Below are 288,358 nucleotides of genomic sequence, written 5' to 3'. Positions count from 1 at the left end.
TTGTTGTGAGGATTAAATACATTATTGTATGTAAAGAATTTAGAACAGAGCCTGGTACCCAATTAGGGCTCAAAAAATATTAGCTAATATTATGTGGATTTAAATGGGTTTGCAGTAGCAATCCCTACATAGGGTTTCCCCAACCTAATGACCTCTTACCCACAATAGGTAATCTTGTTTGTAATTGCACTTCCCTTTCCCCTGCTAATGAATATTATTTTCCATCTACATCTACTATTTACCTCCTGTCTCCTAGAACTTAGGCCCTCCTTAACTTTCCCCTTTCCTGCCAGTTCATTGCCCCCTCCTTTTCGTGAACCCCTGAGTCTCTCTGATGTCCTTTCCCGTACCTCAAGGCTCCACTTTGAGCCTCTCTCACTGTGTATGTCTCCTCCATGGTCCTGGGGGCACCCAGAGACCACAGAGAAGCTCCAGCTACACCTATGCCCCTATGCCTAGCACACATCCCCATGACCACTGCAGCCATGTGCCAAGCACTAGCTAGCTAATGACATAACTCATTCAATTTTTGCTCGAGCCCCTGAACCTTGGTTCCCTCACTTTCCCATTGAGGATAATAATACCTACTTAATTGGATCACTGGAAAAATTGAAGGCTGTGATACATGCAAAGCCCAGGTTAGTGCTCAATAGCATTTATTACTGTAATTATTTTCATTATCTACATCTGTCAAGAAAATGAAACAGGGCTTCCCTGGTGGTGCAGTGGTTAAGAATCTGCCTGACAATGCAGGGGACACGGGTTCAAGCCCTGGTCCAGGAAGATCCCACATGCTGCGGAGCAACTAAGCCCACGCACCACAACTACTGAGCCTGCGCTCTAGAGCCCGCGAGCCACAACTACTGAGCCCGCATGCCTAGAGCCCGTGCTCCGCAACAAGACAAGCCACTGCAATGAGAAGCCTGCGCACCACAGCGAAGAGTAGCCCCCGCTCACCGCAACTAGAGAAAGCCCGCGCGCAGCAACGAAGACCCAACGCAGCCAAAAATAAAAAACAAACAAATAAATATTTTTTAAAAAAAGAAAACAAAACAAATGAAAGGTCTACCTTTTCACACACATATGCCAACGAAGCTGACCACTGACCACCAGCCCCGGTTTGGAATGATGAGGGCTGCACTTCAGTACCCGCCCTGGTTGGTAGAACCCTGTTACTAGTCACTACCATCACTACCATTTTGCTCTATAACTCTCTCTCTCATAAAATACACTGTGAGTGAAAAAATGTTGCCTGCCATATCAGTAAACAAAGGATGTTGCAGCCAGCAAGCCATCACATTAGAGCCACTCCAAAGGGGAGCCCTGAGGGAACTCAGGGTACAAACAGGATGCCTGCCATCAAGCCACTGCAGCCACCCCGCAACAGTGCACCCCGAGGAGACTCAGGATGGGAAAACACAGGATTCTGGCCCCGGATAGCTGAGGTGCATATCAAAGGAATGATTTCAACAAGCCCAGACTTTTGCATCTTCCCATACATAGAAAAGTGCTAAATTCATTAACTTGAGGTGTCTGGTTTTCTTTAATTAATAGCAATCTTTTGATGTTCTGACTACCTGGTTCTTTGTTGCAAAAAACTCCTATCTATCCTGGCTCCTCCCTCACCTCTTCAGAGCAGTCCCTCAGGGCTATCTGAGAGGCTGTGTCCCAGGCTTAAGTCCACAGTTTTGTCCGCCAAATAAAACATAATTCTCAACTTTTAGGTTGTGCATTTTTTCAGTTGACAACACATAAAAATTACCATCTTAACCATTTTAGAGTGTGCATTTCAGTTGTGTTAAAGATTCATTGTCGTACAACTAACCTCCAGAACTTTTCATCTTGCAAAACTAAAACACTATACCATTTAAACAACTCTCTAGTCTCCCCCTCCCCCAGCCCCTGGCAGCCACCATTCTACTTCCTGTCCCTATAAATTTGACTACTCCAGGTACCTCATATAAGGGGAATCACACAATATTTGTCTTTTTGTGGCTAGCTCATTCACTTAGCATAATGTCCTCAACTTTTATCCATGTTGTTGCATGTGTCAGAACTTCCTTTCTTTTTAGGGTTGAATAATATTGCATTGTATGTATAGACCACATTTTGTTTATCCATTCATCTGTCAGTGGACACTTGGGTTGCTTCCACCTTTTGGCTATTGTGACTAATGCTGACATGAATGTGAATATACAAATATCTCTTCAAGACCCTGACTTCAATTCTTTCGGGTATATACCCAGAAGTGGAATTGCTGGATCATATGGTAAGTCTATTTTAATTTTTTGAGGAACTGCCATACTGTTTTCCATAGCAGCTGCACCATTTTACATTTTTACCAACCACGTGTAAGGGTTCTCTACATCCTTGTCAACACTTGTTGTTTTCTGCTTTTTAAAATGATAGCCCTGCCAACGGGTGTGAGGTGCTCCATAACACTCCTTTAACCCTGGCTTTAGGGGTTCTCTGACCAAGGACAGGTTTCAGAAGCAGATTTTCCAAACACTGCTCCAGGGGACCGGGCAGAGTCTTGACAGAGGGAGCCCAGGCCCCATACCTGGGATCTTAATTCATTTACTCTTCAGAATTACCCTAAACTTTAGTAATTTCATTTCACAGGTGAGAAAACAGATCAGAATGGCTAAGCAGCTTGCCTAAAGGCACACAGCTGAAAAACTGGAATCTGAACTGGGCTCCACACCATGTAGGCACATGAGAACTGTCATGGGTCAACATCCACACTGTACTCCAGAGTCCAACGTGAGAACACTCCCTCTCTGATTCTCTTGAAGCAATACAACCCTGAGGTTCTGCTCAGCTGCCCCTCCCCCAGCTGTTCAGGGTCCTTCCAGGCTGGATGAATAGGAAACAAAGCAGACTGCACTTATTATTTAACCAAGCTTCCTGGTGCACCTGTTGCAGCATTGGGTGCTGTTTATGATTGCAATAAAATCTGCGGTCCGAGCGTTAGAGGATTTACAAGAATTTCCTTCAACTCCAAAACTCAGAGTGAAGGAGGGGAAGGTGTCAGCCAGCTGGGGTTCTTCGAGTGGGATCTGCTTGCAGAGAGGGCCGTTGAGATATGATGCACTGGGCTTGGCTTTGCCTGACCTTTGTGCAAACAGCAGCACAAAGACCTCTCCCCCTGTGGAGGCTGGGTGGGGTCACTCAGATACGCCACGTTCTGTACAGAAGTAGGAGGTAAGGCAGGGTAGACTGCCCCAGATCCCAGCTGGACAGAACTGGTCTTGCCTGACCCAGGCTTGCAGAGTCAGCCAGCTTGTTCTACCTGAAAGTCTTTGTCCCAGACATGGGTATCTTAACCGCACCCTGAGGGATTACTGATCAGTCAAGGCACAGCCTCAGTAGAAGCGGTGAGAACCTTGCATCGGTGAATACACATGTACTCCGACGTTACCTCCCAGCCATAGGTTAGCAAGGCTTGACCATCCCCAGGGCTGTTACGCTCTTGACTTATTTCAGAAGTGACCATCCTACTGTGACCTGGTCACGGAGGGGCCAGAGGTTAGCCCAGTGACAGCTGTGCCCTCAAATGAAACTGGGAGAGAGGCCAAAAGATGCGTGCAAGCCCAGCTTTCAGTAGCAACGTGGAGCGGGAAGGAAACAGTGAGCGGAAGGCCAGGGGCTTCGAATGGAAGGAAGCCCACCAGAGGTCTTGGAGCCAAAGGAGACTTTCTTGGTAGGGTCCGCAGCTGATTAGGCTTGGACAAAAATTGCACAGATACCACAGCCCAGGAGCTAGAAAATGAGATGAGGGGAATGGCAGAACTCCGTTAGGGATGTAGAGGAGCTTGTCGTGAGCTCCTGTACGAGAGAAACGACAGGGCAGAACACGTGGTTGGTTAAAGGTGTGAGGAAGGGACCGGCCGCAGTTTCAATTTATCAGTAAAATATCTATTAAAATCTACTTTGTGCAGGGCTAGCGGGAATTTCTAAAATGAGTGCAACCCTCAAGATGTACGCTTTAAAAAGATCACATCTTCATATTCAGAGGCTGTATGTATATATTCGTATGGTTGAACGCTCAGACCCTAGCCTCAGAGAGCTTGAGTTCAAGTCCAGCTTCACACGTGCACTGGGAGCTTGTGCAAGCGGCTTACCTCCTGTAGTTCTCAATTTTTAATCTGTAAAAGGGGTATAGTGGTCCTCATTGTAAAGCACTGGACACGCTTCTGTGCCACACACTGCTTGGCCCAGAGTGAGCACTCAGTAAAAGTTGGAAATTATTACCGAATTTCAAACCAGTGCTAATAAAAAAGCAGAGTGGCACCTACTGTGGGCCAAATTATATATATGAATTCATAATATTTACCGCTTATGACTATTACCCAGGCAGTTATTATCCCCATGTTACAAACAAGGAAGGGAGGAAACGGCATCCCAGGTGGAGGGTTTGCCCTGACATCAAACCAAAGCCAGGTGAGCTGCTGGAAAATGGTGATGCACACATCCCTTTGAATTGGCTTTGAGCCTAGACTTGCTGGAGGAAGTAGAGTAAGATCCATCATTGAGAATTCATCACTCCTAGGCCGGTTCAATGGGATGGAGTTGGATCTCTTTCTGACATCCAATGGCTTCCTCCATCTTGTCAACAGAACTGCACTGAGGTGCCCAAACCTCCCCAGACACACTTTTTTGCTGCATCAACAGTGGCTCCCGAGTGTGCCCAGCAGCCCTAGGAGTTCTGTGGGATGAATGTGGAGGGGAAGGAGGCTGAGGCAGGGATGTGGAATGAGAACAACCACTTCACTGAAGGATGAGCTTTAGAAAAGGGAAGCCAGGCGGATCAAAGGAAGAAAGAAAAGAGCACCTGCATCTCGCTCTCAAGATGTCCACACACAGGCTCCGGTGTCTTCACGTTCAGCTCCTGTTTAGACCTAGTGACTCAATAGGACTTTAGTCCTGGAAAGGACTTAGGGCTCAATTGGTCCAGCCACACCGTTTTACTGATGGCTCTGAAACGCAGGTAATGTGCCCAGGGTGACATTGCTAGCAGGTGACAAAGTCCAAACTAAAACCTTGGTTCCCTCATTCCCAGTGCAGTGTTATTTCCATCCTCCTCCTATGGCTCCCAAATTGCTCACTTTCCAGACCCCTCCTATAAGACTTTGTCCCTGGCCCCAAAGCAGCAGGCCCTTTGGACAGCAGCCGGCACTCAGGGAGCAGCAGGAGAGGGGGCCCGCCCTGCAGGTTCATTTCCTTCACTGCGATGGGACCAATAGGAATCAGAGCATTAACAAGCTGAGTGTGCCTCAGTGCTGTCGAAACCAGCCCTGAATACTAACCAGGGTGCTTAGATGGAGCTAAAAATAACTGGCTAATCACCACCAGGAAGAATTAACAAGGACTCAGAAGAAAGGAAAATGTCTTAATATTCCATCTCTCTACAGCTGGGCTCCAGCTGAGGCCAGTCTCTTCCCGCTGCCACAGGGCAGGTAATTAGGCAGCACAGAAGCGCCAACACTTATGGGCTCTGGGAGGGGGCCTGCCCCCGCCCAGAGGAGGGTAAACGGAACAGGGTTACTTGGGGTGAGGTGAATTGGAAAACAGTGAACACAGAAGAAATGTGAGGCAACAGGAGGCAGGTGTTGAAGGATAAAACAGTTGCTGCATTTTACACCCCTTCTCCTTTGAGAAAGTAAAATCCTTAATTAAAAGGGAAACATCGTTTCATTCTGCTCGGCAAACCCTCTGACCGTCTTCCCTTCCCTCATGTGCAGGTGCCTAGTTCTGAAAGCATCATTGGTGTCCGTGCCCTGGGGATCATATTGAAATGAGGTCTTCCTGGCAGTTACCCTCTTTGGACAAGGACCAAGACAGATCCACAGTAAACTGAACACTGGGATGGAGCAGAGCAGGTGAATAAAACCATGAAAAGCATGATTAGAATGATTCCTTCACATAACCTTAAAGAGTAGGACTAGTGAACATTTATTGCAACTTGAACTTGGAAGAGGTCAGTTCAAGAGAAATAAATCGAAAAATAGCATTTTGTAGAGGGCAGGGTAATATTTGAAGAGCTTACTTTCTCCAAAACGTATAATGGGCTTAAATAAATAGAAATCGGTTTAAGAGATTCATGAATGACAGGTACACTATTAAAAACAACTGCCAGTGAGGAGCTCTTTGGGAGCACATCAGAGCCGTTTAATTCAATGTCACAGCCAACGTCCTCACTGATGCGTCCCCCAGCCTGTGCACATGGCGAGGGCAGGTGCTGTGTCTGCTGGGTGTAAGAATAACAGACAGAATGATATAAGGGGAGAATGTGGATTAAAAGAAAAAGAGGAATGCAGAAGGACTTTGGATGCAGAAGGTGGGATCAAGTCCTGCTTCATCAATTTCTACCTGGATCGTAGCTTAGCTAGATTTAGAAAGCTAGATTTAGCTTGGCTCTCCGGGTCTTTCTTTTCTCACCTGCAGAGAAGGATGATAGGAATATCATTTTCTCTGTAGGGAGAATCAAACCACCTAACACAAGTAAAAACACTTCATTCATTCTAATGAAGTGAAATATTCTAATGAAGTACAAATATTAATGACTTAGGCAATGGAAAGAGACAGACGTGAACTGGCAAGGTTTGGGCAATCTTTCTGATGCACAGAATAAGATGAAGAAGCATTTAACTGCTCAGCACCCACACCCCTTTCCCATCACAGCCCTCCTTGAGTAGGCGGGTTCCGGCATGTGACTTTTTCTGCTGCTTATTCTGGCCCTCGGGCTCCAGTGGCTGGGCGCACCACTGCTGTGGCCCGGGAAGGGTGCTTGTTGCTGAGTTGCAAGAGGGCAGCGTTCTGGAAGTCTCTCTGTTGTTTTCCCACAGCCAGAGAGGCCCCATCCTGCTGCCTGAGTCACACTGTCCTCCCCAGGGAGGAGAGAGTGACCACAACTGAGATGGAAAGGCTTTAGAGGACCCTGCCTGAAACACTAGGGAAAGGCAGATCTGGAATTTTTAAAAATCCACTAGTCTGAAGTTGTTCCTGCTCCAAACCAGTAGATTTTTCGGGAGGGGGTCTTTATCTGACAATATTCAAAATTCCTAAAGAGCATGATGGCGCTGAAAGAGAAAAGAGCAGAAATCAAAAAACTACAATGGCAGCTGTGTGGCTTACTAGGTGCACGATACTATCAAATGACTGAACGACTCTGAGCTTCATCTGATAAAGAGCAAAAGGGGGCTTGCCCTGCTGCCTCTCAGGGCTGCTGTGGGATTCACTGGAGGAAATGTGTGGGAAACGAAGTTATGAACTATATCTCATTCAAATGGGAGCTTAATCCATTATTTGAGCTCTTAGGTAGATGATTATTAATATAATTGCTTGGATTAGCACAGCACTTATTCTTTTTTGGTCAAGGTTATTAAAGTATAAATTACTACATAAAATGTGCCCTTTCTAATGAAGATATAGAACAGTTCCACCACCCCTATCATTTCCTTATACTCCTTTGTGGTTAACTGCTCTTCCCATCCTGAGCCCCTGGCAATCACTGATTTGCTTCCTATTCCTATAGTTTTACTTTTTCCAGGATATCATATAAATTGAATAATACGGCATAAAGCCTTTTGAGTCTGGCTTCTTTCACCTAGCATAATGCATTGAGGTTCATCGACGTTAGTTCATATATTCAGTAATTCATTCCTTTTTGTTGCTGAGTAAGCAATATTTCATTCTATGGATGTACCATAGTCTCTTTATCCATTTGGATTGTTTCCATGAATAAACCACTATTAACATTTGTATATAGGTTTTTATGTGAGCATACGTTTTTATTTCTCTTGGGCAAATACCTAGGAGTGGGACTGCTGGATCATAGAGTAAGTGTCTAACTTTATAAGAAACTGACAGGTTTTTTTAAGTGGCTGCAGAATTTTGCATTCTAGCACATCACTTAAAAAAAATCTTTAAAAAATAATCCAAAGCCCTCATGTGCCCAATTTTATTTTATTCTCCAAATAGCTCTGTGAGATAGGGAGGGTAAATATTACTGCCCTCCTGTAATAGATGGGGATGTGAGGGCTAAAGAGGAGAAATAATTGGTCAAAATTTGCTGTGGCAGAGGCTGCTATCCCCAGTATATATCCTCTCCCCTTCTCCCTCATAGCAGAGCCTCCTGCTTCCTGCTGAGTTTTGACTGAGCACATGGTACCCATCAAGAAACTACATTTCCTTTGGAAAGATATCCCATGCTCTTGGACTGGAAGAATTAATATTGTTAAAATGGCCATATTACCCAAAGCAATCTACAGATTTAATGTGATCCTTATCAAATTACCCATGACATTTTTCACAAAACTAAAACAAATAATCCTAAAATTCATATGGAACCATAAAAGACCCAGAATTGCCAAAGCAATCATGAGGAAAAAGAACAAAACAGGAGGTATAATCCTCCCACACTTCAGACAATACTACAAAGCTACAGTAATCAAAACAGCACAGTATTGGCACAAAAAACCGATATATGGATCAGTGGAACAGGATAGAGAGCCCAGAAATAAACCCACACACCTACGGTCAATTATCTTGGACAAAGGAGGCAAGAGTATACAATGGGAAAAAGACAGTCTCTTCAGCAAGTGGTGCTGGGAAAGTTGGTCAGCTGCATATAAATCAATGAAGTTAGAACACACCCCACACCATACACAAAAATAAACTCAAAATGGCTTAAAGACCTAAATATAAGACATGACACCATAAAACTCCTAGAAGAGATCATAGGCAAAGCATTCTCTGACATAAATCATACCAATGTTTCCTTAGGTCAGTCTCCCTAGGCACAGAAATAAAAACAAAAATAAACAAATAAGACCTAATCAAACTTAGAAGCTTTTGCACAGCAAAGGAAACCATAAACAAAACAAAAAGACAACTTAGAGAATGGGAGAAAATATTTGCAAATGATGCGACCAACAAAGGCTTAATGTCCAAAATATACAAACAGCTCATACAACTCAACAACAAAAAAACAAAAAACCCAATTGAAAAATGGGCAGAAGACCTAAATAGACATTTCTCCAAAGAAGACATACAGATGGCCAATAGGCACATGAAAAGATGCTCAACATTGCTAACTATTAGAGAAATGCAAATCAAAACTATAATGAGGTACCACCTCACACAGTTCAGAATAGCCATCATTAAAAAGTCTACAAAATAACAAATGCAGGAGAGGGTGTGGAGGAAAGGGAACCCTCCTACACTGCTGGTGGGAATGTAAGTTGGTGCAGCCACTATGGAAAACAGTATGGAGGTTCCTCAGAAAACTAAAAATAGAGTTACCATGTGATCCAGCAATCCCACTCCTGGGTATATATCCAGACAAAACTATAATTCAAAAAGATAGGGACTTCCCTGGTGGCTCAGTGGTTACGAATCCACCTGCCAATGCAGGGGTCACAGGGTTGATCCCTGGTCCGGGAAGATCCCACCTGCTGTGGAACAACAAAGCCCATGCACCACAACTACTGAGCCTGTGCTCTAGAGCCTGCGAGCCACAACTACTGAGCCCACATGCCACAACTACTGAAGCCCGCACACTCTAGAGCCCATGTGCTGCAACTACTGAAGCCTGCACGCCTACAGCCCATGCTCCACCATAAGAGAAGCTACCGCAATGAGAAGCTCACACACTGCAATGAAGAGTAGCCCCCATTCATCACAATTAGAGAAAGCCCACGCACAGCCATGAAGACCCAACGCAGCCAAAAATAAACAAATAAATAACAGTTTTAAAAAGTATATATATGTATAACTGAATCACTCTGCTGTACAGTAGAAATTAACACAACATTGTAAATCAACAACACTTCAATTTAAAAAAAACATAAAAAAAGAAACTATTGGGTAGGCCAAAAAGTGTCTTCGGTTTTTTAAGTAAAAATAAAAGACACATTTCTCATTTTCACCAAGAGCTTTATTGAACAACGTATTCACCCTTTTGTTCCCCTACCTTTTGCCATTTTTCAGGCAACTTCATAATTCCATCTTCCCAAAACTTTTTCAAAGAACTGTTCCAGGTGCCTTTTACAGTCTTCCAGGGAATTGAAATTTTTTCCATTAAAAGAATTTTGTAAAGACCAAAATAAACGGAAATCTAAAGATGCAATGTCTGATGAATACGGCGGATGAATCAGAACTTCCCAGCCAAGCTGTAACAGTTTTTGCCTGGTCATCAAAGAAACATGCGGTCTTGGGTTGTCATGAGGGAAGATTGTGCGTTTTCTGTTGAATAGTTCTGGACGCTTTTCTTCGAGTGCCACTTTCAGTTCGTCTAACTTGGAGCAGTATTTGTTGGAATTAATTGTTTGGTTTTCCAGAAGGAGCTCATAATTGAGGACTCCCTTCCAATCCCACCATATACACAACATCACCTTCTTTGGATGAAGACTGGCCTTTGGTGTGGTTGGTGGTAGTTCATTTCGTTTGCCCCATGATCTCTTCCATTCCACATTACTGTACAGTATCTGCTTTTCATTGCCCATCACAATTTGTTTTTAAAACGGGACACTTTCATTATGTTTCAGTAGAGAATCACATGTGGAAATAAGGTCAAGAAGGTTTTTTTCGCTTAACTTATGTGGAACTCAAACATCAGAGTGATTCACGTAACCAAGCTGGTGCAAATGATTTTCAGCGCTTGATTTGGATATTTTGAGTATGTTGGCTATCTCCCTCATGGTATAATGTTGATTGTTCTAAAGTGTTGTTTCGATTTGATTGCTATCAACTTCAACTGGTCCACCGGACCGTGGAGCATCGTCCAGTGAGAAATCTCCAGCACGAAACTTCGCAAACCACTTTTGACACGTTCATCAGTCACAGCACCTTCTCCATACACTGCACAAATCTTTTTTTTGCGTTTCAGTTGCGTTTTTACCTTTCTCAAAATAATAAAGCATAATATGCCGAAAACATTGCTCTTTTCTTCCATCTTCAATATTAAAATGGCTACACAAAAATTCACCAATTTTGATGTCTTTTTTTAAATGCACGCTGATATGACAGCTGTCACATACAATCTAACAAAACTGTTTTGAATGAAGTTAAAGACAACTAAGTGTTACTAGAGCCATCTTAGGGAAAAAATTGAATGAACACTTTGGCCTGCCCAATACGTTTCCCAGCTTCCCTTGCATTAGGAGGTCCATGCGACTAGACTTTGGCTAGTGGGATCTGAGTGGGAGTGATATGTGCAAAGTCCAATTCACTTCCTAAAAACTGAATTTGCTAACTCTCTACATCCTCTTTTCCCTTGCCTGCTGGCTGGATTGTGGGTATGGCAGCAACTCACTTGCACTTGAAGCTGAAGGCAGTACAAAATGGAAGAAACCTGGGTCCTCGATTGACAACACGGGACAGAGCTGTCCTGACAGACAGGGCCACTGAGACTGCCGTGTGTTTCTTACTTATCCCATCGTCACTTTGGAGTCTCTTTGTTACCGTGGCTTAACACATTTATCCCAGCTAATCTAGTCATGCACCAGATAAGTGGGAGTATAGTATAGCCAGTTCACCCAGCTTCATCAATCTCGTACAGAAGATTATTGAGAAAAAAACAGCTTTGCTGAAATCTAGATATACCATCTTTATATCCATTCCCTGATCAACAGTTTGATAACCCCTATCGAAGAAAAAAGTGAGTCTAGGGAGTGGTATAATGTATTCTCCATGAAGCCTCACCAGCTCCCAGAGATCACCTCTTCTCATCTTCCACACCCCCTGTAGTGTTAGGCCCACTGGACACCAGTGAGAGGATTTATCTTATTCGTGGAGAACTCCATGTGAAGGAGCCGCGGGACTTGCACTTGCTGGATGTGAGGATGGTTACCACAAGACGTCTGAAGTCATACCAAGGCATTTGCACCTCGTAGATTAAGCAGAGGCAGGAGATCCTTACACAGGGGACTGAGGAGATAAAAATGCAGTTTACAGAAGTGGCTTGTGGCAGTTGTGCAGTGAGGAGATGGGAGAGGAGGAGCCCGGGAGTAGGAGGCCCTCTCAGGGAGAGACTGTGACAGAACAGGGCTGAGAGTTCAGAACGCACAGGAAGAGTTTGGGCAGCTACTGGTCTGCAGAGTGGGGAGAAAATGTGCCAACGAGGAAGGGAGAGTGGGTGGGGGTGGATTTAGGTGATAGGGGATGGAGTGGATTGTTAAGAACCCCCCCAGGGACACCCATAGCCGTACCCCCTTGCTATTTCCTTTCCTACTTTTTGAACAAGCACTTCTTTTTTCTTTTTTAATTGAAGTATAGTTGCTGTACAATACTATGTGAGTTACAGGTGTACAATTTAGTGATTCACAATTTTTAAAGGTTGTACTCCATTTGTAGTTATTATAAAATATTGGCTATACTCCCTGTGTTGTACAGTATATCCTTGTCGCTTATTTTATACCTAATAGTTTGTACTTCTCACTCCCCTACCCCTGTATTACCCCTCCCCCCTTCCCTCTCCCCACTGGTAACCACTGGTTTGTTTTCTATATCTGTGAGTCTGCTTCTTTTTCATTATTTTCACTAGTTTGTTGTATTTTTTAGTTGCCACATGTGATATCATACAGTATTTGTCTTTCTCTGACTTATTTCACTTAGCATAATGCCCTCCAAGTCCATCCATGCTGCTGCAAATGGCAAAATTTTATTCTCTTTTATGACTGAGTAGTATTCCATTGAATATATATACCACATCTCCTTTATCCATTCATTGGTTGATGGAGAACAAGTACTTCTTCACTTGTTGGCAACACCCTATTTGTTTTAGTCTTCAAATCATGTGGCAAGGGCCAAATAGGGCCTGACCTGTCCTCTGCAGTATCACACAACATGCCCAGCCTGAATCCCTGAATCCCAGAGCAGGTGAAGGAGAGGGGAAAGGCTTTGACACCATAGGTAATGGGGAGCCACTGCCGGTTTTGGAGGAAGAGTGTATCTTACTAAAAACAGTATTTGAACTACTAATGTAAATCCCACCAACAACAAATAATCATATATAAAAATGATTAGATTTATTTGGGTTATTAATTAATTCAATTTGTCTAGGACCTAAATGCAGTCTTGAAGAGAAGATATAAAGCTGCTTGGAGTCTACAGACAAAGGTGAATGATAAGGAGTAATGGATTCAGAAAGAGAAGGTATCATGAAGAGTGCACAAGGGTTAACTTCTGTACCCTTATTTAGAATTATATAATTTTAGAAATAGATGGGGTCTTCAAAAACACCAAAGGATAAAGAAAGATATGGAAGAATGGAGAGTCCTGACTGACAGTCAGGACACCTGGGGACAAGCCCCAACTCTACCCCCCAACTTGCTCTGGGACCTCAGACCCGTCATTACCCTCTCTGGGCTCCATATGGACCAACAGTACTTTATGATTCCTGCAATTGCTAACATTCTATCCATCTAGTGCAATTAAATAACACCTAAATCAAACGTGAACACATCAGCTATACTGTTGATAGTGAATTGGTGGGCTTGCAAATAAGAAAGAAGAAAGCAATAATTTATAGATCTGTTTCTCAGACAAGATACAGGTGTCCCTAGGAATGTTCAGCCGTGCCCCAAGGAGTATAAGTAGCCACAGGACAAACATGGAATGTCTTCTTGGAATGCCAATTATATTTGCTAGTACATGTTTTAAAATGTATTTATATGATATCAAAAAATAAATATATTATGGAGGAGAATACAATATTCCAATAAGTTTAAAAGACATACTATGAAACTTCAAAAAATTTTTGAGCATGGGGAGAGCTCTTTGGAACTATGCCTAGGGATTCCCAACGTGTGTGTGTGTGTGTGTGTGTGTGTGTGCGCGCGCGCGCACGTCCTGGCTCAATAGATCTGAGCAGACAGAAATCCATGAAATATGTATTTGAAAATTGCACTCAGCTTATAATAGAACTAACCCAATTTGAGGGAAAGGTGCAAAGAAGATGTACAAGTACACATTTGGTGAGGGAAACTCATAAGGAGGCCCAGGGATACGGAACTGGATGAGAATTCACAATGAGGCAGGGCCAGAGCAGAGGGAAGGGTGGGGAGATCCCTGTTGAGGGGGTGTGACATTTTGTCTCCACAGCGGCCCCCTCAGCCATCACCTCTGTCCCGGGTTTGACTGCCTGGGTAAGCTGTTGTTGACGGTGGGTCTGGTAGGGAGGAAACAGTGAGGGGATGAGGAGGCAGGACTAGGGGCTGCCGGCGAAGGGGGAGGGGGAGCTGAGGAAAGGTGGAAGAGGAGCTGCTGCTTCTTTCAACCCCAGTGCCAAGCCTTTCACTGTCCCCAAGGCCGCTAAATCCCATCCTCACCATGTCTCCTTCCCTGAGACCTTGGAGGCCACCAGCTTCCCACCCCACCTTCATATCTCTCCACACTTGCATCCCCCACTCCTCCAGCCTCCGAGGCTGAGGGTCCTTCCTGTCACAGGCCATCCGCTTCCAGGCTCTTCAACTCCCACTTCCTGTCGCCTGGAGGCTCCTCCCCCGTCCCTCCTCCTCTCTCACTGGTATTTTCACTCTCACCCTCCTTTCTTGTTTTCCCCCTTCAGTCTATACATGTAATCACATTTCTTCCCCTAAACCCAGACTTCCCCTCCTCCTCAGATCCCCTTCCCTGTCTCCTTCCTTCCTCCTTGGAGTCTTGGGTGACACTGCCTCTTCACTCCCTCGGGTCCCCTGAACGCCACAAACCACTGCCACAGCAGCAGGCAAACACAACAGGTGCCTGGGGTACCATGGAGCCAAAGTGTTGTGAAGAAATAAAGTAATAATAAAAGGATATACAGGGGCTTCCCTGGTGGCGCAGTGGTTAAGAATCTGTCTGCCAATGCAGGGGACACAGGTTCGAACCCTGGTCCAGGAATATCCCACATGCCACGGAGCAACTAAGCCCGCGAGCCACAACTACTGAGCCCGTGCACCGCAACTACTGAAGCCCACGTGCCCAGAGCCTGTGCTCAACAACGAGAAGCCACCGCAATGGGAAGCCCGTGCACCACAACGAAGAGTAGCCCCTGCTCGCTGCAACTAGAGAAAGCCCGTGCGCAGCAACAAAGACACAATGCAGCCATAAATAAATAAAAAATAATAGTAAAAGTATATATGGATGTATGCATGTATATGTATACATATGTATGTTAAAACGCAGATATTTAAATTGATGGTATCTTGGGGAAAATCAAAATTCTGTTGGCCTTTATTGCAATTACAAGTTAGCATTGATTTTATTTTGATATATACATGGGGAGGACAACACAATCTTTTCAGTGCTTAGAGCTTCTAACAGTCTTACTCTTGCCCTGGAAATCAGGACTTTACCCCGATCATCCATGTGCCATTGAAGGCACTGCTCCCCCAGAGACTTGGACCAGAATCCTTGGAATCACCCTGCACTCTGTCTTGCTTACTCCTCACTGCAGGCAACCACCAAATAGTGATGACTTTTTCTAAACCACTTATAGCTCAAATCTACCACTTTTTCCCTATCCCTACCACCCCCCCGCCTCACCCACACCCCCATCGTTTCTGAACTGGTGTAGCACAGACGCCCCTCGCAATGCTCCCTGCCTCCAGCCTGGCCACGCGTGGGTCCATCCTCCACTCTGCAGCCAACGAAGGTCTTGTGATTTCCCCACTTGAAACCATTCATGCATTCCCCAGCTTGTACACCAGAGACTAAACCCTTAGCCTGGCTTCAAGGGCCTTCTAGGACCTTCTCCTCGTACTTCATCAGACTCACCTCCTGTCGCATCCCATGTAATTGCTCCCTGGTGGCTCCTCTCATAAGCCTCGTAGTTTCCTGGCTCTGTGCCTTTGCTTATGTTGCCGCCTCTTTCTGGAAGTTCCTTCCCATCTTTCTTCACCTGGTATCACTTTCTCCTGGAAGCCTTCACTTAACTCCCAGGATAGGCACCCACTCTAGACACTCAAGATCTGTGAACATCTCTATCTTATAGCTTACCTAGTGCACCCAAAGCATTTGTCTACCTATATCTTCCCAAATAAACTCTAACATCTTATTCACCTTCGTAACCTCAGCCCTTAGGCCAGGGCCTTATATATAGTAGGTGCTTAGTAACTACTGAGATAAATGTAAGTTGAACTGGACAGGAATTCAGACTGGGTGTGAGAAGATAGGGCTTGGGGATTGTGTGATGGGGGAGGATGATTTGGGGTCCAGAGACTGTGTGGGCTGGGAAGGGTTGAGGAGATGCAAATGTGACGCGAGGGCATGTCACAGGGAAGCTCTGTGTGTGTATATGTGTGTGTGTGCATCTGTGTGTGCACGTGCATGTGTGCAAGCTTAAGAGAGAAAGAGGGAAAGATTATAAATATAAAGAAAGAGTAAGTGGAGAGGAAAAGGGAGGGAGACGACAGCTGGAAAGGAAGGAGTGAGGGATGGGGAGAAGCCCACAGGTTGGACCTTTCCATAGTCATAGAAAGCAGGCAGCCAGCAATAAGGGAAGCAATGGGGGCGACATCCACATCTGGCTCTGCTTGGGACTGGAGCTGGCTGGGGAGATAACCAGGATCTATAGACTTTAGAGATTTTGTGTTTCTTTCTTGAGTTGAGGGTTACTTTTTCCTCCCCTCTGAGCTCTTTTGGATACAGAGGCTTTTATTGCCTTGACAGAATAAAACACTAGCTGTTCATAAAAGTGTCTTTTTGCTCAGGAAACACAGCCTCCCTATTTACTCTGTAAGGTGCTTTCTTTCCCCAGAGAAATCAGTCTTGGCTGCGAGTCCTCAGGCCTCTGGGAGGTATAATTTGCTAAAGGAGTTCAAATCCATACACCACCCAGAGCAGAGCCATGCCCAAGGCTGGAAAGAGTCCTTCGTGTTCAGGAATCTGAAGAGTCCTACTTCTCCCAAGTGGCATCTTGAGGGGCTGACGCAGAAAACCCCCCAAAATAGGCGAAATCAGAGCTTTGCCCCGGCATTTGCGGCCGGAACTTTGGAGTGAGAGAGAGTCTTTTTTTACGTTGCTCTTCAGCAGCAGAAGGGGGAGGGAAAGGCCGAGCTCTGCCCTCTGAACCTGGCTTCAGGCTTGGGTCTGCGGGCCCAGCCCAGCTGCAGGCCTGTAGGAGCAGCTAGGTGGGCCAGGCCGGGCCGCTAGGGGAGCCCTGGCAGCGGAGGCAGCGCCCTCCTGCTCACGTCCGATTACTCTAAGGAGCATGCTTTTAAGGGCCTGCTTTGTGCAGGCACCACACTGGGTATCAGAACACCAACATGCCAAAGACTTAGCCTTGCCCTTGAGAGGGTCACAGCTTGGTGGACGAAACAGGTTGTCAGTAATTTCTGCACAGAGCGGTAAGTGTTTCGTGTGAAGGAAATTCAGGGTGTTATGGCGCCTGGGAGGACCACCTGTTCCAGCCTTCATAATAGTGTCAGCAGAAGATTGCAGGTCCAAGGGACCAGCGTGGACGGAGACCCAGAGGAGAGAAGTGACGGGTTGTGTGGACCGCCACACGGAGTCTGCTGTTGCCCGAGGGAGAGATGTAAGAAGGAGATGCAGGAGATGGGGCGTCCCGGGAGGATGGTTATGACTCCTCGGCCACACGGTTTACTTTCTTCTTATCTTCCTTTTCTACTCTGACCTTTTGGTCAAAAGATACAGATTTGAGGGGTGAAGGAAGGGTAGGAGGAAAGAGTTCTTCCCCAGGCCTTGCCATCCAAGTCCCTGGTCACCACCCCAGCGGGGCCTTTTTCACTGAGGATGGTGACCTCCGGGAGCTCAGAGGGGCAGCTGATGTGTGTCAGGGTGTGAGGGCCTAAGCCACAGCAGAGCAGGGCACAGAGGGCTGGCCAAGGCCCACAGCTCCACGGAAGGCCAGGAGGGCATTCTTACTTCCTTCTCAACTTCCAGCCAACCAAGGCAGTACAAAATTATTTACTTTCCTTCCCTTGATGACTGCTTCTCAAACATATTAGTTGCTTTATATCCTCTGGGCATAGCAGAGTTGGAACGTTCTGTCATGGCAGGACATCCCTTCTTGGAAAGTATTCAGAAGAAGCTGCCCTTTCTGGTCTAGAGCAAAGGCGACCTCAGGTAGATGCTGCTGCAGTCAGGTGCTTTCTGTCTGCTGCTGCCTTTGGAGAGAGGCTGGACTGCTGAGAATCGGCGAGGAACCTGCAGTTACTCATTCTGGAGGGGGCAGGCCAAGGACTTGACAAAACTGGTTATTCAAGATAGAGTTGTTATTTAAGATAGAGTTGTTATTTGCAGGTTCTTAGTGAAAGACAGTTTCAGCTCATCAGAGCTCTTCAGGCAGGTGTCTAAAGCACAGACAGATTGCCTTCTCAAAATGAAAACAACTGCACCACTGGGCTTGCTGCTTGTCTTCCTTTCTCTTCCTTCTGGGTGTGATGGTCGGACTTCCTAGGCCCCAGAGGAGGGGCCTAGATCCCAGAGAGTGAGCCTTACAACCCGGCAGTGGTTCCCTCCAATTTGCAGAATAAATGTCAAACCACCCCTCCCCCCACCCCAGCATTGCTACAGTCTGCTTTTTATTACTAACAGGGGAGGGGGGGGACGGGGAATGTGATCCAAAAGCAAGCAGCAGACGAACTGTATTTTGCATCTTTGTGGCCTGAATGAAACAAATCATCAGGGATGACTGTTTAAAACCAGAACTAGAAGTCCCACTTTGGCCTTCACCTCACACTCCGGCTTCTGCTCGGCCCCCTGAATAATCGGCTCTATTTCCTGCTTACCTGTCAGCTGACCCCATAAAACACCACTGCTGGGGATGCAACCTGGCTATTCCAAATACAGAGAGAAATGGACCCTTATCATTTGCTTCCTAAATGTGCCAGGGCTTTTTGTTGTGTTGTTTATTTTTCTCTTTTGACTGATGGTCAGCACACCTGCATCTTAGAGTGTCCTACTACAACTGTCCTTTGGCACCAATGTGCACTTGATATTGTTATGACCTTGTGAAATGACCTTGCAATTTTTCACACTTTCAAAACTGGCTACTGTGCAAGATTCTTTTTCTCAACTGTATAACCTCTCTCTGAGCCAGCACACTCTTCAGTCTCCTTGCTGGTTTCTTTGCTAGCAAGATAATAAACTCGGACATGTACTCAAGATCAATTTGTCTAAGGCATTTAAGGTCTTGACGTCACTCTGCCCTCAGGGCACACCCAGCTACAAAGGTTTTCTCAGCCTCCTCCTTCCCAGGCACTTTCAAGTGCATGGAAGACAGGTAAGTCTCTACCCCAGTCCCATGCCCACTCTATCTCCACCTCCCCTTTTTAATCTGTTTACTCCTATTTGTCTTTCAAGACTCATCTCAAGGGCATCTCTCTGAGAAGACTTTCCTGATGGACTCTCTACCCCTCCTCATCCTTCGATCCCTCTTTCCATACCAGGTTAGGGAATCCTTTGTGCTCCTATGACCACATTGTTTACATCTGTCATTTGAGATCATGAGAAAAATACAATTTTTAAAAACTACCCAGGGACTTCCCTGGTGGCGCAGTGGTTAAGAATCCTCCTGCCAATGCAGGGGACACGGGTTTGAGCCCTGGTCCGGGAAGATCCCACATGCTGCGGAGCAACTAAGCCCATGCGCCACAACTACTGAAGCCCACACACCCAGAGCCCGTGTTCCACAACAAGAGAAGCCACCACAATGAGAAGCCCACGCACCGCAACGAAGAGTAGCCCCCGCTCGCTGAAACTAAAGAAAGCCCGCACGCAGCAACAAGGACCCAACGCAGCCAAAAAAAAAAAAAAAAAACTTGCCTAGATTGATAATGTAATTGTGAAGTACATGAGAAATATTAACAGCTAACATTGATTGAGCACTTGCTATGCACCTGGTGCCATTCCAAGAGCTTTACACAAATGATCTCATTACAAATTGACAACAGCCCCGTACCTGTTAACTACCAAACCACCCCTGCCCTTCTTCATGGCTGGCAGAGCCCTAATTTCATTTGAGTGTCTACCATTCTTCCAAGTAACTCAAGGAAAGCTATATCCCAATTGGTCTAAACCAATTACTGTGATCCCATTTCTCTTAGAGTGATTGGTTTCAGCATAGACGTGGAATAAAATTCTGGCCATAAGGAATGAAGAGAAGTCTAATCAGTGGGAGAAAAGGATGTGCTTCTCAATAATTTCTGGATGCCAGAAACTTTGGCAATCATTTGCAGTTAGGAGGGGAATTAGCTTGAGAACAAGGAGACATAAAGAAAATGTCAGAACCAAGAAATGGAAAGTAATTGAGTCTTTGATGGTGTCATTGATTACTGAGGTAACCAACCCAGAAGTATCAGGACTTCTTTTTATGTGAGGAGATATATTTTCCTTATTGTTTAAATTGAATTACTTGTAGCCCAAAGCATCTTAATCATTGCAAAATCGATTAGAATGTTCTATTATTATTTCCATTTCACAAATAAGATAACTGAAGCTCAAAGAGCTTAAGTAAGTAATTTACTCAAGACTAACTGCTTGTAAAAAGTTAACCTGACTCTAGGACTTTTAGACTCCACACAATGCTCACTCTCTGAGAAAAGAGCCCAATCTTATTCGGGTTTTTTTTTATCTTTGCTTCTAGCTGGCATATAATAGGTGCTCAAATATTTTTTGAATATGTGAGTACTTGTATGATCTGAACTTTTATGGCCATTCTCCCCTTAACATCACTGAAACACCTGAGTCTCCTGAAAAGGAACAGAAAAATATATTTCATTTGGGTCCTGCACCACTACCACTGGGTCCCCTGAAGAACCAGTATTTAAAATAAGGAAAAAATGTATTATAACAGTATTATAAACAGGAAAGTAGATGAGAGCAATAGCTTAGAACCTCTCCACTCCAACATAATTGCCATTTGGGGGGATTCCCTTGTAGTCCTTTTTATACGCTTACTGGACAGTTTGGTAGATGCATAAAAAGCACTTGATAAAATTTGATAGTCATTTATAATTTCAGAAAAAAAATCTTAGCAAACTGGAAAATGAAGAACATTTCCTTAACCTTTTAAAGTATATTCCATCAAAAATCAACTGCAAACATCTAATTTAATGTTGAAGATTTAAATGATCTCCTTTAAGTTCAGGGTCAAGACCATCACTGCTTCACTACTTTTACTCAACATCATATTGGAAATCCTAGCTAGTGGATTAACAAAAGGAAAATAAACAAAAGTTGAAAAGACAAGAAACAAAGCTATTATTATTCACAGGCAATATTATTATCTACAAAAAAGAAAAAACAAGAGAATCTTTAGAAACACTATTAGCATTAATTTTAAAATGTTCTGCAGGGCTTCCCTGGTGGCGCAGTGGTTGAGAATCTGCCTGCCAATGCAGGGGACACGGGTTCGAGTCCTGGTCTGGGAAGATCCCGCGTGCCACGGAGCAACTGGGCCCGTGAGCCACAATTGCTGAGCCTGCGCGTCTGGAGCCTGTGCTCCGCAACAAGAGAGGCCGCGATGGTGAGAGGCCCGCGCACCGTGATGAAGAGTGGTCCCCACTTGCCGCAACTAGAGAAAGCCCTCGCACAGAAACGAAGACTCAACACAGTCATAAATAAATAAATAAATAAATAAAAAGAACGTGAATTTCTAAAAAAAAAAAAAAAAATGTTCTGCAAAGTTGTTAGATCAATATGCAAATACAGATTACATTCCAATATACCTACAACAATTAGAAAATAGCATTTTCCATAACAACAAAGCCTGAAATTTCCTAGGAATAAAACCCACAACAAGGATATGCAAAATCTCTATGGATAAAATTACCAGAGTTTATTGAAAAACATAAGACCTAAATAAGAGAAATATGAAAAGCTTATGAATTGACTTCGATTATTATAAAATTTCCAATCCTCCCCAAATTAAACTATGAATTCAACATGAAGAACAGAGGGGCACTTGACTTATCAGACATCAGTACTTGAAATAAGGCTATAGTAATTAAGATTTCAAAAGCATGGGGGGAACTAGTGCTTCTCAAACTTTCAGGCTCCCAGGAATCCTCTGGGGATCTTGTTAATCACAGATCCCAACTGAGAAGGTCTGGGATGAGGCTTGAGATTCTACATTCCCAACAAGTTACGAGGTGATATTGATGCTGCTGCTCCATGAACCACAACTTTGAAAAGCAAAGGAGTAAATAATTGAAAGAAGAGAGTAACAAGTCCAGAAACAAACCCATGCATTTATTAAAGCTTGCTATACGATAAAGATGGCATAGTAGATTAGTAGGGAAAGTGGACTATATAATAGATTGGGCTGACCCAAAGTCCGTATAAGAGGGACATAGGAGTGTCTAAGTTAGGGAGAGATTTGAAGATTATACGTGGCTGGCTTTGAAGATGGAAGAAGGGTCTACAAGCCAAGGGATGTAGGTGGGCTTTAGAAGCCAGAAAAGGCGAGGAAACTGATTCTCTCGTAGAGCCTAAAGAAAGAATGCAGCCCTGCTGACATGTTGATTTTAGCTCAGTGAAAGCCATTTTGGACTTCTGTCCTCCAGGCTGTAACAAATTTGTTGTTTTAAGCCACTAAGTTTGTGGTATATTGTTACAGGAGTATTAAAAAACAAATGCACCACATAACAAAAGTCACCATAGAACAAAGTGAAAAGATAAACCACAGACTGGGGGAAATTTTTGCAGTGCATACAGCTGACCAAGAATTAGAATGGAAGACTATAAGAAAGACTATAATAACATCAATAAAAATAAATCAAGAGGCCAACTAGAAAAACAAGCAAAGGATATGTACAGAATTCACAGAGGGGGATACCTCAACGACCAAGAAAAATAAGAAAAGATGCACAACCTCATTAATAATCCTGGAAGTGCAAATTAGAAAAACAGTGAGATGCCATTTTACACCCATCAAAAATTTTTTTTTTGAAAAAAGGAATCGCTATCTTTTTTTTAAATCCATACACATAAAACAAATATCATATAATATCACTTATATGTGGAATCTAGAAAAATGGTACAGATGAACTTATTTGCAGAGCAGAAATAGGGACACAGATGTAGAGAACAAACGTATGGATACCAAGGGGGGAAGGGGGGGTGAGATGAACTGGGAGATTGGGATTGACATATATACACTACCATATATAAAACGGACAACTAATGAGAACCCACCGCACAACACAGGGAACTCTACTCAATGCTCCGTGGTGACCTAAATGGGAAGGAAATCTAAAAAAGAGGGATATATGTATATGTATAACTGATTCACCCTGCTGCACGGCAGAAACCAGCACAACATTGCAAAGCAACCACACTCCAACAAAAATTAATTTAAAAAAATAAATTCATATGCTTATTCTCAGTCTTCATCTGGGTTGAACTCTCAGCATCTTTTAAAACTATTTTTCAAAAAAAAAAATTAAGAAAACAAGTCCTTTTTTTTTTTTTTTTAGATTCCATATATATGTGTTAGTGTATGGTATTTGTTTTTCTCTTTCTGACTTACTTCACTCTGTATGACAGACTCCAGGTCCATCCACCTCACTACAGATAACTCAATTTTGTTTCTTTTTATGGCTGAGTAATAAAAAAAAAAATGGTTATAAAGAACCGAGGGGCAGGACAGGAATAAAGATGCAGATGTAGAGAATGGACTTGAGGACACAGGGAGGGGGAAGGGTAAGCTAGGATGAAGTGAGAGAGTGGCATGGACTTATATATACCACCAAATGTAAAACAGATAGCTAGTGGGAAGCAGCTGCATAGCACAGGGAGATCAGCTCGGTGCTTTGTGACCACCTAGAGGGGTGGGATAGGGAGGGTGGGAGGGAGGGAGATGCAAGAGGGAGGAGATATGGGGATATATGTATATGTATAGATGATTCACTTTGTTATAAAGCAGAAACTAACACACCATTGTAAAGCAATTATACTCCAATAAAGATGTTAAAAAAAAAACAAAAACCAAAAAACAACAAAAAAAGAAAACAAGTCCATCTACAAGAACATCAAAAAGAGTAAAATACTTAGGAATAAATTTAATAAAAGAAACATAAGACTTGCACGATAAAAATCATAAAATGCTGTTGAAAGTAATTTTAAAAGTCCTAAAAAAAGGTACTAAATAAATGAAATGATATCCCATGTTCATGAATTGGAAGACTTTGTACTGTTAAGATGACAATATTCCCCAAACCCCATCTGCCTTTTTTTTTTTGGCAGAAATTGAGAAACTGATCCTAAAGCGATGGTAATTAAAACAGTGTGGTACTGGCATAAGGCTATACATATAGATCCATGAAACAGAATCGAGAATTCAGAAATAAACTCTGACATTTATGGTTAATTGGTTTTCCAAAAGGGTGCCAAGATAATTCAATGGGGGAAAGAATAGTCTTTTCAACAAATGGTATTGGGACAACTGGATATCCAAATGCAAAAGAGGCTGGATCCCTATATCATACCATGTAAAAAAATTAACTCAAAATAGATCAAAGAAGGAAAAAAAAGGATCAAAGACCTAAATATATGCACTAAAACTATAAAACTCTTAAAAGAAAACATAGGAGTGGATCTTTGTGACTCTGAATTAGGCAATGGCTTCTTAGATATGACACCAAAAGCTCAAGCAACAAAAGAAAAAATAAACTGGAATTCATTAAAACTTAAAACTTTTGTGCTTCAAAGGACGCCATCAAAAAAGGAACAGACAACCCAAGAAATGGAGAAAATACCTGCAAATCATATATCTGATAAGAGTTCAGTATTCAGAACAAATAGAGAACTCTTATAACCCAACTCTTATAGCCCACTTTAAAAATGGGCAAAGTATTTGAATAGACATTTCTCCTAAGAAGATAACACAAATGAAAAGGTGATCAACATGATTAGCCATTAAGGAAATGCAAACCAAACCCACATTGATACACCACCTCACATCCATTTGATCTTTTGTTGGGTCTTCATTGCTGCGCGTGGGCTTTCTCTAGTTGCGGCGAGTGGGGGCTACTCTTCCTTGCGGTATGCAAGCTTCTCATTGCGGTGGCTTCTCTTGTTGAGGAGCACGGGCTCTAGGCACGTGGGCTTCAGTAGTTGTGGCGCATAGGCTCAGTAGTTGTAGCTCTCGGGCTCTAGAGCATAGGCTCAGTAGTTGTGGTGCACAGGCTTAGTTGCTCCGCAGCATGTGGGATCTTCCCAGACCAGGGCTCAAACCCGTGTCCCTTAGAGAAGCAAGAATCTCATAACTGGTTCTCATTACTTGCTTGTAAAGCTCCTTCTGCCATGCCTCTAAATTCCGCCATTCTTGCTCCGAGAAATAAACGGCCACATCCTCAAAAGTCAGAGGTAACGGAGCGGGCTCGGCCATGTGTCCTCGCGGTCCCACCTGGCCCCGGACCGGGTTATGGCCAAGCCAGGTGTCCCAGCTGCCCAGGGCACCTCCCCTGTGGTGGCCTCCCACTCCCCCCATCAAAATTTTAAAATTTTGATAATGCCAAGTGTTGATGAAAATGTAGAACAATGGGAACTTTCATAAAATACTGACAGGAGTGAATATTTTTGCAATGACTTTGGAGAGAGCAATAGAGCCATATTTAGTAAACCTGAAGGCACTCATACTATATGACTTAACAATTCCACCTGTAGGTATTTCACTAGAGATGCAATCACATGTGAGTAATCAGAGAAATTTACAAGAGTATTCATTAAGGCATTTTTGTAATACTAAACAATTGGCAACAACCTAAATATCCTTCCATGAGCAAATGGATAAGTAAATTATAGCATATTGCCCCAATGGAATACCACACAGCCATTAGAATCAATTAATCAGCACTTCCTCTCCTACCTAACTATGTACATAATTATGCCTTAGCTGGTTTCCCCATCTCTGGTGTCTTCCCATTTTTGTACAACTGGAAGATATTTAAAAATCTGATCATGCCTCTACCTTACTTAAAAATTCTCCAGTGTGTTTTTTAAAAAAAGTTTTATTGAGGTATAATTGCTATACAATAGACTGCATATATTTAAAGTGCACAATCTGATAAGTTTTGACACACATATAAACACCACCATGATCAAGGGAATGAACACATCCATCACCCCCAAATGTTTCCTTGTGTCCCTTTGTAGTCTCTCCCTCAACCTCTCCTATCCCCAATTAACCATTGATCTGCTTTCTGTCACTATAGATCAGTTTGCATTTTCTAGAGTTTTATATAAACAGAATTATTCAGTATGCATTCTTTTTCTATCTGGCTTCTTTCACTCAAAATATAATTATGTTGAGATTCATCCATGTTGCTGTGTGGCTTATCCCTTTTTATTGCTGAGTAGGATTCTCCTGTACGGATACACTACAATTTGTTTATCCATCCACCTATTGGTGGACATCTGGGTTGTTTCCAGTTTTTGACTCTTACAAAGAAAGCTGCTATGAACATTTGCATACAAGTCTTTGTGTGGACTTGTGCTTTCTTTTCTCTCAGGTAAATTCACAGAAGTGGAATAGTTGGATTAGACGGTAGGTGTATGTTTAACTTTTTAAGAAACTGCCATAGTGGTTGCACCATTTTACATTCCCATCAGCAGGCTTCAGTGGGTTTTAAGAATAAGATTTGGGGCAATTGTTACAACAAGGAGCTACTGCATAGCACAGGGAACTATATTCAGTATCTTGTAATAATCTATAATGGAAAAAATCTGGAAAAGAATTATATATGTTATATATATATTCTGGAAAAGAATATATATCTATATGTAACTGAATCACTTTGCTGTACACCTGAAATATTGTAAATCAACTATACTTCAATTAAAAAACAAAGAATAGGGGCTTCCCTGGTGGCGCAGTGGTTGAGAATCTGCCTGCCAATGCAGGGGACACGGGTTCGAGCCCTGGTCTGGGAAGATCCCACATGCCGCGGAGCGACTGGGCCCGTGAGCCACAACTACTGAGCCTGCGCGTCTGGAGCCTGTGCTTCGCAACAAGAGAGGCCATGATAGTGAGAGGCCCGCGCACCGCGATGAAGAGTAGCCCCCGCTTGCCGCGACTAGAGAAAGCCCTAGCACAGAAACAAAGACCCAACATAGCAATCAATCAATCAATCAATCAATCAATCTTTAAAATTCTTAAAAAAAAAAAAAAAACAAAGAATAAGATCTGAGGTACTTGTTAGGCATTGAAAAAAGGGCCTTGGTAGATGTAATTAAGGATCTCGAGATGAGACCATTCTGGGTTTAGAGCAGGCCCTAAGTCCAATGACAGACATTAAGAGAAAGGCAGAGGGAGACAAAGGCAGAGATTGGAGTTATGCTGCCCAAATCAAGGAATGCCTGGAGCTCCTGAAACTGAAAGAAGCAAAGAAGATTTCCCCCCAGATCTTTCAGAGAGAATGTGACCCTGCCGACACCTTGACTTTGGACTGCTGGCCTCTGGAACTATGAGAATAAATTTCGTGGTTTTAAGCCTCCCAGCTTTAGTAATTTGTAACGGCAGCCCTAGGAAACGAATACACTCACCATAGACTTTACACTGGCCACTGAGGATTTGAAGATTAAAAGGTGTGGATCCCACTCTTGAGGAGTACGAAAAAAGAAAAATAAACTTACAGAGAACAATTACATCAAAGTGAGATAATTGCTGCGACTAGGTGTATTTAGTAAGGAGAGTGATGGCAAACGTCTGACCAAAAGCGGCAGCCCTGTCCTGTCCTCTCCTTCCTCCCTCCCCTCCTGTCCTTCTGTGGCTTCTTTTCCCCTGTTCCCTATCTCAATGAACAGCATCCTCACTATGCAAAGTACACAGGCCAGAAATCTACAAGTCACTCTTACATCTCACCTTCCCCTAACCCATCTGTCACCAAAACCCTATTAGCCCTATTTATTTTATTTTCTTAATACTTCTAAACATCTCCACTTCCCTCCATCTCCACAGTCATCACTATAGTCCAAGCCCCCATCGCCTCTGGCCTGAGCAAAGCCCTCCTATTGGGTCTACCTGCATCCCTCTGCTTTCCTCCCATCTGGTTCTCCCTCTGCGGCTGGAGTGAGCTTATCACAGGGAAATCTGGTGGCCCGGTTCTGCCCTGCTGATGAAACTCCCCGCCCCTCCGCCCGTGGGTCTGCGTGGCTCTGGGGGTGAAGGGTAAGCTCCTCCAGCTGGTCTAGGAGGCCTTGCTGTGCAGCCCTGCACTTGGCCCCTCTTAGCTCTGCCCACTGGTCCACCTTCAGGCCCGGCACACAAACCCTGGCACATTCAGCTCCTTTCACTGCGGGCTGCCAGGAGAACTGGAACTCTCCCTTGCCAGGCTGACTCCTGCTGCTTCAGTGCCATCCCCTAAGGGAGCGCTGCTTTGTCTCCTGAGGCGGTCACCCTCCTGTTTCCAGCTCTGAGAGTATTATGTGCCTCCCGGTGACAATTTTACGTTTACCTGTGCCTACACTGCACTGGAGTCCGCTTCCAGACTACCTGCAGGCTCCTTCGTCGTGGGGACCGTGACCCTGTTCACTCATTTTCGTGTCTCTGAGGCACAGCCTGGCACCTGGTGCACATAGCTGCTCAGTCCGTATTTGTTGAACGAACAAAGTGCACCACTGTTTATAATAGTGAAAAACTGGAGACAATTTCTCGGGAAGAAGTTAAATAAATTATGCTCTATCCATGCTCTGTAATACCATGCATGTCTTTAAAAACCAGCAATGTAGAGCTGTATTTACCGACGTGGAAGGTGGGCTATGATAGACTTTGAGTAAAAAACAACAACAACAAAAAGCAAGTTTCAGAATAATCCTTAGGGCGAACCATTGTTTTAAAATCAAAAGCAGTATATACAAAATATGTTCTCCTGGGCCTGGGCGAAGGTGTGGAAAGACCGCACCAAATCGTTAACATGCTTCATGGTGCCGTGGAGCTAGGGGAAGAAGACAAGCCATTCACAGTATTTCATAAAGAATTTAGAGAAATTTGCACTGTTTGAACTTTTTATTTTTACAAGTATGTATGAGCTTTGTAAGTCAAACATGTTTTTAAAGAGTGCAAGGAAGACAAGATGCCACGCGGGGTGGGGGGGAGGGCATTTCCTGCTACCACCTCCTTTGTCTGCCCTCACGCCCCATAAGTGCTCGGCCCTACCCACCTGGCAGTACACCTGTGCCCCTGCTGTCTCACCTGTGCCTGTGTCTTCTTACCTGTACCCCTACTTTCTCATGTGCACCATGCCCTCTCCCCTGTGTCCATATTCTCTCACCTGTACACCTGTCGTCTCACCTGTGCCCCATCTTCTTACTTGTGTCCCATCCTCTTACCACTTCCCCAGAGTGTGTGGCTCTTTTGCAGTTTCATGAAGGGCGAAGCCCTTGGAGTATAGTTAAGTTCAAGTCAATTCATATGAGTGAGCTTACCTCCCCAACTGGAATGTAAGCTCTCTGAGAAGGAAAGGAACTAACATATTAAAAAAAAAAAAAAATTGAACTCCTAACCCCTGGCAGCCATGTCTATGTACTTTAGCCCATCAAATCCTCACAAGAACCTTGTAAGTAGATAATTTTATCTCCATTTCACTGAACACTAAGTTCGGAGAGCTTGTCGCTTGCCCAGGGTCTCACAGCAAGGACTCAAACAGAGCTCTGATTGGCTCCCAACTCTGAGCTTTCTGTGCCTTGGCTCAGGGGGACACAACTGCACCACACCCTCCCATGTACTTCCCAGCTCATTTCCTCCAAGATGATAAGTGCTGGGTAAACGTTTGCATAATGATGGAGGTTGTTTATCCTTCAGCCAGTGAGTCCATTAACTAGTCTCTGTGTTCACTTTCCATTAAAGCTTCATCTCCCCAAAGCTTAAAATAGGACTGGAAATTTGCTATGTTTGACCTACTTTCACTCATTAGCATAATTTATCCAATTAGAGAACTGAGAAGCTCTTGGATAAAGAGGGGGGAGCCCAGGCAATCTCAGGGTGGGGAGACAGGGTACCACTAAGGGCCAGGGGTCCTGGGAGCATCGAGGGAGAGAAAGGAGGAGGGCTGCAAAAGGCTCAGAAGTTGAGGTGGGAAAGAGAAAAGACAAAGTGTTTCATGGCAGAGTGGAAGGATCCCCAGACTTAGTAGAGGAAACCTGGACTCACATCCCAGCTCTGCCGCCCGTTGGCTGGGAACCTGGGGCAAATCAGTTTACCACCTGAGCTTCTGCTGCCTCCTCTGAAAACTGTGAGAGGTTACCAACGTCACCAGGGTGATAACACTAGTTCTAATGAGACGTTGTGTGTGAATGCTGCTGGTAAAGAACTAAGACTGAGGCACTTACAATGTTCCACATCTGCTTATATAACATTATCTTCTTTACTTCGGATTGAAAGTTCTCAGTCTGAAAGGTGGGATGTTATGAAATCGCAGTAAGTGCTTTAGAGCAGTGGTCCCCAACCTTTTCGGCACCAGGGGCCGGTTTTGTGGAAGACAATTTTTCCATGGATGGGGCGGGGGGGATGGTTCAAGCATTATGCGAGCAATGGAGAGCGAGTGGCAGGGGAAGCTTCACTCACTCACCCATTGCTCACCTCCTGCTGTGTGGACCGGGGGTTGGGACCCCTGCTTTAGAGGCAGGGATCATCTTTACACCCCCTCCCCCATCTCCTGGGACCTAGAATGGTGCGTTGCACATAACAGGTACTCAGAGAGGTCTGCTTGAATGAATGATGAATGAATGAATGAATGTAACTCGTAACTGCTCAAGCAGTGGCCCTATGCAATTATTGCTACCATGCTCAACCCTCCTCTGGAGGGCCCTCAAGTACAAACCTGTGCAGCAACAGCCCCTTGGAGGTAACTGTAATAAGCGGGAGCAGCTATTAAGGAGTGGGGCAAACATGGCGAGGAGAGTCCAGTTTACAGGTAAGAGGAGGCCCCTGAATCATCTCTTTGCTGGCCACCAAAGGTCTGGGGTTGGTGCAAGAGTGAGACTAGGGGGGCTTCCCTGGTGGCGCAGTGGTTGAGAATCTGCCTGCCAATGCAGGGAACACGGGTTCGAGCCCTGGTCTGGGAAGATCCCACATGCCGCGGAGCGACTAGGCCCGTGAGCCACAACTGCTGAGCCTGTGCGTCTAGAGCCTGTGCTCAGCAACAAGAGAGGCCGCGATAGTGAGAGGCCCGCACACTGCGATGAAGAGTGGCCCGCACTTGCCGCAACCAGAGAAAGCCCTCGCACAGAAACGAAGACCCAACACAGCCAAAAATAATAAATATAAATAAATAAAATTTAAAAGATAGTCGCATTATTAAAAAAAAAAGAGTGAGACTAGGGAAGGATGAAGTGACCTGATGATGAATGGAAAAGGGTCTTCAAATTATTAGCTGAAAGCAAAAGCAACAAACAAAAATAATAACAGATCCTGATCAAATGACTTTTTAAAATATATAACACATATATAACACGCATTCTAACACACACACTGTGCTTATAGTCACTCTAGCTGATGATATATCTAAGGAGAATAAGATTGTGTTTGGTGTTAGGGACTTAAGATAAAATGTTTCCTTCGTGTGTGTGTGTTTTCTCTATATTCCAGTAAACATTGTGCTGGGTTTCCATCCATAGGTCATAACACACATACTGTTCATTTCCGGCTGCAATTCTGGATTGATTTTGGCAGCAAAAGCACCGCTTGGGGTTGAGATGAGAGAATGATTTGGTACAAACAAAAGATGGATTCTTATAGAAGGCTGAATGATGCCCTCCCCAAAAGATACGTCTACGTCCTAATTTCCATAACTTGTGAATGTTATCTGATTTGAAAAAAAGATCTTTGTAGATATAACTAAATTAAGAATCTTGAGATGAGATTATGCTGGATTATCTAGTGGGCCCTAAATACGATGACCAGGGTCTTTATAACAAAAGGGCAGAGGGTGGTTTTAGACAGATGGAAGAGGTGAAGGCGATGTGAAGACAAGAGGCAGAGACTGGACTGATATGGCTACAAGCCAAGGAATGCCAAGGAATGTCAGCAGTCACTGAAAGCTATGAAAGAGGCATGGAATGGATTCTCTCCCAGAACCTTAGAAGAAAGTCTGGCCCTGCTAACTCCACGATTATGGACTTCTGTCTCCAGAACTGTGAGAGAATAAATTATTATTGTGTTAGATCATCCAGTGTGGGATATTGTTACAGTAGCCGTATGGAACAAATACAATTTGGAAATGCTATTTTCCCACGAATGTTCAAAATGAAAGATATTAGCACTCAAACTTCAAACCCCAGTGGTGAAAAGTCCCCACGGAAGCTCAGGTCAACAGTCTCTCAGAGTAATCTTCCAGCGCTCCCCAGGTTCCCTGATTCCTCCATCAGACCTCTGCCCCTTTCGCCATGTTGGGGGTCTTATATAACCTTCGCCTGAAATGTGCTCAGCTGAGCCCCACACCCCAGCTCTTAAGAACGTCTAGGACTATGTCTCACCTGCCCAAGTTCAAGGGCTCTAAGGCTTGGGAAAGTCTAAGATGTACCTGAAACCTCCATGATGAGGGCATGTTGGTTCTGACGCTGGGAGCACAGGGACTGTCTTTGTAGCACCGTGCTTGTCCCACGGTGTCTCATCACTATTAAGCACTAGATAACTGCGTGCTGAATGGTTACATCTAGCATATACCCCTACGCGACCTGCCTGGCTAAATGGCGAATGGGACGAAACTGTGTTCTAATTTCCTCCACATCTTCAGAAGCTCCTATGCCCCTAAGCACTCAGGGCCCCTGTGCTGGTCTCATCTTCTCTCTGCAGGGCCCATCTGCTGCTCCTCTCATCCCACCCACCAAATGAACCTGTCCCATGCCTGCTGATCTAGGCCTTTCTCTAATGCTAGGGACAATTATCAGTAATACATTAATTAGGTCAGAGTCCAGAGAAGAAAAGACTGAGGAAACATGTTTTCTATCTTCACATATCTGAAGAGCCATCCACTTAGAAGGGCTGGGAGTGTAGGTGGAGGGCAGGTTGAAATCCTAGATATCTAGGATTTCGAAGACAAAAAATCTGAAGGGACCAGATTTGGTTTTATGTCTGAGATGCAGAGGTGTACAGCAATAGGGTGGCCTGCCTTATGAAGAGGTGACAGTCCCATCCTCAAAAATATTCAAGCAAAACTACTGTCCCAGTGATCATCAAGTTGGGCTAGACTGGACTCACTGGCTGGTTGGGTTCCTCTTCCACCTTCACCACTATGTGTATGTCCCCTTAGAAGCCACATGATTGGTGAAAAAGGATGCCTTTTACACACCAAGGCATCCTCCAGTAGCATTGTCCCTGGTTAGAATCTCTAAATAAGCTTTCACGGTCCATTTGAACAAGTCTCTTGGATAACGTTACATTTACTTGTGTACAGTATCTTACCATGATTATTTTCATTTCAGGTAAAAGATGCCCAACTCACATCAACTTAAGGAAAAAAGGGAAGTTTTTCATATAACAAACATAATTCGTTCAGGTACTTCTGCAGGACAGCGGTGGAGCTGGCCTCAGACACAATCAGTCAGAACCGCCCTCTCCATCTCTGAACTCTACTTCCTCCATTCAGAACCCAGGGCTGCAAAGAGCTCTAGGCTGACTTCATCCTAGCTGGTAGCCCAAGGGAACAGGGCAGTACAATCTCTTCTTAGGGATGAGCTCTGATTGGCTCAGCCTGGGTCACATGTTCACCCCTTGGACAAATCACTGTGCCAAAAAATTGGGGACCATGATTGGCCAGACCTCGGTCACTTTCACTATTTTAGCCCCACAGAGGGGACTGCAATTAGCTGCCAATCCAGAATCACATGGATAGATAATCAAAGGAAATTGCCTGGCAGATAAAACAACAGCCACCCATTACTGTGTTCAACAGTTTACAGAGCACTTACGTACACATGATGTCATTTGATTTGCACTATAATCCTGTGAGGAGTGTAGATCACACATTATTTTTCTCCACCACATGACGCTGCCTCACCTTACAGATGTAGCTGGTTGCACATTCAGCAAAATACTATGAATTTCTTAAAGAATTTTGTCATAGAAGGATAGATTCATTAAATGTCCTTTATTGTCATCTGATACAGTCCTTGCACACCACCAGCTCAAGCTATTTCAACTGAGCTCCTGACAGTAGAAAACTCCCTTCTGAGTTTTCAGATAGCAGGTCCCTGGGGAGTAGAGCCTAACATCACACAGAGAGTGAATCGGTAGCAAAGCCATCACTTCACTCCCTGGTGACCCACTTCTGAAGCACAGGTCCTCCCTCTCTTCCCCAAACTCTTCCCTGACTCTTTTCTCTGCCAGGAAAACCAGAGATGCCATTAGGAAAATTAGGTGTTATTTCAAGCAGAACTGCAGTTGGCAACAGGTCATTTTCTGATACGTGCACTCATTTTCTTTATTCTTGTATTAATTCATGCATCCATTCATTCACACACTAAAATGTATTGAGCACCTGTACACTGATTAGTGATGAGGCTGAGCAATTTTAATAAAGAGATCCCAAAGTAGAATAGCTTAAGAAAAATAGGACTGTATCTGTTTCTCATATAAATGTTGGGGTGAGTTGTTCAGGGGCTGGGGAGCTTTGCTAGGGACCCAAGTGCCTTCCATCTATTTGCTCTGCCATCTCTGCTACCTCTGTGTCCCATCCCATGGGAAAGGGAGAGCACAAAAGGGACAAGCTACTCTGTGATTAGGAATGAGAAGTGGATGGTCGCCTAACTTCTGCTCTTACCTCTTTGCAGAAACTGGGTAGGGCCATGCCTAGCTGCCAAGGAATCAGAAAGGCAGCTCTAGCCAGGCAGCCATGGACTCGGCCAAGACTTACTAAAAGGAAGAAGGGGAGAACGGGTAGTTGGTACAGTAGCAGTGTCTGCCCCAATCTGCCCGACGTAATGCAGGGTGCTAGATAAGATGACAACTGCACGGGGCTGCTCTCAGGTTGCTTGTAAACTCATGAGAACAAAGTGCCTTGTTCCCTAGTAGCAATACAAAGCAGTACAGAAAGAGGCAATACAGACGGAGGAGCAATACAGAGGCAATACAAAGAGCTGAAAAAGTTCAGAGGAGAAGGAGGGATGGCTTGAACTTGAGATAATTATTCTGACTCCTGAAGGCGGGGGCATTTGAGCTGGTAGGCCTGGGCTTGAAAGACGGATATAAACCTGAAAATGGAAATGGGGTGACGAGTGCAAGCAGAGCAAAGAACAGTGATAACTGCAAACCAAAGGACAGGTTTTTACATGAATGAGGGACTCCTTGGCTACCCTTCCCTGACAGCACTACATACCCACTTCCCCATTCCCCACTCCGCGTACCCATCTGTGTCAGCACCTGCCGGTCACCGGCATCCTCCTTGGTCTTGGAAGACACAGAGGCATGCAGATGTGCAGGATATCTTTCAAGTCATCTTCCATCCCCTCGGAGCGAGAGGGGCCTCGTGGCCTAAGGAGACAGGCCAGGCTGTGAGTCAGAGTCAAGAAACCTGCAGTCTAATAACTTATTCATGACAAACCTTTTCAGAGTTTTGCAGTTTACAGAGCGTGCTGACCTGTAGAATTTCATTTGATTCTCATCTCAACTCAGAGGGACTGGCTCAAGGAAGACATCAGATAGGAAAATGCTTTGAAAACTCAGCAGTGCTACAGAGTGGAAAACATCACTATAGCAACACTAAAATCTTTTTATTTCAAACTGCATTGATTCAGAATTGGTGTTAATTTGCACAAGGGTCCAGGCTGAAAATTATCTTTCTGCTCACTATAATTAAAAAGCTTTGCTAAGCAAACTAACAGCATGGCCAAGATTGCCAGTGGTGGGTATTGTGGCACTACCGTAAGCGTATTGGACTTCAATTAATTTTGAACAATGCCCCTTTCATTAAAGTAGTTCTGGTGGGACTTTTACAAGGCAATAAAACTTTGTTAGTCATTTGTTTGAGCTTCTGAATATTCTAAAGAGTAAGAAAATTGCTAAGCAAATGAGTTTGGGGCCTCACAGAGAGAATGTGTTTAAGAAAAGACTGGACAACCATTTGGCCAGGATGTTGAAGAGGAGATTCTGGCACCAGTTTGCAGTTTGGATTAATTCTGGCAGTGAAAACACTTCCTTTTCCTTTCCCCTAAAATCTCCATAAAAGCTCCATCAAGCTGACTCATGCAGAGCGATTCTGGTTGCAGGGAGGGTGGATCCTCTTAATTTCTCACCTCTAACCCCACTCCTCTCAAGTCACCTTTGACCAGGCGCTGAAGCACTCCAAAACTTGGTGACATTTAGAACGTCTTTGAATCCTGTGTCTATAAGCTTATGGAGAACTACAATAAATGGCAGCCAACACTTATTCAGAGCTTATTCTGTCGCAGGTCTATGCCAAGTGCTTGTTTTCACAGATGAGGAAACTGAGGCTTTGGCGGCTTGCGGGATTTTAGTTCCCACGACCAGGGATCGAACACGCGCCCTTGGCAGTGAAAGTTCAGAGTCCTAACCACGGGACCCCAGGACAGCGATAGTCTACTTTCTCTCTCCAAGTCTTGGCCCCAGGGGCTCTTCCACGTCACTATGGAGACTGCCCTCTCCTTCTCCTGGTGTTGCTGCTGGAACATCTGTAACCTTATACTATCAGGCCCCCTGCTGCCTCCATGGCCCTGCTTGACATCCTATTCTCTGTGGATTCTTTGCAGTTTCTCTTTCTGCCCCCAAACCCACCAGCCCTCTCTTTATAACCTCCAGTTCACATTCCTGCTTGGCTAGAAATCTCTTGCAATATTACTTGCCCACTGCTGGTCCAAACAGCAACAGCCAGATGGTCACAGTCACGTGGTATCACAGTGGCTTCTGATGAAGGAATGTCCCTTAGTAGAGGGCTTTGGGCTGGTTCCATAACTCCCACCTCCCCCGCCTGTCCCCAACCCCCTGAAAAGGGAGCTGTAGGCATTGGTGCATTAGGAGGCCTATCCTGCCCAGTTAGGGACTCTGCTTTCAGACACAGGCTCTGAGTAGGAGGGGCCTTAAAAGTCATCTAGTCCAAAGTCCCTATGAGACGGAGGTCCCTTGTACCACAGCCTGGCCAAAGCATCATCCAGCCTCTTTTTAAATACCCGCTGTGACAAGGCACCCACGCCTTCCAAAGCAATCCAGTCAACCTGTGGTCCACCCTGCCTGTAGAAGGAAATTCTCCTTCTATTGAGCTTGAATCTGCCGCAGCCTGTATTCTGCCAAAGATAGAATCACTGGTCCTATTCTGTTCTTCCAGGGCTTAATGGGCCAGTTTAATCCCTTTTAAATATCATGCCCTCTTAGATAATAGACGACAGTTTCCTTGCATTTTCCCTTCAAGAACCCAATTCCCTCCAGTTCACACAAGTATCCCTCATGTGACTTATTTTGAATTATCTTAGCACTTACCATCCTCCCTGGAACCTGCTCCCATTTACCTATTTCCCTCTTAAGATGCGGCCCCAGAAGAGAAGCAGTTCTCTAGGTGACAAGTTCCCAGGCAAGTGTGGCTAAGCCTGCTCCCATTCCAGATTTCTGGTTGTTCCTCTTATACTTTATTCTAGCCAGGGGTTCCACGGTCCCTGCTGAGTGATCCTGCTGAGTGGCATACTATCCTCAGCAATACTTCTGTTTTTAGGATGTGCGTATTTATTAAAACTGAATCAGCCAAAGACCACCAGGGACAACTGTGGTCTGGGACGGACACACTCACACACACACACACGCACGCACGCACGCCACAGTCAGATTTCCTGGCTTGCTGCAGTGAGGGAGGACACTCCAGAGGAACGGTGGCCAAGAGGGAGGAGAGAAGCATCTTCCACCAGGAGTGTGGTCCTGCGGAAGGATTCTGAGAGGGCTGTGAGGGGAGAGTCCTCTGCTCTGGACTGGTTGCCTTCTGATTCAGACTCAGGGGAAGTGGAGGGATGAAGGGCTGTTAAGAGACCAGAGCGGTTTAGTAACTGGGTGTCCTCAGTACTGAGCGGGTTTAGCAAAGTGGGTCTGGGGCACCACTGGGAAGAAAAGTGGTGGTCGCTCATTTTACAGCCACTACAAGACCTTGGGAGAAACCAGGTCGCCTGTTAAGTTTGCAGCTGCTTTTATCTGCGTCCTCCCAGCCTGATTAACTAGAGGATTCTTTTTTTCTCTTTCAGTCTGAACTGATTTTCACTCTTTCAATCTCAGCTTGATATTTATTCTTTCAGTATCTTCACGGATTCAAGGGGCTTTAGGAGGCAGGAGGGGCACTGAGCATAGTCTCCACATTCTGCCGTGTGTTTCCAATGAGAGTCCCAGGTAAACCACACAGGCCCAGTGGTGGTTCTGGCCTGACCCTGTTCTTTTCACTCCTCCTACTGTCATACTTAGGCCTCACTTGGACTGTGGCCACAGTCTCCAAGTGCCCCCAGACCTCTCATCTGAGCCCCAGATCCATGCATCCAACTGTCTGCCCAATAGGCCCCCTGGCAAGTCCAACAGGCCCTTCAAATTCAACACCCCCAGCTCACCTCTCTTGTCTCCCCCCAGCCACCCTCGATCACTTGCGCCTGCCTTAGGGTTGCTGTTGGGTGCACTGTGGCTCCATCCACCCACGCATCCTCCTCGCCCAAGACGCCTCCCTCCCTACCGCGTACAAACTGTTGCCATAGCTCATTGGTTCTTCCTCCTAAATATATCTTTTAAACCTGCTTCTCTTCTCTCTCTCGGGTCCTTTGATCCTTTGCTTGGATTAATATAAGAGCCTCATGGGACTTCCCTGGTGACACAGTGGTTAAGAATCCACCTGCCAATGCAGGGAACATGGGTTCGAGCCCTGGTCCAGGAAGATCCTACATGCCGTGGGGCAACTAAGTCTGTGTGCCACAACTACTGAGCCCACGTGCCACAACTACTGAAGCCCACGCGCCTAGAGCCCGTGCTCCGCAACAAGAGAAGCCACCACAATGAGAAGCCTGCACACCGCAACAAAGAGTAGCCCCCACTTGCCGCAACTAGAGAAAGCCCACGCGCAGCAACGAAGACCCAACGCAGCCAAAAAATAAAAATAAATAAATATTTTTTTTTAAAAAAGAGCCTCATAACCCACCTCCCCCCTCCAGTCTCGTCTCCCTCTAATCCACCGGATGCCCTGCTGCCAGAAAGGAATCTTAAACATGCAAATCTGATCCTTTCCCTAGCTGTGTAACGTCCTTTCATAGCATCTCATCACCTGGTGTGAGACCTGAAATATCTTACACAGCTCACGAGGCTTTTCATCTGATGGGCCCGTTTTCCCAACCTTGTTTTCTACCAACCTTCCCTTCGCCAGATGACCCAGCCACAGAGAACCACCGACTCCCTGGACTGGCTGCCCTTCATCCTCTCCCACCTTTGGGCAAGCTGTTCCCACCGTCTGGGATGTCAGAAATACTGACGACATCGTTACCAATGGTAACGATACTGTTACCATTTATTGATCACATACTGTAGGTCAGGCACTCTGCTAAGGAATTCACGTGCATCAACGTAACAATTCTGTAAAATTGGTGCAATTGGTATCTCCATTTTACAGATGAAGAAACTGAGGCTTAAAAGAGGTTAAGAGACTTACCCAAGGTCACACAGCTGGTAAGTGGCTGAGCCAGGATGTGAATCCAGGTTTCAGTGAGACAGATTCCACTGCATCTCCTCCTGCGTACGTGATAAATTCTAGTCACGCCCTAAAACCCAACTGCCACATCCCCGTATCCTGAACCTGTCTCTCGCCTCTCCTTCATAAGCAGTTAGTTTCCCACCTTCCTGCCACTGCATCTCGTACCTAACTGTGTTATATCAACCATCTCCCTGCTGGCCTGGGACTGCGGGTGGTGCCCACCCATGTGTCACAGCCCTCCCCAGCAAAGCGGCCAAGCTCCACACCGTGGGTTTTGCCTACAACCCAGGCTGTGGCTGACCAAACGTGCAACAGACATCCAACCCCAAAGGGCTAGTGGGCGGGCTTGGACTACAGCTGTGATGCCTGTGTTTATCTGCCTAAACTGAGAGCTCCTGGAAGGCCGTGTCGGCCATGGAGGTGCTCCACTCAGATCTCCTTCCAAAGCTCCTGCCGTGGGAAATGTAACTGGCTGACCGCCTCCAGCTGCTGCCTTTTATATCCACCATGGCGTTCCCGTTTCTCCCAGTCTGTCCTCAGCCAGTGAGTACAATGCAGGGACTGGGGCTGGTCTGTTCCTGCCCCAGATGAGGCTCCTGCAACTGGCAGCCTTGGCTTGGGAGGCTCTCTGTCGGCCTGGCTGAGACCTTCTCGGACCTGCATGGCGCCTGATGCTTTTCCTTCCGGCTCTCCTTTCACAGGTGTCAGACTTGCATCAAGTCTGAAGACTCTCCCCACCTGTTCCAGCTCCTTCGTCCTTTAGCTTTCATTAGCATTTCCCCCAGTAAGTTTCTTGCACATCACATTCCGTTTTAGTGTCTGCTTCATGGAGGACTCTAAAATGACATAGAAGCAGAAACCATCTTCATACAGCTGACACATAGCAAGTGTCCAGTAAATGTTTGCTGACCAAGCAGTCTCCCTGCCTGTTGCTGGTTCTCTCCAACCCATCCCTATACCACTTCCAGAACAGTCCTCCTAGAAAGGACTGTGTGCACGTCACTTCCTTTCCTCCCCACAGGCAAAGTCATAGCAGATAAAAGAGGAAAAGATACAGCGGCTTAAGTATTTTTAAATGTGGCAATTAATATTAATAGGGATACTAGTGATGTGGAATGCAATTTCTCGAACTGCATTATGAGTTTTTTTAAAAGGAGAAATTCAAAATGGCAGGATAACTGTTGACCACTGAGTCATGACAATGGGTTTAAAAGTGGTTTTAGAAAATGGGAACTTCACTGGAGTGAAAGTGCCTCTGTTTCTCCCACCCCAGCGTGATTCCCTTGGGAGCTGCGTGTGCCAGGCTTGGGTGTCTGCCTGATTGCCTCATTGTTCCCCCGCTGGGAAGAGCTCAGGACACTCGGCTATCCCCTGAAGCACCTGCTTCCCCTATCATTAATCTTGAATTCAGGTTTCAGGGTCTTCCACAGTTGCCCGCTTCCTGCGGGTGGCATCAGGGCTGCCAAGTGTTCACTCCAAGGGGGTACCATTCCCATCATAGTTTCTCTGGATGGCAGCCCCTTGAGTCACAGCTCTGTGTGGACTCCTCTACCCCAGGGCAGCCTCCAGGAAAACTTCTTTCTCCCCCAGACTCTACAGCTTGAAACCAACCCAGAACAACTCCTCTGTGATCAGATGCATTCTGCTTTCCCTGGCAAATTTCCTTGAAAAAGACTCTTCATGTAGTGTTTTTGGCATGATAGTCCAAGACAGGGTTATAATAAGCATCCTCTTGAAGCCTTAAATACAGTCTCTGGCTCTGCAAATACCATTATGACAGACTTGCGTTCTCAGTCCCAAGAAATGTTGTGGGCACTGGAGCTCAGAAACGTCCTAGGCGTGGAAGCAGGCTTTATTCTTATTCATGTCTGGGATCCAAGGAGAAAAATGACGGGGTTCCAAGTGCCAGTTCACGCGACACTCTCACGGAGGCCGAGGGAGGGTCTCTGCAAGTGTGCTTCTGTGATGAGAAGGTGAGCAGAAGACATCTGGGTGGGTCGCGAGGTGCCTCTGGGCCTCGGGGCTATGGGAGTGCAGTGTCAGGGTCTCAAGTTAGCACGTTAATGGCCAAAAGCAGAAGCTGGGGAAAGGCCTCAGCGTTGCTAAGTGGTCAGAAACACTCATGGTTACTGCTGGAATTGGAGACACGGGGCTCAAATGACGTCGGAAGGTTACCGAGGGGTTACCTCGCTAGAACCACGAAATGGAAAGGGTGAACGTCAGGCTCCCAGTGTGCCCCACCCTCCCCGACTCCCTCCCTTCCCTCATTCTCTCCGGGTAGTTGCCCTGGGCCCCATCCAGCCATTCCTGGGGCCTAAGACAGACTTCTCATCCCGAAATCAACTCCGATACTTATTTCAAATCCACGTGTACCTTTGTTTCACAGAAGATGAATGTGTTTGAGGAATTCAGGTAAAAATACAAAAATTTTGAAGCCTTGTATTTTTGATAGGAAGGAAGGCCTAGTTGAAAGGACTTCGGTTGAGAGTATTTTTATAAATCACACCCAGTTTGGAAAACTAGCTTTTTCATCCATTGAGTTCCTTAAGGCCTGGATAAAACTGCATTTTCCTAAGGAAACTGTGGAATCCTTGTGAGTTGCCTTACCTTTCAGGATTTTTCAGAGAGGGGCACAAAGTTGGTGGCCCGTGAGTTGGCTGTCTGGGGGGCACTGTCAGGGCCCTAGTGCTGGCACAATACTGGCCTGGATGGTGGGGTGCAGTGAGGCAGGGCCAGAGTCCCAGGGGATGCTACTGCCATGGCCAGAATGTCGGCAGTTTCCAGGGCACCCCTTTTCCCCCCAGGGCAGCCACTTGTCTGCTGCAGCCCAACCTGGGCTTCCAGGCTTCACCAGAGGCACGGTCCGGGGGGGACGAGGCAGAGGATTTCCTCCCGTGAGCAAATTCTCCATGAGTGGCACCTTTGCGATCATTTTTACAAGGTGATATTGTAACACAATGGTTACTTACACTGGAGTGAAAATTCATTGCCAGAAGCAGAGGGAAACTGAGGGTCAGCCTGCTCAGTTAGCAACTGACACCTTAGTGGTTGTATTAGTCAGCACCAGCTGCCGTAACAAATACAACAGTCTGGGTAGCTTAAACAGCAGACATTTATTTCTCACAGTTCTAGAGGCTGGAAGTCCAAGACCAAGATGCCAGCCAATTCAGTTTCTGGTGAGAGCTCTCTTCCCAGCTTGCAGACAGGGCTACCTCCTTGCTGTGTCTTCACATGGCAGGGAGAGGGGAAGCAAGTTGTCTGGTAACTCTTGTTATCAGGGCACTGATCCTAACAGATGAGGGCTCCACCCTCATAGCCTCATTGAATGCTAAATACCTCCTTATAGGCACTATCTCCAAATACAGTCACACTGGGGGGTTAGGGCTTCAACATATGAATTTGGGGGTGGGGGGGATAAATTCAGTCCATAGCAGTGGTCAAACAGTGAAACATTCAAGAATGATGGTACCCTTTGAGGTATTTGCTGCCCTTCCAATCAAAGTCCCAGGCCTCATCCTCTGGCCTACCCACCCGAGGCTCCTTCTCCCATCTTAGAATCTGCCACATCACCCAGGGGCAGGGTGGGCACCCCTGAGGCCTGGTGCAGGAACACAGGCTGGCAGGGCTGTCTGGACAGCAGTCTGTGGGGGGAGCCCAATGGTCAGGCCCTGGGTGACCCTGGAGGAAGGGGAAGAGGAAGCAGAGGGACAAATCTCATCTGTTACTTAGCAGAAGCATGAAGCCACCTGGGGTCAGGACACAGCAGGCTTATAAAGTCTGTCCCTGGGCAGACTTCCTCATACATTTCACAGGTTAAACCATTGAATCTTGGGAGCTTCCACATGCCTGGCCTGTAATGTGGAGACCATTCATCATGTGTTAAGGCCAGGTTAATCTGCTAAATAAAAAACACTTGGGTTGGGGGAGGGATGGAGTGGGAGTTTGGGGTTAGCAGATGTAAGCTATTATGTATAGAATGGATAAACAACAAGGTCCTACTCCATAGCACAGGGAACTATATTCAATATCCTGTGATAAACCATAATGGAAAAGAATATGAAAAAGAATGTATATATATGTATAAGTGAATCACTTTGCTGCACAGCAGAAATTAACACAACATTGTAAATTAACTATACTTCAATAAAAATTAAACAAACACCTGGGATTTCTCTACCATTACCAACAGCTCAAATTATAGGCAAAGAAAAGTCTCCAATCCCCTTTATTCTTCCCTTTTCACCCTGGAAAGTTCTGTGGTCTCTATTCCTGTTCTCCTCAGCCTGCACTCCCACCCCCACTGTTGGCTGCTGTCCTTTCTCTGCCTTTGTTTTATAGCAGTGAATGGTAACGACCTTCAAAAGCTCAGGGGACATTCTTCCATTGTTAGAGAATCCAGCTACGCCACTCAGGCTGCCCCCACTCAAGACTGTATTCTTCTAGCCATGAGTCACTGCTGCCATCTTGTTCCTGTGCTTCCTGCGAGGAGATGAGAGAAGGAAAAAGAAAGGGGGGGCCACCCGGCCGGCTCATGGAGCACCTGCAGGCCTGGGTGGGCTCCGGCCATAAAAGTCTGCAGAAGATGGAAAAGGGAGGAGGGGGAACTGGGCTGTTGCCCTGAGCAGGGGCAAAAGCCATGCCTCTATGGGGGCAGGGGTCACATTGGGCCGCACAGTCCTCTAGGTAGGGGGCCTAGGGCAGTACCATTAACACAAACGGCTCTGGGATCCAACAGGCCTGGCTTTGAAGTCCAGACCCACTGCTTCCAGCATCCTGGACAGGTTCCCCAGCCTCCTGGAGCCTTCCTTTCCTCATCTGTACAACACGGAGCCCGGTCCCCTTCATAGGATCATGGTGAAGGCTGAAGGACATGACCTATGCAAACCACCTAGAACACGGCCTGGCATAAAATAGGAACTGGGCATTTAGTAGGTTTCCTCTTTCTCTCTCAGATCTTCCTTCTCTCCTTCCTCCTCCTAATGGGAGAGCAATCATCCCTAAGCAAGAGTACCATCCTCAGAAAGGTTCAGCAGTGCCCAGCCATCTCACAAATGCTGGCTGCCACGCACACAAAGGGACTGTTTCTTGCTTAGAAACAAGGTCTGGGAACAATGAACCTTGCCCTACACCAAGGGGGACCTCAGCCCTCTCATTTGTTTGATCTCGACTCTGTTTGGCAATGGTTAATTCTCACATCTCAGATTCGTGGCAAGAATTTGAATCCCCATTTAAAGGCAGCTCTTATCATCATTCAGCTCCCCGATCATCATTCAATATTTATTACGTTCAGGGCCTCCTTCCAGACATTATGTATTTCCTTCAGTCTGGAAAGTGGAAGGCTGAGAGGGGCTGCTGAGGGGTCCATGAAGTCCCCAGGGACGCACAGGGCTTGGGAGCAGGTCCTTGTTCACCCAATCCCAGCAGCGTAGGTTTAGGAAGGGATTGGTGACATTGGAGCAAGAGGACTTTTAGGTTACGTGAAAGGAATCTATTTCATTTCCAGCAAGTAATAGACTCACAGAATTCATTTCCCAAGAGGGAGCCGAGCGTAAGCATAGAAAGTACATCAAATGAAGTTTCAGGCAAATTCATGGTTGGCTGATCTCTGTATGGGGTGTCCCCTGACCCTGCGACCTTGCCACCAGGAAGGACATCGAGCATTTGGCAGGAGTTAAAGAAGGAGAACTCTGTCCCCTTGGGCCTTGGGTTCTGGTCCGTGCAGCAATTCCTATGCCCATGAGATTGTCCTAAATTTCTTAGATTTGTGATTTTTCAGCGTCATTCATCTGAACTGGGGGAGAAAGGGGGTAGCAATCCTGGAGAGAGTGGACTTTCAACAGTGGCATAAGAATCTCCCAGGCAGCATACCTTACTATGATTTCTTTTCTTGTCTAAAATTCCAAAGGCCTACACCCTTTTAAGACTGCAGCAATTTCATAAGAGCACGGGGCGTTTGCATTGGAAGTGAGTTGCTGGACCATTCCACTTACTGCAGTTTCTGCCCTGAACAGTTCTGTGCAATAGCAATTAGATTCAGAAATAGAAACAGTGACGATGCTAGAAATGCAGTTGCTGAGCTATGTATCTTTGAGGCAAAAAAGTCTATATACCTGAGGACCGAACGTTGACTTATTGATGCAACAAATATTTTGAGCACTAACACTGAGCCATGTGCTTTGAATACAAAGATGAATAAGACATAAAAATATCTGTCTTCTGAGAGGTTAGCCAGTGGGGAAAACAGGCAAACAGCTCTCATATTGTGGGTGTTATGGGAACAGGAAGAACAGGGGGTCCATCCATCTCTATCTGCAGGAGTCAGGATTCGAAGGACTGCCAGGGGTTCCCTGGTGAATGTGAGAAGGGGAAGAGGGATTCACGCAGACAGGAGAGTGTGGAACATTTGAAATGCTCAAAGTCACTACGGGTGGAGCTCAGGCCACCTGAGACAAATGGGAAGGAGGTGATTCTGGAAAGAAGACACTGAGGGTGGTGGTCCAGGCTAAGGAGCGGGGCGCTGATTTTCGAAGGGAAGCTGGGAGGTGTATAGTCAGATTCTAACCGTAGGGAGATCATGGGATGACCTAGATGAGGATGAAGCTAGAAACAAGGACGGGAGTAAGGTGATTTGCAGGAGAGCAATGACTGGGGACCAAAACAAAGCCCTGAGCCTGGGCCAAAGGTAAGATCAATGGGCATAAGGGGGAGGGAGAGAGAGGGGGCGTTTGGGAATGACTTCATGATTTCTTTGAGTGGATGGAGGTATCATTGAATGGTAACTGAATGCTAAGGGAAGAATGTGACGGAGAAGATAACGATTAAGTTTGATATGCTGCACTTGCTTTCTGTATGAGGCAGTCAAACTGAGATACCCGTCAGCTGGTGTATATAGAGATCCAAGTCCCAGAGAGAGATGTGGTCTAGGGATCCTCGGTCCCAGGGGCATCAGCAGGTGGAGATGAAAGTTTGCCAAGGGAGAGTCCAAACGTGGACAGAGGAGTGAACTGAGGGTGCTACGCCAGAGAACGCTGAGGGCAGAGGAAAGTGAACTCCCCAAGGAGAGCAAGCAAAGAGGTGGGAAGAGACAGGCTTCTCAGAAAACAAAGGAAGGGTGATTTTTGAAGGGGAAGTGTTTGACAGTGTCAAATGATGCAGAGGTCAAGGAATATAAGGACTGAAGAGAAGCCGTTAGACCTGGCACCTGGGTCCTTATTGCTGACCAGGTGGAAGAAGATTCTGTGGGAGATGTGGGGAGAAGCCAGAAGGCAGTGGGTCAAGGAGTGAATGAAAGGCAGGAAGTGGTGACAGCAGGTAGACTATTCCACCCAGAAACTCAGCTAGGAAGGGAAGGAGAGAGCTTGGAGGATGAACCAAGGAGGAAAGTTCAGGAGAGGAGACTTGAACATAATCAGAAACCGACTGTTAAGGAGATTTAAGAGAGAGAGAAAATTGATGGAACAAGCATGCAGAAGCTGCTCAGAGTGGAGCTCAGCTGTCATGTGTCAATTTCCCCTCCCTGTTCCATTCCTTCTCTGCAACCCTTTGACATCCATTTGGACCACTCATCCGTCTTCAGACACTGCTTTGCATTATGGTTATTTGAGTGTATATCTTATCTTCTGTAATTAATTTTGTATCTCTTTCAGGGCAGGAACTCTGTCTTAAACATTTTTGTTGTAATCCATGGAGCTTTTATTTTTTTTTAATAGAACTGAGTTTCATAGTATTTTTTAAATTAAGGCATAACTTACATACAGTAAATTACTGGACACAAAGATAGTACAGCTTGATGAATTCTTACATACGTATAAACCCATGAAACCACTATTCCAACATACAAATATTTTCAGCACACTTGAAGCCTCTCATGGTCCTACCCAGACAGTATCCCACATCGAAGTAACCATCATTCTGACCTCTACTGCTATATAGTTTTGCCTGTTCTTGGTCTTCTTATAAATAGGATCACTTGGTGTATGTTCTTTGTTATCTAATTTCTTTCTCTCAATAATATGTCTTTTGTTGTGTGCAATGGTTTAAGTTCTTTTTTTTATCTGTGAAGTAGTCCATTGTGTAAATATATACCACAGTTTTTCTATCTGTTGATAGATGCTAGGGCTTCTTCCAGTTTGGGGCTATTAGAAATAGTGCTGCCATGAACGTTCTTGACTACATACAATGGGGTCATAGCACTCATTCTGTTGGGTGTATGTCCAAGAATGGTACTGAAGGGTAATAGGTTGATATTTGTTCAGCTTTAGTAGATGCTGCCAAAGTGTTTGTGCCAATTTATATTCCCTTGCAGTGTATGAGTGCTCTGGCCCTATAGTATTTTTAAATAAAATGCAATTCAATGAGGAATGCTTAAAACATTGAAAAGAACAACCGCTTTTAAGAACCATCAACACTTCAGAAGTATCTATTGATATGTTAACAATTACTGTGTAAATAACAGATCACTTCCCTATCCACTAAGACTTCTATCATAGAACACCTGGTTGGTCTAGTTTGAATTGAGGTAAGTTCTCGAGTATAAAATAAGTGCATTTCTATATAATTAATTTCTATAAGGTACTATTGTCACTAATTTTAAAAAAGCTTTCTTGCCTCACATTCAGATCCATGAGATTTTATTTTAATACTCCATTACGGATCTGATTTTTCTGGGAGCTGGCAGAACCGCCTTATCCTAACATGACGTATGCATCCTGGATGTCTCACGAGTCAGCGTTAATTCAATTATTTATTCATTTGTTCATTCTGTAAATATATATTGAGCAGCTACTCTGTGCTAGGCACCGTACTAGTCACTGGGGGGTGTGGGGCAGGGGATATAAAGAATCCTCTGTTATGGATTCTGCCCTCAAAGAACTTGGTCTAGAAGAAGGCTTGGATGCAAAGAACTTAATGCAGAGGAGAAAGTTAGCAAGCCTCATACTTCATCGAAAGCTTTTCTACGAGAGCAGAGCCGTACCAACTTTGGTGGAAGTTTAGCAAAAGAAACTGTCATTTAATAGGTCAGTTACCTGTCTGAGTGAAGACAGCAAGTCCCCTGAGGGCAGATCCTTGTTTTCAAGTCACTTGAGTGTTCCCTCAATGTAAGCTTCATAGGCGCCCATTATCTAGAGGGGAAAAGAAATGACAAGACCCTTACTGGGTTTGACAAAGCCTGCTCTTTTAAAAACCCCTAGGGAGAAACTTCCTTGCTTGAAGTCAAGGAACCTCTGGGAACCTAGAAGTCCTAGACCCTGACATGCTTATAATCTTTCCAATTATTGAGATGGTTCCAAATGGTGTTAGCTGGCAGTAAAGGGCCCAAGGATCCCCAAGAGTAACTCATTAAACTCAACGCTAGGCCTAGATGGTTGCCATAGGAGTGCTGATTCTGGCACAGTGAGCAACCAAGGACAGAAGCTTTGCTCTCTGGACCCACTATGGCAGCACAAAGGACCTACTTTGGAAACAGCAGCTGAGTATGCGAGTGTGATCTTGGAATCCAAGTTAGAGCATCCTAAGCTGAACATCATTTGGGAGAGAGTGGGAAGTGAACATTTAAAAGCTGAATTCCTATTCACACTTCAAGCTGCTGAAGAGCTTCATACCAATTATAGGCTTAGCAGATACAACTGGTTATTGTGGCAGAGTTTTGTTTTTTTTTTGTGGCAGAGTTTTCATCCCATATTCCCTCCAGACCCCTTTACTATTTCTTGAGCACATGGGCTTCTGAGGCCTTCCTACAGGAAAACTGTCAGAGAAAAATGACTGCTATGTATATTCTGTCTCTAACAATATATATTCTGGGATTTTTTTTGCACCATCCTCCTAGAAATACTTTTACTTCTCTCCTGTGTTGAAACTTCTGCTCCTGTTATATCTTTCCCTTTCTCAAGTAAGGCTGCAAGGGAAATACATGTTTTGAGACGTTGCATGTCTGAAGATGTCTTTATTCTATCTTTGTACTTTTTGGATAATTTGGCTGGGTATAGAACTCTAGTTTGGAGAGCATTTCCTTTCAGAATTTTGAATGCATTGCCTCATCTTCTTTCTGTTTCCAGTGATGCTATTGCGAAGTCCAAAGCCATTCTCATTTCTGATTCTTTGTATGTGACTTTTTTCTTTCTCTAGAATCTCGTAGACTATATTTCCTCCAATTTTATGAAAATGTCCAGTGAGGTACCTTAATGTGGATCTATTATTAGCCAACGTGTTGGGTGTTTGATGCATTGTTTAAAGCAGGAAACTTTTGTCTTTTTTTTTCTCTGGGAAATCTGGGGGAGTCATTTCATTTGTGATTATCTTCTTTCCGTTTTCTGTTTTTTCTTGTTCTCTCTCTAGAACTCCTATTATTTATGTATTGGACTTCTTGGACTAGTCTTCTAATTTTGCTTTCTTTTCTTTCCAATTTTTAAAAATCCCTTTGATTTTTTACTCTACTTTCTGAGAGACTAACTATTGAGTTTTTTATTTCTGCTGTTTTTAATTTCCAAGAATTCCTTTTTGGCCTCTGAATGTTCCTTTTTTATTTCACCCTGTTCTTTTTTCTTGGATGCAATATTTTCTCTTATCTCTGTAAAGATGTAATTTATATACACTTTAATTCTCCTCTCCTTGCATGTTCTCAGTTCCCCCACACACTACTTTTTTTTAAAAGTCTTTATTGAGTTTGTTGCAATATTGCTTCTGTTTTATGTTTTGGTTTTTTGGTCCCGAGGCATGTGGGATACTGGTTCCCTGACCAGGGATCAAACCCTCACCCCCTGCATTGGAAGGTGAGGTCTTAACCACTGGACCACCAGGGAAGTCCCCACCCATACACTACTTTTATTTTTTTTTATTTTTTTGCTTTATAGCTACTTTATTTATTTATTTATTTTTGGCTGTGTTGGGTCTTAGTTTTCATGCGAGGGCTTTCTCTAGTTGCAGCAAGCGGGGGCCGCTCTTCATCGCGGTGCATGGGCCTTTCACTATCGCGGCCCCTCCCGTTGCAGGGCACAGGCTCCAGACGCGCAGGCTCAGTAGTTGTGGCTCATGGGCCCAGTTGCTCCGCGGCATGTGGGATCTTCCCAGACCAGGGCTCGAACCCGTGCCCCCTGCATTAGCAGGTAGATTCTCAACCACTGCGCCACCAGGGAAGCCCACTACTTTTATTTTTAATTGTTGTCTTGGTGTTTATTGTCCACATTATTAGCTCTCCTCAGATAGCAGTATTGGGATATCTGATCATGATTAAGAGAGTGGAACTATTAATCTGATTGGAAGTTTTCAAGTTGATTGAAAACTCTGGGCAAGTGGGTGAAGCTTTGGACTTTTTGTGCTTCAATGTAGGATTGTTGGAGAACCTCCTGTGTCAGTATTCCTAGTCTGTTCCTTGTAGGTTACACAGATTCCCTAAGCACTCTAAGTGTTTAAAAGAGTGCCTGACACATAGCAAGCAAGTACTCAGTACTTGTTATTATTGTGAAAGCTACTGTTATTGTTATTGTAGAAAATACATTCACAGAGAAGCAAATATATACACAAATCAACTAATCAAAAGCCAATACCCTTGCTTGGATCTTCGTAGAGATTCACAAAGGTGCAATCATTCTCAGAGAGTTGCACACAAACTTTAAATGGTGCTCTGATGCTTCATGGTTGGGTGGATGATAGAGAAGGTGAGTGGAAGGAAGATGTTTGGGGCCAACCTAGGAGAGGTGGGGAGGCAGCTGACTGAGAAGGAGGAAGTGGCTAGAAGGAATGCCAAGTGGTCATGGTGGCTTCCAGAGAATGCTAGTGGTTTCTCCATTTAAGCTGGTATCTAAACAGTCGCTATCTTTGCAGTTCTAGTGGAATGGGTTTTGGCACACTTGGGGGCAGATTTGTTAATTAGCTCCATGTCTCCTTGGGTGGCCATCAATTTTATGGGTGATAGCACCAGAGGACCAGCTCTGCCAGGGGAAAGAAGGAATATTCCATTAATCTGGCTATGGGTTATTAAGCCACTCTTTCTTCCTGTCACCGACAGATTGTGAATAACACTGTGTTCTCTCCCACCCTCCTCCTCTGCCTCCTCTTCTCTTTCCACAGCCTGGGGAGCACAGTGAATCTAGAAAAGCCTCGCTGTTCTCAACCCTGGTGGGTCCTGGCCTGTCTGGCCCTTGGTAATGGGAAGGGACCCCTTTTTCCTCCTTTCTACACCTGTTGGTCCCCAGCCACCTGGGAGTCCCCTCCAGAAACCTGACTTGCAGCTTCCGCAGTGCCAGACCGCTGGCCAGAGTGGTGGATTCCTCCCGGGAGCTGGTGTAGCCTTTGGCAGGGGATCAGCTCCTCGGGTCATTGATTTCAACTGCTCAGCATCTTGTCTCAGCTCTTCTTGTGCGTCTGCCTCTCTCAATTCAATTCTAATAACTTTATTGGCACAAAGATGCGGAGAAAGGATTGCCAAAGTCAATAATCAAGTTTCTGCAACCGAGATAATTTTTTTTTTTTGGTGGTTGTTTCGTACAGATAAGAATTGTGTAGGCTTATATTGGGTTTTATCTTTGGATTATTCTCTCATAAGACAGTACATATTAGGAGGTCTGAGTCAGATTATTTCTCTCAGTTATACAGCCTCATTATTCTCTACTTCTTGGTTTATGCTTGTTTGTTTGCCTGTCTCTTTTTAACACAATTATTTTAATGACAAAAAATCAGGTAAGCGAATTTTTATTGATCACCTACTATGTCCTAGGCAGTGTGATGGGGTATTTAAAAACATACACTATATTTTATCGAGAGTAGGAAAAAGCTGGGTCAGGCTATAAAGAAGTGATGAAATGTGATTGCCCATCTATCCAAGGCAACTAATAATATAATTCCTATCAGTTAGAGAGGAAAGAGAGCTGAATGGTTAAGTGTGTGGGTTCTCAGCTCTTCCCCCTCTTTATGTGACTTTGGGCAAACTTCCTTGTGCCTCAGTTTCTTCACCTAAGAAAAGGGAATAATACCAATAGCAATACCTCTTAGGGTTGTTGTGAGAGTCATGTAAGATTGAACATAAAGCACTTAGAAAAAGCCCTGGCAATCAGTAAGCACTTAATAAATGTTAGCTATTTTTATTACTGTGATTTCCAGAGACCTTAACGGTTTTCTTTTCCAAGCTCCTCCTCTTCTCAGGGAGTATCTAGGGGGCCAGCGAGACTGACTTGCCCAAAGTCACAGTTTGGTCTCTAACTGCAGACAATGATGCTAATGACCTCGACACCATGCTGCCCCTTGGTCAGTGGTGTGAATTTTGATTCTAGAAACTCAAGCAAAATTTCGGTGGGGGATTCCTCTCCAGACCACCATACCATGAATAACCACTCACAGAGTATGCTGGGACTTCCACTGTCTCCGACTCACTTGATTTCTTGGAGTGGAATTACACAGACATGACCAGCATCCGACTGAATGATGGTACCTCTGGTTCATACGGTGTCAGGATGGTACAGTGTTTAAGAGCCACAGTCTGGTGCCAGACAGACTTGATTCAAATCTTGGCTCTTCCCTTTATACATGCTCTGTGATCTCGGACCAGTTACTTAACATCTCTAAGCCTCAAGTTACTCACAAGTAAACATGGATAGTAATGACACTACCACTCACTGCATCGTCATAAGGATGAAACACAGTAGCATATAAAGAGCTCAGCCTGGTGACTGGTACAGAGTAATTCTGAATACGTGGAAATTAATATGGTTTTTATACTAGTTTTTGGTACTTTCTTTTACCCATCCTCATTTTATCCTCAAGACATCCCTCTAAGAGAGGAAAGAGAGATTCTTTTATTCCCACCACTTATTCATAAAGGTTAACTTAGCATCATAGCTGGCAGTGGGACCTGAACACACAAAGGCTTCAGTGACCCTAAAGCAGTGCTCCTTCTCCTATACTTACACCTCAGGGACTAAGGAAACCTGAAAATGTCCTCGAAATCGAGAGGGAAGGGGAAATAAAGAAGAAAAACTGGGAAAATTAATAGGGTCAGCACAAACTGAAAGTTGGAGTGATGTTTTTGTTAGACACATTAAATCAAAATGCACACAAATGAAGCAGAGATGGAAAAAAGAAAGTTCCATGTAGCCCCAGAAGGACCAAACAACAACAACAATGTGAAGCACGCTATCTATAGAGAAGGACAGACAAACCAATAATCAGAAGCTCGCTTGTAAGTTAAGGCCAGGAGAATGGTGTAGGGATTAAACACTTTCAGCTTATCCCAGATCTGGTGCAAAAACAAGACAGGGAGAGAGAAGGGAAGAGGGCCATGGACTGAAGGATCAGATCATTGTCTGCAAAGACTGTGCATTGTCACGAAAATGGTTCTGAAGATGAATGTGGTTGCTAATATCATAATCTTTGCATTCATGTAACCACAAGCTAGGAAGTCAGTGCATTCTGGGATTGTTCGTTAAGTCAGGATGCAATCGGATGAGAAGAGGGAAAGGTGCCCATTTCCTATAGGTCCTTCTTTTCCCTCTCTTCCCAAGGCGCTGCGAATCTGGAGGTCCTGCACAGCTGTCTACTTGCATTGGGAGAGGCAGGGGAAAGTCCATGCACTGACTGCCTACTCTATGGAGACAGGAGCCAGGTCTGTCCACCTGGGACCTCAGCACCTTGGACAGTTTGCCACCTTCTGTAACTCTTTGTTGATGGATCCCTTGGGAAACTCTACTAGGCACTTTGCTATCCAGTGGTAAAGGGACAGCTGCCAGGGCAGTATGGCATGACAAGGAAAGAATGCTATGAAAATCCAAGAAACAAGAAAGGAACCTGGGCCTTTTACACTGAAAGAAAGTAATGATGGGAAGGAGTATAAGGTGAAGAGTGAGAGATGGGTACCACGGTGAGGGAACAGGAGCTGGCATGCCTGTCTTGAAGGGTCTGAGGGACTTGGAGCAGATTCACAGAGGGGACCGATCATGGCCTGGGATAGTCCCAGGGGTGGGGGCTCGCCTCAGACAAGCAGAGGAAGGAGCAACTGGAAGATTGTCCTGGTCTTTCAGCTACATTGGCATGTCCTGACTTCACCTACTGGGAACAGTGCTTGTCGATGGGTTAGGGGTACTTCAGTTGGTGCCTTTTTTCAAATCAGCTGCTGGGCTCATCCATGAGCTTGAGGATGACATTTGCTTATGGAGAAGGAATCTTCTGCTCCTTGAAACCACAAAGCCTACTTTCAGGCCTGTCCTCATGGGGTGCACTGTTTTGAATTCAGTAAATTAAACTGGGAAGTAAGAGCCATCACGCTGTTTGGATTTATTGCCCATTTGCGTTTTTAAGCCAACATTTGTAAAGTGCTGTGTAATTTAAAACAATCTCATACATTATCCATTTGGTTCTTGAAATAACTCTGCTAGTTCCATTTTATAGAGGTAAAATCAAGGTCTTAAAGATTCAAATAAGGTCATGCAGCTAACAAATGTCCATCAGACTTCCTGATTTTGCTGTTTTGTTTTGCTTATTTCCTCACACATAATTTTTTTTTTCCACTATACCAATCAAGGTTATCATGAGGCTATAACTAAGAGTTCATGAATGAGTGACAGGGCATCAGTGAATCTCCTAAAATTATTTGCAGAATTTGCATAAGAGGGCATATTTGCTCTTTTTTCTGGGGAGGAGAGGTCACAGTTTGAGCAGATTCATGAAAGTTTTCATGATACACAAAACATTAAACAGCACATCATAAAAAGAAAAACTGTATTGCTGAACACTTCTTTTGCATCCAACACGTACCCCCATCCACTCCAGTGCAAACTTAGTCCAAACTAAGCCCTTTAGAATTATTCCAATATTTGGAATTGGGCTACATAAAACATTCAGATCAATTGAATCTTCACTTTTATTGGAAAGTTTTGGCTCTGTGTAGACACAGCCTAGCTCTCTCTTGTCCTTACTGTTCCCTGTGTCTTTTCCTCCCATTTACCATCCAGCCCGGGGAGGGGAGAAGGTGGACAGGCAGGAAATGATGTTTCTGGTACTCTTTAGAATACTAGCCTCCAGCCCAGCCCCTTTAACAGACATTCTTGGTTTCCCACCCAGAATCCCAGTTTGTCTGTTTTTCCTCGGGGTGGTCATGGACTTTCCTGAACTTGGCCCTATTCCCAGGCCCAGCACATCAATCTTGATAATCTCACCAATCACGGTAATTTTATTCCCCCTGATAGGAACTGGCTTAAGAGGGAACATGTGGGACTTCCCTGCTGGTTGAGTGGTAAAGAATCTGCCTTCCAACGCAGGGGACGCGGGTTCGATCCCTGGTCGGGGAACTAAGGTCTCACATGCTGGGGTTCAGGGGCGGGGCAACTAAGCCCTCGCACCACAACTACTGAGCTCGCACACCTCAACTAAGAGAGCCTGTGTGCTGCAAACTACAGAGCCCACGCGCCCTGGAGCCTGCGTGCCGCAACTAGAGAAGAGAAAACCCGCATGCCACAACTAGAGAGAAGGCTGCAAGCCGCAACGAAAGATCCCGCAAGCCTCAAGGAAGATCTTGCGTGCCACAACTAAGACCCGACACAGCCATAAATAAATAAATAAATAAATCTTAAAAAAAAAAAAAAAAAAAAGAAGGAACATGTAACTCAATTCTGGCTAACAAGATTGGAGGGTAACTCTTCTGGGAAAGATTTTTAGCTTTTCAAAGAACTACAAAGAGTACAGAGGTCTCTTTTCTACCTCTGAACATGGTTGCACACAGATCGGATCCTTGGAGCTGTAGCAGCCATCTTGTGGCCACGAGGGAAAATGGCCAACAAGGTGAAGATGGCTGAGCAGAAAGTACAGAAAAACCCTAGGTCTTTGATGAGGTGGTTGAAATATTGAATTAACCAAGGAGCTGCCCTCCTTTTAAACCCTGTGTTATATGAGATAGCAAATGCCCTCATTATTTAAGGCATTTTGAATTGAGTTGACAGTGACTTGCTGGCAAAAGCATCCTAATGAACATGAGTCCCTTGCCATGGAACTCCTTCTATGGAATGTCTTAAAGTAAGATCATTTGCTGTTTTTGAGTTAGACCTGGCTCATAGAGAATAAAGAGCTAGTGTAACTGGATGAATGACCAAAATAGGAGGGGTTGGGTAAGATCTCATGAATTAACCTATATGACCCCAAATTCCAAATTTTAGAAGAGACTTTTGAGATAATTTAGGTGATTTTTAAAATTCTGACCCATGGACCCCTACAGTTATGCAGGGATGCTTTAGAAACCTACAAATGTTTGATTCAAATTCATTTAGAATTGTGTTCTACAATTTAAAATTCCTCAATTAAAAACTCACAGTTAAATATTTCACACACCAAATGCTTATTACTGGAGATAACTCAGGCATTAAATTGTGCTTCTGTGTATACAGTTCCTAACATAAATATTTTGTAAATGTTCATTTATTCAGAATATGCAGCTCTGTACTGGTTCTTTCTTTATTATTATTATTATTTAAATGCAGGCCTTCCCATGTCTGTTTACATAAAATTATACACATGAGTATCAAATATACCATGCATGGGCCCTGTGAAATTAAGTGTCAGGTGAAATATACCTTTGCTCAGCCCCTGTGTGATCATGGTATAATAATAAGTTTTTAAAAAATAATTAGGCAGGTGTTGTGGGGCAAAGATTGTGTCACCTTACACATAGTTTTAGCACCTATTATAAAATGTGAATGCTTCTCTCTTCCTTTTAAAGATAATTAGCTCACCTTGGCAAGGTAAAGCTTCTGGGTTAATCCTAGAAAATTGGTCAGCAAAGACATTATACCTAAAATACATATTCAGTGTTCCAAGCAAAATAAATTTGCTATCTTAAAATTTTGAGTAAATATCTGACAGAGGTAAGCAATGGAGAAGCTGAGACATCACTGGACATAACTGCTCACAGTTGTTATTACTATGTATCCAGCACTGTTCTAAGGTCTCACCTGTATTGACTGATTTAAACCACCCACGAACCTTGTAAGGTTGGTACAATTATTGTGCCCCATTTTACAGATGAAGAATCAAGACAGAGGCACTCAGCCAGCAAGTGGTAGTCCAGGATTTGAACCCACAAAGTTTGCCTCCAGAATCTGGACTCTCATTCACTACATCGTATTTTCCTTCAAACAATGAAGATTTACTTGGTTGAAAAAGCTGTTCACTAACTCCCTCCCTCCAGATTGGATGTTTGCCAGTTAAGGAATGACAGCAGATCTTACCTGCTGTTTATTTATATTTTATTTTTTGGCTGTGTGGGGTCTTCGTTTCTGTGCGAGGGCTTTCTCTAGCTGCGGCAAGTGGGGACCACTCTTCATCGCGGTGCGCGGGCCTCTCACTGTCGCGGCCTCTCTTGTTGCGGAGCACAGGCTCCAGACGCGCAGGCTCAGTAGTTGTGGCTCACGGGCCTAGTTGCTCCGCGGCATGTGGGATCTTCCCAGACCAGGGCTCGAACCCGTGTCCCCTGCATTGGCAGGCAGATTCTCAACCACTGTGCCACCAGGGAAGCCCCTTACCTGCTGTTATTGACTCCACTTTGAAGGGAAATTCTCCTCATAGCCTTCTTTCAAACTTTTGGACCTGAAATTGTAGGGTGAAAAACTGATGTATTTGCAACCACTTATTTGTGTGAATTAAGATTTTCTCAATACTATGCAACTAAAACAAATTTTCAAAATACATTGAATGAGAATTATTTACAAATTGCTAAGATGTGGAAGCAACCTAAGTGTCCATCAAGAGATGAATGGATAAAGAGGATGTGGTACACACACACACACACACACACACACACACACACACAATGGAATACTACTCAGCCAAAAAAAAAATGGCTGGGCTTCCCTGGTGGCGCAGTGGTTGAGAATCTGCCTGCCAATGCAGGGGACACGGGTTCGAGCCCTGGTCTGGGAAGATCCCACATGCCACGGAGCAACTAGGCCTGTGAGCCACAACTACTGAGCCTGCGCATCTGGAGCCTGTGCTCCGCAACAAGAGAGGCTGCGACAGTGAGAGGCCCGCGCACCGTGATGAAGAGTGGCCTCCGCTTGCCTCAACTAGAGAAAGCCCTCGCACAGAAACAAAGACCCAACACAGCCATAAGTAAATTAATTAATTAATTTAAAAAAAAATGGCTGAGCGGTATTTTGCCATTTGCGACAGCATGGATGGATTTGGAGGGTATTATGCTAAGTGAAGTAAGTCAGACAGGGAAAGACAAATACTGTAAGATATCACTTATATGTGGAATCTAAAAAATACAACAAACTAAATATAACAAAAAAGAAGCTGACTCACAGTTACAGAGAAGAAACTAGTAGTTACCAGTGGGGAGAGGGAAGGGGAGAGAGGTAGGGGACTAAGAGGTACAAACGATTATATATAAAATAAATAAGCTACAAAGATATAATGTACAACACAGGAAATACAGCCAATATTTTATAATAACTATAAATGGAGTATAACCTTTAAAAATTGTGAATCACTATATTGTACACCTGTAACTTATATAATATTGTACAGCAACTATACATCAATTAAAAAATACATTGATGAGGCTGATATAAGATTATAACTGTCATTGGTTTCCCTTGTTTTCAAATTTTATGCATTCATTGGAACCTTTTTTTTCTTATAGATTAACGTGGTGACAAGTAATTGTTACAAAACTCAACTTATAAAGTGAATTTATGGTAATGTCCACCTCTGTCCTATTTGATAGATGTGGACCTGTCCTTCCTGTTTTGGGCAATGAACTTCGGAAGGTTCTGCGGCTGGTAGAGAGCAAATTTTAGAAAAGCACTTAGGAGCAAGGAATAAAAACTCAGTGGCTTAAACAAAGAGGGGTTTGTTTCTCTCACATAACAAGAAGTCAGGAGGTAGGTGGTGCTGGTGATGGTCTGGCAGTTCAACAACAGCAGGGCCAACCTCTCTGTGATTCTCTTGGCCTTTCCCTCGTGGGCACAGGAAGACTGGTGTAGGTGTAGCCAACACATTCACCCTCTAGACAGGAAAAGGAGCAAGGACAGCACCTGCCTCCTCTTTCCCATCCATCAGGAAAGCAAAATGTTTATAGAAAATTCCTGCAGCTTCTGCTTACATCGCACAAGCCAAATCTGTCACCTGGTCACTTCCAGTGCAGGGAGGCTAGAAAAGTACTTAGCTTCCCTGGGCTTTATAAACAAGGTGGGCAAGAGAAATGAGGCTGGGAATAGATGCTGAGTCAACCACAGAAGCTGCACAAAGAAAAACGGAACGACTTTCCAGGTTACCTTGGGCAAATGGTCCTTTAGGGAACCAAACAATGTTGGCTTTGAGGGATTAATAAGTAGGACATACGTACACCCATTTTAAAACATTTGATTAACTGCTTATTATGCATCTAACACTGTACTGGGGTGCTGGGGAGTCTCAGAGGTTGGACTGTAGAGGCTTCTCCCACCTGAAGAGGAAATGAGTTTGCTAACCAATTTTCCACTGTGCTAAGGAATCATGGGAAATTCTCCATCTCCATTTTTGTATAAACAATAGGGTTAGATCTCTAAGAACACTTCAAACTCTAGAGTTCTCTGATTTTGTATAAAAAAATCACTGGGCTTCCCTGGTGGCGCAGTGGTTGAGAATCTGCCTGCCAATGCAGGGAACACGGGTTCGAGCCCTGGTCTGGGAAGATCCCACATGCCGCGGAGCAACTGGGCCCGTGAGCCACAACTACTGAGCCTGCGCGTCTGGAGCCTGTGCTCCGCAACAAGAGAGGCCACAACAGTGAGAGGCCCGCGCACCGCGATGAAGAGTGGCCCCCACTTGCCGCAACTGGAGAAAGCCCGCGCACAGAAACGAAGACCCAACACAGCCATAAATAAATAAATAAATAAATAAAAATTTTAAAAAAAATCAAAGATGTTCTCTGTCCCTGCTTCAATGCCACTATCAGTGTTACTGTCAGCAACATGTAATGACCCATATTTTTCTAGCAGCTTATGTGTCATGGCATTAATTTGATATGATGGGAGCAACAAGAATGTTACATGGGAATTATATTTTAATGGGAAGTAGTGCTACAAGCTTCAGAAGCAAGGACAGATGGTAGAAACTTGGAAAAGAAAGGAAAAAGTCAACATTAACAGGAAATAAGGATTTAGACTATGAAGCTAGTATCAATAAGCAATTTATAAAGATGAATTTTTGTCCTTCTAAGATTCTATCACTCGTTAGATCCCCTTTCAGGAACAAGTGGCATACCTGTTTCTGAAGGTGGTTGCTCTTCGTATGACCTCAGGTACTTACCCTGAGAGACCATGTAGACACGGTCCTTCACACATTCAGTAAACCTACAATGAGCACCTATTACGTTCTAAGCACTGTAGTAGGTCCTTGGGACATAAACATGAAACAAGTCTTGGTCCCTTACCTTAGGATGCTTATGTCTACTGGAAGAAAAATGGATACTTTGACTAAAAGTTGAAATTCACTGCGACAAGCTGCCATAATAGAACTGTGCAGGGGAAACCCTGCAGCGATACGGGTCAATCCCACCTGATGCAGGCATGGGGCAGGGAGGGGTAGGGTGGTAGAGGAATGGGAAGAGTCTTCACAGGCAGAGGAGAGGTAACTTTTGAGCGGTAGGACAAGTGCAAAGACATGGAAATGTGTTTGGAAAATTACATGTCATTTCATGCATCTCCTAGAATGATGAGTGTGTTTGGGGAGAAGTGGTGAGTGAAGCATTTGGAGCGTTTAGCTCATTTTGAAAGTGTTTTGGGTTACCTTATACACAAAAGGATAGGCTAGCAAATTAAGGGAAAGCTTTGCTGGATATTGGTTTTTCTTGATTTCTTTTTGCAACCAGCTTTTATTTCTACTATCTGTTTATTACAGGGGCTGAAGCCTGGGAACTACTCATCCCAGCCTCCTTTACCTCCAGGGTTTTGAACACCATTAACAGTCAGCCAATGAGATGCACTTGCTCACATTTGGGGATGGAAGGGAGCTGTGTTATTCTGTCTCTGGCAGTGGCTTGTGTGTGTTTGGGCTTTGGCAGAAACAAGGTTTTACAAAGTTCTCAAAGCATCCCTGTCGACTACCCCCATTCACTACCGTAGGACGGCTGTGATCATCAGTGACAGCTTCCTGCAGTTTCCTGACCCGGATGTCAACAACAACTTTCTAATTTGTAGGACCACGGTTGCCATGGTGAACCTAAAAGCTAGCGGTAGCTCTCCCTACTCTCATTTTCCCAACAGTTGTGTAAGCATCCAATCCCCTCTATTAAATATCGCTGCTTGAAATACCAAGAGCAGTTTCTCTTTTCCTGACTGAATGTTGACTGATACCATATAAATATAAATGAAGGTAAGGGACAAAACCATCCTTAGTGGCAGGCAATATAATTGTCTACGTAGAAAATCTACAGTTAAATTTTAGAACTGAAAAAAAACGTTCATCAAGGTGCTGGATATTAATATAAAAAAAATCAATGCACACATCACAAACCTGGATGTCATCCTTCTTTCCTCTCTGTACCTCCCACATCTAACCAATCACCAAATCTTGTTGATTATACCTACTCAATATTTCTAAAATGTACCAACACCCCCCTGCCACCACCCTCAACCAGACCACCAACATTTTCTCCTAGATTACTTAGTCCATCTGGGATGCTATTTAAGGAATACCATAGACTGGGTGGCTCATACACAACAGAAAATTTTGTTCTCCCTCTTCTGAAGCTGGAAGTTAAGATCAAGGTGCTGGCAGATTGTGTGTCTGCTGAGAGTCTGCTTCCTGGTTCATAGATGGCTGCCTTTTCACTGTGTCCTGACACAGCTGAAGGGACTAGGGAGCTCCCTGGGTTCTCTTTTATAAGGGCATTAATTCTATTCATGAGGGCACCACCCTCATGATCTAGTCATCTCCCCAGAACCCCACCTCCAATTACCCTCACACTGGGTTAGGTTTCAACATGAATTTTGGGGGGACACAAATTCAGTCCATGCAGTCCATAGCAGTCACCATAACAGTCTCCTAACTGGTCTTCTGGATGCAGTTTTATCTTCTTGCATTCCTCACCGCATAGCTGGAATGGTCTTCTAAAACACGAACTCAATCCAGGCATTCTCCTGCTTCAAAGTCTCCTCATTACTCTTAGGAACAATTCCAAACTCCTAAACATGGTTTATAAAGTCCTTCACAATCTGCCCCCATCTGCCTCTCTAGTTTTATTTCTTTCTACACCACACTTCTCTCTTGAGAGCTCCAACCATACTGTAGTTCTTTCACATTCTCAAATAAACCTTTTCATAAGCAGTTGTCTCCATCTGGGACACGATATCCTTCTCCATAGCCCCACCGCACCCCCTCCTTGCCCCTTCAGCTCCTAAACAACCTTCAAGCTTGGGATTGGACCTCATTTCCTCTGACTTGGTAAACTAGGCCAAGAGTCCTGCCAAGTGCTCTCATAACTCCCTGGACCCCCAGCCCCATCATGGCGCATACCGTACTTTATTATTGTTGCTTGTTTAATTGTTCTCCTTCAGCCAACTGTAACCTCCACAAAGGCTGGAAGTGTGTGCATCATTGTATTTCTGGTGCTGACACATAGAAGATGCCTATTAAATATATGCTGAAAATAAACCCCTATTCTAGGTCCTTTTCAGAGGTTGGATTAAAGGATGAGGGGGTTTGGGGAAAAGGGTGAAGACCACCAAGCCTCTACTGATGGGTTATGGTCCTGCACAAACCACCACAGAGGACCACAGTGAAGTTCATTTGTATCTCAGTAAACTCCAGAATGAGGTGAAGCACTTGCCTTGGGGGCACAACTTAGGGAGGTACCAAAAAGCTCAGGAATTGAGATACAGAATACTTTACTGAATGTGATAGCCATAGCAGAGCTGGAGGCATAAGGAAAGACCAGGAAAAATACTGAGCCTGTCTATATTCAAAATTTGCCTATTTTGTATATTTTGTTCTTCAAGTTTTTGCATTTTGCTTTTAAAATATTGCATTAAAATACTATTTATTCTACCGATTACTGAGTTTTTTGGCATGCTCTTAAATTTTGTACCTCAAGTAAGTTCATCACTCACCTAACCGTAGTCCCAGCTCTAAAGTATCTGTAGCGTGTTTTACCAAACTCTCATGGGGAGGCTTTTTCTATCTCCTTGTTCAATATAATGTTTGCTGTAGGTTTTTTTTTTATATACACCCTTTTATAAATTAAGAGCTTCCTCTTATTCCTGGCTTACCAAATATATTTATTAGGAATGGTCATTGAGGTTAATAAGTACTTTTTAAGTATCTATCAAGATGATTATTCGTGTCTCTCCTTTAAGAATCTAGTGAATTCAACAGCCAAGACATGAAAACAACCAAAATGTCCATCAACAGATGAATGGATAAAGATGTGATACATATATACTATGGAATATTACTCAGCCATAAAAAAGAATGAAATAAAGCCATTTGCAGCAACATGGATGCAACTAGAGGTTATCGTACTAAGTCAGAAAGACACATACCATATACCGATACCAAATACCACTTATATGTGGAATCTAAAATATGACACAAATGAACCTATCTACAAAACAGAAACAGACTCACAGACATAGAGAACAGACTTGTGGTTGTCAAGGGGGAGGGAGTGTGGGGGGAGGGATGAAGTGGGAAGTTGGGGTTAGCAGATGTAAGCTATCATATACAGAATGGATAAACAACAAGGTCCTACTGTATAGCACAGGGAACTATAGAAAGAATATAAAAAAGAATGTATATATATATATAATGAATCACTTTGCTGTACAGCAGAAATTAACACATTGTAAATCAACCATACTTCAATTAAAAAAATAAGAAAGAGAATGTAGTGAATTACATGGATAACAAGTTATATTTTTCCCAATTATTTTAATCATAAATAAACAGTATGCATATCTATGGATCAATTATCTTCTGTCATTTGAATTATAACCTTAGGTCAAATCCCCTACTAATATTCTCGTAAATTAGTGTGTTGCCATTTTATTTTCAGCTTTATCATTTTAAACTTTTCCCAAATGCAGCATATGTTTTTAAAAAATGCTATTATCAATAGCAGCAGTCTTCCTTCACTAGTGGTCTGGGGGAATTTAACAGGTTTTCATTTCCTAGTGCATCTTGTTTTCTGTCACATTTTGTGCTTGAGGGAGGGCCTGGCTGTACTGACAGTACAATGATCGTTACACCTGAAATTTTCACTACCTTTTAGGAGAAATCAGAGAAAATCTCCACACATGGCAGAATTCTGTCAGGGAAATTTACTGCCATAGAATCCTCTAACACGTCTGAATGCTGCAGAAGAATTAAGTTGGCGCTTAGGTAGCCAACTCTTTTATGTCTTCTCTTCGTATTTTGGCTGGGAATATAAAGTAAAAAATTATTTCATGACTGACTCACCAAGGGCCGTTCAGCCTCTTCTTTCTTTTCTAGGAGGATCTGTTGACTGTTGATTAATTGGATAAGTCAATGTGAAGCCCTGCATCAGAAGATGCAAGATGGATCAGCTGCACGGGGTAAAGCCAAGGAAGTAAGTAAGATTGTCCAGGAGAATTGTGGACAGCGGTTGTGCACAGTGGTTGAGGAAGTGGGCTAGACTCGAGTGTAAGCTTCAGGAGAGCAGGGGCCCCGTCTGCCTCCGTGGCTGCATCTGCTGCACATAGCACACGAGTACTCAGTAAATACCTAGCAATGGATAAAAGAATGAACCACTAAATCCTGCCAGACTCCACCGTCAAGGACTAAGCTAAGGGGAGGAACGTGAGAAGGGATCAAAATATCCAGCAACATAGCGTCACGAATGCCAAAGAATGTTTTAAGTGGAGGGAACAGACATTGTGTTAAATATTGCCAAGAAGTTGCAGCAATTACAAAATGGTTGATTGGAAGTAAGAAAAGAAAAACACCACAGCAATGACTTAAAAAAATAATGGTTTGGAGACTTCCCTGGCGGTCCAGCAGTTAAGACCCCACGCTTCAAATGCAGGGGGCGTGGGTTTGATCCCTAGTCCTGGAACTAAGATCCCACATGCCACACGGTGTGGGGAAAAAAAAAAAAATGCTTTTGATGTTGTTGTTTGTTTGGTGCATGGCAGGAAGTTCAGGAGGTAGTCTAAGATGGGGCAGTGGCTCAACAATGCCAGAGACCCAGCTCCTTTCTCTCTGCCGTTCGCAGTGTGCTGACTTGCTTCTTGTGTCATAGGATAGCTGCTGCACCTCCAGGTGTGTCCACATCCGCAGCAAGAGGAGGCATGGGCAAAAGGGTAAGGAGCAGGCCAGATGAGTCCGTCCATTTTTCTCAGGAACACCAAAACTTTCCCAGAAGAAGCTTTTACTTTCCTTTCTTTGTTGAGATCTGGGTCACATACTCACCTCTTGATCAATTCCTGACCAAAAGTCTTGAGACTGTGTTACCCAGCTACGGCTCGCCGCCTGACGCGCATAGAAGCCAATACTACAGCAGCAGCTTTTGAAAAAAGAAAGAGCTTTTTCACGAGATCGGGAGACAAGGAGACAGGAGGCAAGACTCTCAAACCTGTCTCTATGATCCAGGGTTCGGCGTGATTTTTAAGGGGTTAGGAGACTTTCAAATTTGGAAGCTGATTGGCTAGTCTTGAATTAGTCCATGAGCTACTCATGCTGCTGGAAGCCAGATTTTCCTCACTGAAGAACTTCTGGCTTCTTAGAGGGCTCTGGTGGTAACATCTCTACCCTGTGAGTTCCGTAGACTGAAGAGTCTTGGTTCCGGGTCATCCTGGAGACGGGAGTTCCCACCTTGCCCATGCGCAGTGCTGCCTCTGTGAAACAACTCCAGGTTTGATTAATCAACAACCTATTTAAGGAGGCAAAACCAGTTTAAGCTGGTCAGTTTTACGTGTTTTAATCAGATTCGTTCCCTGCAGCTGAGGAAGGGCCTCTCCCTGCACTCAACTGGTCTCCAATGGTGACTCAAAAAAATGGGATTCTGTTGGAGGGAAGAAGGGAAAATGCGTGTTGGGTAAACAATGGGTGTTGTCTGTTGCAGATGTTACATTTTTAAAGGACCCAAGCAGGATCGGCAGCATAATTTGCGGGGTTCAGTGCAAAATGAGAATTTAAGATTCCCTATTCAAAATTTATTACGAATTTCAAAACCACAGCAGTGAAGCATTAAACCAAGCACGGAGGCCCTTCTGAGTGTGGAACCCCTCTGAGTGTGAGGCCCTGTGCAAATGCATTTATACCATGTCCGTGAAGTCAGCCTCAGACCCAAAGCTGCCCATTGAGCTGGGCAGTTGGGAGATCATTGGTCAATTCAGGTGACTTGGGGAGGAGAGAAGGGGAAGAGAATGCAGTAGGCAGAGGATTGAATGGGAGGTGAGAAAGTGGAGATGGCACCAACTTTTCTTGTAGAAAATAGACATGATGCAGTGGGAGAAAGCTGGCTAAATAGGGAAAGAAAGTAGAGAGTGGGCAGAGGCTGCCTGTCCCCAGCGAACCACTACCCGGACATTTTCTTTTTCCTTTTTTTTTAATAAACTTTTTAAAAATTTTTATTTATTTGTTTTTATTTTTTGGCTACGTTGGGTCTTCGTTGCTACACGTGGGCTTTCTCTAGTTGTGGTGAGCCGGGTCTACTCTTCGTTGCGGTGCGTGGGCTTCTCACTGTGGTGGCTTCTCTTGTTGCAGAGCACAGGCTCTAGGTGCACGGGCTTCAGTAGTTGTGGCACGCGGGCTCAGTAGTTGTGGCTCGTGGGCTCTAGAGCACAGGCTCAGTAGTTGTGGCACACAGGCTTAGTTGTTCCGTGGCATGTGGGATCTTCCTGGACCAGGGCTCAAACCCATGTCCCCTGCATTGACAGGTAGATTCGTAACCACTGCGCCATCAGGGAATCCCTGCCCAGGCATTCTCTCTCTCTCTGTCTCTCTCTCTGTCTCTCTCTCTGTCTCTGTCTCTCTCTCTCTCTCTCTCTCTCTCTCTCTCTGTCTCTCTCTCTCTCTCTCTCTCTCTCTGTCTCTCTCTCTGTCTCTCTCTGTCTCTCTTTCTCTCTCTGTCTCTCTCTCTCTCTCTCTCTCTCCTAGGCCAGTCTGTGTTGGAAACTGGGCGTGACTTTCATGTAGGGCAGATACAGAGGGGCTGGGGCTGAGAGCTCCACTCACCTTTATCAAGGCCCATGCCACCAAACCAGGAGACACTGGATGCAAAGGAGAGAGCCCTGGGTCAGAAAAGCTAGGTTCAAATCCCAGTTCTTCTAGGGACTAGCAAAACTGAGTCCCTGCCCCTTAATTAGTTCAGCAGAGGATAGCAAAACATGTGTCACATGTTTTGTATGAGGGTGACTTGCTACAAAGGGAAAGCAGGGTTGCTGCCCTTTGAGCAGACACCCTCCCTACAAAGCCTGGGCATCCCCTTCCTGCCTATTCCTCCACATTATTGACCCCAGCCCCTCAATAATTATATAATGATACTGTAAATACCAGTGGTGGGTGAGATGGGGTGGGGGATTGTGTTGGGGGAGGGGAAGGAAGAGGTAGACCGGTTGGTTTATGTAAACCCACTCTGTTCGCTCCCACCTCCCACCTTTGCCATGCATTGGAGACTTGGGCTCTGGGTTTATGCCACTTGGTGATGTAATCAGTTCTTCAGTGATGTCACCCCCATCAATGCCAGGAGACATAAATTTCATTTCCCAGATGATGCAGCAGACAGCTTCTGGGCAAACAGTGACTCTAGCAATAAATATTGGCAGAGAAGAGAGACTTTTAATGGAAAAGCTTTGTGAACCTAGAGTAGCCAGGCCGTAAATCCCAAAACAAAGAGGGATTTAATACTTTAGATCAGAAGACAGAGTCATCAGAAGCAAAATAAATAATTCCAAAGCCCATTTGAAGCAATCAGCTATTTAAATCTCAGTATTAAATAAAACCACAGCTAACTGAGGTTAAAATATATACATATATATATGAAAATGAGACAGAAACCCCCTGTCTAGAAAGAAAAACGCCTTGCCTAGGCTCTGAGCTGTGTAGCCAGGCGGAGGGGCGTGTCCTCCCCCAAGGAGGGAGAAAGCAGAGCCAGTCAGGAGATGGTGGGCAGAGCCCCTCCTCTGGGGCCAGGAAGAAGGATGGGGCCGGGAGAGCCACAACTTTGGATCACACCAGATGGAATCTATCTGATGGTTACAAAAACTGAAAGTATGAAGGGAGGATAGCAAAACAAAACAAAAAAGGACATGTTGTAAGCTTACGTAAAAATCAGAAAGTGTCCCCCGAATATCATATGTCAGTAAAATACATTAGGAAACCGAGTTCTATGACATGTTAAGTAATTTAATGTGAATTTCATGTCGTATTCCTCTGCAGTGAGTTCACTTCAGACGCTGAGTGATGCAGGAAGAAACCTGAGGCTTGTCTTCATCCTAAAAGATGTCTGGGCACCTAACACCTAGCAGACCCTGACACTAAATCCTGGTTCTAGGAATGACCTCCACCACCTGGACGGAAGGAGTGTCCTCTGAGGTCTGGCGTCCTGAGCAGGCAGAGGTGAAAGAGGATGTTCAGCTCGTGGCCGAGAGTCCCAGCTAGATGCTGATACACTCAGGACGAGCACCAGGTCTCATTCATCTTAATATTCCTCCTGCTCAGCACATCGCCTGACCTTTGGTGCCCTCAAAACTTGAATAAATGAACAAATAAACTCTGGATAAAATACCTGTATCTGAGTCTTGGCTCTGCCACGTAAAGGCCGTGTAACAGTAAGCAAACTCCAAAGCTCTTCAGACTATAATTTCTTCAGGGAAGTCATGCCTGGGGTTGTAAGGAATAAGTCAACTAAAGTGTGTGAAAGAGCCTGATAAAATGCACCCAAAATAGTAAACATTCAAGAGGAATCACAGCTAACATTAGAAATCCTTTTCTTGACGGCTTATTATCTTTCCTTGCTATCCTCTCTCTCTCCCAGGTTCACACTAATTTATGGTCTCCCACTCTGACCTAAAATGCACTGGCGTGATGGTGGAGGGGGGAGGGAGATAAATCAGCCTCAGGTTGCTGACGGTCTACACAGCTCTCTCTCACCTAGAAGTAACAATATTTCTAAAAGTGCATCTGCAATGTTCATGGACCCGGAGACTGCCCCCCCTCACACCCTGGTGTCCAGAACAGTGGCCACGTATTAGATGGATCTGTGTGTGTGCGCACATATGCACACACACACACACACACACACACACACACCAGGGAGGAGTGTGGATGAACCAGCTGTTGAGGCACTGTATCTCCCAATGGCTCTTAAGTGACCCAAAAGTACCCATGGAAGATCTAGGTCTACTCCCACTGAAAACAGGAAGTGGGCCTTTTTTGATGCCAAGGCTCAGTAAACTATAACCTGTGGGCCAAATCTGGCTTGTTGCTTGTTTTTGTACAGCCCACAAGCTTAAGAATGGCTTTTACATTTTTATTTTATTTTTTTTATTTTTGACTGCGTTGGGTCTTCGTTGCTGTGTGCGGGCTTTCTCCAGTTGCGGCAAGCAGGGGTTACTCTTCGTTGCGGTGCGTGGGCTTCTCGTTGCCGTGGCTTCCCTTGTGGAGCACAGGCTTTAGGTGTGCGGGCTTCAGTAGTTGTGGCACACGGGCTCAGTAGTTGTGGCTCACGGGCTCTAGAGTGCAGACTCAGTAGTTGTGGCTCATGGGCCCAGTTGCTCCACGGCATGTGGGATCTTCCCGGACCAGGGCTCGAACCCATGTCCCCTGCGTTGGCAGGCGGATTCTTAACCACTGTGCCACCAGGGAGCCTGGTTTTTACATTTTTAAATGGTTGAAAAATCAAAAGAACAATATTTCATGACTTGAAAGTTCCATGAAATTCACATATCAATGTCCATAAAATAAAAATGTATCGGGACATCACCCCACTCCTTTGTTTACGTATTATCTGTGGCTGTATCACAGTTGAAATAGAGCTGCAATAGAGACCATATGGCCCACAAAACCTAAAATATTTACCACTGGGTCCTTTACAGGAAAAGTTTGCTCACCCCCAGGGGTAGGCCTTTGATTTAACAAACTTTCCATGAGAATAGATTCTGGTGAGTCAGACTCGGGCTCATCCCCAGGGGTCCACTGTTGTATAATGCACTGCCTCTGTCCTTGTAAGGCCCAAGGTCCAGTAGAAGAGCATACAGGTTAAGCACATAGTCCTCTGTGTTCCTAGAGATGCATGGGACCATCCATCCTGGGACCCTGGTTTATACAGAGATCCCAGTTTGAGGTAATGTGGCTCCTGCTAGAGGTCCTAGCCATTCATGATCTCACTGAGGGTACAATTCTGTGGGAGAGCAAGCTGGTCCCTTGAGGCATACCCAGCGGTCCCTGTGAGTGCTGCAACTAAGACCCGATGCAGCCAAAAAAAATAAAGAAAATAAAGAGTTCGCATGCTGCAACTAAAAAAAAAAGTGAGCCTTAAAGATAACTAAGGATGTAAAAGAAACACCTCTTGCTGCTGAATGGCAGGGACATGAGATGGTCAAGGGAAAGGCCCCAAAAGCAGTAACTGGCAAGGAGAGGAGGAAGAGCGGTGAGGCAAACAAGGTGACTCTACTGGAGAATCAAACCCTGGTCGGATGCATATGAGGGCTCAGTGCGGAGGGGGAAGGTGTGTGTGTACGTGCCTCATCCAGGAAGGAAGATTGCTGTGGCAAAGGCGTGGTTTTGCTTGTTTTGGAAGGAGGCCCTCAGAATGCAATCTGTAATCTTAGGGGGAGAGTTGAAATGGGCTATGGAATTTAGAAGCAGGTGAAAGATTTCAATGGTGTGAGGGGTGGCAGTTGTGGAGTTTGCTCTTTTGCACCTGCTTTCAGGGCCTGTTCTGCCCAGTTGGCTGCAGAGGGCCCCCGCTGTGCTGAGCGGGGGGACTGTGTTTACCAGTGTCTCTGCACTGTCCAAGGCCACTTGGTATCCTGAGACAAAGGATTCACATGGGGACAGGCTGCTTGATGTTGGAGTAGCAACATCAAGGAAACCCCCAAATGCATTGGTGCTTCTACCCGCACTATACCTCACTTTCAAGAAAGCTGCACATGAGCAAAATGTGTATAATTTGAATTAAAATACAAAGGCACTAATGCAAATAACACTTGTAACTTGCGTTTGTATAGTGCTTTACAATGCTAGAAGCTCTTTTCAAAGGTATGATCTTCCCTAGGTCTTTACAATAACCAGGGAGGTGGCTGTTATTATCAGTTCTATTATTTTACAGATAAGGACCGTGAGACTGAGTGTGAATCTATTACTTTGCACAACAGTAAGTCCAGAGGTGGGGAAGCTCTGGGTTAATCCAGTGGCTCAATGTCATTAGCCATAAGGTCTTTCCATCTTTCCACTCCACGCTGCTCACCTCTCGGCCTTGTCCTCAGACTGTCCTCCTAGATCAGAAGACAGCTGCCACACCCTCATACCACAAACCCCGGCAGCATAAAGGGATTGTGCCTTCCTTGAGTTCATCCTTAAGATAAAGGGAATCTTCACTGGAAGCCCTTCCCTGCAGACTTTTCCTCTTGCCACATGAGCTAGAATAGGGTTATAGGTCCATTCTTAATGGAATCGCTGGAAGGGGGATGCATTATCAGGATGGGCTGGGATGAGATGCACTGACTGTCCACTCTAAATTCATGGCCACTCACCTCAAGAAGGCTCTTACTGCCGGCTTGCAGCACACCGGAGACTCCTAGACTAGTGCTTCTCACACTTGAGTGTGCGTCAGAGTCACCTGGGGGGCTTGTTTGAGCAAGACTTGGCACCAGCGTGTCTGGTCCAGGAGGTCTAGAGTAGAGTCTGAGAATCTGCATCTCTGACAAGTTCTCAGGTGATGCTGATGCTCTGGGTCCTGGGACCATACATTGGGAACCACTGCTCTAGATCACTGACCTTTACGGTCTTAGACAACACCATCTGCCTCTAATCTTTTTTCCTCAAGCATCTAACACCTCTCCCCACTTGCTTCTCCATCTCAACTAATACCTTGCTGCCCATTTCATTGAGACTACCTTGCTGCTGCCACCATCACATCTAACATGGTACTCATACACTCTGGTTTCCTTTCTGTTACTCTGGATGAGCGGCCATGCTCATATCGAAGGCCAATCCCTACATCTGCGCGCTCGACCTCATCTCCTCTCCCCTATCCAGGAACATCTCTCCAAAAAGTGTTCCCCTTGTTGGCAAACATGCTCTGATATTGTCTGTCCCAAAACAAAACGAAACGCAACCAAAAATAGAAAAACTGGACTTCCCTGGTGGCGCAGTGGTTAAGAATCCACCTGCCAACGCAGGGGACACGGGTTCGAGCTCTGGTCTGGGAAGATCCCACATGCCACGGAGCAACTAAGCCTGTGCGCCACAACTACTGAGCCTGCTCTCCAGAGCCCGTGAGCCACAACTACTGAGCCCGCGAGCCACAGCTACTGAAGCCCATGTGCCTAGAGCCTGGGCTCCGCAACAAGAGAAGCCACCGCAATGAGAAGCCTGTGCACCACAACAAAGAGTAGCCCCCGCTCGCTGCAACTAGAGAAAGCCTGCGTGCAGCAATGAAGACCCAACGCAGCCAAAAATTAAAATTAATAAAAAAAAAAATGAAAAAGAAAAACTCCCTTGAACCCCAATCCCTCCTCAACCATTACCTCAATTCTCTGTTTCCCTTGACAGCGAAACTCTTGAGATCTCCATTCTCATTCTCCTCACTTCCTTTTTTCATCCTCTCTTGAACCCAGTCCCAGACAACTCTTGTTTCCACCTTTCTGTTGAAACTGCTCTTGTCAAGGTTAACGATGATGTCCTAGTTCCTAATTCTAGTAGTACTGAAGTCCCAGGGCCCATCTTACTCAGCCCATTAGCAGCGTCTGACACAGCTCGTCACCTCTCATTTGGAACCACACTCTCTACTGGCTTCTGGCCACTGCTCTCTCTTGGTTCTCCTCTCTCCTCTCTGGCTGTTCCCTCTCAGTATTTCCTCCTGAGCTTTCTTTGTTTCACTGGAAAGACTGGAGAGTCCTAGAGCTCAGTCCTCTCTACCTACCTTCTCACTGGATGTAGTTTCATCTAGTGTCAGGATTTTAAATGCTGCCTACCTGTCGTGATCCCCCCAATTCATATCTCCAGCCTAGATCTCTCCACTGAATTCCAGACACATAGACCCCATGGCATGTATCTCCATTTATATAGTGGATATGTCAACATTAACATTCCCCAAAACCAGGCTCCTGCTTCTTCCAGCAACCCAGCACACATATACCAAGTTTTTCTTCCTACTCACAGGAAATGGGGACTTCATTCTTTCCGTTTCTCACGCCAAAATCTTGGAGTCATCCTCGACTCTACTCTTTTCTCTCCCACACCACATCCAAACCATCAGCAAATGCCATTGGGTCTATCTTCAAAATGTATCCAGCGTCTGGCCCCTGACCACAGCTTCTACTGCCACTGATTCTGATCCAAGCCACGCTCCTGTCCAGCCTCCACTGTTACAAAAGCATCCTAACTAGTCTCCCTGCTTCTTCCCTCCCCTCCCCCCAACCCCCATCATCTATTCTTGACACAGCCAGCCAAAAGATGCCATTAAAATGTAAATCAGATTATGTCACTCTTCAGCCCAAAGTCTCGCTCAGAGCAAAAGCCAAAATCCTTACAAAGGCCTGCAAGGGATCTGGCCCTGGAAGTTTATCTGATGTCATAAATCATAAATCAGATAAACTTCCCCCTTCTCCCTTCTCTCACTTCTCAGCTGCTAGGCTGGCCTCCTTGTAGTTCCCTGAACCCATCAAGCACATGCTTACCTTATACTTGCTGTGACTCTGCCAGGGGGACCCCTCCTGCAGAAATCTCTGAATCTAGCTCCTTCACGTTTCTGCTCAGATGTTTCCTGATCAGAAAGACTTTCCCTGACATCCTTAAATAAAATAGGAAAATTTCCTACTCTCACTTCCACCCCAACACTTTCTCTTCCCTTTAACTGACCCTAATTTATGCCTAACATATTCTATAGGTATCTGCTTATCATGTCTCCCCACTAGAATGTATGCAGCATGAGGGGAGGTAGTTTGAGCCCATACCAGGTACCCAATAAAAATTTTGAATTTATTAATGTAAAGGCAAGTTCCCACAGAAAACAACAAATTAGCAACTAACTTATACTTTGGACTCTTGTGAGTTAGATTAGGGGTAGTCAGTCCCACAGAGCTCTGTCAACTTTATTTTCAGTCTGAGCTTCTGGATCTGCATGGCCAAGAAACAGACTCTGGACTACATTATCTCTCTGTAGGTGTTGTCATACTCAGAGACCTGGCCAGCAGGCTTTCCTCAAAAGACCTCCATTTCAAAAAGGGAACCCTTGTACCCTGTTGATGGGAATGTAAATTGGTGCAGCCAGTATCGAAAATATTATGGAAGCTTCTCAAAAAACTAAAAATAGAACAACCATAGAACCCTGCAATTCCACTCCTGGGTATATATCCATTAAAAAAAAAGAAAACACTAATTCGAAAAGATACACGCACCCCAATGTTCACAGCAGCATTATTTACAATTGCCAAGATATGGATGCAACCCGAATGTCCATCCACAGATGAATGGATAAAAAAGATGTGGCATATATATATATATATACACACACACACACACATATATATATCACACACATTCAGTTGGCCAAAAAGTTCATTCAGGGTTTTCCATGAGATATTACGGAGAAACCTAAACGAACTTTTTGGCTAACCCAATATATATACACAAAGGAATACTACTCATAAAAAAGAATGAAATTTTGCCATTTGCAACAACATGGATGGACTTAGAAGGTATTATGCTAACTGAAATAAGTCAGACAGAGAAAGACAAATACTGTATGATATCACGTATACATGGAATCTAAGAAATAAAACAAACTACTGAATATAACAAAACAGAAACAGACTCACAAATATAGAGAACAAACTAGTGATTACCAGTGGGAAGAGGGATGGGGGAGGGGCAAGATAGGGGTAGGGGAGTAAGAGGTACAAACTATTAGATATAAAATAAGCTACAAGGGGCTTCCCTAGTGGCGCAGTGGTTAAGAATCTGCCTGCCAATGCAGGGGACATGGGTTCGAGCCCTGGTCTGGGAAGATCCCACATGCCACGGAGCAACTAAGCCCGCGAGCCACAACTACTGAGCCCACGTGCCACAACTACTGAAGCCCACGTGCCTAGAGCCCGTGCTCCACAAGAGAAGCCACCACAATAAGAAGCCTGCACACTGCAACGAAGAGTAGCCCCCGCTCACCGCAACTAGAGAAAGCCGGCGTGCAGCAACGAAGACCCAAAACAGCCAAAAATAAGTAAATAAAATAAATTTTTTTAAAAAGCTACAAAATAAAATAAATTTTAAAAAAAAGCTACAAGGAAATATTGTACAACACAGGGAGTATAGCCAATATTTTATAATAACTATAAATGGAATATAACCTTTAAAAATTGTGAATCACTATGTTGTACACTGGAAACATATGTAATATTGTACATCAACTGTATCTCAATTAAAAAAAAAAAGCACCATCTCCTCTCAGATTCTCCAAGTCTCAGGTCCTTTAGTATTTAAAGGAACTGCTGTCAGGGACTTCCCCCGTGGTCACTGTTGAAGAATCCGCCTTCCAATGCAGGGGACGCAGGTTCAATTCCTGGTCAGGGAACTAAGCTCCCACATGCCGCAGGGCAACTAAGCCTGGGTGCCTCAACCGGAGAGGCTGCATCTGCAAGTAGAGAGAAGCCCGCGCGCCGCAACAAACAATGCCGCATGCCTCAATGAAGAGCCTGCATGCCGCCAACTAAGACCCGACGCAACCAAGAAAAACCAAAAACTGCTGGCAAATTCTTCTGGCAAGCAGATAATCCTTCCCTGATTGATCAAGTTCACAACCAACTAATTTTTGTACATTGTTTTCCCCAAAGCTGGCTACACACGTATGCCCCCACAAAGAAACCTACCTGGCATATTTCACCCCTTCCTTTCCTGCCACGAGATAATACACTCCTTAAAAACCACCTGATCAGCCGGATGAGGATAATTTTGGTGATTGCTTCCCGTCACAATATAATCACCTGTACCTTGACAAGTAAACCGAGTATTCTATCAGGATCCTTTACTTTTTTCTCGGCATTGATGTGACTTTCTTCTTTCACATAAGCCAAAACTTTTTCTCATCCCGACAATGACATTCTTTTGTTAAAAATAGAAAAATTCAGCATCCTGTGAAAATGGCAAGAATGTCCATGAGGAACTGTCTGGGTTGGAGCGTTGCCAGCGCGGCATTTAATACCTGCCTGCACTATCAAGAGACCTGAAGTGACCTCCCAGGGTGATTTTTTTTTTCTTTTCTATGAAAGCCCACACTAGAGATTTTGGAACAATCCATCAGATCATGAGATTGGCAAAAGGAGACAGAAGGACTCAACTGGGAATGAGACAGGGCAGCAGCCTGACCCCTGCTGCCCCCCTCCACTGAAAGGGATTAAATTGAACTAATTGGATTAGAAGCTAAGGCAAGAGGTCTGGGATGCTGGGAGGGGTGGGGAGGGCTTTCAGTATCCTGCCAGTGGTAAAGCACAGGTGTAGTTGGTTTAGAGCAAGCCACCTGAAAATAAGGCAAATTCCAAACCCACGGGTGAAATCTTTGCCAAATGAATCATTAACTCTCCTCTTTGTAATAAGGAAGAAAGATCTCCTTAGGCAAGAAACTCAGAGCTAGCTGGGGGCGTTTAGTTTTGAGAGCAGTATGAAGGGGGTAATCAATACACGAAGTCAAAATAGAAACTTCAGAAAAGAAAAAAAATACAATAAAAAAAAAAAGAAAAGAAACTTCATCCAGTCTGGAATAGGGCCAAATGCTATGAAAATGGCCTGGGGTCACCCACTGGTAGGAGTGAAGGGAATTTAAAGTCATAGATACTCCTGATAGTTAAGTGATTAGAGTTTTTACTTGTGCTTGAGTTGGGTATTTCAACATTTTTTAACAGATGTAGAACCAGTTGTAGGTAAAAGTGCTTCATAAACTGCAAAAGGCATAACCAAACCAAACCAAACAAAAAAAACCCACCAAAAAACAGAACTGTTGTGTTTGTTATCAGCTGCTATTATCCAAATTCATAGTTTATGTATTAAAAAGCTCAGGTGAGTTCCTGTGTTACCAACATCTCAGCTTGTGCCCATGTCCAGTGGGTCATCATAGCTACTACGCCTGGGGGCCTCTGCTCATCTTGTGAGACCATCAAGATTCAGGTGTCCAGGAGAAATTAACACTCAGAACTTAGGTCAAAAGCAGAGCCTGTCAAACTGTACTGTGTCTTCAAATCACCTGGACAGTCTTATTAAAATGCAGATTCTGATTCCTTGGGTCTGGGGTGTGGCTCGAAAGTCTGCATTCTAACAAGCTCCCAGGTGATCCCAATGCTCCTGGTCTGCGGACCACACTTTGAGTAGCAGGGCTTTGGGCTACGTAGTCTGTAACTTCGGTTCTCTTTTCAAGGATAGAATTTCCAAGTAGGTGGATTCAGGGGTCACTGGTTAGGTCAACTGTCTGGGGCAGTGGTTCTCAAAGTGTGGTTAGTCCAGGGAAAGGCAGCAGAGGCATCACTTGGGAGTTTGTTAGAGAGAGGCTAATTCTTGGGCCCCATCCCCAGAGTTTCTAAACCAGAGCCTCTCGGGGGGCAGGGCAGTAATCTGTGTTTTGATGAGCCCTCCATGTGATTCTGATGCTCATTAGCGTTTGAGAACCGCTGCTCCAGCACATTAAAATCACCTGAAGCGTTAAAACCAAAATCAAGACCTGAGTCCCATCCCAGAGAATCTAACATCCATGGAGATTCTACTGTGTAGTCAGCGTTGGGAATGGCTGGGCTGGAACAGAAATCTGAGCCTGCTCATATAGGAGAATTAACTGTAAAGCATCTCAGTGAACCACAACAGGCTCGTTGCAGGTCCGGACATCTATCTGAACAGGGTGCACCCTGGGTCTCCAGCGTGACTGAGTCAGAGGGTGGATGATGCAGAATTAAGTCCTCACTTCCCTGGCTCTCCCCTGTCTCTCCTTTTGCTCACCATGTGCTCTGGCTGGAGCAGCCTCCCGCTATGCTGCCACCAGTCTACAGTTTCACCCATCCTTAAAGACCCATGTCAAACACAGGTCTTCAGAAATCCCTTCCTAAACTCTCTTGCTGGATTAGATTTATTCTTCTGTAGAGTTTCATGGCATGTTATTTGCAATTCTTATTTTCCTGTATTGCCTTCATTTCTTGACTCTTCCTCTCCCCTGAACTGTAAACTCTTAGATACCAAGAACTGCAAAAGATTCAACTTTGTATCTCTTCCTTCAGTGTAAGTGCTGCACTGTGAACCTAGTAGGCATTCAGTAAATATCTTGTTGAATCTGGAGTTGGAAGAGCTGGGGTTGAGACTTCCCTTTGCAACTAGTGACTGTGTGACTCAGTTTGTTAGCCTCGCTTATCATCTGTAAAATTAGGATGTTGAACTAGATGATGTCCCTTCCAAATCTCAGATTCTGTGCTTCTGTGTAGTCTATTCTTATCCCTGGAAAAATAAGTCTACACATAAGCCCTACTGATACCGGGTGTAGTTGGCCACTGGGTTAGGGATGGACACAAATTCTTTGACCCTCCTCCCATAGAGAGGTGGGGTCTATTTCCCCTCCGCATTATTCTGGGCTGCACTGTGACTTGCTTTGACCAATAATAGACTGCAGTGGACGTGACATTGTGCCAGTTCTGGGCACAGTAAGTGGCTGTCCTGAGCAGGGTCAGGGTGAGGTAGAGGGAGGGAAAGGGTGAGGAACAAATTGGGAGCATTGGGACTCCAAAGAAAAGCCTTTAATAGGGTCTGACAATTGGGGCTTTAGGAGTTCTGGAACCTTTGGTGTTAAGAGATCTGAACTGTAATAGGGAAGAACAAACCTGACTCGGTATTAGATCTGTTTCTTTTACTTTAACTTTTGTATTCTACTGCTTTTGCTACAAGTTAAGAATGTTGCCTATAGCCTGAAATATACGGGATAGTCCATTCTCAAGGCTCTGACCTTTACAGGTGTAACACTTTTCCATTCACATAGAGATAAAAAGTTGCAGAACAGAGAATAACATTCTCTTGTTGGAGGTTTATAGGAACCTTGTGACCCGCAGACAGAACAAAGGATTCTGGCACCAAGAAGTTTGCAGGATGGGACTTCCCTGGTGGCGCAGTGGTTAAGAATCCGCCTGCCAATGCAGGGAACCCGGTTCGAGCCCTGGTCCGGGAAGATCCCACATGCTGCGGAGCAACTAAGCCCACGAGCCACAACTACTGAAGCCCACGCGCCTAGAGCCCGTGCTCCGCAACAAGAGAAGCCACCGCCATGAGAATCCTGCGCACCGCAACGAAGAGTAACCCCTGCTTGCTGCAACCAGAGAAAGCCCACGCGCAGCAACGAAGACCCAACGCAGCCAAAAATAAATTAATTAATTAAAAAAAAAAAAGTTGGCAGGAGCCACCCACACCCCCTCCTCTTTTAGTATAAAAGAAGCCTGAATTCTAACTCAAGTAAGATAGTTTCTTGGGACCCTAGTCCTCCATCCTCCTCGTCTGCTGGCTTTCTAAATAAAGCCACTATTCCTTGCCCCAATAACCTGTCCTCAGTTTATTGGCCTGTCATGCAGGGAGCAGTATGAGCTTGGACTCAGTAACAGAATTGTTACGTAAAGTCTGGCCACCTGGCTGCAGAGACTATGCAGAGAGGGCTTGAGTCTACAGGAAGAGAGAGGGGCCCATGGTGTCCACCCTTCCAGCCATCCCTGCCAAGGTGCCAGATGTGTGAACAAAACTGTTTTGGACCCTCCAGATCAGCCCCACTACTAGCTGAATATCACCAAGTGATCCCTGTTGACACCACCTGGAGCAGGAGAATCACGCAGCTGAGCCCTGCCCTCCTTCCTGAGTTACAAAATCACAACAACATAACAAAATGGTTTGCTGTTTAAGTCACCAAGTTTAGGGTAGTTCATTATGCAGCCATAGACAGCCGAAACACTGTGTTGATGGCATTATGTGAATTCTTTGCAGTTTAACATGTAAATACTTGATAGTTGTTGGAGAAAACATATAGGAATACACACGTTCAGAATAGGGGGTTGTGGAAGTGGATGACATTTTGTGCTATTTCCACTGACTTTGATTTCTCGAGTCAATTATATGGCTTGTGGACACATTTCTAGAGCAAACTGCACACCCACTGAAACAAGGGCCTCCTTGAGAGAGACGCTCAAGGCCTGTGACAGTAGCCCCAGCGCAGTAGGGACTTGTCCAGCGGATGTAGGGCGAGGCAGGGAATTGTAATGAAGGCTTGAGAAGGTGGAGCTCTCAATCAAAGAGGGCTTTGTCTGCTCCTGAACACAGTGTGGCCATTTCCTCAGGCGAAATGTTCAGTTTGGGAGAGATTTGCAATTTGAAAAGGGGGATTTTATTTCCTCCACTCCCCAGCTAATTTAAACTTCTGCCAATCCCAAGGGAGATTTTTAGTGCAGTATAATAAGGAAACTTTCAGCATCACAGCCTCTTTTTCTGAATGTGTTTCTTATGTAAATGCTGCATCAGAGCCATTTCCCTCTTCTTTACACTTTAATTCTGCTTTTAAAACCTGCAAAATAGAAACACAGAGAAAGACACCTTGAAAATACTTTGGGTTTCATCTCTTTTCCATTTTTACCTCAGGCTCCCCACATTTTTTTTAATCCTTGTTCTTCAAGTCAAGCATATTTCAAAATCATCTCCTGTTGAACTGGGAAAGCGGGGGGGGGGGGGGGGGGGGGAGGAAGATGATTCCTGTACATTTAGGATGCCCAAATATACCATGAAATGCAGGGCACTTCATAATGATCTAATAATCCTCAGAACGCTGCAGTGAAGTCAGGTGGCCCTGAGCAGGGGCGTCAAGGGACATTCAAAGAGGCCCCGTCCGAGACCCCGGTGCTCCCCTCCCCCATATCACAGTGGTTTCTGGAGGCAACGCGGGGGAGGGGGAAGAAAAACGCCAGGCTGAACAGGTCTCTTTCAAAAAGGTTTTCTTTTCTTCCTGGCTCCCTTCCACTTCCCCACTGCCTGCCTACGTGGAATTGGCCACGATTTAGCGTTTGTGGTCCACTCACAGCACCCCATACAGCGACTATCATACAACACCTGACTGTAGTGATTTGCTCATGTCTATTCGCCTGCTTGGGAGCATAAACAGGGAGGGGAGGATAATATCCCATCTCCATATCCCTGCACACAGCAAAAATAATAAAGAGTAAAAACACGCTTAAGGAATGAATGAATGGGTTTCGATTCCAACTCAGGCACTTCCTAGCAGCATGTCCCTGGGCAAGTTCTTTCACCTCTGCGAAGACCCAGGTTCTTCTTCTGTGAGATGCGGAGAATAGCAACCACCTCGTGGGGAGCTGTGAGGGATCGAGGGGTGGGTAACATGTACGAAGCGTGTGGCCGAATGTGCCAGGCACGCAGTAGCTTCTCAGCTAAGGTCCAGCCACTCCTCTTTTCCCCGGAAAGCCGAGCCCACGGATAGAAAGGGCGCGGCTTCTCTAGGGGCTGCGGGGGGCCGGCAGGCGGGGCTGCAGGGCTTGCTGCGCCCACAATACCGCTCTGCGTTCTTGGCTGTCACTTAAATCAGTTCCCTTAAGACATGGCCCTTTCACCTGAAGCTTAGATTCTATTTAAAAGGCAAATCTTGGGGAGGGAGGAGAAGGGGGCACTTCAGGCCTGAAACCTCACTGTGGGTGGGGTAAGGAGGGGGGCGGGGATGGAGGAAACTGGGAATGTTGGGATTCCAAAGACAAGAATCAGGAGGGGCTGCCTGGTATACAGGAGAGATCATGGCTCCCATCCGAGCTTTTCCTGCTGCTGGAAGAGTGCAAATTACTTAACCTCTTTGAATTGTAGTTTTCTGATCTGTAAAAGGGGGCTGTAAAAGCTAATATACGGGGTGACTCTGGGGGTAAATGATGCAGTGTAACAAATGCTTAGTAGATTGTTAGTGCCCACGCGCAGTGGGTGCTGGAGAGAGGAGAGCGCAGCGCCGGCGGGCTCCGCCACTCAGCAGGAGGTTAAGTAAGGCTCTCTTTGTGGCTCATCCAGGCCATGGTTATTATTTCCTTTCCATCGCCTCAATTTCTCAGGCTCTGCTCTTTGCCTGGGGCCAGCTGTGACCACAGCGACAGCCACCTAAATTAATTATGAGAGAATGTACCTTCTCCATCCTCAAATCCCAAACCAGACAGAAGCGAGAGTACAACAATAATATTTCATACCAGCGAAGACAGTGGGCCTCAACCTCAGCTCCAGGAAGGAAATGGTGAAAACATTCCACCATTCAACTGAAAGCTAGGAGAAAATACCAGTAGGTGGGAGACGATTCAGCGGGCGGCGGCGGGATGTGGCGCGGAGCCGCCCGGCGCTGGGGGCGCAGGTGGGAGCCGGCCCGCGCCCCACGCCACCCCTCCCCACCCCATCTCCCAGGGCAACGTCAGTAAAACCTCCCGGGCCCTGTGCTTCCGCCCCTTTTTCTCCCCGACTCCTTCCTTCTCCTCCCACCTCAACCCTGCCCGAGGCTCCCGCGCCCCCTCTCCAGACGGCCTTGCGGGGACGGCGGGTCCCAGCGGCTGCAGCGCGGGCGCATCGGAGCGCGGGGAGCGCCAGCCGCAGTGCGGCCTTTGTCGCCCTCTCCCCGCCCTTCCCCTGGCTCCACCTTCTCTTCCTTTCTCTTTCCCAACTTTCTCCTTCCCCTTACTCTCCTCCCCCGTACCATTCCCCCCTTTTCTCCCCGCCTTCTTCCTTCTTCCCTTCCCCCCGCCTCCCGTGCCGCCTCCCTTCCCACCTCCACCCCCGGTTTAGAACGCCCCAGGAGAAGGCCGGTGCCCTGACAGCGATCCCAGCGCCCCCCTGACCTTTTCTCGCTTTGCTATGAGAAGGAGTTGGAGAGACTTCTCTGCAGCATGCTTTGGCTGGCTTGTCCCAGTCGGCCCGCTGGCCCGCTGAGCTGTTGGAGACCCGGACCCCTAGTCTCCTCCTGGGCATTCCACAGCGCCCTCACTGTCCTGTGTGCCCACTAGGCTGGCCCCAGACCCAGTAAGCTAGTCAGCCTCGGTGGTCCCCATACACCACCTCTGAGAGCTGCATGCGGGGGGGCCGGGCGGGGGGAGCGAAATGTAACAAAGCAGAGATGGGTTCTCCTGTCCCTGCTGGCCTCTGGGGACAGAAATGCTGCCACAGGGCTCAGGTTCACCCCAGTTGGGGTGGCGGTGAAGGCGGGAGAACCAGGTGCACCCCTGGGGTGGGACTGGAAAGGGGCCTCTCAAAGCAAAGACTGGAGGGCCTTCTGGCGAGGCTGGACCCCAGAGCAAAGCCTTATCCAAATTCAGTGCCACACTCTGGAAGCCTTTGACATTTCCTCCTCTGTGGGGATGGGTTTCTCTATAGGTCACATTGCTCCTGGAAAGAAACAAGAATCGTGATCTGAATTGTTGTGGAAAGTGTGTATTTAAAATCTTATTAAGGTTTATTTTTAGAGCCCGTGTCTGCTGCCCTTATCACCAGAGATGAATTCTAGAGGGGTCTCTCTGCTTTACTGACCTTTAAGAAAAGACTTCAAAGATGAGAGAAGAGCCGGGAGAGGCAGGTTCTGTCCTGGGAGGGTAGGTTTTTGCGATGCTTGCAGCCCTCACTTGCCTTGACAGGGAGGCGGCCCTGGGCTGGGTCCACCTGGCATCCTAGATGTACCCAATAATTCCAGGACAGTGTGAATCCTTTCCAGGGGTGAAGGGCATTGACGTTCCCTTCCTCCAAGCCTTGACACCACAAAAGACAGGTCTCCCTACCCTCCCTTACCCCCCATGCCCCACGAACCCTGGGAAAAGGCCAGATTGACCTCTGGGATTGTCTAATAGTAGCAAACAATTGTTTGCTTTCTACGTGCCAGATACTGTCCTAAGTGCTTTCCATATGGTAACTCACTTAATTCTCACCATCACCCTGTTACCATCCCCACTTTACAGATTAGAAGACAGCCACAGAGGGCTTAAGCACTTTGTCTGACGTCACAGAGCTTTCTGATCGTTCTCCCTCATCCTAAGAGAGTCCCCAGCTGCGGGCACCCTGCCTAAGCCCCACTGCCAAAGAGCATGGTGGGGGTGGTCAGTCACATCCCGAAGCCCCGGGGCACAGGTGCTGAGGAGGAGGGAGCGCACAAAATCGCGCAGGAGAACTGCTGCAGAGGGAGTGACTTTGCATCCGCCCTCTAGCAGCTGATGCCAAGAGCTGCCAGGCTGCAGAACCCATCTCCCACATCTGCCTCTTGAACTGGCACTTCTCTCCTGACAGCCCATCAGCAGGTTCGCCTTTCCCTCTCCATCAGAGTCCAAATAGTCACAGGTTGTCACAGCCCTCACAGACCCCAGTTCTCCCAGCGTTGAGGGCACCGTGGAGGCTATGAGTACAATCCCCAGAGATCTAGAGAGGAGCCCGGAGGCACCTCGGAGGGTGACGCTGTTCCCCACTGGAACCAATCAGAGGCAGAATGACTAGAGAGGCGAGGGCCCTCACCCATGAGTTGTGCCCACCTGGGTTGGGGGGAAAGGCTCAGATCAGAAGGGGATGGAGTGTGGAAAGCTGAGGTTCACGGACATGGTCCTGCCATGGCGCCGGGGACTCCTGGGCACTGTCTTTTCTTTAGCTCAAAAGCTGCCTCCAAACCAGGTGTTTGCCAGCTCCCTCTGATGAGGCCCAGGGGGCAGTCCACATGGGTGGGCCAGAGCAGGAGAGGAGAGCAGAAACCAGTGGGAGTAGAGGAAAGCTGGAGGGGTTGTTCCTACAGGAACAGAAGCCAGCAAAGAACTAAGCCACCTCAGTTCTTGCCTGCTCTGCGAAGCAGGGCCCAGATGGTCTTGGAACATTGCTGGGGGCCTTGGAGCGGCACAGGAGGAATGCCAAGGTGGCTATAAGCCACTAGGAGTGTGCTGAGAGCCGCTAGGAGAGTCAGCCCATCACACACACGTGGATGCACAGACATACCTCCAGCCTCTCTCTTCCACACACACAGACTTTGACACACCTTATGCTCATGTTGGTACATACCCACATTTGACATAAGCCACACACACACACACACAGACGTGGGGAAAATAAAGACACAAAGGGACAACCAGTGAAGCACACCCTTGTGAAATACACCTTTGTCTGTTAGACAGGCCCAGCCCCAGAGGTACACCATGATGGACTCTAAGATGTGTCCACTGGGTGTTGCTGGGCAGGGTCCCCGTGGCCTACTGCTGGCCGTGCCCGGACAGCTGGTCCCAGAGCCCGGGTGTCCGTAGCTCATTTACTCACACCAAGTCTGGTTCTAGGAAGCTTTGAGAATTCCAGGAATCGCTCTGGAGGTGCTGGGCTTCCCACAGGGATGTCAGGCACACAAACTGGGGTTACCTGAGAAGCTCTGGGAACATCTCAGGGAGAAAGGAGAGCTTTGTCCACTTTGAATGGCCTAACGCTTCCACAGGGCTCCTCTTCTCATGTGGGTGGTCGTCAGCGCTCCTCGGCTCCACGGTGTCCGCTGGTCTGGATGCCACCTGTCATGCACCCCCGGTTTGTTCTGTATGTAGATCCACACAGAAAAAGCACCAGACCGGGGGGCTGAATAGCACGAAGTTAAAAGCACAAATTATGGAGTCAGATGGCCCGGGTTTGAATCTGTGCTCTGCTGTTGACTAGCTGTGTGACCTGCGCGAGTTACTGAACCTCCTTAACCTCTCTAGGCCCCAGGTTTTCTCAGCTGTGAAATGAGAACAGTAATAATACTTACCTCCTAAGGCTACTGTAAGAATTAAATGGGTACATTTGAACAAAGTGCTGAGTGCTGTACACTGTGAGTGCTCTAAAGAGCTGGGTACGTGGGTGAGAGGGCTGGAGGCCCGGGGGCGGGCGACAGGCTGGCTGATTAGGAGAGGAGCGTGGGACCGGGAGACGTAAATGGTCTGAAAATGACCACAGACCTATGTCTCTGTGCTGTCAACTTTGATATTCTGGAGAGAAAATAAAAAAGAGCATACTTCCTCACAGAGTAGAGTGTGCTCAACCAGAAAGCCACAGAAAACAGGAATACTTCCTCATTATTATATAATAATAGCAAAGGTAGTGCCTCCTTCTCAAAGGGGCCCAGGGCACTTAGAGATTGCATAGTCAGAGCCCGACCAGCACGGGCCCTGCGCTGCGGGGCGGAGGCTGCCGGCTTACCAGCTCGGGCTGCTCCTGCAGTGGGGACAGCAGCACGTGGGCTAAGGGCATCCCGGGGACCCCGCCACACACACACCGACCCCCACCACCACCACCATACTCAACCTGAGGGCTGCATCCTCAGAACTCCCACAGCGGGTCCGCTGCCACATGGCCAACCCACACGGAGAGGCAACTGACCTTGGAGGTCACCAGCAGCTTAGAAGCCTTGGAAGGGCTCCACAGAAGGAGGGGAGCCCTCTCAACCCACTGCACTGTCAGCAGGAGAAATGAGCTGGTGGGGTGCAGGCCTGCCTGCAGCAAATGGGCGCTTCCTCCCCGCCTCTCTCGCAGGCTAAGTTTGCGTCTGAGAAGGTCCCAGGAACAGAGCAGCTAGAGCGACGCTCCACAAGGGAGGGCAGGAAGTGACCCCCCTTCTGTCCAGCGCAAGCCCTGGCTGAGTTGTGGACCCCACTTCCGGGGCGGAGAAACCCAGGTGGGCACAGCTCATGGGTGAGGGCCTCCCGTGTCTGTCCAAGCTCTGGATTGGACTACACGCAGAGAGAGTATGAAGAAGCAGAGAGCCATGGAAGGATTCCATGAGGCCAAAGCAATTTCAGAGAGTTGCTGACTTGATAGGACCACTGAGGCAAAGAAAAGCTGTCCAGCCTACTAGAGAATGGACTTGAGGATATGGGGAGGGGGAAGGGCAAGATGTGACAAAGAGAGAGAGTGGCATGGACATATGTACACTACCAAAGGTAAAATAGCTAGCTAGTGGGAAGCAACTGCATAGCACAGGGAGATCAGCTCTGTGCTTTGTGACCACCTAGAGGGGTGGGATAGGGAGGGTGGGAGGGAGGGAGATGCAAGAGGGAAGAGATATGGGAACATATGTATATGTATAACTGATTCACTTTGTTATAAAGCAGAAACTAACACACCATTGTAAAGCAATTATACTCCAATAAAGATGTTAAAAACAAAAAACAAAAAAACCCAAAAAGAAAACCCACCACGAAGTTATCAGCTCTAGCTGGCACCCCTAATAAATGTTCAACTATCAAAAAAAAAAAAGAAGAAGAGCTGTCCAGGATCAAGTGTGAGTCTGGTACCATGAAGGCTTGATACTTTTCTCCACTATTAAACATATTTGGTATTTTCCTTTTAGGAGAAAGTGGGAAGCATGTGGCTTCCGACTTGAGGAGTTCTTAACGCCCTTCTTTTGGCCAACCTGCCTCCCTGGGCTCTCAGATACCCACTCTTACGCTTGCAGCTGATCCTAAGCAACTTCAGCAAAGGATGGATGGATCATGACCATTTCCTGAACACTCCGGCAACTGGCACCAGGGAACCCCATAGTCACAACCCTTTTTGACTGGATTTCTGTGAGGTCTACGTCTTGTACAGGTGTCATAAGACAAGTGAGACCGCTGTACTCCTGGTGATTCATGTAAAGGCAGGTACACAGTAGGTGCTCACAGTTTTTCAGTGCCTTCCTATCACTGATAGCATAATAAGAGCAACGACCTCAGCAACAACAACGATCAGCACCGTTCGCCAAGGGCTCATTATTGGCTGGCACAGTTCTGCATGCTTTGTATGCACTGTCTCATCTAATGCTCTCAGCAACCCCATGGGACAGGTACTCTTCCCAACCACATGTTACAGATGAGGAAGCTGAGGCACCAAAAGGTTAAGTACTTTGCTTAAAGCCACACAGGTCCTAAGTGATGGGGCCAGCATCTGAATCTGGTAGAGTCCAGCACCTAGCTGTGAGGCACAGACTTCAGCGCCCCCCTCCAGCTTCAGCCGGTGACACTCTCTACCTCACATCCCGCTCACAACTTTTGCACCCCTCTCTCTCTCTCTCTCTCTGTCTGGGCTGTTTTCTACCTCATCACCCTCGCCCCACTTTCTCCTGGCTAATAGCTTCCTCTCTTTCCAGACTCATTTTACCTGCTGCCCCCTCTTGGGACGCCATCTGCACGCCCTCAGTCCCAAGGCTGAGCTGGGTGACCCTCATTTGTGCTTCCCTAGCAACATGTGCATGACCCCACTGCACTTGCTGTGAAGGCGCATTTATTTTCTCCCACACAGGTCAACAATGATGTCTTATCCATCATGGGATCACCAGCGCCTGGCAGCGTGCTTGGTACTTGGTCATTGCTTGTTGAGTTGTGAACATTACCTATAAAGGGCCAAAGAGTAAATATAGACTTTGCAGACCGCATGCAGACTCTATTGCTGCCTCTCCTCTTCCTCCTCCCAGTTCTTTAAAAATACGAAAACCATTCTTAGCTTGAAGGTCACCCAAAAAAGCAGGCCATGGGATAAATTCTGCCTGTGGTTCATAGCCTGCCAGCTCCTCTGTCACTGGGTCAGATATTTCTAAACAAAAAAATTACTAGTCAAACTAATTCAGTGATTTTCATGTGAGGGCCATTATGGGTATTTCAAAATGGTAGGAGGAGGTTGGGTGGATGTGTTTGGTTGTCACAGTGACTGGGGAGGGGGGTTAGCAACACTTGGTACCCAGGCACCCAGGATGCTAAGCATCTGGCAACGTTCAGGGTGGTCCTGGGCAATGTGACAGCAACTCACCGAGGGACACGGGCTGGCTGTTTGGTGCTTCTTTCTCACGGCTTCCGGTAACGTGAAATAATGTTGGGAATTATTCAGATCCAATTGTTTAGGTAGTACAAACAGGAGAAACGGGACCGTATGCCTTGAGGCGAGGACCCTCTTGGGTTTTTCATGGGATCCCAGGCACAACCTCAGGACCCGCTGTAGCTTACTGTGTCTTCCGAGGACTGCCCTGAGCAGGGTTGTCCCGGTAAGATCACCTGGGGAGTCTGAACGGAAGCAGGGATTCCTTAAACTGTGTCATAATCTGTCCTGAGCAGGCCAGACCCATCTGCGAGGCCTGTCCCCTGTTGAATTTGGGGAGGCACGAAACTGCAAGTGGGCAGGCTGAGTCGAAAATGGGCAACCAAGTGGCAGGAACTATGTAGTGCAGAGGCTTGGTTAGTGGTCAATCCAGGAAGCCCAGAGTAGCCTGTGGAATAGCTCACCTGACTCCCTCTTTCTCCCCCACTTCATCCCATTATATACTTGGAGTTTAAGCACATGTTGCAACTCAAGTAACATAGGTAAAATCTCACATACTGTCATCATGAAAACTAATGAAATATTAGTCTAAACTATTACTCAGATGCTTGCAGGCACTGTAGAAAAATGCACCAATAAGTACAAAAGGGTTCAGTTGTCTTTTGAAGAGCTTTAACCATAGTCCTCTAGACCACAGAGACAGAATTGGGCATAAGAGTCTAGGTTTGAGACTACTTCTAGCCCTTATTAGCCATGGGTGATTTCTTTACTCTCTTGGAGTCTTCACTTCCCCATTTGTAAAGCCAAAGTGATTGATCCCTTCCCAGCCTTTTCTCTGGGGGTGATTTTGGTAATGCAAAAGAGATGAGGCATGTTAAGGTCATTTATGAACTATAAAGCACCATAAAAAATAGAAAATCCCTCAGGACATCTTGTTTTTGCATAAATCAGAAGCTAGTTCTTTATAAAAATTCTTGCTGCTTTAGAATTACCTCTCTTTAAAACAAACTAGTTTGCACAAGAAAACAGGTCATGTCGACCTTTCATTTGGGGGCCAGATACTAAGGTACCAAGATTAGTTCCAATTTTATATCATTATATGGAAGTTCCAAGATAGGACTTCATAAGGCATTGGGGTGATTTACTCTGTCATTGATTTATTCATGCAGTTCATATCCATACCTTGGTTCTACACTTGCCCAGCAGTGCAAGGTGCTCTTAAGATTGCTATCTTATCTTCCCCGTGTCATGGCAACCCCATGAGGTAGGTTTTATTATCTCTGTTTTACAGATAAGGAGACTGAGACTTAAGAGTTTAAGTAACTTGCCCACAGAAATTCAATGAGAAATTAACCATTTTCTTTAAAGACAGTTTTTTTAAAATAAAATTGAATCTAGTTATTTTAGTCTTTGCTAGAATACTTAAAACAAGTATTTCCTTCTTGTTAAATCACCAACACATGTACAATCATTCTTCAGTAAAAACAAAATATGCAAGTGCAAAATAAATTGATGGAAAAAATGCAAATTCCAAATTTTCAGAAACATTGGTTTTGTTTTGTTTTGTTTTTATGTGCTGAAAGCAGACCCTGAGAATTAGCTTTTAAAGAAAAATGGGAAAGGAAGTGAAATATGACTGGAAGCTTCAAGAAGAATGAAAAAGATGTGGTTATGAGGACTTATGGCTGTTAATTCTCACTTTCTCCAGAAGTCTTTCTTGTTGGTTGATCTCTCAGGTGTCTGGAAGGGATGGGAGCTATTTTCACCTCACATTTTCCCCTCTGTTCCTTCAGGCAATGAGCTGGAGACCTCTGGCCTGAAGCAAATGTTTTCTTTCCCACCCCTTGTCATTCTACTCTTCTCTGGCTTCAGCGACTCCAGTATTTCCCGGCTTCTGTGGGCCAGAGAGGCCAGAATCCCAAAGTTAATTTGACTCACGGTCACAACCTGGCAGCGTGTTCCAGGGTCTACCAATGAGTCGCTTTATTGTCTTGAGTCCTTGACTTCCACGTTCTTAGCTCAATTTCTGACAAAGCTGAAGGACCAGCTCTGTCTGTGAGTTTGCAGGATGTGAGGGAGGTAGAATACTCTTTTGATCTTCGTTTTTATTTTTGTCACCCCCACCTTTACCTCTGCTGGCCCAGAAAACACACAACACTACCCCTTTCTCTAAAGGCATTGGGAGCTGCCTCCAACCTTTAGAAGACCCTCAGTCTAGTGAGTCTTATGAGTCCATTCCCCAGATATGTGTGGACTGAGCAGGTCAAGTGTGCCAAGTGGCAGCAGGCTCAGTTGGGCACGGGAGGAGAGGTGCCCACAGGGCAGCAGCTACTGCCACTACCAAGCAAAGTTCTGTCTAACTAGAAACGGCCTTCCCTAAGACCATCACTATAGAAATCGTACCCATTTTCAAGGTCCACCTCACACTCTTGACCTTGATCACCTCAGCTGGAAGAGACCCCCATTGCCGTGCTGCTCTGCACCACGCAGAAGCATGTATCACCGACCACCATGCATCCCACTTATTTGCCAGAGTCTTGGCTTCCCTCCTAGACAGTTAGTTCCTCGAAGGCTGGAATTAAATCTCATGCAGCCTTGGACCCAAAACAGCACCTAGCCTAGTGCCTTGCACACAGGAGGTATTCAATAAGTTATTGAGTTTTAAAACTAATGGCTTTTTTAGATTTCTGCAGTATTCCTAGGTTTAATGGTCATAGAAGCATATGTGAGAAAATCTCTACACTCTTGGAAATTAAATAAAACACTTAAAAATAATCCATTATTCAGAGAGGAAGTCTCAAGGAAAATTAGAAAATATTTTGAATGAAATGAAAATGAAAATATAACATATCAAAATTTATGGGATGTACTTACAACAGTGCTTAGAGGGAAACTTATGGGATTAAATGCTTATACTAGAAAAGAAGAAAGATATCAAATCAATCATCCAAGCTTATACCTTAGGAAACTAGACCAAGAAGAGCAAAATCAATCCAAAGCAAGTAGAAAGGAGGAAATAACAAAATAAGAGCAGATATCAGGGCTTCCCTGGTGGCGCAGTGGTTAAGAATCCGCCTGCCAATACAGGCGACACGGGATCGATCCCTGGTCCAGGAAGATCCCACATGCCGCGGAGCAACTAAGCCCATGCGCCACAACTGCTGAGCCTGCGCTCTAGAGCCTGCGAGCCACAACTACTGAAGCGCGTGTGCCTAGAGCCCGTGCTCCACAACAAGAGAAGCCACCGCAATGAGAAACCTGCGCACTGCAACAAAGAGTAGCCCCCGCTAGCCACAACTAGAGAAAGCCCACGAACAGCAATGAAGACCCAACACAGCCAAAAATAAATAAATTAAATAAATTTAAAAAAAGAGGTGCTTCAAAAACAAACAAAAAGAGCAGATAGCAATAAAGTTGAAAACAGAAAAACAATAGGGAAAAATCAGTGAAACCAAAAGACGGTTCTTGGAAAAGATCAATAAAATTGATAAACGTCTAGTTTAAAAAGGAGAGAAGACACAAATTACCAACATCAGGAATAAAAGAGAGATATCACTATAGACCCTGTAGACATTAAAGAGATAATAAGGGAAGTACTATGAACAACTCTACACACACACATCTGACAAGTTAGATGACTTGGACTGGTTTCTCAGAAACACAAACTATCAGTTCAGTCATTATGAAATAGATAATCTGAATAGTCCTATAATGACTAAAGACATTGAACTAATAGTTTTAAAACCATTTGAGGGGACTTCCCTGGTGGCGCAGTGGTTAAGAATCTGCCTACCATGGACTTCCCTGGTGGCTCAGTGGTAAAGAATCCACCTGCCAATGCAGGGGACACGGGTTTGAGCCCTGGTCCGGGAAGATCCCCCATGCCTTGGAGCAACTAAGCCTCTGTGCCACAACTACTGAGCCTGCGCTCTAGAGCCCGTGAGCCACAACTACTGAGCCCACGTGCCACAACTACTGAAGCCCATGCGCCTAGAGCCCGTGCTCCACAACAAGAGAAGCCACCGCAATGAGAAGCCCGTGCACTGCAACAAAGAGTAGCCCCCGCTCGCCGCAACTAGAGAAAGCCCGCGTGCAGCAACGAAGACACAACACAGCCATAAATAAATAAATAAGTTAATTAATTAATTAAAAAACCCAAAAACCGTTTGAAAAAGAAATCTTGGGACTTCCCTGGCGGTCCAGTGGTTAAGACTCCGTGTTTCCACTGCAGGGGGCGTGGGTTTGATCCCTGGTGGGGGAACAAGATCCTGCATGCTGCACAGTGGGGCCAAAAAGAAAAAAGAAAAAAGAAATCTCCAGGCCCAGATGGTCTCACTGGTAAATTCTAACCAACATTTCAAGAAGAAATAAGGGCAAAGACAGGACATGGACGCAACCTAAGTGTCCATCAACAGATGAATGGATAAAGAAGATGTGGCACATATATACAATGGAATATTACTTAGCCATAAAAAGGAATGAAACTGAGTTACTTGTAGTGAGGTGGATGGACCTAGAGTCTGTCAGACAGAGTGAAGTAAGTCAGAAAGAGAAAAACAAATACTGTATGCTAACACATATATACGGAATCTAAAAGAAAAAAAGAAAAAAAAAAGGTCAGAAGAACCTAGGGGCAAGATGGGAATAAAGATGCAGACCTACTAGAGAATGGACTTGAGGATACGGGGAGTGGGAAGGGTAAGCTGGGACAAAGTGAGAGAGTGGCATGGACATATATACACTACCAAATGTAAAACCGATAGCTAGTGGGAAGCAGCCGCATAACACAGGGAGATCAGCTCTGTGCTTTGTGACCACCTAGAGAGGTGGGATAGGGAGGGTGAGAGGGAGGGAGACGCAAAAGGGAAGAGATATGGGGACATATGTATACGTATAACTGATTCACTTTGTTATAAAGCAGAAACTAACACACCATTGTAAAGCAGTTATACTCTAATAAAGATGTTAAAAAAAAAAAAGGGGCAAAGAGAAGAGGAAGAAGCACTTCCCCGCTTATTTGATGGGGCCACAATTACACTGCTACCAAAACCAGATGAAGACATTACAAGAAAATAAAACTTCAGATCCATATCCCTCATGAACAAAGATGTAAAATTCTCAACAAAATATCAGCAACTTGAATCCAGTGATGTAATACAATAATAACACAGCACAACTAAATGTCCTTCAGTGAATGAATGAGGCAATGATATTCTTCTATATTCTCACTGTGTTGATGGTTGCACAAATCTATAAATGTATTGCAAGTCATAGAAATGTACACAGACACACACACACACAAACCAGTCAATTTTACTGTATGTTAATTTCTACAGTAAAGTTTAAAAAATTGTGTGGTGTGTGTGTATGCTATCTTTGTGACGATGGTAACTAGCATTTGTATTATACTTTATTTTTTTATTGAAGTAGAGTTGATTTACAATGCTGTGGCAACCTCTCCTGTGCAGCAAAGTGACTCAGTTATACACATAGAGACGTTCTTTTTTTACATCCTTTTCCATTATGGTTTATCTTTGGATACAAAGTGTGCTTTCAAACACATTTCACAAAATCCCCTCAACTACAGTCATATGAGGTATGTATTACTGGTCTCATTTTTGCAGACGGGGAATCTGAGTCTTAGGTGAAACGTCCTCCTGTGTATTAATGAGGAGAGTCAAGCTACAGGTGCAGACCCTCAGTGGAAGGTCCTATCAACCCAGATTCCCATTAACACTCCCCTGGCTCTGTGCTTGTACCACCCGATGGTGATGGCAGTGAAATTCCTTGTCCCCTGGATAGAAAGCGAATCCAGGAGCAATCCTGCTCCAGGGCAGTGGCTGCTGGGACCTCACTGGCGAAGGGGTTGGGAGCTCACAGCGCAGGGAAGCTGTGGTCTAGCTCCCGGCCATGGCAGGTAACTCCATCCCCCTGAGAGTTCAGTTCACCTGCAACAGAGAAGCCTTCCACTCTTTAAATGCCTGCTTTCCATGCGGTTTCTTTTCATCGTATGATTTTCTTTCCTACAGTGAAGGTAAGGTATTCTACCATGTTCCAAGGAAGCAGTGGGAGGTGTGAGTGGAGGAGCGAGAATGAAGATTGCCACAGTATTCCATCCTATCAATATTTTCTCTAATTCCTTGCAACTTCATTAAACCCCTTCTCTGAGAGCTCCTCCCTCTACTCCTCACCCCCACCCTCCTCAAAAAGCACGTGAGTTACAGGCGGAGGAGAGAGCAGGACCTGGGGAAGCACACCCACTGGGGTCCTGTTGATTGAGGTGGTCGAGAGGAGTGGGTTATGTGCCAGAAACACACCAATGAGAAGCATGCTAACGAGCAACTGTATTTTTTTTTTTTTTTATATATCTCCCCTTCTTTCAATTCAATTAGTATTTATCAAATATCCAGAGAGGTATTTGGTACAAGTAATTGCTTATATCCCTTCTTCATCAGAGAAGTAGATCTTACTGGCCAAAAGCCATTTTCAAAGGACTTAATTTTAAAGTGGAATCACAGCTCAAGGTACTGCAGGAAATGTTGCCAAAATGCTAGAACCCATCAGGAAACTCTGGACAAGCAAGGGGCCGGTTTATTTAGCAGTGGTCACCCTACTGGAATCACATCTTGCTCGAGTGATATAGTACATCCGGCTTGATTCTGGTTGCTGCATCCCAAGGCTGAGTCATTCCCTACCATTCCAACCTCACGGGAGTAAGTCTGGCATGGGGGCTGCAAGGATGAGAGAATTCTGGAAGGCACGGAAGATGTAAAACTGAGTCTGAGGCTATGTTGGAAGGGAGTAGTAGGCTAAGGGAGAAGTTTGCAGAGTCTTTGTAACCTGCGCTTTGTGAGCAGAGGTTACGGGCAAGCCATATTTCACCATACCAGCACTAGCAAATCACAGCAAAAGGGCAAGAGATGACTTCACCTTGTTTTTCTGGGAGCATGAGACACAGGGACATGGTTTTTAAGGAAGCCAATTGTGTGGCTCCGTGCTTGAAGCAACAAATCCTAATGGCTGCAGGAGGCACAACCCTAGGAGGAAATATTTTAAGGACGAGTAGGAAAGAGAACCCAATTGCTTCTCAGGCGCCTGAGGTTATCTGGGAGCCCAGGACTCTTTCTTCCTCAAGAATCAAGAATGGTAGATTTAGGGGATTCCCTGGCGGTCCAGTGGTTAGGACCCTGTGCTTTTACTGCCGAGGGCCTGGGTTCTATCTCTGATTGGGGAACTAAGTTGATCTCACAAGGTGGGGTCGGAAAAAAAAAAAAAAGGTAGATTTAGAAATAATATTTTAAAATATCCCTATATCCAGAAGCTTTCTTCTTTGGGGGGCAGATAGCCAGCCTTGGTGTTCTGCAAAGAAAGCCAGTACAAGGCCCTAGAATAACCCTGAATTGATTTCAAGATTATGGGGTACTTTATTTTTAGTTTAAGAAGCAATTTCTCACGTGCTGTCTTATTTGATTTTCCATTTCTGTGAGGCAGGTTTTATGATTCCCCTTTTGAGGAAACTAAGGGTCCGCGGGATTAAGGAACTTGCTCGAAACTCTCCAGAGTCACGTGATGAGGCAGGGACGAAATCCTGGGTTTGTGCAGCACCCTTGCCCTGCCCTATGTCGCCTCTCCTACCTGGAGTGAGGTTCTCTCAGCGAAAGCCATCTCTAGGGATTGCAAAGCTGACAAATGCAAGATAAGAACATACTGTGAATTTAACAAATGCAGCTCCACTGCTGGCTAGGAGTGTTTGTTAAATGTTTTCCAAATCCCTGTCTTCCTTTCTCCCTTCCTTTCTTCCTGTCCTTCCTTCCTTCTTTCCTTCCTCTCACAAACACACACTGAGGGGCCACTACACAGATGGGATGACGTTGGCATCCTGGAAGTTCCAAAGAGAAGTGAGACTCACATTCTTCCTCCAGAGGGTTTACCAGGTAGTGTTTGATGACAACTAAGCACGTTACAAGTAGACTGTAATCAGGGCCAGTGACTCCAAGAGTTCCCCCACCGTACTTATTAGAATCGATAATTTTCTTGTCTGTTTGCTTGTGTGTGTTCTGTCACCCTCAACAGTAAGCTCCCTGGGAGCAGAAGCTCACCTATCTTATTCGCCCCCCAATTCTCAGTGCCTGGAAACAGAACTTGGGGTACAGTTGATACTCAGTAAATACTTGCTGACTGAATGAATCCAGGAGAAATTGATCCTTCATGGGGGCCTCCTAGAAAGTTTCAAGGAAAACATAGCATTTGCACTGGGCCTTGATGAAGAGGTCGTTTTTATAGGCAGGTGCGGGAGTTGTCCGTTTTCCAGACAGAACAGGAAAAGCGTGGGGACAAAGAACAGTAGGCTGGGTGAGGGACGCGAAGTTTGGCTGAAGCAAAGTGGGCGTGCGAAGGGGGCATTAGGTTGGGCCTACATGGGGGTGGGTGTGCAGATGGTAGTTTGTTCACTTGGCCACAGGAAACCATTCAAGTGTCTGTAGTGGGGAGAGGCTGGCTAGAGCCGGGGATTAGTGTGGTGACCCAGTAGTGACACTTCCTATGGGTGGAGTGGAGAGTGAAAGCAGGGGGGCTGTTGAGGGTGTGAGGGCAGTAGTGAGAGCTCCTGTGACAGGTAAAAGGGCCTGAACTGGATAGAAGTCGTGAGACTATGCAGAAGAGGGGCACGTCACATAAGACAGCCTGTTCAGGTCTCAGCAACTGAAGGAATTATGGAGGCTGAAGGACAGCAAGTTTGCAAAGATGGTTTTGAGGTGCCCAGCTCCCGGGCCAGGAAGAGAAAAGGGGAAGTCAGAGGAGTTAGGCTGAGAAGAGGGGCAGAGGGGAGGGACAATGTGTCTGCGTGGGGCATCTGAAGATTGAGGGCCCACTGGGATGTCTAGTGAGAATGTCCAGTCAGCTGTCAGAATGTTAGAGATATGGGTATGGCCGACAAGCCCTCTAATCACTGAGCCAAAAATAGTCAACGGAACAGAGCTGGGGGAGCCTTTGATGGCAGCCTGCAGGATTGCGGGCTGCAGAGCACTGGCCTTGGAGGGGACCTTGGAGCTCACTCCTCCTCTGTACAGAAGGGGAATCTGAGGCCTAGAGGGGTTGGGTGACTTGCCCAAGGTCACACAGCCAATCTGCCTCCTGAATTCTTACAGGAGGTCAATGAACTTTAAGGTGATTGAAATGTTAAAATAGAACAGTCCCTAGCTTGCATCTCTCTAAGTGTAAAGCTGATTAGGGTATGTAGTAAGGAAATGATCTCTGTTGGTAAACGTAGCTGCCACCCAGATAAGAGCAAGCTCCTAAAGGAATCAGGTGCAGGATGGGTGGTGGCTTGGATTTTATTTGTTTTTTGTTTTTGGCATGCTTTGTCTCCTAGGGTCTCCTACATATAGAACTGCCCCTCCCCCCAGGGCCACAGCTATAGATGATCAACTTATTCTGAGTCCTGAATTCATAACCTCTCACTGAGAAAATGTTTCCAAACTCCTGGGAGATGGAGGGCAAGGAAGAAAACCAAGCTTTGTCCTGAACCCCAAATTCCTTTCTTCCTCACTGAAAGGACATTGGTCCAATTACAAACTCCAGGATTTTTAAGAAAAGCAAACGAAAGCCCAATCACATGGCAAAGGTCATCTGGCCTGTGGAGAGAGTGAATGATTAACTCCTGCGAAAGTGAGTTTTGAGGATTTTTTATAGCGTTCAAAGGTGCTGTTTAGAAAATTTTAGCCCAGGGCAAATTGTAAGAACAGCTCTCTCTCTCTCTCTCCCATCCTCATGCCATGTGCTCCACCCATCCCCCCTTCCCTGAGGACCTTGACCCCTGTCCATGTGAGGAGTGTCCTACGTCCAGAGCAGAGGGTGTGGGTCCCTTCCTGCCAGGCCCCTTGGTTCCTGCAGGTTGGTTTGGCTGCAGAGCCAGCAGGAAGGGCAGAGGCTTCCACTTGGAACCCAGGTCCTAGTCTGCTTTGCTCCACGTGTCTCTACTGTCACCTACATTGTGAGAAATTCATTAGGCCAAGTGCACAAAACATGGCCCTGTTCACCTCCAGCAGGGTGACCTTGGGGGAATTTCTCTTACTCCCTCAGCCTCCATTCAGCTCATCAGCAAAATGGGTTGATGATGCTTACCTACCTCAAAGAGCTATTGAGGGGATTAAATGAGAGAAAGCATAAAACACTCCGCAAATGTGCCCGGCACAATGGAAGTGTCCACATGTCTCGTTGGACGTCCTTTCCTTTCCGATCCTGGAACAGTCCCCCACCCTCTCCTCAACCCTCCTACCGGGACGCCTCTGAGCTTCTACTTTTCCCTCTCCTTTTCCTACAGGCATTACCTAAGGAAAAGGGGACCACAGGAGCACGGCAACTTTCTTCCCTCTCCCGCGGCCGCTCCAACCTTGCAGGGAAGGCGGGCGAGCGACCTACAGCGACACAGATTGGTCTGTGCTGGAGTGGCCATGCCTCCCCTCGTGCAATAAACACTCCCCACTGCAAAGGGGGGCCCAGGGAGCACGGCCCGCCCTGTGGATCGGAACAGCCTTGCTGGGCACTGGGTGAGCTGCGGACGCAGGGCCCGGGTGGGGCCGCTGGGAGCGGGTGCTGCAAGCTCCCGACAGCTGGAGAGGGCCGTGCGGCTCCGAGGTCCGCAGTGTCCCGGCCTGGTCCCCGCGGCCGGCTGGCTCTGGGCTGGCGGAATTTCCCCAGGTTCCGAGCTGCGGAGGCGGGTCCGCTCGAGGGAGCCGCGGGCGCCCCCTGCTGCCCTACACCGCAGCGCCACGGCCGCCCCGCCCCACAGATCCCGTCCTTTTCATCGCCCACCCCACCCTCCGTCCCCCGCCCCCTAACCCCGGCAGCCCAGCCCGCGGAGGGTTTTACCAGGCCCGCCCTGCGCAGAGCCGAGGGTGCCCGCTTCCACCGTCTTTCCTGCTCCTCCTTACTCCTTCAAGAGCCCAAGTCCTGGTTACCAAGGGCACCAGTCACTAATGGTAGCCCCTGGCCACAGTCAAGGGCAGGGAGCATTCTTGATGCCCCTCGCATTTCACCGTGTGGGCAAACATCCCGGAAGGAGGCAGGAGAGGAGAAGAAAGAGGAAGCGGAGAGGAGGGGCCCCGCCCCGCCCGAGCGGCTGTGGTGATGGGGATAAGCGCAGGGCAGGAGCCAGAGCTCAGCTCCCTTTGACCCCGGCCACCACCCCCGCCCCCGCAAATGTCCCCAGCTGTGCCTTTCTCTCCCAGGGCAGCCTGGCTTGCTCGGCTGGTCTCCCAGGTCTCAAACGACGAGTTGGGGCACTCCCTAGCGAGCACGCAATATCTTGGGTGCTGGACCCAATACCCTAATATCCCTCTGTGCCCTGAAGAGGGAAGTGACATTTCACGTGATCATGAAGGGTTCTGCATTAGGCTGTCCGGGCGTTTTGTTCATTTACAACCACATTCTGTCTCACAGGAGCACTCTCATTGGTCTTTTGCACCAGTGTTCAAGGGGTAGGTCCTGACCCGAGAGTCACAGGTTACAACGTCCAAGCACAGAAGATATTAAGTTCACAAAAGAAGTCACACAGCCAAAAATAAAGCTGGCTGAATGAGCGGAAACGCATGGTCTAGACTCGGAGACTTTCTGCCACTACTATTCGTCCCCACGCTTGGCAGGAAGGGAGGGTGAGGGCCTGAGGGCCTTTCTGACATGCCTTGTTTAAATGCAAAGTGTGTGTGTGTGTGGTGTGTGTGTGTGTGGCTTACAGTCACAAAACACATGTGTTGGATGCTGGCTGAGTAGCTGTATCTGGCAAACAAACACCCTACAACAAATATGTGCCCGTATCCCCACTGGCGGTGGAGGGAGGCTGAGATGCCACCGTCGCGTCTGCAGCATGAGTGAGCATCCTGGCTTTGCTGCACCACTGCTGTGCTCTGCAACGAGAGAGGAGCCAGGCCCTTCCTGGAAAAAGGCTTCTGGAGCCAGAGGTAATTCCTCTTTCTCTAAAGCTAAAGATGTGATTCTTCAACCCCTCAAAATGTTACTTTGTGCGCGAAAGAGCCTGGCCCGAGAGTCAGAAGACATGGGTTCAAGTCCAGGCCTTGTGAGGAAGCAGATGCCTGTCATGGAGCAAAATCATTCACTCTTTCATCCATTTAACCAATATGCATCGAGCACTTGCTGTGCACCAACATTGTTCTGGGTGCAGGAGATACAGCAGTGAGCAAGACAACTAACCCTCTGTTGGCACAGAGCTTACATTCTAACAGGGGACCAGCCACCCCACTATGGGGAGAATAAAGCAGGGCAAGCACAGAGGGATGGGGTGCTAATTGTTAGACTGGTCAGGGAGGAGTGGGCAAGGGATTTCTGAGCAGGGGGGCAGACAGGTATAAAGGCCCTGGGGCAGGAACTTGGTGTTCACTTGGTGTGTTTGAAATAAAACAAGAGAGCCAGTGTCCTGTCCCCAGCACAGAGTGAAGGGGAGTGGTAGTGGGTGAGGGCAGAGAGGGGAGCGGCAGATTGTGTGGGTCTTGTGAGCCATGGTAGGGAGTTTCAAGTTTTTTCTAAGAGTGATGGGAAGCTGGTGGAAGGATTAGAGCAGGGAAAACACATGATTCGATATGCATGTGGAAAAGACCACTCTGGCTCTTGTGTGGAGGAGACTTTTATGGGATGGGGTGAGGTGGCATGAGTGGGTGTAAGGGACCAATTAGGAAAACCCTGCAGAGTCTAGAAAGGAGAGGAGGACGACGTGGCCTGGCAGTGGGGCAGCTTGGGGGGTGTGGGGAGTCATACTTGGACTATAATTAGAAAGTAGAGCCAAAAGGTTCTGCTGGTGGATTGAGGGTATGGGTGGTGGAAAGAGGGCTCAAGGATGACTCCTGGGTTTCTGGCTGAAGCAAATAGTTGAATAATGATTCCATTTACAGAGGTGAGGGCAGGGTTGAGAGGGGAACTCGAGAGTTCAGTTTGGGACATAATAAATCTGAGCAAATCATTTTCCATCCTCTCTTTTGGCCTCTGCCTTCTCAGCTATAAAATAAAGAGGATGCCCACGTGATCCCCAGGATCTCTCTGTGGTCATTAGGGTTATTTTTCTTAATTCTTCCACATTCTCATGTCTTTTAAACCCACCAATATATTTTGAATTCAGAGAAAAGAAGTGACAGGACTCTTCTAATTCTTCTTTGGGGAGAGAAAGAGATAGAGATAAAGAGAGAGAACAAAAGCAAGTCTCCGTTTCCCACAAGGGTTCCCACCCATGCTGTTGTCCTAACAACCAGGAAAAAGGAAACAGGGTGGCGGGTGAGGGGAGTGAATCAGAGCAGAGGGCACAGATGAGGAAGAATCACCAAAAATGTATGACTGGCCAGTGTGACTTAGACTTCATTTCCTACATTTCTTTGGTTTGCACTTGAGAAGTTTCAAGGGCTTTTGAAAGGAAAAGCACTTTAGCCTTTGAATTACAAACTACCTCAAAGTTTGTGATTTGAGCCCAAAGAGTCATTCAACCTGTCTGAACCTCGGTTTCCTTTACTGTAAATGTAAAGACCTCCACTATCTCTTCAAGCTAGAACATTTTATGATTCTATTGCTTTTAAGGAAAGAAAAAAATCTGAATGCATGTCAAAGTCCAAGAAACTTGAGACCTGAATGGTTAATTTTTGAAAAAGTTTTGCAAACATTTTCATTCAACACCTTATTTATGGGGCACTTACTATGTGCCTAGGGTTGTAAAGATACAACCTTGAAAATACAAGATTAAAAGTCCTTCCTTATGGGGCTTTCCCTCTGGTTGTAGATAGATAGATAGATGATAGATAGATAGATGATAGATAGATAGATATATCGATAGATAGATAGGGCATCCAGGTGGTGATAAAGCAAAGAAGGAGGGTAGAACATATCAAGACTTGGGTGAAGATGGGATGGGGACCAGTGATACTATTTTATGTAAGGAAAGTTAGGGAAGGTCTCCAGACAGAGGGAACAGCAAGTACAAAATCCTAAGGTGAGGTCACATTTAGAGTGTTCCAGGAAGAACAAGGAAGGCAGCAGTATGACTGGAGATGAGTGTGAGAAAGGGGAAAGGAGGAGGAGATAGGTTATAGAGGCAGGGGCTCCAGATCATCCAGGACCTTTGGATTTTCATGTGAGTGAGATGGGAAGTGACTGGAGGATTGTGAGCTGAGGACTGATGTAGAAGAGTAGAGTATCCCCTTGAGGAGTTTTCTATAAGAATTACATGATTCTGCCTGAGCCAAGTCAGGGTGCTCACCTTTGGGGGTGGGGGCAACACTTGTTAGGTTGGAACAGCCTGGAAACATCAGGTGGAGGCGGTCCATAGGAATTATCTGAATTCACAAGGAAGGCTTGGCTGAGCTATGCACTTGGACATCCTGGGATGATAGATTGGTATCTGGAGCTATAGGAGTGGGTCAGTTGCCTAGGCTGAATGTGTAGAGTCTGAAGAGAAGAGAGCTCAGGACTGAGCCCTCAAGAGAGGGATGACAACATTTAGGGGTGGGCAGAGAAGGAGTCAGAAAGGAGACTAGGAAGGAGCAGAGGGAGAGAGAGAGGTGAGTCACAGGAACCCAGGAGAGGAGTGGTGGCAAGGAGGAGAGGTGGGACTGTGCTGAATGCTTCCCAGAGGTTGTGCAAGATGGGAATGGAGAAGTGGCATTCGATTTGTCATGCAGGGCTGGCAGAAGCGACATTTGAGTTGATGTTTGAAGTTTCCAGCTGCCTTGGGTCGGTGCTAAGTAGCCAGTAGTATAGCAGATTAGGTGTTCTGGGTGACCTCTCCCCCGACCTGAAAACAGCTAAAATGCTGGGTTACATATATATATTTTTAAAACCTTATAAATGTCTCCTGAGATAGAATGAAAGTAATAAATCCATAGACTTCAAAAATGAAGTAGAACTAGGAACCCTGGCAGGTGAGTGAACAAAGCTCGCTTTTACCCTGAGGGTTTGCTGACCCTTAGAGATCTGGACCTTTCATTGGCAACTGTGCAAGTCTAGGGGACAAATGAGATCATCTAGGGCCTGCCCCAGGTGGGAAGTCTGATAGTATTTTCCTGCATAAATCCGGACCTCAAAAGGCTGTATTCTCAGAATAAAGGTGAATAAGGAATAAATGTGCCATGAAGAAGGCAACTAGCTTGGCCTTGACCTTGGCGCTGGGGTGGAGGGAAAAGAATCCTCCCAGGATTTGCAGCCATGAGCTAGCCTCAAATATTTTCTGTCTGAATTTAATCTGTCTGTTAGGCTGAAAAAATCTCAAGCATTTAAATTTAATTTAAATGGCCTTGGGTTGGTAGTGCTCTCAGATAACTGGCAGAATTAAAAAGAAATCCTTTCCAGGTACCAAACCAACTTCAATCCAGACCTCAAACAATTCTCACAGGTAAAGTTTTAAGAAAAAATGAACAGTTAACCTTAAATATTTACAAAACACACAAGGAAACAAGCTCTATGACTGGCAATCAGTAAAAACAAACAAACAAACAAAAAATAGACAGCAAAACAACCAGTCAAAGATTTCAGATATTTGAATTTCAGATGTGGAATATAAAACAATTATGTTTAGTATGCTTAAACAAATAGAAGAGAAGCTTAAAAACATGAGCAGGAATAAGAGATTTTAAAGAATGAAGAGGCAGGCTTGAGAAATAGGCCTAAATGAGAACTGAAAATAAGACCTGTAACACTAAAAATTTAAGACTCAGTGGATGGATTAAACATTAGCCTAGATGCAGCTGAAGAAAGAATTAGTCAACTAGAAGGTAGATCCAAAGAAATTATTGAGAATGCAGTTTTGAGTGATAAAAAGATGCAAATTATAAAAGAGAAGATAAAAGTATAGAGAGTAGAATGATAGAGTCTACTATACATGTAAATTGGATTTCCCTCTGGAATGGAATATAAAGAGAATGGGAAGGAGGCAACATTTAGCGTTAAATGCTGATAAATTTTCAGAAATACTGGAAATAATTCCTCAGACTCAGGAAGCCTAACAAATCCAAAGAAAAAGAAAGATGGGAGGTGGGAGGGAAGGGAAGAGAGAGAGAGAAAAGAAGAAGGAGAAGGAGGAGGAAGAGAAGGAGGAGGAGGGGGGGAGAGATGGGGGAGGGGAAGGAGAAGAAATTAAAAGCAGCCAGAGAGAAAAAGCAGACACCCCACAAAGAAACACCAAATAGTCTAGTGATTGACTTGTCAAGAGCAACATTGAAGCCAGAAGAGAGTGGAAAATATCTTCAGTGTGCTGAGAAAAATTGTGTGAACCTAAAACAAAACACTCAGAGAAACTCTCTGTCAAGAATGAAGGTGAGGGCTTCCCTGGTTGCGCAGTGGTTAAGATAATCCGCCTGCCCAATGCCAGGGGACATGGGTTCGAGCCCTGGTCTGGGAAGATCCCACATGCCGCGGAGCACTAGGCCGTGAGCCACAACTACTGAGCCTGCGCGTCTGAGCCTGTGCTCTGCAACAAAAGAGGCCATGACGGTGAGAGGCCCGCGCACCGCGATGAAGAGTGCCCCCGCTCGCCGCAACTAGAGAAAGCCCTCGCACAGAAACGAAGACCCAACACAGCCAAAAATAAATAAATAAATAATTTTTTAAAAAAAGAATGAAGGTGAATAAGGACAATTTCAGACAAATAAAAACAGAGAGCTTACTCTTGTGGACTCTCACTGTAGGTCATGTCAGAGCATACAGTCCAGGCAGAAGGAAAATGATCCCTAATAGGAAGTGTGAGATTCAAGGAGTGGTGAGTATAGAGAGTGGCAAATATGTGAGTAAAATAAGAAAATAATAATGATTATTTGTAGTATTATAAAATGATAATATTATTTTATACTGTAATATAAAGTTATAATATTTTAAATACTATTTAAATATTTTAAATATTAATTTATAATATTTTATACATATAAGATTTATATATACATAGCTAATAGTATATTATAATACATTTATAAAATAATAAATAAAATTTCTGTTTTACATCTGTGTGTGTATGTGGTGGCAGGGGGGACGGCCAACAGGCGAGAACCAGAACCTGGCTACAGCAGCAGGTGCCATGGGACGGGGAATGGCAGGATCCATGCCTTCTAGGTTTCCTTGTTAGAGAGGAGAGTAAAGGTGTTGGCTAACTTTTGACTCTAGAGTTTTAGTCCTATATGGAATAGGCTTTGTAACCATTAAAAGGACAGAGGTAGGATACGAGCCTTCCAAACTAGTAAGGGGGGGAAAGGATGAAACAAAAAAAAAGAAAAAGAAATCAAGGTTTTAAAAGGCAAGAAGGTGAGGTGGGAGGCAGAGGAAGACATGGGTCAAATAGAAAGTAAATAACAAGAGACAAATGAATCCAAACACATTATTCACCAGAAGAGACGCACACGGACTAAGCATTAGAGTTGCAGATCTCAACTGTCAGATGGGATTTTTTAGAAAATCCACCATTTACAAGAGACAGTTATCAACCACACAGAGACACAAATAGGTTAACAGTTAAAGGATGGGAAAAGATATACGAGGCGACAGGGAAGCAAAATAAAGTGGTGTCCCTATATTAAGACCAGGCAAAATCCATGTTTAGGCAAAACATTTATAATAGTTTAAAAAAGATCACTTTATACTGACAGAATCTTTAACTGGGAAGATGTAAAAATTCTAAATCTGTATGTCCTTAATAATATCATCTCAAAGTGTATTAAGTAATAGTTTGACAGAATGATAAGGAGAAATTGAAAACTCCACACTCAATGGAAGATTTAAAAATAACTCTCTCAGGACTTCCCTGGTGGCGCCACGGTTAAGAATCCACCTGCCAATGCAGGGGATATGGATTTGATCCCTGGTCTGGGAAGATCCCACATGCTGCGGAGCAACTAAGCCCATGTGCCACAACTACCAAGCCTGCGCTCTAGAGTCCGCGAGCCACAGCGACTGAGCCCGCATGCCACAACTACTGAAGCCCGTGGGCCTAGAGCCCATGCTCTGCAACAAGAGAAGCTACCGCAGTGAGAAGCCCGCACACCGCAACGAAGACTAGCCCCTGCTCGCCGCAACTAGAGAAAGCCTGCACGCAGCAACGAAGACCCAACGCAGCCAAAAAAAAAAAAAAACTCTCTCAGTAAATGTTGGAAAATGCAGCCAAAAGGCAATTTGTGATACATGGAAAATTTGAGCAGTGCATGATCTAACTGACATTTCTTGAACATTGTATCTAAACTTGCATCCCTTCTTTGTATGACATAAAATAAGGAAGAAATGCTAGGCTAAAAGCTGACCTCGAGGGGTATCAGAGGATTGAGGCCTTTCAGACTTTCTCTGACTATAATTCAGTTTAGTTAGAAATCAGTAACAAAAACATAATTAGGAAACACAATGAATTTGAAAATAATACTTTTTAAAAACTTCTAAGCACCTCATAATTCAAAGAGGAAATCATGGCTGAAATTAGAAAATAAATAGAACTGAAAAAAGATGAAAACACAATATACCAAAAGTTGTAAAATTCCACTAAAGTGGAATGAAGAGGAAATTTATATAGTTAGAAAAGAAGAAAAACTGAGGATTTCTGAGCTAAGCATTAATTTAAGAAGTTATAGAAAGAACATCAGGATAAACCTGAGGGAAGCAGAGGGAAAGAAAGATATGAGCAGAAATGAATGAAACAGAAAACAAGTATACAATGGATAAGATCAACAAAACTCACAACTGATTCTTTGATAAGTCTCTAACAGATTATCAAGAAAGATGTGTATAGATGCATCAGAGTTTAAATAGAATGAACAAGTTTGTCAGTAAATTTGAAAACTTTGATAAAATGGGTAAATTTCTAATAAAATACAAATTGATAACACTTGCTCAAGAAGAACTAGAAAACCTGAATATCCTTTATCCCTAAAAGAAAATAAATAGTTTAAAATCTTCTGACAAAGAACACAGAAGGCCCAGTCGGCATCTTAGGTGAGTTTTACCAAACTTTCAAGAATAATTTATGCATGAAATAGAATAGAATAGAAAAACTAGAGGGCACTTCCTAAACCTGGTGAAAGGCACAACTATAAAATTTTAGAGAACAATATAGGAGCATATCTCCATGACCTTAAAAAAAAATGAATGGGAAAGATTTCTTAAACAAGACACAAAATGTGCTCCATTATAATGGAGAAAGTCACTGAAAATTCACCTATGTTAAAACGAAGAATTTAGATCAGTGTTATCACTTCAGAAAATATGTTGACATTACCTCATAAATTTAAACACACATTTATTCCTTGAACCTGAAATTTCACTCCTATGTATATACCCTTAAAAGACTTGAGAGAATCAGAAGACATATATAAAACTGTACATAAAGACAGTTCAAATCACTGAAACTAGAAACAACCCAAATGCCTAATTGCAGTAACATAAATATATAAAGTGGCATAATCTTACAGAGGAATATTATACAGCAGCTAAAAGGAACACACCACTCCACATGCATCCACATGGGAGAGTCTCAAAGGTGTACTGTGGACATAAGAAGCAAATCACAGAAGACTTCGTTCAGGATCGTTCCATATACATAAAGCTTAAAACAGGCAAAACTAAAAGACAATTGGGATGTACGCAGGTCACATTTTTTTTTAAAATGATTTCTGACTGCATCTTTATCAAGAACAGTATTTCTTTTATCTTTTTTTATAAATTTATTTATTTACTTTTGGCTGCGTTTGGGTCTTTGTTGCTGTGCATGGGCTTTTCTCAAGTTGCAGTGAGTGGGGGCTACTCTTCGTTGCGGTGCGTGGGCGTCTCATTGTGGTGGCTTCTCTTGTTGCGGAGCATGGGTTCTAGGCACACGGGCTTCAGTAGTTGTGGCATGTGGGCTCAGTAGTTGTGGCATGCGGGCTTCAGTAGTTGTGGTTCACGGGCTCTAGAGCACAGGCTCAGTAGTTGTGGCGCATGGGCTTAGTTGCTCCACGGCATGGGGGATCTTCCCGGACCAGGGCTCGAACCCGTGTCCCCTGCATTGGCAGGTGGATTCTTAACCACTGCGCCACCAGGGAAGTCCCGCAGGTCACATTTTGTTGATTCTAAAATTTACTTTTTCACCTTTTAATCTCTAAAATTAGGATGCATCTCATCCTCTAAAATTAGGATGCATCTTATAATCAGTGGTGTTTTGTAATTACCCTTAGCAGCACTTTTTCTTTCTTAGACATGAAATAATGATGCATCTCACAATTGTTGGGGGCTTAGTTTCAATGAAATATGATAGGTGGTAGAATGAAAGAAAAGCAGCAGAATGACTAACCTAAAATTCGGGATCACAATTACCTATGTTCAGGGAGGGAGGGGGCTAAGGAACGGAAGGGTCACCTAGGAGAATTCTAAAGTATTGGCAAAATGTTATTTTTTCACCTAGACAGTGAGTATATTGGTATTTGTTTTACTATAATTCTTGAAACAGTTTCAACTCTCACACGTATGATATTTTTTGCAATTAGAAAAGTGTGAAGAGGTAAGGAAGTGGAGACACATGTATAATAATTCGGGAAGCTGGATAGAACGGGGGGAAGAGAGGCAGGTGGTGATTAGGGGAGGGTGTGGAGGGTGCTACAGGGAAGGCGGCCCTGAGAAGCTGGGGGGCCAGCCCATCGCACGTGGAGAAATCAGGAGAGATATTCCTCTGTTGCAGCAAGAGTGACAAAGGAAAAGATGGATTTATGGAAAATGTGGTGTTATTTTGGGCATGTTTTCCTTGTGATGGTTTCTAATTTCTTTGTGAAGAATTTATCTGTGGGGTGGTGGTAGTTATCAAACGGACAAACGGACATGAGGAGTAGGCGTCTAAAATGCTACACATTTATTCCACAGTTACTCCATGCCACGTCTAAACGAAGAGTTTTGTACATCCACTGCTCTGTTTATTCCCCCCATCAAAGCAGTGAGGTATATATTCTCTTATGATGTATTCATTTCCCAGGGTCGCCATAACAATATACCACAGACTTAGACAGCATGGCTTAAACAACAGAAAATTACTTTCTCACAGTTCTGGAGGCTGCAAACCCACGATCAAGGTGCTAGCCTTGCTGGTTTCTCCTGAGGCCTCCACTCAGTTTGCAGATGGCCTTTTTCCTTTGCACCCTTGCCCATGGTGTCTCTACCTCTTCTTCTAAGAACATCAGTCCTATTGGATTAGGGCCCAAACCCTAACGGCCTCATTTTAACTTAATCACCTCTTTAAAGGCCTTAGCTCTAAATACAGTCACATTCTGAGGTACTGAAAGTTAGGGCTTCAACATGTGAATTTGGGGGCTGGGGGACACAATCCAGCCCATAACAATGCCCATAAAGAAACGGAGATTTAGGGAGGTTGAACAGCTTGCCAAGGGCAGGCAGGTACAATGTAAGAGCTGGGATGCGAATGCAAGCAGATCAATTGCAGTCTCTGAATGCCAACCATTCCACTAAAAAACAGTCTGGTGCCTGAGAAGAGTGGAGATGCATGAAAAAAGGCTTTTGGAGAATTAAAAAAAAAAAAAAAAAAGCTTCCGAATAAAGGAGTACTATTATATTATTAGACTTTCAGAGCTGTGCAATCTGTCCCAGGAAACAGAATAGATGGAATGTCCTCTCATACACTCCCTTTTTAAATCTGAGTTTTAATCAAAAAGACTGTAGTTTTTGGCCAAAACGGCAGTAAAGGCCAACAACTCAGCATCCGCTGAAGTCCTCAGTCCCTGGTTCCCTTTTTGGAGAAGCCCGGTGTAAATTATGAGCTGAGGAGGGCGACACCTGCTGGGCTCTGCGGTGCATGGGTGGGAACCTGGCTCTTTTCATAGGCAGTCCCCCACTGCTCTCTGCTGGCCAGCAGTTAGGAACACCCAGGAATGTGCAGACAGCCCTACTTCATTCAAAAACTACAAATCCATAGGGAAAGATGGGAAGAATCTACTGGAATCAGACTGTGGAGTATGTCAGTCCCACTCCTTTCCATACATATACATACATTTCAAATCAATGGTACAGTCAACTTTCACTTGGCATTCCGTGACTGTGCAGCTGTTTTAAAACTTGTGTCAGTTTTCATCATTAAAAAATATATATCTGCCACCTTCTCGAAAATGATGTTTCTCAAGATCCAAGAATATGAGAATTCGAATGCAGGTTTTGATGACTTAATAAAATATTGGTTTGTTCATACTTTCATGTTTTCAAAAACTATTGACTGATTTTAAGTTTGTTCAACATTTTAAAACCATGATTTCCTATGTGATAGTCCAAGGACCCCACCACTTGGTTACAGTATTTTTGTAAAAATAATTGTTTTCATTTTCATATGTGACTTTTATTTAAAAAAGAATCAGCAGTTCATGCTTTTAGAAATTATTTATCTGGGGAAAATGTTCTAAGTAATAAAGGATTCCCTTGTATTGAGAAGCATAAATAAGTGCCAGAAGAAACTATGCATCTCCGGAGAACTCCTAGAATTCCTGGTGTGTGTGTGTCACAGGACGTGTGGCCTTGAGGACCTCGGTGAAATTCAAAATGAGTGGGCTCAAGGGCCTTCAGTGTCCCCATCCTCGTGTGGGTCCCCAGACTCCCTTTACACAGTTGTCGGAATGGGCATTTAAAATGCAAATCAAATCATAATACCCTTCTGCTTCTGGAGAGGTCAAATAGCACACATCTGATTTTAGAGTAAAATACAAATTCCTTACCAGGTTTACAAGGCCAAGCGATCTGGCTCATGCCAGCCCCTCGAAGTCTGCCCTTGGCCCCCTTTTCTTCCCTTGCAGCTGTTTGCATTTTCATCCTTCAAGGATCTCTCTGTGGCTCTATTTCAATATTCTGTTTATTTTCTTCAGGCCACTTGCTACAACTTGTAATAATCAAGTGTGTTTATCTGTTGTTCATTTCCTGTCTTTACCATTAGGCATCATCTGCATCAGGTAAGTCTTTGTCCATCTTGCTTTTGCTGCATCCCCAGTACCTAATGAGTATATATTTATCAGTGAATGAGGAAGTGAACCACTAAGTGAGCAAAGGAAGGAACTGAGAGGTGAGTGACACCAAAGTCATTCCATGCAGATAGATCACAGTACCGAGTTCATTCCATAAACAGAAGGAAGTCTCATCCCTGACCCACGGCATGGGAAGCAAGGAAGGGCAGTCACTGGGGTTGCTGCGCTCTCATCTTTGACCGCACTAGTCATCAAAACCACTCCTCCCTTCTTAGAGAACACCAGGGATGCAGGCAGATCCACAAGCCTGAACCACTGTTGAGGAGAACTGGAGGGCACACGGGCCACACAGGCATGCTAACCCATCAGACGTAATCATTTCATCAGTGGAGTAGATACTGATCCTGAATGCAAACACCAGCCACTAAACCAACGAGTAACACTTTGTGTTGATCCAGCACCTTCCCCTTGAAAGGGCAGCAGCACAGTCTGTAGGCTCGCAGCCCTGCTCTGAGGGAGGCATATGCACAGTCCCATTTTACGAATGGAACAATCATGAGCCCGTGGTCAGTGGGCTGGAGAATCACTCGCGGGCAGCAGGCTTATGCCTGGCCTTCCGGGGGTTCTCTCTACATCGTCCCTGACAGACAACCAGAGCCTGAGCAAGGGAAACTAAATTCAGAACTGTCATCAGTTCAGAAACTATGGCTCGGGGAAGCTTGATGAGAGCTGTCTCCCGAAGAGGTAGCTAGTGGGGGGCAGAAATGCTTGCTTGGCTGCAGGGAGGCCTGGACCAGACATCTTGGGGCACAGTTTTTCCCCCCTGAAGTGCTGCTGGGTTGATGGAATTTTCCTCTGCCATCCGTTGCTTCTCTCCCGGGCAGGATCCTGGCCTCTGACTGAGGAACGATCCACAGAGAGTGAGGTCAAGCTTGAATGAAATGTCCAAGAGTGTCCCACGCAGGGCAGCATCAGGGCAGGCTGATCTGGGGGTTCTTCAGGAAGAAGGTCAGCTTCTGGGCCAGGGCCCCCAGCTCGCCTGAACTGGCGTACCGCAGGAGGTTGCTCTTGCGCACGAAGTAGTGTTTCAGAAAGTGCTGGCTCACGCACTTGTGCAGCTTCCTCACCAGGCGCAGGAACGCTCTGCTGAAGACCCGCCAGTCCTTTGGGTGGGGATACTTCTCACAAGTCCAGAAGAGCACTGTCTGTGGAAGGAAGAGGCGGTGTCAGACATCGTCCCGGGCTATTGAAGGAGAGTGTCTTCAGGAACGTTCCTGAGCTCACGTGGCCTTGGAAGGAGGAGACGGGAGCCCCAGGGGCAAGCTGGGTCTGCCGTGGATTTATGATCCCCAGCCTTGGACGGGCTCTCAGCCTCCTCCTGCTGGTCTCCTATGCCTCTTTGGTAATTTATTCTCTCCGCTGGCATTTCCAATGATCACCACTCTCCTAAAATTCACGATTCCCCACACCTGGCAGATGCCTTTGCCTCCTTTACAGGGAAAATGCCTCGTGCGTGCAAACCAGCCATCGTTCCTTCATTTGGTATCTTCCTCTCTGCATCCCCTTAGCCTGGGAAAATCCCTCTGCAGGGCTGGGATCTCCCCTTCCAGGAACTGTAAATGATTGAGGTTCTTCTTCCTCATTGGCTTTTAAATCTATTAAAGCTCTCCTGCTCTCCAAGTGCCACATCTCCCTCCTGCCCTAACTCTCACCTCTCTGCAAATCCAGGCTTCTGCAGAGAATCATCTTAATAATTTGTCATTTCCTCCCCTCTGATTTCCTGCCTAAACCCACTCCAATATGGATTCTTCTGCCATCAGTCCTCAAAGGCTGCTCTCCTTAAGGTCCAGTGATCCCCATGTTTGCTAAATCCAGCAGGCTCTTTCCAGCTCTCACCCTACCTGACCTTTCAGTGGAATCTGGTTCTCTCATGCATACCCTCACTCTTGAGCCATTCTTCACTTGGCTTCCAAGTGGGTTTCTCTGAGCAGTGCAGCTACTCCTTGGCGTGCTCACCTTCTACCTGCCCTAATGCTGGAGTTCTGGGGGCTCAGTTCCAAGCCCTCTTCTCCCACCAAATATAGATAACTTGCTATTTCTTTTCTCCAGTTCACACTTCTCCTCTGACCTCCTTAACCTGGTATCTCTTGGCCATCTGAAAGTTATCTCAGTCCATATGTCCAAACTGAACTCCTGGCCCTCCCCCGCATACCTCGTGTGCTTCCAGGGTTGTTTATCCAGCCTGTTACGCAAGATGAAAACCTAGGAGTCATTCCCCTCCCTCACCACCTCCAGTCAAGTCCGGCCAGTCCTCCTGCCTATGTAGTTTTCAATCCACCCACTTATCTTCACCAATACGATCACCCTCTCCCACCGTGTCTCGCCCGGACCTCTGCCACAGCTTGCACCTCTTCTTGTCACCACCCTATCTGTCGTCATCCACACTGCAGCCAACGTGATCTCTTTGAAATATAAATCTGTCTATGTTTCTTCTTGTCTAAAATACTTCAAAGTCTTCCCATTGTTTGTTAATTAAAAAACACCATCCTTAGCATGGTTTGGTTGACAAGGTTTGGTCCCTCCCTTCCTTTCCAGCCTCATCTCTCCCTGTGTTCTCCCTCGCTCTTTCCTTCTAGCCACACTGGCCTCGTTTCATGCTCTCTTCTATCACAGGGCCTTTCACAACCCACTTCTTCCATGTGGAGCGTACTTCCTTCCCCAAATTGTCCAGGAAACTCATCCATCAGATCAAACTTCCCTATGACACCCATTAAGCACTCTCTTCATCCCATACTTCTCATATGCAGCAATGACGACAGTGGTGGTCATTTTCCTATGTATTTAGGTGATTGCCTACTAGATGGCAAACCCTATGTGAGCAGAGGACTAGACCTATTTGTATTCACGCTGATGTTACTACATTCAGCAGAGGGACTGGCCCATGGGAGGCAGTCAATTGACATTTATTGACTGAGCGAAATAATTAATGTTTGGGTTTAGATGTTGAGTATTTTGAAAATATAGTCTTTCCTAAAAAGTGAAAGAGCAGTTTTAGGTTCACAGCAAGATATTGAATGTGTTTTGATTTGGAGTACATTGTTTTGAGTAAGTGAGTTGGAGATCATCTCATGCTAGTCAAGATAACCTAGATACAAAAACATGTTTTAATTCCTCTTGTAGTTAAGCTTTTATCTCCCTAAGCAAACAGAAGCAGTTAAGCCTATTATAAGCAAGCCTCTGTGCCTTTGATTAGGTTTAGGAATAAATAAGTCGATGAAAGATAAGCTCTTTCTTCACATGAAATTGCTATGGGGGAGAAGTCTCTTTGGGGAGGAGGTAAAGACTTTCTAGGAGGTGCCCATGATTGGCACATCCTTCCTGATGCTGTTCTGCAACCCAGTGTCTTCCACTTTCCCCCGACTAAAGCCTCGGCAAGGATCCTGCACCCTTAAGCCATCATCCAGGATGGTATCTCATACCCCATCACCAGCAGCCGTGTCCATCCCAGTGCCTCCATGTGAGAGAATTCTACCCTCGGACAAGGGTGGAAGACGAGGGGAAAAGGCAGTCAGTACTGTTTCGATTTCTCAACAAATAAACCCCCTTTTAAATGCTAATTCTTGAGAATGCACAATTTTATTATGCCGTGTAGGTGGGTTAGGGAAGACTAAAACAGGGGACCTTTAAGGAGCTGCCCTGAAATCCTCTAGATGATTTAGAAGCCACTGGAATACAAGTAAATCATGGATGGAACGCAGTTTTGAGAGCAGTCAAGGGCTGGGAGGCCCGTGGTGGCCCTATTCAATCTTTCTAAAATACTCATGGTACTTAAAGTGTTTTCATCCATCCTAATTGTGGAGCAATGAAGTCAGTGGTTAGTTAAGAGTATGAGATTTGATATGAGACCGCCTGGAGTTTCCTTCTCAGCTCTGACTTTTCCTAGTGTGGCCAGTGGAAAGGCAAGTAAGAAAGAAGCTAAATCCCAGAAATGAATTAGACTAGCTTCAGAAAGTACATGTCCTCGATCCAGGAGAACAGGTGTGTGTTTTTAGGGGGACATGTTTGGGGACACTTTAAGAATGTTGAAACTGGAGAGAAAGGCCCCAGTATGTGCAAATGAGATGTTAACAGATTCTTGGGCAGGTCAGGGAGAACAGGTTATCAGAAAAGATAAGAAAGCAAAGCAAAGATGAACAATTTTGCTGGGGGGAAAAGTGGAGTAAAATGTGAAGTCATTCATTCAGATGATCAGCAAATATTTACTGAGCAACTACTACATACAAAGCATTGGGAGAGATACAAAGTGTTCGGTATGAGTTGCCCTTAAATAGCTTGTGTTAGGCCTGAAAGAGTAACACGGGGCTGGGAAATGGTTGTCTACTGGATGAGATGAGGCCCAGGTAGGAGCATGCAAAGAAGGCACCGCACACCCCAGGGACCTGTGCTCACCTGTGTAGAAGGTCGGGGAGAAGGGCTGAAGCTCCAGGATGGATACTAGCTGGGCTGGGGCTATTAAGAGCCTGATACCTACCCCCCCACAGTGTGTTGCACGCAGTATTACCCGAGCATCCAGCTCACCATGGGTGGTCAGAAATTTGAGAAAGAGGAGCTGAGAGTGTGATCAAAGGCCATCTCCCCAGGGGGGACCCCCTGATCCCCCGGTCCAGGTCAGGTTCTGCTACCCTGAGCCTTCCTAGAGCAACGCTCCTCTCCACCCCAGCATTCCCCCACGTGGCACGATTCCACGCACACCTGCAGACTGTTTGACCCACGTCTGTCTCCCCTGCTGGACCACAAGCTCCATGAGAGCAGGAACGACATCTGCGTTTGTTCACCTTGTACCGCCAGGTGTAGAGCACACAGCAGGTGCAGGGGCAAGTGACTGGCCCGCAGGGATCTCAATAAATATTTGCTGAGTGAGTGAGTGAATGCATGTATGGCTGTCTGATGGTAAGTCCTTGCCTGGTGATTTGCAACCCAGAAGTTCAGGTTTGCTGCCAGGTTTGTCGGGTACCCCAACATTTCCTGGTTTTCTCCTCTGCACAGAGCGCGTGTGTGAGTGTGTATGTGTGTGCGCATGAATGGCTGTACTTGGGCTAGAACGGGGACTGAATGAGTCATAACGTGAGGGAAAATGTGAATCCATCTCAGGTTTGAGGAACTCCCAAGATTTCACCAGACTGCAGATTTCTCAGGGGCAGAGACTGCATGCTGTAATTCATTTCTGAACCACAGCACGGTTTCTGGCACATAGTGGGCCCTTGTGTTGGTTTGTCGAGTGAAATAAAAGGAGGGGAGAGGGAGAGGGAGAGAAGGCAAGACAGAAAGGAAGGAAGGGAAGAGGGAAACCGGAAGAGGGAAGAAAGGAGGTGGAGGACAGGGACCCTGGGCAGGGGTGCTGTGGACATGCACGCAGCTGGAGCTGTATAGTGCCATAAGGAGTACTAAGTTGTGAGATGGCAAATATGGACACTAAGCCCCCTCCTACTCGTCACACACACCCTCGTTGTGAATGGCTCTGGTGACCCTGCAGAGGCCGCAGAGGGACCCACCCAGCCCCAGCCGCCCTGGCCTTCTAGGCCGGGGCGGCACACTCACCTGAAGGTGGTAGGACGTGATCACAGGTCTTTTCCCTGGACACCAGACGTCCTCCTTCATCTGCCTCATGGCCTGGAGACACTTCCTCCGGCAGCCCCCGTCCTCATCCAGCTGCTCCAGCAGCACCTGTTCGGCCCGCAAGAAGCTCAGCTGCCAGTGATAGTTTGAACAGGCCAACAAGCTAAACCCAAACGACTGGGGGAAGAGAAAAACAGCGGGAAACGAGAAGGATGATGCTGGTTGAGGAGAAAGCCATCTCCGAAGCCGTCCACTAGGGGGGGGGACCTGCCACTGGGCGAGCAGCACATCCCACGTGGGGACACGGAGGGAGCCTCAGGGGAGCCCCTTGCACTCAGGCAATTAACTGGGGAGGCTGCGTCCACTTTCTCTTGGGCAGTGGTTCTCCAACTTAAGCCTGCCCCAGAATCACCTGGAGGGGCTGTGAGAACACAAATTGCTGGGCCCTGCCTACCGAGTCTCATTCCCTAGGGCCAGAGCGGGACCCGGGAATCTGCATTTATAACAGATTCCCAGGTGCCGCTGCAGGTTCTGGGGATCTAGTGAAATTTCAATCTTCCTTCCGAAGCTGGTTGGTGGTTAGTGATGCTGTGGTTGGTTAAGGTGAGAGCATCTCTGGTGAGCCGGGACCCTGCAGGCTCATACCTTGATGCACTGCACTCTCTCTGCAGAAGGCCAGCGCTTCAGACACGAAGGCCACCGGGCTTTCTTGGACCAGGCGGTGGGGATCTCCACTGAGGGGGTCAGCTCTAGTTCCACCCGACCTGTGGAGGTTTCCACGGCGACTCGAACTGCAGGGCGGTCCATTAGCATGCTGACCTTACCTGGTGGTAAATGACAGACAATGGGAAGACAAAGCTTGGCTCAACACTAGCGTTCAAAGAAGGAATTTGTGAGCTGTGGCTCCTACCAGCTCCTTGTAACTGGTGGGGCAAATTTCAGAGTTTCAGTAGCACACAAGGGCAGTGTGTTTATGTCAACACTAGACAATTAGCTAAGTAAATATTGATAAAAACATAGCTAGAAAATCTCATTGTTGATGGGGTTTACTTTTTTCTTTCATCCTCCTCCCTTACCTTTTCTAAAAAAATTAATAGACTCTTTCCAGAAGGCTCGACTGAAAGAGACAGAGAATACAAGGAAAAGGTGTAGCTTTTGCTACGGTAAGATGAAATCCAAGCATTTTTCTATAGCCCCATCCATTCCACCCAGATGTTGACGACCCCATTTAGGACAGCCTCAGGCCCCTTACTTATGCATTTGCCTTTGGTGGAGTTCAGCTTAACCTGTCTCTTAACTAAGTCACACAGTCTCAGAGACGGTATTTGTTCCCACCACCCATGAACCAGCCTAGCCTCAGATGGATTTATCACCATAAGCCTTGAAATCATAAAATACTTCCAAGTGTGGCATAGCCGCTGGCTGGAAGAGTCAAGTAAGCAGAAAGAAGCCCTCCCTGTCTTTTCCAACCAGGCAAAGAGAGGGAGAGAAAAGGAATGGATCTGGGAAAGTTTTCCAGCTCATACATTAGAATTCATTTCCAGTTTGTTCCCCCTTCTTTCAACAGATACACAGTCATGTTGTGTTTGTTTGCTTGCCTTCATCGTAGATAAGGATGAGCCGTCTTGAATCGGGATCTGTTATTTTGCTTTTCCTTGCTCAGAGAAGGAAACGGAAACTCATTTATTAATTGTGTTAGGCTGTTCAAAAGGAAAACACTCCTCTCCTTGGCTGGGGTGTGATAAAGAGCTTATTGTCTGCATCTCATCAGAGCTGCCCAGACAGGAACATGACAACGTCTGGTACTTCAGCATTATTTACTGAAAGCACCCCATCAACCTGGCCCAGTTTGAATCTCTTACATGCACTTTCACTATTAACAGTGTCGCAGAGTGAGGAGGTGAGCAAATGTTGGCACCAGCCTGCCCTGGCCCACACCCTGCCTCGGCTACTCTGCTAACTCGGTGTGTGACCTTTGGCCTGTTACATAATCTCTCTAAATCTCAGCTTTCTTGTCTGTACAACAGTTAGAAAAATGATCCTAACTCTCACAGGGTTGCTGTGAGTATTAAATGAAATAATCCATGAACGCACCCTCTACATGGTAAAAATCCATTCAACACGAGCTATTTCCATTACGGAATCTTTCAGAACTATTCTGTCTAGACAAGCAAAAGTACATGCAAATCCTTTTCTTTCTTTACAAGTGGGGTTGCATATTATTCAGCAATTTGGTTTTTCACTTAATTATGTTGCACGGGCGTTTTTCATAGCTCTGTGTGTGCATATGTACACACACACCCCATTCTTTTTTTAATCCTAATTTATCTTTTACTTCAATTTACTCCACCAATGAGAAATACATGCAAATGCAAAAGTCAACAAAGTATTTTAAAAGGGAAATGAAAAGGAGGGATTTCTGTTAAAGCCGTATGTTGGATTGGAGATCCCCTAACCCACTGCCAATAAGACATATAAAAGTTTAAAAACATTATTTGTATGTAAGGAGACTGCCAGGAAGTAGGAGAATCATTTGAAACTAGCAATGAAGCAAGAACGCCTACCCAGGAAAGTACTAAGTGGGAGAATTGCCAAAATACCTTCATGGCGTTAAGCCTCGGTACTTACAGCTTCTGTGTATAGAAACTGCACAGAGAGGAAGAGAGGAGGTCTAACGGGCTGAGCCTGGGGCTTATGCTGGGTGGTAAGCCTCACAAAGCTGGAATCAGGAAAAGCTGTATCTTGAGGGAAATTATGAACTAAGAGAAGTAGGCAGATTTTCTTGTGGGCTCTGGATAGTTGATTTAATACAAAAAACAACAACAAAAACCAAGCTCTTCCCTCCTCCTTAGAATTTCAAAGGCGTTAGTCACCATCCTGTGTTTAGGGCCCGGATGTTTACATTCCCAAATCATCTAGGTAAGATGGTACTTCTGAGAGTACCAGGAAAAATCAAACACAAGTCTTCTAGGAGAAACACACCCCGATATGCACATAGAGTGTGAATGGTGTTGCATAGACAGCGGGTGTGGGGCTCCAATCCAATATCGACACACCTCGTGCCTTTTAAAGGCCGCGTGATAGTCCACTAGGCGGAGGTAGCATAATTGATGAAGTCAGTTTTCCTTTGTTAGCCATCAGATGATTTCTAATTGCTTACTATTACAAAGCCGATTCAGTAGATATCCTCATGCATATTTCTTTGTGTATCTGCAGGAATGTATCTTTAGAACTGGAATTGTTGAATTGCCAAGTAAGCACATAACAAAAATAAAAATGGGCTAGCTGCCCTTTAAAAAAGGAGGCACCAATTTACGCTTCCAAGAACAATGCATGAAAATGCCTATTTAACCGTACTCACTCCTGCACGGAGCATGATTATAGGTCAGGCTACTAGGTGTTTTAATGTATATTTCTTGAAATGTATGTTAGATGGAGCATTTCTCATTTTTACTAGCCATTTATATTCTTTTTCTGTGACTCGTGCTTTTCGGTCAGGATTTCTATTGGTCTGCTCATAGCTTTTCTTATTGGTTTATAAATACTCTTTTATAATTAAGGAAATTAGCCATTTTCCCAGTTTGAAATTCACCTTTTTACTCTGTGTGAACAGAAACATGTGTGTGGGCAGGTGTGCACATATGCTACACTGTACAGTAGCTTAGGATTTTGGGGTTGTGAGAAAATTATAATTCAAAAAGATTCATGCACCCCAATGTTCATTGCAGCACTATTTACAATAGCCAAGGCATGGAAGCAACCTAAATGTCCATCAACAGATGAATGGATAAAGAAGATGTGGTGTGTATATATATATAAAATGAAATATTGCTCAGCCATAAAAAAGAATGAATAACTTGCAGCAACATGGAATAACCTAGAGATTATCATACTAAGTGAACTAAGCCAAAGACAGATATCACTTATATGTGGAATCTAAAAAAAAAAAGATATAAATGAACTTATTTACAAAACAGAAATAGACCCATAGACATAGAAAACAAACTTATGGTTACCAAAGGTGAAAGGGGCGTGGGGAGGGATAGATTAGGAGTTTGGGATTAACATATATACACTACTTATAAAATAGATAACCAACAAGGACCTACTGTATAGCACAGGGAACTATACTCAATACACCGGAAACTAACACAACATTGTAAATCAACTATACTTCAATAAAAAAGAAAAAAAAAAAAAAGATTTTGGGGTTGTCAAACATAATCAGTTCCTTATGGCTTCTGGCTTTTTGTGTTTTGGTATGTCAGTGGTTCCCAGATGTGCTGTCCCAGCACACTGGAATACTGCAGTCAGTTGGAGGGTGTTGTAGTGGAAATGTGCTAATAACAAAGATCTGAGGTTGATGAGTAATTTGTGAAAGTACCCAGGTTTTGAAGCTAACATCTTGGAAATGGCGCATAACCCAAAGACTGTCTTATCTACGCCAGGGCAGTAGATTGAGGCCACGGAAGTGTGTTGTGAGTATGAATACCATTCTGTGTGTCACAGCAGAAAAAAGAGCTAATTCATATTATGGGGATTAGACAGATGTAAAAAGCACATGATTTTATCCTCAATCTAAGGGCGTGAGCTTCAGGAAACACCCAAGCAGAGTTTTTTTTTTTTTTAGAGCAAAATGGAAATGCCAAGACATTTTCCTTGTACATTTCCTGATCGGCTCACCTGACAGGTGACAGGTGTCAATTGCGTTTTCGACCAGCTTCCGGAACACCTGGAGGACCTTGGCGGGCACAATGTCTCCGTCAATGTTCACATCTGCCTCGTGCCACTGCCACAGGCTCTTCAGAAACTGCTCCACCTCCAGCCACTGCTGCAGGCCCTCTGGGTCCCGCAGCGGGCAGGGCAGCCGGGCGCCCTGCAGGGTGTAGTAGCGCCAGCGCTGCTGCCGGGCCTCTCTGTACCCGGCCAGGCCTCTCATCGGCACTGTGACGAGGAGCTGGGTGGGGGCCAAAACCTGGGGTTAGGAAAGGAGGGAGAAGGAGTGTGAGTTCCTAGACTCGGGAGGTGACAGAAGCCCTCAGGGAGCCGCCCTGCTGACCCAGGCCGCTCGGTTAACCACTCAACCCTTAGCAATGTGACAAGGAGGACAGAACTGCGCCCACCTGCCCGCCTGTTGGCAGAGGATTCCGTCTCTGTTGTGCCACTAGCCCATTGTAACGCTTCGGGCAAAGAAATTAACTCAGTGAGGCCTGGGTTTCATGGATCTGCAAGGAAAAAGAGTGAAGTGGGCCCGGAACTCTAGAGGCACCTAAAGCTTGAGGGGAGGGGGACAAAAAAGCAGGGAGGGGAACTAGTAGTCACTGCTTTCTGCACACACCAAGCACTGCAATTCTTGTGCATTACCCTATCTTGTGTTCACAGCCACACGTGAGGTAGGCTTTGCTAACATTTCCCAGATGAGGAACCTGAGGCTCAGAGGGGCTCCAAGTCTCCCCAGGGACACCCAGCCAGGCAGTGGTAGAGCCGGAACTTGACTTTAGGTCTTCCGATTGCTTGTTCAATGGTTAATTGTCTCTCCTGAGTTGGTTCTTAGTCAAGAATCAATGACCCGGGATGGGTGAAAGAGCCGGTATGAATTAAGGGTGGGAAGGGATGGGAGAGGAGATGAAAGAATTCTGCAAAATGCCTCCCTTTCTTTTTGCTTGTACTGATGACCCACAGACAGCGTTAATGACTAATCCTTACAGAATCACAGGTGACATGAAAGTCTGTTTGTTGAGACAAGGTGAGCTATTGAGATGATTCTAAGTTTAATGGGAAAAAGTAAACACTAAGAATCTACTTACTCTGTTTCTACAGGAACCGGGAAAGCAGTGGTCAGGCCAATAGTCCAAGAGATAGAACAAATTAGTCCACAGTGCGGTACCACCAAAGGGAAATGACCTTTAATCACATCACCCAGCAGCCCACTCCACCCTGCGTGTTTCCCCATCACTCAGCTATACACTGGAGGAGCCACCTCCTTTCCACGGGAAGTTCTGACAGTGGAATTTGGATAAACTTTGCCCAGGGACCAGTCAGTGGCGAATTCAGGGGTGAACACCAAAATCAGCAATAACTGATTCTGCCTCATTTTCATGGAACAGTAGTATGGATGCTTTAGATGATGGGTGCACATGACTTCTGGTGTCCATTGAAATGTGGTGGGATTAAAACAAGGGAGGGGGGATATGAACTATGGCATTTAAAATCTATATATTTGGGGGGACTTCTCTGGCAGTCCAGTGGTTAAGACTCTGCGCTTCCACTGCAGGGGGCACGGGTTCGATCCTTGGTCGGGGAACTAAGATCCCGCATGCTGTGCGGCATGGCCAAAACAAACAAACAAACAAAAAAACCCCAAATCTATACATTTTTTGAACCCACTTGCATGTGAATCCAAGAACACAACTATCATGTTATTAGTCACAAAAATGGTGGTTAATAAATGCTTATTGAATTTGGGCCAAGATAAAATAAAAGCATTTTTATATGCCCCACTGTAACTATTTTCAAAACTTATATAATATGCAGGATACAGTGTATATAAATGCAAGATATATTTTAAGCTGTGAATTCTAAGTGAGACCACAGAAGGAAATTTCCCCAGATACAGTTCTAGGAAAAGTGGTGTGATGTTTCTATTCCTAGTCCCTTGCCTATATTTGTCCTGTTTAGGTTGGCAAGGTAGATGGAGGTGGGCAGACGATGCTCTGACATTCCAGGGTCCAATCTAATTTTATAATTTTCATCCTGGAGTAAATTTCCTAAAGTCTGATTCTGTCCCCAAATCCGCAAGTCCCAGCATCTTGTGGGTGGTCCTTGTACCCGCCAAACTTGAAATGTACTGGACTAGCAATGGTCTTTCGTTCAGGTACTAATTCTTTTGCTTCCTCATTCATTCAACAGAAGTTGAGTGTCTATCATGGGCCACACACTATGCTGGGTGCTAGGAAGGAAGCAATCAAGAAACATGATCCTTATAAGCAAGGACCTTATGGTCTCGTGTGAGAGCTGGGGCATGCGTACACATACGTTTAATACTTATAGGAAAGGGGTTCTTTTGTGTCACAAGAAAAATCAAGATAAAGGAGCACAGGGATTCAGAACGATTCAGAGTCTCATTTCTCTCACCTCTAAAAGGGAGCAAACCATAATGGCTGTTCCACTAGGTTGTGTGCAGGTTTGGGTGAGATCATTTCTGTGAGACTGGCTTTGCCCACACTACAATGTTGCATGAATGCTGGTTGTCACATACGGGCCCTGGGGGCTTACAGCTCTGTAGGATTCCTCAGCAGGGACAGAGTTGCCAGGCTGCTCCTGCAGTTCCTAAGGGCCACCTCTTCCACTTTCTTCCTTCCCCCACCTGTAGCCCATCCACTATCACTTTGAACTCTTTTCTCACCAATGCCTTGAGTTCCCTCTACCCAGTCCCCAATCTATTAAATGGGTGCTTAATAAATGAATGTGTGCTTAACTGAACTTTAATTGGTACAGTAGAACATGCTTTGGAATCAGAAGCCACAGGTGGAGTTCTGGTTCTAGCGCCTAATATGACTTGATCAAGTCATTTGACTTTTTTAAGCCTCCATTTTTATCATCTGTAAAGTAGGAATGTGGGGCTTCAACTGCAGTAACATCTATGCAATGAGTGTAAATGGTAAATACTAAGAGATCTTGTTAGTAATCTTAGTGATGTGAGTGCCTGACACATGTTGAGACCACCCCCCATTTCCTGGCTCGCTGAGTGGGCACTTAGAGCCAAGTGACCCACATACCTTAATGTTCTCATTGTACGTGTCAGAGTAAAGGACGGCTTGAAATCGAATGTCTTGGTAGCTGATTTCTGTGGTCAGATGATGGACAATTTTCTGCACCTCTTCCACCATCTGGGAAATCCACTGGCGCCTCAAGTCCACCTGGGGGTGAAAGGATCAGCAAAGGCAGTTATTCCCAGATCGGGCCCCAAGGAAGTGACGAGACAGGGTACCAAGCAGTCAGCTCCGAAAATCCTGCCCTTCCAAGAACTCCGGGAGAGATGAACTTAGGTCTGATGACACTCGTTGGTGCCTCAGTGTTCTCTTCTGAAATAGAAGCGTTGCTCAATATTTATGTAGTACCTGCCTTGCGGTAGGTGTTGTCTAGGTCCTCGGCATGACAGTGAACAGGACAGCAGCGAACGAGATAGAGATACTTGCTTTCGAGTTGAAAATACAGGACACATGTGTATGTGTGTGTGTATACATACATATATACATACATACACACAAACATATATACATATATGTGTACACACATATGTATAATGTAAGATCAGGTATAAGTCCTAAGAAGAACAATACAATAGGATAAGGGACTAGAGAATAAAGGGGTTGCTATTTTAGACCGGGTGGCCAGGGAAGGCCTCTCGAAGGAGGTGAGATTTGAGTGAGCCCTGATGACAGCTTGGGAAAGCAAATTCCAAGGCCCCTAAAGCAGGAGCAAGCTTGGCAAGGCTCAAGGGCCAGCAAGGAGGCCTTTGCTGTGGTTATAGGAAAAGAAGAAGGAGGGTGATAGGAGATGAACTTGGAAAGGATGGTGGGGGCCAGGCCATCCCACAGGGTTTTGTGAACCATGGTGAGACTCTAAAATGGGATAAGAATGCCTGCTGTCCAGGTTGGTGAATATAAAATAGTCTAATGCACATGAACATGCGACAGATTGTTTTCTGTATGTCATCAATAAATGATGGTTCCCTTCTCCCCTGCGCTCACCCCCTCCTTTGGCTCCTAGACCCTTAAGAAAAGGCGTGCACTGATGTTTCTTCTGAATCTGCACGGCGAGTCTCCAAGAACTGGAAGGGGCTCTTTGTTACGTTGCTCCAGAGGCACCTGCAGGCTGGTGTATGATAAGCGTCTCCCTCAGAGATGCTGCAGAGCGTGTGTCTTATATGACCTTAAGTACGATGATCAGATCTATACTAGCTTTTTTAATATCATCTTCTTGCCACCAGCAGCCACCCACCCCTCTCCGTGTGTTCATCTCACAACATTCATCATGGGAGAAGGGACAAAGGGGAGCTTTCTTGAGCATCTGTAAACTATCAAGATTCTGCATCTTTTGGAGTATGGAAGTGGAAGAGAGAAGGTAGTCACAGAGAGGGGCAGGTCATTTGCCATGCCCAAAATAAAGGCAAATGCTTGTAGAAGCATAATTAAGGGTCTCTCCAGTGTAGGACTTCTCTGATGTGCTGGGATTCAATTCCATTTGACCAATTTTTGTTGAACATCCACTTCATGCCAGGTTCTGTGCCTACCGTGTTGTCAAGAGGTTGAGTTGACAGATAAGATGACAAAGCAAGACCAATAAACTGGAAATTAAAATGACAGCCATTAGTGCTAAGTATAGGTTTGCAAAGGATACTAAGGGTACACATAAAAGGGAAACTGCAGGGCTTCCCTGGTGGTGCAGTGGTTGAGAATCTGCCTGCTAATGCAGGGGACACGGGTTCGAGCCCTGGTCCGGGAAGATCCCACATGCCGCGAAGCAACTGGGCCTGTGAGCCACAACTACTGAACCTGCGCGTCTGGAGCCTGTGCTCCACAACAAGAGAGGCCACGATGGTGAGAGGCCCGCGCACTGCAATGAAGAGTGGCCCCCACTTGCCGCAACTAAAGCCCTCGCACAGAAATGAAGACTCAACACAGCCAAAAATAAAAAATAAAAAAAATAAAAGGGAAACTGCATCTAGCCTGGAGGCCTTCCTGAAGGCATGGTATATCAGAGTTGTATCTTGAAAGGTTAGCAGGAGTTAGCTAGAGAGAGAAGGTTGTTCTAGAAAGAGAAAATGGTAGATACCTAACACAAGGAGCACAAGGGGAGAACTGCAATTGTTTCTACTTTGTTGGAGCAGACGTTGCCTTGGAGGAGAATGGTGAGGTGGGAGAACAAACAGTGAGAGGTCTTGAAAGTACAGGAAGAAGAATTTCAAGAACAAAGTCAACAGTAAGTGGCTGAGTGAGATAAGGCCCCCCAAATGCCTGTAGAGTTTGGTAACTAGAACAGGACTGATGTGTTTGGGGAAACCGTGGGCGTCAAGCCAGATGGCAGTGGGTTTAGAGAGAATGGGAAACCAGCAAGTGAAGTCAGAGGTAAGCGACTCCTCCTGCAAGTCTGGCTGGGGGAAGGAAAAAACAAAAACAAGGACAGCAACGGGTTTTTTCAAAAGGACACACAGGTTCGAACATGTTTAGATGCTGAGAGAAAAGAGCCAGTGAAGAAGGAAGAGGGCAGAGAGCAAAACCTCTGAGCAAGGGTTTCCCAGACAGGAAGCATTGTGGAAATCCAGAAACCTGGTGAGGAGCTCGCCTCCGTGTGTCCAAAGGAAAAGAAGATGGGTGCAAACGCAGATAAAAGCATAGAGAGTTCCTGCCTGACGTCAGCAGGAGACAAGGCAGTGCGTTGAGAGTGAGGTGAGAAGAGGAAGGCAGGGGACTTCAGGGTGACAGACATTGGCAATAGCTTCTCTAAGGGATGAGGGGCCATTTGGGCACATGGGTAAAGGTTGCCAGGCAGAACCAGGACTCAGCTGTGGGTGCACGAGGCTGTGGGATACCAGTGGACTCAGTTATAAGAGGTTGTCCAGTACCTCCCGGCCCTCCAGGAGTAACAGTGGAGGTGCTATTAGAGTTTGCTGGCAAGATCTGGAGAAGAGCAAGGAAAGGGGTCAGTGGAGGGCCATGTTTTCGAGCCTGGGCAGAGAATGGATGAAGCCAGTTTGGTAGATTAGGGGACATTGGACAAGTTCCGGGGCCAGACGTCTGATCAGGAATAGTGGGAAAAAGTAAGACAAGGGCTAACTGGATAGAACGTCGCAGTCAGAATGGTTGGGAAATAGTAATCTCGAATAGTTAAGTTCTCAGAATGTGTTGAGGACTAAGGCTAATTTCCCACATCTTCCAAGTCCACTGATGTGTGCCCATAGAACTTGACAGTTAGTAACACAGCGGTGACTCTATATATGCAGATACATTTTGTTTCCTATGTTAACAAACTAATGAAAGATTCATTACCATATTGATACTATCAAATAATTTTTAACTGATAAAAGCTTGAAAATGTGTGTGTGTGTGTGTCTGTGTCTGTGTCTCTCTGTGTGTGTCTGTGTGTGTGTGTCTGTGTGTGTGTCTGTGTGTGTGAGTGTGTGTGTGTGTGTGTGTGTGTGTGGGTGCACCTAGTGGGAACAGTTCTCCATTGTGAACGTCATCTACAAATTATGCTGCCATTTGATGGTAGAATTTTCTTACTGGCAGGACAAGTCCAGACACCCCTTAGAAGACACCTATAATTTCTCATTCATTATTCCTCTTTATGACCTGTTTTGACACGTGAAGATAAAAGTCAGAATACGGAAATACTTTTTCTGGGCCTAGAGCCACGAATTCTGGTTTTGATTTTCTTTATCTGTCACTTTTGCTGCAATTTAAACTCAGGATCTTAGAATTGGAAGAGTCTCAGAAACCATCTTGTCTGGTATCCCTTTACAGAAGGCTAGAGTGACAGGGTGGCCCTCCTAATATCACACTGGTACTTAGCAGTATGACTAGACCTAATGCCCAGCTTCCCCCACTCTTCTTTCTGTCACACTGTGCTACACCCTCAATTAGGAGTTCCAGAAATAATACCTACCTTTATCCTCTTTCTGAACCTGACCATGCCCTCAATTTGGAGTTCATGAAATAACAAGTCCAAAGTTGTTCTGGGATGCCGCACCACTGACTGTTCTGGCATGCCGCAGACACATAAAGGCGACACAGCAGGGGCCGGACAGTGATGCAGGGCTTAACCAGAGCTGTGGAGGGAGAGCCCTGCCTTGGACAGGCCTGCCCCAGGACCCAAGCCACTGGAGTCGAGGGGGAGCCGCTTTCCTGTTAGGTGATGGGCAGCCCCTTCCTGCCTATGTCTCTGGATACACTTCCTGCCATTGGTTCTTACCAAACAGGATCACAGAGCTATTCACTGGCCCACAAAGGGGTTTGGGCTGGGGGTACCTCTTGGCACTCCCATGGTCTAAACCACAACCCAGAAGCCCCAGGCTGTTTCCCTCCGCTTGTCCTGACCATGGCCTAGCGAGGTACGGTAAGAAGATTCCATTTCACGGGGTGGAAAAGCAGGAAATGGGGCCTGAGGCAGCTTTACAGGGAGTGGTCTTGGTGAAAGAAGGAGGCTCCACCACAGGTAGAGACCTGTCGCCAGCCCAATGTCAGAATCCCTTTGTTGCCTCTCAAACTTCAGGAAGCAAGCTAAGATACCAGTTGTAACCTTGAAGCAGCCTTGTCACTAAATTTATTTCACAGCAAAGCTTTGAAACAAACTTAAGGAGGAAATATGATAATTTAAGAAGATGGATCAAAGCCCATTCGGTCCAAATTTTTTATTTTTTTGGCTGCTCCCCGCGGCTTGTGGGATCTTAGTTCCCTGACCAGGGATTGAACCTGGGCCCTAAGAGTGAAAGCGCCAAGTCCTAACCACTGGACCACCAGGGAATTTCCTCACGCAGTCCAAACTTGACCTCAAGTGCCTGTTTAAGTTTCATTCACGTCCTCTGCTGATTAGGTCAATGGACAAAGGTTGGGACTTCCCTGGTGGTCCAATGGTAAAGAATCTGCCTTCCAAGGCAGGGGATGCGTGTTCGATCCCTGGTCAGGGAACTAAGATCCCACATGCCAAGGGGCAACTAAGCCCACGCGTGGCAACTACTGTGCCCGTGTGCCTCAACTAGAGAGCCTGCGTGCCGCAAACTGCAGAGCCCACGTGCTCTGGAGCCCACACACCACAACTAGAGAGAAGCCTGCACGCCTCAACTAGAGAGAAGCCCGAGTGCCACAACGCAAGAACCCGTGCGCTGCAATGAAGATCTCGTGTGCTGCAACTAGGGTCTGACGTAGCCCAAATAAATAAATAAATAAATAAGTAAAAGAGACTTTGTCTTAAAAAAATAAATAAATAAAGAGAAACACTTTGTTTCTAAAGAGAAGCATTTGTGGGTGTGACAGAGCAAAAGCAGAAATAAATTGTGGTAAGTTAACCAGGCCCATGATGTTAGATGTGGTTAGATCATCTAATCCAACCCCTGCATTGCACTGACCCTGCAAAAGTTATGCCACACTCCTTAGCATGCAGATTTAGTCACTCTAACTAAGCAGAGTTCACGCAGAAACAGTCATTAGAGACTGTTGGCACCTTTAAGGTTGCCATCCATTTTTTGTGGGCCTCCTTCCAGGACTTGTCTATGTGCCCACACGCATGTCCACCTCCCCAGGCACAGCGTCAGGCCCATTGTTGTCCCACATCATTTGCTACTATTAATAGCTCAAGTTTGTGAACAATTTCCTGTTTCAAATACAAATTATTGAGAATTCAAGGTTATTCCTTATAATTACATCAGTCTGACTCACTTGTATTCCCACGTGCTTTCCTGAGAGGGAGGTAGGGGGTATACTAAATAGTGCACCAGGAATGCCACACAGGCCTGGCCACACCCAGGAGCATGTGACCAAAGCGAATGTCATCCATGGTGAGTGCCACTGGGGAAAAAGGCTGAGAACTTCCTTCTAGACAACAGGAAGTCAGACTTTTAATTCTGGAATTGCATTAACTCCAATAATCAGTTCAAAAAGGTGGTGGGGCGGGGGGCACAGACACTGTCTCTGTCTTCCAGGGGTTTGTAATTTAAAGGCACGGAGACTTGAATTCAGCGATCCATACAGATAAGACATCATATTCTCCATCTTTTTAGACTAATTCTTCCATGAACCAAACGCTTGGGCCCCACAGGATATTTGCAGCTCCCAAACACAGCAGGAGCCATAGCAACAGCAGCACCGTGGAGCTAAGACTGCTGAGGCCTTGCTGTGCGCAGGATACTTTATAAGGGTTAGCTCCTTTGAGACTCTCGATAATCCTTTAAGGTGGATGCTATGATAATCCCCATTTTACAGAGGACGACACTGGAGGTCAGAAAGTGTAATAATTTACCCAGGGTCCCAGAGTCAGTAAATCACAGAATAGGAATCCACACCCAGGCAGTGCCCTTGTTCATAATCACTGCACCGCTCCGCCTCCCCAAGGACAAGGAGACTGGGAATGAAACCCGCTAACTGCTTGAATGGGGTTCCAGTAGCTGGAAGGCCTCTCCTCCACTTGTTAAAACCCTATGCATTACGCATGCACTAAGGCTTTGTCATCACTCTTTCTGTGAAACGCCTCTCCCATCAGAGGTCATACTGCTCTCTTCCCCTCCAGCACCCTGTTTAAATCTCTATGTAGTGGGCTTCCCTGGTGGCACAGTGGTTGAGAATCCGCCCGCCAATGCAGGGGACACGGGTTCGAGCCCTGGTCCAGGAAGATCCCACATGCCGTGGAGCAACTAAGCCCGTGCACCACAACCACTGAGCCTACGCTCTAGACCCTGCAAGCCACAACTACTGAGCCTGTGTGCTGCAACTACTGAAGCCTGTGCACCTAGAGCCCGTGCTCCACAATAAGAGAAGCCACTGCAATGAGAAGCCTGCGCACCGCAATGAAGAGTAGCCCCTGTTCACTGCAACTAGAGAAAGCCTGCGCGCAGCAACGAAGATCCAATGCAGCTGAAAATAAAATTAAATAAATAAATAAATAAATCTCTATGTAGCGCTTGTGATGTTAAGCATTTGCTGTCTGCATGGGGCACTTCCTCCTTTTACCTTTGGGGTTATGTGCAAAATCTGCAGGTGAGATAGGGCCACCCTTAAAGATACCCAAACACAAAATTTCTCTCTCACTAAGCAGACCACACCCAGACCTGTGTTTTGGGCACTGTGTTTTGCACTGTGTGTGTTTATGGTGATATAGAGGGTTTAGCAGAGGAAATGTGGTTTGGCGTAAAAAAAGAATAGGCTGAAACTGCAGCATCTTCACTAACTGTGTGACTTTGGACACGCTGTTTAATCAGCATGAGCCCTGCTTCCTCCTCTGTTAAAATGGAGGTAATATGCACGTGTCACATGATTGTTGATTAAATGAGACACTGTAGGGCCTCAACCTGTCAGCACCTTTAACGCTTGTCTTGCATTATCTTCAATGAGCCCTGAAGATACTTCTTACCACATACGTGCAATGATACTATGTGAATTCAAGGAGAATAAAGATATCCAAGACACTGTTCTTCCCCCTGGAAACTTATAAAGAATAAAATGATATACTATTTAAGTTGCCACCAAGATAACAATAGGAAAGGTGTCGGGAGTCAAGATACAATTGATCGCCAAATAAATATGATCCGTGATCATTATTATGGGAGTTCACAGGAAGACACAGACGTTTTGTGTTGGGGTGTCAGATTAATCTTCCATCAGAAAGTGGACTATCAGCTGAGTTTGAAGGATGAGGCTGAGACAGAAAAATGAAGAAGAGACGGGACATCTCCCCAGGTGCGGTGGGGAGGGACGCTCTGGCCTGAGATCTTCTCAGGGCACAGTTCTTGTGAGACAGGGCTGTCAGACTCAACCACCTACGGGGCAGAGTAGGGGACACACATGGGGCGGGGGGTGGGGTGGGTGGGGCGGAGGCGGGTGTCAGACCCAGCAGTGCCGCAGCCTCCAGTGGGACAGACACTCAGCTCCAGCCCATGGCTGCCAGGTAAGAAACTGGGACCTGTGGTTGCCAGATAGCCTGATTTTTTTTTTCCAGAGAAGATGGAAAGCTGGATTTCTATGCAAAATCTCACTATTTTGAAATGTTTGTAACAAATGGGACGAAATTTAAAAATTCTCTGCAGGCCAAAGAAAACACACGCACAGGCTGGATTCAACATAGAGAGCTTTGGTTTAGAAATTCTGTAATTGAAGATGCAGGGAAGCAGAGAGTAGAAAGATAAAGTATTATTTGAATGCCAGGCTAAAATATTTGGATTTCTTTCTTTCAGAAAACACAGGACAATGGGGAAATGCCAGCTAACGCCCCTTCCACTTATAGCCCCCAAAAGGAGAAATCATTTTGTTTGCTATAATTTTTATTATGATAAGTTTTCCCTATTTATCCCTCTTAATGGTTTTGCCTAAGAAATCAACTTGACTTATCACTATAATAATGAACTCTGCTTTGTTTACTCGTAAAGGCATGAAAACCCTAGACTAGTGCCTAACTCTTTGTTTAAATGTTTTAGTTTTAAGGGTGGCTCTGTGCCTTAATCACTTCGGCTGTAAATGGAAAGGCTTAAACTAGATAATACTGAATGTCCCTTCAAGTTCTAACATCCAAAGAGCCTATGACTCTATAGAGAAGAAATTAAATTTGTTCTTAATTGATGCATACTAAAAATATAGTGGTAATACATACATATTTTAATCTAGCAGTTTTACAGTTTTCAAAGAGCTTTCTTACTTACTTTTTTTCAAAGACCCCACTAAGATCCTATTATCACTCCCATTTTACAGAGAAGAAAACTGAGGCTCAGACAGGTTAAGTGTCTTGCTCATGACCACCCAGGCATCAGTGGCAGAGCTGGAGTTCCAGCCCAAGTTCTAACTCTTCTTTCCACATTCTATTCCCAACATACCTCTTGCACTAGAACCTCAAAGAGAGGACTGAAATATGGTAACTCCCTGAACACTCTTATGGGTGATGGTCTTGAGTTCCTGAGGAGCATTTTCTGTATCTTTGGAAACAGCCTGAAATTCTTTCTGTATCAAGGTTGGTGGGGCGGGAGGGTGGGAGGGGCGCATGGGAGAGACCCGTATCTGTCCTTACCTTATTCAGCAGGCAATCTTCTAAGTTTCCTTCCATTAGGGATTTCATGTCTTCTTGGTCTATGCTGAGCAGAACAGCAACGTCTTGGTTTGTCTCTCAGCAGAGAGAGCACTTGTGCGTAGATTTCCCAGTGATATTAGTCTCTGGGTGCTGAATTTCTCTGGGAATGTGTATGTGGACCACAGACTTGCCTTCTCAATTCTTCATTCAAGCTCTCATTTCCAAATTGTGAGCATCCATCTTTCATCTTTTGGGAAATTAAAAAAAAAAAAAAAGAATTGAAGAAGGAGAGTTGATGAAACTGCATTTGAGTCCAGCCAAATTTTACTCTATTTAGCTCTGTTGACTGGTGCTTTGACCGAAGGGCAATTTTCCAAGTTGTATTTCCCACTCAAATACTCAAAAGTTCCATTCAAGATGGAAATGCCCTGTAGTTGGCTTCTTCCGAACTATTTATGCTCTTATCCTGACACTAGATGCACCTTTGAGCTCAGTATCTTATATCTCCTTGTTCTAATCCTGTTGACAGTAAATATCCCTTGCCCTCCAATCCAGAAAACCCCACAGATGGATTTACCTTCTTTACAATAAACAAATAAGAAACTGCCAAACTACCAGCCTGGCACCCATGATTATGCCTACAAACAAGTGATCAGGACACAACAATCCGCATGTGGAGACACACACACACACGCAGGTATGGACACACACAGGCATGAACACAGAGGCACACACACACAGGCATGGACACGCACAGGCACACACACACACACACACACACACAGGTATGGACACACCCAGGCATGAACACAGAGGCACACACACACAGTCATGGACACGCACAGGCACACACACACACAGGCATGGACACGCACAGGCATGAACACAGAGGCACACACACACAGGCACGGACACGCACAGGCACACACACACACACACAGGTATGGACACACACAGGCATGAACACAGAGGCACACACACACAGGCACGGACACGCACAGGCACACACACACACACACAGGTATGGACACACACAGGCACAGACACAGAGGCACACACACACAGGCATGGACACGCACAGGCACACACACACACACACACACACAGGTATGGACACACACAGGCACACAGAAGCACACCCAGGAGTGGCAGGACGGGATCCTTCCGCTCGCCTGCTGACCTTTAAATCTCCCTCTTCCCACCTGAAAGCTAGCAGTAAAAATAAAGTCAGTGTAAAAATAAAGTCGAGGAAACACTCACATCTGGTTTTGCCAGCAAAACTATGTTGGAAAACAGCTCAGGCAGCAAATTCCCAGTCTGGCTGGCTGGGGCTAGTTTTATTACAGAAAAAAAAATTTCACAATGGCTTGATCTCCCTGAAACTGGTAAACATCAGAGTCTGCTATCAGATGATCTAAAGGTGTGAGAGCACTTCTGGGAGCCCGGCTCAATTCGGAGCAATGTTCCAAAGGCAAGTGTTTTCTCCAAACCCACCTCTGAGTGCATCCTCTGGGTGCTCAGCAACCATGCTGGGCGCCCGGGCTGCTCTGCGCTCTGTAACCACAGCATTTGCATATCTTCCCGAACTTGGCACCATCTGAAAGCCACATCCACATCAGAGCTCCGGCTGCTCCGTGCTCCACCCGCCTCACTAATCCCGGTGTTCCGTCCAGCTTCTACAGCTCCCCTCTGGGAACCTGCAGTCTGATATGAATATGGTAAAGCCACCCACCCCTCCTCAATACTGCCTCGACTTTTCATTTTCTTCCATTTGTAATTTTAAACCTCCTTCTTTTGATAGCAAATGTTCCCGAATATTTCAGAATCTTCTTCTTTTGCCTTCTCTTACCGCTGGTCAGTTGTTCCAAACTATCAGTTTTTCACAGACCAAGAGTCTCTTCCCTCTGTGCTTCTTGCAATTCAGAGTTCTCTTTCCACCTCATCTTCAACTTCACCAAAGTCCTCCTGTTTTTCCCAGGTGTTCTTGCTTTTGTCCTTACTTCTGCTTCACTGCAATCATTCATGCAGGAGCCCCTTTCCTCTGGTGGGGCCTTTCCTACTATTCTAAGGTTACCCCAGTCGCCCGTCATCAGATGCACAAACTTTCATCCTTTTGCGCCTGTGGTGGCCTTACCTCGATTGCTCCAGTACCGCAGCTGATCAAAATGCTGAAAGTGGCATTCTTCTCTCGTGCTAGGGTCCAGTGACACTTGCCAGATGTGAGCGGGGAGAGCAACGAACAGGGCCAACTGAGGAGCCTGGGAGAAGAAGAAGGAGCACGTGCTCAGGGTGGCTTACTAGAGTCTAATTTTACCTGGATGCTGTACCCAGGAAATGGGGTGTTGTATAAACACAAGCAGTTCCCTGCTCCATGATGTTCCTTACGGGCAAAGGTTCTGAAATACAGGGCAGTCCCACAAACACAGGTGCTCTGACAGATTGGCAAAGACAACATTTCTTTGTAGATAGAGATCTCTGGCTAATTGGATATTGGATCAGCAAATATTTATTGAGCAACAGATTGCCCAAGGCACTGTGCTGTGTCACTGAGAGGGATTAAAAATGGACTCAGATTCCCCTCTTTCCTCGGGAAATAAATATCCTCGTTTCTCATGACTCACACCAAATGCAAGTATGAACATGTAAACCAACTTTCGCTCAATTTCTGTGGTGAGGACCAAGAAGTTATTCTTTAAAGTCAGTTTAACAAGGCATTCAAACCCTAAACCATCAATATGAGAAGCCCTGGGAAGATCATGTCACCTGGTTCACCAGCAAAGGTGTTTGTTACCGATTTACCTTAGTGGCCAGGATTTTCATACCAAAAAGGGGAAGGGTTGGCTTGATTCAGATCAATCTTAAATATACAGATTTGTTAAACTTCACCAAGTTTACAAATTCTGACTTATTCTTTCAAAGATTTCTTTTAATCCCAGGGTGACTCAAATCTGACAGTTCAGAGAACAAAATAGAGATAATTGTTTAAGCTGCGGGAAGCCCCCAACAATGAACAGACCCTGTCTGTTCTGTGTCACCTGCGTAGCCCGGTACCTAACTCAGGGGTCCCCAACCCCCGGGCCGTGGACCGATACTGGTCTGCGGCCTGTTAGAAACCGGGCCACATGGCAGGAGGTGAGTGGCAGGCGAGCGAGTGAAGCTTCATCTGCTGCTTCCCAAAGCTCTCATCACCACCTGAACCATCACCCCCCCACACCCAGCCCTCAACCCCGTCCGTGGAAAAATTGTCTTCCACGAAACCAGTCCCTGGCGCCAAAAATGTTGGGAAGCACTAACCTAACACATAACTGACCCTCAATGAATAGTGGTGAATATTTCTTTGCCTTAAACATTAAAGTGACCATTCTAATAAATAAAATACTTTGAGATGCATAAAACAGCAAAGATGACCTGTTGCAAAGCAGTATATACTCAGTGATCCCAGACTGGGCTAGAGGAAAGGAAAGGAAAATATCTAGATCTGTGTCCATCTGGCTGTGTGTCCATCCATTTATATTTCTGTGCACTGGAATGTCATTCTGGATCTTCCTCACTCAAATGGCCCAATGCTGAAAGGCAACCCAGAAACTTATTTTTAACAGAGACCAGCTGTCGATGTAATAAAGCTCCTGCTATGGCTTGGATGACACTTTATTTTCAAATTAAATAGTAAGGTATTTCCATGTTCATATCTCTCTACCTGGTAAACAGAGTTATATTTTCATCTGAAACTTTTCCTTAAGTCAGGGTGCAACTCCCTTCCCTCTGCTCTGAGTCATGTGAGGCTGGCATATTTTTCAGTTGACATCACCGGGAAAACACTGGGAGTGAAGAAAGCCTTTAAGGAAGAAGACATTTGGCTTTATTAATCTGTTATACCATGAAACTAACTGGTTCACCTAAGTTTCTGTGATACCTGAGTTAGGAAGTGGCAGGAAATAGGTGATGGGAGGAATTAATTGTTCCTAGTTCTTGGGAACACAGGGGACTGCTTTTCCTCCCCCCTCTATTGCTCATGACACATGACAAATTTATCTGTTTTTAGTTAAAAGAGACCCAGCCAGAAGATAAAGACATAGAGATCTAGGGAACAAAATAGAAAGTCCAGAAATAGACTCACACAAACACAGTCATTTGATCTTTGATAAAGTGTAAACACATTTCAGTGGAGGGAAGATATTTCTTTCCACTAATGTGTATTGGAAAAATTGGTTGTCCATAGGAAAAGAAATAAACCTTGATATAAATCTCATACCTTACATAAAGATTAACTCAAAATGGATCATAGATCTTAATGAGAAACATAAGCTGAATCCTTGTGACCTGAGGTTAGGCCAAGAGTTCTTAGGAATGATAAAAAAAAATTTGATAAATTAGACTGCATCACATTTAAGAACTTTTGTTCTTCCAAAGATACTGTCATGAGAATGAAGAGACAAGATATGGACTAGGAAGATATATTTGAAAACTACATACCCAACAAAGGACTTGTATCCAGAATATGTAAAGAACTCTCAAACTTAATAATAAGAGAACAACACAACTTAAAAATGAGTAAAGGGCTTGAACAGACACTTCACCAAAGAGGATATAAGGATGGCAAATAAGCATGTGAAAAGATAGTCGGTATCATTAGACATTCAGGAAATGCAAATTAAAAACACGAAAAGATACAATTACATACTTAATTGAATGGCTAAAATGAAAAAATGGTGACAATACCTAGTGTTGACAAGTATACGGAGCAACTGAAACTCTCATACATTTCTGATGGGAATGAAAAATGGTTTGGTAATTTCTTATGAAGTTAAATATATATTTGACCCCCAGCAATTCCACTCCTAGGCATATAGCCTAGAGAAATGAAAACCTGGTTTACACAAAAACTTGTACATGAATGTTCACAGCACTGTTATTTGTGACAGTCAAAAGTTGGATGCCACCCCAAAGCTTCTCAACAGGTGAATTGATAAACTGTGGTACATCCATACCATATAATAATATACAACAATAAAAAGGAACAAATTATTGATATACACAACTTGGATGAATCTTAAATACATTGTGCTGAGTGAGAGAACCCAGTTTCAAAAAGTTACATATTGTATGATTCCATTAATTTGGCATTCTCAAAAATTCTTGAAAAAAGACCAAGTTATAGTGGTGGAGAACAGATCAGTGGTTGCCAGGGGTCTTGGGTGAGGTGAGGGTGTGACTACCCAAGGGATAGCGTGAGAGAGTTTTTTGGAATGGTCTAACTGTTCTGTGTTCTGATTTTGGTGGGGTTTTCATGAATCTGTATATATGTTAAAATTCATACAACTTTTCACCAGAAAAAAAAAGTGTTACTATAGATCATTTTTAAATAAAGAAACCCAAAGATATTGATTATAATGAAAATACAATCAAGTTACCAGGTCCTCATAGATAATACATTTTTTGTTATTTTTTGGGAAAATGTAAGTATTGTGTGATCAAATAGCATCTTTTTAAAAAAAACTTTTTAGAGCAGTTTTAGGTTCACAGAAAAATTGAGAGGAAGGTAGAGATTTCCCATATACTCCCTCCCCCAAGACATGCATAACCTCCTCCATTATCAACATCTGCCACCAGAGTGGTACATTTGTCACAGTTGATGAACCTACATTGTCACACCATTATCACCCAAAGTCCTAATTTACATTATGGTTGACTCTTGGCGTTATGCATTTATGGGTTTGGACAAATGTATCCATCATTATAATATTGTACAAAGTATTTTCACTGACCTAAAAATACTCTGTGTTCTGCCTATTCATCCCTCCTCCACCCCCACCCCCCACCAACTCCTGGCAACTATTCTTTTTTATAGTCTCCATAGTTTCACCCTTTCCAGAATGTCATATAGTTGGAATCATACAGTATGTAGCCTTTTTAGATTGGCTTCTTTCACTTAGTAATATGCGTTTAAGTTCCTCCATGTCTTTTCATGGCTTGATAGCTCATTCTTTTTAGTGCTAAATAATATTCCATTGTCTGGATGTACCACAGTTTATTTATCCGTCGCCTACTGAAAGACATCTTGGTTGCTTCCAAGTTTTGAAAATTATGCATAAAGCTCCTACAAACATCCAGTTACAGGTTTTTATGTGGATATAAGTTTTCAGCTCCTTTGGGTAAATACCAAAGAGGGTAATTGCTGGATCATATGACAAGGATATATTTGGTTTTGTAAGAATCCACCAAACTGTCTTCCAAAGTGGTTGTATCATTTTGTATTTCCACCAGCAATGATTATAATTTCCTGCTGTTCCACATCCTCTCCAGAATTTTGTACTGTCAGTGTTTCAGATTTTACCCATTCTTATAGTTGTGCAGTGGTATCTCATTGTTGTTTTAATTTGCATTTCTCTGATGACTTATAAGGTGGAGCATCTTCTCATATACTTATCTGCTATCTGTATGGCAGTGGTGAGGTGTCTTGTTAAGGTCTTTGGCACATTTTCTAACTGGATTTTTTGTTTTCTTCTTCTTAAATTTTAAGAGTTCTTTGTATATTTTGGGTAATAGTCCTTCATCAGATGTGTCTTTGGCAAATATTTTCTCCCAGTCTGTGGCTTGTCTTCTCATTCACTTGCCATTGTCTCTCATAGATCAGTAGTTTTTCTTTTAATGAAGTCCAGTTTATTCATTAGTTCTTTCACAGATGGTGCCTTTGGTATTTTATGTAAAAAGTCATCACCATACCCAAAGTCATCCAGGTTTTCTCTAAAGTTATATTCTAGGATTTTTACAGTTTTGTTTTTTATATTTAGGCCTATTATCCATTTTGAGTTAGTTTTTGTGAAGAGTGTAGGTGTCTAGATTCTTTTTTCTTTTTTTTTTTGGCATATGGATGTCCATTGTCCCAGCACTATTTGTTGAAAATATTATGTTTCATTGTATTACCTTTGTTCTTTTGTTAAAGATCAATTGACTATATTTATAGGGGTCTGTTTCTGGGTTCTCCATTCTGTTCATCCATTTGTCTATTCTTTTGTCAATACTACACTGTCTTGATTACTGTAGCTCTATAGTAAGTCTTGAAGTCAAGTATTGTCAGTCCTCTAACTTTGTTCTTCTCCTTCAATATTATGTTAGCTATTCTGTGTCTTTTGCCTTTCCATATAAACTTTAGAATCAATTTCTCAATATCCACAAAATGACTTGCTGGGATTTTTATTGGGATTGCATTTAATCAAGTTGGGAAAAACTGACATCTTGACAATATTAAGTCTTCCTATCCATGTACATAGAATATCTCTTCATTTATTTATGGATCTTGTACCTAAGTATTCCATTTTGGGGGGATGCTAATGTAAATGGCATTGTATTTTTAACTTCAAATTCCACTTGCTCATTGCTGATATATAGGAAAGCCATTGGCTTTGTATATTAACCTTATATCCTGCAACCTGTCTATAATTGCTTATTAGTTGCAGGGGTTATTTTCTGTTGATTTTTTCAGATTTTCTACATAGAGGATCATGTCACCTGAGAACAAAGAAAGTTTTATTTTTCCTTTTTAAATCTGTATACCTTTTATTTACTTTTCTTGCCTTATTGCATTAGCAAGGACTTCCAGTATGATGTTGATAAGGAGTGGTGAGAGGGGACATCCTTGCTTTGTTCTTGATCTTAGTGGGAAATCTTCTAGGTTCTCACCATTAAATATGATGTTAGCTGTAGGGTTTTTGTAGATAATCTTTACCAAGTTGAAGAAGTTACCCTCTATTCTTAGTTTACTGAGAATTTTTATCTCAAAGAAGTGTTAAATTTTGTCAGATACTTTTTTTGCTTCTATTGATATGATCATGTGATTTTTCTTTCTTAGGCTGTTGATGTGATAGATTATATTAATTAATTTTTGAATGTTGAACCGGCCTTGCGTACCTGGGATAAATCCTGCTTGGTCTTGGTGTATAATTCTTTCTATACGTCGTTACTGATATTTTGTTGAAGATTTTTGCATCTGTGTTCATAAGAGAAATGGGTCTATAGTTTTCTTTCCTTGTAATGTCTTTGTCTCATTGAGTATTAGGGTAGTGCTGGCCTCATAGAATGAGTTAGGAAATATTCCTTCTGCTTCTATCCTCTGAAAGAAATTTTAGGGAGTTGGTATAATTTCTTCCTTAAATGTTCAGTAGAATTTATCAGCGAACACATCTGGGACTGGTTCTTTCTGTTTTGCAAGGATATTAATTATTGATTCAATTTCTTTAAAAGATATAGGCCTATTCAGATTGCCTATTTCTTCTTCTATGAGTTTTGGCAAATTATGTCTTTCTAGGAATGGGTCCATTTCATCAAGGTGATTAAATCTGTGGGCATAGAGTTGTTCATAGTATTTCTTTATTATCCTTTTAATGTTCATAGGACCTGTAGTGATATCCCCTCTTTCATTTCTGATATTAGTAATTTCTGTCCTCTCTCTTTTTTTCTTAGTCTGGCTAGAGGCTTATCAATTTTATTGATCTTTTCAAAGAATCAGTTTTAGTTTTGTTGATTTTCACTATTGATTTTCTATTTTCAATTTCATTTATTTCTGCTCTAATTCTTATTCTTTTCTTCTGTGTATTTTGGATTTTTCTCCTAGTTTCCTAAGGTGGAAACTTAGATTATTGATTTTAGATCTTTCTTCCTTTTTAATATATCCATTCAATGCCATAAAATTCCCTCTAAGCACTGCTTTCACTGCATCCCACAAATTTTGATAGGTTGTGTTTTTTCATTTAGTTCAAAATATTTTAAAATTTCTCCTGAGATTTCTTCTTTGACCCATGTATTATTTAGAAGTGTGTTGTTTAATCTCCATGCATTTGGGGATTTTCCAGTTATCCTTCTGTTATTGATTGGTTTTTTAGTTTAATTCCATTATGGTTTGACATCAGACACTGTATGATTTCTGTTCTTTTAAATTTGCTTTATGGCCCAGAATGTGGTCTATCTTGGTGAATGTTCTATCTGAGTTTAAGAAGAATGTGTATTCTGCTGTTGTTGGATAAAATAGTCTGTAGATATCAATTATATTTGGTATTTTTATTAGATAAATATTTAGTTGCTTTTTAATTGAAATATAGTTGGTGTACAATATTATGTTAGTTTCAGGTTTATTATAAAATGGTTGAACTTTTGCATACATTTTGAAATGATCACTGTGATAAGTCTAGTAACCATCCATCCCCATACTAAGTTATTACAATACTATTGACCATATTCCTGATACTGTATATTACATCCCTATGACTTATTATATAACTGGAAGTTTGTAACTCTTAATCCCCTTCACCTATTTTACTCCCTCCACCCCCCTCCTTTCTGGCACTTATATCTAATATTGATGGTGTTGTTGAATTCAACTATGTCCTTACTGATTTTCTGCTTGCTGGATCTGTCCATTTCTGATAGAGGGGTATTGATATCTACAGCTACGATAATGGTGTCATCTATTTCTCCTTGCAATTCTGTTGGTTTTTGCCTCACATAGTTTGACACTCTGTTGTTAGGTGCATACATGTTAAAGACTGCTGTGTCTTCTTGGAGAATTGACTCCTTTATCATTACATAATGTCCTTCTTTATCCCTGATAACTTTCCTTGCTTTGAAGTCTGCTGTCTGAAATTAATACAATTATTCCTGCTTTCTTTTGATTAGAGATAGCATGGAGTATTTTTCTCCATATATTTACCTTTTATCTTTATATTTAAAGTGGGTTTCTTGTAGACAACATACAGTTGGGCCTTGGGTCTCGTTTTCTGATCCACTCTGACAATCTTTGTCTTTTAATTGGTGAATTTAGACCATTGACATTCAAAGTGATTATTGACATAGTTGGATTCATATCTAACATGTTTGTTACTGTTTTCTATTTGTTGCCCTTATTCTTTGTGCCTCTTTTTGTCTTCCACTCTTTTTTCTGCCTTTTGGGGTTTTAATTAAGCATTTTTTGTGATTCCATTTTCTCTCTTTTCTTAGCATATCAGTTAATTAATAAGTTAACTTATTTTAATATTTTTTAAGTGGTTGACCTAGAGTTTGCAATATACACTTATAACTAACCCAAGTCTACTTTCAAAGAACACTATACCACTTCACAGGTGGTGTGAGTACCTTATAATAATGAAATAATCCTAATTTCTTCCTCTCATCCCTTCTATTCCTTGTATCATTGTTATCATTCATTTCATTTATATATAAGCATACATAAATGTGTGTGTATATATATAAATGCATTATATATATACACACACATATATATAATATACAGAAATACACATAGTCAAATTCATTGTTGCCATTATTATTTTGAACAAATTGTTTTCTGTTAGATCAATTAAGAATAAGAAAAATAAGTTTTTATTTTCCTTCTTGTATTCCTTCTTCAATGCTCTTCTTTTCTTTATGTAGATCCGAGTTTCTGACTTATATTATTTTCCTTCTCTAAAGAACTTCTTCAACTTCTTTAACATTTCTTGCAAGGCAAGTCTAATGGCAACATATTCTCTTAATTTTTGTTTGTCCAAGAAAGTCTTTCTTTCTCCTTCATTTCTGAAGAATACTATATTGGTGGTTTTTATTCTTTCAACACTTTAAATATTTCACTCCACCCTTTTCTTGCATCATTTCTGAGAAATCAGATGGAATTTCTTTGTTCTTTTATAGGTCAGTGCTTGTCTCCTTGTCTTTGATTTTCTGTAATTTGAATATGATACACCTAGGTGTAGTTTTTATGGCATTTATTACACTTGGTATTCTCTGAGCTTCCTGGATCTGTGGTGTGGTATCTGCAATTTATTGGGGGGAAATTACCAGTCATTACTGTTTCAAATATTCTGTTTGTTTCTTTTCCTTCTGGTATTCTCATTATGTGTATTTTACACCTTTTGCAATTTTCCCACAGTCCTTAAATATTTTTTTTTATAGTCTTTGTTCTCTTTATTTTTCAGTTTTGGAGGTTTCTATTAAGATAGCCTCTAGCTCAGAGATTTTTTTTTTCCTCAGCCATGTCCAGTCTACTAATAAGCCCATCAAAGGCATTTTCATTTGTTTCAATGTTTTTTTGTTTTTTTTTTCATCTCTAGCACTTCTTTTTGGTTCTTTTTTAGAATTTCCTTCTCTCTGCTTACATTACGCATCTGTTATTATATGCTGTCTACTTTATCCGATAGAACCCTTAGCATATTAATTATAGTTTTAAATTCCCTATCTGAAAGTTCTGACATCTCTGCCATGTCTGATTCAAACTGTGTTTTTTGTCATTTCATATGCCTTGTAATTTTTTCTTGTCAAACATAATGTGCTGGGTAAAAGGAACTGATGTAAATAGGCTCTAGTAATGTGGTGGTGGGGAAATATTCTAGGGTCCTATGATCAGTCTTCTGGTGAGCCTGTGCTTTGGACCATGGACTTCACTATTGTTTCTCAGGGTTTTTTCTTCCTCCTTCCTGAAGTGGGACAGGATGGCTAGAGTGGGCTGGAGTTGGCTATTCTCCTTCTCCCTTATGGAAGGCTAGAGCTTACTAGAGTTGGATATTTCCCTTCTCTCAGGTCTGATAATACCCCAGCAGGTTAGGTTTTGGTTACCCAGTTTCTGCTGAGGACAGGCCTTGCTAAAAAGAATAGATTGCTCTGGTTCATTTTCTCTCCCCTGCAGGAAGCACGAGGGATTTTTGGTTTTGTTTTTTTTTTTGTTCTTTCTGATGTTTACTGTGAGGATCTGGTGGAGAACCTAGAGGTAAGTCTCACAAAATTCTGGAGGTCTCCCCATGACCGGGTCCCTGGAGTTTTCTGCATTGAGCTTCCAGCAATTCATCAATTACAGTGCAGGTTTCCCTACCTTGGTGCTGGTTCCCATGGTGGTTTCTACGTCCATGCCTCTGCTCTGTGACTCCTTGTATTTGCTTGTCTGTCTCTTCAATTTGGGGGAGAGTGGTCTGCCTTGTGTTATCTCCTCTCTTACTAATCCAAGAGGAGTTGTTGATTTTTCAGTCTGCTCAGTCTTTTTTGTCATTGTGAGGGTCGAGTAGCAACTTCCAAGCTCTTTACATGTGGAACCAGAGACCAGACATCCAATAGCATCTGTTTTGAACTCTCATTATTAGATTTCAAATATTTCTAGTTATTAAAATGCTAATAGTAATTTAAAATTTTAAAGTCAGACAGCTAACAAGTCAGATTTAAATAATTAAGTCTAATATTATGAGTGAAAATCAGGAGGGTAATTCTGCATAAGTAAATGTGCTATTACTGCCTTGGACAGTGGTCTTTCTGAATGATATATTTTAAACAGACATTTTGGAAATTTTTAAGAATGTGTAGAAGAAAGAGGAGAGGGAGAAAAATATGTGATGAAATTAACAGTTGTTATTTTTGGATGGTGGAATAATTATGGGCTTATTTCTTTTCGTGAATTGGTTTTTATACATTTTCTACAAAGAGCATATGCTATTTATAATCAGAAAAAAGGCGTAAATGCTACAAATGCTATTTAAAATGAAACAAAATGAATTCATTTCTTGATGCTTCTTTTTATATTTGCTTTCCAGTTTTGCCAACATTATTCTACACAATCAGAAAACAGACCCAATCTTATAAATGTTCAAAAGTAGGAAAATACTATTAGCGCAACTGTAACGTATATATTTCTATGTTGGTTTTCTTTATTAAGATGTATCATGCTGAGGCAGGAAAGATATAATCAGAAAAAGAAACAAATGTAGGTCAGAGGCAGTAAGAGAACATTCATAAATCATTTTGCGGTACATGTCTATCTTTTCAAGGTAGCTACACAATTTCAAGGGCAAGCATTTAATATTTGAAAGTACACTGGGAAATTTTAAAAGAATCTTCAGATGATACAACCAAAGTCATTGCCCTCCTGCTTTGTCCAAGTCCTGTGCTGGGTGCCCAAAATGCAAAGATCCTATTGATTCCATAGGTTCCTCCCTCAGGTAAAATTAGAGAGTTGAGGCTATAGTATAAAGAGTGGTTATCATCAGTCCTATACTGAAGAGTCAAGCCCCAGCTGTCCCAGACAGGAATTGCTGTAGGGAAGCATGGGAGGGAAGGCTGAGTGTACACCGAGGAGGTGAGTGATAAGAGAGGTAGGTGGGAGGCGGCATCCTAAGCCAGGGATAACAGCTGGGCACAGGTATAGAGACGTAGCCAGGGACTGTGGTCAGAGCAGAACACCTGAAGGATGCCAGATTAGTCTGAAGAGATTACACAAGGTGCTGAATTCAAGGCTAAGGTATTTTAATTTTTCCTTGTAGGCAATGGAGAGCCTTTGAAGGATTTTGACACTGATAGGACAGAAATTGTTCTATAAAGTGATTTATTTTACAGCTAGTTGTCTATGGGATTATCCATCTCTATTAGCTTGTCAGCCTTGCAGGCATAGATTGTGTCTGATTCACTGTTGTTGTGGGACTCAGGGCTGATACTAGCTGCTTTAACACCATTGTGCAAATCAGGAAGGGTGGCCCCTCTGGGTAGACTCAGTCCTACAAGGCCAATGCTTGGTGAGCTGACCATACCTGTGTGAAAAAGATCTTCCAGGAAGAAGCAGCCCTCACAAAGGTTTATGCCTTGACGAGGAAATAGGAGAGAATTATATACACTTTCTCTGTATCTCCCTAACAATATAGTGTGGAAATTCCCACCCCCTTACCCTGCCATGTTTACTGCTGTAGACAGAATTCACTCTTTAAGCAGTTATATAATAGTCTATAGTATAAGCATGTTACAATTTACTCCACTTCTGATGGGCATTCCCTTTGTTTCCAGGCTTCTGCCTGGAAACAAACAATGCTGCAATTCATCTATATTTTTTGAGAGTTTAGAATGGCTTAAATAATGTAAGGAATGTCTTTTCTTCAAAACTTAGATACAACTCAGCTGCCAAAGCATTTTGGCTAGGTCCTTTTAAAAATAAAAAAATCTATTTTTGAACATCTCTCAATACTAATGATATGTTTAATTTTTCTACCTCTTCTAGGGTCAATGTTGGCAGTTTATAGTTGACTCAAAAATCATCCATTTCCTCTAAATTTTCAAGTTTATTGTCACAAACTTTTACATAATAATATTCCTTTATGATTATTTTCATTTCTTCATACTAAACCCTCGATATTTCTCCCAAATCTTCTCTTTGTCCAGTTTTATGGAGATCAGAAAAAGGAACCATCATCATCCCAAATTTAAAGTCATCTTTGTCTCTTTCCTATCCTTCACCTCCCACATTCAATCTTCCATTCAATCCTGTCTGCCTCTAAAATAACTCTTAGGTCCATCCATCCATCCCTCCTGACCGCCATTGCCATTGCTTCTCTACCTCACTCTTGGGAATCTAATTCAAAGAAATAAATAATCATATATGAAGATACCAGATACAAGTAATAATGACAATTACTTTTCTCATTTTACAAGTGTACTAGAAAATGTAAATACAAGGATGTTTATTACAGCATTATTTATAATAAAGACAAAAGGGTCGCCTATCATTGCTGGAATAGTTGAACAAAATGTGACCATCAAATGGAAGCAAACTGGGACTTCCCTGGTGGCGCAGTGGTTAAGAATCTGCCTGCCAATGCAGGGGACACGGGTTTGAGTCCTGGTCCAGGAAGATCCCACATGCAGCAGAGCAACTAAGACCATGCGCCACAACTACTGAGCCTGTGCTCTAGAGCCCATGGGCCACAACTACTGAGCCCATGTGCCACAACTACTGAAGCCCGTGCACCTAGAGCCTGTGCTCCACAACAAGAGAAGCCACCACAATGAGAAGCCTGCACACTGCAACAAAGAGTAGCCCCCACTTGCCACAACTAGAGAAAGCCCATGTGCAGCTGAGAAGATCCAACGCAGCCAAAAATAAAATACAATAAAATAAATAAAAAAAAAAAACAAATGGAAGCAACCTGAGTGTTCAACAACAGAGGAATGGATAAAGAAGATGTGGTATACATACACAATGGAGTACTACTCAGCCATAAACAAGAATGAAAATTTGTCATTTGCAGCAACATGGGTGGACTTGGAGGGTATTGTGCTAAGTGAAATAAGTCAGAGAAAGACAAATCCTATATGATATTAATGATATGTGGAATCTAAAAAATACAACAAACTAGTGAATATAATAAAAAAGAAGCAGACATATAGAGAACAAACTAGTGGTTACCAGTGGGGAGAGGGAAGGAGGGAGGGGCAATATACGGGTAGGGGAGTAAAAGGCACAAAGTATTAGGTATAAAATAAGCTACAAGGATATATTGTATAACACAAGGAATATAGTCAATATTTTATAATAACTATAAATGGAGTATAATCTTTAAAAAAATTGTTTAGGGACTTCCCCAGTGGTCCAGAGGTCTCTTCCAATGCATCAGATGCGGGTTCGATCCCTGGTCGGGAACTAAGATCCCACATGCTGCAGGGCAACTAAGCCTGAGTGCCACAACTAGAGAGCCCGTACACCACAACTACAGCGTGCTCTGGAGCCCATGCACCACAACTAGAGAGAAGCCCGCACACCTCAAGGAAAGATCCCGCGTGCCACAACTAAGACCCAGTGCAGCCAAAAATAAATAAATAAATATTTTAAAAAGTTAAAAAAAAATCAGACCATCCATATCATACAACAGCGTGTAACTATTTAAAAGAATGATTTGGATTAGTTCTCAACCCTGGTTATACACAGAATCATCTGAGTAGCTTTTGAAAAACATGCTTGGGTCCCACCCCAAACCAATTAAATCAGTCTCTGGGGGTCAGTTAGGGTGACAGTCATTGAGTTATATTTGGCAGTTAACTTGGAGGGATGTCCATAACAAATTATTAAAGATGCCAAGAAGGTTGCATTACATAATGCCATTTTAAAAATTTTATTTTATTTATTTATTTATTTTATTATTATTATTTTTTTGGCTGCATTGGGTTTTCATTGCTGTGCGTGGGCTTTCTCTAGTTGTGGTGAGCGGGGGCTACTCTTTGTTGCAGTGCACAGGCTTCTCATTGTGGTGGCTTCTCTTGTTGCAGAGCATGGGCTCTAGGCGCACAGGCTTCAGTAGTTGCAGCACGTGGACCCTAGAGCTTGTGGTCTTCAGTAGTTGCGGCATATGGGCTCAGTAGTTGTGGCTCGTGGGCTTAGTTGCTCTGCGGCATGTGGGATCTTCCCGGACCAGCATTCGAACCCGTGTCCCCTGCACTGGCAGGCGGATTCTTAACCACTGCGCCACCAGGGAAGTCCCCATAATGCCATTTTTTAAAACAATGACAAACAACCCCAATCTGAGTGTATATCTTTCTACTACATTTATATTTGGTGTATATAGACACACTATGTAGATATAGATACAATATATATACTTATATAAAATGTCATATATTATATATAGTATATATATCATATATAATAATACATGGGAAAAGTATATATATGTGAACATGAAAAAAGTACAGATATATACACACGTTGTTATTAGTTAAGAAATGGGGTACAAATGGCTTGTAAGTGGGAGACAGAGAGGGAGGAGGTGGAGGGAAGATGGGAAGAAACTAAAAAAGCAAAAGAAGCTTAAGGCTGCTCTTCACCATGTAAAACAGCATATATTCTGATAGTAGTTATCTCAAGGAGGTAAAATTTCAGGTAATTTTTTTTACAGTTCCCTGCGTAAAAAAACATTTTCTATAAGCGTGCATCATTTATACAATCAGAAAAAACTTTCACATTATCTTCTTTTTTTTAAAGCTGTCTTTTGCTTATGACTTTAGCACACACAGTGCTCTCTGCTGGAACAATGCTCCTCTGATTCTTTGCCTGGCTAACTCGTCCTTATCCTTAAGGCCTCAACTTACATGTCAGTTCCTCAGAATTCCTTTGAGTTGGATCAGAATGCGTTCTCTCTGTCACTCTCAATCCTGTCCCACTGCCCTTTGATTTCAGAGCATTTATCACAGTTTGAGATTAAATGTGTGGCATTTAGACCACATCTGTTCCCTGCTCTAGAGTGGAAGCCACAAGAGGTCAGAGACCAGGTCTGCTTGGCTCTCAGTAAACTCCCAGTGCCTTGCCTAGGGCTGGACACACAGAGGTCTCAGAAAAACCTTGGTAAATGTTTGGATCATTTCTCTGAACTTAATAACTTTCCACATGTTCCTACTTTGTGCTTTAATGAGATTTTGTGCTCTCTGATGCCTGGGACTGTGTCTTCCACTTCTCAGCACTCTCCTGAGCGCTCAGCAGATCTCTGGCTGATTGGACATGCTGATAAACCTTGGTTTCCCCAGGAGCATAAGCATATTTCCTACCATTCCACTGCTGCTGTCTCCTTCTCCTGCTGCTCTGGGAGAAAGATAAATGGGGATAAAGTTCCCAACTACCCCAGAGGTTTCAGTTCTTTTGAATACACTTCAGCCCTTTTGACTATACTTAGGTGGTCATTAGTTGCCAAGTATTGTAAATTACAGGTCTTTTTTTTGGTGGGCGGGGGAGTGGGGGAGGGCTTTCCCTCATATCCCTTCTTATTATGACCTTATGTTGCCCCCCTGCTCAATTCATATGTTGAATTCCTAACCCCTAGTATCTCAGAATGTGACTGTATTTGGAATCAGGGCCTTTAAAGAGGTAATGAAGTTAAAATGAGGCCATTTGAGTAGGGTACAAATCCAATCTGACTAGTGTCCTTATAAAAAGAGGGAGAAACATCAGGGATGCATGTGAACAGAGGAAAGGCCATGTGCAGACACAGTGAGAAGGTGGCCATCTGCAAGCCAAGGAGAGCCCTCAAGAGAAACCAAACCTGTTGACTCCTTGATCTTGGACTTGTCATCTCCAGAACCGTGAGGAAAGAACTTCCATTGTTAAGCCACCCAGTCTGTGGTATTTTGTTCCAGCAGCCACTGCACACCAGTACTCCTCTGTTGAAGACCTCATGTGGGTTCCCCAGGGCTAAACAGGCCTCTTAGAGGCACCGCCCTTTGTTCACTCCCTGACACCAGTCAACCAATTGCCCCAGGAAGGGCAACAACATTTCAGCTGGTGTCTTCTGAAGGGTGAGTTTCTTACTTTTCTGGGACATGTTTCTGCTACTCTTTCCACCTCTACCAGAAGTTGGGGACAGCTTTTTCTTTACTCAGGACTTTCAATCCTACGACCACAGAAAGCTCACTCTTACACCACAATTCCCTCTTTGTTATTTTTCTTCAAATGAGTCTCCCCAAAAGTCTTGATAACATAGCATTCTTTGTTTTTTTAATTAATTAATTAATTAATTAATTTTTGGCTGCGTTGGGTTTTCATTGCTGCACGCAGGCTTTCCCTAGTTGTGGTGAGCAGGGGCTACTCTTCGTTGTAGCGTGTGGTCTTCTTATTGCAGTGGCTTCTCTTGTTGTGGAGCATGAGCTCTAGGCGTGCGGGCTTCAGTAGTTGTGGTGCAAGGGCTTCAGCAGTCACAGCTCGCGGGCTATAGAGCGCAGGCTCAGTAGTTGTGGCGGACGGGCTTATTTGCTCCACGACATGTGGGATCTTCCCGGACCAGGGCTCGAACCTGTGGCCCCTGCATCGGCAGGCAGATTCTCAACCACCGCGCCACCAGGAAGTCCAATAACATAGCATTCTTGATTTAGACCCCCAACTTGGAAGCTACTAAAGTAAAATCTTTCTTTTGAGCTTTCTCTCAGGACTTTAGGAAACCTAGAAAGCTCACAAAGGCTACATGAGGAACAACGCCCTTTCTTTCCTCTCAGAGTGCATGCTGGAGGCTTCATCACCAAAAGGAACACTCAGACCCCCTTCTCTGCTTCACTACTCAGAAACCACAATATTTGTTCTTGAAACATGATTAAGGAAACCAAATGCCAAGGAAAACAGCTTTTTATCATGGGTTTATGGAAGTTTATAATCTACAGTCAATGCTGAGAAAAAAAAATTTGGCCTTTTGGGCAGATGTTCCTTCAATAAAAGAGATCAAGGTCAACCCATCCAGAGAAAACAATAACAACAATAAGAGAGAATAGAAAAGAATGAATGAAGTTTGATTCCTAAATATCAAGGAGTCTTTATTATTAAACATTTTATTAAAAAAAAAAAACATGGTGGAACAAAGTGCCAAATGACTGGTACCAATTGAAATAACTCTTTTACATTTTGCTTTAGTTCCTAAACTTATCATAAAACACTAAAATTTTTCTTACTACCAAGTCTCTGTCTCAGTATGTAAGCCTCCTTAGGGTCATGGGATAATGGAGTGAACACAGAGACAAGTCTGATTTGCAGAACCATAGGATATTTTACTGTCTTCATTTTATACTCTAGCATCAAGAGAGGCAACATGATATTACAAGCCCTATTCAGAGGAAGGCTATAACAAAGTCCTATTAACAAAAGATATGTAGGTTAAGTCCTGTTCTTCCACACTGCAATGTCTACCACAGCCACCTCCCAATTCATTCTCTCCCATCACCATGACAACCCCCATCAGTCATAAGCAGCCAGAATACTATCAACCAAGAAGTAAAGAGTAAGCCTTTATCCCCAGCTCGTGTGGGTTTATTTCAAATAATGATCTTGTTTCTCAGTAAATTCTTGCCTTGTTACATCGAGTAGCCAGTCATTAGCACTGGAGAGATCCAAGGCTTCTGGGCTCTTGGCACCAAAAACTGCTTAGATTCCGATTTCCTCTTTAATATCCAATTAAGGGTAAGATTACATAAATCCTCAGCTTCCCAGCTAAGTCTAACTATACCACAATCATTAAATGAGACTAAAATGATCTAAAATAAAAGGCAATGCTGAATGACACTGGGCAACAAATTAATCATACACAGGCCTTACTAAAAAGGAAATGAAAGAAATAGCATAAAGGCTAACCAGGTCTGCAGTTTGTGTACCTCAGCTTGGGGACCCAGTATAGCTCAACATAACTTCTTTTGATTAACTACTTCTAGAAGCTTCCTAAACCAAAATATCTGTTAAAAATATTTCAGGTTAATTGAGACAACCCAGGTAAAGACAGAACAATCCATGGCTATAATTATGAGGGGATTATAACAGCTTTTGTCTACAAGCTGGGAGCAAAGTAATTATTCTTCATATAGTTTGTAACCCTAAATTGGGTAAAAGCCAATCACTCGCAGCAAGACTGCTATGTAGGGTGGATAGAAGAACACATAACTGACAAATCTGTCTGCCATTTGGAGGTCTATCAATAAGTTGGTTTTAATCTTTTGATAAGTGAATTTTGTATTTTCTACTTTAAAGCCTTAAGTAAAATCTTTCAGGGTAGCTGTGTGCATTTAAGTTAAGCTGTAGAACACTGAGAACAATTTTCTTTACATTAAACATGGTGCCACACTGAAGAGTTCCGAACTCATGGAAGGGAAACAAAAGGACTGTTTTCATGATGAGAGAAACACAGACACTTAATTGTCATACAAGGTGATAATAAGTACGAGCAAGACCATTAACGGTGCTAAAGTAAATAAGATCAATACTGCCTGGCAGGTTAAGGAAAACCTCACTGAAGAAGGAACACTTAGACTGAGTCTTGAAAAGTTAAAAAAATTCCATGAGGGAGTTTAGTAAAATGATCTCTATTTGAAGATGACATAATCTTGTATATAAAAAATCATAAGGAATCCACACACACACAAATCTATTAGTGCTAATAAACAAGTTCAGCAAAGTTGATGGATATAAGCTCAAAACCAATATACTAAATCAGTTAAGTCAGTTTTATTAATATACACTTAGAAATGAACAATCTGAAAATGAAATTAAGAAAATAATTCAATTTATTATAGCATAAAAAAGAATAAAATACTTAGGAATAAATTTAACAAAAGAAGTATAAGACTTGTACACTGAAAATTAAAAAACACTGACAGAAATTGAATAATACTTAAGTAGGTAGAAAGATATTTCATGTTCATTGAATGGAAGACTTACTACGGTTAAGATGGAAATACCCCCCAAATTGATCTACAAATTCAGCACAATCTCTACAAAAATTCCCGCTACCTTTTGGGGCAGAAATTGACAAGCTGATTCTAAAATTTATATACAAATACAAGGGACAAAGAATAGTCAAAGAAATCTTGAAAAAGAACAAAGTTGAAGGACTCATGCTTCCTGATCTAAACTTACTACAAAGCAACTATAATCATGACTGTGTGACACTGGCATTACGTACAGACATCTAGAACAATGGAATAGAATTCAGAGTTCAGGGGAGAAAACCCATACGTCTATAACCAAATGATTTTCAATAAGAGTGTCAAGACAATTTGATGGGAAAGAACAATCCTTCAAAAAATGGTGTTGAGACAATGGATATTCATAGGCAAAAGAATGAATGTGGATCCCTACCTCATACCATATACAAAATTAAATAAAAATGGAACAAAGATCTAAATGTAAGAACTATAAAACTCTTTGAAGAAAATATAGGTGTAAATCTTCATGACCTTGGAATAGCGATTATTTCTTAGACATGATATCTAAAGCACAAACAATTAAAGAAAAATAGATAAATTAGACTTCATAAAAATTAAAAACTATTGTGCTTCAAAGATCACTATTAAAATGTGAAAAGACAACCCACAGGATGGGAGAATATATTTGCAATTTATATTTCTGAAAGAGTCTGGTATCCAGAGTCTATAAAGAAGTCTTAAAACTCAACAATAAAAAGACAGTTAATTAAGAAATGGGCAAAGGATCTGAATACACATTTCAACAAAGTAGACATACAAATAAGCCAATAAACACATGAAATGATATTCAACACCATTAGTCATTAGGAAAATGCAAATTAAAACCACAATGAGATGTGACTTCACATCCAGTAGGATGGCTATAATCAAAAAGACAGACAATAACAAATGTTGGGAGGATAAGGGGAAGTTAGAATCTTCATAAATTGCTGGTGGGAATGTAACATGGTGCAGCCACATTGGGAGACAATTTTGCAGGACCTCAAAAAGTTAAACAGAGAGTTATCTGATGACCCAGCACTTCTAGGTATATACCCAAGATAAATGAAAACATATGTCCACACATAAATCTGTACCTGAATGTTCATAGCAGCATTACTAATAATAGCCCAAAAGTAGAAACAACCTAATTGTCCACTGACTGATGAATGAATAAATAAAATGTAGTGTATCCATACAATGGAATATTATTTGGCAATAAAAAAAGAATAAAATACTGATACATACATGCCACAATATGGATGAAGCTTGAAAACGTGCTAAGTAAAAGAAGCTGGACACAAAGGGCCACAAGTTATATGAAGCATCTATAATAAGTCCATAGAGACAGAAAATAGATTAGTAATTGCCAATGGCTGGGAACAAGTGGGAATGGGGAACCACTGCCAGTGGGTACAAGGTTTCTTTTTGGGGTGATGAAAATAATCTGGAATTAGAGAGTGGTGATGGTTAATGCTAAAATAAACAGTGAATCATACATTTTAAAAGAGTGGATATTATGGTATGTGAATTACATCTCAATAAAAAAATAAAGAAAACATGGAGTCATAACAACTTTCCTAAAGCATTCTCTATATGCTTCCTGCTATAAGAGTTATCAAAACTGGATTGATAATAAAACTGATACATTTCTGTGTCTCCTCAACCAGGCTTAAAAGATCCTTAAAATTAGAATTTATTAGAAAGATTCTGTTTTCCTAGAGTCCAGCATAATGCTTAGCAGAACGTAGGCTTAAGGTATTTAAGCAACTGAAATGAGTTAGTCATTGCTGGAATGAGGTGAAAAAGTGGTCGGATTTGAGACCCTAGAGGTCAGCAGCGTCCAGATAATGGCTGGGCCTAACATGAAGAGGCATCTGAACTTTGTCCTGTAGGTACTGGGGAACCCTTGAGAGTTTTTAAGCTGGGGAGTAAAATGATAACATTTGCATCTAGAAATAAATCCCTCTGATGGCAGAAAGATGGCAACAAAATAGAGATATTAAGTTAGGAGGCACTGAATGATCATAGATTTCCAATCAAATGACAAAATACACCCAGGCATCACAAACCCTACTCTACTCTCACCCCCAAGCCAACTGAATTGACTAATGAAAAATAAAAATATGTTTGTTTTTTAATTCACATTGGAACTAAGACGTGATATTATCGGTCTGTCACAACCTGCAGAGGGATACAAATTGGAAGACACCGAGAGCCAATTCCCTGTAATGATAGTGAGGATGGGATATATGTTATAGTAGGTAGGTATGGGTTCTGCCGAAACCCATTAATCATCCTAACTTGGAAAGTGAGGGTAGGATACTAGCTAGAGGAGATGTGCTTCACCTCTCCCACTTCCCAGTGGTGAGGCACCAGTCTCAGAGGCTATTGTATTGGAAGTCTCTAGGTGAGAAGAAGCCCAACCAGACTGTAAGCCTGCTAGACCTGGGAGGATAAACTAGTAAGAACCCGGATGCATGCACATTGACCCCCTGGGGTGACAGCTAAGCCAAACAGAAAATTAAATTCATTAAACCAGACCCTGGTTCAGAGGTTTTGCCCAGCCTGAAGGAGACATATTTCCTCTGCTGAAACAGCCTGCAGCCCCAGCTCTGTCTCCCCTCCATTCAGGTCCTGGGACATTGAATTATTTAGGTAAGCTTTTATCAACCATTTCCCAAAGATAAAATCCAGGGAGTAAAATTCTAATAGTATCCAGGTGAGGGGATTCTCCAGTAAGAATCCAACAAATTTGCTGGCAAGCATCAGGACTGGATTTGTCCTTTTGGTTCATAAACACTTAATAATTAACATGGGAGTGTGAAAATATTATATAACCTAAAAACATGGAGGAAGAGCATCATTCAAGACATGAAGCATGAGGATATTTGTGAAAGTACTATAAGAAAGAAGATTTAGGGGGTTTCTGTTTTCATGTTGTATATAAAATTCAAAAAAAACACATGGAATTGATTAAATCAAAGGCAAAATATAAAACTCTAAGGCAAGAGGGATCTGGCTGGACTGAGTTAAATAAAGATCGTGAGGGGCTTCCCTGGTGGCGCAGTGGTTGAGAATCTGCCTGCCAATGCAGGGGACACGGGTTCGAGCCCTGGTCTGGGAGGATCCCACATGCCGCGGAGCAACTAGGCCCGTGAGCCACAACTACTGAGCCTGCGCGTCTGAAGCCTGTGCTCCGCAACAAGAGAGGCCGTGATAGTGAGAGGCCTGCGCACTGCGATGAAGAGTGGCCCCCGCTTGCCACAACTAGAGAAAGCCCTCACACAGAAATGAAGACCCAACGCAGCCAAAAATAAATAAATAAATAAATAAAAATTTAAAATAATACAGACATACACTTTATTAAAAAAAAATTGTGAGAAATATAACAATAATCAAAATGAATTTAAAACAATTAAAAACAGAAAGAGAATCTGCATTACTGTTAGTCAAATTAATCATGTGGACAAAATTGAGAAACCTCCTCTAATGCAAAGAAAAAGGACAAAAATATTAACATAATGGGAAGATGATGGATATAAAGAAAAGAAAATGGAAATCTTACATATGGTGCACCTTAAGAAGAGAGAAGAAAAAGAACAGAAGCAATAATTAAATTAAAAAATAGAAGGAAGCTTCTTCCAATGAAAAAAGACCTGAATCCAGATGATAAAGGACTCACATGTTCTATAAAAGATAAATGAAAAGACAAGACTAGTTAGATGTGTCCAGGTAAATCTCTACAATTTAAATGATAAGTAGGGGGCTTCCCTGGTGGCACAGTGGTTAAGAATCCGCCTGCCAATGCAGGAGACATGGGTTCGAGCCCTGGTCCAGGAAGATCCCACATGCCATGGAGCAACTAAGCTTGTGTGCCACAACTACTGAGCCTGAGCTCTAGAGCCCAAAAGACACAACTACTGAGCCCGCGTGCCACAACTACTGAAGCCCGTGCGCCTAGAGCCCGTGCTCCACAACAAGAGAAGCCACCGCAATGAGAAGCATGCGCACTGCAACGAAAAGAAGCCCCTGCTAGCCACAACTAGAGAAAAGCCCATGCGCAGCAACGAAGACCCAACACAGACAAAATTAAATAAATAAATAAATAAATAAATAAATTTACAATAAATAAATAAATAAATGCTAAGTAAAGAATTCTACTGCATGCAGGATAGAGAAAAATAACCTAAAAAGGAGCAAAAAATGAGATAGCTTCAGACTTCTCTACAACAATGAGTGACAGACTGCAATCAAGCAAACTGACAAAGTTTTTGGGGAAAATATTTTTATTTGTCATGAAGGCAGCAAAAATACCCTCAGACATATACGAATTTAGAAAGTATACCACTATGTAGCTATCGTGCAAAATTTACTCAAATTCATGAGGACAACTGGATTTCCACATGCAAAAGAATGAAGTTGGATCCCTACCTTAAACAATACACAAAATTTAACTCAAAATGGATCAATGACCTAAACATAAACACAGTAACCATAAAACTCTTAGCAGAAAACATAAGGGAAAAGCTTCATGACACTGGATTTGGCAACAGTTTCTTGGATATGACACCAAAAGCATAGGTGACAAAAGTAAAAAGAAATTGGACTATATCAAAATTTAAAACTTGTGCATCAGGCTTCCCTGGTGGTGCAGTGGTTGAGAATCTGCCTGCCAATGCAGGGGACATGGGTTCGAGCCCTGATCTGGGAAGATCCCACATGCCGCGAAGCAACTGGGCCCGTGAGCCACAACTACTGAGCCTGCGCGTCTGAAGCCTGTGCTCCGCAACAAGAGAGGCCGTGATAGTGAGAGGCCCGCGCACCGCAATGAAGAGTGGCCCCCGCTCGCCACAACTAGAGAAAGCCCTTGCACAGAAACGAAGACCCAACACCGCCAAAAATAAAATAAAATAAATTAATTAATTAAAAACAAAAAAACAAAAATCTTGTGCATCACAGGGAGATCAGCTCCATGCTTTGTGACAACCTAGAGGGGTGGGATAGGGAGGGTGGGAAGGAGGCTCAAGAGGGAGGGGATATGGGGATATATGTATACATATAGCTGATTCACTTTGCTGTACAGCAGAAACTAACACAAGATTGTAAAGCAATTATACTCCAATAAAGACGTAAAAAACAAAAACAAAAAAACTTGTGCATCAAAAATCATTGTCAAGAAAGTGAAAACACAATCCACATAATGAGAGAAAATATTTGCAAATCATATATCTGATAGGGGAATGATATACAGGATATATAAAGAACTTCTACAACTCAGCAACAACAAAACAATTAAAAAATGTGCAAAGGACATGAATATCATTTCTCTAAAGAAGATCTACAAATAGCCAATAAGCACATGAAAAGACGCTCAACATCACTAACCATTAGGGAAATGCAAAACAAAACCACAATGAAGTACCACTTCACACCCTTTAGGAAAACTGTAATTTAAAAAATTAGAAAATAATAAATGTTGGTGAGGATGTGGAGAAATTGGAACCCTTGTACATTGCTGCTGGGAATGTAAAATCGTGTAGCTGCTGTGAAAAATAGCATGGCAATTCCTCAGAGAATTAAACATATAGTTACTACCTAATCCAGAAATTTCACTTCCAGGTATTGTACTGAAAAGAAATCAAAGCAGGGACTTGGACAGATATTGCACGCCCATGTTCGTGGCAGTATTATTCACAACAGCCAAAAGGTAGAAGCAATCCAAGTGCCCATCAATAGATGAATGGATAAACAAAATATGGTATATACAAACAATGGAATGGTACATGACCTTAGAAAGGAAGGAAATTCTGACAACATGCAACAACATGGATGAATCTTGAAGACATTTTACTGAGTGAAATAAGACAGTCACAAAAGGACAAATATTGTACCATCCCACCTGTGTGAGGTACCTAAAGTAGTCAAATTCATAGAGCCAGGAAGTAGAAAAGTGGTTCCCAGGGGCTGGGGAGAGAAAGAATGGGGATTTAGTGCTTATTGAATAGAGTTTCAGTTTGGGAAGATGAAAAAAATTCTCGAGATGGATGCTGGTGATGGTTGTACAACAATGTGAATGTACTTAATGCCACAGAACTGTACACTTAGAAATGATTAAAATGGTAAATTTTATGTTATGTATATTTTATCACAATAAAAAACCACAATTCATACAGAAAAAGATAGAAAATATATAATATAGCAAGAAAACACACAAGCCAGAAAACATAAGATGACAGAAGCCCGAAATATCAATTACGACAATAAATATCAGTGGGTTAAACTCCCTTATAGACTCGCATATGGAACACAATCATTTCAATTTTCTGCTATTTTTAATAGGCATTGTGAATATGTAGTAGTCAAGTAAGAATCTTCACGTACCATTACTAACATTAAGAATAATCATATAAAGCATAAAATACTAGAAGTCCAAAAAGAATTTGGCATAAACACAGCTGTGGTAGGAAGTTTTAACATTCCTATTTCAGTCCCTGGCAGATCAAGTAGGCAAAAATTAAAACAGAAACCTGAACAGTCTTATCAAGTGCTCATAAAAAATACGGAAAAATCATGGCAAAGAGAATCTTAAATATTCTAAAAAGAAACTGTACTGACTACATATTTTGACCAGTGCAAAACAACAAAAAGTTATAATGATTATATACAAAATAATTCCAACTACCTGGAAATTTTTAAAAAATAATTAAAAGCAACAGAAACACAAAGACACTTTAGTTAATCTCATCAAGTAAAAAGAAGACAATTACAATATACAAAATAGGAATCAGAAAGATATAGTCACAGATAAAAAGAGATTACTCTGTTGAAACACATACCAATTAATTCAACACCTGAATAAAGCGGATAATGTCCTAGAAAAAAATTAATGAGGAAAATCGACTCAAAAGAAGTAAGAACATTTTAAGGGCAACCACTATAGAAGAAATGATAAAACTGTTAAGAAGGTGCCAGGCTCAATTTACTGGTGACTCTTTTAAACTTCCAGGGAATATACAGTTCTCATAAATTTTTTTACAGAGCACCAGAAAAATATAGAAAATCATTCTAGACCCATACATCTAGACTTTACAAACGAAAACATTTGTCATTTTTTGCTACTGATTTTTTTTAAAAGTGTAATTGACATACTAGTCATAAAGTTGAAGTCTCCTTACTTTCTGCCTTTCCCAAGCCCCATTCCTTCCCACCCACCTCCCTTCTTCTGCCTGAACAACCCTGACCATGCACGAGCTCTGGATCCTTACAGGCTCTGAGATAAAGGTGGCATTTTTAATCTGTGGGGATAATATGAACCACTGAGATGAAAGAAAAATGCTCAGCTATTCAGGAATAAAAAAAAAAAAAAAAAAGCCAGGCTCCTATATCCTTTCATACACCAAAATAAATTCCAAGTAAATGAAGGAGTTACATATAAAAACAAATCACAAAAGAAACCAGAAGAAAAAGGAGATCAACATTTATCTAAACTTGTGTATATGAAGAACATATGCTGAAGGTCCTGAAAACTTTAAATAAAAATTAAAAACTTCAAAATTAGAAAACATAATTCCACAATATAGAATAAGCAGAGTATCTGAGTAGGCAATCCATAGAAGAATAAATACAAATGGTTAATAAACATAAAAAAAAAAACCGATTACATCTCTAATTACAAAAACATGCAAATTAAATTCTAACGATGAGATACTCCTTCATCTGGCCCGTCCCCCAATTTGATAACTTGGCAAAAATTAGGAAAAGGTAATAGTGCTTAGAAGCCTGTTGGAAATGTGGCCCTCATGTATTAACAAGGGCAATGTAAACTGAACTGACAGGACAATTTTCATCAAAACTTTAAAGAAATCCTGCCCATTGACCCAATGAGTCTGCATCTTAAAATTTATATGAAGGAAACATAAGGGGTATGCCAACTCTCTGTATGCCTCATTTATAATAGGAAACAATGGACATAAACTAAATAACAATTGGACGCTGGCAAATAAGTTACAATTCCATCTATATGATGGAATACTTTGTAGCCTTTAACCGTTATACAGTAAAAGAATATTTAATAACAGAAAAATGTTTGTGATATTATTGGTAGGTAGAAAAAAGTAGGTCACAAAACATTACCCATACATGTAGAAAAAGTTAAAATGGTCTTCTCTGGGTGGTGGGAGTGCATCCAATTTTTACTTTCCATGTTACCTTTCTTCCCATTGATTTTTTTTTTTTTTTTACAGTTAACGTACTGATATTTTTATAATCAGAGAAAAGATATATAAATAATAAAATTCAATATTCAGAGTGGATGGCGTTGAGATTGCTCAGGGAGAGTATATAAAGTGGAAAGAGAAAAGGGCAAAGGATAGAACCCATGTGAACAACAAGATACAAATGAGTGGTAATATTTGTTTGTTCTCAAAACAGTAAGACCTGTCCATCAACCTTCAGGGTGGTCCACATATTGTAATTGAATTTGCTTCCTGTTCCTTCACCTAAGGCTCCCTCGAGTTTCAAGGATTTAAACACAGATGACACTCTGGCCAGAGCACAGTCTTCCTGAGCACACCTACAGCCAGAAAGAATCCTCAAGAATCATCCCCTCTCCCTACAGCCCAGAGAATGGTGCAATCGGTGTTCGTGGCTTCCTCTCCCCAGTTCCCTTATAGAGCTCTAGATGGGAAACACACACACACACACACACACACACACACACACACACACCCTAATTGCCTCTCTCCCACACTTACCCTTCCAAGCTGGTTCCAAAAGGGAAAGAGAGAAGATCTGCCGTCCAGGGCTAGACGAAATTGATTTTATAGTCCTTCCTCTCCTCCCACCAGGAGGCTACCGTCTCCTCCCCAAACCAGGATTCCTCAGGAAAGTGGGAGGGGAAACGGGGAAGGGAGCTTACAGATCTTCAAGGAAGATAAGAAGGAAGTGGTCTTACAAAAGTCTTATTTCCTCAGTTACATGATTAGGTGGCAGATGAACTGGACCAGATTGAAAATATGTTTTCTTGAAACATTCCTTATCAATTTCATTTTTGGAAAAAAATATGGCACCATGAGAGTTCACTTTTTTTTTAACATTTTAAAAAATGTGTGTATTAAATCCTTGTTTTAAAATATTTGGCAGTTTCTAGGTAGTAGAATTTATTGAAGCCCTCCTACTTGGCAGCTGGAGTTTTACATACACATTACTTAGTAATCAGCACAAGGACTTATAATAAAAATGATATTACTAATATTTCATGTTAAAGAAAAGGAAAATGAGAATAAGAAAAAAAATCTCTCTTGATTCTAAAACCATATTCCTGCGATACTGTGACGATTTCAGAGGGTACTTAAAATATCTTTTGGGAATATTCTGAACTACTCCAAAGCTAAAAGTTATTAAGAATCAAATAAAGAAGTTTAATGAGGAATGTGGGGAAAAAAATGGTGGCAGTCGGGAAGGCCTGGTCTTTACACTGGACTTTTAACTGATAAAGGGAAAGAGTATTTACAAGAGGAAATGTTTATGTGTCCCTTTGCTGATAGCAGCATGCTTACTCTCCCCAGATAACAGGCTTTAGCCTGTTAATTAATTTTAATTGTTGGCATAATTAAAAGCATAGGGTGAGGGACAGCTCAAAAGTTCCGTAACTTAGACTTCCTTGAAATCACTATCAAAAGTCTCAGCCTGCGACCTCACTGCTCAAGAAATTTTTCATTGAAAAAGAAATCCATTTCTGTCACTAGCAAGTTTCCCAAACTTGGATCCCAGAGGCTGTCTCAGTTTCACCAAGGCCTTTTCATCTTTGTAGTACTTAAATTCCTCTGGGAAGGGTCAGAGCTTGAGAAACCCACCTCACTGATCTTTGACAACTCCAAGCCTACGACAACGCCTAGTACACAGTAGGCGCTCAGTGAATTTTTCTTGAATATATTTGGTGAAATGGTAGGTTAATAGTTGCCCTAAAGTGAATAATTTAAGTAACCTCAAAGGGTACTCCAGAGATATGGAGAATTTTTCCATCTTCTCTATGAGATCATAGCTGGATTTGGCCCATTAATGAGGAGTCTGAATCTTGATGAGCTTCTGAATCCACATTTTTGACTGACAAATGTATTCCTTTACTGATTTAATTGTGGAGAGGAAAAAAAACCTCAATGGTTCTAAAATACAGGGAGAATCATTAACTAATTAGAATCCTTAAAATGCTCTGCCTCCAGAAAGAGCCTAATCAAAATGTCTGGGCCTTGGCATAAGACAAAATGGGATCTAGACCTAACACTGCCTATTATTAGCTGTGACCTTGAAAAAGTTATGTAATGCCCCTAAGCTTCGTTGTTTTCATCAGCAGAGCAAGAATTATACACTACCTAATAGAACTGTTGTGAGAATTTTAAGACATAACCACAGAAAGTATGGACATGGTGACATGGTGCATGGTACTCAATGCATAGTAGTTATAATCACCATCATCAGTATCATCAAACAGCCTATGGAAAATATAAGGCCTGGCTAAAATTTAAAAGCCCCTCTAGAATTGTAGCGGTATACCTTAGTCACTTAAGAAATGACCTCTGGTTGGTGGGAATGTAAACTGATACAGCCACTATGGAGAACAGTATGGAGGTTCCTTAAAAAACTAAAACTAGGGGCTTCCCTGGTGGCGCAGTGGTTGAGAATCTGCCTGCCAATGCAGGGGACGCGGGTTCGAGCCCTGGTCTGGGAGGATCCCACATGCCGCGGAGCAACTAGGCCCGTGAGCCAGAATTACTGAGCCTGCGCCTCTGCAGCCTGTGCTCCGCAACAAGAGAGGCCGCGATAGTGAGAGGCCCGCGCACCGCGATGAAGAGTGGCCCCCACTTGCCGCAACTAGAGAAAGCCCTAGCACAGAAACGAAGACCCAACACAGCCATAAATAAATAAATAAATAAATAAATAAATAAATAAATAAACCCAAAGTTTGAAAAAAAAAAAAACTAAAAATAGAACTACCATACGACCCAGCAATCCCACTACTGGGCATATACCCTGAGAAAACCAGAACTCAAAAAGAGTCACACACCACAATGTTCATTGCAGCTCTATTTACAATAGCCAGGGCATGGAAGCAACCTAATTGTCCATCGACAGATGAATGGATAAAGAAGATGTGGCACATTTATACAATGGAATATTACTCAGCCATAAAAAGAAACGAAATTGAGTTATTTGTAGTGAGGTGGATGGACCTAGAGTCTGTCATACAGAGTGAAGTGAGTCACAAAGAGAAAAACAAATACCGTATGCTAACACATATGTATGGAATCTAAAAAAAAAAATGGTTATGAACAACCTAGGGGCAGGACAGGAATAAAGATGCAGATGTACAGAATGGACTTGAGCACACGGGGAGGGGGAAGGGTACGCTGGGACGAAGTGAGAGAGTGGCATGGATATATATATACTACCAAATGTAAAATTGATAGCTAGTGGGCAGCAGCCGCATAGCACAGGGAGATCAGCTCGGTGCTTTGCGACCACCTAGAGGGGTGGGATAGGGAGGGTGGGAGGGAGGGAACCACAAGAGGGAAGAGATATGGGGATATATGTATATGTATAGCTGATTCACTTTGTTATAAAGCAGAAACTAACACACCATTGTAAGGCAATTATACTCCAATAAAGATGTTAAAAAAAAAAAAAAAAAGAAATGACCTCTGAAGTCAGATAATCCAGGCTTTGCCAACTATTAGTTGCCTGACTTGAGGAGGTGACTTAACTAGGGCCTCGGTTTTCTCATCCATAAAATGGAATCCATAGTATACGTTTCATAGTTTTCTTCTGAGGATTGGATGTACCAAGAAATATAAGCTGTTTAGAGTGATGCTCAATACATGTTCTTTCTTTTAACCCAGCACCAAGAATAGGACACAGCACATAGTAGGTACTCTAAATATTTTATGAATAAGTAAATGATTTTTTTCCCTGAAATAATCTTTTGAATACAAAGAAACTAATTAAGGAAATCTTTTGATCTTTTGTGCACATCTTCCTAGGATAAACTTGAAGCTATCTGGGTGGTTTGAAAGAAAATTTAAAGACATACAAAGCCTAGGTGGTCACTCCACTTCTCATTGGATGTCATTTTATGACACTTTTGTCAACAAAACTTGTTAATGATTCTATACCTCTGCTTAACTCAAATACTTTGTTCCACAAGACAAAACAACACTACCTTTGCTCTCTGATTTTTTCCCCAAATTCTCTGCTGCTATCCAGGTCTTCAACTTTTTACCAAGTCATACTTTCCTTTATCAGTTAAATCCTTATCAAGCCTCATCTCTCTCCTGATGGACTGGATTGGGAAGATAATAAATTCTTTCACTGTGAGAAATGCATCTGCTATGCTCTGACTCTGCTTTGATATTGGCAAATCAATCATTATAGAATTCTATAGCTCAACGGCATCTGAATGCATTTTCTGGCCTTGAAGATGCTTTGGAACCTACTTACCAATAATAAATAGTTTCTGGATATGGCAGGATGGAGAAGTAAGTACAACTAGCCTAACTGTCCAGCATTCCCCTTAGGCTTTACTCTGAGTTGTTTTCAGTTATTTATTCATTCCTCTGACAAAGCATTCCTCTGATAAATTAAGGAAAACCTATATTTTAGTCAACATTAGAGCCAGCTTGTGAATCACCTAGCAAACAGGAAAATCTAAACATTGATCCAACTCCTAAAAACTTTCTTACTGGGCTGATCCCTCAAGTGCCTGGAATCAAATTGACAGCATTTCTGAACTTTTTACATGTTGTTTCCACTAGATGAATTATTTTAGGAGATCTGAATATTACAACATTGAAGGTTATACCAAAAATTCCTCCAAATGGGCTTCCCTGGTGGCGCAGTGGCTGAGAATCTGCCTGCCAGTGCAGGGGACACGGGTTCAAGCCCTGGTCTGGGAAGATCCCACATGCCGCGGAGCAACTGGGCCCGTGAGCCACAACTACTGAGCCTGCGCGTCTGGAGCCTGTGCTCCACAACAAGAGAGGCCACGACAGTGAGAGGCCCGCGCACCGCGATGAAGAGTGGTCCCCACTTGCCGCAACTAGAGAAAGCCCTCGCACAGAAACGAAGACCCAACACAGTCATAAATAAATAAATAAATAAATAAATATTAAAAAAAAAAAAAATTCCTCCAAAGAATACACTCATAGGGTAGAATGTCTCTCTATGGGGAGAGGGAGATGCCTCAGTGAAAAGAAAAGAATCACCAAATTAAAATTATTCTACAACTCAGTGGCAAGAATCGTATTTTAGTAATAAGTCCATAAATACATGGACAAGATTGTTATTTAATAATCAACCCTTCTTTGCTTACTTCTATTTTCAAGGTAGACATTTTAGACCAAGGTAGACATTTAAAAGGGATCATTTCTCTCTTGAATATATTCTAATCCTAACTCTTAACTTTGCTCAAAATTATGATTTACGTAATAGGAAGGTTAACGTAAATGAAGGTTTTTCTAGTTTCCTATGAGTAGTTTTCTCAGAGCTAAATAATCCATAGACCTTTTCAAATTGATCTTGGGGAAGAGTATCCCGTTTGAGAATATTACTTGATAGGTCAGTTAAGCCAATCTTGACTACCTTGTGTCCAGGTATTCACTCATATAAAAATTTAATAAATGCCTACCATGTCCCCAGTACTGTGCTAGCTCTTAGAATTACTAAGATGAGTAAGATACAGCCCCCTTGGTTGCTTTTGAGTTCAATGTACTGACTGAGCTCATAGGAAAGAGTGGTGAGGGATTCATGCCTTTCTTCAAAAATATCTGAATGCCTAATAAACACTGGGTCCAGTGTTATGGGCAGGAATGTAGTAGGAAAAAAGACAGACGTACCCAATTTTCATAGAGCGTATGGCTTAGTAGGGAAGACATCATCGTTTATTAAATTACACAGTAAGTACTATAATTATGGAAAAGTATAGGATGCTTAAGAGCATGTAACAAAGGTAGAGATAATAACAATTGATTTTGATAAGAAAACTACTGGAAATTGTTAAGATACAGCAACAAATAAAACTCAGAAATAAAGTCTTAGTAGGTTCAAATTCTTTTGTAAGCAGTTCATTCTTTCAAACAGTAACTGGAAGACTTCAGGCTTAGCCAACTGGGTCTATAAACTCAATAATAAAAGTAGATTTGAGGCTGTTACCTGTGGTCTGGGTCCAGCTTCTCTTGATAATGACTAGGTTTTCCCATAAAACTTACAATTATACACTGATGACTCCAGCAGGTCTCATCTACTCAGAAAACTTTAATGACACACACTTAGGACACCTGTGATAAGCTGAATACTGGCCCCCAAAGATATCCACATGCTAATCACCAGATCCTGTGAATGTTACCTTTTATGGCAAAAGGGACTTTGCAGATGTGATTAAGGATCTTGAAATGGGGAGATGAGCCTGAATCATCTGGGTAGGCCTGATGTAGTCACAAAGGTCCTTATAAGAGGGAGGCAGAAGGTCAGAGCGAGTAGAAGGCCGTGTTAGACAACAAGACTGGAGTGATGTGGCCAGGAGCGAGGAATGCTGCAGACTCTAGAAGCTTCGAGACAGAAGCTGCAAGAGACAAAGGAATGGATATCCCCCAACACCCCCCCTCCAAGAACTCAGGAAAAAACAGCCCTGCTGACATCTTCATTTTAGCCCCTTACGATTCACTTCGTTGTCTAACCTCCAAAACTGTAATAGAATAAATCTGTGTTGTCTAAAGTTTGTGGTATTTTGTTATAGCAGCAATAGGAAACTAGTATAACGCCCGATTACTTATGTAAACTAAAAAGGGTCTTGGGAGTCTTTATGGAAAAGTTAGTTTGATTGGCATTTCTTAACCACCCGTCTATTCTGCTGCCATTCTGCCAGTAAAAGCAAAATACTCTTCCTCTTCCTCCTCCTCTCTCTTGGTTACAGTATCCATTCAGAGAAAACTATAATGGAAAACTTAATGACAATAAATAGTACGGGAAGGATATTATTTGAAAGTGAACTGCTGCTCTCTACCAATTTCCTTCCCTGTTAACTTCAGAATTAAGTTTTCCAATCTAACTATGCTGCATTAGAGGCAAGCATATCATAGACATAACAATTCATTTCAGTTCACCATTCTTCTATTTTGTATTTTCAGGGAAATTAGTGGGGGGAGATGTGAGACTTTAAAATATTTGGGGATCATCATCAACCTGTTTCCTTAAGAAAGATCATCAATATGGTGAAATGCTGCCCTTGATGTTACTAGTATTTCCTCAGAACCCATTGAAAGAATCAGAGCGGTTGAGGGAGGTCGTTTGGCAGATCACACTCCAGTGGCAGGCAATGTAAAACGTGTTAGAGTCCCTCTTATATTCATTTACATATAACTTGATCCTGCTACACAATTAAATAGGTGCATGCCATCTGCAATAGCCAATAGGAAAGCAAACATCCTATATATGGTGAAATGCATCTCTAATAATTAAAGTGGCTCTAGGAAACAAATGAACCTATTATATTATCACCGGCAAGCATATTGTAGCTTCTACAATTTTAAAACCCTAATCTGACATGACAAATATTTACCATCTTTCAAGTGCTTCCCAGTGCTGAACAGTTTACCTCTCCGGATCCACTCCTCGACCTATGCTGTGTGGACTGTATCAATGGGCTTCCTTCTGCATACTGCCTTCTGTTCTGTGGTTTCTGGAAGCTCTGCCTACATATTGGTAAATCATTCATTGATTAAACTCACTTCCAAATTGAGTGTGCATTTTTGCCCATCTTACACAATCATTTCACTCAATTTCTTGAAGTTATATTTTGAAGCAAAGAAATTCCATCAACATCTATTCTATTCAAAATCAATTGTTCTGCAAGGTCTAGACTGAAGTTATTTTAATACTACTTTGACTACATCTGCCCTTGACATTTTTCAATAAATAAGTAATCTCTTCTAAGCTTTGTATTACAGAGCTCCAGGGTCTCAGCTGAGAAGTCCAAATGTTTCCACAGATGCAAAGCTCTTTTCCAAGAGAAATTTAGACCTATAGGGAAGAGGGATAACTCTTCATTTGGGTGGGAATAACAGTGAGACTTGTATTTCTGCAACAGAATATCAACAGTCTTGACTGTAAAGTGTGGCCTAAAAAGCATTTGAATCTCTTTAACTGGCAAATACTCCTGTCACTCACTTAAGAATTTAACCATGAAATAACTTTGATCTAGCAAAAATTTTATGTTTCACTTTTTCCAACTGCTTGATTTGCTTATGAATTGTGAAATCACTTTTGTGTGTCTTCACCAACATTCTTTTCATTTTAAAGTAAAATATAATACCATAGAAAATACAATGCAATGTATCTAGTAAGTATTATTTTATAAAACTTTTTTTGGTGATATATATATGTGTGGATATGTATATGTAGGTGTGTGTACTGTGTGTCGCACAGTGTGAAACAGTTTTCTTAAAATGTTAGTCAAAATATCTGAAAACTCTTCCATGACATAGATATAGAAGCAAAATTCCTGTGTCATAGAACATTTACAGTTTTCAACCTCATTTGCTACTGACAATCTAGTTGATGAATAAATTTATACTATCAGGATGTAAGTAAATTCCTTTTTCTTCATATCTTCAAAATTTGGTATTAGCCTCTTTTTTTCTCCAATCTAATGGATTTTACATAACTTAATCTTCTTTCAATTTGCATTTCTCTGATCCTCTACTGAGGCTGAGCATCTATTATCTGTGAACTGCCTAAAAATATTTTTTGTAAACTTTCTTATTGTTTCTCTTTCTTATCTGCACTAATTCTTTCTATATTCTGGATATTGATCCTTGTTTTTTTACAGCAGTTGCAAATATTTTCTTCTTATCTATTGCTTTTCTTTTAACTTTGTGGTGTGTCTAGTCATACAGAAAGAAGTTTTAAATTTAGATGCAGTGAAACATATCAATCTGTCTCTTTAAAAATGATTTGTGATTTTTACTTCTTGTCTGAAAAATCCCTCAATCCCCCAAGGTCATAAGAACATTCTCCTATACCACTTTATAGCTGTTTTAAAGTTTTGACTTTTTCCATTTAGGTCTTCAACTTATTTGGAATTTTTGTTATGGTGAGAAGAAAGGTCTTAATTTAGTTTTCTTTGATATGGAAACCCAGTAGTTCCCACATCAATAATTGAATAGTTCGCTCTTTTCCCACTGATTTGTCATGCCATCTTCAAAAAATGCCAAATTGTTATATATGTTTGGTCTTGTTCTGGGATCTATTATGTTCTATCGATCTGCTTATCTATTGCTACACTGACACCACGGCTTCAAAAGTTTCAATATCTAGGAAGTTGAGTCCCTTCTGCTTGCTCTTATTTTTTGGGATTGTTGAATACTTTCGAATCATTACTTTTCTTTTTTTTTTTTAATTTAATTTAATTTATTTATTTTTGGTTGAGTTGGGTCTTCGTTGCTGTGCGCGGGCTTTCTCTAGTTGCAGGGAGCAGGGGTTACTCTTCGCTGCGGTGCGCAGACTTCTCATTGCAGTGGCTTCCCTTGTTGTGGAGCACGGGCTCTAGGTGCGCGGGCTTCAGTAGTCGTCGCACACAGGCTCAGCAGTTGTGGCTCGCAGACTCTAGAGTGCGGGCTCAGCAGTTGTGGCGCACGGGCTTAATTGCTCTGCGGCATGTGGGATCTTCCCGGACCAGGGCTTGAACCCGTGTCCCTTGCATTGGCAGGCGGATTCTTAACCACTGCGCCACTAGGGAAGCCCCGAATCATTACTTTTCTTTACTAGAATTATTTTGCCAGGTTCTATGCAAAAAATCTTGTTAAGATTTTAATCAATATTGCCCCTGACTGCCAACATCTCTGCTGAAACTGCCTCAGCAAGACCAAATGCCTCCATCCCTGGAGACCCCAGCAGGAAAAAATGATGCATCACAAATATGGCCTCCACCTCACTCCCACCTTCCAAATTCCATCTGAATCTGACTGATGGAAACTTAATTGCACCTAGAAGCCTAGCTGCAAAGGGTGTTTGGGAAATGTACATCTTAGCTTTAAAGCCTCTGCAGTACAAGAAGACAGAGAAGAACCAAGGTTTTTTTTTGGTTTTGTTTTGTTTTGTTTTTAAGCAATTAATGTATTTATTTTTGGTATTGCTCTTTTTTATTTATATTTTATTTTTTTATTTTTTTACATTTAGTATTTTATTTTATTTTTTGTTTAACATCTTTATTGGAGTATAATTGCTAAAGACACAGACCTACTAGAGAATGGACTTGAGGATATGGGGAGGGGGAAGGGTAAGCTGTGACAAAGTGAGAGAGTGGCATGGACATATATACACTACCAAACGTAAAATAGCTAGTGGGAAGCAACCACATAGCACAGGGAGATCAGCTTGGTGCTTTGTGACCGCCTAGAGGGGTGGGATAGGAAGGGTGGGAGGGAGGGAGACGCAAGAGGGAAGAGATATGGGAACATATGTATATATATAACTGATTCACTTTGTTATAAAGTAGAAACGAACCAAGGGTTTTTAAACTACAGTAGGTCATGAAATCGGTTTAGTGGGTCACAAGTGGCATTTTATAAAACAAAATGGGACAGAATATAAGCTGTCAGTGTACCAAGCAAGAATAAGCATGTTTCATGAAAGTTTTATGTATATATTTTAATATATTTTAAATATATATATAGTAAGTATTGTAAGGCGGGGAGAAAGAGACAGAGATAGAGACAGAAACAGAGACAGAGACAGAGATTAGAAAGAGGTGGAGGAACAGGGAAGAGAAAGAATATGTAAAATACATTTCTTATTGTGGTCATTATCAAGAAAGTCTGAAGGTCCCGGGAAGGTGAAGAGATGCCTTAGGTCAATTCACCTTACGTGCTACAATACCCCTTATACTGCTAAGGAAGTTTCCTTTTACTCCTTGTCTGCTAGTAGCTTTTATTTTAAATAGGTGTTGAATTTTGTCAAATAATCTTCATGCATCTATTGAGATAATCATAAGATCTTTCCCTTTAACATACTACACAGATGCATTTTCTAACAATGCAGTATCTTTGCATTTTTCTTTTTCTAGAAATACTTTTATAGTTATCTTTTGTACCCACTGACTCCCTAACTTTGCTACAGCCCCTGACCCACATACCACCCATAATTTCTAGCAGATTCTATATTTGCTCAATTTGTCAAAGATGCTACTGTGTACATCCTGATAACGTTCTGTAAGAACAAAAGGTCTACATTTTACAATTCTTTATCATATTCACAAGAAACCAAAATACCTGCATTTTATTTTGTTAAAAAAATCCTTTATACGTGTCCAAGAACTAATAATCTAGTAAGAATTAGTAATGGAAGAGTAAGTCCTATTAGAAAGCTGCAGTTTAATTCAGTTTAATTAGTAGAGAGAATTATTTCAGTATGTTTTCGTTAGGAATATGAATCTATTAAAAGTACCTTTATCAATTTGACCTCCATAAAAATACTTGCCCAGATTACATTTACTTAAGTAGTGTCCCAGAAACTTTCATTTGCTTCTTATTTGTTGTATTTTATTTGTTTTTAAGTACTAAAGAATGTCTACATTGCTTGAAATCAGCCAAATGACAAATACTGCATTTTCAAGGGGCAGTGGTTTTAACTCAACAATCAGGAAACTACAAAACAGTTTCTTTCAACATATCCGTGTGGTGCCAGGGTTCTGGACAAGCTGTTGATAAGACCTTTGACCCTGGAAGCCCTGGGATTTCTTATGTGTCTTATGGTTTTCTTGCTGCTTTTTAGGAGAAAAGAAATTTAATTTTGAATGCAATAAAAAATTTTAAAGGATACCTTTTACAAATCATCTGAACAGACAAAATATGTTACCTATAAATTAAGAGTTTTCCAATAATTTAATCAATACAAATATGCTCATGTGCACCATCTCTACCATCACTATTTTTCAACAGTTAATAGCAAAAGGAAAAAACCTGTTTTTATAAAAGGCAAAGGGATGAAAAAACAGTAATTATTATTTTTTTAAATTATTTATATTTGGCTGCGTTGGGTCTTCGTTGCTGAGCGCAGGTTTTCTCTAGTTGTGGCGACCAGGGGCTACTCCTCGTTGTGGTGCACGGGCTTCTCATTGCAGTGGCTTCTCTTGTTGCAGAGAACGGGCTCTAGGCACGCGGGCTTCAGGAGTTGTGGCACGCAGGCTCAGTAATTGTGGCTCACAGACTCTAGAGCGCAGGCTCAGTAGTTGTGGCGCACGGGCTTAGTTGCTCCGCGGCATGTGGGATCTTCCTGGACCAGGGCTCAAACCCATGTCCCCTGCATTGGCATGCAGGGGACATGGGTTTGAGTTGTAAGTTCTTCCTTTCTTCCTCTCTTGATGGTGGGCAGGGTCTCCATTTCCCAGAGAAGGACAGCGAGATTCCACAATTTGGGGGTTTGGGTCAGATTTGCCTGTGATTTACAAAAATGATACTGGGAGGAGTTCTACAATTTCCCTGATTGCTAGAAACAGTAATACTTACTGTGTTCTGGGCACAGCAGAGAGAAATAAACAGTAGTAGAGATGGTCCCTATTTATAAAGAGCCCAATACATAATCAAGGGCATGAAGGACATAAAAATACTTTAACAAAGGTACAAGCTGGTATAGTGCAAACCAAGAGGTCAATGGAAGAGGACAGGAGAGGGTTGGAGCCAATACGAGGTGAGTCCTCCAAGATTTCCAGAAACAGACTCAGTGATGACTTCTCTTTATCTCCAGTGAAATTTCTTTTTCTCCAAGGGATTAATAGAAATGGAAATTCTGAAAACACAGAAATTTTCCCAGTTGGGAAAGTGACCTAAAGCAACACTGTTCAAGCTTGTTGACGCCAGGTTAACACTCCTATTTGAGATAATACTCAGTTTTCATGGGAAACACTTTCAGCACATGATTTTAGGAAACTGAGTACGACTTTGATTTATTTGAAAGCTGGCAGTACTTAATGAAAACCAACATTTACTAGGAAATTACTGTGCCTTCCATTCTAGCTAACCAAACAGACTGGAGCTGATCTAGGACTAGAAGAGTTCAAGTTCTTAAATGTTGCCCAAGTCCCTCCTTGCACAACACTGAAAACAAACAGAAAATTGTGAAAGATAATTTTCTTTTCTTCCTTATTAAAAACAGCACTTTTTTTTTTCCTTTTTTAACATCCACTTTTTTTTTTCCTTTTTAACATCCAAAGTCTTGACATGTCACTTTTTTTTTTAAATTTTTTTTTAAGTACATATTCTTTTTTTTAATTAATTAATTTATTTATCTATCTTTGGCTGTGTTGGGTCCCTGCTTCTGTGCGAGGGCTGTCTCTAGTCGCGGCAAGCGGGGGCCACTCTTCATCGCGGTGCGCGGGCCTCTCACTATCGCGGCCTCTCCCGTTACGGAGCACAGGCTCCAGACGCGCAGGCTCAGCAGTTGTGGCTCACGGGCTTAGTTGCTCCGCGGCATGTGGGATCTTCCCAGATCAGGGCTCGAACCTGTGTCCCCTGCATCGGCAGGCAGACTCTCAACCACTGCGCCACCAGGGAAGCCCCGACATGTCACTTTTTAACTGCCCTCCCCCTTTATAAAACTTCGTCATTTACTGGGCATGGTTTGGAAGTTATTGCTGGTACTAGAATCTGAGATGGAAATTTTTCTCCAGGTGCACACAAGTGGGAACTGAAGAAATTACACGATTCGAGTATCAAAGGGAGCTGCCAGGGAGAGGAAGCCACACCTCGGACTCTGAACATTACTCTGGTGCAGCTGGCTTTTCCTAGCGGGTCATCTGTGGGACTGACTGAAAGCACAGGACAGGGAGCTCAAGCCAATCACTGGGCCAGGAACCAAGCTGGGGGCCCAAATTTCATCCGTTGGGATGAAGGTGGAGGGCCTCAGGCCACACAAATGCCCTCTCAGTGCTTTTCTTCTGGCACGAAAAATGAATGAAATGCTAACACCAACCTGCCTCAAGAGATTCCTGGTGAGGAGCAACTGAGAGGGGCAGATGTCAAATTTGGTGGACAGATTACGTGTTAACGGTGAGAAGAAATTTTACATATTTGCCTTTAGGTCACAATGAAGTTGAAAGGCAACGTAATCAAACTTCTAGAAACAAATGAGCTTACCACTCTGGCATGTGGACTTCAGCAATCTGGCCAGAGGTCATGATTTTGAGCTAAACCCGAATTGCGGGCAGTTAACAACTATTCACTTGATGCAGTGATGTCCTGTTTCTTGAAATCTCTTCTCCAACTTCCTTGGTGCCTAAAAAACATCAGGCCACACTGAGTACCTTCGATGTTTGTTCAAGCCTATCTTTCCACAGCTCCCTTCAGTTTCCTGGGAGAACCTGCCCTCGTTGGAGGCAGAGAAGATGACCCTCTGCGTCTGAGGAGGAATCTGGGGCACGTCACTTGATCATCTGTGTCTCTTCATCCGCATCATAAAACTCTTCCTCTTCCTCACTCTCACTCCCTAACGGGCTCTCCTTGTCCACAGACTAAAGCAGGAAAGGAGAAAAGGGCAGGGAAATGATGTCATGACATTTCTAAAATTAAATTACTGTCTAGCATTCAACTGACAAATGTACCCTGATGACATTTATTCCCCTAAGAACTAGCCCCTAAAGTGTTCTAAGAAAGCTAATGAATCATCTTTATTTCTCTGACAATCAGCTGCTATCAGATCCCACCTTTTCTTTCCAGCAGTTTTGCTCAGTTCTATTTACTATAACCAGATATTCTTTTTTTTTTCTTTTTTCTTTTCCCCCAAAACTATCATCATCCGAATGGTAAATCTGAATGATTAAGAAAAATTACATCATACCTGAGGGGGATCCAAGGTCTGTAAAGATAACGTCTCCTCCCCCAGCCTCCGATATGAGTACACCTGAAGGTCAGAAAACGTCTCTAGCAATGGACTGTTAAGGGTTTCTGGCAATAATAAACTCAGGAGGCCTGAGGTCAGCCCCGTGGCTCCAAAGACAATGAAGGGTAAAGACCACTGCACGTACTTCTATGGGGGCAGGGAGTGGAATGAAAACAAACAAAAACTCAGTGTTAGTTTCCTAGCAGATGACATCAGCAGTCTTATGACCCAGGACCTGCCATGTTTACTGTCCAGGCCCTGCCTCCTCACTAGAATACACCAGAAAGCCCGTCTTCTTTCCCCTTAGAGAATTACCCCAGGAAACCAGAGCCAGTCCTCGGGCACAGAGACAGGAGTGAGTAGATCAAAAGGACAGCGCTGGCCTGTGCAGCAGACGCAGCCGACTGTTCATGCACGGGCTGGGGACTGCGGGGAAGGGGCTTGGCTGTCTGAGCAGGGCAGACACACGGCCAGAGTGCGTGGTGAGTCGGACACTCAGCTTCCACTCCAGGTGAGTGGCCTGCAGCACAGTGATCTCCACACGCAGGAGACGCCCCGCATATTTGCTGGCAACGACGAACTTTAACGCTCTCAACCCTGGAATGGGCCAAACAGTCCCACATATGTGTTCTGATTCACTAAGCACCAGAACTGAGAGGCACGGGGCTTAAAGGCGTAAACACCCTGAAAAGGAAGAGAAAGGCCTAGAGAAACCTATACACGTGGTTTGGACATGGTAGCGGGCCGGTCCAAAAGACGTTCTCAGGAAAATTTAAATACAAACATACAATTTCAAAGATAACACCAAGGTTCTTGCAGGACGGGGCTCTGGGGGATTTCTGAGCTGATTACCATTCCTGAGTTCCTGCACAAGCCACCCAGCTTTATCACCTTCCGGTTTGGGCTTCCAAATTTGGCAGCTAGTTAGGATGTCCCTTCTGATCATCTTTTCCTGATTTTTCAAAGGTGAAGAGATGATGGAGGAGGAGAGGGAGGCACGGGAAGGGGAGAGGAGGGGGACGAAAAACTCTGACCTCCGGCCCCCTGCGTGCAAACACGTGCCCAGAACTGTGGGCCTGCTGTTGAATCAAGGGGAATGTTCACCTCTTCTCAACTTAGTGGGACTCAGGGAAGACACAGCACTGGGTGTTACAATGTTCTAGGACAGCCGTCCAAAGTCGGGCATCATTAATGATAAACACCTAGCGTTGGACACATTTTGCAAAATGAAACTAATATGACTCCTTCATAAGAAGGGTCTTGTGATCTAAAATTGAGCATGATAGTGGGAAGCAGCCGCATAGCACAGGGAGATCAGCTCGGTGCTTTGTGACCACCTAGAGGGGTGGGATAAGGAGGGTGGGAGGGAGGGAGACGCAAGAGGGAAGAGATATGGGAACATATGTATATGTATAGCTGATTGACTTTGTTATAAAGCAGAAACTAACACACCATTGTAAAGCAATTATACTCCAATAAAGATGTGGAAAAAAAATTTTTTAAAATAAAATTGAGCATGAAACACAGAGAAATACTCAGAAAAAGGAAGTGTATCCCACTTCCTCAAGAAAAGAAAAGGCTACAGTGGCATTTCAGAGACGTCCTGTACTAGGACGAGGCGAGCAGCTGCCTGAGTGATGAGCAATTGTCTCCAGAAGAGGCTCAAAGCCCCACATCAAACCTAATCACACTTCAACAAGTCTTGGCTGGGAAAGTCTTAGAGGAGACCAAGCAGAGATGTGCACAGGGACTCCATGGGATCTTTCTCAGAACATGGACATTTTGAGATTGGATGGAGTTTACTTTATCTCCCTTTCACCTTCTCCTCTTCTAATTTTCTTTTCCGAGTGGTGTGCTGTGTTCTCTGTTATTTAATACAGGGTACCAATGCCTACAGCATATAGTTGTGGTGAAGACTGCATGATATGATGTACGTAAAGGGCTTACCACAGAGCTCAGCACACAGCAGAAACTTAGGAAATGTTCACTAATCAACTAACGTACAAATGGGGACAGGAAGGGGCAGGCTGGCAGTAGCTAACTCCCCAGTGAATACAGCCAATCCCTGGGAAGGGTCCATCTGCCCTCATGGATCCTTCATCTAAAAGGCACAAGGTGCACATTTGTGTCAGGCTGATCTTAAAACGGCAGCTGTTTGTTACCTCTTTCTACTCAAAAGCACAAACATTTCCAAAGCAGAGAATCAAGAAGAACAAACTAGGAGGTACAAACCAACCAGTGAGGGGATGAAGGGAGCAATAATCCCACCAACTCTGGAGAACATGGAACAAGTTCCAAGCCCAACATTCCTGAAAGGCAAAAGGAAAAGTAAAAAAAAAAAAAGTCAGTAAGTTCTAGGGGGACAATTTAAAGACTCTAAGGGATAGTGGGCTCAGAATAACAAACCCCAAAGTGGAAGTGCAGGATGCTACAGAGCAGTACTGCCCACTAGAACTTTCTGTGATGCTGCAAATGTTCTGTACTCGCCCTGTCCAATATGGAAGCGCCCAGACACAGGCAGCTACAGAGAGCTCAGTGCAACTAAGAATGAGGAACTGAATTTTTAATTCACTTCATTTTAATTAATTTAAACTTAAAGAGCAACATGTGATATTGGACAGTGCAGGTATAGAGGCTGGTGCAGAAGTGAGCATGTGAATATTTCTTGTTAAATGTTCTCCTGGGTTCTCATGTCTTAGGTCTCCTATCAGTTAAAACATCCATAGAAGAGCCAGGGTTTAATGATCTGAAAAGTCTGCCCATTTCTTTAAACTCAACTAATTACGAAAGGATCAGGCATATAAATAGGAATTGATTGGACATATATTCTCAGGAAACCAAGAACATTACCTTCTTGGGGAATGTGGGTATCAAGGAGGGAGAGGAAATGAGAATGATAATGATTATAGGTAGGGTGACCATACAGCACCCTGTTATCCCAGCCAAATTGTTAATAATGCCCACATTCGCTCTCAAAAGTGTCCCAGTTTGGAACTAAACGGTCACCCTAGTTTTATAGGCAATAGCCAGAGAAGGCAGGTTCTGGGAATAATCAGGGAATGACACGCCAATCACAGACAACCTGATCTCTTACTGGGAAAAAGGCAGACAGAACCATTACGCTTCTTGCATGGATAAGGGAAAAAGAAGGATCTGTTTGGAATGATCCTCAAAAAAAGACCGGGAAAATGCCGACTGGGGGACTATGGTCCAGCCCACAGAGGCCGTTCTGTAAAGACTAAGCTGCGTCCCTGCCCTTCAAATTTAGGTTTGTTTTTTTGTTTTCAGACTTATTTTATGAGGGGAAACTAAGGATGGAATATGTTGGGTTTTTGGTTTTGTTTTGAATATGTTATTTTTGATATAAGCATGTCCTACTCATTGAAGACCACCTTTAACAACTAATATGTAAATATAATATTCACTTATAACTATAGGGAATTATCTTTATTTATTTATTTTTTGGCTGCATTGGGTCTTCGTTGCTGCACGTGGGCTTTCTCCAGTTGCGGTGAGCGGGGGCTACTCTTCGTTGCCGTGTGCGGGCTTCTCATTGCAGTGGCTTCTCTTGTTGTGGAGCATGGGCTTTAGGCACGCGGGCTTCAGTAGTTGTGGCATGTGGGCTCAGGAGTTGTGGTGCACGGGCTTAGCTGCTTCACGGCGTGTGGGATCTTTCCGGACCAGGGATTGTACCTGTGTCCCCTGTGTTGGCAGGCGGATTCTTAACCAGTGCGCCACCAGGGAAGTCCCATCTTTTTTAAAATCTGTATATTTTGTGCTAAAATATAGGCTCTGTGATAACAGGGACCTTGTCTCCTGGTCCATTGTGTACCTGACACAGGAGGGTTGACTGAATAACTCACATGCACTGAAATAAAAATGACATCCGAGCACTATTTGGGTGATGGGATACGTTTAGTGTAGAGTACTTCTCTCAAGATTGACAGGGAATTCAGCCCAAGATAAAGTTACGTTTTCCTCTGCCAAGAGGGCAAGAGCAGTCTCCACAGGTGCTGGGCTCACAACTGTTTGCTGAGTTGCTGTTAGCCCACACTCGCTGTGCTCCAGGTGAAGTGAGGACCACGCCTCTGTCAATGCAAACATCTACAACAGAATTCAGGACATGGGAAGGAGAAGCCTGTGTGTGAGGCATACCTGATGACCGTGGGGTACAGTTCCGAGGTGTAGATATACACGACATTGAAGGCAGCGCTGATGGTCAGCTTCCCCAGCAGGGACAAGGAGCGGCTGTTCACCACTGCGAACACACCTGTGTCTGAGGAGGACAAGTGCCACATCTGTGAGGTTCTCGGTGGAGAAAAATTCATGTAAGTGACACACTTAATTCTGAAGGAGCGAGAGACATTTGTGGTGATCTCAAACAGTGAAGAGGTCATATAACCAGACACACATTCAGAAGGTTTAGTCATCACACACAGCAAATATTTCTCAGCATTTTGGCCATCCTCAGGAAATCTTACACAGTGGCTGTCGTGATGTGTGATTAAACCCACACAACCTAAATGTCCATCAACAGATGACTAGATAAAGGAGATGGGATATGTATATATACATACACACACACAAAGGAATACTACGCAGCCATAAAAAAGAATGAAATAATGCCATTTGCAGCAACATGGATGGACCTAGAGATTATCATACTAAGCGAAGTAAGTCACACAAAGACAAATACCATACGATATCACTTATATGTGGAATCTAAAATATGACACAAATGAACATGCCTATGAAACAAAAACAGACTCAACAGATATAGAGAAGAAACTTGTGGTCGCCAAGGAGGAGGGGTCGGGGAGGGAAAGATTGGGAGTTTGGGATTAGCAGATGCAAACTATTATATAGAGAATGGATAAACAACAAGGTCCTACTGTTTAGCACAGGGAACTATATTCAATATCCTGTAAAAGCCATAATGGAAAAGAATATGAAAAAGAATATATGTATAACTAAATCATTTTGCTGTACAGCAGAAATTAACACATTGTAAATCAACTATACTTCAATAAAATTAAAAAAAACAAAAAACAAAAAAAACCTGCACTCACTCCTGAATGACAGAGTTCCCTGAAAACTTCTGTACTGGGGTCAAGTAAGCTTCACAGAAGTCATTAAGTTCCACCTATCTCAGGGTATTACTTGCCTCTCCTTTCTTCCCAACCTCATTCAACAATCAATGATGTAAAAGGTTGATTAGCATGACAAGCCCTGACACATGAGAGGAGTGAGTCTCAAAAAACTCCTATCTTCAGTTTGCACTCCTTGGTGTTCCATTGTAAAGATAAGGAATAATACCACTAAACTACTACCGGAAGATATAAAACATTAACGTTCTTTAAAGAACAAGACTCTAAATGTGTAACTACTTTTCATCCTTCCTCCTCCCCAACTTCTTACTTGAAGATTACTAATCAATAATGATATTTCAGTTTCTTAATGTAACGTTTTTTACATAAAATGCAAAAATACAGTTTATGCTAGTTCACGTCCCTATCAAAAATGCTATCAGTTGTCCAGTGGTTCTTTCCTTTATTAATACTATCTTCTCTGGGATCTTACAATTTAATTATTCCCTTTCAAACATATATAACCTCTCCCCTTCAGCAGCCCACTAGGCCGTAACCTTCAAAATAACAGTTTTCTTCTCCTTAGGAAAAAGCAAAAATTCTCACTGGCTCCACTGCACTTTCTCCCCTTCACAATCAAACATCTCCAGTGAGTGACTGACCCTCCATTTCCTCAAATGCATCTGCCCTGCACATCACTACAATGTGGCCTCCAATACCATCCTCTCCTGAAACTCCTATTCTTGAAGGTCAGCAGCAATGTCCTGATCACCAACGTAATTGCCTCTCATTCTCTGACATTTCTGACTAATAGAACATGCCTGTCCCTTCCTTGGGACTGCACGCCTGGCTCATCCAAACCACTCTTCCTTTAAATAACTCAAATGCAATATTCTTTCCTGCCCTGGACCTCCACGGCGCCCATTTCCCAATCCATGCAAATGGCATGCTTTAGACACTCTCCTGTAGTTGCTTACTCTTCCATCTTGTCTGCCCCCAAATATATTTTGAGTTGCCTCAGGCTAAGGCCTTGTTTGTATCTGTTCCCCTCACGGCACCTCCCATAGTCTGATCACTAAATATTTATTGAAAGAGTCAGTAGAAGGACTATAACAGGGATTAATTTAAGTGAAGAGAATCTGTGCTCCTGTTCTTTCAATGTCTCAGGAGGGAGGCACATAATATATCCCATTCCAAAATAAAAGTTTCACATTCCCAGCTTGACTATGAAATACAGCTTCAACTACTTTAAAGACGGCGCTCTGAATGCGGTGGCCCGGGCACTGCCAAACTCGACCATCTGGGACCTTCTTCTCTTCCGCCAGGCTATCTGGAAGAAGATGTCAGCAATTTTAAGCACTGAATATATTATTTTAAGCCATGAGGTGCTTCTGGAAAAAGAAGCATGCTCAAGGTATAGGTCTGGACTTTTGATATCTAACAACTTCAAGTAAACCAATAATGAGGGCAAATTAAATTCATCAATGATTTTCCAGAAAACTGAGTGAGTCAGGAAGAGGTCTTGGGGGGCACTGAAGCAAACAGAAATGTGCACGTTTGCTCGACGGCAAACGATCTTTGGGACCGTTTTCAACCCATACAGGATGGCACCTTTCAGACCTGTGTTGGAGATACTCTACAACATCTTTAAAACAGGTTAGGGGATTGCCATCCTGAAAACTCAATTTAAATAACATGTCGCAGAAGGCTTACCATCTAAACGCCCACAAGATCCAAGGCTGGAAGATTTCTCCCCTGTGAGGCTCAGGACACTTCCAGCAGTGGCCCATCTGAGGAGCCTGACTCCAGCCGCATACCCACAAGTGCTCCCATCAGCCTGACACCTCATCTGATGCTTGAAACTTCTCTCCTTGTTCCTGCCAGTGGAGTCTGCAGTGACCATTTGAACCTGGGGGAACTCACTCTCTCCCAGGATAGCCCATGCCAATTTCAGACAGCTCTGTTTACTAGAATATTATTTCTTAGCCTGCCTGTGGAGCTGCCGGTCTATCGGTCATCATGAGTTAATATTTAGGAAGGCTTTGCGGCCACTGGGCTGGTTCCCTGGATTTCTGACCTTGGTTTTCATCTGAAAATGAAATTAGATATTATTGGCTATTCTCAATGAATGTTCAAAGTGACTGTTTAGGAAAAAAAGAGTGATTTAAAAGGAAAAATTAAGCTCAATTATCTTTGGGAGGAAAAAAGAGGGAATTTTCAAAACACTTGTAATTCTTCAAAGTACTGAACTTCAGAGGTTTTAAGTTGATTCCAATGATGAAGATTCTACGGACATCATTTTCAGAACTAGTTATCTGAAGTTTTCTCAGAGTCCACTAGGGTCTCAGTATGTTACAGTCACATTTCACTGACCCAAATAGTAAAAATTAAACTTAATCATCCACTTCATTCACTGGGTGATTATAGTAAATTTTTATTATTTATGAATATGTTAAAAATCTTTAAGACAGCTGTAGGTCCTGTACTATGATACATAAGTTGGGCAAAGAACCACAATTCATTTTGCTTTCCTTCGGCTTTTTTTTTTTCTAAAGAAAAATACCACATATGCCGAAAATTCTGTCACTATAGTTTTGTCATTTCTAGAATTTCACATGAATGAAAGAATTCAGTTTGTAGGCTTTTGTGTCTGGCTTCTTTTAGTTAGCATAATGCTTTTGAAATTCATCCACATTGCTCCCTGCATCAGTAGGTCACAGCTCATTGCTTTGTTGTTGGTGAGTAATTCATTGTATGGATATAACACAATTTGTTTATCCATTCCTCAGCTGAGGGGCATTTGGGTTCCTTCCAGTTTGGGGTTATTATTAATAAAGCTACTATGAACATCAAAGTCCTTTTGTGGATCTATGTTTCTGCTTCTTTTGGGTAAAGTTGAATCAGACAGTAAATGTATGTTTCTCTTTAAAATAAGCTGCTAATGTTATCCAAAGTCTCTGTACCATTTTACATTTCTATCAGCAGTGTATGAGAGTTCCAGTTCTTTCTTATGACTGCTAACATTTGGTATGGTCAGTCTTTTCAATTTTAGCCATTCTAATAGGTGTGTGGTGGTATCTCATTGTGGTTCTAATTTCCATTTCCCTAATGTCTAATGATGTTGAACATCTTTTCCCATGCTTATTTTCCATATTTATATCCTTTTGCAGAAGTGTCTGTTTAAACCTTTTTCCCATTGTTTTCTCGTTACTGAACTGTGAGAGTCCATTCTATCTTCTGGGTACAAGTTCTTTATCAGGTGTACGTTTTACAAATATTTTTCCCAGTCTGTGCCTTGCTTTTCATTTCCTTAATAATGTCTTTTAAAAAGCAAAAGTTTTAATTTTGATGAAGTCTAAGTTATGAATTTTTTTGTGTGCTTTTTGTGTCATATTTAAGAAATCTTTGCCCAAAGTCACTGAGATTTTCTTCCATGTTCTCTTTTAGAAGTTGTGTAGCTTTAGCCTTTATACTGTTGACTGAAAAAAAAAAAAACACAACCTAAAAGTTGACAATTATGTTTTATTCCAGGGACACACTGAGAACTTACGCCTGGGAGACAGCCTCTCAGAGAGTTCTGAGGGACTGTTCTGGATAGTAAGAGAGGAGCCAGGATATATAGGAGTTTTTGCAAAAAAAATCAGGTAGTCAGAACATCAAAAGATTACTGCCAGTTAAAGAAAAAACAGATATCTCAGGTTAATGAATTTAGCACTTTTCTGTGCATGGGAAAATGCAAGAATCTGGGCTCACTGAAATCATTCTTTTGATATGCACCTTAACTATCTAGGGCCAATATCCTGTTTTCTCCATCCTGAATCACCTCAGGGTGCATCATAGGGGTGGCTGATGGTGTGATGGCTGCAACATTCTTTGTTTACTGATATGGCTGGTGATTCTTTGTCCACAACATTTAGACCTACCATTCATTTCAAGTTAATTACTGCATATGATGGGATGTGCAGGTTGAAGGTAAATTTTTTACCTATGGATATCCAATTATTCCAGCACAGTTTATTGAAAAGATTGTCTTTTCCTCATTGAACTGACTTGTCATCAAAAATCAATTGACCATGTGTATTTTTCTCTATGTGTGTTATGATTGAATGAAACATTTTTAAAAGGTGAATAAAATCTCAGCCTCCTCAAAAATAAAATAAAAATCAAATGACCGTATATATAGGTCTATTTCATATTCAATTCTATTATCTATGCATCCACCATTATGCCAATATCACACTGTCTTTTTTTTTTTTTAATTTTCAGGCCATGCCTCATGGCTTGTGGGATCTTAGTTCCTCAACCAGGTATCGAACCCACGCCACCACAGTGAAAGTGCCGAGTCCAGGGAATTCCCCGTACTGTCTTGATTAACGTAATTTTGTAGTTAAGTTTTAAAATCAGGTGGGATAAAGTCCTCCAACTTAATTTTTCTTGATAAAAATTATTTTGGATATAATTTGCAGTTCCATAGAAATTTTAGTATTAACTTGTCAATATCTATCAGCAAAAAGAAGCCTGGTGGAAATTTTATTGGGATTGTGTTGAAGATAGATTGATTTGGGCAGAACTGACATCTTAGTATTTTCTGATCCTTGAGCATGGTAAGCTCTTCATTTATTTTATTATTACCATTACCACCAATTCATTTATTTAGTCTTCTTTAACTTCTCTCATCAATGTTTTATATTTTATAGTTTTCTATAGGTCTCATACATATTTTTAAGTTTTTATTCCTAAATATTTCATATTTTTATCTTTTATAAATGGCATTGTTTTACTTCAATTTTAAATTGCTTGTTGTTAATATACAGAACTAAAATTATGTGTCAAAAGACTCTGCTAAACTCATTTCTTAATTCTAATAGATTTTTTTTTAGGATTTTCTATGGAGACAATCATGAAGTCTTGTGAATAAAGACAGTTCTAGTTCCTCCTTTTCATTTTGGATCCCCCTAATTTCTTTTTATTGCCTTGTTGTATTCACTAATAATTTCAGTACAATGCTCCAAAGAAGTGGCAAGAATGGATATCTTTGCCTTTTTCCCAATCTTAGGGAACAAGCATTTAGTTTTTCACCATTAAATGTGATGTTAGCTGTAGGTTTTCCTTTATCAGGCTAAGGAAACTTCTACTTATACTTGCTGCTAGTTTTTGTAAAGAATGGGTGTTGAAACATGATAAGTGCTTTTCCTACTTCTATTGAAATGATCATATGATTTTTTTTTTCTTTTTGGTATTTTAATATGGTGAATAACACTGATTAGCTTTTGAATGTTAAACCAACTGTGCGTTTGTGGGATAAATTCTGCTTGGTCATGATGTATTATACCTTTTTTATTCATTGTTGAATTTGCTAATGTTTAGTTAATAGGTTTTTGCATCTATATTAATGAGAGATATTGGTCTGTAGTTTTCTCATAATGTCTTTGTTTGGTTTTAATATCAGGGTGATTGCTGACCTCACACACTGGGTTGGAAGAGTATTCGCTCTTTTTTTTATTTTCTGGAAGAATGTGTAGAATTATATTATTTCTTCCTTATGTGTTTCATAATTTACCAGTGAAGCCATCTGGGCCTGGAATTCTCTTTGTGGGAATGTTTTAAACTACAAATTAGATATCTTTACTGGATAAAGTGTTATTCAGGTTATCTATGGGTTTGTACACTTTGGTAGTTTGTATCTTTTAAGGAACTTATCCATTTTACCTAAGTTGAATTTATTGGCATAAAAATGTTTATAATATTCCCTTATAAATGTCTACAGTTTCTATAGTGATGTCCCTCTTTCATTCCTGATACTGGTAATCTGTTTCTTCTTTCTTTTTCCTTTATTAGTGTGGCTAGTGGCTTATTGATTTTATTGATCTCAAACAACCAGCTTTTGGTTTCATTGATTTTTCTCTATTATTTTCATGTTTTTACTTTATTGATTTTTACTTAGATTTATTATTTCCTTCCTTTTGCTTACTTTGTGTTTAATTTGTCAGTCTTTTTTTTTTTTTTTAATTTGCCTTCTATTTTCTTAAGGGAGATGCTTAGATCATTGATTTGAAAACTTCCTTTTTTCTGATACTTTTAAAAAAAATCTATTTTTGGCTGCGTTGGGTCTTCGTTGCTGCACGTGGGCTTTCTCTAGTTGCGGCGAGCAGGGGCTACTCTTCATTGAGGTGTGAGGGCTTCTCATTGTGGTGGCTTCTCTTGTTGTGGAGCATGGGCTCTAGGCACATGGGCTTCAGTAGTTGCAGCACACGGGCTCAGCAGCTGCGGCACACTGGTCCTAGAGCGCGCAATCTTCAGTAGTTGTGGCGCGGCTCAGTAGTTGTGGCGCGCGGGCTCTAGGGTGCGTGGGCTTCAGTAGTGTGGCGTGCGGGCTTCAGTAGTGTGGCGTGCGGGCTCAGTAGTTGTGGCTCGCAGGCTCTAGAGCACAGGCTCAGTAGCTGTGGCACAGAAGCTTAGCTGCTCTGCAGCATGTGGGATCTTCCCGGACCAGGGATCGAACCTGTGTCCCCTGCATTGGCAGGCAGATTCTTAACCACTGTGCCACCAAGGAAGCCCGATACATTTTTTAGTTATACAAATTTCTCTCTAAGCGCTGCTTTACTGCATCCCACAAACTCAATATTTTGCACTTTAATTATTGTTTAATTAAAAATTTTCTAATTTCCTTTGTGATTTCTTCTTTGACCCATGTGTTTTTAGAAGAATGTTTTTTGAAATCCAAATATTTGAGGATTTCCTGATAGCTTTCTGTTATTGATTTCTACTTTAATTCCATTATAGTCAAAGAACTTATTTTTGTAAGATTTCAATCCTTTTAAATTTATTGAAACTTGTTTTATGGCCCAGAACATGATCTCTCTTGGTACATGTTCTGGGTGTGCACTTCAGACAGAATGCATATTCTGCTGTTTTAGGTAGTGTGTCCAACAAATGACAATTAGGTCATGTAGGCTGTTTAAGTCTCCATATCCTAATTCTTTTCTGTCAGTTTTTCTATCAGTCATTGAGAGGGAGTACTGAAACATCCAACTGTAATGTTGGATTTGCCTATTTCTCCTTTCAGTTCTGTCCATTTTGCTTCCTGTGCTTTGAATGTTATCAGACACACACGTAATCGGGATTGTAACATCTTCTTGATGAACTGACCACTTTCTCATAATGTGTTTATAGTTTTCATCAAATCTGGAAAGTAGCTGACCATCCTTTCTGCAAATATCTTTTTTTTTACTTCCTCCTTCTCGGGTTCCAATTGCATAACTGTTGGGCTTGGTATTGTCCTACAACTTTTGTTTGTTTCATTCTGCAGCTTCTTTTGTTATATCTTCCTCACTGATCTTTTCTTCTGTGGTTCATCTCATCTACTGCCTTTTTTTTTTCCCCATATAATGTATGTTTCATCCCTAGATGTAATGTGTGCCTCTTTTTCTATCTTCTCTTTCTCTGCTCATTATTATCTTGCTTTCTTCTACCTTTGTAAACATATGCAGTATATTTATAATAGCAGTTCTAAGGTCCCTGCCTCTTCATTCTATTGTCTGTGTCATTTTTGGTTCTGTTTCTATTGACATTTCTCCTGGTTGTGGGAGGTATTTTCCTGCTCATTTGCATGCCTGGTGATACTGCCTGGATGCCAGAGGTTGCGAATGTTACACTGTTAGGTGCTGGATTTTATTGTATTCCTTTACATATTGTTGCTCTTTTTCCTGGAATGCAGTTAAGTTACTGGGAATCACTTGATCCTCTGAATTTTTTAAGCACTTTTAGAGCAAGCTCTGCTATAGCAGAATAGCCTATAGTGTTGGTCTACTTTGACGCAGGAGATCTCTACCCAGTGCTCCACGTCTGGCTAAAGGCAACACGAACCAGGCATGGCCCTAGGTTCCAAGAATTGTTCCACTTGTTCCTTTCTGGTGGCCACCTCACCAGCCTCAGTAGCTTCCTCAAATGCATGCCCAGATCAGTAAGCAGCCAAGGGCTCAGAGATCCTCTGCAGATCTCTAGAATTCTTCCTCTATATATCTTACTCCTCTCCAGTAGTTTGCCCAGGAAATTCTAGCCATATTGGACTCCCCAAGCTTTACTATCTGTCTTATCAATTTGGTAAGAGCACCAGGATTTGCTGGGTGTCCCTTTGTGCACTGAGGACTGGAGACCTGAGCTAGGGCACTCTTAGGGCACATCTTGTTTCCTTTCTCTCAGGGATCACTTCTGTGCTCTGCAACCTGTTGTCCAATGTCTGAAAATCAGTGTTTCTTATATTTTGTCTGGTTTTATAGTTTTTTAAAACAGGAGGTTAGCTGGTCTCCATTACTATCATAGCCTGTTAAAATTAAAGTTCCTATAGCATTCTGTTGTCAATTCTCATATGGCACCTTCTGTTTTTATTGTTTTTGTTTCTGTTTTTATGAATCATTCATTTTCCTCACTAGATTATAAGCTCTTTGAAGCCAGGAACCAGGTCATATTTATAAATAGTACCCTGTACATAGCAGGCCCTAGAGAAGTCAAATGAATAAAGAATGGGCAGGCCGAGGTTGAACAAAGCAATGAGAGATAAAGGTTCTGCTAGAGCTGAGTCTGAGGACACTCCCTTCAACTGTGAAACTGTTTATCTAGTCATGTGCTGTGACGTCCCAGTATTCAGATTCTCTGGCAGGATCACACCTGCCAGAAACCTCCTTGCCAACCTCCTTACCCAGTGCCACCCTGACAAGCCAGGTTCTTGAACTCTGGCCAATTCCCATCAGGCCTGCCCATTGAAGAGTTAAGAATGGGTCCTAGTCAGGCAGCATTAATTCTCTAAGGCTATGGCTTTACCATGTGCAATGAATACTTTGGTCCTAAAACTCTTAAGAGGACAAATAAGCATTCCCAAAACAGCACTGATTTTAGAGTCAGAGAGACGTGGGATCTGAATCCCAGGTGTGCTGCTTACTTGCTGTGCAACCTTGGACAAGTTGCTTGACCTACCCGAGCATTAGTTTCCTTAGGAAATGGGGATAAGAGGTAATACCTCTATGGATGAAGAAAACCCAGCACATAGTTAACACTTAATAAGTGGTCACCAGGGGACTTCCCTGGGGGCACTGTGGTTAAGACTCCGCACTCCCAATGCAGGGGGCCCGGGTTCGATCCCTGGTCGGGGAACTAGATCCCACATGCACGCCGCAACTAAGAGTTCTCATGCCACAACTAAGGAGCCCGCCTGCCGCAACTAAGACCCGGCACAACCAAATAAATGATAAAATAAATATTAAAAGAAAATAAATGGGCACCAGTATTACAGCTTAATTAGGACCCTTTAAGCAAGGATAGAGATCAGGTAAAATGTATGAGGACCAATATGTGGAAGAAATTAGTGGCCACTTGGTAACACTGCCCTCAGGGGACAACATTTACTTGGAGGCCAACCAGGGTGCAGATGTGTACTGAATAGGACACTTCTGTCCAATAATTATCAACCATGGGCTAAGGAATGCCAAGCAATCTATTTTCTAGCTTACTGGCTGTCTCTTATAGAGGTATACCTATGTCTGTGCCTGAGCCTCACAGTCATACATAGATGTTAAAAAAGAGTTGGTAGGCAGAGGGCCACCTAAGTTGACAGAGACAGCAAATGCATGTTTGGTGGGAAAAAGTGAGGGCAAATGAGCATAAAAAGCAGTGAGAAAATGAGTGGTCACCAAGCTCACATAGGATGGTAACAGACGTTTTCAAACTGCTAGGTCTCTTTCTTAATATATATTTATAAGAACTTTCACAACAGGTAGCCTAAACCTCGGCACTTTGAAAAAATTGAGATTTAAAAGAAAGCTATCAAAATATTTTGAAGAGTAAATATGAAAGGTTCAAAGAAAGTTTAAAGAATAAATACTTTTAGCTCAAAGTAGCGAAGATTCAGGAATAGCTAGATGACTCCCTGCAAAGGGAGAAAGGATTATGCATAAAAGGGGTGACCATCTGTTCTCTATCTCTAGTGATGAATAAAATGAAAGGAAATGGGCTCAGCTGTAGTGGAAGAGGCTCATTCTAACCTTTGCGTGGCTATTAAAAATAGAAACTACTTGCTAAGTGACGTTATGGAATTTCTTTCCCTGGAAATCTTCAAAGATAGACTACATCCACTTTTCTAAGTATGACAGGAATCCTGTTCGGGGGGCGCATCTGTGGGTGTGTAAGACAGATGTGCTGTGTTTGTAACTCAGTCTCCACCAAGGGCATGATCCACGAGGGGCTCAGCTGCTCGCTTAGGACAGACTGGAAGTGAGCACAGTGTGGTGACCGGTCTAGACGGGAGACCATGAATCTGCTTTCCCTTTGGGTTTGTGTAGAAAGGGCTGTGTGCAGAGGCCCAGGGTGTGGGTTACCTGGAGTACAGATACGTGGGAGCGAGGACAGACATGAATCGGCCTGGCTTGCCGAGGTGTGACAGCTTACAGGGGCATTTAGAGTAACAAGGAAAAGTTTCTCTCTATAGAGTAATAAATAGACCGCCGGATATAACAGGTAGAAAACAACTGAATTTCTAGGTTGTCTATGAGAAACAGAATCTGCTGAACTGAAAGTTGCAGTGATTTGAAGCCCATTAATGTCTTGTCCCAGACAAACAGAACTGGGCACTTAGTTCTACAAGCCCACGGCAGGGCAAGAGCTGAGGAGTTTCTCGTTTTGCTGGCACTAGCACAGGTAACAACTTTCTTAAAACTGAGACTTTTTTTTTTTTGTACATGGAAAAGTATTTATTGAAAACATGGTTACTGACAGGTAGATCCTGGCTACTCTCAGGTTACAATCTTGGCTCACAACTGGAAGTGTTACCTCTTTTTTTTTTTGGCCTCCCATTTTATTTTCCCTAAAACGTTCCATCTTAGGATAGGTAGATCTTATATAAATATATATACATGTCTATATAAGTATGGCCTATAGTAAAAAAAACATATAGTACACTCTTCATTGGGCAGTACCCACCATGCTAGGCGGCCAATGCTGAATGCCACTGTGCCCACGTGTGTCCCAGGAGAGGAGCTGTGCATGCGGTTTACAAGTGCTGCAGCACCAGGGAAGCCTCAATGGCAAACTTACTGAATTCTCTAGTTTCCAGGATTCCGTGAAAATCACTGTAAGGCTGTTCTTTTTTTTTAAAATTAATTAATTAATTTATTTTGGGCTGTGTTGGGTCTTCATTGCTGCACACGGGCTTTCTCTAGTTGCGGTGAGCGGGGGCTACTCTTCGTTGTGGTGCGCTGGCTTCTCATTGTGGTGGCTTCTCTTGCTGCGGAGCACGGGCTCTAGGCACACAGGCTCAGCAGTTGTGGCTCGCGGGCTCTACAGCACAGGATCAGTAGTTGTGGTGCACGGGCTTAGTTGCTCCGTGGCACGTGGGATCTTCCCGGACCAGGGCTCGAACCCGTGCCCCCTGAATTGGCAGGCGGATTCTTAACCACTGCGCCACCAGGGAAGTCCCCAAGGCTGTTCTAAATATTGAGTAAAATCCTAACTAATGAACCAACAGTGCTCTGGATTTAAGGCACAGAACTCCAGGTGGCAGCTAGCAGCACAGCAGGTGTACTGGAGGGCTGCATAACTAGGACACGTGGCCTTGGAGTCTTCAGTGAGATGCTGGTACACCTGACCCTTAAGGAGAAGCGATCACCAAAGGAGCACTTAATACGTGGTGTGCTCCGACGGGAAATGAATTCGTCAGCTGCATTTCTAGTCGTTATCAAAACTTTATGTTAGGGACTTCCCTGGTGGTCCAGTGGTTAGGACTCGGGAGCTTTGACTGCTGGGGCCCGGGTTCAATCCCCGGTCGGGGAACTAAGATCCCACAGGCCGCACGGTGCGGCCAAAAAACAAAAATTTATGTTAAACCATTTCACAATGATTCCCACCTGAAGAACAAGCGCCATGGTGGAACCCTATCAAAATCCAAAAGTCCCCAAAACAGGGCTTTCATTGTACCCTATTCCCTAGCAGCAGAGAGTTTGTTATGACCCACTTCTTATGGTTGAAAATCACTGCTAAAACCACAGTTTTTGATGTAATAGAGGGCATGTCTCAGGTGTGCTAGTGCAGAAAAGAGGTTGAGGACCAGTACTATCTATAGCATTTCTATAGAGGGGCAGAAGTCATGTTAGATATGGATGCCAAAGGGACCTTTTTTTAAAGCTGTGTTTACACAGCAAAGCTACAAATATAAAAATAGCAAGTTTCCTAAGGATGTTCTATTCACACTTTCTATAAGAATGAGAGAAGGTCAATCGGCACCAACAGTGACTATTATTCTTATTGTGCTGTTGTTATTATCAGGGTGCCTTGGGAATATTGATGGAGACAATGAGGGGTGCTGAAGCCACCGTGGAGAACCAGTGCCTCTCACCTCCAGTCTCGTGACTGGCTGGAATGAGGAGGGCAATCTGCAGCCTTGGACAGAGTCTCCTTCTGTGCAGAACTAAATGGCCCACATCATCATCAAATAAACAACTCCAACATCACCAGTACTGCAGTCCAGACACCCCAGATGGTAGCTTAATCGCCTGAAAGAATTAATAGTGCACCTCTAAGCACATTATTCACCCGGAGAATAGTTTAGGCAATGGAAAGAATCTGGTCCATTATACCCCACACCATTGCTAAATAATATGCAATCACAGAAATGAAGCACGGCATATGGTGATTGCTCCACTATATTGAGATTCATTGTGATAAAAGTGCTATTCAAAACCCTCATGTAGAAATTGGAAAGGCATACCTTTCTTTTCTGGAAGAAACATGACAATAAGACAAGCCAGTCCTCCTAGGCACAGAAATGCTGCTAATGTCCGCTTCCGACCAAACCTAAATAATACAAAGAAATTCACGTTTCCCTTGAGAATCTTATACATTCATCTGCTTCATCCCCCTAACCTTCCTTTTTAAATGTCCTCACTTTCATTATATGTTCATCTTTTCTTAAGGAGTGGGTGGCACATGTGACTGACCAGGACATAAAATAAGTAACCATCACAAAGCCAAGGAAAACTTGCTGGATGGCGGGTTTAAATCATGTGTGCAGGAAAAGAATAGGTAATCATTCTATCTATTTCTGTGAGTGCTTACTATGTTTCAGGCACTTTCTGTGCTGAAATGCTTTCTGTCTATGTTATCTTACTTAATGCTAATAATAAACCTGTAAGGCATATGCTGTTATATTCTCCATCTTCTAGAGAATAACACTGAGACATGGAGAATGGAGTCTTCCAGCTCATTTCATTTTCTGGTTACTTGTATCTTAAGCAGTTAAAATTGTAAACACACCTCTCTCTCTCTTAAAAAGACAAACAGAAAGAAACTCTTGTTAGTATGTCAGAATTCAGTGAAATTTATTGCACACTTTCTTGGGAGAAATAATTTTCAAATAAGAGCTCTAGACCTAGAAGAAAGATATGAACATTAATAGGTCTTCCTTTACTAGGAGCCGGCAATGTGCTAGGTCCTCTGTCAGGAGCTTCAATGTTATTGTAATTTTTGTAACAATTTTTCCAGGGGAATTTTATAATCCCTGGTTTAAGGATAACTACATGGAGGTTTAGCAAGGTTAACTTCTCAAAGTCATAAAACTAACACGAGGCTAAGACTAGATTTGGACGCAGGTCTGCCTGATCCCCAAGGTGGTGTTCCTTCCCTCTGCTTCCGATTTTAATCCTGACTCTGGTGCGGAGGGCTGGGAGACAGGGAAGGACTCAGGTCTCCAGGTTATTGTGCTTAATTTAACAGTCGGTATTGCATGCCTTTCAAATGATAGGCATCATTCTAGCCAGGCACTAGGGATGCAAAGACACCTAGGACACACACCCCCATTGACTGTGTCCTTGTAACACTGTCCGTGGTCATCAGAGGGGGGCATAGGAAGCTGTAACAGGAAGCACACCAGGGGTGGTGGCAACAGATTTCTAAACACTCTGCCTGACTCAGCCCTTGGACCATGATGAGAGCACACTCAGTCACTAACAGAGGGGTCAGCAGAGGCAACTGGGACCACCCCCCTGAGAAAAGCCCTGCAACTGAACAGAATCCGAAACTGCCCTTTAAAATGCACTGACCGCAATATCCATGACGACAGCACCCAGTGCAATGCTAAAGGAGTGCTGTTTTTGGTAAAAATGATGATTTCTGGAGAATGAGAAATGGCAAAATCCAACTGATTCCTAGCTCACAATTTTCAGTTGCCCTGGTCAGGGGTTCAGTAACAGAAGGAATCTGAGAAAGCTGAGGAAAGGGTGCTCTATAAAAGAACTTTTAAAAAATATTTTAAAACTGTGCCCACTGACAATGAACAGCAAAAGCGGGATCTCTTCTTCCTCTCAACAAAGTCCAGAGGATCTTAAGAGGAAAGAAAAGTCGTTTTCATTCCTGCAGCTCTTTGTCTTGTGTGAGAGCTTCTAAATGACAGTGATTGGGTCATGGAGCTCTACCTACGTCGAGTCAATATTCCCACATGTTGGGACGAACAAATCACACACAGACTGCTCAAAAACAGTTGGGTGGTAATGTCTTAATATTGGATTAAAAAACCTATGAAGACCTAAATAGACATTTCTCCAAAGAAGACGTACAGATGGCCAATAAGCATGTGAAAAGATGCTCAACATCGCTAATTATTAGAGAAATGCAAATCAAAACTACAATGAGGCATCACTTCATACTGGTCAGAATGGCCATCATCAAAAAGTCTACAAACAATATATGCTGGAGAGGGTGTGAGGAAAAGGGAACCCTCCTACACTGTTGGTGGGAATGTAAATTGGTGCAACCACTATGGAAAACAGTATGGAGGTTCCTTAAAAAAACTAAAAATAGAGCTACAATATGATCCAGTAATCCGACTCCTGGGCATATATCTGGAGAAAACTCAATTCAAAAATATACACGCACCTCAATGTTCACAGTAGCACTATTTACAATAGCCAAGACACGGAAGCAACCTAGATGCCCATCAACAGATGAATGGATAAAGAAGATGTGGTATATATATATATGATGGAATATTACTCGGTCATAAAAAAGAATGAAATGATGCCATTTGCAGCAACATGAATGGACTATCACACTGAGTAAGTCAGAGAGAGAAAGACAAATATCATATCACTTATATGTGGAATCTAAAATATGACACAAATGAACTTAACTACAGAACAGAAACAGACTCACAGACATAGAAAACAAACTTACGGTTACCAAAGGGGAAGGGCAGGGAGGGATAAATTAGGAGCTTGGGATTAGCAGATACAAACTACTGTAGATAAAACAGATAAACAACAAGGTCCTACTGTACAGCACAGGGAACTATATTCAGTATCTTGTAATAAACTATAATGGAAGAGATTATGAAAAAGAATATGTATATGTATAACTGAATCATTTTGCTGTATACCAGAAACTAACACAACATGGTGAATGAACTATACTTCAATTAAAAAAACCTACATTATAACTCATAAACTTGAAGCCCAAGAAATAACACACTAAAAAATGAATTCTCACTGTGTTTGGTCTGAAAAGAATTCTAATCACCATGGAGTACTTAGCAGATCCTGCATATGGACAAAGACAATAATACTTAGATATTTATGTATGTTAGTGTGTGTGTGTCCTCTACGTGGTGCACTTCATATCCACCCATACTCACCATTTTTGGTTAATCAAGTAGATGCAGATAGGGTAAGATGGAATCTCTATGAGGCCAGACAGGGCCAAGTTGGCATAAATATTTCCACCTAGATCACCTGCACTCAGAGTTAGGCCATAATACACCAAGCTGCACACAAACCTGCAATTGGGGGTGAAAGACAAGAAAGACAATGAAAAAGCCGATAAGAATTTACCAGAAGATTCAAATCTTGGTTCGGTAATGCCATCTGGCTCAAGCAGTAAGCCTGACTCTCCCACTAAGCTTTCTATCCTAATATAATTTCTATACTAGGACAGAATAAAAAAGGGGCCTTGGAAATGATTTGAGCTACATCCAGATGCTCTATAAAGCAAATGTGTGGCCAGCTCCTGACAGAGGAGACATCGCTTGTGCTTTCATCACGCTTTTCTGCATTTAAATGAAGACAGTGACTCTATTCTTACTGTATTTAATTCAACAGCTTATAGAACACTTGCCCTAGGCAATTGTGATATTATCGTAATGACTCTACAAAAGAACTCCCAGAGAGAAAGCCAACAGAGGATGGTGTTGAGAACAGATGTTGGTAAGTGCCTGGGTCGCCAGTGGGTGGCCTGCAGGCCAGGGTAACAGGGACTCTATAACCCCTGACCAGGTTCTCAACCCCTCCTGGCATTCAGCAGGTGCATATGCTATAGACGCCCAGAACAAGAAAGAGAAGACGAGGGCCATGGTAGAGGCAGGCTCCTCTAGGATGAGCAAAGCCCTGCATCTATTTCTGCACGCCACCGCCGAAACACTGAGGGGGCGCCTCCTAGGAGGCAGGCATTGTTCCAGGCACAGAGCCCACGTCCCGCAGCCCAGGAGCTACGCTGGAGCAAGGGCCATCCTGAAACTCCAGGTTGGGGAATAATAGGAACTTCTTCCAGAGTGAAGGGACTACAGTAGCCCCCGCTTATCTGCTGGGGGATACGTTCCAAGACTCCCAGTGGCTGCCTGAAACCTCAGATAGTACCGAACCCTATATATACTATGTTTTTTCCTAGCCATACACCTATGATAAGGTTTAATTTATAAATTAGGCCCAGTAAGAGAACACCCGAATTGCTGGCATGACTACTCTCGTGCTTTGGGGCCATTATTAAGTAAAATGAGGGTGACTTGAACACAAGCACTGCAATACCGGATAGTCGATCTGATAAGAAAGACAGTGATTAAGTGGCTAATGGGCAGGATATGCTGGACAAAGGGATGATTCAGGTCCCAAGTGGGATGCAGCGGGAGGGCGCGAGATTTCATTACGCTACTCAGAATGGCATGCAATTTAAAACTTATGAGTTGTTTCTTTCTGGAATTTTCCGTTTAATATTTTCAGACTGCAATTGACCTTGGGTAACTGAAACCACAGAAAGCAAAACCTTTTGTGCCTAGGAAATTGCAGTATTAAAAATAAAACAAACTAGAAGAGAACAAAAATAAACGCTGACTGGGCTTTTTTTTTAATTAATTTTTATTGCAGTATAGTTGCTTTACAACGTTGTGTTAGTTTCTGCTGTACAGCAAAGGGAATCAACTATACGTATACATATATCGCCTCTTATTTGGATTTCCTTCCCATTTAGGTCACCACAGAGCATTGAGTAGAGTTCCCTGTGCTATACAGTAGGTGCTCATCAATTATCTATTTTATACATAGATCAATAGTGTACATATGCCAATCCCAATCTCCCAATTCATCCCACACCCCCTCCTTTTCCCCCTCTGTAAACTATAAATTTCTATACAAATAGTAAAAGACTTGGGCTTCGGAAGTTCATTAGTTTTTATGTTTTTACAATTCATTTTGACAAGTGTTTATTATGAGGCAATTCCCATTTGCTTCTCTTTTCCTTAGAAAAAGTCCAATGAGCTGCAGCTATGATGAGACCAACAGGAAAGGGAAAGCTTTCTCTCCGTCTCTGCCAAAACAGCAAAATGGGCCAAATGCCCTGGGCTATTAAGAATGGGCCACAGGAACCAAGGAGAGGGATGGGGAGGGACGACGGACCCCTGGAGCTGGCCTGCTTAGTGACTCATCCCTCTCTGGCAAATTAGCCCAGGCAGCAGCTACTTCCCATTACTTCTTCCTGGGTGGAGCTGTCATTCATATACTGAGGATGCTGAGCAGAGTCATAGCTGGGACATCATGGGTAAGGATGCAAGGTGACACTGAATTGTCTGTTTTCCCCGTCCCCGAGCACTTTGCCTGTAAGCAGTAGGCTAGACAACTTAAAATATTTTCCTGAAGTACTTAAAAAATCCTTCCCATCTGCAGTAGAGACCCCCCCCTTACATAACGCTATTCCGAATGTGTTGTATGTGTTAGTGTGTATCTATTCTGCATTTAAAATAGAAATCCCGGGGCTTCCCTGGTGGCGCAGTGGTTGAGAATCTGCCTGCTAATGCAGGGGACACAGGTTCGAGCCCTGGTCTGGGAAGATCCCACATGCCGCGGAGCAACTAGGCCCGTGAGCCACAACTACTGAGCCTGCGCGTCTGGAGCCTCTGCTCCGAAACAAGAGAGGCCACTATAGTGAGAGGCCCGCGCACCACGATGAAGAGTGGCCCCCGCTTGCCGCAACTAGAGAAAGTCCTCACAGAAACGAAGACCCAACACAGCCAAAAATAAATAAATTAATTAATTAAAAAAAAAAATAGAAATCCCAGTGAAGTATTCCAGCAATGGAAACACACATACATATTTAAACTAAGTTGTGAAGGTAGCAAGTAGGGCACAAATAAACAGAGCCAGTTCAAGACACTAGAGGAATTTAGTTACCAGCTGGTGGTGAGAGAAAATGGGGAGAACGTGGGCAAGGAAGGCCTATGGTCTCAGACTCCGTCTGCGGATTTCTTTGCTGGTAGAGTTGGTCGTTGGGATGCATAATTACAGCTATTCAAATCATTTCAATCCTGTTTATGGGCCCCAAACAAAATTTAAAATGCTTGCGTAATATTTAACAGTGTATTTAGGGCATCAAAGAACTATTTAAAAAGGCACTACTGTGGGAAATAACCAAATGAACAGATGTTAAGCACAGAGGTATAATTTTACTCCCCAGTTAAGGTTTTCTTCAATGACAGATCCACAGAGAAGATTTTATAGCATCTTCAAAAAGAACGGCAGTATGTGGAATGACACCGTCTCCGTTATCGTGTATTTTAACATTCTGAGCCCGGGGGAAGAAGTTTATTTGAGAACAGCTCCTTTGGCCGTGTAAGACATAAAATAAACATGAACATTCTCCCTGGCTCTAAGTCTAGTTTGTTTGTTTTTCTGTCTGTCTGTTTTTTATCCCCTGAAGGCCAGAACCCAAAAGTTAATATTCCTGGAAAAAACAAAAACTTAAAAACAAGAAGTAAATAATCCCTAAGAAAGGAGATACTTCCTTCAAGGCAGAGGGTTTGACTGACTGTCTACTTGACATGCAAATGCAGTTTTATGGAGCCTTAAGTACCTGAACATACTTTGTAAGGATTTCCTGTACAATTGGTGGAACCTCAAATTAGTAGCTCCTACGCTGTATTGTCAGGTTTGGCTTTAAAAAAGCATGAAACAATGCCATTTGCAGCAACATGGATGGACCTAGAGATTGTCATACTGAGTGAAATGAGTCAGACAGAGAAAGATAAATATCATATGATGTCGCTTATATGTGGAATCTTAAAAAAAAAGGGTACAAATGAACTTATCTACAAAACAGAAAAAGAGTTACAAATACAGAAAATAAACTTATGGTTACTGGGGGCAAGGCGGGGAGAGGGATAAACTGGAGATTGTGATTGACACATACACATTACTATATATAAAATAGATAATTAATAAGTACCTAACTGTATAGCACAGGGAACTCTACTCAGTACTCTGTAATGGCCTATATGGGAAAAAAAATCTAAAAAAGAGTGGATATATGTATACATATGACTGACTCACTTTGCTGTACACCTGAAACTAACACAACATTGTAGATCAACTATACTCCAATAAAAATTTTAAATAAATAAATAAATAATAAAGGCTCCCTTAATCTCCGTGCCTCCAAACTTGTGTCCTTCATTCAACATTTCTTATGCATCTGTGATATTCCAGCACTAGGCTGGCTCAGTGGGGACGGTGGCAGCTGATGTGACCTGGCCCCTAACCATACAGGTGGTAGCCAGGGTTTGGTTGGGTGGGAAAAGAGAATCAAGGTATAGAAAACTATCTTGGCAGCTTCTTAATCTCAATATACTGTTCTTTTTAGCTTCACATATACGATTAATTTCATATAAAATGACTCTCCTCTTTTCCCAAGTGAAAAATGTAGGTTTCTATGCAGGCTTCTTGCCGAATACAGGCAAACCATAGCACAACAGTCCTCTAGGCCAGTAAATATGATATTCGTGTCCAATCCTGGACCAAATTACATTTATGGCACTTTAACGGAATGAATAGTATTAAAACCCATGGTACTCCACAAATTCTATGTATGAACCATCCATTGCTCCCCTTTCCACAATTTAATTCTTTAAATGGCACAATCTTGAACCATTCAGTACAATTTACATTAATGCTGAGAACATTTTTGAGGGCAGGTCAGAATCAGCCAAACTAGAAAATCAGGTTCAGAGAGTACTAATCCGTTCATTCACCGACTTGCACGTGTGGCTTTGAGGCTGTCACCTCACACTCCAAGGATCTCATTCCCACGAGGCATAACGTTCAGCCCACCTGTTGAGTGAGCGAGTGGGATGCCGCACAAAATGCAGTATAGGGCGTTGCAATTAGAATGTGCTATCTAAGTGCCTGAGGCCAAAACCAAGGGGAGGTGCCTCCAAGTCCTCCTTAGAAAGTCTTCTGTCTCTGGTGTGCTTCCTTGTTTTCCTTTTTTTGGAGTGGGGAAGGGGGACTTAAAAATTTACATTAAATACCTCATAAGCAAAGATGTGCTTCTGACACCTACTTCTACAAGTTCAGTAAACCTGCCGCCAGGCACCATCATTTCCTCCTTGAAGGGGAGGATGCTGAGAAAGCACAGGTGAGTGAAATTTTCTGTAACCCTGAAGAAATAACTGATTATCAATAACCTGAGTTGCAGATCAACAGAAGAGCCCTTAGAGAGAATTACCAGATGAACATCAGGGTCAGAGTATGCCCCAAGAGGACCCGGTAGCGGAACAGGTCCAGGAAACTTCCCGTCTCCTTGCAGCTCCTGTTGGCCGGGTGTGTTAGTGAGAAGGTACACTTGAGCTGGCGGTTCCTCTTGGCGATGAGGTGCAGGGCGGCTTCAGCCTCACGCAGTCGACCCTGGGAGTATAACCAACGAGGTGATTCAGGAATGAATCTGAAAGAGATGTCATCAAAGGCAGTATATTCGTATAGGTACACGTGCACCAGAAGGAGACAAATCACCCACGCCGTACATGGTCCCCAAACCACAACCGGATTCCACGTTAGGTCTAAAGCTTGACTCTCCCAATGACACGTGGAAGAGAGAGAGGGCTACTGTCAACAGCTGCCATCATTAAATGATGGCCTCCTTTACGAATGGAAACCAAAAACACTCTCCCAAAATGGCAGTAAAAAAGTAAACAGTATGCGTTTACTTTTAAGTAAATTTTAATATATGAATGGCAAGTTAAGTTTACAGTACTGAGTAATTCTTCAGAAAGCATGTGTCAGAGATATGGCTCTAAATCATAGCCAAGTGTTGTTAGAATAATACGTAGAGTGGGTTTTTAAAGTTCTGAAAAAGCCTCACAAAGAAGATTAAAATCTCTATTATCCATCAGAAAAGAATTTTTAAGTGTTTTTAACACAGTGATATGTTATTTAAAAGGTAGTTTATTTTAAGACTATACATAAAAATGAAAAAGGGTTTATCACATCTTAGCTACTTTTGAGCTTTAAAGCTTTAAAATACTCCAATCAGCTAACACATTCACTTTAATATGTCCTGAGGATATTTCGTGATCCTCTTAAGACCTTCAAGAATAAAAGTTTATTTTCTGGTTAACTTCTCCAGTTCCAAAACAACAGTTACTTCTTACTATAGCTACAAAGTATTGAACATTTCTATTGCCACTGATATCTTTCAACAGTTTCAAGACTTAGATATTACGTATCTTTTCTCCTCTTCACAGTTCTGCATACTTTTAGAGGACTTTTCAAAAACCAACGGGTGGCAGGAACATGGAAGCCTTGTTTACAAAACACAGCATCAAGTACCTTTTGATCTAATTTGATATTATTTTCCTAAAATGAAACTTGTATGAATAATACTCAAAAAGGCTATTTAAGGTGCCTTTCAGAACTCCCCATGCCTTTCAGTAAGGAGAGTGAATTGGCAACAAACACCACAGGATTTGGAACTTCATGGACAGCCAGTTCATCAATAACCATTTACTGAACACTTTCATTTTGTACAGAGCAATGTAATAGCTGCTGAGAGGAAAGACACGGAAACAAAAAAGCAGGCATTTTCCCAGGAGTTCTGCTACTGGGGAGAGATTATTCATGTACAACATTTGGTTGTCAACAAAAGCAGGAACAAAGGCCTCTACAACATCCTGAAAAATTCTTTAATTTACTTCTTCACTGCTATCTGATGATTGTTACTAACACACAAGTAAATAGTCAAGTAAAATATTGTTTTGTTGGAAGTTACGTCTGCCGATCATCACTGGATCCACTGGCCCTGTCCACCAGCCCATATATGAGGTACCTACGTAAAACTACCTGATCAAGTCTAAATACAAATAAGAAGAATATAAGACTAGTGGGGTGAATACAGAGAGTATACTTGGGATAGAAATATAAGTGAAATGCTAGAAAGTCTATGATAATAAAAATTAAAGCTGAGGAGCGCTAAGAGGAGTGAAAAAGGACCAACAAGGAAATAGTCAAAATATAGGAAGTCATTATTATCTTTGGATAACTTAAGTCATTTTTCCCCTTCCTATTAAGCTTCTCTGTGTTTTCAGAATTGTTTATAGCAATAAAAATTACTTTTAAAACTATATAAATCATGTTTAACGATGATATTTGAGAGATACTCAGGCTTTGGAAATTTGACTCTGAGTTAATAAAACGATCTCTACTTGGGAAAGGGTTTATCTGGATTATGGAAACTTAGGACCTGATATTTCTCCACATTTTGAGAAGCCTATAAGCTTCTCAGTAACGAAGCCTCACCTAGCTGCCAGTGGACAGATTTGGGAATATGAGTTCTAACACACGCTGATTGCACACGCGAAACAGTAAGACATGTTTTTAAAAGAAAAAGCTGGCCCTTGAACATGCTGCCTGCTACATAATGCTGTGCTCACCTTTAGAAGCTACCGTGCTAATTTAACAATGAGGCCTCTGCTCAAAAATGTCCTGTGAATTTCTTTAAAGGTGGAAAACCTTTGTAAATTTAAGGGGGCACTGGTTTCTAAAGTAAAACTATCCAAATTCAAGTACTGTGAAAGTAAGGAGTTTTTAAGCTAAGTAATAATGTCTCTAGTAAAACAAACAAGGTATGTCTCTAAAATAACATGACTTTTTCTGATGCTGCTGATGGCTAAGGCAAGCTAATTCCAAAGGTTTTTTGTGCCAACATCTGCCCAATGGATACGAGGCATCTACTGTGTGGAGGAAGGCCCAGAGCTCTGGAGCTGGGGGAAATGCAGCTGAGCAAAGAGCCTGTGCTCTCAGAGAGTTCCTGCTTTATAAAGAGGACAGGCTCCGGGTGAGGCAGAAATAAGGGGCCACTTGAAGGGTGCCAGTTTAGTGCTGCAGAATTAAGAAAAGAAAGCGAATGACTGGGGGTCTGACCCGGAAAAGTGCGGAGCGGGTGGCATTTGAGCAAACTGGGAACGCTATTAACTAATGAAGAAGAGGGATGGGGAGAAGGGCGTTGAAGGAGCCGGCAATAGCACTGAGTAGGAGACACGGAGGCAGACAAGCCTAAGCTGCAGACTGGAACAGAGAGCAGCTTAGTGTGCCTGGAGCAGCGTGTGTGAGATGAGATGGGAGGGAAACTGGAGGCCGACTGCAGCAAGCCTTACTTTCTAGGCCTGATGGAACACACATATACTGTGATTGTACATGCTCTTTTCTCTGTTTTCTATTTTTCATGACCTGAATTAATTTCCCAGTGAGTCAATGTCCCCACCTAGCACTAAGCAGTAACAAACAGACTACACATTCTGAAAAGGAAAAGCAGAATGGCTCGGATCATCCAGTGAAGTCACTCTGCTACTGAAGGAGAGATGAAAGCCAGCCTGATTAAGAAGTATGCGACTTATTAAATATTTAAAAAGAAAATTCGTTGATCTACTGATATTTACATGAATGCTTATTAATTCAAGGAACTATACTAGGAACCCATTTATTCCAAAAATTTACAATACACAAGCGCATAAAATATGGTTCGTTTTCCTTTCTAATAAAATTATGTCACTCTCCTTCACATAACTAAATGCATTTCATAAATCTTGCCTTTCTAAATATACGTTAACTATTTCTACTATGTTCATTTTTGTACTTAACAATCCTTACTTTCAAAGAGAGAATGAAAACAGATTTCAGGTCAATTCCCACCAAATCTCAGTTAGTAGAACTTGAATAAAGAATTACTATATCAAATCGCTGAGTGAAAATTCTATTACGGGTATCTCTCACTTCACAGAAGAAAGCTGGTACCGTTGGCTGAAAACTGTATTTATCTCAAAGATTTTAATGATTAAAATTAGAGGTCTGATACCTGAGGGGAGAAAACCTTTCAGAAGCACAATAAAACTTCTGGTGAAATAGGCCTAAGTTGGCGGCTCATCTTACAGCCTTTAGAGGACCATGGTGTGATACTCTGGATGAGTGTTTTGTAGAACCCTGCCCTGACCAGGGTATCACCCTTGTACTGCTTTGAGTCCATGCATTCTAAGGATTTCTCCCATATCTGAGTATCTTCCCATGTCCACATGTAGAGGCCCTGAAATTATACTCATCCGTGGGATGAAGAGGTGTCCCTATATATTCAATATGCACAGATTGCTCTATAATATCATACCTCAGTCGCACCCCTAGCACGTGATCTGACCAAGCCTGAAGATCTTTAAGCTTGAAGCATTAGGTTAAAAAAGAAATTGGTACCCTCCACTGGCAATATGAAGGTTAAAATGCACTCTACTGAGAGGTTACTTTAAACAAGGGATACCTGCATTCTGAATTAATTAAGCATCTCTCTTCCCGGGAGCTGCCAAGCATTGGAGCGCTTGCGGAATTTAGTTCTTCACCAAAGTCAGTTCAGGCAAACTCCTGAAAGGGAATAACGTCGCTCATTGACCCGCATCCTCTTAAGACATTCCTTCTGCTTATTAAATTAAAAGTCTAAGAGGAAAAACTACTTACAAAGATAAGAGAAAGACCACTGTTCCCTGCAGGTTAACCAGAATGGCTAGGGTTCTCCAGGAGCGGATGAAGTATCCCAACAGGGCGTACTGGGCGATGCCGACGGCGAAGAAGAGGCCACCCATCGACCCTAATTCAGGAAAAGACACCTGTTACCGGGGAAAGGACCATCTGCAGCCCCATTTCCAACCCAGGTCACGGAGTCAATCCCTTCCTTGTGAGATGTCAGCAGGAAGAGAAACCTACACAAATATGGAGGATCAGATGATAAAACTAGAAGAGAGGCCAGGAAATCAGTGGAAAAGAAGGAAGGACAGATGAAAAATACAAACCACATGTGGTCAAGATGAATTTTAAGGGCCTGCCCAAGTGCCTTCTGCATTGATGTTGTACTGACATCCACCTGAACTTGTGGCTGAGGCTTGGAAATATTGTTTGCTACATGGCGGGAAGGTTTTTAGGTCATGAGACTGTGACAATGCTGGGACTGCATCTTTATCACAGGGGCTGTCCCTGAAATCCTTATCTTAAATCACAACCTACTCCCCAATTCTCCCTATTGTCCTTCCCCACTTAATTTATCACCATCATATATATCACCATCAGTTATATTTGTTTCTTGTCTGTCTATCCCAAGTAGAATATAAGTTTTATGAAGCATGAATTTTTGTCAGCACACTGATAGAAAAATCATCAACTATGGGGCTGTTAAGGATCCTATGGTTTTTGAAATAAATGCTGAATGGGTACAAACCCACTGCCTTGCCCAATATACTCACAAATTCTATACCTCTGACATACTTTCTGTACCTGCTACTATTAGTAGTAGTTAAATCTATCACTATTTATTTATATAACAGCTACTATTTATCGAGTATTAAGCCTTATCCATACATTGTCCTATAATGCAGGTACCATTATTAGCCATATACAGCCATAGAGCTCAGAGAAGTTAGGTGCCACTGCCTAAGGACACAGGGCTGTGTGTGGCCCAGACAGGAGGCTGTCTGTCCCTGGTCTGTCTGACTGGAGAGCCTGCACTCTGTACCGTTCCTCTCCCTGTCACCACCCTTCTGGGGAAAGGCGGGCTCCTGTGGGCATCCCACAGCAATAGGACTTGTTACAAGAATTTTCTACAACAATCCTATAAGACAAATGTTTCTTTTATTCTTGTCCATAGATTATTAACCTATAACAAAAACAATGCCTTGTATGCTGTCTGCCCTAGTGAGGAAAAGGGGGACGCAGAAGGGAAAGCTGCTGTGACAGCAAGTTCAGTGTGCTCAGAAAACCAATCAGAGCATGTGGTCCACTAAGTAAGGGAATGCGGACTTCCATTCTCTGTGATTTCCCTGGAAACTTAAGATAATCAATAGCTATTACAGGTTCATTACAATGCACCGAATAGCACCTGGTTTCCAAGAACAAGTCTTTCTGTCATTGCTCAGAACAGTCCTGAGTACTCAGTGTCCACTGACAACAATGTAGGCAAAAAGACAAGAGACCACAGGATGGGACCACTTCAGAGGACCAAGTTCAGACCCCAGTTCTGCCACATGCTGCTGTGTGACTTTAGGCAAATCACTAAATGTCTCTGAGCCTCAGTTTCCTTATCAAGGAAAGAGAAATAATAATATCTACTCCAAAGGGTAGTTGTTGGTTTCAAATGAAACAATGCATGTGGTACAAATGTGAGGACGTTATATCGTCCTACTGTTAAAATGGGTATAGCCCCTTATATCTATTAACCTCCCCCAAAAAGCCATCTGGAAGCCTCCTCTACCTAGCCTCCTCTATCAATAATTATAAAATACTGTCTACCTAGTACTCCTTTCTAATTCCAAGAACGCTTTCCCTTTTTCAGAGAGATGACCTCCCCATACTTTACCCCTGTGGTTCAAGTCAGGGCTGCCAGTCATGGGCCTCTTGCTGGGACCATCAGAGCTCCTACCAAGGATTTTAAATACTGGACGTGGTGGTGAAACCTGAGAGCTGCTGGACCCCATCCCTGACTGAAGCAGAGGAAGCTTCTCAGAGATGATGGGAAACAGAAATGAGATGCATCTGACTTCCGGGTTCCAGGTATCGCGAGGGCCTGTCTCTCCTGTGGTTTGGTTGTGTTAACCAAATGATTTCCCTTTATACCTAAGCTCATCACAGTTGAAACTCTGTCTCAGAAAGACTTGGTATCAACTGGATATAATGGATAGGAGGAAATGATTCAAAGGTTCTAGTTTAATGGCTTTAAATAAAATGATGACGTTCCTATAGAGAGAGGTCCCAGAAGAGGATGGAGATTTTAGGTAAAAGAAAGCAATATGTTTAATTTGAGGCGCCAGTAGACATTTGTATCTAATATCCAGCAAGAAGCTGCACATGTATGTCCCGAAATGACAACAGGGATAAGGTGAGGAGATACAGGTGTGGTAAGGCTCTAGGTCATTTAGTTAAAAAATTTAATTAGAAAAAAAAAGAACACTTCAAATCACCACTTTTGCACATTGTAATTCTGGAGAACCATAGGTGGTTGTATAACTGTTTATGGGCCTTTGGGTATTTATGCCTATTTTTCAGATTTCTTTTCTGCTTATTTTAAATTAATTTCATGTCTGCTACTCCCACTCAGTTCGCACTAGTAAAAGCCAAATTTCAGCAGGTTAGAAAATAGTGTATAGTGATGACTTCGTTTTTGTAAATGTCTCCAATGATCCCTCCAGTTTTCAAGCACAAGCCACGAAGTCCCCTTGATTCCTCTTGCTCTTGCCTTTTCTGCTGGTTCTTTAACAGGTCACGTTCCCACCAAATCCAGCTCAAATGCACCCTCTTTCCTCCTCCTCCACTACTCCCACCTGGTCTAAGCTGCCTCTGGGTTGCATGGGGCCAACCGCACCAGCCTCCTGAATGACCCCTCAATTTCTACTCTTGTTCCTCTATAATCCATTCTTCACACGCCTACCAGAGTAATCTTTCTGTATACAAGATCCCATTGTTCCTCTCTTTAATTCACTCACTGGCTACTCACTGCACTGTGAGTGAAAAAAACACCAAAATTCCTCATTTGGCCTATCATGGGCCCTATATCATTCTGCCCCTCCAACCTGATCTCATCCCAACCTCCCCCTGCCTCTCCACACTGCCTCTTTTCACATCCTCAGAGAAGCTCATTCCTACCTCAGGGCCTTGGTCCTTGCCATTCCATCTGACTGGAATGTTCTCTCAGAATCTCAGATGCCCAGGCCTCCCTCATCATTCACAGCTTTGATCAAACACCTACATCTCGGTTTTCTCTAACTATCTGTCCCCTGCACTTACTGCCTAGTCTACTACCCTGTTTAATTTTCTTCATTGCACTTAAAATTTTCTGAAATTACCTCATATTGGTTATGTCTCTCCTGATTAAAACATAAGCTCCATAAGAGCAAGGACCTTCCCCCACCCTGGCCTGCCACGTTCACTCTTTTATCACAAGTGTCTATAAAGGCAGTGTCTGGTACATGGCAGGGTCTTTTTAATAAATGAATGTTGTAGAACAGATATGCAAAGGAGAAGCTCTAGGATACACAGCAATATGTTTACAGTGGTGGTCTTTACGTGGGTAGGACTATATGTATTATTTATATTTCACTTCTATATGTTCTTGATTTTTTTTTTACAATGAACATCAATTCCTTTTGTTATATTTATATAAGAAAAATAAATAATAAATATATTAATGTGACATTTTTCATAGCTTTAGTATTTTATTTTTTCCACTCTCAATAATTTTCAATCAATTATCTTCATTCTTGTTAAACAATACACTGCAAATTGGTCAAAAAATGGATGTTTTCAGTTTGTACTTATATTTTTTTATATGTACTTTACATAGTATTTTACACATACTGCAAATATTTTGTAATCAAGCACAATTTTTCAAAATCTTTTTTAACTGCTAAACAATTAGGCTACTTCCAACTAATCCCCTATTGCTAACCTTTTAGGTTTTTTTCCCAGTTTCTTGCAGTTCATGAGCGTATCTGAAGCCATAGGAGTGTATAAAATTGTGCTGGAGAGAAAACAGCTTAGAAAGAAAGGCCAAGGACAAAATTCTGGGGAAGACTCGGCTCATGGGAGAGGGACGAAGGAAGCTCCTCACAAAAGAGTTCCAGGGGCATCAGAATCTTACTTCTGTCCTGGTGCAGGTCAAGTGCACTGGCCTTCAGGGAACTCTCTCAAGCTCCTTCTGAATTTCACATTGAATTTGGCAACCATCTGATACCACTGTTGCAGGTTTTTTTCCTTTCTCCCTTTTCCCTTTGCTATAGAAATTTTAATAGCCTCATCTTAACTCAGCTTCAAGGACAAGAATGGAAGGTAAATGCGTTTTAAGAGCAATCTTTTCACTGTCTTTAGGCCGAATGGCAAGGAAGCAAGAGACCAGGAGGTCTTTCTTTTTGCCCAAAATATGCAACAGGACAGGAATAGTCCTAGAGAATTGGGTAGGGTGGGGGTAGTATATGTGTTTTGTAAGAGAGCATCTTCTTCATGGAACAACTAGAGTCAAATGTGAATATTTTAATAGAGGAATGTGCTGGGTATATGAAAAATATGTACTCATGATGCTCTACATGAGCAAGATTTAATTTTTTTAATTTTTTAATTAATTATTTATTTATTTTTTAAAAATAAATTTATTTATTTATTTATTTATTTTTGGCTGCACTGCGTCTTTGTTGCTGCCTGCGGGCTTTCTCTACTTGCAGTGAGCGGGGCTGCTCTTCGTTGGGTTGCGCGGGCGTCTCATTGCGGTGGCTTCTCTTGTTGCAGAGCACGGGCTCTAGGCGCGCGGGCTTCAGTAGTTGTGGCATGCAGTCTCAGTAGTTGTGGCTCGCAGGCTCTAGAGCACAGGCTCAGTAGTTGTGGCGCACAGGCTTAGTTGCTCTGTGGCATGTGGGATCTTCCTGGACCAGGGATTGAACCCGTGTCCCCTGCAATGGCAGGCAGATTCTTAACCATTGCACCACCAGGGAAGTCCCTGAGCAAGATTTTAGACTCAGGAAAACCAAAACCCCAGGAGAGGATGCCTTTGTGTCTTCCCTGGAAAATGTGAGTGGTCGTGATCACCATCATTACTCATTTCTTGGGAAGTCCCAGCAAGTCTGAACCCACTACTTGAAAAAGTGACCTTAAAAGTCTCAATGCAAACTGAAGACTCAGAGGACATTTTCTCACTGATCCTGACTTAGGAGCTGGGCTAGGGAAAAAAGAAGCCCATCTCTAAAGGCTTTGAAAGCTGCTATAGATAAAATGAGTCATAAAAAAGCACCACGTGTAAGTGACAGGCAGGAAGTCTGTCCTGCTAGGATGGAGCAGGTGTCTCTTGCTCCCCACCTTAATTCTAATTTGTCCAACCCTCTGTGTCCTTCAGCTTGGACAGCAGTTTGGTCGACATACAAATAGAGCAAAATTTATTTTATTTAGCTTTTGTCTTCCAGCTCAATACGTTAGCCCTCACCAACTTCGAAAACACCACCAAGTGAGAAAAAAATAGGCTAAGCAGACCAGTATTCATATAAGGTGACCCACTGAAGATCTAAGAGGGGAGTGCTCAGGGAACAGTGGGACAACATGAGCCTGGCGTCATCCTAGCCCTGTCAGTCATGAGCTGTGTGAAAATGGGCATATCACCCCTCCTTTCAGAGGTGAAGTGTCCTCATCTGTAAAATGAAGGTAGAAATTCTTAGCTTGTAGGCTCTGGGAATATTACAGATATGAGTCAGATGCCTAGCATGGTACCTGGCACATGACAGATGCTCAGCAAATGGTAGCTGGCACGCTCTCATCCACATCCTCATGCAGGCAAGTTTCTACAGTCCCACAGTCAACTTGTTCCCATATTAGTACAAGATCATCAATAGCACTCAGTAACTGTCAAATGAATGGAAAGCGAAACAAAGTTCTCACTGCAAACCTACAGTCCACAAAGTAGAGTCTTAGTGCAGTTGTTCTCCTAAGACATTATTTTAAGTCAAGGAAGCTTTTAAAATCATTCATTTGACTATAGTGTAGTTCTTAAGAAGATGATGGGATAGTTAAAAATAATACAGAATATGGCCTCTATTTTGGAACTTAAACATCATTAAAGAAATACAAGAGTACTACTAACTTGAAGAGACCAGTAAAAATCAGAAAGGCCTATGAGACAAGGATTTAATACAATACAATACGAAGGCACTGAGAAAGGAGTTTCTAGTATTTCCTCTGCACTATTTTTCACTTTCCCGGTAAAAAGCAGTTAACGAACGCCCTTAGGCAATCCGTGAGGATAGGGGCAAGGTCACCATCTGTGAGGCAGGCCCCATGGGAGACTATCTAGAGAGGAATACAAATAAAATGACTAATGACTCGTTCAAGGTCATGTAGAACAAACTCAGGAGAGCAAATCTAATAGTTGGATAGAGCACCTCAAGTCTGAGTGCATTTTTAGACTCGATGGTTGAACTGGTTCCTATCAAGTTGTCTGGAGCAGTTCCCCATCTCCATGTCTGCATGGATTGAAGCAGTACCTGCGAGTGCCCAGTAGGCGGTGCCCACACATTCGTTCAGCAGGACAAAGGCCACCAGCGACATCCCTCCATTCATCACGCCCACCAGGAAGCGAGTTATTGCAAAGAACTCATACGAGGGGGAAAACCCATTTGCGATAGCAAATAAGATGTCAAGAGCAAAACCTAGAAAGAGAAGAACACTATTCAATAATTCAGAGGCAAAACAGCATTTGATGAACATAGTGTATTATATTCATTAGTTTGTAAAGATAAATCTTTGTGAATTTAAATTTTCTGAGCTATGTTATTTTTTTAAAATAGTTTCTCTTATAGACTATCAAGAAAAACTGAGGTTTTCTTTGTTACAAGTTGATTTCTGTCATGCGCAGTTTTCAATTATTAACAATAATGCTGGAAACTGAAAAATCTTAGCTCGTACTCAGCTTGTCAAGAGGACTGTGGTGAGTCCTAAAGAGCTCATCTGAAATGAATCAGCACACAAGATATAAGGAAATGGATCTAGTAGACTGCCTCAATCTTTGTTCTCCTTAGAAACATGGCATGAATTAGAATCCAGGGATTGTAGAATTCACCACCATGAAAAGCTTACAGTGCAAATATCTGGCCTTCCTCGGGTATGCTGGTCACTTTAAAATGCTTGGCCAGAATCAACTCAGCCTCTTACCAGTGAAATAAAAATCAGTTCTGGGTCCACATGGCAATTCCCTGAGAACCTTAAGGAAATGGTCCCCTTATTATTTCCCTGGGAACCTTAGGGAAATAACTCCTCTTATTCAGTCCATGAACATTAAGAGATTACCTGTGAGATAGACTTTTTTCCTTCCGAACCGATCTGAGAGCTGACCAAAAGAGATAACTCCCACAAACACACCACTGAAGAAAAAAGAGCTTGCTGCACTCACTTTGTAAGATCTGTTGGCAATTAAAAACCACTAGAGAAAGAAAAAAACAAAAGGCAGACATTTAGGTCACAGAAAAGATGGATGGATGGAGTTAGCTATTAAAAAATCAAATGAACAACAAAAACTTGAATATTGGAACTTCTCCACTGCATTACCACTATTAACCGGAATTCAGTAGAACATCCATCCAGGACAACACCCAAGGAGCTTCTGTCTTCAGGAACCCCAGAAATCATTATTATAAAGTGCTCCCACAATAGTCTATACACATCTTGTTCCAGCACTGAGCACAGTATGTAATAGCTAATTACTTACTCATCTGTTGGTCACGTCTTTCATCCTAAGTCCCTGTGTTTCTAGACAGGAGGAGCCGTATCCCATTAATTTCCATTTCTCTGACACCTAACATTTTACACAACATATATGAGGCAAAAAATGAACGGTCCTTTTCTCCAATAAATTAATGGGTTTAAAATCTCTTGAGTACTTTCCTTGAAAAATGGAACATACAATTACCCTATGATCCAGTGATTCCACTTCAGAGTATATACACAAAAGAACTGAAAGCAGGGATTCACAGATTTTGTACACTAAGGTTCATAGCAGCATTAGTCACAATACCCAAAAGGTGTAAGGAACCCAAATGTCCATTCATTGATGAATGGATAAACAAAATGTGGTATATACATCTAATGGAATATTATACAGCCTTAAAAAGGAATGAAATTCTGGAAAGCTACAACATGAATGAACATTGACCTTACGCTAAGTGAAATAGCAGACAAAAAGGGAAAATATTGTATGATTCCAATTATGAGTGTGATATTGTAATCTACAATAAGCAACATATATTTGGTTTTTATCCATTGTTCCTGCAACACAGCTCCTGAAATCCTCATAATTTCCTATGTAAGAACCACAGGGATATCTTTTTTTTTTATAATATTTAGATTTTTTCCCAGGTCCTGGAAAAGCTTCAGAGCAATAAAGGTAAAATGGGTGTCTTTTGTTATTTATAACAAGCCCCTTGCAACCACACTGAGCTTATGTTTAATGAGGTGACTTTTGGAAAGCCCCTCAGATGGGGGCTGGTTGGTCAGGGGAACCAACCGTGTGAATAGAGGGCTGGGATTTCAGCCCTACCCTCTAGGCCTCCGGGTAGAGGAGAGTGACTGGAGGTTGAATCAACTGGCTACGGCCAGTGGGTTAATAAATCATGCCTTCGTAATGAGGCCGCCATAAAAATTCAAAGGGAAGGGGTTTGGAGAGCTTCTGGATTAGTGAACATGTGCAGGTGCTGGGAGGGTGGTCAGCTCAGAGAGGGCATGGAAGCTCTGTGTCCCTTCCATCCTTCCATACCTTGCCCTGTGCATCTCTTCCATCTGGCTATTCCTGAGTTATATTTTTGTATAATAAACCAGTGATCTAGTAAGTAAAATGTTTTCTTGAGTTCTGTGAGCTGCCCTAGCAAATTAATCTAACTGAAGGAGGAGGCCGTAGGACCCTCTGATTTATAGTCAGTTGATCAGAAGCACGGGAAGCAGCCTGAATGTGTGATTGGTGTCTGAAGGGGGTGGCAGGGGCGGTCCTGTGGGACTGAACCCTAACCTGTGGGATCTGACGCTAACTCCAGGGAGATGGTGTCAGAACTGAACTGAACTGCAGGGACACCCAGCTGGTGTGGCAGAACGGCTTGATGTGGGAACCTCCCCCCCTCCACACACACACACACACTCCCACCCACCCACATTTGGCGGCAGAAGTGTCTGAAGGGAAGTAGTTGCCGGTAGAGGAGAAACCAGAGGAGTGTTTTTCCTTTACCTGGAGTAGTCACATCCACAGACACAGAAAGTAGCATAGTGGTTACCAGGGGCTGTGAGAGTGAGGAGTTACTGGTTAATGAGAATAGAGTTTCAGTTCGGGATAGTGACCAAGCTGTAGAGATGGACAGTGGTGATGGTTGCACAAAGATGCAAATGTACTCAATGCCCCTGTACCGGATACTTTAAAATGATACATTTTACGTTATGCATATTTTACCACAATAAAAAATAATCCCTTGAGCACTATTACCTTCTATTTTAGGAAAACTTATAAACTCAAAGAGAAAGTAATCATCCTCTGCTTAAAATGTCATTATCTAAAGCCCTGCCTAGTGATGTACTATTGTGATCTCTGGTTATAAAGGTAAAAGTCAACCTGTGTCTCAGACGTGACCTCAGAGAACCAAGAGAATGCTCATCTCTCCCCTCCACAGCCCCCTTCCTAGGCTCAGCAAAGACAGGTTTAAGAAAGCCCCTTCTCGAAAACTCACATGGAGACTCCCCTTAGTTGTCCCTTCTCTGTCTTTCAGACCACTCCTGTCCCACACTTTGACAACCAGTCATTATGGCCCAAAGTACATCTAACTTCTCTCCTTCTCTTGTATTTCCTGTAAGACAAGATTGATAAAAATCTTGACAAGACAGCTTCTGTACATCTTTATGCAACAACAACACACACAAAAATTTAGGCACTGGAAAATAAACAAGAATAATGCCCCTCACTAATGCTGTGCTTTACTTCTAAGTTCTTCTGTCCTTCACATGCGGTTATTAACAAGATTAACTAACTGGTTTTCCTAGCTCTTCATGGATTAGAAATAGTAGTCTAGTGTGACACTGCCCTTAGAAATAGTAATCAGGCAGTTACCACTCTTGGTGGCAGTCATAATTTAAATAAGAGAGTGATGGAAGCGATATGATTAAAAAAAATGAACTACATTCCAGGCTTTTTTCATTCTGGTATTCAATAAATAGTTGATTAGTTTCTACTAGAGGTTAATAACTATTCTAAACCCTGGGAATACAGATGCGAACGATCTAGACTTGGTCCCTGCCCTCATGGAGTATAAGTTCCAGTAGCGTAAGCTAGACATTAAACAAGTAAACACAGAGGGAGAGACTGGGAGGAAACCTCTTTAAATAAGGTACTCAGGGAAGCCTTCTCTGGGGAGGTGACACTTGTGACCTGAATGATGAGAAAGTGACCAACCCTGAAAAGTTGTTTGGAGAACATGAAGATAACTGCAACGGCCCTAAGGCGAAGACACATCAGGGCGCCTCTCATGGGAGTGGCATGAAATGAGGCCAGAGAGGTGGGCAGGCATCAGGTCATGCAGGGCCCTGAGCCACGGTAAGGAGCTAGGATTTTATTCCAGTGCAAAGGGAAAACATTGAATTACAGTATTTATGTCTCTAAAGATCAGCCTGGGCCACACTTAGAGAATGCATTACAACAGGGAAAAGTGGGAGCAGGGAGGCTACTACAATAGTTCAGGAGATAATGGGGGCTTGGACTAGTATGAAAGCAATGGTGATGGGATTACATGAAATACATGAATGTGGGATGGATCCTGAGGGTGGAACTAGCAGGACTTGCTGATGAATGAGATGTGGAGCGGGGAGGAGAGAAAGGGAGAGTCAGGATTTAACCTAAGCTTTTAACTTCAGCCATTCAGTGAATGGTGATGACATTTACTGAGATGGAGGGGGCTGCAAAGGGATATCAGGTATGTGGTGGTAAAGTTAAGAGTTCTGTTTAGACACGTGGAGGTTGAGATGCCTAAAAAACACCCAAGTGGAAATGCCAAGCAAGCATTTGGACGTGGGTCTTGAGCTCGAGGGAGAGGACGTGAGGGCTTATGAACCTAGAGATAAGGAAGAAGGCTTGGGACAGAGGCCCAGGACACTTCCACATTCAGAGGCTGAGTAGAAGAGAACCACCACAGAAAACTCACAAGCAGGGGTCAGAGAGAGAGCAAGAAAACAGGTGGGAGGGTGGCGTCACAAATACTACAAGAGGAGATGTGATTCAGGGAGAAAGGGGTGGTCAAGTTATGTCGAATGCTGCTTTAGAGGTCAAGTTAAGATGAGGACAGAGATGTGCAGTTATATTTGGAAACAAAATGGACACTTAAAAAATAGCAATTTCAGTAGAGTGCGGATGGCAGCCGGATTGGAGAAGGTTGAAGAACTGGATGAGCTTGAGGAACTGCAGGCGGCAGACGTGCACAAAATGGGTTCCATAGGTTTTGCTGTGAAGAAGAGCCAGGAAATGGGACACTATTTGGACAGGGAGGTGGGGTCAGAGATTATTGGCGTGTTTTTTAACATGTGTGTGCATTGATGAGAACGATCCAGTAGAGAAGCTATCCTTGCAGGAGAAAAGTACTTGGAAAAGCAAGAAGGAAGGGGCTTGAGTGTACCAAGTAGAGAGGGTAGCCTTTCGTAGAAGCAGGGAGGTTCCACTGTAAGTGGGAGGAAGGCAGAATGTGGGTTCAGAAGCAGGTAGTAAAGGAACACTTGCTGGATTGCATCATTGCTTTTTCACTGAAATATCAAGTGAGGTCGACTGTTGAAGGGAGTGTAAGTGGAGGGGGAGCTAGAAGGAGGAAGAAGAAAGGCCCTTCTCAGAAGGGAACATGGCCCATTCACAGGAAATGTCACACGACTGCCATACCGAATGCACACTTGAGTTCTGTACTTATCCATTTTGTGAGGAGAAGGTGGGGAGTTGGGGGGTTCCCAGGAGTATTCCACAGGGAGAGAGGTACCAGGAAGTTGCAGGGATTTGCAAAGGAGTGTTTATTATAATAACAAAACACATGCTGGTTAAGGAGAAAAGGAAGACATAGGAGGATGGTAGGTAGTGAAATAATGTCACCATCAGGAAATCCCCCTATTTCTTTAACTCCTCTGTACTTTCCATTCTTGCCCTTATTGAAATTTGGTTGTCCCCAGAAGAAATCACTCACTGAAACAGATCCCTCTCAACTGGAGGCTGTTTTTCCTTTTACACCCATGGACCTGAGAACCTGAGATGGGAGCAGATAGCCAAACTTCAAAATTGTCAGCTCGTGTGAAGATCACATCATTAGACTGTGTAACCTACTACTTTTCTAGGGCAGAGAACCTAGCCCGTTTGGAAATAGCCACTCTTCCTTTCTTCCATAGGAAGAGAATGTTCAGCTGGGCATAAATTTCCCAATATCCCTGACAATTAGGACGGCCACGTTATCAAGTTCTGCACAATGAATGTAAGCAGAAGCATCATGTGGCAGCTTCCAGGAACAGGTCTTAAGAGACGGCTGATCAGCCCTTTTCCCCTTCTTTGTTTCTACTACCCTTCTGCTTAGAATGTCCATTTGAAAGCTGGAGCTCTAAAAAAATAAAAGCAGAGTTACCATATGATCCTGCAATCCCACTCCTGGGCATATATCTGGAGAAAACCATAATTTGAAAACATACATGCACCCCTATGTTCACAGCAGCACTATTTACAATAGCCAAGACATGGAAGCAACCTAAATATCCATCAATAGATGAATGGATAAAGAGGATGTGGTATATAAACACAATGGAATACTACTCAACCATAAAAAAGAATGAAATAATGCCACTTGTAGCAACATGGATGGACTTAGAGATTTTAATACTAAGTGAAGTAAGTCAAACAGAGAAAGACAAATACCATATGATATCACTGATACGTGTAATCTGAAAAAGAAAAGATACAAATGAACTTATTTACAAAACAGAAATAGACCCGCAGACATAGAAAACAAACTTCTGGTTACCAAGGGGGAAGGCGGGGGATAAATTAGGAGGATAAGATTAACATATACACACTACTATATATAAAATAGATAAACAACAAGGACCTACTGTATAGCACAGGGAACTCTACTCAATAGTTTGTTATAACTATAAGGGAAAAGAATCTGAAAAAGAATATATATGTATATATATATGTATATGTAAAACTGAATCACTCTGCTGTACACCTGAAACTAACACAACATTGTAAATCAACTCTAATTTTAAAAAATTAGAAAATAAAAAGATAATGTGTGTATGAAAAAAAAAAGAAAAAGAAAAAAAGCTGGAGCTCTACCTGAGGCCATGATGAAGAGGGTCACTTGTTAGTGATAGTGAAGTCAAAGGCTGGGTCCCTGACAACACTGCGGTCGAGCCCAGGCACTGCATATGTTTTTAAGTTCCCCAGATGATTCTCATAGGCCATCAGGTTAGGAATTCCTGCCCTGGACCTTGTCATCCTCAACAACAGCATCACCTCTAAAATCTTGATTTTGAACAGCCCACTCACCATTCCCTAGACTTCTACCCACTTCCTCCAGTACCCCTACTCCAAACATTCTTCAACCTCTTCAAGGCCTCCAGTTACCAAACACTATAGGAAGCATGGCCTGAGTCATCAAAAAAGCTTAAGTCATGTTAAGAAGCCCTGATTTAAGGATCTGTAAAGGAAATGGTAAAATACATTTTAAAGTTTCACATAAAATGATTAAAAGAGGTTTAGAATTTGAAGGAGAAATTCTGTTTTGTGAAAAATTAACTTATTTTGGATGTATGGATAGTTCTGTGATAGAATTTTCAACTTACAAGGAATGCATATGAGGATATTTTTCCAGGTTGAAAAATGAATCAAATATTAAATATTAGGTTGGCCTAGAGAAGACAGGGCTGCATTTGTCACAGGGCTATATCCCTTCTCTTACAATGGCCAATAAAAAACAAGTACAATTAGGCCTTGTTAACACCCTGGAGTTCAAATACTTGCTTTTATGTCTTGCATATTCTTAGCGTTTGTTTTGGTGCTTTCATGCCTTTAAAATCTGGCCTGCAAGTTCAGCTTTGACTATCCTGCACCTCAATTCTGCTGGTCTGTTTACATGGCCAAGAGGTTCAGGCTCACACTGATTGGTTTTGTGTTTAATCAATAAGGAGAGGCCAACGTGGCTGCTCCGTCATCAACTACCCCGTGAACCACATTTGCAGAACTTCTCAAACTCATCAAAAAGGCCGTAATACTATCCTTCTAGCAACTGGATAACTATCAACTTGGATGGCAATTTTAGGAAGACATAGCCCAAGGAATGTTTGACCAGCAAATTTCAAATTCTAATTCTTAGGCTGCCAGTTCTAAGTGTCAAAGTAATTTCTAGTAGTTTTTCTTCAGGTCAATGCTGGCTGGGCTAATGCATCTTCCTACTTCTTCTGGAATACATGCAGGAACTGATAGAAAAATTGAAAAGCACTGCCAGATTTTAAAAAAGCAAATTAGAGAATGTGAAAAATGGAACCCAGGAGATCTCACTGACCGATGTAGGTGAACGGGGGATGGCTGACTCAGGAATGCCAAGTCAAGCACTTACGACAATGTGTTTACAATCCACTTTCCACATTCCCCGTGCCCTAATATTGTGCAATTTTGGTTTAAATGTTTTGTCTTCTTTTCAATATTAAAAACTTTCCAAATATAGTTTACAGACTTATCTCGTACCTACTATATGATCTAAAGACTTTCATTTCGTCAAAGCTCAGACAAAATATATCAGTAATACACTAGGAGAGTGATCCTTACGGTATTTGAGAAAATGTATTGGGGGATGACCTATTTTTACAGTTTTAGAAAGAGGTCACCCACCAGGCTAGACTCAATTACTAGGTTATTTTCTTGTCCCTTTGGTCAATACTTAGTAACAAGGTAAAACCCAAACCAGGATACCACCAGGATACCAGAAATTAAACTATAAGAAACCTAAATATGATGACTGTGACATTCTTGAAAAATGTGTTCTTTATGAGGCTTTACATTTTAAAAATCATAAATTTATAAGTCACTCAAACCCTTAATTGGCTAGAGATTAGAGTGATGACTCTCCTATTATTTTTAATGACAAGCCAAATTCTAAAGCTGCAGAATGTTCCTTTTTATACTATTTCACTTCAAATTGAAAAATCACTTGCAAATTGAAAAAGCAGGAAATCTACTTTTCTTTTCCCATACATTAACAGAAAAGGAAGAATATAAAGACAAAATATTTTCAGTGCCTCAGTTTGACCTAGCTATAGCTAAATCTATTTGTGTTTCATAACCAACATCTGTATTTTTGTTCATATGCTTACCACAATCACTATATTGAGTTCTTAAGTTCATTCATACTGCATTTTCAAAAAGGATATAAGGAGCCTAGCATTAAAAGCACTGGTACAATCATTCACTCATCTAAAGAAAGCAGACCTGAGAGAAAATCGGGCACACTGGGGATAGACACCAAGAGCAGGTGCCTTGAAAAGAAGAGATGAAAGGAACATAAATATGGCAAATATAGGTTTGAGTACAGAGCCAGGTGCCATGCCAGGCCTTCCAGCTCTTAAAGAGGGAAAAAAGGCAGGCAAGCAGAAGCAAAGAGTTGAGACAGTAACTACTGACTGGGTATTAAGGAAGCATCTGGGAGGTTTTTTGTTTAATATTAGGATTCTTACTGCTTAGAGGCTAAGAATAAATGGCATCTCTCAAAAAGGGATCAAGTATTGGTGTATGTCAAGAAAAGTTGCTCTAACTATAATATATAGAAGGGATAAACAGCAAGCTCCTACTGTATAGCAGAGGGAACTATATTCAATATCCTGTGATAAACCATAATGGAAAAGAAAACGAAAAAGAAGGTGTATATGTGTATGTATATATATATATATATATATAATTGACTCACTTTGCTATACAGCAGAAATTAACACAACACTGTAAATCAACTATACTTCAAGAAAATAAATTAAAAAAAAAGAAAAGTTGCTCTAGCTGCAATTCAGAGAATGGAAGAGTAACTGTAAGCATGGGTGTGGGAAGACCTGTCAAGGTCATTACAGTGATCCAGGCCAGCTGGACAAGGTGGAGACCTCAGAGAACAGAACAGATTCAAGCCGGATATACTAAGGCTGACTCATCCATGAGCAGGTATTATCTGACACCACTAGTATGGACTAGATCAACCACAGATTGAGTGAAGCTTGAGATAAGTTTTAAAGGTGGTAACAAAATATGTTTTAAGCATCTCCCTTGAAATCATCAAACCTTAAGCTTTAAGGAACTGTCACAAATCAAATCATTTTTTCTGATACGGCAGAAATATAATTTGAAAAAATTAATTATTGCTTTAAAATGGATTGCATGCTTATATAATCCTAAAAATAAAATTAACATCTGAGTAATAAAAATATATATCAAAGATGTGTCACAGACATGTAGATCAATGGAACAGAATAGAGAGCCCAGAAATAAACCCATGCATATATGGTCAATTAATTTACAAAAAAAGAACCAAGAATATACAACGGGGAAAGGATGGTCTCTTCAATAAATGGTGTTGAGAAAACCAGATGCAAAAGAATGAAACTGGACCCCTATCTTACACCATACATAAAGATTAAAAAAAAAAATCCAAGTGGATTAAAGATTTGAGGGTAAGACCTGAAACCATAAAACTCCTAGAAGAAAACATAGGTGGTAATAAGTTCCGGGACATTAGTCTTGGAGATAAGTTTTTGGATTCTGACACCAAAAGTAAAGGCAACCAAAGTAAAAGTAAACAAGTGGGACTATATCAAACTGAAAAATTTCTGCACAGCAAAGGAAACCATCAACAAAATGAAAAAGCAACCTACTGAACAGGAGAAAATATCTGCAAATCATATATCTAATAAAGGGTTAATACCCAAAATATATGAAGAACTCATAGAATCCAATAGCAAAACCCTCAAACAATCAGATTAAAAATTGGGCAGAGGATCTGATTAGACATTTTTCCAAAGAAGATATACAGATGGCCAATAGGTACATGAAAAGGTGCTCAACATCACTAATCATCAGGGAAATGCATATCAAAGCCACAATGAGATATACCTGCTAAAATGGCTATTATCAAAAAGATAAGAAACAACAAGGGTTGGTGAGGATGTGGAGAAAAGGGAACCCATGCGCACTGTCGGTGGGAATGTAAATTGGTTCAACCACCATGGAGAACAGTATGGTGATTCCTCAAAAAATTAAAAATAGAACTACCATATGATCCAGCAATTCTACTTCTGAGTATTTATCCAAAGAAAATGAAAACACTAACTAGGAAAGACATATGCACCCCCATATTCATTGCAGCATTATTTACAATAGCCAAGATATGGAAACAACCTCATATTCATCAATAGATAAGTGGATAAAGAAAATGTGATATATACATGTGAATATTATTCAGCCATGAGAAAGAAGGAAATTCTGATATTTGCAACAATATGAATGGGACTTGAGAGCATTACACTAAGCTAAATAAGTCAGACAGAGAAAGACAGATAAACAAATACTGTATGATCTCATTTATATGTGGACTCTAAAAAAGAAAAAAAAAGCTCATAGATACAGAGAACAAATTGGTGGTTGCAGGGAGGGGCAGGGGAAGGGGCACAAAATGGGTGAAGGTAGTCAAAAAGTTCAAACTTCCAGTTATAAAATAGGTAAGTCATGGGGAGACAATGTACAGCATGGTGCCTATATATAGTTAATACCATACTGCACATTTGAAAGTTGGTAGGAGAGTAGATCTTAAAAGTGCTCATCAGGGCTTCCCTGGTGGAGCAGTGGTTGAGAATCTGCCTGCCAATGCAGGGGACATGGGTTCGAGCCCTGGTCTCGGAAGATCCCACATGCCGCGGAGCAACTAAGCCCGTGTGCCACAACTACTGAGCCTGCGCGTCTGGAGCCTGTGCTCCGCAACAAGAGAGGCCACGAGAGTGAGAGGCCCGCGCACCGCGATGAAGAGTGGCCCCCGCTTGCCGCAACTAGAGAAAGCCCTCACACAGAAACGAAGACCCAACACAGCCATAAATAAATAAATAAATAAATAAATTTTTTTAAAAAGTGCTCATCACAAGAAAAAAAATTTTGTAACTATGTATGGTGAAGGATGTAAGCTAGACTTATTGCGGTCTTTTCACAATATTAAAAATATTGAATCGTTATTTTGTACACCTGAAACTAGTATAATGTTGAACATCAATTATATTTCAATTCAAAAAAGATGTCAAATGGGAGTATGCCACTTCGAACCAAATAATTAATAACCATCCAACTTTCATATAATATTCTCCTCTAATCCAAAACAACCACCTTTTAAAATAGATATTTATTATTCCCATTTTATAGATGATACAAACTGCAGCTCAGACACAATCACACAGTCACACAAGCAGTGGATCTGGCCTTAACGCCAAGACATCTGCCTCAAAATCTTCTTTGAGTACCATATGTTTGAATTAGTTAAGTCTTAGAATTCTGGAGCTAACTAGTGATATAACAGTATATTTGAGCATGTTAAACCACAAGCACAGAAATTACAATATGCTGGGTAAAGACTTTCTATTTTTTAGCATGTGTTCCATTCAGGAAGCTATGGAAAAAATCAACTGAATATTAGAAGAAATACTAGAAGTAAGAAGGTCCTTGTGGCTTAGGGTAACAGAACCAGGGGTAGGCAGAAAGGAGAGGGAAAAGAGAAAAGGAAGATGGCATGGCAAATATGAAGTGAAGGTTCCATGGCCTGGGTGTTTGGGAAATGACAGGGAAAAGGCTGGGCGTGAGGAGATGTGAATAATTAATTTTAAAATCAACTTCCCAGTTGGTTTTGTTTATTTATTTACTCATTTTTTGGAGTAGATTTAGTTTGTTCTACAGTATATGCTTTAAATACAAATACTTAATAAAATTTCTAACTTTTAATTGAACTTTTTTTTTTTTAACATCTTTATTGGAGTATAATTGCTTTACAATGGTGTGTTAATTGAACTTTTATCCTTTACTTACTGTCTATCTGACACCCTGGTGTAGCCACATGGACACAAACAAACCATCCCCAGGTTGCTTTCTTTTCTTTCCTCCGCTGAATAGTCCTGTGCTGCCTTATCCTTCCCCACTGGCCTAGAACGCAGATTGTAAGAGATGTTTCTTAAATTGGTCATGAATATTAGGAAGACTTCTCTGGAGCAAGAAGGACCCTTAGACACACATCCAGCCTCTGCTCTGAGCAACTTCTCATTGGCTGTCAATGTCATGAATTTTGTCTGTCTCTGCTTCAGTTTTCCCTTGTGACCTGAGCTGCCCATTTCTATGGTGACATTTCATGGAACAGGGGTTGAGAAACATGCTATAACCAGAGACCTCTCTAATGGAAGGGGCGGTGCATGGTAAATAAAAGCCCTTTCCCCTAAGCGTTCTCAAGCGTGGGTCATTTCCCTCCCCCAAGGAGGTTGTGACCTTCCCGTCTTCCTTGCTTTGGCCATCAGTAGGTGAATGATTCTGCATTAGCCACACATGAATAATGTAGGACCATGCCTTGCAGCCGACAAGGGAGGGCACCAATCCCCAAAGGAAAACAAACATTACTCACTCCACTTTTTCCGAGAAGCCTGCTACCTTACAGAAACTGACTACTCTTCCTACGGGCTGTGCCCCTGCCCCCCACGCCTGTCCCCAACCCCGCCTCATCCCCTAACGAGCTCCTATTCACCCTTCCTCCTCCTGTGAAGTCCTGCCTGACTGAGGGAGCAGGGCTGACCACTCCATCCTTTCTGCCTTCTCTTTCCTATTTTTGCTTCTGCTGTGATGTATGGTGAATTATATGTTTACTTGTCTCTTCCCCTATGATGCTGAGTTTCCTAAGGTCATATTTATATTCCAAGTGCTTACCTGGCAGTGCCAGCACAAACTAAATATTTGCTGAACTATCTATGCAATAAGAGTGAATGCTAGAGTCTTACAGGCATCTTCATATACCCTATCTCAATGTCACGACTTCAAGCATCAAGTTGTAAGTTTACAGACACCCGGGAAACTATCTAGCTCGTCATCTTTTCCCTGGAGCCACTGAATGGCTTTCTCGCAAAAGGGAATGTGAGGGAGATTTGGAATTTGAGGGGTTTTCCTTCCTCCTAGAGCCAGTCTGACAAATGGAACACTTTAGTTTCATCTTTAGCCCTACATTAATGAGAAAGAAAGATAAGGAGAAACATAACTATGGCAGTTTTCTGGAAACGTGGCTGAAAAAGCTGTAAAGGCAAAATCTGTGCCATTGAAACATCTACTTCCCAATGCCCGAGTGATCGAAGCAGTGTGGCCCTGAAAGCACTTTCACTGGTCCACAGATACCCCACTAGAAGCACGGGGATCTCGCAGGGGTAAGAACTTTGCCACAGATGATACACAGAGTATCAGTGAGCCTGCAAGCCAGGCAGTGGCTGCAGCAGGTCAGAGAGGGGCACCCAAGCCCCCCATCTGGCTGCTGTGTCTCTTCCAAAAGGCACACTCACTCACGAGCCCAGAGGAGGTCACTAGTCCCAACTCAGCCTCCCCTGGAAGTGGGGACAGAGCCCATGGCTACTCAGGGGTGTAGCCTGCCTGACCATAAAGAAAAACAAAGACTAAAGCAGCTTCTGCAGGCTGACCCATGGGCCAATGAAAATGGGCAAAGAAGACTGGGCACGTGTTATTGATCGAGCTCCTTTTCGCCCAAAGTCCTGCTTTGAGGAAAACTAAGTCAGACCACCAGCACCATAGCCCGAACCAGACTGACTCCCCGCGTCTCAGTATTTCAAGGCTGCAGGGCTGGATCAGACAGCAGCTTTCCCCACACCCCTGCAGTGCATCCCCCAGGGCTCTGCACAACCGGTGCCCTGGTTACTGTTCTGAGAAAAATTCTGAATCGTTCTGGTGACAATTCCAGCCAAACTTCAGCCCTCCGCTGTTCTCTATGTCCCATAAAAATATATACGGCTTCGTACAGGAAAATCTCCCTTCTACGTCAGAAGCCTCCTGTGATTAGGGAGTACTTGGACCGAGTAGTTCAGGAACAGTTTCACGGTGATTAACTAACTTGCTTCATTTCAATGTAGTTGTCACTCTGAATTACCACTTAATGGGTGAAGTGTGCAGCCTATAACAATCAGTAGTACAGGCGTAAGGAAGCAAGACATTAAAAAAAATTAGCCCCTAAAGCAATTATTGCAGTGAATTTTTCAAATAGTTTTAATACTCTGTCTTTTGACCCCAGGGTATGGCTTGGGGAAAATATATTAATCTCAAGATAATAATCAGTCAATTTCAGTTCTTCAATATCCACAATGATATTAAAGATTCCAACCTTACTCTTTTTGGTTGCAAACATTAATTAAGCATGATAATTGTGTGTCTCCATGATATTTGGTGCTTTCTGAATCAGTCAGAGCTCAGGGAATAATTTGAATACAGCAGACAGCAATTTGCTACATAAATTCACCCCAATGGCTATTAGCTCATTTTAAAGTAGTCAAGACTCCTAGATTAGAGGGTTTTTTTTTTGCATTAATACCAAGTTAATCACATCTACATAACCTTTTATTCACCCCTCCCCAAAACCCTCCATGAATAACTTCTGCAAGGCCTGACCTGAATGTAATAAGGTAGAGGGTAGGAGTTTTCAAATGTGTATTTTTAAGACAATCTTCTTAAACTATAGAGTTCTGTAGACTCTACCTTGATATTTATTTTCAGGAATTTAATATGAGAAGTCAACAAGACTTTATAATTTTTTTTAACTCTCATTTTATACCGAATAATTTCAATATGAAACATGTATTAACTACACACACAGACTGTAGTGTATCCTAAGGATATTTACCAACTAACTGGCAAAGTTTGAGTGCTGCTTTGAATATTACCACTTTGGAAATTTGAAGGAACAATTGAAAAACTAGAGCAGTAAGCAAAATTAAAGCAATGCTAAGCAATTAAGTGGAGGGTTTGGCTGGGGCTGCGCTCGACCATAATAAAGGGGAACGCGACTGGGAGTGAGCGTAGAGAGCAGCGGCTCCTCAAGGACACTGGCTGAAGCGTGGCCGACGCGGCCATCCCTCCCGGCACCGCTGCCCCTCGATCATCACCTCAGTATTCTGCCCTCTGATGCTGTTTCCCTGCTAACTCTTGTCACTCTGGTAGCGGCAGCAGGAAACCCGGACGCCACCCATACCACCGGCTCCAAACCACTCCCGGACTTGGAACACCACCCGACTGGGGCTCTGATGTCCTAGGTGGAAGTGGAGTGTGTGAACCTGCGTGGAACTCGCACACTCTGAGCGCTGGAGAGGAGGGCACACAGTGAGGGACACTTCATTTGTACCTCGAAATAAAATGACTTCAGGGAAGACATGAGATTCTGCACTAAAAATGCAAAGCAGACAAGCCTGGTGCTGGGTCTCTGTGGACATACGCCAAGAGATGGGGTGACGCTATGAACACCAGGGCAGCAGGCTGCTGAGATCTGAACATGCAGGCGAACCGCTGAGGGGCGTGGGAGTTGTTGCTTGTTTTATTTGGTTCTTTGTTATTTTTGGTTAGATCAGGACACCTGTAAGTTTATTTGGGCTTGACAATTATGAAAGCTGAACTGAATCGTTGCCACTTCTGTAGTACTTGTGTGATTTGTTTGTGTGGGACCGTTAGCCAGGATCCTTGTGAGCTGGATACAAATATCCTGAGGGTCCCATCACTTTAGAGAAGACAAGCCCATGACAGATTCCTAAGTGGGCTGACTTCCTGCCTCCCTCCCTGCCTCTGTCACATGCCACTGTAGAAAGGCCACAGAAAAGAGTGGCCACACTCCTCCACTTACCAACCATGACACTAACTCACCCAGCTACTCTGAACCCGGGCAGTCATATTTTTCATTTGCAAGCCGCGATACAAACGTTACGATTGTTTGCCCTTCTCCCTTAGAATTCGCTCTGTCGGAGGCAATTTCAAGCAGGCAACTGGCAGCCGGGGGAGGTAAGCATCTACTTCGCTTAGCTTTCAACCCAACGTGTGTGCACCATGTGCTATCACCCACAGTCACCCTGCTAACCTTCACTCTCACCGACCCAGGCACCCACGCTCCCATCCGCTCCTCCCAGGCAGAGCTGAGCTCTTGCCCTGTTCCCTGTGGAAGGGCTTGTGCAGCTGGCAGGGATGGCTGCTGGCGGCAGAGTGCTGGGCCCAGGCCTCTGTTCCTCTTCAGTGAGAGCAGCACAGCGCCCCGCTCTTTTCATACTGAAATGCCACCTGAGGCGCCATTCAAAACTAAAGGCTTCTGTTTGTTAAGAGAAAAAAAAAAGAGTTTGCGAATCACTGGTGTAACGGGAAGAATATGGGCTGGCTCATTGAGTCCCAGATCAGTGGCTTATTAAATATGTGACTTAGGGCAAATTTAAAAAATTCTCTACACGTCAGTTGTTTAATCTACAGGGTAGGGCTGTTGGCAGGAGTAAATAAGCAGCACACGTGGAAGGCCCCTGGGAGGGGGCCTCCCACACGAGAGGGCATTGATGGAAGTAGTCACGGTTATCTGCCTCTTCACTCGCCTCTACCTAATAACCCTTACAAGACTCATCATCTCACCCACAAACTCTCTGCCAAGTATGCAACAGTCTCGCTGCAGCTGAGGAGCCTGTGGGGACCGTGGACTTCTGTCCCACTGTGCAGCCGGCGATGCCACCCGTGCTCCTCCATCACCAGGGCAGGCAGGCCACGGCCACCCTTGCAAGCACGAACCCACACAGGCTGGGAGCAGCTGGTTGAGAATCGGGGATGCTCCAAGAGAATTCATCCTAAACCGTGACCCCAGACTCTCCACGGAACAGCCCCTGGAGATCCCACGGAGTGGCACGTTGATATCAACCAGCTGTGCAGCTGGGCAGGCCCCCCCCCCCACCCCTCACGCATAGCTCTGGAGCACCTGCTGGAGACTGAAGGTCACTTTCTGCACAGGGGATGTTTGCGCCTTGAGACACACCTCGGAGATGGAGAACTGTCTGACCTTCTGATGGCATGGGAACATAATGTGTGCTTCTATACCATGGGGGGGAAGTATCATGTATTTATAAATCTATAGTGGTATATGTATAATCAAGATGGATAACGGTATATGCAAGTATATGTATCTCAGTGGAGCGACACGGGTGGGAATGAGGAAGAGGACAGCCGAGTAACCAGGAAGACGGAGAGAGGGCAGAGAAGAAAGTGAAAAAGAGAAAGACACATGGAGATATACACAGAGAGACGGAGACAGAAACATCAGAGAAAGAGACGGAAAGGCAATTCAGAGACAGCCAGTGAGACAGAGACACAGAGAAAGGCAGAGATGAAGAAACGGGATAAATACAGAGAGACAGAAACTGAGATGGAGAGAACTAGGGATAGAGAGAAACAGATTCAGAAAGACGAAATGAGAGAGACAGAGGGATACAGGAAACAAGGAGGGAGAAAAGAAGGAGGGAAGGAAGGGAAAGCAGGCAGGTAGACACAGAGTTACAGTCTGACAAAGACAGATTGCAGGAGAGACAGTCACTCACAGACACACGCAGTGGTAATAAGAAGAGGGACCTGAGGCTACTATCACAGGTAGGTCAGGTAAGGGCCATCTTAGCCCTTTATCTCCTCTTTCTCTGAGCTGCTTTACAGACCTTCAGCACTTGCTGGGGAAGCTATCTAATTCCATTTCTCCTGCATCTACCAACTCTTTGTCTTGGGAGTAGTAGCCCTCAGGGCTCCCTTCCCTCCATATTCAGCCTCCAGTCAAGCAGTGTTAAGGGTCAGCCTCCCAGGTGCCAGCACAGGAGACAAGCTGGTGACCAGGGTGCCCATTCCTGCCGTCCCAGAGCATAGGGTCTGACAGCACTCTCCTTCTCTGTATCAAGGCTTTCTCTGGCATTGGGCAAGTAGTCATTGCTCAATGACATTTGCTAAGAATAGTGTCCCTCCGGTGATACCTAAAAGGGCTCCTAATTACAGATTTCCTAAGTATTCATTTAATTCAATTCTACTGAAATTCGTTGAGTGCTTGTGATGCTGAAGCACAGTGCTGCTATGTTATCTAATTTACTTTAAAGTATTAAGCACGTTCAGTGGGCTATTCTGTATCAATGTTAGGTCAAGCTTTCACCCTGGTACTGCGAGCATTCTCATTAAGGTTGCATTGTCCGCTGGTGGTCAGCTGGCTTTCCCTTAAGAAAGCCCATTCTCCAGAGGGAGCCACTACAAGGGCTTCTGTAATCATTGTCTCTATCAACAATGGGTGCTTTGCTTATTCTTGATTAAAATAGTGGCCTGTTGACTAGCAATGATGAATATAAAAAATAGGCTATCCCTAGTGAAATTAAAGACATTCAAGATATACAGATTAGCTCAACATATTTTAGAGACACTCACTGCCCTTCCATGAATTTTTGAGATAATCCAATGTGTTCTGTACTCTATCGATAGGGGTGATGCCCTAGGTTAAAACCCCTCCTTGGTCCTGAGCCAATATGAACTCTGGAAGTTTCCGTGTGCTTGAAGCTGATGGGAAGTATTATTTTCCATAGTACCCTGACTATGGAAAACTGGGGTTTTCCTGTAGAGACCTGCCATACAAGCAGTGTACAGAACACCTATAAAAGCAGAGCTGAGACTTCTAAAGCCTGCAAGATAGTTTATTTTGAGCTTCCTTGAGAATGAGAATTGAGTTAATAAGTTAATAAGTTCATTTATACATGTGGTAGAATTTGGCTTGAGATCCACTTTCATTATCATGTGTTTAATGGATTTGTTGGAAAGCAGACCGATGGCTCTCACCCATTTCAAAATCCTATGTGGGCAATAAATAGAACCAGGGCTTTCTGGAGAAATACCTAATCCCACAGTTGGAGTAGGGACATGCAAGATAAACCTGGACTATTTTGTTATGTCAAAAATTTTCGAAGTGCTAAAAAAAATTTAAAAAATAAAAAAAAAGATGGACACGTCAAAAGGACATAGGAATTTCAGCTCCAGGAAGACGGAGTAAACATGAATACAAAAAATAGGCTAAACATAGGAGTAAATATACTGTGATACTGTGATTTATAGGAGAAACATATATTTGGTCATTCAGACGACCAAATGCAGATATATTTGTCATATATATTTGGTCTTCATTCATAGTTCCTGGCTCACAGCTCCCAAAACCCTTGGAATTCCTGAGCTTAGGTTAAGAGCAATGGGATAATTGTCTCTTGTCCTTAGTTCCTGAAAAATGCTTCAGAGAACGTGACTTTTGGGTCCCACCCAAGGGTGGAGGCTGGTTGCCGAGGGGAACCAACCATGTGATTAGAGGGTTAGATCTTTTACTCTCAACCCCCATCCCTCTCCCCAAACTCTAGGGAGAGGAGAGGGGCTGGAATTTAAATCAATCACCAACAGCCAATGATTTAATCAATCACGCCTATGTAATGAAGCCTCCATAAAAACCCAAATGGAGAGGGTTCGGAGAGCTTCTGGGCTGGTGAACATGTGGAGATTGGGGAGAGTGGCGCTCAGAGAGCATGGAAGCGCCACACTGTTTCCCCATGCTCTGTCCTACGTAGCTCTTCATCTGGCTGTTGTTCCGTATCCTTTAATATCCATTCATAATAAACCAGTAATCTAGTAAGTAAACGGTTTTTTCCTGAGTTCTGTGATCCATTCTAGCAAATTAATTGAGCCTGAAGAGGAGGTCATGGGAACTTCTGACTTAGAGTCAGATGGTCAGAAGCACCGGTAACAACCTGTGTTTGCGACTGGCATCTGAAGCAGAGGGCAGTCTTGTGGAACTGAGCCCTTTACCTGTGGAACTCCATTCTATCTCTGGGTAGATAGTATCAGAATTGAGCTGAATTCTCGCACATACTGCTGGCATCCGAGAACTGCTTGTTGGAATTGGGTCCGGGAACTCTTTCGCATGTACTTTTCCTTGTTTCCCCTACTATGTACTACTAAAAATCCTGGACATTATACATAAAATAAACGTTAAGACAACTCTGAAAGGTGGAGAGAAGACCAGCTAAGGACCTTGGGACTCAAGGAATGGTGCAGTGATGAGTTCCCTGGGTTTCCCTTTACCTCACACACCCAGACTGGGTACTGGAGAAGTCAGCGACTCAGAAATGCTAAGAGGAGCCACAAAAGAAGTCCCAGTGAAGTCTGCTCTCTAGCAAAAGGCCCAGGAGAGGGGCAGCCCAGCAAGACAAAAGACTTTTGGGCAATCACTGCTTTATTCTGGCCAATTACTACCACAAAAAAATAAATAAATAAAAAATAAATGAAAAAACCTACCAACTGGGGCTCCAACCCCATCTACACCAGCAAAGTCTAAGTGGGGAACCGAGGCTTCCGCCTGGTCAGGCAGTGATGAGTCGCTCCACCCCACCCAACCCAGGTGGTGTCACAAAAGACAAGTAGGAGCCAGCACTTTCATTCCTGCCAAAGCTCCCCTCCCTCCTGCCCCAGTACCACCACCACCACCACCACCACAAGTGTCAGTGGAGACCACGTGGGGAGACTGGATTTCACTGCCTGGTAGTAATGAAACACCCTTCCCTTCTTCCTGTGCCAGAGCAGTGTCATAGAAAGCCAGCTAAAACAGAAGGCTTAAATAAGACACAGTATCTCTTAGCATAATCCCCCAAACTTCAGGTTTCAAACAAAAATAATCTGTCATACCAAGAATCAGAAGAATCTCAAAGTAGAATGAAAAAAGACAACCACTGAGATGATAGAAATAACTGACAAAGGTTTTAGAGTTGCCATCATAAGCACTTGTAAACATGCTTGAAATAGATGACAAAATAAAAAGACTCAATGAAGATAAAGTCTCAGCAAAGAAAGAGGATATATTAAAAAAAAGAACAAAATAGAAAATTTTAAACTAAAAGATACAATGAATGATTCAACAGCAGAATAGAGGAAAGAATCAGTAAACTTGAAAATACAACAACAGGAAATACCCAATCTGAAAACAAAGATAAAACAGACTGAAAAAAAAAATGAACAAACCTTCAGGGATCTGTGGGGCTAGAACAAAAGAATTAACATTTTTGTCACTGGAGTTCTAGAGGGAAAGGAGAAAGAGGGAAGTACTAAAAAAAAAAAAAAAAAAAGTACACGAACAAGTAACAGCTGAAAATCTCCCAATCTAAGAGATATAAAACTGAAGATCCAAGAAGCTCAGAAAACCCCAAATAAGATAAACCTGAAGAAATCCATACCAAGAAACATCACAATCTAACTTTTAAAAACTAAAGACTAAAAAAACCTTAAAAGTAGCAAGAGAGAAATGACACCTTCCCTATAGGGGAAAAAAAAAAATTCAAATAACACCATATTTTTTGTCACAAACCATAAAGGCCAGAAGGAAGTAGCACAGGAGTTTTTAAATGCTGAAGGAAAAGAATTGTCAACCAAGAATTTTATAACTAGTGAAAACAAGAGATGAAGGGGAAACCAAGATATTCTCAGATAAAGGTAAACTAAAAGAATTTGTCGCCATCAGAACTACGCTAAAACAATGGCTAATGAAAGTTCTCTAAAAAGAAAGAAAACATAGAAGAAGGGACTTTGGAATATCAGGAAGGAAGAAAGAACAATGTAAGAAAAAATTGGGGTAAATACAACAGACTTTCCTTCTCCTCTTGAGTGTTGTGAATTATGCTTGATCGTTCAATGAAACAGAATGTTGGTTCTTTAAAAAGATCCGTAAAATTGACAAAACTCTATCAGGACAGATGAGTAACTAAATACGAAAGGACGCAAATCACCAATATCAGCTAATAAAAGGGGATATCATTTCAGACTCTGCAGATGTCAAAAGGATAATAAAGTAATACAATTAACAACACTACACACATAAATTTGAAAACTTAGATGAAATGGACCAATTCTCTGAAAATCACAAACTGCCCCAACTCACAACACAATAGAGGTCATTTAAATAGTCTTACAACTTTCGAGGAAATTGAATTCATAATTTTAAAACTCCCAAAAAAGAAACCTAAAGACCCAGATGATTTTACTGGAGAATTCTCCCAAATCTTTAAAGGACTAACACCAATTCTATATGAAAAGCCAAAGGAACTAAAACAATCTTGAAAAGGAATAAAGTGAGAGGAACCAATCTACCTGCACACAAGACTTATTGTATAACTAAAGTAATATAATTAAACCTAGATGAGTCTGTAGAGAATTATGCTGAGTGAAAAAAAAAAAGCCCTAATCCCAAAAGGCTACATGTATGATTCCATTTTTATAATATTCTTGAAATGATGAAATTAAAGTATAGGAGAAAAGATTAGTGGTTACCAGGGAAATCAGACAGTGCTGGGGAGGGAGGAAAGTGGGTGTGGCTATATATAAATATATATGGTAACAGATCCTTGTGGTGATGGAAATGTTCTGTGTCATAGCCGTATCAATGTCGTTATCCTGGCTGTGATAGTATATTATGATTTTACAAGCTGCTACCATTGGGAAAAACTGGGTAAAGCCTTCACAGAATTTATCTGTATTATTTCTTGCAACTGCATGTAAATCTACAATTATCTCAAAATAAAAACTTTAATTAAAAAAAAGGAGACAAGAGCCAGCTTGAAGAGGTTCCCTCTGGTAAATTGGGGATAATTTGAGCACCAAAATAATTCAAAGCTGTAATAAATTATAAATAATTGAAAAGACTAGGAATCCACTAGTACATGCTAATGACAGAGAGGTAGAGAGATAGAGAGATGGAGAGATAGAGAGAGAGAGAAAAGAAGAGGGAGATGAAGAGGAAGAGATAGAGACAGACAGGCAGACAGATGGACAAGGAAGAAGAAAGGGCTGTTGCTTACAGCAAAATCTAAAAAGACAAAAAACAAAAAATGAACCCAAGCTCTGACATATAGAGAACAGACTGTAGTTACCAGAGGCAAGAGGTGAGGGGGTAGCTGAAATGAGTGAAGGGAGTCAAAAGGTACAAACTTCCAGTTATAAAATAAATAAGTCACAGGGATGTTATGTACAGCAGGGTGACCACAGTTAATACTGTATTGCTCATCTGAAAGTTCCAAAGAGAATAGATCTTAAAAATTCTCATCAGAAGGAAAAAAAAATTTTGTAACCACGTATGGTGAGGAATGTTAACTAGACTTGTTGTGGTGATTTTTTTCACAGTGATAGAAACAGCAAATCATTATGTTGTACAACTGAAACTACTATAATGTTATATGTCAATTATACCTAAATTTAAAAAAAAAAGCCCAACTGGCAAATGTAGAGGAAGCACTAGAGTTAAGAATTCATCATTTTGTAACCATCATAGTCTAGCTTGGTTTATGAAAAAATCATCAAAGGATGCTAAATTGGAGGGAGGGGTTTCTGATAAGGAATAGTAATTTAGCATAATCTTAAAGTGACTCGACTCCACATAGATTACTTATTTCTTGAAATGAAAAAAAACAAAAAACAAAAAACTGTACAGGGGAGAAATCAGGCAATACCTGGATGGTCAAATTAACATCACCCAAAAAGGGCAGATGAATATTGTGTGTCTCCCGTGTGATCCTCCAAGGACACAACATTACTAATGTACTAGTCTGACTGTGGAGGCATAACCTGAATGAGGAATCATCAGACAGACCCAAAATGGAGAACATTGTTATTTTTAAAAAGGGAGAGATTATGCATTCTTCAAAAGTATAATATCATAAAAGAAACAGAAAGGCTGAAGGTGAAAAGATACTAAAAAGCCATGACAACTATATGCAATGTTTGATCCTAAACTGAATTCAGTGCAAGAGGGGAAAACCACCGCTATCAAGGACATTACTGGGTCAAACCACCGCTATCAAGGACATTACTGGGTCAAGTGGCAAAACTGGGTGTGGATAGTAGATTTGATAAAACTGCAGCATCGATGTTAAATTTCTTGAAGTTGATAATTGTACTGTGGTTATGTAAGAGAATGTTCTTATTTTTAGGAAATACACACTGAAGTATTTGGGTATAAAAGAACAGCAGTATGTGGAACTTTCAAATGGCTTTAAAAAATTGAGAGGGACAGTAACACCAGTGAGGTAAGATACTAACAACAGATGAAACTAAAGGATATAAGGGTATTCTTTGAACTATTCTTGAAATTTCTGTCAGTTTGAAATTATTTCCAAATAAAATAACTTTTAAAGTTCTTTGGCTTTTGTTAACCTGTCAAAAAGAACTAAGAGATGTACCTACCAATTTAGATGGGATAGGTCCCTAAAAAGTACAATAATAAGAGCATAGGCTTCTGAGTTAAGATAAATTTGGGTTCAAATCCTAGCTCTGCCCTTATTAGCCGACCTCAAGAGGTCTCAATTTCTTCATCTATAAAATGCAGAAAATAATGCTTACCTTATAAAATTATTTTGAGGGTTAAATGAAATAAGGGCTGTAAAATATTACAATGTCTGGCATATAGTCATCATTCCACAGTGCTATTTATTATCTTTATAGCTGAGTAGTGGTGATACTTGTGATGGTAGTTATTGTGGTGGTAGCCAGAAAGCCATGGAAACACAAAGACGACCAAAATATGGCTCCTGACCTCAAAGGACTTAAAAAAATAGAGCTGAACCACAAACCACAGTGTGTCACATAAGTGCAAACAAACTGTTGCTGGAGCAGAAACAAAAGTGTATTTACTTCTTCTGGGGAGTGGGTGGGGAAAGACTTCTCAGGGAAGGTAATGGTCAAGCGAGCAGTAGAGGGTAGGTTAGGATTTCACCAGGCAGAGGCGAGGGTGAGTGTTTGGGGCCATCCTGATGCAGGTAACAGGTATGGGCTGAGGGCTCAGGGCACATGTGGGAAGCAGGGGAGGCAGAGAGAAGTGTAGAATGGGGCTGGAAAGTACACCCAGGACCAAGCTGGGGAGGGTGAAGGGCTTTGAATGTAACATGTAGGGTTTCACTGTTTTCTGGGTGTGGTGGGAGAACCACTGGAGGTTTTTGGGTGAGGGATGACAGGACTGGATCGTTGTCATGGAAATGCCACTGGGCTAGGGTGTCAGTGTGCAAATGGATAGCCTGTGGGGAGCAGGCAAACGACACACAGTATTTCAACACTTTAACAACCAGGACCCGTGCTTTCCAGCTGTGCCTGGGCCCTGCACCTCTTATCCCAGGGTTTCTCTTCACCAGACTATCTATCCTCAGCTCAGATACCTCAGGCTGGCCCAGACGGTGCTCTCCTTACCAGAACCTTCTTGGCCAGGAAAGTCCCCTTGAAGGTAAGGCTTTCTGCCCACACTGGGCAGTACCATTTGTATTTTACGTCATACAGTCAAGGTGCCCCATGCAGTCTACACACAGGACGGGACTTAAACATCAACTGTGGGTGTTATAGATGAGCCATTACATTTCCCTCTCTTTACTTTGTTAATTTTTGAGGATATAAGAAAAAGACATGGGGACTTCCCTGGTGGCCAGTGGTTAAGAATCTGCCTGCTAATGCGGGGGACACGGGTTCAAGCCCTGGTCTGGGAAGATCCCACACACCACGGAGCAACTAAGCCCGTGCACCACAACTACTGAGCCTGCATGCCACAACTACGGAAGCCCGCACACCTAGAACCCGTGATCCACAGCAAGAGAAGCCACCGCAATGAAGAGTAGCCCCCGCTTGCGGCAACTAGAGAAAGTCCACGTGCAGCAACGAAAACCCATCGCAGCCAAAAATCAATGAATAAATTAATTAATTAATTAAAAAAGAAAAAGACATGAAAGTTTTAATTCACTTTTTAAAAGGATACGCTAATCAAAATGGGGCTCTTCTGGAGTTTATGTCTTACTTCATCTATAACTAGTTTGGTAGGACTCATGCTTCTCCCATTTGCAGTAAGAAGGAAGAACAATGTATTTCCATAGGATATTCTCCTTTAACTCTCAAATTTACTAGAAAGTAATTGGAAAGTGAGCTGAGATTTAAATCAACAAGACCAAACAATGGCTCCAGGGGGATCATTCAGTGGTCAGAAGGGCCTGTCCCCTGCTCCTGCCGTTACCTCGGAGGCGATGGAGGTGAAGCTGCTGCTGAAGTGCACGTGCTTGTGCATCTCGCTGCCGTTGGCCGTCAGGAGCCAGGCCCCGAGCGCCTGGTCCTCACCAGCCGACCGGTTGCTGTGGCTCTGGTTCGGCAGGAGCTCCGCCAGGTCCCAGTGGTACGACGGTGTGGCCCCGACCAGCGCAATGAGGATGGCCTCCGTGGCCACGTAGAGCTGAAAAGAGGAAACACAATTAGTAAGCTCACAAACCTTGAAAGAGCAGGTCTCGCTTTTATGTCTGTAGGAGCTACAGAAACGAGACGCTTCAGAAACAAAGGAGAAAACAGAAGGAAGCTTCCTGATCTACGACTAACGGAGCCATCAGCAATCCCATCTGTAAAGCACCTTCTACTTCCTCCGAGGGTTTTCTTCTACATTTGAGATATATCTGATGCTGAGGACACGGCACATAAATGCTTCCGCAGTGGCAGGGAGTGGGGGAGGGGGTGATATTACTGGCTCTGATTTAGAAGACTAACATTCCAGCTCTTTTCTCCTGACCACTACACCTCAGTTCAGATAAGCAGTCACCAGGGCCCAGGAGTACCTTGGTCTTGAATTCACAATCTAAACAAGAAAACATGTTGTGGCATAGTTAAATGTTTCCAAAAATAGTATGTGTTTGTATACACACACACACACACACACACACACACACACACAAACACATGGCGAGGACAGATGCTCTATTAAATCAGGGAAGCATTATATGCACTTGAGTAGGTACTAAAGTATAGTATACAACTTATAAGATGTAAACAATTCAAAATCCCAGGAATAGGTACTCACTTTATAACCTTTAGCTGTAGTTAATCATTGTTTAATCTAAACATAGTTTCCCTCTAAAGAAAAAATTATTTCATTCATTCATTCAAGGAATATTTATTGAGCACATATGACATTTGTCACTGACTGTTTTGGGCTTTCTGGAGATTCACAATTGGGTTTATAAGCTGTTGAGCCCTGTGCAGCGTTTTAATGCTATAGATCCATTTATATAACTCTCCTTGGATGATTGTTTCAAGCTTAAAATTTATTAGGAAAACACGGAAATAGTCTGTTCCATACTGAGACAATCTTATTTGAAGCAATCGCTATTTTAAAAAAATTTTTTAATTAAAAAAAATTATCACTATTAACTTAGAACTTAATGTCTTAAAATAGCTTTAAACAGAGTAAGTGTTTAAAAAACACAAAGCATGTGATTTCGGTACAGCATATAGTAACACCCCCACTGGATGGACGAGTTGACTGCGGCATGAAAGGATGGAGAGACCTGCCCACAGCATTATCTCCACTGTCAGGGAACTCCCAGCTCCTTCCACACCCTTCTGGAGGGGCATATTCAGCTGTTAAGGGGATAAGCTAAAGCGCCAAAAGCAGAATAATTTATCACAAGTAGATGATGGAATTACTGACAAGGAAAGAGAAAAGAAGTCATGACATTGTGTGTGTCATAACAGAGAGCTAATGTAAAACCCAAGATGTGATTTTTCCCCTCTCCGCCAAGGCTGCAAGGCTGTAAGGCAGCCCCAATCTATTGTGAGTCGGATGACTGTGAGCCTCTGGAGATGCACAAAGCTGCCACAGGTGAGTCTGCGTGTGTGATTTACTGTAAAACGCAAAGGAAAACACGTTTCTCGGTTTATATTGCTTCCTGGCCCCTATTTGCATACTATTAAGGAAGTTTTCAGGACAGGAGGCAATCAGCTTACAAAAATGAAAACCTTAATAATTACAAGAACACATAGATTACACATTTAGCTATAATTACAAAGCCACTTGCACCCATTTTAGTAACTGCCCTTCCTGACTACAATCTGCTGAAATTTAATTCATGGGTAAAGAAATGAAAACAAAAAAAAATGGGGAAAAGGGAACTCAGGAGATGACACAAAACACATGTTCTAGTAAACACACAGCCTTCAATCTGGCAAAGCTAACTAGTTATATTTTTTTCTCTAAGCATGCTCTTTTCTGCTTTTGTTCATACCATTCACTTCACCTAGAAAGCACTTTCTCCTGCTGTGAACGTCTGAACCTTTCCCATCCTCCAAGATGTAACTCAGATGCCCCCTCCTCCATGCCACCTCCTACCACCTTGCCTTCCCTCCAACCCCTCCAGAAGCCCTCTCCTGCTTCTCCTTACCTCCAAAAGTTCCATTTAGACCTTCCTTAGAACCCATATCATTTTCTTCACTGCACCATATGTATCTGCTTGTCTTATTTTTTCTATTGAAATATACTCTCTCTGAGGGCAGGATCTGTGTCTGATTCACCTTTAGGCTCCCAAAGCAAATAACTCAGGGCCTAGATAGATGATATCACACATTCAACAAGTCCATGGATGAATGAATGACCATAACAGAATACTAATAATAACAGCAAACACTTCTCTAATGCTAACTATATGCCAGGTACCATTCTAAGTGCTTGGTGAAAATATATTAATGCATCTTATTTTTATCTGTATTATTCTAGGATAAGCGATGTTCTCTGTAAAACAGGAAATGCTCCAAAGGGTCCTCTAATCTGAGGTGTATTTCATTGTGGAGGCTACCATTCTTGGAAGAAACTACAATGTGCAGAAAAAAAGTTAAAAAACAAAGAGGTGGTGCTGATATATACCCTTATTTATAACGCAGGGAGCAGTGAAACCTAGCTAATCAGTACTATCTGTATTAATCAGTATTATCCTTAGCAATCAGTAGGTTGAATAAGCACTTTCCTCCTTTCTCACTTTCTCTGCTCTCTTCCTACCCCTCACAATGCTTCCATTACCCACCCCATGTGCGCACACACACACACACACTCACACACACACACACACCCAGGGACCTCACAGAATACACAGGGCCATGGCTTTGTGTCACCAGAGGGGTCAGAAACATGCAGCTCTTCCTTGTAGTGGAGCCTCCATAACATGGTGTCAGCCTTTCTGTCTTTGACACAAATGGCCATGCCTGGTTTTGCTAAAGGTAAAAGAGAGAGTAGGTAGGCATCTATGATACATGCTAACTATGAAAGGTGAAAGGGACATCATGAGATTAGGGAAAAGAGGAGATGCTTAAACTCTGCATACAGATTACTGTTAGGTACTTTACACCAGAGCCACATACATGGGTCACGTGGTCCTATGAAGTCAAAGATGGTTTAGCCCTTAGCTAGTCAAGGGGATGCACCACCTATACAAGGCACATGGGGCGGTTTTCCTCGGTTTGCCTTCTTTGTCTGCGACAATGTCACAGAGCTCTCATCTTGCTTCTTCCCCAGGGTACAAACACTCTCCCACTCTTCCCTCTGCTGTGACTCTGTGCACACATTCACTACGTAGCCTTGTCTAGAGAATTGCACCCATCAGCAGATGGGTCTTAAAGCCACAATGAGAAACCACCATCCACTCTCCTTCGGAGTGGGACCAACAACATCTCAAATAAATCATTATCTTCTCTAGTGTTACCTCCAGGGAAGTAGAACGAGTGCCACAGATGGCGGGACTGTTTTTTCCCCTTCAATGTAATTATAATTAGAAAAGTGACTAAGATGCACTGGGGGATTGAAATTTTTAAAGTTTCAAAAGTGAATGCTTTAAAAGTAATTTTATACTAACAGCATTATGAGCCTTTATAATACTCAGGAAACCAAAAATGTCTCCCATAAATTATCTCATCACAATATCTTGTGCTGTGAAGTCATGGTAAATATGATGTTTATGTTGTAAGTGGGAAAGATGAGCCACAGAGTGATTAAGTGAATCGTTCAAGGGTACGTAAAACACTAATGGCAAAGCCAGGATGAGACTGGGAGCCACCTAACTTTGGGGCCAGAGCTTTTTTCAGAGAAAAAGTTGCGGGGAGGGATCAGAGATGATTTTATTGTTGTCATCACTGTTAGTATTTTATGCACTTAGAACTCAGTTATCTAATTGACTCAATCAAAAGCATTACATGAGTATGACCACATCACGAAGGCAGCACCGAATGCCCAGGGCCCAGCACAAAGTGGGTATTCAATAAATATCTGTGGAGTGACTTACTGATACTATTTCTTGTGATTAAAAAATTTAATTACGCCCTGAATAACAGATGTCTCTAAGTCCCATTTCTTCCCTGACTCTAATTTATCCACATGATGCCACCAGATCAGTCTCCCTGAGACATTCTTTGTGAAACTCCTCTGGTCAAAACATACTGATGGATAAATGATAGCTGTCCTAGCATCCAGATCTCCACCACATGACCCGATGGCTACCTTATCTGCATCCAGGCTTTCTGTACTAGCCTGTTCAGTTCCCCAAACAGGACTTTTCATTGTGTGCTGTGAAAAGCATATGGGATCTGTACACCTGAGTCTGAATCTCAGCTCTAGTAAACTTCCAGCAATTCAAAACCTTTCTAAACTTCATGTTTTCTTCCAGTAAGACTGGACACTGGCAGTACATCTTTATCTAGTTCATTCATATCTAACTAACCTAATCTGAAGGTCAAAGGGATATTTCTTCAGCCAACATCACACAGTAAATCGCACAGCACCACCCAAATAGCATCTATCAGCACCTCCCAACTTTAACTTGCAGAGTGTGACTCTGCAGGCCGGGATGAGACCTGAGATCCTGCTTTTCTAACAAGCTCTGGTGAGGTCAAGGCTGATGGTCTGGGCCACACTTTGTGTAACAAGGGTCTAGGTTATTCCCTCTTCTATACTTCTCCAATGGTATGTTTTTCCACCTGAAACGGCCTACCCACTTCTCTCTTAACCCAATCTTCAAAGTTCAGCTCAAGCTCAACCCTCTTTCTGAAGTTGCAACAAACCACTCTGGACCATGCTGATGTCTCTTTCTTAATGTCTAAAGCATTCAGTGGCTGTATTCTTTACTGGGGAAGTATTACTTTGTACCATTATTTAACAGTATAGATATAAATTTTTCTCTTCTAATGATTTGCCATCTCCCGAAGAAAAGAAAACCCTAATTTCTACTTCTATATCCTTTCAAGAAACCCAACACACTACTGTGTACATAATAGGCTATAATGTATTTGGTTAACTAATTCCTTGCATAATGGTGCGGCAAAGAAAATGAGGATGGATTAAAAACCAGTAATTATGGGAACTAATCTTGGTTCCAACCACTAATTAAGACCTTGGACACATTATTTGACCTGCATCAGTTTCTCTCTCAATCTCCCAAATAAAATGGGAATGTCACCACCTGACCACCTTCCTTCTGTTATTTCAGTTTAATTTTTAAAAAATTTTAGTGAGTACCAACACTTTGCAACACAGTGTATTCTGAGCCTCAGGTGATAACAATGATGGATAAGAAACAGTTGTTTCCTTCTTAGGCACATACATTCAAGTGAGGACAACAAATATGTCCAGAGCTATAAATACAAGGCAGATTTGGACAAATGCTCTATTAGCCAGAGTAGAAATGAAGTTAATGAGAGAACAAAGAGAGCAGATGCGAATTCCAACTTGGGGAATAAGGAAAAGGTTGCAAATGTGACACCTGAGCTGGGCAGTGAAAGACTGCTAGGGGTTTAGTCAAAACAAAAATCAGGGAAGGAATTCTTAGGCCAAAGAAAGTCTGATCAGAGTCATGAGAGTAAAGAACCTATTTTTAGTGTTCTTTGAAGAAGTATTACTGGACAGGCTCAGCTTTCCCCAAACTTCAGTCACGTGAGTACCCCCTGCAAGAGTGTTATGTGCCCATTTGTTTTCTATTATTTACTTAATGGTCTGCTTTTAAATTGACTCAAATTTTTTAACTTAAGTAAATTTACAGAGAAATAAAATTGTATATCAATACAAATATAACCAGCCAGATGGAACTATAAAAATACAATGTTCTGGGGCTTCCCTGGTGGCTCAGTGGTTAGGAATCCGCCTGCCAATGCAGGGGACATGGGTTCGAGCCCTGCTCCGGTAAGATCCCACATGCTGCGGAGCAACTAAGCCCGTGAGCCACAGCTACTGAGCCTGTGCTCTAGAGCCCGTGAGCCACAACTACTGAGCCTGTGCTCTAGAGCCCGCGAGCCACAACTACTGAGCCCATGTGCCACAACTACTGAAGCCCACGCTCACCTGGAGCCCGTGCTCTGCAACAAGAAAAGCCACTGCAGTGAGAAGCCCGCGCACCGCAAGGAAGAGTAGCCCCCGCTCACCGTAACTAGAGAAAGCCCGCACGCAGCAATGAAGACCCAATGCAGCCAAAAATAAATAAATTAAATAAATAAATTTTAAAAAAATACAATGTTCTTCTACAGCACTAAGTGTTAGCTGGCACATTTTTATTTAAGGTGGGGCACAAGAGAGATTTTCGGGCAGGTTTTGGGGCCAGTGATTTTGTGCCTCACATCCACCGTCATGTTTCTGCTGCCTCACCTTGTCGCTGCAACACAGCAGCTGGACCTGCTACTGATCTACACTCCCCTGGATCCTCCTTTGGCTGCTCTGACTCCTGGGCCAAGTGTGTGTTTAGTTCCGTGATGAAACAGATGTGCTTCATCAAGGTTGCAGGCAGTGAGAATGACACAGATTCCAGTCAATTCTGATGTGTTCCAGGCTGCCTTCCCTGCAGACTTCAAGCTCCAACATCAGACACAGAGACAACAGCCTTACAGGGACTGCCGAACTAGCTCCCACAATTATATATGGTCAAATCCTCATAATAAATTATTCACTGATTACATATATGATCACGTACGTATATACAGATACAGATACACGTATATATACAAACACATACATCTCCAGCCTAGAAGTTCTGCCTCCTGTTTCTCTGGTTGAACTATGCGGACATAACCTTAAACAAACATGGCAAAATATCAGCATTTGTTAAACCTGGAAGTAGGTACATGTGTGTTTGTGATATTATTCTATGTATTTCATTTGAAATGTTTAATAACTTTAAAAAGTTTTAAAAGAAAATGAATAGTAAGTACAATAAAAACATAATAATGTTATTCAAGTCTAACTAGGTAATGTTTTCCACCAAAGTCTGAACTTTCCTTAATTCTGGTTCATTCCCTTTGTTAAAACAGAAATATTTGCAAATGTTTTGCGAAATACTAGCACCAAATGAGACTTTCTTCTTAGATAAACAAAAGGATTAAAGAAGAATTGAAAAGGGAATAACCCTCTCACTTTATGAGTTAATGTTATTTAATAACATTTCCATAGACCACCTAAATCTACCACACGGGCCACTCCTTGGGAGGTCAGAGAATGCAGAAAGATAGAAGATCAGAAATAACTGATACAGAGTAATATGGAATCAAGAACAAAGTGAGAGGATATCCCTGGGAAGAGGGTAGAGATGTATCTTCCTCTTGATCTACAAGAATCCGCCTGCCAGTGCGGGGGACACGGGTTCAATCCCTGGTCTGGGAAGATCCCACATGCCGCGGAGCAACTAAGCCCGTGTGCCACAACTACTGAGCCTGTGCTCTAGAGCCCGTGAGCCACAACTACTGAGCCCATGTGCTGCAACTGCTGAAGCCCATGTGCCTAGAGCCCGTGCTCCACAACAAGAGAAGCCACTGCAATGAGAAGCCCGCGCACAGCAATGAAGAGTAGCCCCCGCTCGCCGCAACTAGAGAAAGCCCACGCACAGCAACGAAGACCCAACACAGCCAAAAATAAATAATAAATAAATAAATTTATTTTAAAAAAAAAGAGAGATTCATCCATGTGGCTGTGTGTAGACCTAGTTTGTTCATTTTAACTGTTATATTCTATAAAATTTATGTCAGATTTTAGTCCTTTTTTTTTAAGATTTTTTTTTGATGTGGACCATTTTTAAAGTCTTTATTGAATTTGTCACAATATTGCTTCCATTTTATGTTTTGGTTTTTTGGCAGAGAGGCACGTGGGATCTTAGCTCCCTGACCAGGGATCGAACCCGCACCCCCTGCATTGGAAGGCAAAGTCTTAACCACCTGACCACCAGGAAAGTCCCCAGTCCCTTTTTGAGAGTCATTTAGGTGGTTACTAATTTTTGTCATTACAAACAGTGCTGCAATAAACATCCTATACATATCTGCTTATGCACATGTTCAAGCGATATTGTCGTACATATACCTAGGAGTCCAATGCTGGTTGTAATTTTACTAGACAGTGCCGAATTGTTCTGTAAATGGGGTACTTTCTACTCATTTTCATCACACTTGTACTGTTAGACTATTTAATGTTTGCTATTCTAATAAGTGTGAAATGATATTTCATAGTCATTTTAATATGCCTGTCCCAGATGACCACTGAAGGTAAACATCTTCTCATGTGTCGACTATTATAGTTCCCTCTTCTGCAAAATACCTGTCCAGTCATTCCACTTTCTAAAACACCGTGAAAAGATATTTATTGCGTGGATGATATGAATGCACTGGTAGTTCGAGGATCTGAAAAGTAAGGTTGGGGTTATTAAGAGTTTACATAAAAATAATGCATTCCGAAACACCAGAGTACTGCAGCTCAAGCTGAGGTTCACAGCACCATCACAATTCTGTGGGTGAAACGAATGTTTATTACAGGTTACATGTTCCTGTTGGTTAATGGATGTTTTAAATTCTGTGCAAATTATACCACAGCATATGATTCATGATCCTGAGGAAAACGAAGGAGCCGGAGTCTCTGACTTAGAACAAAGGAGTAGGGTCCATTTCCACTTTATGTCTAAACGGATCAAGAAACAAAGAATTGTACTCAAACCTTCCTCCAAACAGTCTGGCAAATAAGCACACACTAACACAAACACAAAATAGTGATAATGGCGTCAACTTTGAATCACGATTGGAAAATAGAAATGGTAAAAAAGTAAATAGAATTATTCATATTTAAGTACCACAAATAACTCTTGCCCAAAGGAGGGCATGTATATTTGAGTGGGTAAGAATTTTTCTAACTGCAAAATTATAAATCTTATTGCTTGTTCATAGGACAACCAGTTTTACAGAAGGCGATTTTTCTCCTCTAGCTTTCTGCTTAGGTACTGTAAAACCAAGTATCACTATTATCAGGTCACTTGTATCTTATCATGTTGATGAGAAATCTACAAAATCTGCATTTATTCTGTACGTATCTGAAAGTTGACCACTATGGAGATTCCAAAGATTGTGTTTGCAAGGCAAGTGAAGGTAGGTCTCCTAGGCAAAGGAAACAATACTGAGACGTTTGAGGAGCTACCTGATGATATCTATAATCCAAGAAAACAGTTAACCTAAAGACCTTTAGAGTTGGCTTGTAATGTGGTTTTGTCCTCTTAGTTTGAACTTGGATGTGTTTGAAGTAAAGGGAGTTAATATCATTTAAAAAATAATAATGATCCTAGAAGGAAGAAAACAAAAGAATCTGTAAGGTTTCCATCTCTGTCCCTCTAGTTTTGTGTTTCTCAGCTGGAGTTGGTCATCACCAAACCACAGATGCAGATAAGGCTCCCGCTGAGGCAGCCCCCTCTCCCTGGTGGTCCCTCTCCCTGGCAGTCCCATCTACAATGTGCAGGACTCCCCCTCTCTGGCAGGGCTGCTATACCATTGGTCTGTACACTCACTGGGCACTGGTAGACAAGTGCTTTGGGTTTTTTTTTGTTTTTTTTTTTAATTTATTTTTATTTATTTTATTTTTGGCTGTGCTGGGTCTTCGTTTCGTGTGAGGGCTTTCTCTAGTTGCGGCAAGTGGGGGCCACTCTTCATCGCAGTGCACAGGCCTTTCACTATCGCGGCCTCTCTTGTTGCGGAGCACAGGCTCCAGACGCGCAGGCTCAGTAGTTGTGGCTCACAGGCCTAGTTGCTCCGCGGCATGTGGGATCTTCGCAGACCAGGGCTCGAACCCGTGTCCCCTGCATTGGCAGGCAGATTCTCAACCACTGCGCCACCAGGGAAGCCCAAGTGCTTTGGTTTTAAAAAGCAAACATCAAGCTCCTTCCATTCAAGCCAACCAACTCTGAAAAAGGCTTCTTACTTTTTCCTGTTAGAGGAAGCAACCCCCAGAAGAATGATGAAAGCATCGTGTTACAACTGTGTGATGGGACCCTCTAGTACTCGCACTCTGCAGGCCAGCTCCCCTAGTCTAAATCATCTCCAACAACAGACTTGATAGAGCAGCCTTTGGGGAACTCCACTCTCATATCCAGGAGAGCTTTGGGTGACCACAGGACCATTTGGATTATGTATCTCAATGGGGTAGTTGAGTCCTCACAAACAGGTAGCAGCTGTGAAGAATTCACTTCTGCTTGGACCTGGGCATCTACTCTTTTGGGATCCGCACCTCCTCAGCCCATACCTACAAGATAAAGTCAGTCACTCATCCCCAACACTCTAAGAGCTAGTTCTTCTATGGTGAATACTGACCACACATCAGGCAGGGTTCAGTGAACAGTCATGGTCATGGGCTTAGACCTCTTCGGTACCAAGCTCTAACCAACTGGGTCAACCATAACAAAAAGTAAATGATGGAAATTTAACAGGTCCTGAACCCAGAACGGTGGCCTTTTTAGTGCCACACTCCACTCAAGACAAACTTATTCAAGGTCAGTGGATACCTGACTAGGCAGGTGAGAACATAATGATACAGGAGATAGAGTGTAGGCGAGATTACTCAGAGAGGGAGTTATGTTCCTGAAGTTCTTGGTTAGAATAGGAAAAGAATTTTCTCAAAGAGAAAATATTATAAATGAACGTCAGACATCATGGTCACAATTCTATTCTCTCTGCATTAAATACTCTTTTGTGATTTAGCACAAATACTTTTTCCCCACAGGAAAGTGCATTTAAAGCTAAAACACACTTAAAGGAACCTCAGAATATTGCATATTTGTGAACTGAGAACTTGTTTTGCTAGAGAAAGAACTTACTTCATCTGTCAGTGCATCATTTAAATGGTTCTTCTGGCTGGTTATGAAATCAACTGAACTTTCAAACATTTTAATGGAAAAGAGAATTGCTTAGTCAACCCTCACCTCCAAACCTCCCAGTCTTCCTGTTGAGCAGTTGATTTATGCAAGGTTTAAGCAACTGGCGGACTGGTGCTTATACCCATGACCATCCTGTCCTTCCCTCAGAATAACTATCATCACACGTTAATTGTAATTATTTAACTGCCTGCCTGCTTCATCCCACCCCCACTAGAATGCAAACTTCACAGGAAAGGGGCTTTGATTTATCTGACATTATAGCCCCTGATAAGCACATAGTAGACACTCATTAAATATACGTTGAATGAAGGAATAAGTAAAATGGCCGACTGGTAGATACTAATAAAGGATCTGTGAATGAAATGCCTTTAGAATAAAAGAAGTAATTGACGTCAAATGGGCCATTTAAGCTGGCAAAGGAGGAGGAACTTGTGTGGCAAAGTGTATTTGTAGTGACCTTGAGCATATGGAACCCACATTTTTAGGCTGGGACAGAAAATTTTAATTCCTGTAAAAACAGTTCCCTAGGGCTTCCCTGGTGGCGCAGTGGTTAAGAATCCAGCTGCCAATGCAGGGGACACGGGTTTGAGCCCTGGTCCGGGAAGATCCCACATGCCGCGGAGCAACTAAGCCCGTGTGCCACAACTATTGAGCCTGTGCTCTAGAGCCCGCGAGCCACAACTACTGAGCCCGTGTGCTGCAACTACTGAAGCCCGCGCACCTAGAGCCCGTGCTCCGCAGCAAGAGAAGCCACCGCAATGAGAAGCCCGCGCACCGCAAGGAAGAGTAGCCCCGCTCTCTGCAACTAGAGAAAGCCCACATGCAGCAACGAAGACCCAACGCAGCCAAAAATAAATAAATAAAATAAATAAATTAAAAAAAAAAAAAAAAAAAAAAACAGTTCCCTAAGTTCAACTTTGTGGGAAAACTTTTGGGGCCACGTGGCAATTCTCTGAAGCGTTTACAAGAAGAAACAAAAATGTCCATCCTTGGAAAAGGCTCCATGAGAGACAAGGCAAAAGAAGAAGAGTTGAGGAAAAGTGGAGAAGCAAAGTACTTCCACCTCAATGATGATCTCCATGTTCTGACTGAAGTGTTTGCCCCCCCCAAGCAGAAGCCTATGCCTGGATGGGACATGCTCTGGAGGAAATCAAAAAGTTCCCCATTCCTGACTATAATGATGAAATCAGGCAAGCACAGCTCCAGGAATTAACATATTTGAATGGTGGTCCAGAAAATGCAGACGTACCAGTTGTTACCTTGCATACAAGAGGGGTACCAACCCCAGCAATAACCAGGGGAAGGGGAGCAGTCACAGCCCAGCCAGTGGGAGTCGGGGTACTGCGAGGGACACCGACTTCCAGGGGAGTCCTTTCCACCCGAGGGCCAGTGAGTCGGGGAAGAGGACTTCTCACTCCCAGAGCAAGAGGCGTCCCCCCAACTGGGTACAGACCTCCACCACCGCCCCCAACACAAGAGACCTATGGAGATTATGTCTATGATGATGGATATGGCACTGCCTATGATGAACAGAGTTATGACTCCTATGATAACAGCTATAGCGCCCCAGCCCAAAGTGGTGCTGATTACTATGATTATGGACACCGATTCAGAGAAGAGACGTATGATTCCTAAGGGCCAGAGGAGTGACTAACTCAAGACACAAGGCACCCTCGGCGAGGACGGCAAAGGGCGTCTACAGAGACCAGCCATACAGCAGATACTGACTGTACTGTCTGATGTTGTGACATAGCCAGTCTCCATCAGTCCTGTATACTGTTCAAAGTAATTCTATGAACAATCCCTTTCTAAATAAATCAAAATGCTTAAAATCTGGAGGAAAAAAAAAAGCAGTCTCTGAGAATTCTGTACAATGAAGAAGTGATTCCATTTTACACCACACGTTGTAGATGGCACTATGGACTTAAAAAAGTCTCAACCCAAGGGGACTCTGGGCAGAATGACCCAGCAGAACTTAAACCAGAAAGAAAGAAACCCTATGCATTGAAAGCCCCTGGATAGGAAGCCCCCCTCAAATCCAAGAAAAGATGGTAAGTAGATACCAGAGCTGAAGGAGGCCGCTCTAAATCAGCCCTTTTGTCAGCGGGTGATCAGGGCCCTCTCTGTGTTCCAGATTCCAAAGTGACAGCGCCACAGGTTAAAAATTCCCTTCCTATTCACAGCGTATTCCAGGTAACAACTGGATTTTTCATCTCTTACTAACCAGCTCGCTGGCTTAAGTACCCCCTACGCAGTCCTTCCCCACTCGAGGTGAGAGGAGCATGGCGCCTAAGGGACGAGGATCCGAGGCTTGGTTTGACAGGCCGGCCGGCGACCTTGGCTTTCCGGGGCCCAGGCCAACGCGCGGCGCCTAGCCCAGCGCCGCCCTCGCGCGGGGTGAAGGTGGAGGCGGGAGAGGCTCGCCACACCTGAGGGTTTGCATAGGCTCGGCATCCGGGCCGAGCGCTGGGGAGTGGGGAGGGAGGTACGCCTCTCCCCGGGTGGCCAGGAAGCGGGGACGTGGGAGCCATACGAGCAGCGGGGGACTCACCTGCAGCAACACCGCCAGCAGGAAGCACAGGTACATCTGGTAGATGCCCATCTCGCCCACCGCCTGGAACGCCTCCTCCACCTCCATGGCCGGCCGCGCGCTCGGCCCCGGCCTAGCCGTCAGCGGGAGCCCGGCCCCGACCCGCCCTCCCCGCCGCCCCCGCTCCGGCGCGGCCCTCCCCGGCCGGCCCGGCGCGCGAACCCCACGGCGCCCGGCACCGGCTCGGCCCCGCCAGCGAGGAGCCGGGCGCGGCGTGGCAGCGCGGGCGGGGCGGCGGGAGGGGCGTCTGCGCGGGCGGGGTCGGGGGCCGGGGGCCTGCGCGGGCTTGCGTGTCCGGGGCGCGATGCCAGGTACCCGGGCCTCTAGGCTTCCTGTTAAAGATTTTTTTCTGAGAGGGATGGGTTTCTGCGCCGCTTAAAGCGAGAGGAAAGAGGAAGTGGGAAGTGGGCTCGGGCGTCGGCATCCTCTCTGATGGAGAAATACGGGCAGCGGCGTCTAAACCACAGCCGCTGCTTGGGGGCGGGGGACGCGATGACTGTTGGGAGACCCGGTGACTGCTAGCATAATCTGTCCTTTTGTACAAATCAGTTAAATGCGGGAAGTGGGAATGGGTTCTAGATCCTTTGGAGAAGAGTGCTGTTCAACATTTCTTTCCATCCTGCTCTGTGCTAGCTATGTGGTCAGGCAACCACATTCTTGCAAAACCCTGAGATACATTTGGTTATAGAAATATGCATGAGGTACGAAGGAAATACAGAAGATGAAAGATTAATTTGTGGGACAGGACGTGATGGCTGCCAAAGTGTTTGAAGGATAAACAGCAGTTTGAAGGGCTGGAAATGGAGAAAGATGCAGCAGGGCCTAGGGACACTGGTCACTTGCCTTAAGCCTCCTCATTTCTCCACCTCCTTAGATTGGTTTTAACAGCTGCATAGTATTCCATCGTCCAGGCCAGGGCACCCAATACAATATTGAACAGAAGAGGTAACCAGCTAATGCTTTATCTAGCCTTTTACGTCTAAGAGAGTGAGATAGGTCTATAATTTTCTTGTTACTGTTCTTGTCTGGATTTGACTGTGAGATTATAGTAGCTTAGTAACATGAGTTGGAAGTGTTTAGTAAAAACTCTTCTTTAAACCATCTGGACTTGGTTTGTTTTGCAGGGAGAGCCTCTTTATTACAGAGATAGAGACAGAGAGAGATTTATGTCACTTATTTTTATGGCTTTTTGTTCTTGAATTACTTTTAGTTTTTTTTCTAGAAGTGTTACTATTTTATCTAGTTTTTCTATTGTTTTTGGAATAAACTTGTTCACCTTGTTCTCTTGGGGTTTTTAAAATCATGCTCTAGCTGTATTTAGGCCCCATTTTTTATTCTGAATATTATTCATTTTTATTGTCCCATTCTTATCAGTCTTGCCAGAAGCTTGTCTACTTTATTATTTTTTGAAGAAACCAGTTTTTATTTTGTGATTTTTCTTTCTTTATGTCTTTGTTTTCTATTTTATGGAATATATGAACAATTTTCTTTCTTTACTTATTTTTGCTAGTATGTAATTCTTTTACTGCCTACATGACTTGAAAGTTTAGCTTTTTGCTTTCAATTTTCCTTTTATAAGAATAATTATACATAAGACTATGCATTTCTCTCTAGGTACTACTTTGCTCTATTCCACAAGTTTTGTCATGTGGTACTTTCATTGTCTTTAGTTGTAAATATTCCATGACATTGTAATGTCCTCTCTACCCAATGAGCTATTTGTTTATTTTTTTTAAGTTTCCAATTAAAGGTTGTTGCTATTTTTTAACCATCTTTTTATTGTTGATTACTAATTTAAATGCTTTGTGAACATAGATGATATTAAATCTTGGAAATTGAATTTTCTTGTGACCTAGTATGTGGTCATTTTAGAAAAGTGTACTGAATGTATTGAAAATACTCTCCATTTGTTTGGGTGCAAGGTTCTTTATATATTAGATCCACCTTGTTAATTTTATTAAAGTGTCTGTATTACTACTAAATTTTACTTTGCTGGATGTATCAGTTTTTAGTAAACGCATCAAAATCTTCCAAAATGATTATCATTTTCGAGTTTTTATCAAGTTCTCTTTTTATTTGTGAAAGTTTATGAAAGTACCAATTGTATCATTCCTTTTATCGTGATAAAATACCTTTTTTTCTCTTAATGCTTTTTGTCTTAATTTTTATTTTGTCTGATGTTAACATTGCTGTGTCAGTTTTTTGTTGTTGTTGTTATTTTCCTTGTAATCCCTTTGTTTTCATCCTTTTAGCTTTGTTACATTCTAGACATGTTTATGGAAGGAGGGTTTATTTGTCTATCCAATTTTGTAGTCTCTGCCTTTTAACAGGTGAGTTAAATCCACTTATACTCATTGTGAATGATATATTTGGAATCATTTCTACTATTTTGTGTTTTATGTTTACCATCTTCTTTCTTTTTACTTCCTGGCCATCTACTGAAGTCTTAAAGCCATTTTTATATGGTCCTTCTTTCTTTCTTCTATTTTTGGGAGCTACACATTGCACTATTATTGTTATTATTATTGTTGTTATTATTATTTTAGTAGTTACTCAACGTTTTAACATCCACATAACTGTACACTGTTCTACAATGTTGATAGTTACTTAATATATTTATTCTCTTTTCAAACTACACAAGATTCCAGAATGCTTTATTGGAGAAAACATAGGAGGACATAAAATGTTATGTTCTGAAAAGCTTTGTTAGGTGACTCAAGAAGTGACTATTGTGGTGCCAAAACACTGATGAACAAGACTAATGTGAAGTGTTTTAACAAAAAACTTTCACTGTTAAGGAAAATTGTCCTACACTTGGAAATAATCAGGAAGCAAGAAGAGGACTGTATGTCCTTTCAATGTAATCATGAAGCATTATTCAACAAGCCCACCCCCAGGATTATTTAATTATTTAATTCAGTAGGAAAATTTACCAGTGTTTGACCTGGCTATTTGCTATGAATTAGAGTCTAGATACTGTGCAGTTACATGTAAATTTGTAGATTTTCTTTTTGGTAGAGATGTAAATGATTACGTTTAATAGGAAAGATAATAATCTATTAATTCATTGCCCTGCAGAACATTAACTCATTTTATATATAATCTAGCAATCTTTTTTTTTCTTCCTAGAAATAACCAGTTCTTCAAACGCTCTTAGAACCAGCTTTACCATCCTACTGCTTCCTTCATCAATTAAAATAAAATCATTGACATGGGTTCATTCTGTATAGGTAAGAGAGTCATATTTTTAACTTTTGAAAATTTCCTTTGATATTATGATGTATGAGAGTGAAAAAAGTATACATCCATATTTTATGATATATAGCTAAATTAATAAATTAAGTGTTAAGTAGAAGTTAGGTTATTTCATCTTACTCGCTAAAAGTTTATATATTTTAAGTGGGTCAAAAACTTTTCTACATATTCCGTGTTAATTCACATTGTGTTGGAACATATATCCTAAAAGCAGTTGGTTATTGTGAGAACAGAAAATACAACCCTGGGAGTGTCAGAAATGAGGTCTGTGGATTGATAGAGGCCAGGTATGCAGTGCTAAGGGCTTCAACTATTTCCTGCAGGTGATGGGGACCACGGAAGTGTTTTTTCAGGTTGAGCGGTGTGATTTTTAAAAGATGATGTGGCAGCAGTGGAAAACGCACATAACACCAGTTGAGACACTGTTGTAAGGGCCCAGGCAGGACCCAGTGAGGGTCTGAGAGCTTAAACCAGGACAGTGGTAATAGGAATTGAGAAGTGAAGTCAAATTTAAGGTAAAATCTGCAAAAATTGACAGTGATTCATTTTGCGGAAGCATACGAGAGAGAAATCAGCAATGATTCCTATGTTTCTGGCTTCAACAACTGGGAAAATGGAGGTAGTACTATTAACTGAGGTAGGGAACACAGAAGGTAGAGTAGGTTGGTGGTGGTAGGTTGAAGGGCCTGAGACAGGAATGGTGGGGCCTAGAGGCATTGCTCTTTTAAATGGTCGTTGCCCCTTTAAGATCCTGCCCTTCCCCCCCCCCCCCTTAACCCACCCAGGCCCCTGCTGGATTTCCTTGCCCTCATTTACAGTCCGTGCCAGGGCTTCTGAGCATGCGCTGAAGGAAGAGCAGGACTAATTAAAGCTCTCCTGAGGCTCAAGGTATTGCATCTGTGGCTCTTAGCAAAGAGTTCCATTTTGAGAGCATATTTTCCGCATCTGACCGTTCTTTACTCATTTTTCTTTTTCTTAAGTCCTTTCCTACTATAATTTTATAGTACCTGTATTTCTTTTTATAACTCAGAAGTAATGAACATCTGGGTTTTTTTTTTTTTTTTATAAATTTATTTATTTATTTTTGGCTGTGTTGGGTCTTCGTTTCTGTGCGAGGGCTTTCTCTAGCTGCGGCAAGTGGGGGCCACTCTTCCTCGCGGTGCGCGGGCCTCTCACTGTTAAGGCCTCTCTTGTTGCGGAGCACAGGCTCCAGACGCGCAGGCTCAGTAGTTGTGGCTCACGGGCCCACCTGCTCCACAGCACGTGGGATCTTCCCAGACCAGGGCTCAGAACCCGTGTCCTCTGCACTGGCAGGCAGATTCTCAACCACTGCGCCACCAGGGAAGCCCCTGGGGTTTTTTTTAATAATAAACAATGAAAATAATGTTTAAAATAGTGTGTCTATCAAATATACACTTGTTGGGATATGAGAGGAAGAAAGGTTAACTTTATCTGGTAAATTACATAAAGCCTTGAAGCAAATATACTCAATCATTGTCATCTTCTTTCTTTTATTGTAAAACCTCCACACCTAACCACAGTGTCATGCCTTTTGCTTCACTGGTAATTTGGTGTCCCTGAAGGCTACTGAAATTTGGTATGCAAGATAATAGAATTCATGTGTGTTAAGTGTTGTTTCAAATCCTTGGAAATCAGTGTTGTATACCAGCCTAAATGTACCCAGAGTTAGTCTTTTTAAAAAATCTAAAGAACATTTTTCCTTCTGCATAAACCTTCATGCTGAGATAACTCTTTATTGTTAGTATGTCACAGCAACATACCTTAATAAAGACAGCCAAAGTCCAAATACCTCTGTCAACATTAAGTTGATATAAACACAGCAAATGTGATGGGAGTGACCAGATCACAAGGAAGCCAGATTTTGAGGACAGATGTCTGGGAGGAAGGAGCAAGAAGACAAAGGGAGGAAAAGCAAAAAGAACATGGAATTAGCGGTGAGATGGACGTGTCTCCGTGTTCTGGCCTCCCAAACCAACAACTATCATTCAAAAACCGTCTGTAAGTGGGTGAAAGCATATACTAAAATAGATCTAAATTTAATATGGAGGAATTGGCCATTTCCATGTCTCAAACCTTAGCAATAAAAGAGTATGAATAGAGTTAGGTCTAAAGTTCTATTTTTAGGTTACAGCAGAAAGAGATGAAATATGAGGGAAATTAGCCATTAATTATGTTTGAATTTAGATCATAGAGTGTTTTGCTTGCTGAGAGTCCAGTTTTACATGCTGTCCCAAGAGGCACTGAGCTTAGAGAATAGGACATTCATTTAATTCAACAGATTCATTCCTGAGTGCCCAACTTCAATGAAAACGTCAGGGTTGTTGCTGTTACTGCCGCTATGCTGCTGCTATTTCTTAACGCAGGGAAGTTCTACAACTAGGGAATACAGACTGAAATGATGAGTTTACCATACTCATGGACGTCTATCATTTGAGGCTATAATTCAGTAGGATGGATAAAAATTTGCCAAATGCCCCAAAGTTCCCCAGGATTAAAATCAGGGTGCTATTGGAATTGCCTGAACCACTTGAGTTGGTTAAGTATTGCGCAAAAATGATGATCACCTGCATATCAAGAGTCTTAACCCCAACTGGGCTTTCTAAATTAAAACCAGCAATTTACATTGCCTTCAGAAAGTAGGAAGCCAAAGTAGATTTCAGAGAATCAAGTTTGATCCACTGGATCTACTCAGTCTCAGAAAGGAGAAGTCACCAATCCCGAAACCATTCTGAAAATCGTTATGTACGAGAATTCATTCAACAAATGCGTCCTGGGCAACCACTCTGTGCTGGGCATATTATTCTAGGTGTGAGGAATACAGGGTTAAAACAGCGAAGCCTCTCCTCTCGCTAGTGGCGCTTGCCTTCCAGTGAAGACTTTCTTCTTGGCTGCAGTACTGGATGGGGTGGTAGGGGTGAGAGCAAGGAAGAGGAAGAGGAGGAGGAGTTGTTGACTGTGGAAATTGCACACTTGCTCTACTATCTGATCATGAAATGGGCTCCAAATTAAAACAACAATGTGACTAAGTAGATTAGAAGGAAGGATGGTATCCATTATGTCTTCTTCAGTCTAAAGGCTCTTGTCCCTGTGTTTATCTGCCTTAAGAAGAATTAGCCAGATCTTGTTATCTCCCTATAGTAGTGAAAGTCACTTAGTAGAAAGTTACATGAGCGCACAAATTCACATGATTTTCAGAACCAAGTTAATCCTTAATTTACTGGCATCCAGCTATTTGAGCCAGAAGATCATATTGCATCTTAAATGATATAAACTCATCTTCATCGGTTTTCATATGAATGAGAAGAGTATCTTATTCTCAGCCAAACAGCAAATCAAATCCTCCTGTCAATTATCTGTTTCAGTGCAAGATTTTGAATAGTCTCAGTTTTATTTGCCCCTCCTACCAAGCTTGAAATTCTTCTTTCACCTTTTTTTAATAAAGACATTTTTTAATTGAATTATAGTTGATTTACAATCTTACATTAGTTTCAGGTGTACAGCAAAATGATTTAGTTATACATATATATGTATATATATATATGTATACTTTTTCAGATTCTTTTCCATTATAGGTTATTACAAGATATTGAATATAGTTCCCTGGGCTATACAGTAGATTGTTGTTGTTTATCTATTTTATATTTAGTAGTGTGTATCTGTTAATCTCAAATTCCTAAGGTATCCCTCCCCAACTCCTTTTCTACTTTGGTAACCATACATTTGTTTTCTATGTCTGTGAGTCTTATTCTGTTTTGTAAATAAGTTCATTTGTGTCATATTTTAGATTCCACATATAAGCAATATCATATGGTATTTGTCTTTCTCTGCCTGACTTACTTCACTTAGTATGATAATCTCTAGGTCCATCCATGTTGCTGCAAATGGCAGTATTTCATTCATTTTCCTTCACCTTTTTTTGTCACAGGACCTTGTGCAAACCCAATGAAGTTAATGGTTTTTTTTAAATTTTATTTTATTTATTTATTTTTGGCTGCACTGGGTCTTCGTTGCTGCATGTGGGCTTTCTCTAGTTGCGGCGAGTGGGGGCTACTCTTCATTGCAGTGCGCGAGCTTCTCATTGCAGTGGCTTCTCTTGTTGCGGAGCTCGGGCTCTAGGCGTGCAGGCTTCAGTAGTTGTGGCATGCAGGCTCAGTAGTTGTGGCTCACGGGCTCTAGAGCACAGGCTCAGTAGCTGTGACGCACAGGCTTATTTGCTTCACATCGTGTGGGATTTTCCCCGACCAGGGCTTGAACCTGTGTCCCCTGCATTGGCAGGCAGATTCTTAACCACTGCGCCACCAGGAAGCCCGAAGTTAATGGTTTTTCCTCAGGACAATGAGGGTACTGGAGAGGGTGCACTCATACACACACACATTTTGAATGCCATTTTTTAGAAATCACTGAGCCCACCCACCCCCACATTATAAAAATGTTAAATTTAGGCTATGGGAGGTTAGATAATAGGTTTAAGATGATTCAGGGACATACTGAAAGTCACATAATTAGCACAGCAGTAACTAAAACCGAGTTCTCAAAAGTTTGTGAGTTGTTTTTTGGTTTTGTTTTGTTTTGTTTGTTTGTTTTTACTAACAGATTCCACTCTCTGGTACAGGCCCCATCTCTGAACCATTTTTTCTTATCTGGAAATATTAATACAGAACAATATTATCTTTGTAACACATTTACACTCTGATTCCTTTGTAAACAGAGTAAATGTGTCCCCAGATCCACGATTTTAAGGTTGGGACTTTAGCTCAATAGGGGCCCTCCCTCCCTAATAACTCAGCGACATGACTGCAATCGCAAACACGTGCTGAAGCCTTTCTCATCTGTTGTGTTTGAAGCCAGAGAATGGAATAGCATTGTAGCTTTCCTTTGTGGATTATTCCTTACTCAACAGCCATTCTGCTTTTGACCTGAAAAACTGGGCCACAGAGATCTTGCACCATCAGGCTTCTTTCTTATTGGGCTGTGAAAGTCTAGCATATGGCTAATTACAATTTACACCTCCTTAAGTGCTCCAACAATCCGCTAAAGGATGTTTTGTCTCTTTGGTTTAGTGTTCAGAGCACTTTTTGCAGACAAAGCAGTAAACAGTTCCTTTGGAGGTGCTTTTTAATTTCAGATGATGATGGAAGATGGTGATCTTCTGTCTGGGTTCTTAATGATGTATTCTCAGCCTGGTCTGTTATATGACGGTGTTCCTAATGATGTGTCATTGCCATTTACAGCATCCTGGTGACCAGCTTGCCTTTTCCTCACCATCTTCTTCCCATGGTCAAGACATGAGACAGGTCCATCGAGGATAAAGTGAAGAACTAAAGTAAGTGAAAGAAGATGAGATTTTAGGAGCAAAATGTCTATGGCATAAAATAAATTAATATAACTGATAATAAAGGTATTTGATCAAAGATACCTGAGTCATTTTGTGTTTATGTTTTTATTTTTGTCATTGCTCTTTTCAACTGTGTATGCGTTCATGAGATAAATACATGCTCTGTTGCAAGGAGATGGGTGCTTCTTGAAATAACATATAATGGAAAGTTATTGCTTCAGACTAAAAATTTAGTTTTTGTTTGTTGGATGTCAAAATACAAGCTGATAACGAGAAATCACTTAAGCAGAGAAGTTTTCTATTCAGTGAAGTGGTTTGCACAGGGAGAAGATGTGCTGATGGAGATGTTTTATTTGAAGCTGGAGGTGGGGGTAAGGATGGATTTAGTCCTGGGGCTCTCTTCTGGCCCCGCCAACAGGTGACCAGGTGGCACCAAATATAAGCATGACAGCTTGGTGCACTCAACTGAGACCCACATTTCTATTTTCCTTCATCCAGGGAATAGCTAAAAACACAACTTCTAATTCCCTTACTGGCATGGGGCTGTGCAGAAATAAATAAGTTTTCAGTTAAATGAGTGTAAATAAAAGTATGTCCTATCATTTATAATTTTAAAGTTTAAGGTTTGTAGTAGCGCTTTAGAACTAAAGTGATCTATGAACTAAAGTAATGTGAGCTCCCATGAGTTCTTGACCGTATGAACAATCTTGGAAAAGCTGATAATATGGGAGATTTCAAATTTGAAAATTCAGCTTTGAGATCAATGTTTATGGGGTGAATATCCTTAGGGGAAACCTATACCTCCTTAATGGGGATGCAGAGCTAGGTGAGAAGATCTGGTCTTTCTCCTATTACCTTAAATTGCTGATGTGCCCAAGACTCAACATAGCTCTGATAAAGATGCTCACAAATATACCAGATGAGCTCCTGAACTTTAATGTTTTCCTTTTAACTAATATTTCTTTTAACTTTAAGTATACCTTTAAAAGTACTCTTAAAGCTCCCAAAGGATGGTTAAAAGAGAATGTGGCCAGCATTTATGAGAGTTCTGCCACAATAAGGCTCAGGACTGTTAGACCTTAGGTCAGAGGGACCAATAGGCAGGTGGACCCGAGACACCAGCCTGTTCAGGAGAACACACAACCTGGTCATCCCTGCAGCTCTAGTTTCTGCTCTGTGCTCAGAGACCAGGAAGTCTTGTACTTTCTACAAACAATGTCAATTCAGGGCAAAAGTGCATCTGGAATTCTATCACAATCACACCTCCCTCCCTCCTTCCCCAGTACCTATCAAGGTCACTTTAAACTTTCTTTAAAAATTACATATGATATGGTCCCCAAGGCAATTTTAAAATACTTCCATACGGGCTTCCCTGGTGGCGCAGTGGTTGAGAATCTGCCTGCCAATGCAGGGGACACGGGTTCGAGCCCTGGTCTGGGAAGATCCCACATGCCACGGAGCAACTGGGCCCGTGGGCCACAATTACTGAGCCTGCGCGTCTGAAGCCTGTGCTCCGCAAGAAGAGAGGCCGCAATAGTGAGAGGCCTGCGCACCGCGATGAAGAGTGGCCCCCGCTTGCCACAACTGGAGAAAGCCCTCGCACAGAAACGAAGACCCAACACAGCCATAAATTAAAAAAAAAAAAAAAAAAAAAAATTTTTGAAATACTTCCATACAAGGAAACAAAAGTACAAAGTTATAGGAAAAAAAATCTTTTGCAGAAAAGAGGCTGCAGGGTGGGTTATAGTTTTTTTTTTGGTGGGGGGGTGGTGCTTACTGAAAAAGAAATCTTGATATGATTGCTTATATTTTCTTTTTTATATCTTCACTTCTCACTGTAGTCATATTTTCCCCAATACATGGCCAAATTTCTAATAACTATTTTGAAGTCTTTGTCTGCTAATCTGCTCATTCTCTTATCTCTTCCTTTCTGGGTTTGTTTCTATTGATTGATTTTTCTCCTGGTTATAAGTCCCAATTTCTTGCTTCTTATATATAGTGATTTTTAATTTGGGGGGGAGATTTTAAAAATGGAAGTATAGTTGATTTGCAATGTTTCAGGTGTACAGCAAAGTGATTCAGTTATATGTATATATGTTATACGTATATGTATATATTCTTTTTCATATTCTTTTCAACTATAGGTTATTATAAGATATGGGCTGTAGTTCCCTGTGCTATACAGTAGGTCCTTGTTGTTTATCTATTTTATATATAGTAGTGTGTATCTGTTAATCCCAAATTCCCAGTTTATCTCTCCCCACCCCTTTCCCTTTTGGTAACAATGAGTTTGTTTTCTATGTCTGTGAGTCTATTTCTGTTTTGTAAATAAGTTCATTTGTATCATTTTTTTTAGATTTCACATATAAGTGATATCATATGGTATTTGTCTTTGTCTGACTTACTTCACTTAGTATGATAATGTCTAGGTCCATCCATGTTGCTGCAAATGGCATTATTTCATTCATTTTTATGGCTGAATAGTATTCCACTATATATATATATATTCCATTATATATATATATATTCCATTATATATATATACACACACATATATACCACTTCTTCTTTATCCAGTCATCTGTTGATGGACACTTAAGTTGCTTCCACGTCTTGGCAATTGTAAACAATGCTGCTATGAACATTGGGGTGCGTGTAAATGATTTTTTATTGGATTCTATAAATTGTGAAGTTTTGTTATTGACCACTGGATGTTGTTGTCTTAGTTAAAGCATATTAGCCTTTGTCCTAGCAGGCAGTTTATTTATTTGTGCATCAGCTTGACCTTGTGAAGCTTTCTCTTAAGCTTTGTTGGGGTGGGTTTGGAGCAGCCCCTACTGCAGGGCTAATTTAGGCCTCCTGCAAGGGCATGACTCTTCTGAAGTGTCTAGTGACTGCCCCACATGTTCATGATAGACTCTTCACACCAATTTGGCTTTTGCCTTTTCCATACCCTAGAATCGCTCTTTCTGGGATCACCAAGGACTTTTTAGTCCAGAGGATACTTTTCAGTTTTCATCTTTCTTACTTGACTGAACAACAGTAGCATTTAATATTGTTCATCACTCCCACCTTTAAAGACTTTCTTCATGAGACTTTTGTTTCATGCCATTCTTCTTCTTTTCCTCTTACCTCCATGGATATTTTGCCAGTTCTCCTTCTACCCAATCTTTGGATATTCCTCAGACTTTTTCCAAAGCTCTGTTCTTATTTTACTCCACACTCTTTCTCTCTCTGCAGGGGATCTCATGCTGTCCCAGAGCATCCACTACCTTCTATTTTACACTGAAAAAACCATGTGTGTGTGTGTGTGTGTGTGTGTGTGTGTGTGTGTATTTTCTCAACCCCAGATTTTTTCCAAGCTTCAGACTCCCCCATTACCAATCACTTCTTCAATATCTCATCTTGAATATTTCAAACACATCATGTTCTAAAGTGACCACATGATTCCAGCCCACTGCCCTGCACCTGCTCCTCTCCCAAGGTTCCTGTCTCATTGAAAGGCACCATCCAGTTTCTAATGCAAAAAAATCTACGAGTCATTCTTGACACTTTACTCTCAGTGTATATGAATCATCAAATACAATCATTTTTTCCTTCTAAATATCTCTCGAATCTGTCCCCAAGATCCAACAAGAAACTATTGGTCCTACATACCAAGCATGATTCTAGAGCGGAAGAGAGATATGTGACCAAGGATGTGTCAGTGGATTTCAGAGTAGAACACAATCAAGGAGACAAGATTGTTCCCCCGACACCCACTTTGTACAAGATCTCAGCATACCTTCTTCCCCAAATTCAGATACATACCAAGGAAGAAGTGGAGAGACACCCCCTAGCAAATTGACCGAAGTCAAATTTACAAATTCCAGAAGAATGTGGCTTGAGACTGAAATTAATTTCACTTATATAAAAAATAATACTCTACTTCTTTGCAAAGGCATAAAAATCATACTCAATATCTGACCAACATAATTGATAAAGACTTGATATTTAATCTAAATTGTAAATAAATGTAAATGCAAAGATTAAGTAGGCTCTGCAATTAGGAAATCTTCATCCTCATCCAAGCCACCATCATTTCCTGCCTGAAGGCCAGCAATCGCCTTCTGAATGTTCTTTCATTTTCACTCTTATTTACCTCCAGTCCCACTCTCTACACCAAAACATGGGTGATCTTTTTGAAATGCAAACTTGAGCCTATAACTCCTCTGCTTATGACCCATTAACAGCTTCTCTTTGTTTTTAGAGTAGAGTCCAAATTCATTTACCAGGGCCTCCAAGGTTACCCATGCAGTCCTCTCTCTTCCATCCTCACTTTCAATCTCTTCGCACTGGACTTCTCTCAGCTGTTCTAGTGTGCTAATTCCATAGGACTCCAGACAGACCAGGAGTACTCCTCTTCAGTTCCTCGCTACACACACACTGACCTGGCCAACTCCTATTCATCCTTCAGTTTCCTGTTTAAGTGCCACTTCCTCCCTGAAGCCTTCTTCCCTTTGCCCAGACCAGTCTGGCGCCTACTGTGAGCCACTCTCATTTGCTCCCTACGATTTTCCCTCATAGCACTTTACTACCACTGTGCTCTGTGAGAGCAGGGCCAGGCTCTCTCCTATCCTTCATACCCGTGTAGTACCCCAAACGGGGCTGTCTGGCACAAGAGCACATGCGGTAAATGTTGAATCAAAGAAAGGAGTCCAGGAAACTAATTCCCACCAAAGTGTTAACTGATAATGGTTTAAAATGCTTCCTGGAGGGTGGAAGATATTCAGATAAAATTTCCAAACTTAAAGGAATGCATCTCTACTGGTAAGGCTTCAATTACTGGCATATTTCTTAGCTAGAGGCTTTCCAGCCCCTGATACTTCCAGGCTGTTCACCAGGAGAAAAGGGACCAGCGATGTCTGCCATTACCCTTGAATCTCTAGGTCATCTGTCCCCTGCCTACCTAACTTCATCTGTGCTCTTGTCCTCCCTTCCTGCTGTGCTCTGCCCAAAGGGTTTGTTTGCATCTCTGACACACACTAAGCTCTTGCCCCACCTGGGTCCTTGGGTGCTGTCTCTCCATGTGGGATGCTCTCTTCCCCCCACCCTGCTCTTTACAAGACAAAATGCCATTTCCTAAGACAGGCCAGCTCTGTTATTCTCTGGCACTGTACTCTCTTTATCTCTGTCACAGTATTTAACCACAGTTGGTCCTTTTATGTATTTATATGTTTACCTGCTGTATCCATCTCCTTTACTAATCTGTAAATGAAGACAGGGACCACATCTACCTGTTCCCTGCTGTTCTGCCAGGATCTAATATAGTGCCTAGGGCATAGCTGGTACTCAATAAGTATTTGTTGAATAAATGAATTAATATTTATTATAATCCATGAGCTGGTAGTTACATTTATTATTACACCATAGATGATTTCACAAGGAAAATTGGAATGTTTCTGTTAACATTATAGAGGTTTGGCAAGTCAGACACAAAAGTACATCTGAAGTTGCATCTGGATGGGTTGCTAATCTTGGGGTAGAGGATATTGGGAGAGGGAGGGCAAGGAAGGACAAGGGGATGGAGAATCCAAGGCTAGAGAGTGGGATAAAAGCTAAGGAAAGATGAGAGGGCAAATGCCATTTAGAGCACTTTACCCTTTGATCTGTGTTCTCCCAAGACCTTTATCTTAGAGATTTCTATTTTCCATGCTTTAAGCCTATAAAAACTAATGTGATTGAAGGCAAAAAATTCAGCCTCTAGGTTAATTTTTTGAAGTCACTGGGGTCCTGTATTAGGGTCCTATTGCTGCCATTACACATTACCACAAAGGTAGTGGCTGAATATAATAGAAGTTTACTCTCTTACAGTTCTGGAGGCCATAGTCTGCAATGAGTCTAATGGTACTAAAATCAAGGTGTTGGCAGGGCTTGTTCCTTCTTGAGACTCCAGGGGAGAATCTATTCCCTGCCCCTTACAGTTTCTGGCGGCTGCTGACATTCCTTGGCTTGTGTTACATCACTCAGGTCTCTGCTTCGTGGTCTGTAGTCTTCATGCCTTCTCTTCTGTAGTCAAATCTCCCTCTACTTTTCTCTTGTAAGGACGCTTGTGACTACATTTAGGGCCTCCCTGGATAATCCAGGATAATCTCCCTCTGTCAGGATCCTTACTTAATCACACCTGCAAAGTCCCTTTGGCAATATAAGGTCACATTTCCAGCCTCCAGGGATTAGGATGTTTGTATCTTTGAGGGCCATTACTCAGCCTATCATGGGTCCATTTCAAATTTGAATGTCGTCTATCATATTGTCTCTTTAAAAAAGCAAGTGCTTTATTTGTTTTGGGTTTGGTTTATTTTTAGAACTCTAACAAGCTCTTCATAATTGTTCTTTTCTTCAGAGCTCTAGCAATTTTCAGTGCTAACCAAACTTCAACTCTAAATGTAGTGCCTCTCATTTCTCACAGACCAAAACTTTGTTTTTATAGAAAAGAGAAAGTATATCCTAAACCAACAATACACTTCAGTTTTGTTTTATGTCAGGCATTTTTTTTTTAAGTTTCTTTTTTTTTTAATCAATTAATTAATTTATTTATTTATGTATTTTTGGCTGTGTTGGGTCTTCATTTCTGTACGAGGGCTTTCTCTAGTTGTGGCAAGCGGGGGCCACTCTTCATCGTGGTGCGCGGGCCTCTCACTATCGCGGCCTCTCTTGTTGCGGAGCACAGGCTACAGACGCGCAGGCTCAGTAGTTGTGGCTCACGGGCCTAGTTGCTCCGCGGCATGTGGGATCTTCCCAGACCAGGGCTCGAACCCGCGCCCCCTGCATTGGCAGGCAGATTCTCAACCACTGTGCCACCAGGGAAGCCAGGCATTTCTTTTGAAAGACATCTCCAGTGAGACTAAAATAAATATTTATCTGATTAAAGGTTTGTTTTAGAAATGACAAAAAATAAAACTTCCAGAGATTTCTGTTAGGCAAAGTCCTGAGCAGCATAGGTTTTAGTATGTTTCTGCTTTTAACAGATCTAATGCCACCTACTTAGAAAGTAGAAATTCACTGTACAGAGTTTTTTGCTTTTTTGCTTTGATATCACAGAAGTGGTACTTGAAAATCAACTTAAATGGAATTTGCCCTTTAGACCCTTATCTCATAACCCTGAAAACCTGCTAAATGACATATCCTCAGGTTAAGTCAGATTTCTGATGCAAATAATTTTAATGACCACTCCCTGAAGGCACATAATTTGAGAGCCTGAGTGAAGAGCCTGGAGCTGCTCTTTGATGGAGACCTTAGTTTCGGGCCAGGACCATGCAGGGAGGAAGCTATTCCTGGAAAGAACCCCAGCCTTCTCAGCTCAGTTGCCATGGACATGAATTAGCTACTTCCAGCCCAGTGCTGCCCAAATAGAAATATAACACAAGCATTAGATTTAAATATGTAATTAACATTTTTCTAGTAAGCACGTTAAAAACAGCAAAAAGAATAAGTGAAATAATTTTAATGATACACTTTACTTAGCCCAATATATCCAAAATATTATTTAAACACGAATCAATAAAATAAATAATTATTGAGAGATTTTACATTCTTTAAAATTTTTTTTTTCATATTAAATCTTGATTCTGGTGTATATTTTACACCTCCAGCGCATCTCAGTTTGGACCAGCCCCATTTCGAGGGCTCAGAAGCCAATGTGGCTAGCAGCTATTGTGTGGGTTACGTAGCCTTTTTGGATGACTAACAAAACTTTACTTAGTCAATTGTGGTTCTTCGCCATCACAGATGCACGCTTTTACTTCTTTATATACTTTCTGGTTTTGTGATATTTTTGCTTATTAGTTTTCTTGTAAGCTGTAAATCTTTGTTTTTAAAGGATTTTTAAAAATCTTTGTTTTTCTTCAATGGGAAACAAGAACTTTCTCTTAAGGGATGAGAGTTGGAGGATAACCCATGTACTAAAAATGAGATTAAATGATCTTTATTCCCCTGGTTAGCTTCACAGATGCTCTCTGAGCCCTTCAAAAAGATCTCCTCCAAGTCCTTGGCTGGAAAGGTGCACGTGGGAGATGGTGATGGAACCATATCACAGCTGCCCTAGCAAAGCCCACATGCCTCCCAGGACAGAAATAACACCTTCTCAACACAAGGTCAGGGACAGATTTTGGAATAAACTTGTTTTCTTATTTCTGGGATTCCTCAGTCTCTGCCTAAGGAAAGAGTCTTGAGCTGAGACTCAGAACACCTGGCTTTCTTAGCAACTTGGGAGACCTTGGGTAACTTATTTAAATTCTCTGTGCCTCAGGGCACTCATTAGTAAAATGATGAAGTCAGAATAGATCAGTGGTTTTCTAATACTAAGCAGTGAACTTGTTTTCCAAACAAAACTTTACAAATCCCGATACATTAAACAGATCCAAGTGGAGCTGCTCTGATAGCAGTCAGGGCAGGGAGTTGTAGGAGATGGGGGTACAAACAGGAGCAGGGTAGACCAGGGCCCCAGTGCCTCAACCTTCCTTTTGTATCTGAGGCACAGTTTGAAAACCTGAATAGATGGTCTCCACTGTAGCTTTCAGCATTAAATGTTCTAATTCTCTGTTATTCTCCATTGTACTCTATCAGCCAGTGCTCTCAATAAACAAGCTATAGACCAAGAACAAAGTAGGTGGAAGATCATTCCCAGGAGGTTCAAGGCTGGCTTAGGGCTTGCATATGTTCTAAATACTTTTCCTTTGGAGCCTCACTACCCTACCCCATAGCGTATCAAACATGTAATTTTCTTTTGTTATTTGAGAGACAATTTTTTTCAGATCTCAAACATTTCTGAAAGTCCTTTAAAAACTCAGAGTCTGAAGGTACCATGCCTTCAGTACCTGATGGATAAATAGCCCAGGGGAAGGTATCTCAGTGTCAAGTCTCCACGGGTCCAATTTCTTTATTTCCAGTGATGGAACGTGATGGAGCAGAACTGGCCAATGTGCAAAACTGTCCATTTCCTTCAGCAACTCTTTTTTTAACCCCAAATAATTCCTATCTTGCAGTTAGAATATAAAAAGAGCTAGTCTAAGGTATCAAAACCATGAGCAAATGAATGAAGGGAAATAAGAGCTATGGAAAAATTGCAATAGAACTGAAGCTCAGTAAATATTAAAATATCTGATCTGAACCTGAGTATTTCAGGGTATGTGGCCATTGACATAATAAATGATGTCTGACTTTGATATTACTGAGTGAAAAAAATACCTAATTTTAGAACAAATAATATAATTATTAGACAATGAACTTGTTTTGTTTTTCTAATCTGACTGCTTGTTAGAATATTATTAAGTGTAGGCAACATTTTATTTTGTGGCGTTATCAGAGAATGAGATACTCCACTTGAACAAAAAGCAAATTAACCCTTTTCTTAAACCCATATAGATCCTGCATTTAACTAAGCCCTGTGGTGCTTTCTTGATATTTTTACTGAAGGTCACTTCCTTTAAAGCAGTCACTGCTTGATGATCACAAGGTGAGGCGTGGGAGGAAGTTTCCTTTTCCTGACAAGATGGCAAACTTTGTTTTGTCCCTCAATCTCAGCTCTAGGTACGCCAAAGAAGTGAAAGAGAGGTTAATGGACTGGCCAAACTATACAAACGAACAATAAAATCAAGAGAGAAACAAAACAAACAAAATAACTAAGAGAAAAAAATAATCATAAGCAAAGGTCTTAATAATTTAGGGAAATAACTGGAAGAATAAAAATAGGATGTGTAACTTTTTGACTCATTATGATGTTCTCCATCTCTGCTGAAATTCCCTCATGCCTCTTGTCCTCCTTTTCCATTAGATCCTTCAGCCTATGCATCATAGTTATTTAAAGTCCCTGTCTGATAATTTGAATATCTGGATCAGATTCTTTGATTGCTTTATGTCTTGGCACTGTTTTTTTTACCCTTGATTTTTGTATGTCCTCTAATTTTTTTCTTTTTAGTTCTACGACTTTTTTTAAATTAAAAAGAAATTTTGATACAGTTTTTTAAAGTTACTTTCCATTTACAGTTATTACAAAATATTGGCTATTACAAAATATTGGCTATATTCTCCATGTTGTACAATACATCCTTGAGCCTATCTTACACCCAACAGTTTGTACCTCTTACTCCCCCACCCCTGTATTGCCCCTCCCTCCCTACTGGTTACCACTAGTTTGTTCTCTATATCTGTGAGTCTGCTTCTTTTATGTAATATCCACTAGTTTGTTGTATTTGTTAGATTTCACATATCAGTGATATCATATAGTATTTGTCTTTGTTTGATGTAAGTCCTATAATTTTTTATTGAATGCTGGACATTGTGTGTGGAAGAAAGTTGAGACTGAGATAAACAGTGTTTATGTCCAGAAATAGGTAAACTTCTTTTTGTGACAGGCCATAGATATGGAGGGTTAAGTCAGTCCAGTCAGGAGTTGAGCTGAGTGTACCACAGGGTTTCTGTCCAATAAAGAAAATCTAGGGGCTTCCCTGGTGGCGCAGTGGTTCAGAATCCGCCTGCCAATGCAGGGGACACGGGTTCGAGCCCTGGTCCGGGAAGATCCCACATGCCACGGAGCAACTAAACCTGAGAGCCACAACTACTGAGCCTGCGCTCTAGGAGCCAGTGAGCCACAGCTACTGAGCACGCGTGCTGCAACTACTGAAGCCCACGTGCCTAGAGCCCCTGCTCCACAACAAAGAGGGGCCCCCACTCACCACAACTAGAGAAAGCCCACGCACAGCAACAAAGACCCAACACAGCCAAAAAATAAATAAATAAATAAATAAAATTAAAAAAAAAAAGAAAATCTAAACATAGGTAATAAAGTGATGACTTGAGAGAAGATATTTCCAATATCCACAATTAGCAAGTGCTACATATCTAAAATATATAAGAAACAACTTCAAATCAACAACAACAAAAAGACAAGATGCCCAATAGAAAAACAGTCAAAATATACATATAGGCAATTCTCAGAAAAGACATAGGAACAGCTAACAAGTATATGCTCAGTCTCACTCTCCACAGAAATGAAAATTTAAATACTATTTTTGCCAATCAGATTGGCAGAAATTTAAAAAGTCTGATGACACTGGGTGTTGGCAAAGGTGTGGGGAAATAGGAGCCCTCATGTGCTGCCAGCAGACGTGTAAACTTGTGAGCAGGTGACCAACATTCAGTGAATTTAGGTAAGTAACCCCATCGTGGTTGTTTGTCTCTGGGAAACTAGCTCTTGCACAAGACTAAAGGAACACGTTGCCTGGCATGTATTAGGCACTCAATAAATGTATATTGAATGAAAGTCTGAAAGTGTTCATCACAACATTGTCTTTGGTAAGTGGAGTTGAGGCAACCCGATCATCCATTATTAGAAGTACAGGAAAGTAAAATGTATACGAAAGATGCATTTGACGATACAGTAGCTAACATTGGTCAAATTATTGCAGTGTGCCAGGCAGTCTTTTAAGTGCTCTATGTGTATTAACATAATTGCCCTCATAACAATGCTGTCAGGTATTTATTTCACACCGAAGAGATTAAGTCAGATTAAGCAGGAGGTCATGCAAACAGTAAGAGGAAGACCTGGGTTGGAACCCAGACATCGGGCCCTAGCAACCAAGCACTGAGCCACCTGTGACCAGGGGCTGCCTGCCTTCTGTCCTGGGTGTCTCTACTGGAGACCTGCCCTGTGGTGGGACCATTCCCACCTTCCCAACCAGCCCTTTCTGTCACGGGCCTTCTGCCCCTCTTTAAGGGGAGACTGTTTCCTGTCCAGCATATAACTAAGCTCCGAATGCTTCTTCCTCTATACGGTTAGTGAAAATGTATCCTCCCAGGCCTTTCGAATCTTTTAAGCCCTGTCATGAGGAGCTGGGACCTCAGGCAGCCTCTTTCCTAGTCTTGAGGTTCATTTTCAAATAACCCGAGACAATATGGTGATGCCCTCCTCCAGGTCTCTTTCCCCTGGGGTGCAGGCACATGCAGTCCTAACAGGGTCTTTCAGAGATACTCTTTGTGTATCTTTGTGTATTGCCAAGAGGCTTTAGACATGTCAGTGTTAATCATCACACTGGGCTGTGAGTGAGGTAGGGAATCCCTCAGAGGCAACTTCGGTCCGAGGACTGTTTTTATCTACACAAAAGGACCAGCTACCAAACTTTGGAATTTTGTCTTATTTTTATAAAATGTTCTATTTTTCTTTATGTATTTAGCATCTCTTTTAGCCCTGTCTCTTTTAGCCCTTGTCAGTGAGTTTCCCCCTTTGTAGGTCATCAGGTGACCCGGCTTGAATTTTGCCCAAAGATGAGGTCATTAGGTCCTGAGCCAAACACTGAAGGGCTGTGTGTCTGAGCTCTGCAGAAATTATTTTCAGGTTCAAGTTCAAACATTTGTTGAGTCATTAAGTGCCACACGCTATATCCCGCATTGTGCTGTGTTTCTTACTTCATCCTCATGACCACCCTGTGAGCTGGGGAAAAACGTCTCCATTATGCAGACACAAGTTCAGGGAGAGGAAGGGCCCTGCCAAGGGTCAAACAATTAAAAGCTTGCAGAGCTGGGATTCAGCCCAGGTCTTTTGGCACAACGACCTCCAGTTTTTGTTGTTGTTGCTGATTTCCATGCTCTAAATTGCCAGTTAATTAACCTCTACATAAATGGTACATTTCTGTATTCAATTTCCTTTTTTTTTCCCTAAAAATAAGTTGCCTGTAATTTGAAACACTCCCTTACTTTAAAATATTCAGTGGTCTAGTAGAGATGAATTAGCAAATGGAAATTTCCTGCAAGGAAAAATATCACTTTATAACCTGAAATGCAATTCAGTTCTTTGCAAGCAAAGCTCTGTTTCCACCAGCCTGGCTGTTCTGTCAGGAGGAGGAGTCCCCTTTGCTTGGAGCACATTTGTTTATTGATTTAGCAAACACATGGTGCGTTATGTACTGGGCACTATCCTGGACCTTTCGTAGATATTAACTCACTCAGTCCTACAGTTGAAACTAATAATACCATCCACATCTTACAGATGAGGAGACTGAGGGTCAGAGAGTTCTATCTATTTGTAAGTGACACAGGCAAGACTTGAACCGTAGAAGTTTGTGTCTAGAGTCCAGGGGCGTTAAGTACTGCACCACGGTCCTTCTTTGCTAACTCACGTTCCGTGCTTTGCCAAGCAAAGTAGAACAACAGCATGTAGAAGGCAAGAGAACTCAGGGAGGAGCCCTGGGGACCCTTCTCTGTGGATGGTTGAAGGAGCTTTGAAAGCCAAACAGCCTAAGGTGAAACTATCCTCAGTGCCTCCATCAGCTGTGCTGTTCCAGGGGATCATTACCGTGGGCTCAGAAAGGGAGGAGGGGCCCTCAGTCTTTGTTAACTGATACTGCTTTGGTCTGAAGCAAATTAGTGTGAAGGAGAAACGTGGTAGTCTTTTAGGTAACCTATAGCAAAATGACTGCCCACTCTGGCTTTTCTCACTCAAACCACCTGCCTGGCATTTTACAGGAAGGATCCAGGTGTTTAGAACACCTTAGACTTAAGTAGAGCAGGTTGTTGAATCAGAAAAAAATATATCTTTTGTAAGGAAGTGGATTGATGTGTTTGGTTCATGGTCATGAAATGGAAGGAGGAAAGAAAGAAATTCATTTTGCTTCTGGTTTTACAGTTTATAGGATGAAAAATACTCTCAATTCTGCCTTTATCCACAGAGGGGAGCAGAGAGGTGATAAAAGCCCAGGTCTCAGCACAATGTAGTCAAGTTCTACCATTCAGAGTCTGTTTCTTATGTTTGTGGAATATCCTGACTTCTTGCTTCCCATTTCACTTATCTCTTGGTTCCAGAATTTGGATTAGTTAGGTCACAAGAGGAAGAATGGGGTAAAACTAAAAAGATGAAGGACCAATTAGTTCACAAGTTTCCTTTTTAAAGGTTGATGAGAAAGAGAGTTTCAAACAGGATCAGGTAGCTGTAAGGAACAGAGATCCACCAGAGTTTCCTGGGAAATTCAGAAAACCCTGGAAGGCATGGGGCTCTCCCCTCAGCCCCTCCCCTTTATTTTCCTCTCTCTCTCTCTGAGTACCTCTGTGTCTCTCTGTCCATATACTCTGTCCACTTCTCCCCACCAACCAACTTCCTTGTCCTCTGTTTTACAGAGGCTAGGCTTTACCTCCTCATAATATTAGCTTTAGTGTGATTTTTTTTTTATTAATTTTTATTTTTGGCTGTGTTGGGTCTTCGTTTCTGTGTGAGGGCTTTCTCTAGTTGTGGCAAGCAGGGTCCACTCTTCATCGAGGTGCGCGGGCCTCTCACTATCGCGGCCTCTCTTGTTGGGAGCACAGGCTTCAGACGCGCAGGCTCAGTAATTGCGGCTCACGGGCCTAGTTGCTCCGCGGCATGTGGGATCTTCCCAGACCAGGGCTCGAACCCGTGTCCCCTGCATTGGCAGGCAGATTCTCAACCACTGCGCCACCAGGGAAGCCCAGTGTGATTTTTAAAATCAGTTTGACATCAGAGCATCCCTCTCCCTTCAGCTCCATCGCTAACTTGCTCAGTCTCTCAGTTTCCCAGTTCCTGGTTCCCATGAGAGCTATCTGAATGACCCATCTTTTCAAGACAGGCTGCAGAAGCCACAGGCTAGTCTCTAAACAGTGGCCTTGGGCAAGTTGTCCATGGCTCATCAGCAGTGGCAATTAGTATAATAAGTGTCTGCTTCAGCTACAGGGACTGGATGGAGGTGGGACCATCTCTTCGAGGGCATGTGGGTGGACAAGCTCCATAAACGAGTCCAGTGCAAGGCAGGTGAAGCTCAGTTAAAAGGAGTACATTGCCTGGAGACATAATTTAAAGGTCATCTCAGCATTTGTGCCACTGACCTTACTCTACATTAAAAAGTGATCAATGTCTTTATGGTCCTTCAGAACAAAATCCTTGGGATGGACTCCAAGATAGATGTTTTTGATATTAACTTCAACAATGGCTGAGTTGTATTATGGAGGTTTGGTTGGGTCAAATCTGTCACTTTAATTTCTGATAGCATAAGTAAATGAAAATAATGACCTGGTACACTGGGAAGATCCAGTCAAGCAGACTTGGGTCATTTGTCACTCGTACCATGTGTGACCAATCTTCAAACCAGCTTCCTTATCTGCAAAACATAGACAACCCAGTAATATCTTCCTCATAGGAAGATGTGAGAACTGAATCCATACTAAAGTACTTTTGTAGCACCTGGCACCTATTAAGCTCTCGATAAATGTTATTTGTGAGCAGCTATATCCCCTTTCCCAGGACACCTTTCAGGACTTGTATGGCCTGAATTTTACTGAGGTGAGGGTAGGGGTATTAAAATAACATAGAGACTTGATAAATATGAGCTACATTCTAGTGATGGTATATTTACACACTGGCCATCTTTTGAAACCCTCTGAGAACACCAAAAAGAACAACAACAGAAAGACAGAAAACCTCATTTTCAAAGAACCAACGAAACAGCCAAGTTATCAGCCAGGCTTCTTAGCTACAAACAACAAAAATCAATTCTTGCAGATATAAGTGGAAAAAAGATATACTGAAGAGATATTTTGAAGCTTGTCAACTCACTGGGAAAGCTGGAAAATCAGGGTCAGAAAATGACCAGGAACAAATGGAGGTGAGAAAGAGAGAGAGCCACGCCAAGATCACACCGATGGAACTGCCTACGCCTTAGGGGTCATTCTTGTGCTGTACATTCTATGGGTTTGGACAAATGTAAAATGACCCCATTATAGTATCATGCAGAGTATTTTCACTACCCTAAGAATCCTCTGTGCTCTGCCCACTCATCCCTGGTTCTTTGCCTCGCTAATTCCCTCACTCCAGGCTCTGTGGCAGCCATCTTGGCACCATGAGGGGAGACATTACCAAGCAGCTGAGGATGGAGGGATGAGAGGCTGGAAGAGCCCGGTTCTTGGATGATGTTGTTCAGCCACTGAATCCACCCTTAGACAGCCTTCCTCCAGACTTCCCATGATTTAGGTCACTTTTAAATGTATTGCTATAGTAGATATTTAAAGGCAGTGCACCCTAACTGATATATTCCCTTAAACAGTTGGGCTCAAAAGCCCTGACCTACATCAGAGCCCCTCCCCACCCCCTTTTGCCTATTCCCTTGGCATTAGGAGTTTAAAATAGCCAGGTGACAGTCTCAGCTTTTAATTCAGTGGGGCTACTGCTTTTTCCCCCTGGACGGTTCCTCCTTTAGATTATAAATCCTCTATGTCAGCAGGGCCCTGAGTTATGGGGAACAAAAGCAGTTTCCCAAGTGGGAGTGAGGCATACCACCCACTTCTACCTTCTTGATTCCCAAATAGGTAGATTCTTTCTTTTTTTAATGTAAAAAAATTTTTTAAATTGAAGTATAATTGATTTACAATGTTTCAGGTGTACAGCAAAGTGATTCAGTTATACATACATATATATATATATATATATATATATATATATATATATCTTCTTTTTCAGATTCTTTTCCATTATAGGTTATCACAAGCTACTGAATATAGTTCCCTGAGGTAGATTCTTGCTATGGCAGAAATGGCACCATATGTTGGCCACTGGTTCAGAAAATAAACTTCACTTCCTAGAACCATGCTGCAACCTCACCTGCTTTTGTTTCTAGTGAGGCCCCATGCTGAGCCTTTGATGGACTGTTCTACTCCTCTGTCGTAGGCAGTGCACATCGGTGGTTACAAGTATAGCCTCTGCAGCTGGACTGTCTGGATTCAAATCTCAGTCCCCCCTTCCTAACCGAGTGACCAGAGGCAGTTTATTTACCATTCTTGCTTCAGTGTCCTCTTGTTAGAAATTGGTATAATAATGATAATTACATCAGAGGGCTGTTATAAGGGTTAAATGAGCTGGCATATGTGAGGTTCTTAGAATACTGCCTGGCATGTAAATGTCAGTTGTCATTACTATTCTATAAAGCCAGATGCTTCTGGGTGATAAGGTGTAAGTCCTGTGAATCCCATTGCTTTCCTTCTTTCAGAGCACAGTGAGTTCCTTGGTCAGAACCAACGCCTTGTGGGATGCCATGGCAGTGTATTGGGCACCATTCCTTCTACAGAAAACAAGGAGGGTAGAAGCATGGTGGGCAGGGATCTACTCCAGAGAGGACAAATTTCTGCCTTCCCACTTGAAGGCAAGAGTCCAGTGTTACCGGAGTTTGGCTGGGTCCCTGGGGACTGTGGTACCACATTAGAATCCCGGGTTAGTTAACACTGAGAGCAAGTCAGGCACTCAGAAATGGCAAGAGCCAACAGCAGGACAGATGGGAAGTCCATAATGTTAAGCCTAGCAAAAGTTCTAACTCAACCATTACAGCCAGTGATTGCAGTTCACGAGCCTGTTGAGCAAGCCCTGGGAGGAGGGTGACAACCCACAGAGCAGGTAATCTCCTTTACCTGATTAAAATCTTTCTCTTTGGAGGGGACTTTTGGGTAAATATTTACCTGAGACACTGATAGTCTCACATTTCTGGACCATTCTCAGGGATCCACCACCTACTTCTCCAAACCTTGCCATCAGTTCTCCAATCTTCTGCCTTCCTGGTCCCTACCCATCCAACCAAATTTTTGGCTACTGCTTATGAAGCAGAATAGATTCTGACCTCAGGCCATCTCTCCTGAGAAAAGTACACTGGTGTTCCTCTTAAAGTTCCGCCTTCTGGAGGCATTTTCTTTCCTGACTGTCCTTCAGGGCCACCCTGAACAGGGCTGTAATGCTGCGCCATCCACTTCCACTGGTATCACCGAATCACGCAGGGCCATCTCTAAGCAAGGCTTGCTTTTTTTCCCCCTCTGTATCCAAGATCATAGGAATGGATTGAAGAAGATCAGCCATGGAGAAGGGCCTGCTCATATGACTTTTATATCTTTAGGGCCTGTTCAGCCTGCCCTATATATTACACCACTTCTCCCTGATGATACGGAGCTGCTGGGCATTCCCAGCACTATGGCTAGGGGAGGGGCAGCTCTCAGCCTTCTCAACCTCAATGGCAGGCCCAGTTGTTTGCCAAAACCATGTAAGTAAGGTGCATCCATTTAATAAAAAGAGAATAATCCCTTGAATTGTGTACAGCAGGTGTTGGCAAACTTTTCCTGTAAAGGGCTAGACAGTAAATATTTTGGGCCTTGTGGGTCATACTCAAATTTGACATGGTGTTACAGTAGTCATCGATAATGCATAAACAAACGATCATTTACACTCATTCATATGGACACTGAAATGTGAATCTCATATAATTTTCATGTCACGAAACCTTCTTCACAACCATTTAAAAATGTTAAAACCATTCTTAGCTTGCGGGCAGTACAAAACAAGCAGAGGGGTAGATTTGGCCTGTGGACCAAAGTTTCCCCACCACTGGTGTAGAATATTATATTTTACAAAAGGATTTTGTATGTCAAATTTGCCTCATTTGTTTCTGAGATCAACTCACCGAAGAAGGTAGGGAAGAAGCTATTAGCCCCATTTTACACAGAAGGGGAAGGTCTCAGAAGGAGTAAGCAAGGTACTAAGGATCACAGTTAATAAGAAATAGAGATTAGATCTAACCCTAGTCTCCAGAATTCAGCTCCTCTTTTACTATACCTTTCTCCCAAGGAGACACTCACCTTTATGACAAATTGTATAAAAAGCTATCAGCTCTTGGCTATGTATACCCAAGGAAGGGACTGCTGTCACAGGTGAAGCAAGATCTCTCGTAACTGGGATTTGCTAGTACTTTCTCTATCTGATGTTCAGGAATGGTTTGTATTCACTGTGAGGAGGACTGTGAGACAGAGAAACATGTCTGCTGACAATCCGCTGCCCCAGAAACTCAACCTCAGGAAGCAGGCCCTGAGGGATTTGAACCTCCTCTGAAAGCTCTTATTATGGCAGTCCCATAGTGTATCCTGCACACCCCATCTAGAGGCCACGTGGCCTGTGTTTGCTTTTCTATCTATTATGTGTCCCAAAGGCCCGATACAAGGAAGAAAGAAAGAGAGGGAAAAGAAGAGAAAGTGACTGCAAATTGTGAGTTTATGCCTTACCCATAGTGTAGAAACCAGAATTTCTTCTTTGGTATCTGCCTATGTGTTGGTGTCGTGCCACTGCATTGACTGTAGGGCCCTGGTCATGGCCCTAAGATTTGAATACCAATTTCTCCTTGGACCTGGACCTCTGAGTCATAGAAAATAGTATGATTTTCATTCAATTGGGAAGTTATTTCACATTCAAAGTTAACTACTTATTAAAAAACAAAACATTAAAATGACCAATGTATACACATAAATGTACATATAATGTATAACATATATACTATTGTATACATATACATGTTCCCAAGTAGGACAAGAATTAAAGATATATAAGGGCTTGGGTATAGGTATTGTCTTAGTCTGTTCAGGTTGCCATAACAAAATACCACAGACATTTATTTCTAACAGATCTGGAGGCTGAGAAGTCCCAAATCAAGGTGCCAGCCTTTTTGGTTCCTGGGAAGGACTCTTTTCCTGGCTTGCAGATGGCCCCCTTCTATCTGTGTCCTCACATGACCTCTTCTTTGTGCTGCTGGGGAGAGAGAGACAGCCCAGCTCTCCAGTGTCTCTTCTTATAAGGGCACTAGTCCCATCAGACCAGGGCTCCACACCTATGATGTCATCTAACCCTAATTACCTCTCAAAGGCCACATCTCTCAATACCAACACGTTGAAGGGTAGGACTTCAACATATGAATGGTGGGGGGGCATAAACATTCAATCCATCACAGGTACTCTTTTCAATAATATTTATAAAGTTTCTTCTAGTTATTTTAATAATTTTTGAGCACCTACTATGTGCCAGATCTGTGCTCTTTCAGGGTTCGGAAGCCTCGGGACTCACAGAGCTCCCTGCAACCCAGAGTAAACATCCCCTGACTACCTTTCTCCCTGGCTCTCATTATCACCTATTCTTTTTCATGCGTAGTTATTGAATAAATTTCCCAAGGGGTTTTAAATACTTTTTTTCTTAGATCTCCACCTTTCTTTTAATGTGGCTCAGCCAACAGAAAATGACAACTGCTATGTACACCCCATGCTTCCCAGCGTGACTTCTCAGCAGCTCTGCGTTTGCAATTAGTTTTTGCCTCCTCAAAGGAAAGGGCCTTCTGCCCACAGGTACTATACTTGGCTGTTAGGTGTTTAATAATTAATTGCTTGGATATACAATTTTTCTCTTTATTAATTCTAGCCAGCATCTAGGTCACTTGTAAGATTGATTCAGATTTTTAAATGGCCATACTTTCTCCCCCCAAAAACATACATTTTAAACACATATCTACATAACATTAAAAATGATGTTTAAAACAGAAATATAAAGTGGTTTCCCATAATCACCATCACCTTGATAGAAACAGGGTCAGAAACTCTATAGCTCTGGGAAGATAATAAAAAGGGTTGTTAAGGTCCTCACACACCCATTTGAGAAGAAGGAACCTGTGTTCACAGCACAGCTCTTCTTGCACACACAGACCACTTGATCCATTCCCTCTGTGCTCACAAGCCTCTGTTAGTTGTTCCCAGTCCTGGTCAGGGCACACTGATGGGCAGAATCAGTTGTGGGAAGCGCCATATGTACTTGTTACTTACATGACTTTTAATTATGCAAACAATTTACTTCTTCCATAAATTAAGGCAGAGTCAACCCCATCGCTACAGGAAACAGGAGACCGTAATGCATGACATGTAGGACCACTCTGGTTCCATAGTGCCTAAGCTCACAGCCCAGCTCCACCAGTGATTAACTGAACAACTTTGGTCAAGATGCTTAAAACCAATAAGCTTCCATTTCTTCATCTATAAAATGGAGGTTATAATAGGATTTAGGTTGTAAATGATAAGAATGAATTCAGAATATGAATAAAAGAACAGAGTTTTTAGCATTTAGGGTAAGTACTCAATAATGGTTAGCTAAAATAACAGTATTTTCAAAACTACTACTACTACTAATTATTATTAATATTATCATCTTCATTACTATTATTATTGGGAGGCCGTCTACTGTAGTGGTTAAGAAAGAGGATTTCAGTTCAAATAAATCTAGTCAAGATCTAGCTCTGCCCCTTACTAGTTCTGTGATCTTAGGCAATTTGCTGTACTTCTCTCAGCCTCGGTTTCATCATATCAAAAAAGTACATAGAGCATTGTAGATGTTAGATGGGCACTAAGTCATGTGCATAAGAAAATACAAAGTATACAATAAATAGTAGTTGTTCAATAAATGTTAGCAATGGTGGTGATAGTGCTCTCTTAAATGTGAAAGGGAGGGAAGAATTATGTTTAGGAGTGTTAGATCTATGATTCATTGGGTCAAGAAAATATATTATTATTGGTAAAAAGGTGGTTCTCCTAGCTGATTTGAGTAATAACAAGTACATAAAAACACGTGGGGGCTTCCCTGGTGGCGCAGTGGTTGGGAGTCTGCCTGCCAATGCAGGGGACACGGGTTTGGGGCCTGGTCTGGGAGGATCCCACATGCCGCGGAGCAGCTGGGCCCGTGAGCCACAATTACTGAGCCTGCGCGTAGGGAGCCTGTGCTCCGCAACGAGAGAGGCCGCGATGATGAGAGGCCCGCGCACCGCGATGAGGAGTGGCCCCCGCTTGCCACAACTAGAGAAAGCCCTCGCGCAGAGGCGAAGACCCAACACAGCCAAAAATAAATAAATAAATTTATTAAAAAACAAAAAACAAACAAAAAAAACACGTGGTCAACTCTTCTCACACAATTCCAAACCACTACAGAAGCCTGGAGCCCTGAGGCAAACTGAGACTGCATATGCATAGATCAAAATTGGGAGTTAATTGTTTAGTGATATAAAGAACACACAATTTTGAAGCAAGGAAGAAAGAAAACTTAGAAATGATGTAGTACAACTCTTTCATTTTTTAAATGAGAAAACTGAGGCTCAGGGAGATTAAATGATTTGGCCAAGGTCAGGATCAGGCGCTGAATATTAATGCATAGTCAATGAGGCTTTGTTAAAAGAATGAATAAGAGAAGGATGTATTTTGCATCTCTATATTTCTATGTTTGTGAATTGGTGTAACTCTAAGTTTTTGATTAAAGATTGTGTTTACAGGTCAACTGAAAACTAAGGGAAAGAGACAGAGGGAGAGACAGTCAGTTATCAGAATCTTTCAGAACACCTGGATGTTTCATCTGTGACTTTGTATATACAAATTATAAGAGAAGGAAAATTAATTCTTTCTAAGTACTCATTAAGTGCCAGTCACTTTTACATAAAATGTCTCACAGAAATTCCATAATAATCCAGGAAGGAAATCTACCCATCAGGGTTCAGCGCAAAAAAACAGAAACTATGCTGGCTATTTTTAAAAGAAAAGGAATTTGGTGCCTACAAAAGCACTGAAAGGGCTAGATAGGCAAGCATTAGATAAGACCTTCAGGAAAAATGGCTCCCAAACATCACCTTCAAAGGACCCTGCCAAGGGAACTGCTCCCTCTGCTACAGATTACATGCTAAGAGTCCAGAAGATGCCACACCTACTGCAGACTCTGAGATCATACCAACAAAGCCATGCATCCAGGACATGACTCCAACCAGGACTATTGTCCCTGGAGCTATGCTATGGCTGCTATTATCCACACCAGCAAAAGTTGATATCCTTTGATGCCCTTCCAGCTACTGCCTATTTTCCCATTTGATTTAGTTTCAAAGTCAGTTCTCACAGTGTTCATCTGATTGGTTGAAGGTATGTCATCATGAACCTTAGCTGCAAGGGAGTCTAATAAATAGTTTTTATCTTTTTAAGCTTCTGCAGAATAGGAAGTCATGTTAGAAGGAGGTTGCAACAAATATAATGCAAATTCATATGATACCTTTAGGTTTCCTACTTCCAGGAAGAATGTCAGAAAGAAAATTCTGTAAAGGAGGCATAACACACTGGATGCATTAAAACACTACTACTACCATAATGGGAGGTCCAAGTAGCCAACTTGAGGGTGAAAGACATATATAGAGAGAATTCCAGATCCTCAGCTGTCCCAGCTGAGTCCAACTCCTGAAGACCCCCAACTTAATGCAGGACCATGAGCAAGCCCAGGTGAAAGAGCAGAAGATTTGTCCAGCCAACTCACAGAATCATGAGAAATGATTATTGTTTTTGCTTCTAAGTTTGGGGGCTATTTGTTATGCAGTAATAGATAATTGAAACACACTATGTATTTATTGTTGTATCCATCTATTATTGGTTTATCCATTTATTTGGCAGTTATTTAATCAGCATGTACTATTACCACAGGCACTGTGATAAGTAGGGGGGGAATATAATAATGAAAAAGACAGAGGCCTTGCTATGGAGAATCATCCAGTAAAGAGTATAAATAAATAAAGATATGATTACCGTACTAAGAGATGTGGTCTTTTAGAAGGGTAAACACTGAGCGCTATGGAAGAACCTAGCAGTGGCACCTAACTCAATTTGGGGACTGGGTGTCATAAGAAAATGCCTGAAGCAAATACTCATTGCCTCTTTATTTTTAGTTCTTGTAGATGAGAGAAAAGTTCAGCAATTTGGCCAATGTCACTTGATTATTGGGACTAATATAACTTCTCATGAATCTCATTTGAGGGCACTGTACTCAGAGGTTGTTTATTTTCATAGGTATTTTGTTTATTTTCATAGGCATTTTTGTTTGTCTAGTTGGTTTTGTTTTGCCTACAGTGGAAATACATTTTCACCAATGAGAGCAAGGGTCTTGTGTCCAAATAACTAGGCTTTCTGAAAGCACAATTTTCTAAAACAGATTAGCCTACTTTCACACCCAATAATTCTTGATTAAAAGTTAAAAAATAGAATAAATTATTAGAGTAGTTAAGTAAATATCAAAAAATACTGTACTGGAGAGATACATTTACAGAGCAAGACTTCAGGAAAACAAATACTGAGATACAATTTGATGCCTTTCTTACTTATTTTCAACTATTAGCAGTCATGAATAATCCAACCATTTTCTTCCCATCAAAACCTGAAGGAGCACACAAATCCTAGGACAAAAGTGATCTTTGGGCCAATGAA

At 42.8% G+C, this 288,358-nt stretch overlaps 2 protein-coding genes, 1 long non-coding RNA gene, 1 other non-coding gene and 1 pseudogene across 12 annotated transcripts; 3 read left to right on the top strand and 2 right to left on the bottom strand.

Moving 5' to 3' along the window:
• Positions 1–110,358: 110,358 nt before the first annotated feature.
• MAB21L3 (mab-21 like 3) lies at positions 110,359–134,946 on the bottom strand. The gene is made up of 6 exons (XM_036853740.1): positions 134,861–134,946; positions 125,872–126,012; positions 122,777–123,068; positions 118,739–118,917; positions 118,076–118,270; positions 110,359–113,682 (listed from the first exon to the last, which is right to left on the bottom strand). The coding sequence occupies exons 1-6, from the start codon at positions 134,906–134,908 to the stop codon at positions 113,449–113,451; spliced, it is 1,089 nt and encodes a 362-aa protein (XP_036709635.1). The 5' UTR covers positions 134,909–134,946; the 3' UTR covers positions 110,359–113,448.
• Positions 134,947–135,040: 94 nt separating this feature from the next.
• On the bottom strand, positions 135,041–255,745 carry SLC22A15 (solute carrier family 22 member 15). Of its 9 annotated transcripts, none has more exons than XR_005020065.1 (14): positions 255,616–255,745; positions 242,117–242,329; positions 216,270–216,402; positions 215,468–215,632; positions 208,923–209,052; positions 204,658–204,873; positions 199,529–199,669; positions 196,613–196,698; positions 182,927–183,047; positions 181,008–181,080; positions 178,730–178,918; positions 178,030–178,403; positions 171,459–171,591; positions 169,763–170,462 (listed from the first exon to the last, which is right to left on the bottom strand). XR_005020065.1 is itself a non-coding variant. In XM_036853694.1 (12 exons), exons 1-12 carry the CDS (start codon positions 255,700–255,702, stop codon positions 178,314–178,316), a joined length of 1,644 nt encoding a protein of 547 aa, XP_036709589.1. In that variant the 5' UTR covers positions 255,703–255,745; the 3' UTR covers positions 177,362–178,313. The 9 variants fall into 9 exon arrangements, 2 of the variants coding, with proteins under 2 accessions (XP_036709589.1, XP_036709625.1); XR_005020066.1 differs by having other exon boundaries at positions 171,495–171,591; XR_005020067.1 differs by lacking the exons at positions 169,763–170,462; positions 171,459–171,591 and adding an exon at positions 135,041–135,107.
• Positions 195,606–195,678, top strand: TRNAS-UGA. Its single transcript has one exon. It is a non-coding gene; the product is annotated as a tRNA-Ser (tRNA).
• Positions 251,251–254,791, top strand: LOC118900756 (annotated as a pseudogene).
• Positions 255,746–259,461: 3,716 nt separating the features above from the next.
• LOC118896041 lies at positions 259,462–264,285 on the top strand. Its single transcript, XR_005020073.1, has 3 exons — positions 259,462–259,528; positions 260,683–260,928; positions 264,162–264,285. It is a non-coding gene; the product is annotated as an uncharacterized LOC118896041 (long non-coding RNA).
• Positions 264,286–288,358: the final 24,073 nt, after the last annotated feature.

This window comes from Balaenoptera musculus, chromosome 1 (genome assembly GCF_009873245.2).
Source record: "Balaenoptera musculus isolate JJ_BM4_2016_0621 chromosome 1, mBalMus1.pri.v3, whole genome shotgun sequence".
Classification (NCBI taxonomy): Eukaryota; Metazoa; Chordata; class Mammalia; order Artiodactyla; family Balaenopteridae; genus Balaenoptera; species Balaenoptera musculus.
This window is presented reverse-complemented; position numbering and strand designations above follow the sequence as displayed.

Excerpts from the sequence above, each read along its gene's own strand:
- MAB21L3 (XM_036853740.1), bottom strand. The coding sequence starts at position 134,908 with ATGAAATCCCTAATGGAAGGAAACTTAGAAGATTGCCTGCTGAATAAG. Across the intron at positions 118,918-122,776 it reads TGACACCTGTCACCTGTCAG|GTAAGGTCAGCATGCTAATG; the intron begins GTGAGCCGATCA and ends ATTTACCACCAG. Across the intron at positions 113,683-118,075 it reads TCACGTCCTACCACCTTCAG|ACAGTGCTCTTCTGGACTTG; the intron begins GTGAGTGTGCCG and ends TTCCTTCCACAG.
- SLC22A15 (XM_036853694.1), bottom strand. The coding sequence starts at position 255,702 with ATGGAGGTGGAGGAGGCGTTCCAGGCGGTGGGCGAGATGGGCATCTAC. Across the intron at positions 215,633-216,269 it reads GAAAAAAGTCTATCTCACAG|GTTTTGCTCTTGACATCTTA; the intron begins GTAATCTCTTAA and ends TTCTCTTTCTAG. Across the intron at positions 204,874-208,922 it reads GTGGTCTTTCTCTTATCTTT|ATTCATTCCTGAATCACCTC; the intron begins GTAAGTAGTTTT and ends CATCTCTTTCAG.